The following is a 288,358-nucleotide window of genomic DNA, read 5'->3' as shown; positions in this document are numbered from 1 at the left end:
CCTAAGTGTGAGGGCAGTGCGTTCATTTGTGACTGACTCTGGATGATCACATAGACCTGCACTCCATTGTGCTAGCCACTGGGGCTAAATACCAACAGCAAGGAGACAGGTCAGTGCCACAGTCAGCTCCCAATACAAGGGGGAGCCATGGCCAGGCCCCCTGCCAAAATGGCCTAATTCTTCTCCTATGGCCTATGGGTCCTGTTAGCAGGTCCAAAACTCTAAAGCCAATGGGTTCCATTCCACAGCAAAGTCCCTCCACCTCAACTGTAAACCCTGAGACATACAAAACATAGAACATAGAACAGTACAGCACAGTACAAGTCCTTCGGCCCTCGATGTTGTGCCGGCCTTTTATCCTACTCTAAGATCAAACTAACCTATATACCTTCATTGTACTATCATCCATGTACCTATCCTAGAGTTGCTTAAATATCTCTTAAATGTATCTGACTCTACTACGACTGGCGGTGTGCATTCTATACACCCCCCACTCTCTTTATAAAGAACCTACCTATAAACATCTCCCCTAAACCTTCCTCCAATTACCTTAAAATGATGTCCCCTTGTGATAGACATGTCCATCATGGGAAAAAAGTCTCTGGCTATCCACTCTATCTATGCCTCTCACCATCTCATACACCCCTATCAAGTCATCTCTCATCCTTCTTCACTCCAATGAGAAAAGCCCTCGCTCCCTCAACCTCTTTTTCATAAGACATGCCCTCCAGTCCAGGCAGCATCCTGGTAAATCTCCTTCTGCACCATCTCTAAAGGTTCCACATCTTTCTTATAATGAGGCAACCAGAATTGAACACAATATTCCAAGCGTCTGAACAGGGCTTTATAAAGCTGCAGAATAACCTCGTGGCTCTTAAACTCAATCCTCCTGCTAATTAAAGCCAACACACCATATGCCTTCTTAACAACCCCACCAATGTGGGTGGCAACTTTGAGGGATCTATGGACATGGACCCCAAGATTCCTCTGTTTCTCCACACTGCCAAGAATCCTGCCTTTAACTCTGTATTCTGAATTTAAATTTGAATTTCCAAAGTGAATGACTTCACACTTTTCCAGGTTGAAGTCCATCTGTCACTTACCTGCCCAGTTCTGCATCCTGTCAATGTCCTGTTGCCACCTTCAACAGCCCTTCATGCTACCCATAACTCCACCAACCTTCATGTCTTCAGCAAACTTACTAACCCACCCTTCCACTTACTCATCCAAGTCATTGATAAAAATCACAAACAGCAGAGATCCCAGAATTGATCCCCACAGAACACCAATGGTCACCAAGCTCCAGAATGAATACTTTCCATCTATCGCCACCCTCTTCTATGGGGCAGCCAATTTTGTATCCAGACAGACAAGTTTCCCTGTATCCTATGCCTCCTTATTTTCTGAATGAGCCTGCCATGGGGAATCTTATCAAAAGCCTTGCTAAAATCCATGTACATCACATCCGCTGCTCTACCTTTATCAACGTGTTTTGTCACATCCTCAAAGAATTCAATAAGGTTTGTGAGGCATGACCTGCCCCTCACAAAGCCAAGCTGACTATGTCTAATCAAACTGTGGTTTTCCAAGGAATCAAAAATCCTATTGCCTACCACTGACGTAAGACTGCCTGGTCTACAATTCCCAGGGTTATCCTTATTCGCTTTCTTGAACAAGGGAATAACATTTGCCACCCTCCAATCATCTGGTACTACTCCAGTGATCATTGAGGATGCAAAGATCACTGCCGAAGATGCAACAATATCTTCCCTTGCTTCCTCTAATAACCTTGGCTATATCGCGTCTGGCCCAGGGATTTATCTATCCTTATGTTTTTCACAATTTTCAGCACATACTCCTTCCTCACATCAATCTGTTCTAGCATATCAGGCTGTTTCACACTGACCTTACAAACTTCAAGACCCCTCTCACTAGTGAATACAGAAGCAAAGGATTCACTAAGGACCTCCCATACTTCCTCTGACTCCAGGCGCAGGTTTCTTCCACTATTCCTGCACGGCCCTACCCTCACTCTGGCCATCCTCTTGTTCCTCACTTAAGTATAGAATGCCTTTATTTTTCCCTAATCCTACCTGTTAAAGCTTTCTCATGCCCCCTGTAGCTCTCCTAAGTCATTCTTCAAATCCTTCCTCACAGTAGGAAACATTTACCTGGTGTGTGGGGGCTACACCTTCCTTGTGCACTTGCAGTTTACAGCACAATGAAAGGTAGCATCATTCTCACAGTAATCTCAAGCTCATCCTCTACCTAGTCATAAACTCCTGTATGTACACATTTCCTTCATTGTAACCCTACCCATCAATCCTGCCACCTTAAAATTTCCCCAAATGCCCACCCAAACTGTCTCTTTAAATTTTCAGCTGGCTACTTTCACCCTCCCAATAGCCCCAGGCACATGAAGTCAATATGTCAGACATAGAGGTCAACTGATCCCCATCGAAGCCAGGATGGCGTTGGTTACCAATGACTCACTCCCACCATTACCCCCTTCCTTCCATGTTCTGTCACTTCACCCCATTCCTCTTTGTATTGAATTGCTGCCTTTCACAGTTAGCATCCCAGCCTGCAGTCACCAATGTCCACAATTAATTTGATTTGATTTTTTGTAATCACATGTACCTAAGTACAGTGAAATGTTTTGTTTTGCGATCAGTACAGGCAGATCATAGCAATGAAGTTTCCTTACAGTCAGAAGTGGGGAAATTATAATGGGGAACCAAGAAATGCAGGAGAAAATTGAATATATTGTCCTGTTGCTCAAAACAGGGCATGAATAATCTCCCAGAAATGTCAGAGAACTAAGAGTGTTATGAGGTGGCAGAATTGAAAGAAATCAGTACTAGTTAAAAACTATGGTGCTGAGCAAATTAATCAGGTTAAAGGCTGACAAATCAGCAGAGCCTCATAATCTACATTCCAGAATACTAAAGAAAGTCACCCTGAAAATATTGGATGCTTTGGTTGTCATCTTCCAAAATGCTATAGGCTCTTCTATAGAGCAGTTTCTAGAGATTGGAGGGTGGCAGTTATAACCTCATTATTTAAAAAGGGAAGGAGAGAAAACCCAGAGAATTATAGACCAGTTAGCCTGACATCAGTAGTGAGTAATAGAGTCTATTATAAAATACTTGATATTTGGAAAGAATCACAGGATTGGACGAAGTCATCCTGGGTTTCTGAAAGGAATAATCATGTTTTTATCATTGCTGTAAACAGTGGTTGCCAGCTTCTGATTTACTGTCAGCTTCAGATGGGGAGGAACTTCACAGAAGGTTTGGTCCAGGCACCCAGCAGTCAGTACTTACATGGCTGTGTTGGAGTCAGGCAGCAACACAACACCCACTGTCTCCAGGTGAATAGTGATGGACAATAGTTTAAGATAAAGGGATCTTGATCTAATAGGTCAATGGGCTGAAAACCAACAGATAGAGTTCAATCTGGATAATTTTAGTACAACAAGCAAGGATAGGGCTTACACAATTAATGGTAGGGTCTTGGGTAGTGTTATAGAACAGAGACCTTGGGGTTGGTGTCATACATAGACATAGCAGTTAAAAAGGCATTTGGCATGTTTGCCTTCATTGCTCAGTCCTTTGAGTACAGGAGTTGTGAAGTCTTATTTATGAGGCCTCTTCTGGAACACTATGTCTTCTTCTAGTCACCCATTTTTAGGAAGGATATTATTAAGCTGGAGAGGGTTCAGAAGAGATGTACCAGGATGTTGCTGGGTGTAGAAGGTTTGAGTTATAAAGAAAGGCTGGGTAGGTTGGGACTTCTTTCACTGGAGCGTAGGAGGTTGAGGGTCAACCAGGTAGAAGTTTATAAAATAATGAGAGGTATAGATACAGTTAATGGTAACAATCTTTTCCATGGGATGGGGGATTTCAAGACTAGAGGACACATTTTTAAGGTGAGAGGAGAGAAATTTTAAAAAGACATGAGGGGCAATTATTTTACACAGAGGTTAGTTTGCCTGTGGAATGAACTGCCTGAGGAAGTGATAGATGTGGGTACAATTACAATGTTTAAAAGACATTTGGATTAGTACATGAATAGGAAAGGTTTGGATGGATATGGGCAGGGAGCAAGCAAGTGGGACTAGTTTGGTTTGAGATAATGTTGAGCATGCACTGATTGGACTGTATGGTATGACTCGATGGCTCTAATTGCCCCTTCATGGCACATGTCCATCATATCACAGCATCCAGTTTTCATTTAAATAATAACATAATTCTCTGACAGTTTGAGACCCAAAATCATTGGTCACAAGTAGAAGATTGCTATCCGTGGATTGAAATGTCAATTTATCAGTAATGAGTTCCAGCTACATGGCCCCAAATAAAGCAGAGCTGGTGATACAGAGAAGCATATGTGCTTACCAAACTGATGATCACTCACACAAAAAGATGGAAATGTTTTGTTTGGTATTAGTGATTGACCAAGCAAAGGGACATAAAATCTTGTCTCCCTATCAGACTTCATTGTGAAACATTCCTGTCACCAACTCATTCAAAGTACACGCTGGGAATACCCACAGTGAAAGATAGAAGCACAGGAACATAGGAACAACAGTAGGCCATTCAGCCCGTCAAGCTTGCTCCACAAGAAAAGAGTTAAACAGAGTTAGAAAAGAGTTGGATTATTAACACAGATTGCTGCCTTTCCTTTGAATGAAATTGCGCACCATTCGAGTTGCAGCATTACGTTTACTGAGGTACTGTTTTAAGTTCCAAATTTGGTTGAGAAATCTCCGCTCAAAGGTAGCCCGCTAACTTAAGATAAAACATTGTAAAGTTTGGCAGGTAATTCAAAAAGCTCGATCCGTGGAGACTGTTGAGTTGCTCCTGTCGTTTAATGTTTCCCAGCTGAATGGAAAGCAAGAGATATTGAGCATTTCTCCAAGAAACAATCAAACTTGAATTCCAGTAACGACAGATTGATATTGCTTCTGCTGATATTGCCTTTGCCAATGGAAACCACACTGAACAGGAAATTGCAGCAATATTTCAGTCAAAATCAACCCACTTGAAATCCAGCTTTACCTCATCAACAATAACAACAAGAATTTATACAGCATCGAGCTTTGCAATGTGACTCTCAGAGATGAACAAGCTGGATGCTGAGCCAACCATCTTAGAAAGGTAACAAAATGGTTAAAAGGACAGCTTTAAAGAAAGAGGGATCACAAATCCTTGGTTATCGCAAGAGGAAAACACAATAAAACCTTGCGATTGGGACCTACTGGTCCGGCTCACTGGTATATTTCAAAATGGATGTCAAGTATGATCACTTTGTTAATTTCCTAATGTTGAAGTTTGTTTTTAAACTGGCTTTCCCCTTGGGAAGGAGAGGGAAACTCAGATAGGTTCAAACACAGTCACAAACTAGTGGGTTTTTTATTTATTCATGGGACGAGGGTATGACTGGCGAGGCAGCATTTATTGCCCGTCCCGAATTACCTAGAGGGCAGTTAAGACTCAATCACATTGCTGTAGGTCTTGGAGTCATATGTAGGCCAGACCAGGTAAAGATGGCAGAATCCTTCCCGAAAGAACATTTGTGAACCAGATGGGTTTTTCCAACAATCGACTCATGGTCATCACTAGACTCTTATTTCCAGATTTTGGTATTGGATTCAGACTCCACCATCTGCCATGGCAGGATTCAAACCTACATCCACAGAATATTATATTAACAGCGCAGCAATAATACCTCTTGGCCAGCACTTCCCAAAGATAGGATGTAAGGGAAAGGCGGGACCTACAGAACATTGGTAATAATTGAAGTATGGAGTGAGCTGTGCTTGCCACATACAAATTTTAAATAGGTTCCGGAAGCAGAGTTTTTAAAAAAATATTTGTGGGCTGGCCAGCATTTATTGCCCATTCCTAGTCACCCTTGAGAAAGTGGTAGCGAGCTGCCTTCTTGACCACTGTGGTTGCACCCCTGTGAGGTGACACATGATGCCATTAGGGAGGGAATTCCCGGGATTTTGACTCAGCAACAGCGAAGAAACGGCATTATATTACCACGTCAGGATAGTGAGTGGCTTGGAGGGGAATTTGAAGGTGGTGGTGTTACCATGTACCTGCTGCCCACTGAGGGGTTCCCAGCTGGCAGAAATCAGGCAGTGTAGGGCTTTCATCCACCCCAGTGAGAAAGAGATGGTACAGATCACTGAGCAACTTCCCTTCTCAAAGTTGCTCACCTAATTCTACAAAGCAAGTAATAAACTCTTCCGCCTTCAAACTACCTGTGCTTTAGATTCTGCAAAGGAAAACATTCATTATCGTTTACCTCACTCCCCCAGTTCAAGATACGCAACAAAATGGCGGTGAATGATGGCACCTAAGCTGGAGCTCATCCACCCTGACTGCTTTGCTTTTTCCTTTTTATTAGTTTCTCTTTCTCTACTTATCTTCTTGAGGGAGCTCAGTTGTGGGGGCAGCAGCTGGGGGCTTTGGCGATCGGCAACAAAGTGGCTGGTGTACCCAGGCCGAACTCTGGTGGTCAGCGGCAGTGGCATCGTGGTGCATCCAGATAGCTGTCAACGTGATGATCTCCCAGCACAGGGGAGAGATTGAGCCCTCATGCGGAGTATGGGCTGTCATGGCGAGTATGGGGCCCTCACAGGAAGTACAGGCCCTCGTGGGGAGTACAGGCCCTCGTGGGGAGTATAGGCCCTCGTGGGGAGTACAGGCCCTCGTGGGGAGTACAGGCCCTCGTGGGGAGTACGGGCCCTCGTGGGGAGTACAGGCCCTCGTGGGGAGTACGGGCCCTCGTGGGGAGTACAGGCCCTCGTGGGGAGTACGGGCCCTCATGGGGAGTACAGGCCCTCGTGGGGAGTACGGGCCCTCGTGGGGAGTATGGACCCTCATGGGGAGTACAGGCCCTCATGGGGAGTACGGGCCCTCATGGGGAGTATGGGCCCTCATGGGGAGTACAGGCCTTTATGGGGAGTACAGGCCCTCATGGGGAGTACAGGCCCTCATGGGGAGTATGGGCCCTCGTGGGGAGTATGGGCCCTCGTGGGGAGTACAGGCCCTTGTGGGGAGTACAGGCCCTCATGGGGAGTACAGGCCCTCGTGGGGAGTATGGGCCCTCGTGGGGAGTACAGGCCTTTGTGGGGAGTACAGGCCCTCATGGGGAGTACAGGCCCTTGTGGGGAGTACAGGCCCTCATGGGGAGTACAGGCCCTCGTGGGGAGTATGGGCCCTCGTGGGGAGTACAGGCCTTTGTGGGGAGTACAGGCCCTCATGGGGAGTACAGGCCCTTGTGGGGAGTACAGGCCTTTGTGGGGAGTACAGGCCCTTGTGGGGAGTACAGGCCCTTGTGGGGAGTATAGGCCCTCATGGGGAGTACAGGCCCCATGGGGAGTACAGGCCCTCATGGGGAGTACAGGCCCTCGTGGGGAGTACAGGCCCTTGTGGGGAGTACAGGCCCTCATGGGGAGTACAGGCCCTCATGGGGAGTATGGGCCCTCGTGGGGAGTACAGGCCTTTGTGGGGAGTACAGGCCCTTGTGGGGAGTACAGGCCCTCGTGGGGAGTACAGGCCTTTGTGGGGAGTACAGGCCCTTGTGGGGAGTACAGGCCCTCGTGGGGAGTACAGGCCCTCATGGGGAGTACAGGCCCTCGTGGGGAGTACAGGCCCTCGTGGGGAGTACAGGCCCTCGTGGGGAGTACAGGCCCTTGTGGGGAGTACAGGCCCTCATGGGGAGTACAGGCCCTCATGGGGAGTATGGGCCCTCGTGGGGAGTACAGGCCTTTGTGGGGAGTACAGGCCCTTGTGGGGAGTACAGGCCCTCGTGGGGAGTACAGGCCTTTGTGGGGAGTACAGGCCCTTGTGGGGAGTACAGGCCCTCGTGGGGAGTACAGGCCCTCATGGGGAGTACAGGCCCTCGTGTGGAGTACAGGCCCTCGTGGGGAGTACAGGCCCTCGTGGGGAGTACAGGCCCTTGTGGGGAGTACAGGGCCTTGTGGGGAGTACAGGCCCTTGTGGGGAGTACGGGATGTCTAGTCAGAGTTGCAGATCATCTCAACTTTAATGTTTGGTCTTGAGGGGTGGGAGATGGGGGTGAAGGTGTGGGGACGATGGGTAAGTAGATGCAGACAATAATGCTGATACTGGTAATAATGATGTTCATAGAACATAGAAACGTACAGCACAGAACATGCCCTCTGGCCCACAATGCTGTGCCAAGCATTAATCCTAATGTAAAATAAAATAACTTAACCTATGCACCCCTCAACTCACTGCTATCCATGTGCATGTCCAGCAGTCACTTAAATATCCCCAATGATTCTGCTTCCACCACCACTGCTGGCAACGCATTCCATGCATTCACAACTCTCTGCATCAAGAACCTTCCTCTGATGTCTCCTTTATACCTTCCTCCTAATATCTTCAAACTATGATCCCTCGTGTGCCAGTCAATCCTGCCCTGGGGAAAGGTCTCTGGCTATTGACTCTATCCATTCCTCTCATTATCTTGTATACCTCAATCAGGTCACCTCTCTTCCTCCTTCCCTCCAGAGAGATAAGTCTGAGCTTAGTCAACCTCTCTTCATAAGGCAAGCCCTCCAGTCGAACTAGCATCCTGGTAAACCTTCTTTGCACCCTCTCCAAAGCCTCTGTATCTTTCCAAAAGGAGGGCGACCAGAACTGGACACAACATTCCAAGTGTGGTCTCACCAGGGACTTGTAGAGATTTAGCAAAACCTCGCGGCTCTTAAACACAAAGCAAAAAACCCATTTAGGGCTTCCCTGATCTGCTCAGACTCCATGCACAAGTTTCCTACGTTATTCCTGACCAGCCCTACCTTCTCCCTGATCATTCTCTTATTCCTCACATATGAGTAAAACGCCTTTGGGTTCTCCCTAATACGTCTTGCCAAGCCTTTTTCGTGCCCCCTCCTTGCTCTCCTCAATTCATTTCTGAGCTCCCTTCTAGCAAGCCTGTAATCCTCTAAAGCTATGCTAGATCCTTGCTTCCTCCACCTTATGTAAGCTGCCTTCTTCCTTTTGATGAGTGGCTCCCCTGTTCTTGTTATCCAAGGTTTATTAATCTTACCCCTTCTTACTCAGAGGAACAAATTCGTGCATCACTTGCAACAACTGCTCCTTAAACAGTCTCCACATGACTGCTGTCCCCTTTCTGTGGAACAATTGCTCCCAGTCTGTACTTTCCAACTCCGATCTGATAGCGTCATAGTTTCCTTTTCCCCTACTGAATATCTTCCCTCGGTAACTGCTCCTTTCCCTCTCCCAGGCTATGATAAATGTGAGGCAGTTGTGATCACTCTCACCAAAGTATTCTCCCACTGCAAGATCTGACACCTGTCCTGGCTCATTGCTGAGCATCAAATCCAAAATGGCCTCTCCCCTCGTCGGTCTGTCTACATTACTGAGTAAGGAAACCCTCCTAAATAGACCTAACAAAAATAGCGCCATCCAAACCATCTGCACTAAGGAGGTTCCAGTCGATATTGGGTAAGTTGAAGTCACCCATAACAACAACTCTGCTACATCTGCACTTTTCCAAAATCTGCCAGCCTACGAGTTCTTCATTCTCTCTCCTGCTATGGGGTCTGCAGAAAACCCCCAATAAGGTGACTGCTCCATTGCTGTTCCTAACTTCCATCCATACTGACTCAGTAGACAAACCTTCCTCAACAACCTTCGTTTCTGTAGCTGTGACACACTCTCTGATTAGCAATGCCACACCCCCTCCTCTTTTTCCACCCTCCCTGTTCTTTTTAAACATTCTAAACCCTGGAATATCAGGGTTTCCTGCCCCTGTGAAACCCATGTCTCTGTTATAACCACAACAGAATATTGACAAAGAATATGAATGAGTGAAAGTAAACGTCTAGAATAATGCACACCTAATAAGGAGAAACTTGGGGGAGCTGTGATGTAATAAAATTCATAAATCAGTAAGAGAGACGGCAATAGTCTGGAATGAGTATGTTAAGAGTGAGATCTTACACATGACCCTAGCGAACTGTATTTGAGAACTTATTACATATAGATATAAATAAATTGATAAGGAGTTGAAGAGTGCTACATAATGATAGAGAGCAAGTAGCCTTTGGACAATGTACACAGACATCCATAATCCAAGATACTCCAGACCTTAATGTTCTGACAATGGTATTGATTTAAAGCACAAAATAAGGCAAAAGAAGTGACAAAATGACAAGCATTCATAAAATTATTAATAAAAATTGGAGGTGGAATATGAGGTCCGCACAGGGGTTAGGAGCCTGATACATGTCAAAGGCTCAATGTCAGGATAGTTGTGGAATGGTGGGAGCAGACTGATAGATTCAAAAAGCAATAAAGAATAACTTCAACAAAAATGAAAGAAAGCAGTTAAATCATTGCTTCACAGATCCCACATGAGAATAAACAATTCTATTTCGCTTTCATAACCTCCCTTGGAATCTGCTATCAGTGTTAGAAATTGAAAATGACTTTTGAAGACTATAAATGGGAATTGGTTGTCTAGCAACTGCAATGGTATTAGCTTCTTCAATCTCCTCGATAGATTACTAGAGTTTAGCCAGTGTTAATGAAGCTCTAGGATTAATCCAGTGCTATTAAGTGAATGCTGCACAGGACTGTTACACATTAATCACAGTCTGGATTTAGATAAGTTATCTCAAAATATTTATGGGTTCTTAGACATGCAAAATAAAATTGCATCCAGTGATCTCACTCTGCAAGAATGGCACCAGAGGCTTTAGACGCTGAGATGGGGGCGGTAGGGGGGGGGGGGGGGGGGTACTTTTTGCCTTCATCACTGTCCTTTCATTTCATGCGTTCACTCCCCAACTGCAACCAAAAGGCTTTAAGAAGTAGTCACTCCACAGATAAGAACCATTTCTTACCAACGCAAACATCAGAGAAAATGGAGAACCTCTTTATAATTTTGGGAGGGAAGGGGCTCATTAATATCAGGACAAAGTGGGATTCCCGGAGGGGTCAGTCCAGTAGTTACCAGTATGCATTGCTATGTGCAATAACGATACCCAATGTCAACTCACGGATCGTCACCCGGAATGTTACATCATTGGCGAGTTATTGAACATGTTCTTTCAGATGGTTGCATTTGCTAGCAATCTAATAGGTTCAGACTGGGCAGTGTTTCATTGTGCTGTGCGAGAATCTTACTATTGAGACCAACACGGTAGACTTCACTGTTGTGATTTGGCACATGACTGATAGAACTTAATTGTTTCCTGGCCAACAACTCTGTCTCAGGCTTGCTGCAGTGCTCCAGTGAAGCTCAACACAAGAACAGCACCTCATTTTCCATTTGGGGACCCTACAGCCTTCCCGACTCAATATCAAGTTCAATACCTCTAGAGTTTGAGCTCTCCCATGTCCTTGACCCCAGCCCAAGACCCAAGCGTTATTATCATATAGCCTGCTGTTACACAGCATCCATTGTTAGCCGCTAACAGTCGTCATTAGTAGCTATTCAATTCTCTGGCCAGATTATTATCCATTCCCTTGTCTGTCTAACTGCTCTTCTCTCTCTCTGCTCTAATCCCACCTATAATTTACTCCTTACCCTCTTCCCCCCCCCTCCCCCTACCTTCTGCATGTAAATCAACATTTTCCTAACCACCATCAGGGTCACTTGACCCGAAACAATAACAGACCTGCTGAGCTTTTCCAGCAATTTCTGTTTTAGTTTCTGATTTACAGCATCCACAGTTCTTTCGGTTTTTAATTGTTTTATATGCAGTTTTAGATTAGATTAGGTTAGATTACCTAAGGTGTGGAAACAGGCCCTTCGGCCTAACAAGTCCACACCAACCCTCCGAAGAGTAACCCACCCAGACCCATTTGCCTCTGATTAACACACGCAACACTACAGGCAATTTAACATGGCCAATTCACCTAACCTGCACATCTTTGGACTGTAGGAGGAAACCGGAGCACCTGGAGGAAACCCACGCAGACACAGGGAGAATGTGCAAACTCCACACAGACAGCCACCCGAGGCTAGAATTGAACCTGGGACCTGATGCTGTGAGACAGCAGTGCTAACCACTGTGTCACCATGCAGCCCATGTTGAATTAAAAGAAGGAACCTACATTTATGTAACACCTCTTGAAGCCAAGAATGTCCCAAATTGTTCATATCTCATAAAGAAGGTGAAGTGTAGACACCGTGTTATTACAGATGGTGCAGATACTAACTTACTCATACAAAACTGACATTCAAAATACCACACATTCCTGATGAAGGGCTTATGCCCGAAACGTCGAACCTCCTGCTCCTTGGATGCTGCCTGACCTGGTGTTTTTCCAGCGCCACATATTTTGACTCTGATCTCCAGCATCTGCGGTCCTCACTTTCACTCAAACACCATGAGTTTTGCTGGACAAAAGAACGACAGTTGACTAAGATAGCCGCCAATTTTAGTCAACTATTTCAAGCCCCGGAATATTCTCTCACTGACAAATCGTTGCTGACAGGGATATTAACAGAAGAACAGAAGAAATTGCAGTGCGACATTGTAGCATGCTGCTGTGCAGAGGGACCTGCGTGTCCTTGTGCATGAATCACAAAAAGTTGGCTTGCAGGTGCAGCAGGCAATTAAGAAGGCAAATGGAATATTATCCTTCATTGCTAGAGGGATGGAGTTTAAAAATAGGGAGGATATGCTGCAGTTGTATAAAGTGCTGGTGAGGCCACACTTGGAGTACTGCGTGCAGTTTTGGTCTCCTTACTTGAGAAAGCTTGTGCTGACACTGGAGGGGATGCAGAGGAGGTTCACTAGGTTGATTCCGAAGTTGAAAGATGTCGTTTATGAGGACAGACTGAGTAGACTGGGACCGTGATCATCTGGAACTTAAAAGAATGAGGAGAGATCATGTCGAAACATATGAAATTACAAAGGGAATAATTAATATTGAAGCAGGGAGGTTGCTTCCACTGGCAGGTGAAATTGGAACCAGGAGGTATAGCCTCAAAATAAGGGCAGATTTAGGATTGAGTTAATGAGGAGCTTCTTCACCCAGAGGGTTGTGAATCCGTGGAATTCCGTGCACAGTGAAGCAGCTGAGGCTCTGCGTTGAATGTTTTTAAGGCAAAGGTAGATTTTTGAACAGTAAAGGAATTAAAGGTTATGATGAGAGGATAGGTAAATCTAGCTGATTGCACAAAAAGATCGGCTATGACTTTATTGAATGGCAGAACAAGCTTGACGGGCATAGTCCTGTTCCTCTTTCTTATGTTCTTAAGATCTGGGCTTGGGTCGGTAATAGACTGAGGCCCGTTCTGAGACTGGGTCTGTAATAGAGCGAGGCCTGTGCTGGGAGGAGGTCAGTATTAGAGTGAGGCCTGTGCTGGGAGTGGGTCGGTATTAGAGTGAGACCAGTGCTGGGAGTGGGTCGGTATTAGAGTGAGGCCTGTGCTGGGAGTGGGTCGGTATTAGAGTGAGGCCTGTGCTGGGAGTGGGTCGGTATTAGAGTGAGGCCTGTGCTGGGAGTGGGTCGGTATTAGAGTGAGGCCTGTGCTGGGAGTGGGTTGGTATTAGAGTGAGACCAGTGCTGGGAGTGGGTCGGTATTAGAGTGAGGCCTGTGATGGGAGTGGGTCGGTATTAGAGCGAGGCCTGTGATGGGAGTGGGTCAGTATTAGAGTGAGGCCTGTGATGGGAGTGGGTCGGTATTAGAGCGAGGCCTGTGATGGGAGTGGGTCGGTATTAGAGTGAGGCCTGTGCTGGGAGTGGGTCGGTATTAGAGTGAGCCCTGTGATGGGAGTGGGTCAGTATTAGAGTGAGGCCTGTGCTGGGAGTGGGTCAGTATTAGAGTGAGGCCTGTGATGGAAGTAGGTCAGTATTAGAGTGAGGCCTGTGCTGGGAGTGGGTCGGTATTAGAGTGAGCCCTGTGATGGGAGTGGGTCAGTATTAGAGTGAGCCCTGTGATGGGACTGGGTCAGTATTAGAGTGAGGCCAGTGCAGGCAGTGGGTCAGTATCAGAGTGAGGCCTGTACTAGGAGTGGGTCGGTATTAGAGTGTGGCCAGTCCTGGGAGTGGGTTGGTATTACAATGAGGCCAGTCCTGGGAGTGGGTCAGTATTAGAGTGAGCCCTGTGATGGGAGTAGGTCAGTATTAGAGTGAGCCCTGTGATGGGACTGGGTCAGTATTAGAGTGAGGCCAGTGCAGGCAGTGGGTCAGTATCAGAGTGAGGCCTGTACTGGGAGTGGGTTGGTATTAGAGTGAGGCCTGTGCTGGAAGTGGGTTGGTATTAGAGTGAGGCCTGTACTGGGAGTGGGTTGGTATTAGAGTGAGGCCTGTGCTGGAAGTGGGTCGGTATTAGAGTGAGGCCTGTACTGGGAGTGGGTCAGTATTAGAGTGAGGCCTGAGCTGGGAGTCGGCCAGTATTAGAGTGAGGCGAGTCCTGGGAGTGGGTCGGTATTAGAGTGAGGCCAGTGCTGGATTTGGGCCTATATTAGAGTGAGGCCTGTGCTGGGAGTCGGCCAGTATTAGAGTGAGGCGAGTCCTGGGAGTGGGTCGGTATTAGAGTGAGGCCTGTACTGGGAGAGGCCTAGTATTAGAGTGAGGCCTGTACTGGGAGTGGGTTGGTATTAGAGTGAGGCCTGTGCTGGAAGTGGGTCAGTATTAGAGTGAGGCCTGTACTGGGAGTGGGTCAGTATTAGAGTGAGGCCTGCACTGGGAGTAGGCCAGTATTAGAGTGAGGCCTGTGCTAGGAGTGGGTCAGGTATTAGAGTGAGGCCTGTACTGGAAGTGTGTCAGTATTAGAGTGAGGCCTGTACTGGGAGTGGGTCAGTATTAGAGTGAGGCCAGTCCTGGGTGTGGTTCGGTATTAGAGTGAGGCCAGTGCTGGGAGTCGGCCTGTATTAGAGTGAGGCCTGTACTAGGAGTGGGTCAGTATTAGAGTGAGGCCTGTACTAGGAGTGGGTCGGTATTAGAGTGAGGCCTGTACTGGGAGTCGGTCAGTATTAGGATGAGGCCAGTTCTGGGAGTGGTTCTGTTTTAGAGTGAGGCCAGTGCTGGGAGTGCGTCGATATTAGAGTGAGGCCTGTGATGGGAGTGGGTTGGTATTGGAGCAGCTTTTTACCTGCCTATGGCAGATATTGGTCTTGAATGTCTCCTATTCACCCAATGATGTGCAACCACATATTATGTTTCAGTTTCTAGATTGAAGCTTGAAATATAATCATAAATCTGATAACATACAATTGATACAATTTGTCGTACTAAAATGTTTAGTTGTCTGCAGGTTTTGTATAATCATACCTTTTTTCAGGTTTACAGCATAATTAGTCAATTGTAAGTAATGTTTTCCCTAATCAGGGTGATAATTTCCTGCCACACAAATCCATTTTCAAATCTTTTTTGATATCTAAACATCATTTACTTTACCATTTCCATTCACCAGTCTGCTGCCTATTTGATTTGAATTTCTGTCCATTCTCAGAATCCTTTGTGCCTAATTGATGAAAGACTGATCTCAATTCCTTTTCATCATTGGCCTCCTTCATGTCATAGCTCACTCAGCACCATATCTTGTCTGCTTCTTTGACAATTATTAATATTAATCATGTCTGCAGTGGCCTCCAATGGCAGCTTCTTGCTTTTGAGTTGGAGGTTTGTGTGTTCATATCCATGCCTGGGATTCAGTACAAAAATAAATATTGACATATCACACTGGTGGAGATACCATCTGTAAGATGTATCTCAGACTAAGGCCTCTCCGGTCATTTCACAGAGATGTAAAAGTTCCCTTAGCTGAATGTTTGAAGGATTGCAGAACAGTTATTATGGATGGATGTACCAGCATATAACCCTCATTCACCATCACAAGAAAACAAGTAATCTGCTCAATATCACCATTATTTGTGAGTGGGCTTGCTGTGTGCAAGGTGATTGTTGTCTATTCTGTTTTGTAATAATGATCACACATCAAAAAAAACTTCATTAGTTCTCAAATCCTTTGGGATATCTTGAGGCTGTGAAAAGTGCTGTAAAAGTTATAGAACATAGAACACAGAACATAGAACATAGAACAGTACAGCACAGAACAGGCCCTTCAGCCCACGATGTTGTGCCGACCACTGATTCTCATGTATGCACCCTCAAATCTCTGTGACCATATGCATGTCCAGGAGTCTCTTAAATGTCCCAGTAACCCTGCCTCCACAACTGCTGCTGGCAACACATTCCATGCTCTCACGACTCTCTGTGTAAAGAACCCACCTCTGACATCCCCTCTATACTTTTCTCCAACCAGCTTAAAACTATGACCCCTCGTGTTAGTCATTTCTGCCCTGGGAAATAGTCTCTGGCTATCGACTCTATCTATGCCTCTCATTATCTTGTATACCTCAATTAGGTCCCCTCTTCTCCTCTTTTTCTCCAATGAAAAAAGTCTGAGCTCAGTCAACCTCTCTTCGTAAGATAAGCCCTCCAGTCCAAGCAGCATCCCGGTAAACCTCCTCTGAACCCTCTCCAAAGCATCCACATCTTTCTTATAATAGGGCGACCAGAACTGGATGCAGTGTTCCAAGTGCGGTCTAAACAAATTTTTATAGAGCTGCAACAAGATCTCACGACTCTTAAACTCAATCCCCCTTTTAATGAAAGCCAAAACACCATATGCTTTCTTAACCACCCTGTCCACTAGGGTGACCATTTTAAGGGATCTATGTACCTGCACACCAAGATCCCTCTATTCCTCCACACTGCCAAGAATCCTATCCTTAATCCTGTACTCAGCTTTCAAATTCGACCTTCCAAAATGCATCACCTCGCATTTATCCAGGTTGAACTCCATCTGCCACCTCTCAGCCCATCTCTGCATCCTGTCAATGTCCCACTGCAGCCTACAACAGCCCTCTATACTGTCAACAACACCTCCAACCTTTGTGTCGTCTGCAAACTTGCTGACCCATCCTTCAATCCCCTCATCCAAGTCATTAATAAAAATTACAAACAATAGAGGCCCAAGGACAGAGCCCTGTGGAACACCACTCACCACTGACTTCCAGGCAGAATATTTTCCTTCTACTACCACTCGCTGTCTTCTGTTGGCCAGCCAATTCTGTATCCAGACAGCTATGTTCCCCTGAATCCCATTCCTCCTGACCTTCTGAATGAGCCTACCATGGGGAACCTTATCAAATGCCTTGCAGAAGTCCATATACGCCACATCCCTCATCAACTTTTCTAGTCACATTTTCGAAGAACTCGATAAGGTTTGTGAGGCATGACCTGCCCCTCACAAAGCCGTGTTGACTGCATTTAATCAAGCCATGCTCTTCCAGATGGTCATAAATCCTATCCCTCAGAATCCTTTCTAACACCTTGCAGACGACAGACGTGAGACTTACTGGTCTGTAATTGCTGGGGACTTCCCTATTTCCTTTCTTGAAGAGAAGAATTACATTTGCCTCTCTCCAGTCCTCAGGTACGACTCCAGTGGAGAGCGAGGATGAAAAGATCTTCGCAAGTGTAGAAGCAATTGCATTTCTCATTTCCCAAAGCAGCCGAGGACAAATCTGGTCCGGGCCTGGCAACTTGTCAATCTTAATGTTTGACAAAATTTTCAGCACATCGGCTTCCTCTATCTCCATCCATTTCAGCATGCACACCTGCTCTTCAAAGGTTTCATTCACTACAAAGTTTGTTTCTTTCGTAAAGACAGAAGCAAAATATTCATTTAGGGCTTCCCCTACCTCCTCAGACTCCACACACAAGTTCCCTATGCTATCCCTGATCGGCCCTACTCTTTCTTTGACCATTCTCTTATTCCTCACATAAGTGTAAAATGCCTTTGTGTTCTCCCTAATCCGTTCTGCCAAGCCTTTCTCGTGCCCCCTCCTGGCTCTCCTCAGACCATTTTTAAGCTCCTTCCTCGCCTGCCTGTAATCCTGTAGAGCTGAGCTTGACCCTAGCTTCCTCCACCTTATGTAAGCTACCTTTTTCCTTTTGACGAGAAGCTCCACCGCTCTCGTCATCCAAGGTTCCTTTATCTTACCATTTCTTGCCTGTCTCAGAGGGACATATTTATTTATCACTTGCAACAACTGTTCCTTAAACAGTCTCCACATGTCTATAGTGCCTTTACCATGGAACAATTGCTCCCAATCCATTCTTCCTAACTCATGTCTAATCGCATCATAGTTTCCTCTTCCCCAATTAAATATCCTCCCATTTTGCCTAATCCTCTCCTTCTCTATAACTATGTAGAATGTGAGGCAGTTATGGTCACTATCACCAAAATGCTCTCCCACCACAAGATCTGATACCTGCCCCGGCTCGTTTCCGAGCACTAAGCCTAGAATGGCCTCTCCCCTCGTCGGCCTGTCAACGTAACTGAGTTAGGAAACCCTCCTGAACACACCTTACAAAATCAGCTCCATTCAAATCTTCTGCTCGAAGGAGGTTCCAATCAATATTGGGAAAGTTAAAGTCACCCATTACAACAACCCTTCTACGTCCACACTTTTCCAAAATCTGTCGAGCTATGTTTTCTTCCATCTCCCTGCTGCTATTGGGGGGCCTGATGAGGTGTAAACCCCTAATGAGGTGACTGCTTCCTTGCTGTTCCTAATTTCCACCCATACTGACTCAGTAGGCAGATCTTCCTCCACAACGGAAGCTTCTGTAGCTGTGATACTCTCTCTGATTAGCAGTGCTACACCCCCTCTTCTTCACCCCCCCCCCCCCCCCCCCCCCCCCACCATTCTTTTTAAATGCTCTAAACCCTGGAACATCCAGCAACCATTCCTGCCCCTGAGAAACCCATGTCTCTGTTATGGCCACAACATCATAGCACCAGGTACTGATCCATGCTCTAAGTTCGTCACTTTTATTCCTGATACTCCTTGCGTTAAAGCAATCACACTGATACTTTGGTTCCTTCCCTGGAAGATCCTTCCCACTAGCTGGTCCACCTCTCGCTATTGCCTCATCTGCATCAACTCTCACCTCCGGTATACAGCTCAGGTTCCCATCCCCCTGCCAGACTAGTTTAAACCCTCTCGAACTACTCGAGCAAACCTTCCACCCAGGACATTGGTCCCCTTCCAGTTCAGATGCAACCTGTCCTTCTTGTACAGGTTCCACCTTCCCCAGAAGACATCCCAATTATCTACATATCTGAAGCCCTCCCTTGCTGTTCATGCATTAATTTCTTCCTTGTTGATGTTAATCATGTATAAGATGTATGATTTTGGGGGATAGATTTGGCTTCACATGCAATAAAATGGTCTTGGGAAATAAAACACAGTAATCCAGCTTTCGGGGCGATAGGGTGGCTCAGTGGTTAGCATGCTGCCTCACCGCACCCTGGGTTCGATTCCACCCTCGGGTAACTGACTGTGTGGAGTTTGCACATTCTCCCCGTGTCTGCATAGGTTGCCTCCGGGTGCTCTGGTTTCCTCCCACAGTCCAAAGATGTGCAGGTTAGGTGGATTGGCCATGGGAAGTTGCCGATGTTGACTAGGGATGTGCATGGTAGATGGGTTAGCCATGGAGAGTGCAGAGATACGGTATTGGGATGGGTATGGATAGGATGCTCTTCCAAGGGATCGGTGTGGACTTGATGGGCTGAATGGCCTGCTTCCACAATGTAGAGATTCTATTAATGGGAAGTAAAGTTCAATCATACTGTGCTGTGTGCAATTAAAAGTTTTTACTGAACTCCAGATTCTCAGTTTCAGCTTTTACCTCTCCTTTGATGGATTTGGAATCAAAGGTATCAAGTAATGAATCACCAGGCTTTACAGCACCACAATGAAATGCCATCAAAGTACCATCACTGTTTAATCTAGTGTCCTCTGGGGGATAGAGGCATTTTCCACATGGGCTGTCCCATTCATGTGCTGAAACCTTCAGATCGGAACCTCAGAAAATTGTTGTGTACAGAATATTGAAGAGAAGGACCTGAGACTTATATATTGGAACGATCAATAAAATGTGTAAGATTTTAATAGAGCGATCTGATTGCCTGCATTATCATTGTGGTTGGGCTGGAGCAGGACTCAGAGAGGGAAACAGAATGGACAGATAATTGGCTAATAGAATTTAATGCCGAGGATGTGGGAGGATGGTGGCACAGTGGTAGTGTCAATGGGTGAATAATCCAAAGGGTTAGACTAATGCTTTGAAGATATGGGTTCAAATTCTGCCACAGCAAATATTGGACTTTCAATTCTGGAGTATAAAATTAGTCCCAGTACTCATGACCATTACAGTTGGCATCAATTGATATCATAGCCCATCTGGTTCACAGATGTCCTTTGGGGAAGGCAGTCTGCCAACATTACCCAGTCCAAACTCTGTGGTTGACTCCTAGCTGCCCTCTAAGCCCCTCACTGTTACATTTGGGCAACAAAAGCTGGGACTTGCTCGTGATGTCACCTCCCCTCAAAGAATGTTTTTTTTTAAAAAGTGTATTATGATACAATTTGGGAGAAGGGATTGTTTTAAGAACAGTGCAGGGACAAAAGAATCATCTCGAAAATAGCAGGAAATAGAGAGGCAACAAATATGTGGGATCTTTGGGTTCATAAATAGAGATGTTTTGTACAAGAACTGGAATGTTATGCCAAATCTGTAAAAAACGCACGTCAGATCCCATCTAATGTATCACACCCAGCCCTGGTCAGTGCATGTGAGGAACTACATGAGGAATTTGGAGAGGGTGTGGGTAACAGCTGGGGAGAGAGTGGGGTTGCCATTCACTCCCATTTAACACCTCTTGTTTGGTTCCTTGAGAGGGCACATTGAGGGCAGCAAAAAGGGAGGTTGGCCGAGGAGTAATTGGATGACGGGTGGCACAATTCCTCCAGAGATGTGACAGTGGATGTGTGAGGATGGTGCAAGACAGCTGAGTGTGGCAGGAGGAACTACACGGAGGACTGTAGGAGGACACTACTTAAAGAGCTTGATATGGGGTTGGGAAGGACATTTCAAAGTGACAACTAAGAAAAGTGCATGCAAGTATCAGCTGGAAGGAGCAGTGCAGGGAATCATTACGTGCTGTGGCTGATGGATCGAAGTAATGTAACAAACGCAGCGGGTCAGTACCTTCTGATTGACTATTTGGTTGCTTCTCTGTACTGTGACACCACTGGCTCTCTGATCTCATACTTGGTCTATTCTGCAAGACAGGGGTAATGTGTGATGTGCCTGTCAAAGGAAATTCAGAGCCAGTTTCTGCTTCCTAAGGGTGGCTTGCACCACAAGTTGGCTGCCATGCTTGCCTCTGGTCTGGTTGCTTTCAGAACACAAACACACTGTGGGATTGAGACTTGGAAATGATCTTAGTATCAGGCCGTTGACCCCAGACTGAGAATCAGACTCTGCACCTCCTTATTTCTTGTGGTCCAGTCTTGTTTCTAATCAGACTTACAGAAACATGAAGTTTCACTGAAATACTAACATTTCATTAAAGCAGAAGACGGCTTTGATGTCTGAGGCTGTTCATTGGTTTTCAATTCAGTGTGACCCTTGGGCCTTATGGTCAAATATTCCATGCCTCACAAGTGCTATATTTCACCACAGACTAGCAATCATGTCTATTAGTTAAAAAAAACACCTCCTACAACTATTAACAAGTCACTCTGGTTTGAAGAACCTTTTGGCTTTTTGCAGTGCATGCAAATTTAGTCCATTCTGCTCATGGAAAACAACTTCCTGTGTTCCATTTGAACTATCCATGTTCTTCCTGGGCTGGATAGTCTCGCATGTCTCAACCACATCTTCCAAGTAATGTATTACCATGCTTACTCCCCTGACTGAAGGCACCTCTGAGAGTGCAGCATCCTTCAGTACTGTATTGGGGTGTTAACCTTAATTTCTGTGCTTAACTGGGACTTGAACACACGACCTTTGAACTCATAGGCAAAAGTCCTACTAATTCTGAGCTACAGTTGGTTTCAACACAAGGGTTTTAAGGAGCAGGAACATTATATAGAATAGAACTCAGATGATTAATTTATTAGATTGTGAATCAAACACGAGAAGACAAATAGTGAATCAACTAGCTCCAGAGTAGGAAAGCGAAAATAAGATGAGACTGAAACTAGCCCATTGCTGCACATATGACCAATGCAAATTTGTGAACATTACAACTGGGATTGTTCTATTAATATTAACTGCCCAAAGAAAAGAGGCTGAGACTCTGCAATGTCACAGACGGGGAATTGGAGATGGATGGAGACAGCCTTACTGAAGGCTTGGGTCAAGTGCAGTTCGAGCAGCATAAAAAATCAAATGTGGAAGTTGTTTGGGAATAGATGGAAGGCAGTGGCCTAGAGGCAATATCACTGGACTAGTCAGAACCAAGGCTTGACATAGGTTTAAATGTCACGATAGAAAATGGTGAAGATTGACTTCAGTTTGGTGAGGGGGCCCTCTTGTGGCACAGTGGTAGTGTCCCTAATCTGGACCAAAAGTCCCAGAGATGCATAATAATATTTCTGAACAGGTTGTTTAGTAAAATAGGTTAATTTTTTTTTAAGTCATGAAGCAGAACCAGTCTGGGGGCTCTTGTGGTACAGTGGTAGTATCCCTTACTTGCAGGCAGGAGGCGTGTGTTCATGCTCCACCTGCTCCAGAGGTCAGTAATAACACCTCTGAGGTTGATTAGAAACAAAATGGAACAGGGACTTGAAGTAATGACTCACAGAGGTCTGAATCCTGCTCAGAACTATTTGGACATGATTGGACATGAGTCCTGTCCATCTTGACCTTTGATGTCTCCAATCGAGAACAATGTAGTCTTAATATGCAAATAGGATGTGACTGGGAACAGATAAAAGAGGGTCACCCCGTGAGGCTTTTCTAGAGCTTGCACAGATTGGAGAACAAGAGGTACATTGACATTTGTGTTAATTGGATCTTACCTCAAGAGGAAGTGAGGACTGCAGATGGTGGAGATCAGAGCTGAACAATGTGTTGCTGGAAAAGCGCAGCAGGTCAGGCAGCATCCAAGGAGCAGGAGAATCGACGTTTTGGGCATAAGGCCTTCTTACTGAAGAAGGGCGAATGCCTGAAACGTCGATTCTCCTGCTCCTTTGATGCTGCCTGATCTGCTGCGCTTTTCCAGCAACACATTTTTCAGCTCTTACCTCAAGAGGTTTTGCTTCAGTAACAAAGCCTCCAAAATGTACCCATTTTCACAGAGTTGTTTCCCATCATATATTTCCAGCAAATTCTCTTTGTATTTTGGATTTTCAGCAATTGTTCTTGGATCATCCAATGTAGCATATGGTGAATGTCGTGTTTGCTTTTTAAAACTGTTGGGAGAAAGCAAAGATCAGAACGCGATGGCAAAGAGCAAAGAAGGAGCTGAGGGGAAAAAAGACCTTTTCATCCAGTCACGAAGCAATGAACGAACTTGTCACTTGTACCTTACGGTGATAATACAGTAAAGTACAGTGACAAGCTTTAACAGTTGTCACAATCTGGTGCCATTTTGGATAGTTTAAGAATAAAAAGGATAAAAGATATGACTGAAAGAGAGTTCTGAGCCAGCTCACCAACAGCGTTTGCACTGCTATCCCTCCCCCACTGCCTTGCTGCTGCCTGCACTGGACCCACCAACATGTGAGTCACCATTCTGTAGCTGCTATCTCTTTGCCGCTGGGCCACCTTTGCTGATGCAGCTGTTGAAGGTGATGCTGGGTCCCATGCTGAACCCACACTCACCCTGCAACTAGCGCCCATACCTCTTGGTGTGAGAATCCTGGGTGGGGGCATACCACGCTGTCGCTGTAGCAACCGAGGCCTTGCCAGCACCAGAAGCCCCCACTCTGAGCCTACTGAAACCAGGAGACCTGGCTCCACTGCTAGACCAGGCCGCTGCTGCCTCACTGAGAGTTCCCGCTCTGGCTTCCCTCCTCCGAGATTTTACCTTGCTGGTGCTGCCACCTTGAAAGGTCTGTTGCCTCCAATCGCTGGAGAGTTTTGCTGTCTCTGTCACCGCTGGCCCAGAGCAAGCTGAACAATCACAGTAACATGTCAGAATCTCTGCCTTCTTTACTTCTGGCACTTCTAAAATTAGATTAAGGATTCATGAATCGATTACAACAGCAGTGAGGGAACATACTTTCCAGCATTGGCAGTTTGGGGCTTTTGAGAACATAAAAATATAAAAAGTAATTGATTAAGGACAACTCATAGTCAGTTCATGCTTAGAGTCATAAAGATATACAGCATGGAAACACACCCTTCAATCCAACTTGCCCATGCCAACCAGATATCCCAACCTAATCTCGTCCCATTTGCAAGCACTTGGTCCATATCCCTCCAAACCCTTCCTATTCATATACCCACCCAAATGCCTTTTATTTGCTGTAATGTTACCAGCCTCCACCACTCCTTCTAGCAGCACATTCCATACACGTACCACCCTCTGCATGAAAAACTTGCCCCTTAGGTCCTTTTTATGTCCTTCCTCCCTCACCCTAAACCTATGCCCTCTAGTTCTGGACTCCCCCACCCCAGGGAAAAGACTTTGTCTATTTATCCTATCCATGCACCTCATGATTTTATAAACCTCAATAAGGTCACCCCTCAGCCTCAACCTCTCCCTATAGCTCAAACCCACCAGGCCCAATCAACATCCTTGTAAATCTTTTCTGAACCATTTCAAGTTTCACAACATCTTTCCGATAGGAAGGAAACCAGAATTGCACACAATGTTCCAAAAGTGGCCTAACCAATGTCCTGTACAGCTGCAACATGACCTCCCAACTCCTGTACTCAATACTCCAACCAATAAAGGAAAGCATACCAAACGCCTTCTTCACTATCCTATCTACCTGCAACTCTACTTTCAGGGAGCTATAAACCTGCACTCCAAGGTCTCTTTGTTCAGCAACACTCCCCAGGACCTTACCATTAAGTGTATAGGTCCTGCTCTGATTTGCTTTTCCAAAACGCAGCACCTCACAATTATCTAAATTAAACTCCATCTGCCATTCCTCAGCCCATTGGCCCCTTGGCTTCATTTTGGTACCTTCTGCACTGTAGTTGGACACATGTTATGCAGGTGGGTCTTTAATTATTTTGATAAGTCAAGGAGAAATGTCTGAAATGTAATTCCTTAAAGCAGCTCCATTTTATTTATATGATGTAGATGTAATATCTCCAACCTCCACCAAGTGGCAACATTGTACTTTGTAAATTCTTTGGTGAGCCACTCTGTACAAATGCTTTATTTGTGCAATCATATAGAGTCATACAGCACAGCAACAGACCCTTTGGTCCAAATCAACTGTGCTGACCAGATGTCCCAATTTAATCTAGTCCTTTTTGCCAGCATTTGGCCCATATCCCTCTAAATCCTTCCTATTCATATACCCATCCACTTGCCTTTTAAATGTTGCAATTGTACAAGGCTCCACCACTTCCTCTGGCAACTCATTCCATACACGCACCACCCTCTGCATGAAAAACCTATCCCATAGGTCCCTTTTCAATCATCCTCCCCCCCCACCCTTAAACCTATGCCATCTAGTTTTGGACTCCCCTAACCTGGGAAAAATACCTTGGCTATTCACTATTCTTGCCTATCATGATTTTATAAAGTTCGACAAGGTAACCCCATGGCCTCTGATACTCCAAGCCCCAGCCTAATCAACCTCTCCCTATAGCTCAAACCCACCAGTCCCATCAACATCCTTGGAAATTTTTTCTACATCTTCTTAAGTTTAGCAACATCCTTCCCATAGAAGGGTGACCAGAATTATACATGGTATTCCAAAAGTGGTGTCACCAATACAATACGACATCCCAACTTCTATACCGAACGTTGTGACCAATGGAGGCAAGTGTGCCAAATCTTCACTACAGTTAGTTCTTCTATAATGCAATGGTTGGGTTCTTGTGCAGCCCTAAGTTCTAGAAAAATTGCGCTTTTGAAATAATGCTTAAAGTGTTGGCGCTGTAATCACATTACAGCCAACATGCGTTGTAAACACTCATGTTGTAGAAACAGCTTCCCCATTTCGTCAATTGTGCTACAGTGAATTCACATTGACGTGTTATAACAGAACGACTTGCATTATCTCGTTCGAAGCACGGAGAGGTTTTGACTCATCACCTCTCCCAAGAATAGTTCGGCCTAGCTTGAGTTATGGAGTTGAGACTCAGTTCTGTGTCACACATCATGCATTAGCCTGCCCTTGGAATGAGGGGGTGAATAGGATCTAGGTTCTCTGAGGAACAATCTCTGAGGGTATATCAGGAAGAAGGTGCTATCGATCAGGAACATTAGAATAGACCTGAAGCTTGCCTTTAAAGAGGTAGTTCCATTAGAGTAAATGTATATAGAAATTCAAACTCCTGTTAAAAAAAAGGTTAAGTAACAATAGTGGCTACACTGAATGGGCAGAACAGCGAGTGGAGGCCTGCGGCAGATCAGTCAAGACCTTATTGAATGACAGGGCTGGCTTGAGGGGCCGAATGGCCTACTCTTCTTCCTATTTTATACATTCTTATGTGAGGAGAGGATGGTGATTGAAAATGAATTTATAATCTAAAAATTACAATGCAGTTGAAAAGAAAAAAATAATACAAATGATGGAGGTGCAGAGGCGGGTAAAAGCAGGTGGAACGTAAGCCTTTGTTTGAATTCTATATTGAAGAAATAGTGTGTAATAGCTCAGTAGGCTTAGTCTTACCATAACATAGATATCTCAAATATTTTATCTCTAAAACAATATTTGATATAAATATGTCCGCTTTTCCCTCCTTGCCAGAAGACAATGGGAGCTGTACAATAATCCCGAAAAAGAGGCTTTTCTTCATTATTTTCTTTGAATGATCATGAAAGCCAGTAATAAACGTAGCACTGCTGTCCATCTTTGATTGAGGTATCCATGTTACAGATCGGCTTGAGTCAGGCATCACTCAGGTTTTGGGTCACCGGTATTAACCAAAGTCCACTCATGGCTCAAAGATGTAAGTAAAGGATGCCAATTTGTCAACTGAGCTCATATTTCCATGGTAACCCAACCGCCCCAGTGCAGAATCCAACTGCTCAATGATTTAATGCTTTTGGAATCGCAATATTTCAACTCAAATTACTTTTAATCAGCCTGTTCAGATATACATCGAAACATGGAAATATAGAAAATAGGTGCAGGAGTAGGCCATTTGGCTGACCATGCAATCTCAGTATCCCATTCCCTCCCTCTCCCCAAATCCCTTGATTGCTTCAGCCTCAAGTCCCATGTCCAGCTCCTGTTGAATGTATCTCATGAACTGGTCCCAACAGCTTCCTGTGGGAGAGAATTCCACAGGTTACAACTATCTGAGTGAAGAAATTCTTCCTCATCTCAGTCCTGAATGGCCTACCCCTCACTCTTAGACTGTGACCCCTGGTTCTGGACTTGCCAACATCAGGAACATTCTTCCCACATCTAGCTTGTCCAGTCCCATCAGGATTTTATACCTTTCTATGAGATATTACCCTCATTCTTCTAAATCCCAGTGAGTATAAGCCTAGTCGATCCAATCTTTCTCCAGTTACAACATATCTCTGGAGCAGTTGGAATTTGAACCTAGGCCTTCTGACCCAGAGGTATGGATGCTATCACTCCAACACAACAGCCTTCTGTGTTTCTTTTGTACAGTTATGAGCTGAAGAGGGACAGATAATGTATGTAGCTCCCCTTCTGTACCTGGGATCAGACATTCCACACAGTTTCCACTGGTTACTTTGAGTGAAATTCACCTGAATTCAATTCAACTGAAATGAAAGAGGTAGCAGAAATTCAAGTACAATTTGATTTCACTACCAATCAACTTTTGTCAGTCTTGAAAAATATAGTTTTAAAAAATATAATGTGCTTAGAATCCAACCTGACTTGTGTTCTTTTTTTTAAAGACTCCCTACAAGTATGGAAACAGGCCTTTCGGCCCAACAAGTCCACACCGACCCTCCGAAGAGTAAGACACCCAGACCCATTTCCCTACATTTACCCCTGACTAATGCACCGAACGCTATGATCAACTTAAGCATGGCTTTATCAAGAAGAGTCACATTGGATTCCAAAGGTTAACTCTGTTACCCTCTCCAAAGATGCTTTTCAGTTTCTCTTGCACTTTCTGTTTCATTTCAAATTTCCAGCAAATGAAATATTTTGCTTCTGCTACTGCAGCAAGTTGCCCACCAAAATGGCTGTTCCCCAGCCTGCATTATAATCACTTTTCTGAGTTTCTGACAATTGAAAGAATGTGTCAGCTTTGAGGAGATTCTAAATGTTTTGGATTAAAAGGTCACCTTTAGCTTTATTGTAAGAATATGGACTGACCACATGAGTTGAGAGCTTTGGCATCATGATGTCAGACCATTTGAAAGTGGGACATGAGCTGGCCTTTCTGACCATCCCCTTTCAATGACAAAACAAAGAACAAAAAAGTTTCCATTAAATAAGTGGAGCTGCAGGACAAAACAAACTCTTAAAATAAAGTCCAGTAATCATGAACGAGATGATTACTTTTTATTTTGCAAAAGAAAATTCTGTTTCCTAACACAATCTGCACTAGCTGTCCAACTTGGGAAGTTAAATCATTCCATCGAGTGAAATGTGACTGGTGAGAATAAACAGCTCAATTGTCATCAGCTTCAAGGTTAATGTTATTTCCAAATTTTGCATAGAACTGGACTTTTACATCTCCTATTTGTATTTGCAACCAGTGGTCAGTTTCTGAGCACAGTTGAAAAAAGCATCACCTTCAATAATGAATTAAATATTTCTATTAATAATGTTGTGCCCACAAGAACCAATTTACTATTCACAGAGAGACCAGGTCTTCATTCAAGTGAATGAATATTAAGAGTTAAAGATCACACAACAACAGGCTATAGTCCAACAGGTTTGTTTGGAGGTACTAGCCTTCAGAGCGCTGCTCCTTCATCAAGTAACTGATGAAGGAGCAGTGCTCTGAAAGCTAGTACTTCCAAATAAACCTGTTGGACTATAATCTGATGTTGTGTGATTTTTAACTATTTCTACCCCAGTCTAATACCAAAACCTCCACATCATGAATATTATGAGGCTGTTTTGAATAGAAACATATAAAATAGGTGACGAAGTTCTGATGAAGATCCATACCAGACTCGAAATGTTAACTCTGTTTCTCTCTCCACAGATGCAGCCAGACTGCTGAGTTTCTCCAACAATTTCTTTTTTGTTTCAGATCCCCAGCATTCTTTGTTCAACATATTTTTGAAAGCCATCTACAGTATTTTAAAAATCAGGTTACTCACACATTTTATGAGTAAAGCTTACTTTTATTTTGTGGTAAACTCCTTTCCAACTTGATCAATAAAACTGCATCTCGCCAGAAATAGAAAGTATGTGAAGAAATTTTGCGGTGGTATGTGCTGGTTTGGATAAATGATAGGCTAACTGACAGAGAGTAAGAATGAATAAATCAGCTTCACACTGGCAACCGTAACTCATGGGGTAAGTGAGGACCACCTTCATCTACCTATCACATTCCCTGCTAGCTTGTTCCTAGCCCCATCCCCCCCATTTATCTCTCAGCCCACTGACCCCTGTTCCCATCCCTGCCCCCTCCCCCCACATTCCTGATGAAGGGCTTATGCTCGAAACGTCGACTCGCCTGCTCCTTGGATGCTGCCTGACCAGCTGTGCTTTTCCAGCAACACATTTTTTAACTCATGGGTGCCACAAAGATTGGTACTAGGGCTTCAGCTGCTCACAGTATATATCACTGGTTTGGATGTGGGGACCAAAGGTAATATTTCAAAATTTGCAAATGATACAAAGCTCAGAGGGTAGAGATATGTTGGAATTCTGTATCCCAGTGGGCTGAGGTAGCTCAGCTTTTGAGTACATATCCAGGAAGTTGGCAAACATTTGATTAGCAATGGCATGAATGGTTGGGATGTGTAAAAGGCATTGATGTGTTTGCTCAACCATGATTAAATGGTAGAGCTTCAGTCGGCTGAATGGACTACCCCTGTTTTATGTTCCTATATTTTTTGACGCAAGCTCTTTTTAAAAATATTACGACACTGCCAAATAATTTAAAGCAACATATTAGAAATTTGACCTTGGAACTAAAATTAATGGATGCAAAGTCCTGAGTTTCACTTCCAAACTGTTTGATATACAGGCACCATGAGCATGAATTCACCATTTAGAAATCACCTCACAACTATTTTCTGCAATCTGGGGATTGCATAATGCTCATCAATGATTGGAGCTTCACTCCATACATTCAAAGCACCCATTAAGGGGATTTATTGCTTTCTGAGAAACTTCCTTGTTCCTTGCTAAACAATCTCTTCTTGATGTTATTGTTATGTCTAACCAAGCCACTGAGGTCAGTGAATATCAAAACTTCGACTCACATTTTGGGGAAGACTGCTTTATTCTGTGCTTTAGGGTACAGTTGTTACTAGTGTAATGAGATACTTCCAGGTGGTATCTCTGGGCTGTCACCATCTGCACATACTCATAAGGCTGTGTATCCTTATCCTTGAAAAAGGCTCTTCCACTTCTGATGTAATTAGTTTTTTCATTCTTCATTAGATTACCAATTACTACTCTTTACTGTAGTCTCTAAAACCCCTCTCTTCATGTGCTTTGTCGCACTTGATATCTTCTCCTAATCTTTCTTAGTGAAATCAGATTTATATTATCAGTTGCATCACTACTGATTGCTTGAGGATCTTGCTGTGTATTTTGCGATGCCTCCATGTACCCCCCACCTTTGCAGAATTTCCTAAGGTACTGTTTGGAGTCATATCTTGCCCAGTGTAATATGGTCATTAACTTCTATTCCTAGTCTTTTGGTGTTTTGATGGGGTGTTTAAGAGACTCATGGGGTCAATTTGGGGCCCAGCCATCCTCAGGGTTTCTTGGAGCACTGATGTTGCTTATTTTCTGTTTGCGTTGTCCTACTAGAACATCGTCCGCTGTAGGACCTATGACATATCCGAACATTTTGACTTAATGCTGCTGTTCCTTTGCATGCAAGCATGTTGCCATTCTACTGCAGTGAAACTCCTGTTTCCAGAGCTCCCACTGCTGGCATCACTTAGCAGACTTGATGGGCTGAATAGCCTAATTCCTGCTCCTATGTCTTAGGTCTTATGGTGGGTTGTCCACGTTCCCAAATGACAGTAGAATGGCAAAGTTTCTACCAGAACTGCATCCCTATGGGCTATTGGAGCTTTCTGATTGGATGAGAATATTGCTTTTCCTTTCTTAGTGTGGAGCTGTTCCATTTCTGAGCCTTTGTTCTTGAGAGTCTTGCCAAAATGCAGCTTGTCCTCAAAGTCTTCTCAGGTTTTTTTCTCACCCTTCAGAGTCTTTCTACTCTGTTGCCTTGTGTCCCAGGTTTTCTCTGGTTCTTTGCCCAACATTGAAGTCTTTTCCTTTTTCATCTTTGTATTCAAAGTCTTCCAAGGTTCTACCCTGCCTGATTTTTCTCGACTGTCGAGCAATCACCCATTACCGGCTCGGTCGTGTTCTGCAGTGTGCTATTTTGTTAAATGTCACAGATCCATTCAGTTCCCAGCTTTGCAGATACACCACAGTGTCTCTAGCTGTTTCTTGAGTTTCAAAACATGAAGTTCGCTCTTTGAACCTGGAGGCGTTTCCATCGTGTAGGCAGCAGAAAATGTCCACAACTCCCCTAGAGCCCAGAATGGGCATTCTGCACAGTGGAGTTATCCTGCCATCCCAATTAACTTGCTTTTGGATGATTCAATTTAAATTGGAGATAAGTCTATGTGCTCAGTACCTTGGCAATTCTTTCCATTCAAACTTTAGAGGAGGAAAACCTACATAACAAAGTCCTGTGTTCAAATATTTGTGCATCAATCAGCTATGTCACTTCCTGTGAACAAACCAGGCCATTAACCTCCAATTCAGAAAGAAAGGAAGCAGAACGACAATAGTTCGGGGACAGACGTGCTTTATTCTGTCACATGTCAAGCAGTTTGATAAACTGTGTACTAAACAGTCCAATGGTCTTGTTACCACATTCAAGGTGGCAATATTGAAGCCTGAGCATAAAGGATTTGCTTGAGCTTTCTTGAGCCCTGTGGAAACTCAGTTACAATATGTTTGTGTTTGTTTTGTCTGGACTTGCAACATTTAATGATGTTGACTGAGCAATATATTAGCTCAACAGCAGTGACACAGAATTTCATGTACTGGGCAGGAAGGGCTAAACAGTAATGACGACAACTTTCATTTCGATCACACGCTTAACTTCATGAAATATCTCAATGAGTGTTGCAGGATCATTAGAAAGCAAAATCTGACAATGAACCAAATAAGGAAATTACAGAGCTGTTGGCTAAAGGCTTGATAAAAAAATGGTACCTTTTAAGGAGCATCTTAAATTAGAAAGAGAGAGGCAAAGAGACAGAGATAATATGGAAGGGATTAACAGAGATTTAACTGATGGCACAGCCATCGGTGTGGAGAGATACAAATCAGGGATATACAAGACACCAGAATAGCAGGAGTGCAAGAGTCTGGAGAGTGATCAGCATTATAGAGATACCGTGGGGTGAGGCAGTGGAGCAATTTGAAATTTGAAATTGAGGGTCAATGTAAGTTGATAAGAACAGAGTAAATGGGCAAATGGAATTAGGATACTGTACAGAGGTTTGAATGGGCTTCAGTTTATAAGAGCCTGTAAGATTGGAAGTCAGTCAGGAGTGTGGTGGAAGTCAAGACTAGAGGGGACAAGAGCATGGATGGAGATTTCAGCAGGACACAAGCTGAAGCAGACCAGTATCAGGTGATGATGTCGACCATCTCACTTGGATTCTCGCCATAGAATATTGAAGCTTTCCAGCATTTGGAATTCTTATTTCACATTTGCAGGTCTTTTGCTTTTGTACTATTGCTTTCTTCACGTGGATTAAAACATTGAGCTGTGCTAGACCTTTCTTAGTTCTCTCCTTCTGCAACATGTTTGGTTGTTGTGACTATCAGAGTTGTATAGTTCCCAGTTCTGAATGATAAGTGAGTATTACTGCTGGCTGGGTGTTGGGGTAGTGTATTAAGCAGTGAATGAGATTAGTGGTGCAGTTAGTGGATAATATTGCTTGAAACATGGACAATCCTGACGGAACTTGATCAAGATGGCGCTGAGATGATGCCCTCTCCTCCAACATTAGAACTAGGCCACACAGTCTAAAAACAAGGGGGCACCCATTTAAGATATTGATGAACAGAAATTTTTCTGTCAATGAGTCCCATGTCTCTGGACCTGTCTTCCCCAGAGAGTGGTGGAGACAGGATCATAGAATATTTTTAAGAATGATTTAGATAGGTTCTTGATTGGCATGGGAGTCAAGCGTATAGAGGACAGACAGAAAAGAGGAATTGAGCCTACAATCAGATCTGCCATAATTTTCTTGAATATGGAATGGGCTTAAGGGGACAAATGACTTATTGCTGCTCCTGATATGTTTGTATGTGAGGTTGAGCTCATCTGCTTTAACAACTCATGTCCGATTACTAAACTTCTGATTATATATGTCCATGTTCTTCAATCCATGTCATTGAACTTCATGGCTACTCCCTCTTACTGCCTCCTTGGCATATGAATGGAATCACTTCTGCCTCTCTACAATCCAGGATGTTTCTACTTCTCTTCACCTCCTTGCACCAAGTGCACGGTCAGTAAATGTCAGGAGTTCACTGTCATCCATCTTCCTCAAGACAGCAGATTAAGCACATTAAGTACTTTCCCTTTAAGACTGCAGAATGCCTTAATGTAGAATTGCCCACTTAGGATATCAGCTGATGTAGCGGCAATGAATGGTATAAATAGGGTTGGGTATTTGCGGCAAAACAAAACAAGCAATCCCGATTTAATATGATATCTATAATGCAAATGGAAGTGGCCATATCATCAGACTAGTAATCCGCAACCGCAGGCTGGTGTTCTGTGAACGTGGGTACAAATCTCACTGTGCAGAGAGTGAGATTTCAATTCAATGGGGTAAAAATAATTGGCTAATAGCAAGTGCTGGTGGCTGTCACAAAAAACTCATTTAGTTCACTAATGCCTTCGAGGAAAGGAAATCTGCATCTTTCTCTGCTCTGGTTTACAAGTGACTCCAGATCCACAGATAATGTGCTTGACTCCAACTACCCTCTGGGTAATTAGGGATAGACCATAAATGCTGACCTAACCAGCAACGCCCACATCCTACAAACAACTAAAGGAAAAGTCAAGGCTCGTTTTTGAAGGGCTCATGCTGTTTAAGCTATAGCCTCTGCTGCGAATCCATAGAGAGAAAAGATATCTTGCAAGGCCAGTATCGTGACATGAGGGGTATCAAAGTGTGCTTCAACTGGGCTTCACTGGGCCTGGTTCGAAGAAAATGACAATGCGCCTTAATTTCATTTGGTCAGCATCTGCATGTGTAACTAAATTGATGCACCAGCCATGATTGAGTTCATTTAAATACAACCTTCATCAAAACAGTGCTGCTACCAAAACAGCCTCGCTAAAGGAGGCAGTGATCAGGCAGCAACTCAAGGAGATTTCTGTTCGGCAAATGTCCACAGGTACAGAATCACACCAAGAAAATGAAATCAAAACACACAACAATTGATTTTTGTTGATCTTTTTTAAAAAAAACTACAAAAACTTCCATTAATTTTTGTTTTGTCAGTTGAGCTGTAAACTATTGCAAGTCTAACAAATTGAATATGTCACCATCAGGCAAGTGATATGATAAACAGCACTACTCATGAGGTGACCATAACTCACTCACGACTTTCTCATTTGAGAGTTCTCTCATCAAGCTCCACAAGTGAAGATATATATCGCTTGTTATGACACATCCCCACTTTTATATCTAAAAATAATTTGAGGAAAATAAAATAAAGCAACTCATAAAACAATAAGGCAAGGCCAACTCTCGCTTGGAAACTGTCCTGAAAGAAAGCCTTCGATAGTGTGTTCATGAAGGAGAGAAAAAGAGATTTTGTGGGGGAGAAGAATGAGATAGTGCAGACTTCAGCCATAGGAATTAGATACGGCAGAAATCATACGGCCAGCATGCAGTGAGCACACAAGAAAATCTGTTCTGAAATGTGAGTAATGATACACTTTGAAAGAGGACTCTGTGACCCCCTCCTCCCACAAGGCCAAGGTGGGATGCCCCGAGGGAGAACAAGTTAGCAAACCATATGCCCTGGGGTAATAAATCTTCAGCAACTGACTCACATTTCCCCTGTCTGTGTCACTCTCTGCAAACTGTACTGGATCACAGAATCACGCTTTATAGAATAGGAACTGTACTTTCTTAAATCTTGAGCTATGGGGAGATATGATTTCCTGATACAGAGGAAGCTTGATTATCCGAAGGATGGTGAGGCTGAGGGGAGTATTTTGGTGGGTTAATCGAATTCCAGATAATCGGGTGCCGGGTAACATAGTTTAGCCCAAGCTTCGACACCTTGCAATCTTGCCGGATAATCTGAAATTCAGATAATTGGATGCCGGATAATTGAAGTTCCTCTGTATTTGTTCCAAGAAGGCATGCTCCAGTGTCCCAGGTACCCAGGTAGATATTTTCTCCTAATGTTGATCAGGCCAGACAATGTATTGTTAATTCTTGGATGAGCGTTCCCCAAGAACACTGAACGTAAATCTTCCTCAAGTTTGAAAATTGATCAGTTTCTCTCTATTTACTGTCACTTAGACAAGTTATGCTCACATTGCTACTTGATTTGATTTGGTTTATTGCCACGTGTACCTAAGGACAGTGAAAAGCTTTATTTCGTGAGCAGTACAGGCAGATCATAGGCTGTTTAGACACAGCGAGGCGTATAAGGTTAAGGCTGCACAGGAGGTGCACAAAGAAAGATACATTAACAAGATCAACATAATTTGAAGTTAGAGAGGTCCATTCAGCAGACAAAGATCTGGGATTAAGTATAATAATGACAGAGAAGAAGCTGCTGTTGAACCTGTTGGTTTGTTTCTACAGTACAATTCACAGGCTGGTTTAGTTAGTAGCCAGTCTGTCACTCATCCGAAGAATAAGTTTATCTCTGATTAATGTTATTTTTCAAGTTTATTGAAAATTGGTGAAAGCCCCTTTTCTTCCAATTAGCAGCAATAAAAATAACCGATTGGCTGTTTTTCACAACTGAATATTGCATTTACACTGTTGGTATGGATTGTGAGGCAGTAGGACAAATTCCTCCACCAGAGTTGTAACAATTTACATAGTGCCTTAGGATCTATTATAAGTAGAACATAGAGTCATAGAGATATACAGCACTGAAACAGACTCTTCAATCCTACTTGTCCATGCAGACCAGATATTCCGACCTATGTTTAAGGAGTTTTTTGGAAGACAGGTAAATCATTTATGACTAATTTGCTTGAGTTTTTAATGAGTCAACAGAGCATTGATGATGATAATGACATTGATATAGCGTCCATGGACTTCCAAAAGGCACCTGAAGAAGTTCCACACAACAGTCAGCAGCAATATGTACATAAATTAGCTGAGTGACATAAACAGAGAGAAACTAATGAACAATCAATTTTCTGAGAAGAGGAAGGTTTACACTGGAATCTCCCAGGTGTCCGTGTTAGTACCACTTCTCTTCCTGACGATCTATTTACTATCTCAGGGATGTGATTGTACTGGAGAGGAAGGAGAGGAGATTAACTAAGATGTTGCCTGGGCTGGAGAGTCTTAGTTATGAAGAGAATGAATGGTAGGGCCTTGGGCAGTGTTGTAGAACAGAGAAGGCTAGGCCTTCAGGTACATAATTCTTTGAGATATGTGTCACGGGTAGTCAAGCTGGTTCAGAAGGCATTTAGCACACTTGTCTTCATTGCTCAGACCTTTGAGCATAGGAGTTGGGACTTCATGTTGAGATTGTACAGGACATTGGTGAGGCCTCTTCTGGAGTACTGTGGGCAGTTCTGGTCGCCCTGCTGTATAAAGAATATCATTAAATTGGAGAGGGTTCAGAAAAGATTTACCAGAATGCTGCTGGGAATGGAAGGTTTAAGTTATAAAAATAACTTAAGTTTAAGTTATAAAAATAGGCCAGTTAGGCTGAGGCTTCTTTTTTACTGGAGGGTAGGAGGTTGAGGGATGACCTTATAAAGATTTATAAAATCATGTGAGGCATAGATAAGATGAATAGCATGGGTCTTTTCCCTAAGATAGGGGCATTCAAAACTAGGGAGCATATTTTTAAGGTGAGAGGGGCAAGATTTAAAAAGGACATGAGGGGCAATCTTTCACATGGAGAGTGGTTAATATGTGAAATGAACTGCCAGAGGAAGTGGTGGATGTTGGTACAGTTGCAATATTTAAAAGACTTCCAGACAGGTTCATGAACAGGAAAAGTTAGGAGGGTTATAGGCCAAACATAGGCAGGTGAGACTAGTTTAGTTTGGGATTATAGTAGGCATGGACTAATTGGACCAAAGGGTTTGTTTCCATGCTATATAACACCATGCCTTGAAGAGAAATTGAATGAACTGGAATTGTCTTCCATGAAGCAGAGGAAACTGAGAGAGGACATGGTTGGAATACATAGAATTATGAGGGACATAGATAGGTTAGACAGGAAACAATTTTTCCATTTGATGGAGCGATCATTAACCAGGGGAAATGGATTTAACATAAGGAGCAGAAGACTTTTCGAGGGGAAGGAACCTTTATTCACTCGGTGGGTGGTCAGATCTGGAAATCAATGCCTGAAAGGGTGATATAGGCATAAACTTTCATAACATCTAAGTAGTATCGGAAATTCTCGGGGTCAGTTGTTTTTCAGAATTTGGAATGTTTCAGATTTTGGAACAAATGAGATTTTCACGTGAAATTGAAAAACATTACCTAACAGCAGACGCACATGGGAATAGTATGAGTGCTGACACATGCCCGTGCTGGGCCATGCCGACATGTCACATCTGAGTGATGTGGGTCGAGTGGGTGTGGAGTTAGGTCACCTGTTCGCACAGTAAAATGACGCTGCACACTCCACAAAACAATTTCGGATTTTGGAGCGTTTCGGGTTTCAGAATTTCGGATAAAGGATTTTGTACCTGTATTTAGATGTCCTCTTGCAATACCAAGACAGTCAAGACAGTCAAGACAAAGCTATGAGCTATGATGGGAAATAGGATTAGAATAGTTAGGTGCTTGCTTTTCATTGGCACAGTCTTATTGCGCTGAAGGTCCTTTTTTTGTGTGCTGTAGACTTCTGTGACTGTATGACCTAGAACTTTGGTATAAAGGACACAATTTCAACATTTGTCAATGAGATAAACTTGAAAGTATTGCGGGTAGTGAGAGGGGTGCGTAGAATTTCAAAAGAACACAGACGCAAAGGTGTAGGTTGCAGAGAATAGAATGCACATAAGTGTGGAGAATACTGCATTCTAAGCTTTGTCCATCATGGCATAGTGCAAGGAAACTTTGTTAAACTTTCAAACGCTGGTTCATCCTCATCTAGTGTTACTGCATCCAGTTCTGGGCACTTTAAGAAAAACGTGCGGAGACAGTGCAGTAAAATAACATCATGATAATGATTCCAGGGAGGGGAGTTTACATTATAAGACCACAAGACATAGGAGCAGAAATTAGGCCATTCAGCCCATCAAATCTGCTACGCCATTCAATCATGGCTGATAGGTTTCTCAATCCTATTCTCCCACTTTCTCCTCATAACCCTTGATTAATTTTCAACTCAAGAACCAATCTTTCTCAGTCTTAAATATACTCAGTAACCTGGCCTCCACAGCGTTCTGATGCAATGAATTCCATAGATTCCCCACTCTCTGGCTGAAGAGGTTTCTACTTATCTCCATTCTAAAGGATCTTCCCTTTACTCTAAGGCTATGCCCTTGGGTCCTAGTCTCTCCTACCAATAGAAACATCTTTCCAATATCCAGGCCATTTAGTATTTTGTATGTTTCAATTAGATTCCCCCCTCATCCTTCTAAACTCCATCAAGTATAGACCCAGAGTCCTCAAACGTTCCTCATACGTTTAGCTTTTCATTCCTGGGACCATTCTTGTGAATTTCCTCTGAACACACTGCAGGGCCAATATATCCTTCTTGAGCTATGCGGCCCAAACTGAGCACAATACTCCAATCTAGTTAGATTGGAGAACTCAGGACCATTCTCAGAGAAGATACTGTGGAGAGGAGATTTGATTGAGATACTCAAAATCAGAAGAGATTTGGGCAGTGAACCTGTAACAATTGGTGCAAGGATCTGAAATCAGAGAGCACAGATTTAAGATCATTGTCAAAAGAAGTAATAGCGATGTAAGAAATAACCTTTTCACCCATTGTGTGGCCAGGATCTAGAATGTACCTCCAGGGAGTGTGACGGAGGGAGGGTCAATTGAGGCATTCAAGAAGAACTTGGACTTCAATCCAAAAAGGAAGAATCTGCAAGGTTACAGGGAGGTAAAAACAAGGACTGCAGATGCTGGAAACCAGAGTCGAGATTAGAGTGGTGCTAGAAAAGCACAGCAGGTCAGGCAGCATCCGAGGAGCAGGAAAGTCGACCTTTCAGGCAAAAGCCCTTCATTAGGAATAGAGGCAGGGTGCCTGCAGAGTAGAGAGATAAATGAGAGGGGGGTTGGGGTGGGGATGGAGACCATAGGTCAGAGAGGAGGGTTGGGGAAGGTAGCAAAGAGTACAATGGGTGAATGGGGGTGGGGATGAAGGTGATAGGTCAGAGAGGAGGGTGGAGTGGATAGGTGGAAAGGAAGATGGGCAGGTAGGACAGATCATGAGGACAGTGCTGAGCTGGAAGGTTGGAGCTGGGGTGAAGTGGGGGAAGGGGAAATGAGGAAACGGGTGAAATCCACATTGATGCCCTGTGGTTGAAGTGTTCCGAGGTGGAAGATGAGGCGTTCTTCCTCCAGTCGTTGGGTGGTGAGGGAGCGGTGGTGGAGGAGGCCCAGGATCTGCATGTCCTCGGCAGAGTGGGAGGGGGAGTTGAAATGTTGGGCCACAGGGCAGTGGGGTTGATTGGTGAAAGGTTACAGGGAGGAGTGGACATGTGACAGTAAGTGAATTGCTCCTTCACAATGCCAACACAGATGCAACAGACCAAATAGGTTCCTCTGTGCTGTTGTCATTCTATGCATCTATGATTCTTTCATGAACTCAAGATGTCCTCAGCATGTTTTAAGTATAATACTTCACTAAACCTTCCTGCTTTTCTGTCTATCTCCTCGGTTCAAGGCATTCCTTAAAACCCAACTTGTCGACTGAGATTTTGAGATCCATCCTAGTATTTTCTTTTATAGCTGTGTCCAACTTTATTTAGTAATGTTGATCTGAAGAAGAACCTTGAGAACTTTTACTAAAAGGCACTTTATAAATCTATCTTGTTGTAGAGTGTAAATAACAGATGGGACACCAGGAAATCTTCCTACTTCTTCTTTGAGTAGTGTCATCGGTTGCTGAGGGCATAATGAGCATCAGTTTCAGAACTAATTTGAAAATTATTAGCTCTGATAGGGTAGTGACTGTCAAGACTATGTGCTTAACTCTGGAGTGGGATAGAACATGATTCATTCATGGCCTGTAGATTGGTCTTAAGGTAAGTTTCCTTTGCAAAAATGATTATTTTTCTTTGTCAATGACAGTTTGATCTTTATTGTGTTGTTTCATTGCCATGAGTTAATGCATTGGACAAAATAGAAAAAAATGATTTCTACTTCTATAGAAGCTTTCCTGACCTCAACACCTCCCAAGTGCTGTACAGACAGCAAAGTACAATTTCTTAAGCATAGTTGCTGTTCTGACATCGGAAATGCAATACCATTTTAAACATACAGCAGCAATGTGATAATGATCAAACAGTCTTTTTTCTTGCAATGTATATTTAAGAATAAATATTGATCCAGGAGACTTGGCATGGCTCCCCATTCTTCAAAACAGCAACCTCTGGGTCTGAAGTTAACTTCTCATCTGAAAGATGGCACCTCCAACTGTATACCAATTCTTTAGTACCAGAATCCCTAAAGTGTGGAAGCAGGCTATTCAGCTCATCAAGTCTATACTGACCCTTGGAAGAACATTGTATACAGACCCACCCCACCAGCCATGCATTTCCAATGGCTGGCCCACCTACCCTGCACATCCCTGGACACTATGGACAATTTACAATGGCCAATCCACCTAACCTCCACATCTTTAGATTATGGAAGGAAACCCCTGCAGACATGGGGCGAATATACAAATTCCACACAGATGGTCACTCAAGGCTGGAATGGTCCCTGGCAATGTGAGGCAGCAGTGTTAAATATTGAGCCATCATTTCACCCTACTCTAGAATGTTTTGTGCTTCTGTTCATGGAATGGAAGTAAATCTTAACTGTGACCAAAAGGCAACATGGTGGCTCAGTGGTTAGCACTGCTGCCTCACAGCGCCAGGAACCCGGATTCAATTCCAGCCTCGGGCACCTGTCTGTGTGGAGTTTGCACGCTCTCCCTGTGTCAGCGTGGGTTTCCTCTGGGTGCTCCGGTTTCTTCCCACAATCCAAAGATGTGCAGGTCAAGTAGATTGGCCTTGCTAAATTGCCCGTATGTTCAGGGATGTGAAGGTTGGGTGCATTAGTCAGGGGTAAATGTAGAGTAATAGGACAGGGAATGGATCTGGGTGGGTTACTCTTCAGTGGGTTGCTGTGGACATGTTGGGCCAAGTGGCCTGTTTCTACATTGTAGGGATTCTATGATACTTCTAAAAGCTTCACAAGTCATTTAATGACAAGCAATAGCACATTAAGTGTTGCTGCTTATTAGATTCCTCCTTCCCCATTATCCATCTGGCTAGTTTTCACAAGTTCCTCCAAATAAAATGACAATGAATTGCTATATCCCCCGAATTAGCTCGGCCCATGCTACTTACTATCAGGCAAAAGCTCACTCCTGCTACATGTGAATATCCTTAATAAGGCCAACAATACCAAATCAGGACCTATATGTAAGATGCAAAATATGGAAGTCACCAAAGATTAAAGGAGTCTGGTAGAGCAGTTGGTGCTTTTGTGACAGATAGTGCTAATGGCTGCTTTCAGAAATGAAATAGGAACTTATGGAAGGCAGTACATCTATTTTAAATTTATAATTTGTTGGTCTGTCTGACTCCTTCCTGGATTTCAGCCATAAAGTTAAGTAGAAGGAAAGGTCCAGAGATGAGATGGCTGTCAGGATAAATGAAATCATTAATTTGTTGTCTGGCTGTTTTTTATTGAGATGTTTTATAAGCAGTGAATGTTGGGATGATAATGTACTTGACAATATGTAAATATTGTATGCTAAAGACTGAATGCTTGAGAGAAAATTATAACAAAATGAATCTCATCATATATTCCTACTGTTATTCAATAGATAATACCATTCTTAGTGGTTAGCTAAATAGTGATATAATCATCCCTAATGAGAGAAATTTTTCAAAGCTATTTCAAACCACCTATCTTAATGGCCACAGGGTCTCTTATCAAGACTGTTAACACAGTAAATATTACACTGAAAAGCTCATTTTGTTTTTGTTAAACTGTATTGAAGTCTTTCCACCTCAATTTAGAAACCGTCACTTTGTGACTATGAGACTAAATGCTAAGTTTGACTGACACAATGCGAATGATTGACACACAGCAGACACGTACTCAAATTTCTACTCATTTGATTGCTGGTTTTCAAATGTGCCACATCATTTTACCGCGAGAAATTGCATTTAGTCACATTTTTGAGTGAGCATCTCACTGCTTCACAAAAGGACTGCTTAATGATGCAAAACAATTAATTTGTTTGTCATGTATAAACTGCTGGCGATAATTTGAAGATGCTTTGCACATGCATATTTTTTGGATTTCCACTTAGGTTTATACAAACGTACTCATTAGGAACAGGAGCAGCCACCCAGCCCCTCGTGTTCTGAGGAAGGGTCACTGGACTCGAAGCACTAACTGTGCTTTCTCTCCACAGATGCTGCTAGATCTGCTGAGTTTCTCCAGCAATGTCGGTTTTTGTTTCTGAGCCTTAATTCTGGAGTCTTGCACAAGAGGAAACATCCTCTCCACATCCCCCTGTCAATCCCCTCCTCTGTATATGTTTCAATCAAAGAGAAAGTGAGGACTGCAGATGCTGGAGATGAGAGTCAAGAGTGTGATGCTGGAAAAGCACAGCCGTTCAGGCAGCATCCGAGGAGCAGGAAAATCGATGTTTCGGGCAGAAGTCCTTCATCAGGAATGTTTCAGTCAAGTCAACTTTTACTCTTTGAAACTCCAGTGAATGCAAGCCTAGCCTGTCCAAGCTTTCCTCATATGATAACTCATCAATTCCAGGTTCTGTTGTAGTAAGCTGTGTCTGAACTGCTTCCAATTCCTTTACTTTCTTCCTTAAACAAGGAGACCCACACTGTGCCCTACTCTCCAGATCTGGCCTCATCAGTGCTCTGTGTAACTGAAGCATAGCATCCCCTGCTTTCATATCCAACTCGCCTCTGGAGTTTTATCTGAGTGTCACTTTCTCTGTGAATTTCTAGTAGAAAACATGGTGAAGGCTGTAAGTAAATGCAAGTGCTGATTAAAACAATCCAAGGTGCTAATGAGCAGTGGAACCTGAAGGGCTGTAATATCAAGATATCCATGAGCTCTGATTATCATTGCATTAATAGATTGGGAGCGTTCAGACTCACATAAATGGCCTGAAGGAATGTAGGTCTGGCATCCCTCAGATGGTCTAATCCCAGATTAGTACTTGAGCTGCAAACTGTGCCAAAAGAGGAAGCGTGCCAGATGGTGCTATGTCCTGAGTGTGTCATTTATTCCATTTCTGACAGGGCTTTCTCGAAGAGGCTCAGAGTTATGAAAAGTTCTGATCAAGTCGATGGAGCAAATCTGCTTCCATTGGTGGGAAGGCAATAACCAGAGGCCACGGGTTTAAACTAATTGGCAAAGACACCAGGGAGAAAGGTGAGAAGCTTATTTCATTGAAACAGGGAGTTCTCATGATTCAGAACGCACTGCCTGAAAAGATGACAGAGTTCAACAACATAGAGGGAATTTAAAATAATGATTTAGACTTTGAAATTGCTTTCCATTGCTATCCTAAAATGGAAGATACATTTTCATTAAAGTTAAACACGTCCAAAGATGAAGAAGTATTAGCTGTATTAGTCTTAATATTTATAAACCAATATTGGGGTTTCTCACATCCCACAAAGTATTACAATAATAGACAACACTGAAACTGGCCAGTCTGCCTGACCAGTCCATGCTGGTGTTTATATTCCTCTCAAACTCCTCCTATCTTTTCTCATTTAAATCTATCATTCTTATCCTTTATTCACCTTTCCCTCAATAATATTATCCCAGTAAAGTCAGGGGGAGACACAATTAAACCTCTACTTGCTATTGTGAAATTTACCCAAATTTCAGTGTGGCATGAAACCTACCATGTTTTGCATCAAGATTAATTTTTTGGTAAAAGTTTGCATCTCTTGTTTGTTGGCACTGCATTAATGTCAAAAAATGTGATGACATTTCTTTGTTTGAGAAGCTAGAATAGGGAAGATGGTGGATCCTTGCGACTGATGTGGACTGAACATAACTTCACGGTGTTGCTGTTCACTGCTATAGGGACAGTGGAAAAGAAGTAAGGAAGAAGAAAACAATCATAAGATCAGCAAATTCAACACAAATAAGAAGATAAGATATGACCTTACCTAACCTGAATGGCTCAACTGTTGAACAGAATGTTTTACTGTGCCACAGGGGAGACCTGAGCCAAGAGATGGTTTTAAACAATGCAAGCAACTTCCTTACTCTTCTCACAACCTGACTGTATTGTGGTCCTAATTCCCGCTGCGGTCAAGTCACCATTATCCCAAGATTGGACGTTCTAAATTGACCCACAGCCTGACAGTAAATTGTCCCAACTAATTTAAACAACAGCCAGCAACAACAGAGAACAATGGAAACCAAGATCAAAGAGGTTACAAAGTGACAAGGGGAACCTGCTTCAACCAGCTCAAGGGTCGTGTATTGGAGAAGTGTCAATCAGGCGTTCTGGCATCTTGACTGCCTGAATATGTACAGTTTACACATCCTGGCATGGCAACAGTGAAGGATGTTGGCATGACCTGATTGGATGCATTAAATCCAGCTCATGCCCCCATTGAGGGGGGGGAGGGGGAGCGAGGGGGGGAATAAGAACACACATCTGGACATTGCCCCTTCATGGAAGCCTTGACCTGGCCCAGCAGCAGATCTCCAACCACCTGGAGAGAGAGATAGATAGAGAGAGAGGAAGAGAGAGAGAAGATCCACTCTGACATCCAAGACCCACGTTTATGGAAGAATTGAAGAGAAAGAAGATTCTAATAGTCCAGCTCAAACACATGGATTGTTATAGGAAATATCCTTTCAGAAACAGATAGAGCTAAATAGAGAGGAAATGTTGTGGGAAATGTTCTCATGATGTTCTTAATAGAGAATATTTTATAAATAAAATTTAGTTGAAGCACTAACCAAATTCTGTATCCTTTTATCCACCTCATTAACAAGAGCAATTGGGTAATGTAGTTGTATGATATAACCTGCCCGAAGCATTCGAAGCATGGCCAACAACTCACTTCTCCAGTGGTTTGAAATTTTTTTAATTAACACTTTTTGCCACCTCACACTTTCCATTTGAAGTCCTAACAAAGCCAACTTGTGTGAAATAAAGATAGCTGGTTCCAACTGGTCGTGGAACTGAGAAGGAAGACACGAATTGCGCAACTGAATTAAAGAGTCAGAGAAAAGCCCCTCCTTGGGTTTCTGACTCACCACCAACCTCTCCCACTGTCCGTGGGGTCAAAGTTAAAACACTGTCCCCAACTTTTAAGGTAAAGTGGACACTTTGAAGTTATCTTTAGTTGCCTTTGGGTATTGGGTTAAACACTCGGTGGAACTTCTGTTTGAGTTCACAAGATAAAATGTTCACATTGTATGGAGAGAATGGGTTTGAGGTGTTTTTTTACCTGATATTTTTTAATGTCTTTAAGTCTTCTGCTGTTTTGAATGTCACCTTCATTGCTGGAGGTCCACTCTGCATTCCATTTAGAGGTGGTGCTTTCAGTTGAGTTCCACAAATTCAGTCACAAGTTAATCAATAACTAATGTTTATTTGACCCATGTCACACAGTACACAAAGGAAGTGAAGTGTTAATTTAAGTCTTGCTTCTCCCCATAAGTTACTACAGTTGAGTCTCCATCTTTACATTGCTAACTCTATCTTTGCCTTTTCGTTCCTCTGTGGTATGTCTCTGTTAGCAAATTTATTTTTGACCAGCTTCTATTCCTTCTTTCTGTCTCCAGCTGATATTATCACAGAGCACGATGTCACTTACTTATTGACAGTGTTTTTATGGAAGAATAATTTGCTTTGGTAAATGTTATAAATGTTATAAATATTTATTATTATTAAATATTCCATAAGTAAGTTCAAAGATTATTTTTCAGTAGTTGGATAGGATGCTCTATTATGTCTTTTCATCACTAATGTATATGGTCAACAGGCTAATATCTCCAAGATAGTGAGAACTACAGATGCTGGAGAAGTCAGAGTCAATAAACTTTGGCGTTGGAAAAAGCACAGCAGGTCAGGCAGCATCCGAGGAGCAAGAGCATTGACATAACCCTTCATCAAGATTAGACTTTTGAAGTCCTGATGAATGGTTATGCCCAAAACATTGACTTTCTTGCTCCTCAAATGCGGCCTGACCTGCTCTGTTTTTTTCCAGCACCACCGTTTATTGACACTAATACCTCCAGACAGGTTTCCTTGTTAATCCTATGGAAAGAAAAATCCCTTCACAATGTTCGCTAAGGTGTTATTGGATCCTTTGGCATTGTGGGGTTCTGAGGGAACTATTTCACCATGGTCATGAATAAGAGGATATTTGAGAGAGCCCAAAATGTCTTTAGCTTCCATCTTGCTCCATCTTTCTCTACTTCTACAAGTCTCTGCAATGCATGTAAACAGACAAACAAAATGGGCAAGAATAGACTCATTAATGCATCAACCCTGTCCCAAAGTACTTGAAGCACACCTTTAGAAATATCAGTAACTTTGGCATCAACCAAGAGTTAACATTTCAGGATAGCTTTAACAAGAAATGCTCAATATAGTTCACTCTGCTAACTTCACCCCTTCACTCATGCTCAGTGTCCAACTCTCAATATGACAGACTTCCCACTGTTACTCAGCACAGTTATTTGTTGCTCTTTCTACTTGGTTGGGTCCATGTTCTCTGGGGTTTAGAAGAATGTAGGGTGATCTCATTAAAACACAATGCAAAATTTGCCCACTTTGAGTGGAAGTGTTTTGTTGAGTGAGACTCAATGCACCCAGAGCACTGATCAGCTTTTCTCATGCAATCTCCCATGCTTTACCTCACTCATTGTGCAAACATGTTCCAGGGCACCTTTAGCAGGAGGTTGCATGACCAGAGAAGTGGAAATGCTCACCACTGTCATCACATTCTGGTCTGTATACCACTGCCAACATATTTAAAACCCACTTCAGATGCTACAAGCCAGGAACTGGCCCTCAGGGTGTGGTCTTTACATTCCGGACATGTGCCTGGACAGAAATCCCTTTCACAGACTGGACCTGGAGGTAATTGTGTGTGGTTTGGATGAGAGGAGACCAGCCCTTTGTCTAGTTGACCTCCACAAAAGCTAAATCATCAGACAAAGCCATCCTGAGCATAGATAAGAGATCAGGTCAGCGTTGTGTGAAATGGGATGCCCAGCAGTACAGCAAGAACGCCAGTGAATTCCTGATAAGAGCCACCACCTTCTCTCTGCTATCTCACACTTCCCAGGCCAGCAGTCATTCTAACTCTTGTTATTGTCATCTCACCACGATTCATGGACTACAACTCTCACTACATCATACATCACATCCATTTCATTGGCTCTCACCTACCTCATCCTCTCAAACTACAAACCCTCCCACAGTTTGAGCTTCCTCACTTCCTACTCCTTCAAGGCCTCCAGTTCATGCATTACCTTTAAATAACCTTTCAACCAGCTCCATCATTCTCAATCCTTCCCTTTGACACATCGCAGGAAAAAAATTGGCATGTCACTGAGCTGAGGAATCCAATACTGTTTGTTTTGAGGGTTGTGGGGGCGCACTGGTGGACTTCAGGATTCTCTCTCCCTATGAGGAGAAATTCTAGATTTGGCTGGAGCAGAGCATAGGTGCTCATGTGAAGAGGGGTGCCCTTGATGGAGTAAAAATGCAAAAAGCCTCAGTGTGTTATGTTCAGTTGCTCTCCCATTATGAGGAGAAAATGAGGACTGCAGATGCTGGAGATCAGAGTCGAGAGTGTGATGCTGGAAAAGCACAGCAGGTCAGGCAGCATCCAAGGAGCAGGAGAATCAACGTTTCAGGCATAAGCCCTTCATCAGGAATGGCTTTTGCCCAAAACCACTGTCATCACATTCTGATCTGTATACCAGTGCCAACATATTTAAAACCCACTTCAGATGATACAAGCCAGGAACTGGCCCTCAGGGTGTGGTCTTTACATTCCGGACATGTGCCTGGACAGAAATCTCTTTCACAGACTGGACCTAGAGGTAATTGTGTGGTGTGGTGTGGTGCTTTTCCAGCACCACACTCTCGACTCTGCTCTCCCATTATCACCAGCACTAATGAATTATTACCCTGCACAATTTTTTAACCATCTTGGAAAACTAATTGCCTCTTTTCTCTAAAGCAGGGAATTGTGGCACTCAGGGTACCCGTACAAAGAGGCCGGTGGCAGAGACCCTCAGCTCCATCTTCACCTCAGAAGAGGACCATTCAAACCCTCAGAGGATGCACTGGTGAGCTTTCACCTGTGTCCTCCAACAGCTCAGGGAGTTGCACCTTGGTCAGTGCTCTATCTGGATTCAGAGTCAGGAGCACCTCACTGACAGGTCTTCCCAGCTGGTCAAGAAGGGAGCACCCTGTGTCTGTGATGGTCAGCGGGCAGCTCATGCATCAGCAGCTTAAACGGCAAATGCACTGTTTTGTGATTCAGCCAAATATCTCAAAGCCTAGGGGAGTAGTTCTCAGCCAAATGAAGTGTAACTGTCATCAATTCTTCATATTCCCTTCTGAGGTGCTGTCCCTTTGACCCTATGAAGTTTCAGCCCTCTCTCTCCATTTCTACTGAGTCCCTTTGTGTAACTATTATTTTGCTCACTCTACCGCAAGAGCCCATTATTTTGAATATTCCCCAGGCCCATGTTGGTCCTACATCCTCTTTGTGTAGAGGCCAGAGTTACCACAACCTGCTTGAACACCCCATTCTGGAACTTCCAGTTCTATCATCCTATTATTACAATTGTCCCCAATCACTTCCACCATTCCCTCAGTGACTGAGTACAATGAAACCCATCCCCAGACTTGAGTTGACCACTTTCCCCAGGATGCCCAGGATTTGATCCTTGAGTAGTCCCCTGAACACTCCCCAGGACTGACTGGACTGAATGATCCCTGGACTGTCTTGGCAGGACAATCTTGACTGAATGACTATGGCAAACCGCCTGGACTGGTATCGGATGAGCTCATTGACTGACTGTGAAAAGAGGTATGCAGGTCATTGGTGTCTCTCAGCTCCAAAGTAATCTGTCGAAGGGTTGAGGTGATGTTTGGTTGGACCATGAGCAAGCTTGGTGATGTGGTGAGGATGGTGATTTGCTAATGCTGACTTGGATGATGAGTCAGGGAGGATGGTGGCCATGGAACACCTGGGGACGTTGCTGTGAAGAAGCAGTTGGATGATGACTGGGGCAAGCATTTGAGCCTGAACTGCCAGATACCTGCTTGTGCATCATTAGTTTCTCAGCGAAGGTGAGGAGAATTGCAAGTGGCATATGACTAAGATGACTTGGGCCTTTAAGGAATTGCAAATGCAGGAAAGTAGTCATCACTTGATGGCAAGGTTCTGAAGTGGTCATATGAGCCTTGAAGGGAAAATTAGGAAAATCTTTCTTGACATCACATATCTGATAGTTTTGTCCTCTCTGTATTTGACTTTACCCACCATTACCCCTGCCAAACCAGGGAGGGGAAGATTCTGCCCATGTTAAACCTTAGGTGGAATTACTGGGCAGATGATGTGGAGGCTATTTCTCGATGGCTGGAGAATCTAAATCGAGGGCCATAGTTTCAGGAAAAGGAGTCAGCCATTTAGAATTGAAATGAGGAGAAAGCTTTTCAATAAGAGCATTGCAAATTTTAGGAACTCAGTTGATGGGAGTGATCAATTGATGACCATTTTTTCATAGAGGTCAATAGTGTTCTGGATATTAAGAAAATCAAGGGGTGCGAAAGGTGGAATTGAAGTAGAACTCAGAGGCAAAACCAGCTAAAAGCTATAATACTGGGAAATGAATCTAACGGCCTCCAATTTTGATATATACAACATGAGCCAGACCAGTACATGTCATGCATAGATTTTATTGTTTATTTTTCCTCTGGGAAGATCCACCATGATTGTATTGAATGGGTACATAGGCTTGAGGCCTACTCCTGCTCCTGTTTCTTATGTAGACGTTGGTAGTCCTTGGACCAGCTGATGTTCAGCTCGACTACATTGACAGATGTAAGTTGAAATTTCTTTTACCACTCATAAGGCCTGGTTCTGCCCTGTTGTAGGCAGTTTTATTCTGGAGGGGAAGGATTGAATTGGGGGAATGGGGTTGGGCGAGAGCAAGTGAGGGAAGATCTTGCAGGCAAGAGTGCGAGTGGCAGAGCAAGAACCTTGGTGGGAGCTGTGTGGCGGGAGCAGAGATACACGGAATGTGAGGTGGCTGAGAGCAAAGGTCATTAATCCTCCTTCTGCATTTCTGCCTTTTCCTTGGCTCTATAGAGTTGGAACTGAATTGGGAGGCAACGTCAGAGCAGGCTGACAGGGTCTGGTGGAATGGCCTCAGTCGATTGTCTGGGAAGAAGACTCCTTCCCTTTACACCACCCCATGCACCAGGCCGTCCAGGTACCCTGAAGGAGAATCGCTGTTCCATCTTCTCCTTGTCTGATATGTCCCGACTCTTTATGTCAATGAGCATGGACCTTCAGAATGCCAGTGTTAATCCGGTGACACAAGAGGCTTTTAAAGGTGGCACAGTCACAAAGGATGCTGGTCTTACAGTGGATATCTGCTGAGTGGTGAGTTGCTCTGGGAAAAGTGTGTGGTATACTGGGGACAGATGTAACCACACAGGCAGGATAGATCACTAAAGCGGCAATTTTGGTCAAATACAGACAGAAAAGCTTTATGGTGTAAACCCCTCCCAAAGAAAACCTTGGATCAGCAAAAAAAGTGCCAGATTCAGCCTAGTAACCTGTCTCTCTTTCTGTTTTTTACAAGTGTGTATGAGCAAATTCTTATTTCATTTGGAAATTGAGAATCCTTGATAAAACTTCAGATCGGACTATCATATTTCAACAGCAAACTATCTCATCCCACCATCAAAAGGAATCAAGTGACACAAAAACCAATTTATGAAATTTATGTCAGTGATTAATATAACCAGTAAAGCAACTATTATTGTTCCCACTGTGTAGAGTTCAAGAAAAAGTTCTCACTTTTAAAAAAATGGAATGACGCTGCCTTTAAAAATTAAGTTACATTCTTAAAATCATCCCTGTAAGAATGTAATGATTGCATCCTTTTTAAAGCTTATTTTAATAATTTAAGCTGAGCAGTCACGGCCCAAAATATATTTTAACCTATTCCTTGGCATTGATCACCAGTAAAGCCATGACCACACCAGCATTGTGATTTAAAGGGGCATTGTTCTCAGGAATTTATAGCTGATGAACTGTGGCACTGAGTAAACCTGTGATTATTTTCCCATTTGCAATCCTTCAATCAGTTTAGAGATGTCCATCATTTGCAATATATTGGCCTATCATAAACAGCTGTCTCTACAGCATCACATAGAAGGGGGAATGCTAATCTGTCCCTAATTCAGTTCAGATCGGAGTTTTGAGACAGTTTTAAAGAAAGCACTATTCTCTAGTGAGACTACTGAGCATCTATGACCACCACCATTTGTCAACAAGACATATCTGAGAGCACCTTTAAATCACTAACAAAAAAAGGATGAATTAAATGTGAATTGTGCCTCCGAGGCAATCAATGTCGCTTCTGAATAAGTTAAACTCATTAGCTGAACATGCCAACAGTCTATAAAGCAAGTAGAAATGAGTTGTTTACTGAAAATAACTATTGTTTTATTTCCTTCAAGAATTCTGGCAAGGTTCTTGGTGAGAGCTGATGATTGGTGGGTGGGTCAAGTTTTTTTTGGTGGTTTCATTGCATAAACTCTAACAAAGACTTGTGGAAGCATTACATGATCCACACCAGACGTTACTATGCAACGTGAAACAGGTTGTGGGACAAGAAAGGATTCGGTTTCCATTAAAAAGTAAGCTGTTGAGTAGAAACTTCCAACAGAAATATGAACCAAAATGAACAACTCAGGAGGTGATTAGAGGCAGCTTCCTAGTTGGGTGACTAAATTATTTTGTCGAGTAACTTTTTGCTGTGTGGCCGTTCAGAATGATGTACTAATGGGAACTCGTTATCAGAAAAGAATGAAGAAGTAAAAGCTATTTTGTGCTGGTCTCAAAAATGTCAAGAGTGTAAGTATTTTCAGATCATCATGTTTAAGTAATGTTCCTGTATCATCCTATCGGTTATTCGTTTTAATCTGATAGCAAATAATTCAGTTGCTAAATCAGAATTATCTGTTCCCTTTCAGATTGTAAGAAGTTTTAAGTGTCTTGTTGCAGTTTGTTCATACAGCACACAGGTAGGGTATGTCTGTGAACTATACAGACGCAATGCAAGATATTGAACTATACAAACCCAAACATTGGCTGAGCTATGAAGTTAAATCTCCCTGGGACATTATTGATTTATTAAAGACAATATTATAAGTATTTAACAGATAAGTTATTACAATGTAACAATTTATTGGCACAATTGCATGCTAATATTTCAGAAAAAAAACTATTGACTGCCATATCGAAAAGGTGTTAATAACTTTTGTGTGTGATTTGGACCTCAGATTCATGAAAACAAATGTTGGCATTAACAATCACTTTGTTTTTTTTTGAATGTAGTAAAGTTTTATGAAACATTTTCCATTTATCCATTGTACAAACACCGTGCCTTGGTTCCACCTTCCTATATTCCAGACTGGGATTTAATGTAAGATTGACTGCAGATTTTATATCTGATATTGATAGACTTTTATTGTTGGAAGTTATTATTGAATACTGGCCAAAGGTGAGTCAGTGGCTTGGGCCCACAGATCAGAAATGATCTCACTGAATGGTTCAACTGGTGGAGTAAGGGGCAGGATTCTCAGCTAGCAGCAGCGTCAGAATTGGAGACACAATGTTGTCCCACTTGACATTGTGTTTGTTCAGTTGCAGGCTCCTGATCCAAGCTATTTTTGAATAAGCTTCATTGAGTTTGGAATGAATACTGGTCTACAAGTAGTGCAGAGTCAATTGAGAACTATTAAGATCTCTTTATTGCACCTACTGAGATTTCCAATCAGCTTGTGGACTTTACACATTAGGCCAAGAAACAGCCAAAGAAGGATGAGACTGTATAATTAATCCCGCAGGGATTACCCCGATGTGAACCTCACATCCCAATCATGGCCACTGAACTCTTGGGTCTGTTGCACCAGATTGTGCACATCACTTTGGTTCCAGCCATATGAACGCCATTATGTAATATTTATGTCACTGATCCTTGAAGGACCTGCCTGTTCTTTTCGGCAACACAGCAGCAGTCCCCACCAGGGCTACCATCTGCCTTTGCTGCAGATGCAAAGCAGGCAGTTCCCACCTTTTGAAGATGCTGGACACTGCTAATTGGTTTGAGAGCATACCTCATCCCCAGTTTGAGCAATTATATTTCAAAATTGCGACTCACGAACACAGCAATTGAAGTGCAGCAGTGGGATTGTTACTTTGACAACTTTGCAAATACAACCTCATGTTTGAATCTAAACAGTGATGGTGGGAAACCAATTTGATTTGGCATGGGGGTGGTGGGGGGGGGGGGGGGGAGAGGAAGGAAGAGGAGGGGGGTAAGGGCAGGAAGGGGAATGCAAAGGGAGCAGAAGGGACTCAAGCTCATCCAGCACAAACCTGCATTTGGCCAAACTCAGAATCAAAAAAAACAAGAGGTTTGTGCCTCTAAGGTCACCCAGAAATGGAATTGGAATTAGATTTTGCAGGAGTACAGTAAAAAGTGTCGAGAGTGTGATGCTGGAAAAACACAGCAGGTCAGGCAGCGTCCGAGGAGCAGGAGAGTCAATGTTTTGGGCAAAGGCTTTTCATCAGTCCTGATGAAGACCTTTGCCCGAAATGTCGACTCTCCTGCGTCTTGGATGTTGCCTGACCTGCTGTGCTTTTCCAGCACCACACTCTCGACTCTGATCTCCAGTATCTTCAGTCCTCACTTTTGCCTACAGTGTAAACTGTACAAAGTCACCACTCTCTGGAGCCATCTTGAAATAGAAAATACGAAACCAGAATTTAAAAAATAACAAGAAGAGAAGTAAAAGAAACAAAGTCAAAAGAAAAAGAAAAAAATTCAGATTTTAAAGTCCTTATCCAAAAGAAAAGGAAAAAGTCCAGCTTTTAAAGTTTTATCTCTCTGGGCCTATGCCTGGCCTGGAGTTTTGGTCAGCCTCGTCCTGGGGGAAGCTCCACTCATTGGAATGGTCAGTCCTTTCCATTTCTGCATAGTCCATGTAAATCAAACATGGCAACTCGTGTGTTCGACAAAACACCAATGGGTTTGAGCCACTTGGAGTTTAAAGGCTGGATTCCAATGTTCAGAACTGTGTGTGGTCTTGTAGACCTTAATTTAGGCTGAATACAGCCTATGCCTGATGAATACTGGTTAAAATATATGTACCTTCTCCTTTTCTCATTAAAGGTGATAGTTGAACAGATACTAGATTGTCAAGGCACAAAAATGGCTTTCCAGCGATCTCGTAACAACAGTACAGAAACCACTGTACCTCATAAAAGGATAGAGGATGAGTCTGTTATCAAGGTAAGGTTTCTCCATCTACCTTCAGAAATATCTCAGGACTTGTAAACACTGCCAGCTGCACAATGTCTATAAATTCCATCAAGAATAATAATGTAATTTAATCATGTATGTGTGACAGGCTTCGTTATCAAATAAATATACTGGCCAAAAGTTGATGGAGAGATCAAGTTGAACACACAAAGTACATAGCAACCGTTTGATCTTTAACACGCCTTCATAGAGTCACACAGCATGGAAACAGACCCTTTGGTCCAACCAGTCCATGCCGACCATAATCCCAAATGAAACTAGTCCCACCTGCCTGCTCCTGGCCCATATCCCTCCAAACCTTTCCTACTCTTTCATGTTCTCTGTAAATCAGTAACAGTGGATTGGAGATGCAAAGTTATCCAAAGTTAAATTATCCAGTAAAAGACATTCAAAATGGGAAACTCAGAAACAAAGGGAATTTGGGAATAAAAATGGAGAAACTATTTTCACAGGTGGGAGGATTGATATCCAAGGGAGATAAAGCATTGACAACTAATCCAAAAGGGCAGGTGAGGAGAAACCCTTTGCAATAGCAAACTTTAGGATTTGGAATGTGCTACCTCAGGAGGTGGTAGAGGCAATTCATTAGTTACTTAGTACACTTTAGATGGAAAACTTGCAGCATAATGGGGAAGGGAAAAAGGAAAGAGACTGATTGTACAGTGGAAGTCTTGTGGAGATAATATCCCTACCTCTGGACCAAAAGCTGTGTGTTCAATATCCACATCAGCACCTGATGGCTGCAGGAAGTGTATCATAACACGAACAAGCAGGTGGATTGTCAATTTGCAAGTCCATCTGGCATACCTATGGCAGGCATTGAGAATGAGAGAGTTTTCTTGTCAGCCACAACCAGTTGGACAACAGTCTCCCGATCTTAAAAGATTCTACTTGTCTGTTCTTGGCAAGGGCCTGCCACATTTCTGTAACTAGCTTCATCCCTGGTTCCTGCCAGGGAAATGAATGGAGAATGTAATCAGGGAAGGAGTTCATGAGGGAACCAAAAGAAAGACTTTAGACATCCAAATGTCTAACTGGAAGAAATTTCTGCTCATTCAGCAGTAGGTGCCAGCTAAACAATTTGGTAATTTAGCAAGGGGTGGGTGTGGGGGTAAGAGGAGGAGTCAAGAGTGATAATGGAGAAGAGATCATCAACTTACACAAGAAAACCACTTTCAGTTAATAATCCTGAAGGGTAGTGTGTAGCGAATTTGAGAAGATTTGTAGCTCAGTTGAGGTTCTGGATGTAAGATTACTCACTGAACTGGAAGGTTCATTTTCAGATGTTTCATCACCATGCTAGGTAACATCACCTGTGAACCTCCAGTGAAGTGCTGGTGTTATATCCTGCTTGCTATTTATGTGTTTAGATTTCCTTGAGTTGGTGATGTCATTTCTTGTTGTGATATCATTTCCTGTTCTTTTCTCAGAAGGAGGTAGATGGGATCTAAATTGATGTGTTCATTGATAGAGTTTCGGTTGGAATGCCATGCTTCTAGGAATTCTCATGTATGTCTTTATTTGGCTTGTCCTAGGATGGATGTGTTGAACACACAGGTAGTGTGCAAATGAGGAATAGAAATGAACCAAGGATATTCCTTGAGGAGACACTGCAGGTATCAATGCAGGAGCAGGAAGAGAAGCCAGTGCAAGTGATCCTCTGAGTATGGTTAGACAGATAAGAATGGCACCTTTTGCATGCAAAGCACTCGAGTGTGAATTGACCTGCCTATAATCTGAACATCATGCTCTCTTGGTCTGGATGTCCCCCTTCTCAGATCTATTTATATTTTTAAATTACAGTAGTACAGGATCATTTATGCAACTGGTCCTCATAATGTAAGCCTTTCCACCCTGCTACCATTGGTAAATCCCTTCTACTCCAGGATTGGCCAGGGACAGAGGCTACATCAAGGCCTAATAATAAGGGCCCAAAATTCTGGGGAGTTAGGGAAAGGAGTACTGCTGCTCTTGGGTCAAAAGTGGGATGGGGACAAAGAATATGAGCAGCACCAGGGCCCACGATTTCTATCCAGGTCCCTGACTTAAAGATCCTTCCTGGCAGGAAGTTGCCCAAAACAGAACATAATAGTCTAGATAGGATCTGAATGAACTTCTGTTCAGCTGAAGCATAACTTCCTCTGCTTTGTATTCCAATCTCTTCAGATAAATCCCAATATTCCATCATCCTTCTTACTTTTTTACATGCTGATGGAACAGATTTTAACATATACACTGGTCACATAAACCCTTTTCTACCACTTCAGTCCCTGGTCTCTTGCCATGGAATATTCCAATTTATCCTAATTGGATCGTCATTCATCTAAAACATGGATCGCTCATTTCTCTGTTTATGAGGGTTTTGGCCAATCACTTGGCCTCTATATGGGTGAAGAAGGATTTGCTCAGGGGCCATATCAGAGATTGTCAGTTCAATGATAATTGTATGGTATTGCCTTGCAAGGTTCCCCATCCTGGCCTGAAACTCACTGAAATAAATCATGGCTTTTAGAATCAGATCGAAGAGTTTTAGCTGCAACATGGAACTACAGTCCTGACCAGAAGATGAAATGCGGTGAAAGGACGAAATAACACAGCATTTTTAATAACACCGCCTTCTGATTGCCAGATTCTGCCTAAATTACTCATGTTTGGATATATTTTCTAAAGAATTTGATGAGAATTAATTGAGAATATGCATTTGATGTGTGATTTTTAACAAATTGAATCTATATAAAAACTGAAAAAAGTGTCTGAAATGATGGATAAGAACCAATTAACCCTACTCTTCATCCTTAGATTCTGGGTACCACTGACTTGAAGATTTAATTATATAAGAGACTGTGGGATTAGGAGTGAGCTGTTATACACTTGATTGAATGCAATAGCCTCCCTAGGATATTACAGCCCTCTCATCGCTGACTTGAGACAGACACTTACTAAATTTAACCTCTTGAAAATTTGTGAGGTATTTTTAAGCTGATGTATTTGATAAGATATCGAAGTACTGAAATTATAAGTCTTTTTCCAGACATTCCAGTGATCTCTGAACATGGAATCTAATTTGAATTCTCTTCAAAAGGGCTCTATCCTGTAATAACAACAGGAGCTTGCCTTTACATAGCCCCCCTTTGGATTTTAGATCTTCCCAAATAAACTCAAGGTGCACTTTTCTGTGTATTTCATTGCTGGAAGATCAGAAATGTGATGACTAATTTTCAGATTCCTCCTTCTGGTGTTCAGAAGGTTAAGGCCTAAAATATTATATTTCTGCTCAGGTTCCAAAATATCAGATGAAGTAGGGGGCGCTTCTATAGGTTACATTAAAATATTTGCATTTAGCCTATATTTCATGTTCTTACATTAAATTCTTATGTTAGATTTTAAATACACCTACAGCACCCTCTTATTATTTTCAGGCGTAAGATATAAATTGATATCCATCATGAAACATCTATTTCAGTCTGCCTACAATCACCTGCATTTATGTAGCACCTTAAACTATCCCCAGGTGCTTCACAAGAGCATTAATGCACAGAATTTGACTTCGAGCCACATTAGGGGAGATGACCAAAATCTTGGTCAAAGAGGTAGGTTTTAAGGAGCATCTTAAACTTGTAGAGTGAGTTAGAAATTTTAGTGAGGTATTTCCAGAATTGAAAGGCTTTTGGATCTGAAGCTATGGCACCAATAGTGGTGTAATGAAAATTGAGGATATTCAATGAGCCGGAATCCAAGAATGTTCTAAGGTTGAAGGAGGTGATATAGATAGGAAGAGGTGCGACAATGTTCCTGTGGTATATAAATGCAATTAACCCTACTCTTCATCCTTAGATTCTGGGTACCACTGACTTGAAGATTTAATTATATAAGAGACTGTGGGATTAGGAATGAGCTGGAGGACTGAAACTTGAATAACAATAAGGTATTTCAGGTTTATCTTCACAAAAGGTCAAGAGAGCTGATGAAAGAGAGACAAGTGGAAGCTATAAAAAGGCAAAGGGAAGAAGGAGAAAAATGAAAGAAAGAAAGTGGGAGAAAAGAGAGAGAGAGAGAAGTCAGGGAAAAAAGAAAAGATTGGAGGTGGGGGAACTACTGTATGAGAACACCAGCTCACTCCACTGTGAGAACTGCTACTCTTAATGTAGGTTGGTGCTACCATCCTCTTTAAGGGTAGGGAGCTCCAGGGCCTGTCCACGTTAGTACGGGAGAGGAAGACCACTTTCTGATGAATCCATTATAGTTACCAAGTACAGTTAATTGCATTATTAGCAACCAGTTACAGGTTACAGTGATATGATTAGATGTCACTACAGAGACTTTGAGGAGTTGATGTTAAGTTTTGATTTGATTTATAATTGTCACATGTACCTAGGTACAGTGAAAAGTTTTGTTTTGCCTGCAGTACAGGCAAATCATACAAAGTACATAAGGGTAATAGAGCAGAGTGAGGAATACAAGTTACAGCTGAAGACGAGGTATACAAAAAGCGATACCAGTATTAAATTTAACATTTGAATGGCACATTCAGAAGTCTAATAAAGGCAGAGAAGACATTGTTCTTGAACCTGTTGGTACATGTGTTTAAGCTTTTGTATCTTCTAACCTTTGTGCTTAAGGTGGTGCAGTAAGTGGTGACTTGTAAACTTTTCATTGTACTCATGTGAGTGTATATATAATAAGAAGAATTGAGAGTGTGGTGCTGGAAAAGCACAACAGATCAGGTAGCATCTGAGGAGCAGGAGAATCGACAGGCCGAAACACCAGCGGTGCTTTTCCAGTATCACACTCTCGACTCTAATCTCCAGCATTTGCAGTCCTCACTTCTGCCACATATAACAATAAGCCTAACTTTAATTCTAATTCTATTTCTATTGCTTACCTTATGCTTCCTACCAAAATGCATCATTTCACATTCTCTTGGAATTAAATTTCAACAGAGTCTATGTCATTTGTATTGTTGTGTCTAGATGAGGAGGGCGTGATGACCCCAGCTAATGTTATTCCTAAACATTCAAATGCCAGACCAAATTCTGGCTTGCTAGATTATATTTTGTCTTGGTTTTTGTTGGTTTCAATCAGGTGGTCTTTCACAGAAACACAAGCACATAATTTTGCATATTTGGTTTTATCAGTAAAACAGAAGTTTATTGTGAAAAAGAAATCAAGATAAAATAAAATAAGGCACTGCTGACAACCAGGAGAAGCTGTGCTAAGCAGTATGCAAAGACTGAAGTACTGTGAGCCTTTGAAGTCTTGCAAAAAGGCAAGGCAAAGCAGGGATGATGTGAGCATTAAAGTCATTAAAGTCTGTGACAGTAAGCAAGCAACTCTGAGCCTGGTCCAATTCATGTGCACAGTATTCTGGCAGCAATATTCCCATCAAAAGTGCCATTTGCTTCAAAAGTGCAGCATTGAAGCGCAGAACAGTATTGGAAGGGATTGGAGATGTACCATGATGATGCAATGAGACTGCATGTCAGATGCCAATGATTGCAGACACAGGGTGGGTGTGGCCACTGTCCCTGGTCTGTGCCCTCATTGTTAGTGATTGGTGTCCAAGATGGAAGCTTGGAGGAGCAAGCAGTCTGCTTGAATCACCACTCAGATTTTCATGTTGGGAATTCTCAGCATCTAGTTTTTATACAACCAGTGGTGAATTGGGAGTTTGCCAAATTGTGAGGCGGGATTAGACAGTATTGAGCATAATAATGAGTGGCACTGCATGTTCAAAGGCCTCTCATCATTAAATAGTGAGAATTTTGTCTTGTCATTCAACTGAAAAATGGATCTTCTTGCTCTCAATGTGGAGAAGTTCCTGACTCATCAACTCACGTAATTTTTCAATCTTTCTCTGATTCCCTATGTCATTCTGGAAATTGGACTATTCTGCCCAGCAAGTCTCACAGTTTTTGCTTATAAATTAATATTTTCTTCTTTCATGCTAAACAACAGGTGTTGAAATGTAGTTTGACATGTATTTCAGAGTCTAGCTCCATTGTCTTTCTAACCTGGCTTATTGGTGTGAGAGCCTTTCATCTGACACTACATAAAATTGTCATAGAATTGAATTAAACACAAGGTACAAATTTTCTGAAACTGACTCAGTTGCCTGGTTTTGATGTCTTTATATAAAACCAATAATTTTAGTATTGACGATTTAACGTCTTCTAAGTACATTCCACAAAGCTTGTCCCAATCTATGGCCAGGTGACCACGGCAGCCTGTAAAGGTACATATTCCTACCTTTTTAATATAATTTTAACCCATGACAGGTCTAGTCATTACAGTCAGTTGATGGAAGTTAAAATTCAATTGTTCATATTTACTACAGCTGTAACAAACTAGATCAAGTAAAACACTAATTCTTATGCTGACTCATGAGGAACCCAACTATAAAGCATTTTCCTGTTTGCTTTGTTTGCTGTCACCCAGCTAACACCATATCCAAACCGCCACTATCCATTTTATTCCATAGGCTTTAATTTTGCCAACAAACCTCTTCATGCATCATTATCAAACCCCTCTTGGAAATCCAAATACATCATATGAAGCACATAATCCTCACAACTCATCTCTGTTACCTTAAAAAAGTCATTTTCTGGATTAGTGGTGCTGGAAGAGCACAGCAGTTCAGGCAGCATCCAAGTAGCTTTGAAATCGACGTTTCGGGCAAAAGCCCTTCATCAGGAATTTTACCTCCTTAAAAAAGTCAACCAAGTTAGTTAACACAATTTGCCTATAACAATCCCATGCTACCTTTTATAGAGTCATAGAGCAAGGAAACAGACCCTTTCCTCTAACTAGTCCATACCCAATATTATCCCAAAGTAAACTAGTCCCACTCGCCTACTCCTGACCCATATCCCTCCAAACAGCTCCTATTCATGTACTTATTTAAGTGTTTTTTAAATGTGGCAACTGTACCTGCATCCACCACTTCCACAGAAAATTCATTCCACATATGAACCACCTTTTATGCAATAAAGTTTCCCTCATGTAATTTCAAATCTCTCTACTCTTACCTTAAACATATGCCCCTTAGACTCGAAATTCCCTAACCTCAGGAAAAGACACTTATCATAAACCCTGCCTATACCCCTCATGATTCTCAACCTCTTGTGCTCCAGTGAAAACATCCCAGTCTATCCTCATGGGAAACTGTTTAGCAAGGTTAAATCTCATGGAATAGAGCGATATCTAGCCACTTGGATACAGAACTGGCTCAAATATAGAAGACAGAGGGTGGTGGTGGAGGGTTGCTTTTCAGACTAGAGGCCTGTGACCAGTAGTGTGCCACAGCGACTGCTTTTCGTCATTTATGAACGATTTGGATGTGAACGTAGGAGGTATCCTTAGTAAGTTTGCAGATAACACTAAAATTGGACATGTAGTAGACAACAAAGAAGGTTACCTCAGAGTACAATGGGGTCTTGATCGATATGTCAATGGGCTGAGGAGAGGGGCAGGTGGAGTTTAGTTTCGATAAATTCAAGGTACTGCATTTTAGAAAAGCAAATCAGAGCAGGACTTATACACCTAATGATAGGGTCCTGGGGAATGTTGCTGACCAAAGAGACCTTGGAGTGCAGGTTCAAAACTCCTTGAAAGTAGAGTCGCAGGTAGATAGTATAGTGAATAAGGCACGTGGCATGCTTTTCTTTATTGGTCAGAGCATTGAATATAGGAGTTGGGAGGTCATGTTGCAGTTGTACAGGACATTTGCTAGGCCACTTTTGGAATATTGTGTGCAATTCTGATCTCCTTCCTACAGAAAGGATGCTGTGAAATTGAAAGAGTCCAGAGAAGATTTACAAGGATGTTGCCAGGGTTGGAGGATTTGAGTTATAGGGAGAGGCTGAACAGGCTGGGGCTGTTTTCTCTGGAGTGTCGTATGCTGAGGGGTGATCTTATAGATGTTTATGAAATCATGAAGGGCATGGATAGGGTAAATAGACAAGGTCTTTTATCCAGGCATAGGTTTAGGGTGAGAGGGAAAAGGTATAAAAAAGACCAAAGGGGCAACTTCTTTCATGCCGAAGATAGCATGTGCATGGAATGAGTTGCCAGAGGAAATGGTAGAGGCTGGTACAATTACAGCATTTAAAAGGCATATGAATGAGTATATGAATAGGAAGGGTTTAAAGGGATATGAGCCAAGTGCTGGCGAATCGGACTAGATTTGGTTGGGATATCTGGTCGGCATGGGACCGAAGGTTCTGTTTCCGTGCTGTAAATCTCTATGACTCTATCCAGTCTTTCTTTATGACTCAAACCTTCCATACCCAGTAACATCCTGGTAAGTCTCTTCTGAACCCTCTCCAGCTTAACAATATCCTTCCTATAACAGGGTGACAGAACTGGGCACAGTATTCCAGAAGAGGCCTGACCAGGGTAGAACCTAATCATGATTTCCCAACTCCTATACTCAAAGGACTGAGCAATGAAGGCAAGGGTACTAAATGCCTTTTTAACCACTCTGTGTATATGTGGCACAAACTTCAGAGAATTATGTACCTGCATGCCTGGGACCCTCTGTTGTTAGAAAGACCAGTTTATAGCCTGTGGTTGAGGGTGCACTGACAGTTTCCCTATCCCTGATCCAGGAGGCCCAGCATCAAGTCCTACCAACTCCAGAGGTGTGTAATAAATGTCTGAACAAATGGATTAGAAAAGATATTATTTGATTGCACCATAACCCTCCTCGATAAAAGCATCTCCTCAAATTACTTGATCCACTAATTTGACTTGCAACTATGATGCATTTTAAGTAAAACAGAATGAAGTATAAAACAATAGAATTAAAGTAATGTGTAATGACTATGGACACCTTTGTGGAAAATCAGTTCAAGTACAAATACTTGTTGAAAAAAGAAACTTCAATTTCTCAACATGTTTTGGTGTTAAATTTATGTTGTATATGTTGGCCAGTTAAACTGAAGTATTTATCGCATTTGATTCTCACCCCAATGGGATTATTGGCAGGGATTTGATTCTAATGAGTGTTCTGTTACATTCAGGTAGATCTCTTTGAGAGAGAATAAGTAAGGTCTCTTAATAGGAGATGGCTGAATGCTAATTAGAGTTATACCTTTAGGTGCTTTCACTGATACCTAGCTGGTGGAAGGTAAATTACAGTTTATCTTTATGGCCACTGCCTATTGGGACTGATTAGCTATCCACGCCTTCAGTGACTGAATCTTCCTTTATCTAATCATTGTCTCTTTAGGCACTGTTTGCATTGAAGTATACTTGAATTATGTAAGACACGTTTAATACTCTAAGCCCCAAATGTGCACTATAATGCTGCTGCTTCCAACACACCTTGACTTTAACAGCTTCAGTCTTGTTTTTCCTTTGCACTGAGGACATATAACTGAAGGGACCTTACTAATTCATATTCTTTTTAACTTAAGAGCTAACGATCCCATCAGAAGAATGTATGCCTGCAGTATAATAGACTGATCCACTATGCATGAAGGTACAAAGATTTACCACCTTTTCATTCCCCAGTGTCTCAGAGAAACAAAGTATGAACAGAGGAATATGTGTAGGCCATTCAACCCCTTGAGAGCTTTCTGTCACTCAGTTAGATTTTGGCTGATTTGCATCTTTGGGAAGACGTGATTGACATGTCAGTTTACCCAAGCTTTTTGGACTTGCAATATGCTTTAAACTTTAATTATCCATAGCTGAAGGTTTCAGGTTGATTTCTGGGGGAAATATTTTACTTGGCATCATCTAGCTAAATAGTTCTGTCACATACGATCTGTATTAAGCACTAGTCTATGGCACAGCTCAGTGGTGAGTTGGAGGACAATCTATCTTCTGACAATGGAGGTTTCATCATCATGAGCTATGGGGAGAGGTTGAATAAGCTGGGTCTGGTTTCCCTGGAGCATCAGAGGCTGAGGGGTGGCCTTGTAGAGGTTTTTAAAATCATGAGGGGCATGGATAGGATAAATAGACAAAGTCTTTTCCCTGGGGTGGGAAAGTACAGAACTAGAGCGCATAGGTTTATGGTGAGAGAGGAAAGATATAAAAGAGACTTAACAGGCAACATTTTCATGCAGAGAGTGGTATGTGTATGGAATGAGCTGCCAGAGGAAGTGGTGGAGGCTGGTACAATTGCAACATTCAATAGGCATCTGGATGGATATATTAATAGGAAGGGTTTGGAGGGATATGGGCCGGGTGCTGGCAGCTGGGACTAGATTGGGTTGGGATATCTGGTCTGCATGGACAAGTTGGACCGAAGGGTCTGTTTCAGTGTGGTACATCTATATGACTCTATGACTCTATATCAGGCTAAGTAAGTTATTCTGGAAAATGTGGCCAATATTTATGGAAAGTGTGCTTTATGTGAGATGTTGAGCATGTACAAAATGTGTGTGTATGAGTCTATGCTTGTGAGAGGTTGGAGGGAACAAAGAAACATTGCTGTAGTCAGTCAGAAGTGGCTGCTGATCAGAGTTCCGATGTGTGCACAATATGTACTCAAAATCGGAAACTGCTAGAGAAACTCAACAGGTCTGGCAGCATCTTTGGACAGACAGAACTTCTGAAAAAGGGTCACTAGACCCAAAACCGTAATTCTGCTTTCTTTCCTTAGATGCTGCCAGACCTGCTGATTTTCTCTAGCTATTTCAGATTTCCAGTATCCGAAGTTCTTTGTTTTATACAAATGCATGTACCTTGGATGCCATTCACAATGCAGAAAGAGACACAGAGAGAGAAAAACATGGGGGTACTGACCCTAATTTCTTGAGGCACTATTTCAGGAGCCAAGATAAGATTGTGAGCTATTTTACCAATAATAAATCTTGTACATGGAGTACACACTATCCTTAGGATTATAAACGAGGTTCAAAGACTAGCAACTAAACATTCTCAAGGTGAAGTCATAAACTGCATGAATCTAAAAACTTGTGAACCAACTATTGCTTGATAAGTATGTTACTGTGTTTGGGTGAGGGGAATAAATTTGTGTTGGCGATGTAACTCTGTTAGTGTTGAATTCTTTATCACTGGTAAGATAATCATTATCAATAACAAAAATGTATGAAGCAAACTATTAGGACTGAGGATAGACAAGTCCCCTGGGCCTGATAGCCTACGTTGTAGGGTATTAAAGAAGTGACAGGGGAGATAGTAGATCCATTGGTTACAATATTCTAAAATTCCCTGGACACGGCAAAGGGTCCAGTGGATTGGAAAATGTCTAATGTAACACCCTTATTCAAAAAGGGAGGGAGGCAAAATGTGGGAAATTACAGTCCAGTTATTTTAACATTTGTTTTTGGGAAAGTGTTAGAATCAAATATCAAGGAAGCAATATCAGGATATTTGGAAAGTCAAAACTATCCATCAGAGTAAGCACAGTTTTATGCAAATCATGTTTGACTGGTTTGCTCAAGTTCTTCGAAGGTGTAACAGGCAAAGTAGATAATGTAGATGTAATATATCTGGACTTCCAGAAGGCATTTAATAAGGTGCTGGACCAAAGGTTAATTCACTCGGCTGGATCATGTGGGATTAGGGGTAATTTATGAGCCTGGTGAGTAGCTGATGGACCGAAGGCAGAGTCGGGATGAATGATTTTTTTTTCTGGATGGCAAGATGTAACTAGTGGGATGCCACAGGGTTCAGTCCTTGGACCCCAGCTATTTACAATCTACATTAACAACTTGAATACAGGGATAGAAGGCTCTATAGCCAAATTTATGGATGACATAAAGGTAGGTGAGATGGTAAACTGCAATGAAGAAATAAGAACCAAACAAATAGATACAGATAGGTCGGAGAATGGGCCAAAGTGTGGCAGATGGAGTTGAACGTAGATAAGTGTGAGGTCATTCATGTGGGTCGAAAAAATGGGAAGGCCACTTATTATCTTAATGGGGAGACACTTCGGGGTGCTCTGGTGCAGAGGGATCTTGGTGCCCTCGTTGATGAGTCACAGAAAACTAGCATGCAGGGACAGCAGATAATAAAGAAAGCAAATGGAATGCTGGCCTTTATAGTTAAAGGAATAGAATATAAAGGTAAGGAAGTGTTGTTGCACCAGTACAAGACAGTCGTGAGACTAGACCTGGAGTATAGTGCACAGCTTTGGTTCCCCCTATTTGAGGAAAGATATAATTCCACTGGAGGCAGTTCAGAGGAGGTTCAGTCGATTGATCCCACTGGTGAGGGGTTTGTCATATGAAGAGAGATTGAATGGTTTAGGCCTACACTCTCTGGAATTTAGAACAATTACCGAAGATCAAATTGAGGTTTTCAAGATGATAAAAGGTGTGGATAAGATAGACGTGGAGCGGATGCTTCCTCTTGTGGGGCATTCTAGGACAAGAAGTCATTGTGTTAAGGTAAAGGGTTACAAATTTAAAACAGAGTCGAGGAGAAACTATTTCTCCCTAATGATTGTGAATCCAAGAATGAAGATGGTTGAAATGTGAAACATTGACATTTAGATTTAATTTCTCGTGTTTAAACACAATAATATCAAACAAGAATGAAGAATCAGTTGCGTTAAATCAGTTGGTTTTAAGAGTGTGGATAAACAAAATAAACTGACTTTTCAACTGAAGATTATTTGAGGGATGCCTGTGAAAATCAAACAATTCAGCAAGAGGATGAAAACTCGTGTTATTTTAATGCCGAAAGGAAATCTTCCATATTGAGAAGGTAACCTGTGAGTGTTTACTGGCATAGTATAAAATTACATAACTAGAAGATAATTTCCTTTAATATACACAAATGTAAATGGCATTGTGGACAAATTGAGAACACAGTCATCTAAGATTTACTAAATCACTTCATTGTTTTGTTTTTTAGTTATTGCATCTATATTTAACTCTCTCTTCTGCTTAAAGTTTCTCTCAGTTTTGGCTATCAGTAAGTCATTTTGTCCTTTCCTATTTGATTTATTTATTTTCCTTCTCCTGTATCTATTTTATGTTTATCCCTGTGCTTTAACGTTCCTTCCCTTCCAATTTTTTCATCAACCCTTATCTTTAGGTTTACAGTTTTGACTTCAGATACTGTACTGCTTTTCAATCAATTCTCTCTGTGTCTTCATTAATTTTTAATGTATCTCTTTTCTGCCTCTGTGCTTGGAAGAGACAAGAAACAATAAAGAAAGCAGCTCATGTGAGCAAGAGGGAGCATGGGTGAAACTTCATGCCCTTCTGCCTATATGAGTTGGAAATGGGGGGTATTTAATTAGGTGGGTGCGTGATGCAGAGCCTTTCTGTCTGTGCCCTGATTAAGTCTAGCAGGGGAAAGGTTCATGAGCAGTTGTCTCATCCTGATACCAATGGAAGTCTTTAAGTGCTCACTTTAATGGTCTACTTAAGGAGAGTTTCCCACTGCCACTGGGATTTCATAGGGACAGATAGGAGAGTCGCCACTTCGGAGCTGAAAAAAACAATTTCTTTCAGAATTATTTCCAGGTTCCTGGGAACAGGCGAGGTTCTCATTTAAAGAAGGCCTAATTAAAGGACCTAGCATTAGGGTGGCATGGTGGCTCAGTGATTAGCACTGTGGCCTCACAGTGCCAGAGACCTGGGTTCAATTCCAGCCTTGGGTGACTGTATGTGTGGAGTTTGCATATTCTCCCTGTATCTGTGTGGGTTTCCTCCCACCGTCCAACGATGGTTAGGTGGATCATTTATGAGGAATGCATGATTATGTTGTGGGGGGGGGGTTAGTTGGGTGCTGGGTTTCTCGTTAGACTGTCATTGCAGACCTGATGGGCCAAATGGCACTGCAGGGATTCTATAATGAGCTGAGAGCTACCCACGTGCCGCTGATCCCTTTCTGTTTCCCTCACTGTCCTTTGGCATGAGATCCTTGAGGGATTCTGGGTCTGTGACGGGCACATCCCTTTCGGCAGCCACCACTCCTGCACATGCTGCCAGCAACTCATGAGGCAGCAGCTCTTGGGGACAGCATTTCCACTCCCGAGAGTGGTCCTTGATCCCATGGAGGACTTCCCAATGTCCATTTTGGCACTGTTGGGCTCTGCCAAAAGGCGCTGGGAGCACGTGAGGCTGGCTGTCTCATGGATGTTGTCCATAATTACATACTGGACAGGACTGATGATGGGAAGAGAGGACAGTGTTGAACCAATGAAATACCAGGGAGGGATTGAGTAATAAGGTGATCATTGAAAAAGTGAAAGCAGAATAAGTCAGGATTGAAAGTGCAACTTCATTGAAATGCAACCAAATGAAATCCCAAGAGACTTCAGCGCCTTGTGCTCGATCCACCATGACGATGAATCACCACTTTAATGGTGGGAGCAACAAACTACCACCTTGAACTTCCATTCGCAAAATAAATAAATAATAATTCTCTGCCAACGCTGCTATCTTCTCTCGGGTGAACGTGACCCTCCCTGTCATTTACTGTTGAAAATTCAAACAGCTTTCGAATCTTGTATGTGCAGTTCTGGGCTTCACATCATGGAAAGGGATTTATAGGCACTGGAGAAAGAACAAAAAGGAAAATATTTACAAGGATTACACCAGAACTGAGAAGATGTTAGTATCAGAAAGGTTTTTATTGTAGGAACGAATAGGAGGGCTGATAACTTAATAAAGGTCTTCAAACGTTTAAAGGGGTCCAATAGGATAAGGATGGAGGAACCTATTTCTAGTTGTGAAATAGACCAAAACACAAAACTACAATTACGAGACAATTGTTAATAAATCTAATAAAGGATTGAAGAATAGTGTCCTTGACTTATGGATTGTTTAAAATAGCTGAGGCAAGCAGTATGGATGCCTTAACATAAAGGTTAGGAAAGACATAAATGAGATGAAATTGGAGAATGTGCAGATAGGGTTAGTCACTATATAGTGGGGCGAGGGTTATGTGGAGCATAAACAGCAATGTTGTCCAGTTGAGCCAAATAGCCTTTATGCTTTGTTCAAAGAATATCAGTCTGTGTGAGCTCTGTTGCCCCATAGAAGCTTTGTGCATCATTGGTGCTCTTGGTATGCCACGAGTCAATTTCTTGAATTTATTGCAGTCTGCCAGCACTCTGGAAAAGCTATCATGCATTTGTTTGACAAATATAAGGTGGGATTTAGGGTTCTCCTCCCACTGTTTTGAAAGCCAGTGAGAACTCCCTCATTGCTTCCATGTGAGAGACCAGATTTACTTTTACTGCCATCAGGCTTTCCATGGGGTGAAGCCCTCTCCTGGGGCAAAATTTTTACCTTCAAGAGCTGCCCACAATGCACTGGGGCTCAGCTTCGGGATCACCACTGGATCCTTGAACAGGCATCACAGGCAGATTGTCGCTGGAGCTCGGGGATGTAAGAAAGGAGCAAGGGGAGACTATCAGTCCCAGAGTGCTACCCAATGTCAGGTTCCTTAATCGGGTACTGAGTCCCTGGCAATGAGGTACCTGCTCCCTATGAGATAACCCAACAGGATTCACTGTGTTGCGTTTGTGAGACAAAGGGTAGGAAAGGTAAGTGGGATCCATAAGTTCCTTAGCCACCACTACATTTCAGTCAGGTCAGTGATAATTGACGTCAAGTAGTTCAGTCATGGGGCTAATTGAGGTCCTGCCATCAATAGGCAAGATTTTCACATTTAGCCCTTAATAATGTTTTCCTGGTGCCACATCTTTTGTGTGGTACCTCTGCCAATTCTCCTAACCCTCTGGCGTCATGCCACCCTTGCAGGCTCCATTAAATTATGTTCATTCATTGAGCAACACTAACTTGGACTTTGATGCACTTGCTTCAAGTTCACAATGTTCTGGATTCAAACCCCATTCAAAGCATGTGAACACATAATCTATGCTGATATCTCAGAGCAGTGCCGAGTTATGCATTGTCAGAGGCGCTGCCTTTCCAACAGGACTTTATGCCAAGTTTCTTGCTCATACTCTCCGTTGATAAACAATTCTATTCTCGGACAGGGCATGGTGGCATAGGTTCAAGGTCACTGAGCTGATATTCCTTAATCCTCGTTCTGGGACATGAGCTCAGATTTCAGCATGGTACGATAAAACATCAGTCTAACTTGGTTGCAACCACTGTCAATTCTTCTGAAACCTTTCTGGTTGACTCATGCTTTAGTAATGGAAATCACTTGTTGTCATCTTGTCTGGCCTATGTGTGACTCCAAACCCACAACAATGTGTTTGGTGCTGAGCTGGCAATTACAGATGGTCAGTGATTGTTGGCCCAGCTCCCGACCCACATCCTGGGGGCTCATTTAAACAATGTTCTCCAGGTAAATCTGGCCAATGACTCTCACTGATACCAAGAAAATCCTTTCAGTTGGACCTTGCAAAGAACAAATGTGCAGCTGCCTACAAAACAATTGAAAATTAACCCAATGGCTGTGAAATTATTTGGTTTATCCTGATGCAACGATAATCAGTGATCAATAAATCTATGGTCTTTCAAACTAATTCCCAAAAGTCGGTATAATGCCATTCCAAAGTGGACCTGACATTGACCGCAGAGCAGTAATTAAAGTCTAAGCTGTGATGAAAAGTACCAAAACTGGAGTCAACACTTTGATTTTTGTTTGTGTGTTACTATATTCTCCTCTTTCTTCTCACTGAACAGGCTCATGCAGCTGAATGGTCTGCTCCTGTTCCCAGGTTTCCTGTGAACTGTTTTCTTTGATGGTGTCGTGAGTTGCACTGTGAATCCTAAACACGGTGGAGGATTAATCCGTGACAGTACTATGGAGGTTTCACTGAACAGGAGCAACAAGACACAAGCGATGATGACATTCAAACAAATGGGACTTACGATTTAAAAGTTCAAACATTAGTATTTTGACGTGCTCTTAATTGTTTACTGGAATCTAACAAGATTGCTGTCAGCCATTCAGGTTAGAAATTTGCTTTAATGAGGTAGCTGTCCTCGATTTCTGTATCGATTTTTTACACCTGTGTGTTTGAAAGAACCACAATAATCTTCATGATGGATAAAACATGCCATGTGCAGAGTGAGAGAGAGATCACAGAGATGAGGTGAATTCTAATCATCTTTAACCTTCAATACTATTCTTTTTAGTACTTTGCTTTTTATTAGAGATCATTTGAAATGGTCAGAATTGTCTACACCAGAACATATTTTTCTTTCCAATACCTACAATCATACCCAGAGGAGCCAATTAAATACCTATGCTGGCAGTTCCTGACTCCCTTATTAGACTTATTATTTTTTTATAGGAAAAGTCAACACATTCTCCTCTAAATTGGGCTTTGTAACAGTTGGAGAGTGAAATCTATCAGGCATCTCTTTTGTCAATATAGGTTAACAGTTTAAACTGACTTTGTCTGCAGAGGTGATTTAATAATGCCATGCCACAAGTGGAAAGCTGCCTTTCATCAGAGTGTGCATTGGAAACAGCAACATAGAACAATAATTAGGCCATTCAGGCCCTCATTCTGCCATTCCAATAGTTGGTTTGTGTCTCGACTCCATGTATTTGTTTAGCTCCATATCCTTAACAAATAAAAACTATCTCTCAATTTTGAAAGTGCTAACTGACTCAGAAGAACAAATCACCAATTATCACCCGGCCAGTCTACCTCGAATCATCACCAAAGTGTCATCAACAGAGCTGTCAATCCGCACTTAGTGATAATGTGTTCGTATCTGATCCTGGTAGCATCATACCATTCCAAATCTCTGTCCACCTTGGTCCAAAGTGGACAAAAGAAATCAATTCCAAAGGTGAGGCAAGAGTGATTGCCCCTGACATTAAGGCAATATTTAATCTTTGTGGCACTAGATAGTCAGAGGAAAGCACTCCAAAAGCTGCTGTTATGCCAAGGGCATAGGAAGATGGTTGTTATTGTTTGAGATCAATAATCTCAGTCCTAGAACATCATTGCAGCAATTCCTCAAGTTGGTGTTTAGAAGATCCAACCAGCTTCAAGAGTGACCTTCCTTCATCACAATCCCAGAAGTGGGAATGCTTACTGGTGGCTCATAGTGTTCGGTTCTATTTGTAGTTCTTCAGGTACTGAAGCAGCCCATCCCCACATGCAGCAAATCCTGAACAACATTGGCCTGATAAGTGGCAAGTAATATTCATGAGACATGAGTGCCAAGCAATGATTTACCCCCTTGAGTTACTGCGACTGAACCCATCACAATCAAAGAGACCTATTACAGGAATCAGTCACATAAATGCTATGGCTACAACATTTTGTTGGACCAGGATTTTAAACCTGAGATTAAGTTTCTGGTTTACCAAGCAACAGTGATCCCCATGCTCCTATGTACTTCTGAGACTTGGCAGAGATCTAATAGACAACTTAAAGAACTCGAGGTATCCCACCAGTAGGCCCTTCGAAAGAGCTTCTCAGTCCAGTAGCAAGAAAGAGGGTCCCACAGCTGTGTCGTTTTGCCCAGCATCATTCAAAACTATCTCAAATGACTGGTGCATTGTGGTATTAAAGATGGTGCAAGCACAAGGGATGCCAGAGTTTCAGCAGTTATATGGTGTGTGATGAGTTGTTGAGGGAAGGACCTGTGGTAAGATGAGGTGGAAATCCAGACTATAAGGGCACGGTAAGGAATTAATGAGGCAATTTTGGTAAAATATAGTGAGGAAATGCGATAAGCCTCAAAGAGAATGGAAAGGCATTTCTGCAGCTGCAAACGAAAGCCCAGGATGATATGTTGCCTCCCTGCAGGAAGGGTCAAGGATATCTCGGAGCAGCCGGAGGACATTCTGGGCAGGCTGGGTAAACAGCCAGCTGTCATGGGACATGTAGGCACCAATGATACAGGTCAAAAAAACATGGCTTGAGGTTCTACAGGCTGAATTTAGGGAGCTTGGAGTTAAACTAAAAAAAGTAGGACCTCAAAAGTAGTAATCTCAGGTTTGCTACTAATGCAACAAGCTAGCCAGAGTAGGAATGGCAGGATAACTAAGATGAGTGTGTGGCTTGAAGGATAGTGCAGGAGAGAGGGGTTAGAATTCCTGGGACATTGGAATCCGTTCTGGGAGAAGTGCAAGCAGTACAACCCGGATGGCCTGCACCTGGGCAAGAATAGAGCCAATGTCCTGGGGGAGTGCGAGTGCTGTTGGTGAGGATTTAAACTAATATAGCAGGGGGGCGGGAACCAGTGCAGGAAGCTGGAGGGGAGTGAGTGGGGACAGAAACAAAGGACAAGTAAGGGGAACAGCGAACGTGGAAGGCAGAGAAACCAAAGGCAAAAATCAAAAAGGGCCACATTTCACGATGATTCTAAAAGGGCAGTAAATTTTTTTTAAAAATGAGTCAGAAGACTCTGTGTCTCAATGTGAGGAGCATTTTAATAAGGTGATGAATTAACTGAGCAAACAATGACTAATGGATTTGGTATAATTGGGATAACAGAGACCTAGCTCCAGGATGACAAGAGTGGGAATTCAATGGCCAGCATTATTTAATTTTCAAGAAAGGAAAGGGAGGCGGAGTAACATAATCGTGAAGGAGGACATTAGCCTGGACAATGTGGAGTCTGTATCGGTGGAGCTGTGGAACACCAAAGGGAAATAAGACCTTAGTTGGAGTTGTGTAAAGATAACCAAACAGTAGTTGTGAGGTTGGGGATTGAATCAAACAGGAAATTAGAATGCATGCAGTAAAGGCCCAGCAGTTAGCATGAGTGACTGCAATCTGCATATTGATTGGACGAATCAAACTGGTAGCAATGCAATGGAGGCGGATTTCCTGGAATGTATGAGGGATGGTTTCCTGGACCAATATGTCAAGGAATCACCTAGAGAGCAAGCCATCCCATACTGGGTATTGTGTAATGAGAGAGGATTAATTAGCAACATTGTGGTGTGAGATCCTTTGGGGAAGAGTAACCATAATATGGTAGAATTCTTCATTAAGATGGAGAGTGACACAATTAAATCGGAGGCTAGGTTCCTGAACTTAAAGAAAGCTAACTTCATTGGTTTGAGGCATGCATTTACTAGGATAAACTGGCCAAGGATTCTTAAGGAGTTGATGGTGGATAGACAACGGCAGACATTTAAAGAACACCTGGATGAACTTTCACAACTGTACATCCCTGTCTGGTGTAAGAGTAAAACACGGAAGATGGCTCAACCACGGCTAACAAAGGAAATCAGGAACAGTATTAAAGCCTAAGTGGAGGCATGTATTTGGCCAGAAAAAGCAAGAAACCTGAGGACTGAGAGAAATTTAAAAGTCAGCAGAGGAGGACCAAGGATTTAATTCAAAAAGGCAAAATCGAATATGAAAGCTAGCTTGCAAAAAACATAGAAACTGACTGCAAAAGCTTCTATAGATACGTGCAGAGAAAAAGACTGGTGAAGACAAATGTAGGTCCCTTGCAGTTAGATTTAGGTGAATTCATAATGGACAACAAAGAGATGGCAGACCAGTTGAACAAATATTTTGGATCTGTTTTCACTAAGGAGGACATAAATAACATGCCAAAAATGCTAGGGGACGCACGGTCAAGCGTGAAGGAGGAACTGAAAGAAATCCTTATTAATCTGGAAATTGTATAGGTGAAATTGATGGGATTGAAATGATAAGTCCCCAGGAGTCTGAAACTGTGAAACCCAGAGTACTTAAGGAAGTGACCATAGAATGCATCGGTAATCATTTTCCAGCATTCTGTAGACTCTGGAAGAGTTCCAATGGACTGGAGCGAAAATACTGTAACTCCACTCTTTAAAAAAGGAAGGAGAGAGAAAATGGGTAATTATAGGCTGGTTAGCCTGACAATAGTGATGGGGACAATGCTGGGGTTAATCATTAAGGATATAATAACTGAGCGTTTGTTAAGCGGTGACAGATTCAGTCCAAGTCAGCATGGATTCACTAAAGGAAAGTGATGCTTGACAAATCTTCTGGACGTTTTTGAGGATGGTACCAATAGAGTAGACAATGGTGAATCAGTAGATGTTGTGCATCTGGACTTTCAAAAGGCTTTTGACAAGGTTCCACAAAAGAGATTAGTAAGGAAATTTAAAGGTCATGGTATCAGAGGTAATATATTGACATGAATAGAGAACTCATTGGCAGACAGGAAGCAGAGAGTTGGAATAAATGGGTCATTTTCGGAGCAGCAGGCAGTGATGAATGGGGTGCGGCAGGGTTCAGTACTGGGACCCCAGCTGTTCACAATATACGCTAATGATTTAGATGAAGGAATTGAATGCCACATCTCCAAATTTGCAGATGACACAAAGCTGAATGGCAGTGTGTGTTGTGAGGAGGATGTTAAGAGGCTGCACAGTGACTTGGACAGGCTGGCTGAGTTGGCAAATATTTGACAAATGCAACATAATGTGGGTAAATGTGAGGTTATCTACTTTGATCACAAAAACAGGAAGGCGGCTTATTATCTGAATAGTGGCAGTTTAGGGAAAGAGGAGGTGCAACAAGACCTGGGTGTCATGGTGGAACAATCGCTGAAGGTTGGCATGCAGGTGCAGCAGGCAGTGCGGAAAGCTAATGGTATGCCGGCCTTCATAGCGAGAGGGTTTGAGTATCAGAGTAGGGATGTCTTGCTGCAGTTGTATAGGGCCTTTGTGAGACCACACCTTGAGTATTGTGTGCGGTTTTGGTCTCCTAGTCTGAGGAAGGACATTCTTGTTATTGAGGGAGTCTAGCAAAGGTTCACCAGACTGAATCCGGGATGACAGGACTGACATATGAGGAAAGATTGACTTGACTGTGCTTATATTCACTGGAATTTAGAAGAACATATCAAATCCTGTTGGGACTGGGCAGGCAAGTTATGGGAAGAATGTTCCTGATGTTGGGAAGTCCAGAACTAGGGGTCACAGTCTAAGAATAAGGGGTAAGCCGTTCAGGACTGAGATGAGGAAGAATTTCTTCACTCAGAGAGTTGAGAATTCTCTCCCACAGGAAGCTGTTGAGGTCAGTTTATTAGATATATTCCAGAGGGAGCTGGGCATGGATCTTGAAGCTAAAGGGAGAGAGTGGGAATGGGATACTGAGATTGCATGATCGTATTGAATGGATATGCAGGCTCGAAGGGCCGAATGGACTACTCTTGCACCTGTGTTCTATGTTTCTAGGTTTCTATGGCAGAAATCCCTCCAGAAAGCTTGATGCAACTCAGATTCAGCCAAACTAGATTCAACATTAAATCCAATATTTTCTCTGATAAAGATGGAGATAAAATAGGTAAAGGTTGGCAATGCGTGACAGGTCAGGCAGCATCCTTGGAGAAAGAAAATGATTTGTTGTTAAACTCATTAACCTTTCAACAGAACTGAAGACTGAGATTATGAATTCCTGATTCTAGGATTAAGTGAGAATGGCAATGTCAGGAATTATTTCTTAATTTGCTCATGCAATGTTGTCATGACTGACTATGTCAGAGTATATTGCCCAACTTATTTGCCAAGACGTCAATTAAAAGCTAACCATATTGCTGTGGCAATGAGACCACATAAAGACAGAAAATTTACTTCTCTGAAGGACATAAGTGACCAAATATAGTTTAATGACAAATAATGATGGCTTCAAGGTCAACATTAGACTAGCGTTTCTATTCCAGATACTAGAATTTCCAGTATAGTTCACCATATGCCAAGACGGGATTTGAACCAATCATCCAGGGGTTTTGGAATGCTAGCCCAATAGCATGACCATTACATCCCCATGTCTCCTATCTATAATGCTAAATGATTACTGTATTAATCTCAACGTGTAGAAGTTTGGCCAAAAGTCAATACCTTTGCAAACGTTTCTGGTTATTGATGTTTATCAGTGTTTAACCATTAATGTTAATCAAGCCCCTCTTTAGTCCCATCATAAGCTGACAGCATAGGTGTGGCACTGTATTTCATCTTTAAACCACTTCTCACTTTATTGGTAAACTACACTCAAGTCCTGAGAGGATAAACAAAAAGAAACTGCAAGTGTGGAAATGTTGAGCTAAGGATCCTGTAAATGGAAAGGGTAGGTTTGTTTTCAAATGAAAGGACACCCATTCCATAATATTAGCGTGTAGTGGGGATGTAAGTTTAGAAATTGTTGTTATGCAGTCTATTACACATACACTTTAACTTCCACGTAGGGGAAACTGTGAGCTATTTTTAAGTAGTTGGATGGTATAATGGCTCAGTGGTTAGCACTGCTGCTTCACAGTACTAGGGACCCAGGTTCAATTCCAGCCTCAGATGACTGTCTGTGTGGAGCTTGCACATTCTCCTCATGTCTGTGTGGGTTTCCTCCAACAGTCCAAAGATGTGTAGGTTAGGTGAATTGGCCATGCTAAATTGCCCATAGTGTTCAGGGATTGTGGAGGTTAGGTGCACTAGTCAGGGATAAATGTAGGGGAATAGGTGTGAGTGGGATACTCTTCGGAGGGTCGGTGTGGACTTGCTGGGCTGAAGGGCCTGTTTTCACACTGTAGGGATTCTATTCTATAAGCTGATGATAAAACATTCAGTGGCAAAGGGTCTGTCCCTGAAATGTCAGTACTCTCTGGCTTATGTCATGCTGAAATGGATGCGAAACATTATTAGATGATAAGTGTTTTTGTTATTTCAATGGCACATCTATTCTATTAGGACAGATTTCATAACTTCCCCTCCACCCATGACCCATTGCTGGACATGAAGACTACACCGTCAGTGGAGATCATAACCATAACAACTTCAAATATTCTCTCATGGAATGTGGACATTTCTGGCTAGGCTAGCATTTATTTTCCATCCCTAATTGCCCAGAGGGCAATTAAGAGTCAACCAAATTGTTGTGGGTCTGGCGTCACATGTAGGCCAGACTAGGTAAGATAACAGATTTCCTTCCCGAAAGGATATTAGTAAACCAGGTGGGTTTTTCCAACAATGGTTTCATAGTCATCATTAGACTTTTAATTCCAGGTTCTTTGTTGATTTTTGAATTCAACCCATGCCATGGCAGGATTTGAACCTGAGTCCCCAGAGCATTAGCTGAGTTTTTGGGATTAATAGTCTAGTGATAATACCACAAGGCTGTTGCCTCCCTACTGCAGCAACTTCATTGGACTTTAACTTCCTGGGAGGGTGGGATTGAATTGAAAATGCAATTAGCTTTTACAAGTCTTATAGCCTGGGCAAGACAGACATTTCAGTGGCAAATCAAGGAGCAGTTTTGTCTTATTGGCCCAGCAGTCCAAGCAGCTTTGAGCCATATTCAGGGAAGTGGAATGTTAATTTTATTAACCAACAGTGCCATTAGTAAGTATATTAATTGGTTTTTGAGTACTCTTTCTGCGATTTCGGTCATTGACACTGCCCTTTAGGATAAAACAAAGGTTTTTGCTATTTGTGGGAAGGAAATAGGTTGATCTGATCAAGGCAGTTTTCCAAACAACTCTGCAAGGGATTGACATCATAAACACACAAACATTGTGCAACTTAACTTGGTTGCTGAGTTAATATGCCAACTCTCCAAACAGTTGATTAGAGCTACACCTTTGTTGTGATGGAATTTCTTACATACCCTATAATGCAAGTCAACAGGCATGTTCCAAGTAAGTAAGGACAATGTGCTGGCCCCATTATGCTTGGAAACACAAAGTGAGATGCCAAATGATAATTCCATAAGAATATTCCTGCAAATTTTCTTTGGCTACAAAATATCAGTCATTGAAATATATTGTGCAAGTGGGTTAAACATATTCAAAGTCTATTTCTTATCGATAATACCACTTCAAACAGCCAAAGTAGTTTGGAAAAGCTTCAAAGGTAGTAATTTACAAATTGCATTCTGCCAGTAAAGGGGATAGGCTGGAAATAAGGCTATACTGTAGTAGTGATTCTTTGTCCAACACTTTCTTTAGGCTAGGAGTGCCATATCAGTAATATTCAGCCAAAGTATTCCATTTTTATTTGGAATTGATTGATCCTTTCTAAAACATGGATCACATTTCATATATCCCTACATTGTGGAAGCAGGCCATTCAGCCCATCAAGTCCACACCAACTGTTCAAAGAGCATCCAACCCACCTTATCCTTGTAACCCTACATTTCCTAATGCTAATCCACCCAGCAGATACATCCTTGGACACTACTGGCAGTTTAGCATGGCCAAGCCACGTAACCTTGGCACCTTTGGGCTGTGGGAGAAAGCTCACACAGACACGGGGAGAATGTGCAAACTCTATGCAGACAGTCACCCAAGAGTAGGATCGAACCTATATCCCTGGCGCTGTGAAACAGCAGTGCTAACCATTGAGTCATCATGCTGCTTTTCGCCTTTTCCATTTGAATTAGATCATCTGAGATTTGAATACTTTTGACCATTTAGAAAGAAATATGTAAGTTAATACTTAATAGGTAATATTGTTTGTTTGCAGTTTAAGAAATAAAAGTAAACTATTACTCATGTCAAATGGATGTCATATATTTATTTTCATTGTTTAGAAAATTAAGTTGCCTTTAGCTTATGACAAATAGTTCCTATAAGCCTTTGGCATTGAGTCTGAAATCAGTCATATTGTGATTCATTTCACAACAAACATTTGATTAGTTGCACAAAGGGACTTATTCCCTTCCATCTTTTGCCAGCTTGGCTGGCACACTTACAGTAATTTTACAAGAACAACTCATTATTTTCTGATTTCATAGTGGGAGGCCAAAAGAAATATTGAGGTAAATTTGGCAAAATTCTGTTAGACATCATATCCAGCCAATGCACATCAGAGAACAGTGGGCCCTTGGGATTCCACATTTCATCCATTGATATCAATTCAGATTCTAAGGAGGTCAGGGCTCTGATGATTCTGAAGTGGATAATGTGCCTGTTTTCTGAAACGTTAGTTGGGTACAAGTCCCTTCCAAGTCAGCATCAAAAATGTATCTTTGAGATTAGAGCTTTGACCATGTTTTTAACTTTTATGCAGGATGTAATTCAACGACCCAGCAGTTAATTGGTCCATTGGATGCAAGTATGAAGATGTATTTATAGATAGAGTGAATGGCAAACCTGTGAAAAATGGGTTTTGATGTAGAAAAGTGAGACTCCTCGACTCTAAAAGGACTTTGTTTTTGAATGCTGGTGATTGAGGGAGGACATGACAATTCAATCCTCTTTCTTGAATAGTTTCCATGGAATTTAACATCTAACTGAACAGGGAGAGAGAGCCTCAATTCAATGTCTCAATCTAAGGACCTTCTCAAATATCTAAAGCAAGGTTGTTTATGCTCATGAACTTGCAAAGAACCTATGCCTATCCAAGCACACTGACAGCTCTAGGGTCCTAAGCCCGAATCATACCATGGCATTTCACAAAATTGAGTTTTAAACAATAAGGTAACTGTGGGGCTAGCACCAAAAATTATCAAGGTAAATGCCAGATAATGGCAAGAACTGAATTAAATTCATGAGTATCCTTTAAGACAGGGAACTCATCTTTCTAATATCTGGTCCAGACTTTATGTAAGTCCCATCACAGACTAATGCATTTGATTGTCAATAGTGTCAGGACTATGAGGGGTGAGTAATACCAACACTCTAGAATATTTTTCTCTGTGATTATATAGATGGTTAGTGAACCTGTAGACTGGAAGAGTTTGAGAAGCCAATGAAGGAAGATCAAGGGAAATAGAAAATGACTTTAAATTGGCAAGGAATAGACAAGCAGCCTGTTGGATGTTTACACATATTTTAAACTGGAAAAGAGCTGCAACTTAGACATGGGTCCCTTCAATGCTTAGAGGAAATTTAACTGGAAATAAGGAAATGGAAGTCACATGCAATGAATATTTTGGATCTGACTTCACAGTAGATAATGTAAAAATTAATAAACCAAACTGTAAAGTGACTGACGCGCTTAAATGAATTACTATGAGTAAAGAAATTGTGACAAAACAAATAATGAGACCAAAAGCCATCAGATACTCTATGTCTTGATGACCTAATTGTTTAAAAAAGGGGGATTTTCAGAGAATGCATTGGTTATGAACTTCCAAAATTCCCTAGATTCTGGAATAGGTCACAGGGAATTGGAAATTAGAAAATGTAAACAGGGCTATTTAAGAAAAGAGTCAGAAAGGGAACAAGAAACTGGGGCTCGTCCAATAGTTTTTGGACAACAGAGAAGTAAAGAGAAATCATAATGATTAGTTGGTGTTAACATGCTCTTATGAAAAGGTATAAATGTTTGAAAATATATTAAGAATTTTTAAGGATTTAATTACAGAGTGGATAAAGGGGAATTAGTAGATGTAATGTATTTTGATTTCAAAAGGCATTTGATAAGGTGCCACATGGAAATGCTTTAAATAGAACTCATGATTTTGGGGGTTATATATTAGCATGGATTAAGGTCTGGTTAAAGGACAGAAAATGGACTGGGTTAGTCAGGTATCAATTGGGCTATCAGTTATTTACAAACTGACTTCATTACTTAAAGGAGGAGACAGAAAGTAATGTATCTTGCTTTAATGATAGTACAAAACTAGCACAAAAGGGAAAGTAAACTGTGAGGAGGACACAGAAAGGTGATTTTAACTAACAAAAGAGCAGGTTTGGATTAAGTAGGAGGTCAGGCTTTATTGTTGCACAATGTCTTGACTCTAACAATGAGCAGTTATGCTTTCTGAGATTGTCAGATCCACAGCAGTGTGCCTTGAATGCCTCAGTGCTAGTTCCAACATTCCTTCCAAATTCCCTGCCCTGGCTTTCTTCACAAGCATTTGACTTTGTCCAAATCCCCAGACTATTAATCTTCCCACTGACCTTTGATCCTTTTACCCCTAGGTCTGTAATTGCTTACTAAGAAGAGCAGCACGTGGCGCAGTGGTTAGCACTGCTGCCTCACAGCACCAGTGTCCCAGGTGTGATTCCAGCCTCAGGTGACTGTCTGTTTGGAGTTAGCACATTCTCCTTGTGTCTGCTTGGGTTTCCTCCAGGTCCTCCAGTTTCCTCCCACAGTCACAAAGATGTGCAGGTCAGGTGAATTGGCCATGCTAAATAGGTCAGTTAGTCAGAGGGAAATGGGTCTGGGTGGGTTACTCTTCGGAGGGTCGGTGTGGACTGGTTGGGCCGAAGGACATGTTTCCACACTGTAGGGAATCTAATCTAAGAAAGAACTCAGGCAGCATATTTTCGGGGAGAAATAGTGTTATGCTTCAGATATTCCCATCCCTAACACTACAACCGCTCCTTACATCATCCATTCCAGTTGACCCATCTACCCTCCTGGATATCCCAGTCAACATCTCTCCATTTCTGGGTTTGACCTCATCCAAATGTTAACCTACCTGGTCTTGTGGCCCCCACCAATATGTTCCCATTTGATTGGAAGCTGAGCCTGTCAATTGGGATGCCTTTCTGGCAAAGCGCAGGCTAACTTAATGGACAAAAGGATGGCAGGTGGAATAAAATGTGGCAAACTGTGAGATCAGTTACTTTGATGAAAAGAATTGAATATTTTTTTAACTGAAGCGAAACTATTAAATGCTGGTGCTCAGAGGGATTTGTGTGTCCTTGTACATGAAGCACAGAAATTTAACAGGGCAAGGTGAGAACTACAGTTACTGGAGATCAGAGTCGAGAGTGTGGTGCTGGAAAAGCACAGCAGGTCAGGCAGCACCTGAGGAGCAGGAGAGTCTACATTTCGGGTATAAGCCCTCCTAATGAAGGTCCTACACCCGCAACATTGATTCTCCTGCTCCTTGGATGCTGCCTGACCCGCTGCGCTTTTCTAATGCCACACTCTCGACAGAAATTTAACACGCAGATACAGCAAGGAACTGGAAAAGCAAATGTGATACTTGTCTATATTGCAAAAGGCTTGGAGTACAAATGTAAAAGGGTCTTAACTACAGGGCTTTGGTAAGACCACAATTGAGGTTTAGTGAATACTTTTGTCTCCTGACCCACTGAAGGACATCCAACATGTCACTGCAGCAGTTTTAGACAGGCACAGCATTGACTGTTTTAAACCAGCTATATTGCAAACTCAAAACACCATGTCTAAAATTATATGTGTATCCCATGATTGGACAGCATTTGCTCAATAATTTTGAATGTGCAGGGATTTACATTGCTGATCAAGTGAAGATTGTCAGTTGGGATTGCAGTGGGATGCATTTTGCACATCCTGCAAGTTACATATTTAAATACACAGGGCCCTGCTCTTTGCAGCAGGAAAAACATATTCTCTCCTGCTTTAACTTAGCATAACAAGTGACAGTCCTTCTCTGTTTCATTTCTTAGGCCTTGACCAAAGTCAGCTTGCCTGCTTTTAAAGTTAAAACAAAAATGAGTCATTAACTGTGGTCATCATTTAACAGGTCCATTTATTATGGCAATGCCTCTACAAACCAGAGTCCCTTTGCCAATAAACCAGCATTCCCTACTCATTCAGTATAAAACATTATTTTCCTTTCACATTTCATGAGAATTGTTCTGATGAATGCAGGATGAACATTTTTGACAAAATTCTGGATTAGTGGTGCTGGAAGAGCACAGCAGTTCAGGCAGCATCCAAAGAGCAGCGAAATCAACATTGATTTCGATGCTCGTTGGATGCTGCCTGAACTGCTGTGCTCTTCCAGCACCACTAATCCAGAATCTAGTTTCCAGCATGTGCAGTCATTGTTTTTACCATTTTTGACAAAATGTCTGGTTTTAAGTTCTGTACTGCCATAGATAAAAATGATATGGGGTTTAGTTAAGAAGGTTGAGTTCATGTCGAAGATCAGCCATGATTACTTAGAGGGGTAGAAAAGGACCTTATTACCAACTTCTACTCCATCTCACCATCTTAAATATCTGAAGAAGGGCTGTCTGCAGTCTCATTGGGGTAACACCTCTGAATTGAGGTGGTATCAACAAAAAAAAACTCATACATGGTCTGTCTTTCCCTGTCCATTTTCCCAATCACTTTTACAATCCCAGGTATTAAATTGCAATAGGTACCAGCCTTCTATTCCAACAGGATCATTTGTCCCAGCTTGTGTTTTGTATACACTGTGGTGAGAAAAGCAGATAGCCCAAAGAAAATCAAAACAAACAATTGCCATAGAGGCCAAACCCTCCATTGTCTGAAATCAGATATGAGTATGTTTTTTTTTAAAAGAATTGAGCTCCAGCCAACATTCTGAGAAAGGCACACCTCAATAGCATAAGGTTTTTTATATATATCCTACATTGAGTTGACTCCAAAACAGTAGCCATGACCCATGAGTATCCAAGACATGTTGCCAAAACCATAAATTCAATTTCCTCTCCCTCCAGGCTATCCTAATAAATGGTTCACTTCTGGGACACAACAACTCTCAAACTTACGTTTTTAAAGAAAATAAAACCAGAGGCAGCTCCTGTTTTGATAGATTGCAGAGTGGGAATGAGGTTTATCACTTAAACCCCCATATCATTTTAATTACTCGGGGAAAAAAAAGCATTGACTCTGAAGATTAAGAAAGCATGTTTACACTCCAAACAAAAATCACTTTGCCATGTTTCGCTTCTATAAGAGTGCTTGTTAATGCGTCTTAAGTAGTACTATAAACTAAGCCCATTCTGCCAGATGTACGGGCATGTGTAAAACAATCTTCGGGAAAACAAAAGAATCAGATTTTCAGAGGCTATTATCAGAGAGGCTTAACAGGGTAGTTTGCGTAGTTTTCACATTAGCACATGGTGTGCACTGAATATCAGACTACATCCACCTTTAAAACTGTAAGAAGACTCCAAGGAAAGTTATTCAAGTGTAACTTGATCATTGTCAGAAAGTCTTGACATAACTATTTTTGTGTTGATGCTGAACAACTTATAAAAGTCTATGGCACTTTCTATTTATTACGATATGACGAATGAACTGACGGCATTAAAGTAAAGGGCTTGTAAAACAGCTTTCACAATGTTTCAAAACCAGTGAAGTACTTCTGAAGTAATTTTACAGTAAAGAAACTGTGAAAACCAATCTGCACACAGACAATTCCCATGAAAGGAGCAAGATATCTGACCTGAATACCCTGTAATCTGTTTTGGTCATGTTCATTGAAGGATAAATCCTAGGCAGGGTAACTGGAGGACGCCCCTTCTGGATGAAGCAAGAGAAGGGTGAAAATTAGAAAGAGAGTTGATATTTTCAATTATAGGGCAAAACCAAAAAATGCCACTCACACATACAGTTATCTATGAATCCTCATTTCACATATTCCACGTCTTACTCTTCCCTTCCCTCCACTGACCTCGATTTGTGGGAGTTGCCTGTCAGCCAACTTTGCTATTATGCCACTGACTCCCAGACTTACTTTGGCAAAAGTTCCTGCCTCTACGCTTCCATTAAGAGTTCAAAACCATTTCCCAGTTACTCCACCTGCATTGTGTTGGTCTGATGATGCTACTTTCCACAGCATAGCTTCAATTGCATCTTCATTTTTCCTCCACTGAGGATTCCTAATTCCTGGAACTGTCAGGGCCCTTGCCAATGTCCATCTTAATTCTCACACCTTTACTCTCCCCCCCTGTCTCTATACCCCACCCCCACCCCATCCATGAGAGCCACAATAGGATTTTCCTTGCAATGACCTCCTTTTGTCGCAATTGCTATCATGTGAAATGTTGAATCAGTTGAAACTCTTCTCCCTCTTTCAACTTCATCCATTGACAGTTCTGCCCATTCGTGGAGAATGTACACCATCTACCAGTTTTCCTTTTTAATACTTTACAGTTCCCTGCAGTAATTTTAATCTTTCATTGTTCTGTTCACTTGTTTATTTTTTTCCCTATCTCACTCTACCATCTCTGAGCTCACATCGCCCTTCCTCTCTTAGTTTGGTATTATCTGTAAACGTAAGCAACTTTCACTTAGCTTTCAAATCCAAGTCTTTGGTGTAAACAATACTGGTCTCAACATAGCTTCTTGGGCCAATACACTTAGTATTCCCAGCCATCCCTTCCCAATATAACTTAACTCATGAGATTTCAAACCAGCAGCCAATAATTGAATGTTATCTGGTCGTCTAAGTAGAGTACGCCTTAAGAACATTTGAGCATGAGTAGGCCATTCAGTCCCTCAAGCCAGTTCCATCCATCATTCAATGAAATCATGGCTAATATGTGGTCAAACTTTATATATCTGTTTTTGGTCCATATTCCTTAGTACCTTTGCTTAACAAAATTGTATCTATCTCAAGTTTAAAGTTAATAACTGATCCAGCATTCACTGCTGTTCGTGGAAGAGAGTTCCAAACATCCAGTTTGTGTGTAGAATTGTTTGCTAACATCTCTCCTGCTCCTAATTCTCAGATTATGCTTCCTAGTTCAAGAGTCCCTGATTGGAAATGGTTTATCTTTATCTAACCTGTCTTTTTCAGTTAGTGTCTTGAAGACATCAGATCACTCATTAACCACCTACATTCTATAGAAAACAGGCCTAAGCTGTGTAATTTTTCCTCATAACGTTACTCCTGATGTCCAGGTTTCATTCTTGTAGACCTACCTTGCACTCCATCCAAGGCCAATTCATCCTTCCTTAGGTTTGGTGCCCAGATCTGTTGTCAGAACTCCAAGTCGGGTCTAACAAGGATTTTTCATAACTGCAGCAAAACCTGTGCTCCAATTCTTTAGCTGTGAAGGCCAGCATTCCATTTGCTTTCTTGGTTATTTTCCACACCTATTCGTGACTCCCCCGAGTACTTGAGAAGTCACTTCCTCAAAAAAGTCAAAGTGGTTGGTCAAACAGTAATGGTTATTCCAAATCCATGATGTGTTGCTATTTGAATCATTATTGTGTAGGTAATCTTTAAAATGTATGCTGAGAACCAATTGAGTTAGTTTTATATTGGACTGAACTGATGCCAGTGGATCTCCAGTTACCTGTGTTGTATTCACCACTGTTTTAAATTATGTGAATCAATGTTGGCCTATTTCCAATACATCTGAGCCTCTCCAATGTAAACTGACTGCCACAAACTAATTCCACAATAATTAAAAATATCTTATTGATTCATTTTGCAGGTGCTACTGGGGGATGGATGATGAGCTGTATAACTCTCTGATTCTGTTGGAATAGTACCAATGAAAGCTTTAAATGTTTGTACTGGCCATAAAACATTCCTTGCTGTTGAACTGAAGAGTTCAATTATTTGTTCTAGACATGGAAGTTCGGGCAGAGAAAATGAGGGAAATAATTATAGGGGAACCCACAAACATTTCACCCAGAGTCAATAATGTCATCAATTGAATAATGGGAACATGTTACAGATAATTTAATACACTAATATTATGTTTAATTATATTGCAAAAATTTAATAGTAATTTGTTTGCCATAAATAGATAATTAACTATTTTTGTTCCTTTAAATTTGCCTGCTCCTCACTCTCATGTTAAAATAATAGGACTAATGGTAGTTGGCTTTCCCCAAGTTTGGGAGATTTCAAGATTAAGGGGCAAATTTTTAAGGTGAGAGGAGAGAGATTTAAAAAAGACATGAGTGGCATTTGTTTTTTCACAGTGAGTGGGTTCACGTGTGGAATTAACTTTTCTGACGAAAGGCGGATGCAGATATAATTACTATATTTAAAAGACATTTGGATAAGTGCATGAATAGGAAAGGTTTGAAAAGGCCAGGAACAGGCAGGTGGGACAAGTTTAGTTTGGGATCATGTTCAGCATGGGCTGGTTAGACTGAAGGGTCTGTTTCTGTGCTACATGACACTAGAATCCTTATATTGTTAACCAATATTGTGACATAGCTTTGCTTTGGACATGTGTTATATTCAATATTTTTTCCCCAAGTCTTTCAATATTGAAATAGATATGAAATAAAAATATTCAATGGCTAAATGTTGAATACACGTTTGGATGAATTTATTAAAAACTCATGTTATGTAGAATATTCAGCAGGTCCCAATTTTAAGTCTATGTTGCTGACTTTATGATGACTGTTTAGTCAAAGGGAAGTAATTACATCCATTAGTTTGTTAAGAGTAATTTTTTTATTACATTTGTTAAAATGAAAGACTGTGAAGGAGTTCTTAAATAATCCTCCAAGACAGCAGATGTAGATTAAAAGCAGGAATAGCTACAGCAACACCAGGGATAGGCGTGATTACATATCCTCACCTCAGTAGAGAAGATGCTGTTGCCCAAGTTGGAAAAACCATAACTGAAGCTATGATCAGCAGTGGGGCTGAAACCATAGTAATGAATACTATACTCCTACTAACCCGCATTCTCACATACCTCATTGCCCTGCTCTCAAATCTGTACTGAATCCCAATCTGCAGGGCTGGGAGTGGTAATTGTAACACTGGTGCCCAGCAGCACATTATCTGATCAAAACCCTTGATATCAAAACCAAGGCTTTTACCGCATGCAGAAACATTTCCTGTTTATTTCGCAATTTTGATAGCACTAGAGGACTCAATAAATTCTATAAACTGAGCAGGACCAAATGAAATCAGTTAGCAACAAACCTGAACACAGAAAAAAATGTTCCCTTAAAATAATGCTGGAGGACCCTTCATGAGCTTTGTACACAAGTTATTCAGTTGGAAACCTGGGTGATTTACTATTTGGGAACTTTATAATTTGGTGGTTAATAGATGGGAGAAAATACCAACATGATTTGGCAATGGGAAAAAAAAAATCAGTTGTTTCTGAGAGCATTCTGGATATAAAATAAAAAGACTGATGGAGTGGAGGGGGTCATCAATCCACACTCCTTGCCCGTCTTCCATGGTTATGTTTGTACTTGAATAGCCATGGAGAGACAACATGCAAAACGATCAAAGCTCTCGGGTAGACATGGGCTGGATGAACATCCACTTCCCTACCCTAATTCTAACCCTAACACTACCCCTAATCCTAACTATAACTTAAGCCCTAACCCCATCCCTAACCCTTTCCCTAACATTAACTATAACCCTAAATATAACTGTAACTTTGATCCTAACCCTATCCCCAACCCTATCCATAACTCTAACTCTGACCCTAACCAAAACTCCAATTTGAAATCTAACCCTAATCCCGTTTGTGACCCTAACCATAACCCCATGTCTGACATTAATCCTAATGAGGTAAAAACAATGACTGCAGATGCTGGAAACCAGATTCTGGATTAGTGGTGCTGGAAGAGCACAGCAGTTCAGGCAGCATCCAAGGAGCAGCGAAATCGACGTTTCGGGAAAAGCCCTTCATCAGGAATAGAGGCAGAGAGCCTAAAGCGTGGAGAGATAAGCTAGAGGAGGGTGGGGGTGGGGAGAAAGTAGCATAGAGTATAATAGGTGAGTGGGGGAGGGGATGAAGGTGATAGGTCAGGGAGGAGGGTGGAGTGGATTGGTGGAAAAGGAGATAGGCAGGTAGGACAAGTCCGGACAAGTCATGGGGACAGTGCTGAGCTGGAAGTTTGGAACTAGGGTGAGGTGGGGGAAGGGGAAATGAGGAAACTGTTGAAGTCCACATTGATGCCCTGGGGTTGAAGTGTTCCGAGGCGGAAGATGAGGCGTTCTTCCTCCAGGCGTCTGGTGGTGAGGGAGTGGCGGTGAAGGAGGCCCAGGACCTCCATGTCCTCAGCAGAGTGGGAGGGGGAGTTGAAATGTTGGGCCACGGGGCAGTGTGGTTGATTGGTGTGGAGGTGCTGGTGTTGGATTTGGGTGGAGAAAGTTAAATATCACACAACACCAGGTTGTAGTCCAACAGGTTTATTTGGAAGTATACATTTTCATAGTGCTGCTCCTTCATCAGGTAGATAGTGGGGTAAAATCATATTACACAGAATTCTACCTGATGAAGAAGCAGTATTCCGAAAGCTTGTACTTCCAAATAAACCTGTTGGACTATAACCTGGTGTTGTGTGATTTTTAACACAACCCTAATGCTAATCCTAATCCTAAACCCTAACCCCATCCCTAACCCAATCACCATTCCAAACACCATCCATAATTCCTATCCATAATTCAATCCATAACCCTGTCCCTAATCCCATCCCTAATCCTAATCCTAACCATATCACTAACCATAACTTTAATTGATCAAACCTGAAGCCTAACTCTAACTGTAACCCTAACCCTATCCCTAACTATAACCCTAAATGTGACCTCAATCCTAACTCTCACCCTAACCCTAACCCTAACCCTAACTCTAACCCTAACCATAACTCTAACTCTAATCCTAACTGTAACCCTAAACCTAACCCTAACCCTAACCCTCAACTCTAACCCTAAAACCATTTTGATTTAATCCTCCTCTCTTCCCCTGTATTAGCTTTTTATTTCTGTTACTATTGCACTGGCCCACAAAGCAGTGCATTTTGTTACTTGTTTAGTTATTAAATTGGGTGATTTTAGTGGTGTCTTTATAAACAGCAATAATGCTGGTGGGGTGGGAGGAGGGTGGTTATTGCTGTTAAAGGGTGGTCCATGTGTAGGTTTAAAAGAGGCAGCAAAATTAATATTCCAACAATCGAATATTTAAAATATCTAGGCAAGGGATTTATGGGGAATGCTTGCATTTGGTTTAAAGGGAAATGAATAGGATCAAAGGGAAATGAAAGAGGGGAATCCTACAAAAACAAGATAAAATCAAAAGATTAATAAAACAAAAGCAGAAATTGCTGGAAAAGCTCAGCAGGTTTGACAGCATCTGTGGAGAGAAATCAGAGTTAACGTTTCGGGTCAAGTGACCCTTTCTCAGGACTGATGGTAGCTAGGAAAATGTCAATTTATATGCAGAACATAGGGGGGGGGAGGGCGTAAGGAGTAAACAATAGGTGGGGACAGAGCCCTAAGAGTGAGGAGAGCAGTGGGATAGACAAAGGAGATAATAATGATTTGATTAGGAGGGTGAACAGCTGTTCATGGAGACTGTTCGTGGCTAACAATGGATGGTGAGTAATAGCAGACTATTTTATAATAAGGCCTGTTATTTGGAGGTTGGGGTAAGGATATGGGAAAGCTCAAACCCTAAGGTTGTTGAACTCGATATTGAGTCCAGAAGACTGTCAAGTTCCCAAGTGGAAAATGAGGTGCTGTTCTTCCAGCTTGCACTGAGCTTCACTGGTGCACTGCAGCAAGCCCGAGACAGAGATGTTGCCCAGGGAACAATGTGCTGTTGAAGTGGCAGGTAACTGGAAGCTCAGGGTCATTAACCTACAAAAGGTTAATGTTCTGTTAAGTAAAACAGGGTTTCTCCTGACTGGGAATTCTAGAATGCAAGGGTTCATCACTTAGGACTGAAGTGATGAGAAATTTCATCACTTTAAGTTGATGTGGTTAGAATATTAATCTTTATAAGAAATCAAGGGATACAGGTAGGGAACAGCAAAGGAAAGTTGAGGCAGAGGATTAGTCATGGTTGTATTAAATGGCAGAGCAAGATGGAGGGCCACAGGAGACTGCTTTTTTTTTAATGTTCTTATGACATGGGACACATAAATTGACAAAAGATGAGTTCAACACTGGGATCAGAAAGGACCATGTAAAACAGCCCACCAGAACTAACTCTGGAAAACAAAATGGCTTCTGAACAAATTGATAGAACACAAAGTGAATGAATCACTAGGTCCTGAATACTCATAGAGTCATAGAGATGTACAGCGTGGAAACAGACCCTTCGGTCCAGATTGTCCATGCTGACCAAATATCCCAAGTTAATCTAGTCCCATGTGCCAGCACTTGGCCCATATTCCTCTAAGCCCTCTCTTCCTATACCCATCCAGATGCCTTTTAAATATTGTAAGTGTACCAGCCTCCTTTCACTTCCTCTGGCAGCTCATTCTATACATGCACCACCCTCTGTATGAAAAAGTTGCCCTTTAAAACCCTTTTAAATTTTTCCCCTCTCACCAATAGGAGGGAGACTAGAATTGCATGCAATAATCCAAAAGTGGCCTAAACAATGTCCTGTACAGTAACAGCATGACCTCCCAACTCCTATACTTAATGCTCTGAGCAATAAAAACAAGCATACCAAACACCTTTTTCACTATCCTATCTACCTGTGAGTCGACTTTCAAGGAGCTATGAACCTGCATGCGTTGGTCAGCAGCACTCCCAGGACCTTATCATTAAGGATATAAGTCCTACTCTGATTTGCCTTTCCAAAATGCAGCACCTCGCATTTATCTAAATTAAACTCCATCTGCCACTCCTCAGTCCATCGGCCCATCTGGTCAAGATCCTGGTGTACTCTGAGGTAACCTTCTTTGCTGCACTCTGCACCTCCAATTTTGGTGCCATCTGCAAAGTTACTAACTATGTTGTTGGCAGAAGCCAAAGTATGAAACAATGGAGACTCTCCCTCATCAATTAGTACTTCTCAAGTACTCTGCCATGGAATTGGAGAACAGCTCAGACAAGACAACTTGCTCAGAAGAATTATCAGTCTAAAGTTTAGATCAATGAGTTGAAGACTATTTGTGTACAAAATCATAGAAGTATTCACGATAACACAAATAAGCTTTTTAAAATGTCTGAGTTAATCAAAGACAATCAGCATGATTCTATTAAAGACAAATTGTGGGTGATTAGGCTGTGGCTGGCAATTGAACTTGATGAAATATGCTTATTTAATGGTCATTAAATTATTATCTTTCACTACTTTATAGTTTGTCTCTAGGCCATATGTACAGAGCCAGCATACATTGATAATATGAAAGGTTCCTTCCTCTGTTGATTGTCTGAGCCCATACTATAATGAGTTTAGACAATTTTAATGTGTCTTTGGAAAAGAAGATGATCAAAACCCATTCACCAATTCACAATTTACAGTCAGAAACTGGATCATTTTCTGTCAGAGATGCCAAGAAGTTGGTTGATATGGAGACAATGGGAAATCATATTAGTGCATTCTGTTCTGAAATTGGAATGAAGGGACATTGTGGGTGAAATTCCGCATATCATGAACATCATCAATTCTAGAACAACAATTAGTGACTACTCTGCTGCACTGACCCGGGGATGGAATCCATAAGCTTCTAATTGTGAAACCCTTGTAAGTGAACTAGTATTATTTTCTTGATGCATTTTTAAATTCATATCACAAACTAAAGATGGGCCGAAAGGTAGATTCTGTCCACTAAATTGTCCCATCGTCTTGTCTCTGAGAAATGCTGTTGGGAACTGACACTGGGAGACACAATGTCAAACTCAGATGTAGTGCAACAGCACTGATCCCATCCTTCACAGGGGAACAAAGCAAACACAGTCTTTGAGGATATCTGATCCCCATTTTGTTAGTTACTTTCCTACAACAAATGGAATTATTTACAAAAGGAATACATTTGTAGGAGGGACTGGTTGCTATCAGGTCAGACATCTCATGGATCTGTAAGGGAATATTATATAAAACTACACAGAATAGACAAAACAAAAATAAGTCATTCAGCCTAGCCAGTCCACTTCAGATGTGCTTGTTACACTTGGGCGTCTTCTGTTCCTTCTTCATCAAGCTGTATTTGCAGCCCTCTCTGTTCTTTCTCCTTCATAGAATGTGGCAGCAGGCTAGTCAGCCCATCAAGTTCAAACTGACCTCTGAAGAGTATCTCACCCACTCCCCTATCCCAATAACTCCTGCATATTCCTGGACATTACAGGCAATTTATCATGACCAATCCACCTAACCTGCACATCTTTGGATTGTGGGAGGAAACCCACATGGACAAGAGGAGAATATGCAAAAATCCACACAGGCAGTTGTCCAAGGCAGGAATTGAACTGGGTCCCTGGTGCTGTGAGGCAGCAACACTAGCCACTGAGCCACTATGCCACCCAATCCTTCATACGCTTATCAAAATTCCCCTTAAGTACACGGATATTATTCATCACAACTATTCCATGAGGTGACGAGTTTTACATTTTCATTATTCTGTCATACTTTCTCTGAGTCAACTCCCAGTGGCTCCCAGTGTCAGTCCCCAACAGCATTTATCAGAGACAAGTGAATCCATGTTAAATTGATGTCTTCTCGTTTTGCACTAACATCAAACTACCTGCAGAGGTGGTGGAGGCATTGTTTGAAATGTTTTGGAACTTTCTGGATTCCAAGAAGGTTGTAGTGGATTGGAAAAGTGTCAATCTGACACTCCTGCTTAAATATTGAGACTGAAAGCAGGAAACTGCAGTGAGTCTAAAATCTGTTGTTGGGAAAAAAAACTTGAATCTCTTATTAAGGAAGAAATAGCAAGATGTTTAGCAAAGTTCAATACAAACAAAGAGAATCAACATGGTTTTGTGAAAGGGAAATCATGTTTGCCAGATTTATTAGAGTTCTTTGAGGATGTAATCAGTAGAATTAATAAAAGGGAACTGCTAGATGTGGCGTGTATAGATTTTCAGAAAGTGTTCAATAAGGTGCCACATAAAAGATTATTGCACAAGGTAGCAGCTCATAGTATTGAGGGTAATGTATAAGCATGGTTTGAGGATTGATTGACACACATAAAACATAGCTGGAATTAAGGGGTCTTTCTCGGGTTGAATAAACATAAATAGTGGATTAATGACTTGGAGGAGGGGCAGAGTGTAATGTATCCAAATTTGAAGATGATACAAAAATAGAGGGAAGGGAATGTCATGATTAGGACATCAGGAATCTTCAAGGAATAAGATTAGTTGAGTGAATTCGTAAACTCTTGGCTGATGGAGTTTAATATAGAAAGGAAAGAGCTAAGAATGATCAAAAGGCAGACTAATATTTAAATAGAGAGAGAATCTGATAATGTGCAGCACAAGGAGGATCTGGGTGTTCTTGTTGATGCAGCACTAACGTGAGCATGCAGATGGAACAAGTAATTATGATAAATAGAATTTCAAACGTTATCACATGGAGTTGTAATTTAAACAGAGAGAAGTCTTGTTTCAACAGTACTGGATGTCAGTAAAGCCCCACCTGGAAATTGAGGTACAGTTTAAAAAAGGATGTGTAGGTTCACACTTCCTTGAAGGTGGAGTCGCAGGGAGACAGGATAGTGCAGAAGGCATTTGGTACACTTGCCTTTATTAGTCAGTGCATTCAGTATATGAGTTTGGAATAATGCATTCATTTCTGATCTCCCTGAATTGGATAGATGTTCTGAAACTGTTCAGAAAAGATTTACAAGGATTTTACCAGGGTTGGAAGGTTTGAGCTCTAGGGAGAGGCTGAATAGGATGGGACTGTTTTTCCTGCAGCATCACAGACTGAGGGGTGATGTTATAGAAATTTATAAAATCATGAGGTGCATGGAACAAGGTTTTATTTTTTCCCCAGGGTAGGGGAGCCCAAAACCACAGGACATAGGTTTAAGGTGAGAGGGCAAGAACAGGAGATCTAAGGGGCAACATTTCCACACAGAAGATGGTACATGTATGAAATAGGCTGCCAGAGGAAGTGGTGGATTCCAATTACAACATTTGAAAGGCATTTGGATGGGTTTATGAATAGGAAGGGTTGAGAGGGATATGGGCCAAGTGTTGGCAAATGGGACAAGATTAATTGAGAGTATCTGGTCAACATGGATGAGTTGGACCCAAGGATCGGTCTCTGTGCTGTCCATCTTGATGACTCTCTGTGAATGCTCTGCCCCAGAAGGCAGTGGAGGCCAAGTCTCTGGTTACTTTCAAGAAAGAGATGAATAGAACGCTTAAAGATAGTGGAATCAAGGATTATGGGGATAAGACAGGAACAGGATACTGATTGTGGATGATCAGCCATGATCATAATGAATGGTGGTGCAGACTCAAAGGGCTGAATGGTCTACTCCTGCACCTATTGTCCATTGTCTATTGACTTTATGTGTTGGCACTAGTGGCAGTTCTAAAGTGACTCAGTTGGCTAATTCCTGGGATGAAGGGTTGGCTTATCAAGAATGGCTAAACAGGTTAGGCCTTTATTCGTTAAAGTTTAGAAAATGAGAGGTGGTTTTGTGGACACATTCAAGATTCTGAGGAGGCTTGACAGTGTAGCTGTTGAGAAAATGTTCCCATTAGTGGGTAAATCCTGAACTAAGGGCATAGTTACAGAACAAGGGGACATGCATTTAAAACTGAGACGTGAAGGAATTTCTTCTCCCAGAAGCTAATGAATGTCAGGATTACTCTACCCCAGAGGTTAGGGGAGGCTAGACACTGGAAGTGTTTAAAGGGGAGGTAGATTTACAAATATCAAAGCATTGAGAGCTGTGTGGAGCCTTCATTCCTGATGAAGAGCTTTTGCCCGAAATATCGATTTTCCTGCTCCTCAGATGCTGCCTGACCTGCTGTGCTTTTCCAGCACCACTCTAACCTAGACTCTGATCTCCAGCATCTGCAGTCCTCACTTTTGCCTAACAGTGTGGAGCTGATGTGAAAGAAGAGTCAGCCATGAGTTTATTGAATGACAGAGCAGGCTTGTACAGTGAGTGATTGCCTCCTGCTTCTGTTTGTTCAACCTTCTTGCTCTTAAAGCTTTTGTCCACATCCTAAAGAAAGAGTGTTTGATCTACTGAAGCTTCATTATCTAGTGTACAATTTCCCAGGCGTATAATGAAACTATATTTTGAACACTTCTGACAGATTTACCTTAACTGTGTTGCCTAAACAGATTATCTATTGTCACTACTGAGTTCACTGTTTCCCCGCAGTGCATTAGTGAGTCAATAGGCATAGAAGTGCCATGGATTGAGGGGCTGTGGAGATGGTAGTGGTGAGGCATAAATTTGCATGGGGACACGAAGGGCCAGGAGAGATGGTTGGGGGTCAGTGCAGGACCTGACAGATTGGTATAGCAGAACTTTCCAAGCTTAATTTTCACCAAGTGCCCTTCGGCAGATGACGGTCCACTACATCCGAGGCACAGTGAACCACAAATCATTGTTACGTTGGCCCAGCTCCCTGGACATCACAGAGGACTGAGACAGGCCCATCACAGCAATGGAGTTGGCAGGTTGTGAACACTGGGTGCAGACTTCTGACCTGCACCAGCCCACAGTCGGTAAAGGAGCTGGTGCAGATTGGAGAGCCCAGGAATGAGGCTGGGAATCCTGGAATTGGGAACCATCACCATTTTTAAAGAAGTCCTGAATTCTCCTGACATGGAGAAAATCCAAGCCTACGCGCACAATGATTGAGTCGCAAAGGGTGGTGCTGGAAAAACACAGTAGGTCAGGCAGCGTCCGAAGATCAGGAGAGTTGACATTTTGGACATAAGCTTTTCATCAGGAATGTGATTCCCAATGAAGTGCTCATGCCCAAAAGGTTGATTCTCCTGCTCCTCAGATGCTGCCTAACATGCTGTGCTTTTCCAGTGCCACCCTTGTCAACTCTGACTCTCCAGCATCTGCAGTCTTCATGTTCTCCTAGCTGCACAATGATTGAGTCCAGATTACATGCTCTAGTCTCCATTGACTTAGAGATGAAAGAGTACTATTGAGTTACAACCAAGAATTCTACTACACAAATGTTTTGGTGCCCTATGCCTGGTTAAAATGCACATAATATAGGCGACGCTTAAGTAACCGACACCTTAAAATATACTGCTCACCTTCCAAGATGGAAAACACACCTACATCTGGATATTTTGTGGTCCCACACAACGTATTTTTCAGCAAGTGCATAGCTTTGGTGGCGCACCCTCTCCACTTTGAGTGATGCGTGGATCAATGAAAGGTGAGGATGGCAGGATATCAGGGCCAAGAATGTCTCAAATTGTAACTGTGCAGACTGCCTTTTTTTCCAATGGTTCATCAGATGAATAATGGTCAAGACTTCACAATATAAAGGACAGACTGTTGGCATGGGTTCTGATATCCTGCCTCTCTGGCGTCCTATTTAGACCACTAATGGCAGGTGCCTCCTGATGGCTGTCTCAGATCTAACTCACGTCAGGAGGAAATTGACCTGAATTACATCAAAACGTCCTACATCATGGCTCCAATCTCTCTCCAAAACTACCTTGTTGTAACCACAGGTCTTCAACAAGAGCTGATTTTATGTGAGTTAATGCCTTGTTTTAAAAACATAAGACACATGAAGATAAAGAAAGGGCACTCGATCTGTTGAAACTCCAGTGTTTAGTGTACAGTTTCCCAGTCATTTAATGCAACTATATTTTGAACATTTCTGATATACTTGTTTTAACTGACTTACCTGACAGCTTAACAAAGCAATTAAGTTATTCCTTGTTTTACTTTTAGTTACAACGATATGAGCTTGATCTTTTAGATTAGATTCAGGTTTTAACTCATCCACATATTGAATATGCTGACAGTTCTATTTCTTGGAGTTGGGAGTGGAGGTTGATGTTTCTTTGTTTTACTTTATAAATGATCGTCTTTCTACCTAAATGGAGTTAGAGGCTATCTTGAGGTATTGTGCTTAGTACCCCTATCTCTGGGTTTTATGTCCCACCTGAGGACTCGGTGACACACACACACACACACAAAATATCCCTCCTTTTGTTCTGCCTTTAGAGTGATTTCCAGTTGTACAGTCTCTAGGTCCAGGAGCTTGCTACGTAAATCCACGGTTGTGAATGCCAGGGATAGAGCTCCTCATCTCCAAAGTGCAGTTATGTTGTGGCCTCTGAGGTAGATTTCTCCACCCTGGCTGAACAGAGGATGTAATATTGTGCTCCAGGTACTAGTGTTCCATTGCCCTCATTCAGTAGGCTGGCTCACTGATGCCTGTATCCACCACATTCTCTCTGGTTCGGTCTTAGATCCACGATATATCCCAACCACTCACTGAAAGCTCCGCATGTTTAGGGTGGTGTGCTTGGGTACTAGGGTGGACGAAGGGGGCATCTAATCCCTTTGGACTCTGTAGGTGCTGTCGGGTCTGTAATCTGTTAGGCTGTGGAGACGGAGGGTCCTGTGTTGATATTGTGTGTTTGATTCTGAGGCTGTTTACTATCATTGCTCCCTTGCTTGTGCGTGCGTGGACTTAGTTCAGTTAAATAAATTTTAGGGCTTGCTGGAAACAACTCGAAAGTTGACATTTTAAAGCATTGAGCATAAGCATTTAGAAACTGGTGTGATACCTGCGCAAGTGAGAGATGGATACACAAGGCCAGCAACAGCGACAATGGATCTGCTGCCATATGGCTAAGATGTTCCCTCCAAAGGTGGGAAACAGGGATTGGGATGGTTCCCAAGTATTGAGGCTACCCAGAGGAAGGGGGAGATGAGAACAGCCACTCAATAGGATTGTCTCAATGATGTCTCCTAATTAGCATAGCAAAATAGGTTCTCTTTTCAATTAAGGCTGGCCAGTTGGATCTCAAATCAGGAGGATCAAGCAATCTTTCAGCTTGAGAGCTATAATAAATGGTAAGAGAAGAGGCGTTTCTCATACAGATGCCCAGCTTCCAAAGTTTTTAAATTTTGAAGTTAAATCTCCACTCAGGCTCTCACCGCAGAGGGAAGAACCTCTCTACATAGAGGCACCTGTCCTCTCCAGCACCTAGGTAGGGGCAGGGAAGGCCTTGAGGCCTAGAGTGAAGCCATCCTGGTCAGTCTTCCATTGCAAGATGTTGACCTTGACTGGCTGTTGCAGACTGGCCCAGTCCAAGTTGCAGGACTACATGCTGAGGGACGCACTAAAGCTTAGGAAAGACAGGGAGAGACCACCATCTGAGGCTTTTCAGCCAGAGTAGAATGGGGGTCTGCTCAATTAGTGGATCTCCTGGTGCCTCAAAAATATGTAAATAGCATCTTGCATAAGTAAGAAATGCCTTGGGTTTGTGGAACTTTCGGGAAGATCAAATTCCAGTATTTGTCTGTTTCTCCATATGCAAAGACTGTACAGAACCAAATTGCTTTAGTGACTACGTTTGTATAGGATGTGTTTTTTTATGAATAAAGTATATTTTTGAAATTAAAAAAAAGAAGGCATTGTGACCTGCCATCAAATGCCTGCCTTTAGGCATCAAAACTAGTCTCACTGATCTGTGGGACTGCAGATCAACCTGAAAACCCCAGCTGGCTTTTGTTAGGTCATAAGTAAGCCTAATCTGCAACTTAAATTCACCCTTCTGAAATGGCCACACTGAAAATGGCATCAAGAACTCAGCAAACTGGTCACTGCAGGTATTTTACCACCATGCCTGCCTCGATTATCACCTCAAATAGGCCTAAAACTTCAGCCTGTGGTGTCTGATGTATCTGTGTTCAAGAGCCATTGCACAGGTTGTTTTGTGATAGGAACAGACTCAGCCTTGCTGGATTACCTCTGCCTTGCCTACAAAAATGGTCCTGACCTTCCAGTTGCTTGCCATTTCAATAAACTATCCTGTTCCCATGCTAATATTTCATTTTCTGCTTTGGCACTCTACAGCCTCTAAGACTCACCATGTGCTGAACAAATTCAGAGTATGACCTCTCTCCTCTAGTTTGATCACAAACTACTCGCATCTTCCAACACATCTCATTCATATTTTGTTGACTTTGCTCTCACCGGATCCATTTTCTTCCCTATGCACCAATCATTAACACTTATTTTATACCTCTCTCACTCCTTTACTATCATTAAGATTTTCTTTATAGAATCATAGAATCCCTACGGTGCTGAAAGAGGCTATTCAGCCCATTGAGTCCTCATTGAGTCTCCAAAGAGCATCCAACACAGACCCACCCTATCCCCATAGCACTGCATTTACCATGGCAAAATCCACAGAGCCTGCACATCTCTGAACACTATGGGCAATTTAACATGGTCAACCTGTGCATCTTTGGACTGTGGGAGGAAACCAGAGCATTAGAAGGAAACCCACACAGAGACAGGGAGAGAATGTGCAAACTCCATATCGACAGTCAGCCAAGGCTGGAATTGAATATGCGTCCCTGGTGCTGTGAGGCAGCAGTGTTAACCACCGAGCCTTATCTTTTACTCTACTCACCATCTGTTCCACTCACTCTTCCTCCCTTCTGTCAAACGTATAAAAAGTACAATTACGCAGCAGACCTGCTGAGCACTTTCTGTTTTTAATTGACAAAATCTTCCAGTGATTTCCTATCACTTTCAGTAGGTGTTGCATATAGCAACCACTCAACTTGCTTGTCCTCTCATGATTGTTTGAATGTCTATGTTTTTTTGTGGGGGGGGGGGGGGGGGGGGAAGGTTAGAGTGTCCATGCACAAGAATAATGATCAATAACACTTAGAGAAGTGCACCACTCTGAGGGACATGTCTTTCTGGTCAATACTTCTATAAGCTAATTGTTCACAATACCTGAATCTTGTATGTTTTATATTAAAACACTAACATATGATAAGCTACAATTGACCCAAAACCATTCGTAATCATAACTATACTGAGCAATATCGGAATGCTAAAAGGAAAATCGATCCATACCTCTCAGGAAATAGAATCGCATACATTGAAATAAGGCTCCAATGTTGAGGCAGAGTAGAGTGGGATTCATCAAGCACCTAATGCTCACAGTACCTGTCCAAAAGTCATGTCATACAGAATGCAAGAATAACAAAGGTCCCTTTTGATCTCCTGGATCAATATTTCGCACATGAAGGGCAGGGAATTCACCACTGGATTTCATTTTTGAAGTCACACTATTGGGAATGGGGCTCATTCAGTATGTGCAGACACTGGTATTACATGTTTACAATCTCCATGGAGTTTTTTTTTGCTCAGGCACTCTGCTCGCAGAGTTCCTCATACTAGAGGGAAATTCCATTACACTCTCACGGACATTGTTGAAATGTTAACGATCTGTTAGAAATGGATAACAATGGGAATTGGAGAGGTGGTCACTGTCGGAGGGTGAGGCGGAGTGATCACTGTCAGAAGGTGATCACTGTCGGAAAGCGATCACTGTTGGAGAGTGAGGGAGACTTATCTCTGTCGGAGAATGATCACTGTTAGAAAGTGATCACTGTCAGAGAGTGAGGGAGAGTGATCACTGTGAGAAGATGATCACTGTCGGTAAGTGATCACTCTCGGAAAGTGAGGGAGAGTAATCACTGTCAGAGAATGAGGGAGAGATGATTATTAGGTGGGGTGGGGTGGTGCAGGAGTTAGCTCTGTTGTGTGGAGGGACTGTCTGAGGTGAGTATTCACACTGAACAAAGAGGTGCCAGTGGAATAATGAACAATCGCGTGAGCAACCTTAGAACTTTCAAACTCCACAGAAAACAACACTTACTGCCATGGGGAAGGGGGTTTGAATTCCCCTGACCACTGAGAAATGCAAGGGAACAGTTAAGGTTCAGGCATGCTCCTTATTCCTGAGGGAGCTGGGATGAAAACTGCCAGACAAACCATGAGCTTAGCTCAGCTCTACTGCAAAAGTGCGTGGATGGATTGATTACCACTCCTCAGTATCGATATTTTTAATTGACCTACCCCCCGAGGTTTTTTTTAGATTACTTACAGTGTGGAAACAGGCCCTTCGGCCCAACAAGTCCACACCGCCCCGCCGAAGCACAACCCACCCATACCCCTACATCTACCCCTTACCTAACACTACAGGCAATTTAACATGGCCAATTCACCTGACCTGCACATCTTTGGAGTGTGGGAGGAAACCGGAGCACCCGGAGGAAACCCACGCAGACACGGGGAGAACGTGCAAACTCCACACAGTCAGTCGCCTGAGGTGGGAATTGAACCCGGGTCTCTGGCGCTGTGAGGCAGCAGTGCTAACCACTGTGCCACCGTGCCGCCCACTGTTGTGAGACACCTGTATAGTAGGTGGGGCTTCACAGAATCCCTACAGTATGGAAGCAGACCATTCGGCCCAGCAAGTCCACATCTATCCTCTGAAGAGCATTCCACCCAAACCCATACTCCCACTCTTTCCCTGCAATTCCCAAGGCTAACCCACCCAGCCTGCACGCTTTGGGCAATTTAGCAAGGCCAATCCACCTAACCTGCACAACTTTGGACTATGGGAGGATGTGCAAACTCCACACAGCCAGTCACCCAAGGGTAGAATTGAATCAGGGTCCCTGGTCTTGTGACGCACAGTGCTAACCACTGAGCCACCGTGCCAACGAGAACCAAGGCCTCCTGGCTCAGAAATATGTTCATGTATATATATCCTGACTGAATTGTGTCACTTAAAATATAGGTTACACATGATCTTCATGGCTGTGAGTTTTTTTTAAGGACTGTTGCATGAACTGTCAACTGTCAATCACAACATCTCTTTCAATTGCCTTCCAGCTGATCTATCAGTTTGGACGCAATCTGGGGAAAGGCAGCTTTGGTGTTGTTGTCCAGGCAACACACATCTCCACAGACACAACATGGGCCATCAAGAAACTGAACAAGGAAAAGGTAACATTCTTCCTAAAAGAAATTGAATCCTCCACTTGTTTCATGACTCATTAAACTTGGCCTGTGTTGTTTGGGGGGTGGGGAAATGAATGGGGATGTGGAGTAGAGAAAGCTCTCCTCTTCTGCATGATAGAAGGAGAAGTGTGAAGAGAATTCAGATTGATACCCATGTACTGAGCTGCTGCTCCTTGTGTCTGGGCTGTCCAGTTGCCACAGAAGAAACAGTCAGCATTCATACCTGGGCCATGGGAATGTTTAAAAAGTACAGGTAAGGGAAAGTATAGTACTGTACTGTTTATCACCATTAATACTGCAAGAATAATAGGCACAGGATGAATCTGTTAGGCTCAAAGGTTAGAAGAGGGTCATGTAGGATAGGAATTATCTCTTCTGATTCCCATTTCTGCCATTCATAAAATACTATGGGGTAACATGTACTTTTACTGGTATTTAGTAATCATAGTGTGGAAGTAGGCCATTTAGCCCTCCTAAGAGAATCCCAACCCTTCCCTGCTAATCTCCCATTGCACATAATGGGCAATGGACCATAGCCAATTCACCTAACCTGCACATCTTTGGACTGTGGAAGGTAACCAGGGCACCAGTGAGTACATGCAAACTCCCCACAGACAGTTGCCTGAAAGCTGGAATTGAACCTAGGCTCTGGTGTTGTGAGGCAGCAGTGCTAACCACCAAGCCACCATGCCACAACATTTTTCAGACTATCAGAAGATTTCAGATATTTTGGGGGAGATTATCTAAGTTCCTCATTGCCACCAACATGAGTTGGAAGATCATAGAGCCCACAATGCGGCATCATCCAATGCAGTTTAACTCAGCGCCAGCTTTGATGCATGTGATAGGAAGAATTTTCTGAACAGAATATTTAAACATCTTTCTGAGTTAACAAGTAGAAAACATGTGCTTTCTTTTTGCTGTTGTGAAAAACCTCTGGAACTTGTGCTCTATGTTTCTGCACAAACTCATGTGAATCCTTTATTGCCCACCTTCCATATGGTAATGAGACCAGGGCCATAATTACAGCCAGAATTGGAGGAATCTCCAGGTTGGGAGCACTGGCTGCTCAATTTAGTTTGGTCTTTTCATTCCAACAGATATCACAGAACCACAGATTGCTGCGGCATCAAAGGCATATGGGTGGGTATACGAATTGGAAGGGTTTAGAGGGATATGGACCAAATGCTGGAAAATTAGACGAGATTAATTTCAGATTTCTGGTCAGCACAGACGAGTTAGACTGAAGGGTCTGTTTCTGTGTTGTATATCACTATGGGGTCTCTGACACTATAAAAGAGCTATCCAATTCATTCTGTATCCTCACCCTTTCCCCAAAGTTCTGTAAACATTTGTTCTCAGTTGATTTCCCTTTGAAAAGTTATGATTGAACCTGATCTCACCACACTTTTGGGTATTGTGTTCTGGATCAGAAAAAGTTGTTGATATAGAAATCATCCCCTCGTCAAGACTCTGAGCCTTTGCCAATGTATCTTCTGGTCATTTCTTTGGCTATTGGGGACAGTTCTCCTCATTGACTCGAATAAACCTTTTCAAAAATTTGACCGTCTTTATTTGAATATCCTGTCACCTTTTCCACTGTAAGTGGAATAACACAACCTCTCTAGGTTCTGCACATAACCAAAGTTCTTTATTCTTAAGGCCTTGACATCCTTCTTGAAAATATGGTCCTCAGAACTGACCAAAGTATTGGACCTGGGGTTCAAACGAGGATTTATCAATGTTTAACACAAGGCTTCCTACAATGGGAGCAGGACGCCAACTGGGATCACGGGCTGAAACTTTAGGATTTGGGGTCAGAGGCAACAATGTAGTACTGATCCCCATCTCTCACTTTCATAGTTTTTCAATCCTCTGCTTTGATAGCCCTTCTCCTTGCCTTTCCCCAGCTTCTTGGTAGTTCCCAAAGAGGACTGATGACAATTTTCAAACCTCAAATTTGGGGTTAGACTGAAAAGAAAATTCAGGATATTCTTGCTTAGCAGAACACCCTCAACAATCATATCATATTTAATGCTTCTTTCTATACTATACTATACTATACTTTCTATACTTTTAGACTGAAAAGAAAATTCAGGATATTCTTGCTTAGCAGAACACCCTCAACAATCATATCATATTTAATGTTTCTTTCTATACTATCCAAGAATCCCATATGTCTTTCCAACAGCTTTTGTGGGACATCTTGCCTCTTTCAAACATTTGCACATACCAATCACCTGGTCTCTTTATTCCTACAATGCCATTGACATGATACTATTTAGCCAATATTGTCTCTCAGCGTTCATTCAACCGAAATATATCACTTCACAACTTCCTACATGTAAACATATCTTCAATTCTTCCATTCCATTTCACCAGTCTGCCTTTATGCTTCTCAAGCTGGTTATTATAAGGTAAAGCCCCCATAATGCTACTAAACCATAGGGCTCCTCTCCATTAGAGAGAGAGATGACTCATTAAGTAAAACTGATGAGGGTCACCACACCTCAAGTGAGGGGTTTGGTTGGAAAGGAGACTTCTTCATGGCAACCTCAGCCAGTGTGGGAATTGAACCCACGCTGTGGGTACCCCTCTTCATCACAAACCAGACATCTAGCTTACCGACCCCCTCTGCCTATGTGGTTTACTTCATTTCGGAGTTTCATTTACCAGCAAACTTTGAAATTACACCCTCAATGTGCGAGCCCAGGATAATCTATAATTTAAAAAAATCTGGAAAGAAAGCAAGGGAGACTTGAATAAAAATTGAAAGAACTGCAGATGCTGTAAAACAGAAACAAAAATAGAGATTGCAGGAAAAGATCAGCAGATCTGGCAACTCTGTTCTGACCCGAAACGGTAACTCAGATTTCTCTCCGCAGATGCTGCCAGACTTGCTGAGCTTTTCCAGCAATCTCTACTTTTGTTTCAAGGGAGATCTGTACCCTGCTTTGCATGGTGTCATAGAGATGTATAGTATGGAAACAGAGCATTTGGTCAAACCCATCCATGCTGACCAGATATCCCAAATTAATCTAGTCCCATTTGCCAGCATTTGGCCCATATCCCTCGAAACCCTTCGTATCATGTACTCATCGTTGTAATTGAACCAGCCTCCACCACTTCCTCTGGCAGCATATTCCATACATGCACCACCCTCTGTGTGAAAAAATTGCCCCTCAGGTCCCTTTTAAATCTTGCCCCTCTCATCTTAAACCTATGCCCTCTAGTTTTGGACTCCCCCACCCTGGGGAAAAGGCCAAGTCTCTTTACCCCATCCATGCCCCTCATGATTTTATAAACCTCTCTAAGGTCACCTCTCAGCCTCTGATATTCCAGGGAAAATAGCCCTAGTCTATTTAGCCTCTCCCCCATAGCTCAAACTCTCCAAACCTGGCAACATCCTAGTAAATCTTTTCTGAACCCTTTCAAGTTTCCCAGCATCCTTTCTATAGCAGGGAGACCAGAATTGTTGGGATGAGATGAAGTCATGGGATCATTTTTATCCTCAAAGCAGACAGGACCACAATTTGACTGAAAACTGACATCTCTAACCGTGCAGCCCTCCCTCAGGACTCCATTGACGTATCATTCTCAGGATCAGCCATAAATTCTAACCTTGCTCTCAATGCCAATAACCCAAGAACTAATTCTTTAAAAAGATCTCAATTATATTTTCAGCTCTCAAGAGTGGGGTGTCGAAATCACAACTCTCTGACTCAGAGGCAAAACCACCACTGTTAACACAGAATAACACAAGCGTTACAGCACAGAATGAAGCCACTCAGCCCATTTATGTTTGTGCTAGCTCTCCAAAGGAGCAATTCAACTCATGCTATTCCCTGACATCTTCCTGTAGCCCCGCACATCTTCCTTTTCAGATAATAATTCACCTCCCTCTTGAATGTTTCAGTTGAATCTGGCTCCACCACACTAACTGTGTTTTGATTTGCTTATTTTCTCTGCGGCATGGTGGCAACCATTGCTGCCTCACAGCGCCAGAGATCCTAGGTTCAATTCTTGCCTTGGGCAACTGTCTGTGTGGAGTTTGCACATTCTCTCCGTGTCTGCATGAGTTTCCTCCGGGTGCTTCGGTTTCCTCCCACAGTCCGAAGATGTGCAGGTCAGGTGAATTGGCCATACTAAATTGCCCATAGTGTTAGGTGAATGGGTAAATGTAGGGGAATGGATCTGGGTGGATTGCTCTTCAACGGGTTGGTGTGGACTCGTTGGGCTGAAGGGCCTGTTTCCGCACTGTATGTAATCTAATCTTAAAATAGCACCAGAGAGTAGTGACGCTAAACAACACTCATGACAATAAATAAATCAAATCAAATCTCAGGCAGTGCACTCCAGGTCTTGCTGTGTGAAAATATTTCTTCTTTTGCCAAATACTTTAAGTCTGTGCCCTCTCAAAGTCGATCCTTCCATCAGTTGGAATAGATTTCCCTATCTACTCTGTCTGAAGATGTCCGTGATTTTGAATATCTCTTACCAAATTCCCTTTCAACCTTTTCATTTCCACTCTATCTGTAGAACTAAAGTTTCTCCTTCCTGTACTAGTGTTATCACCTACATTTAATTACTTAATGATTAATTCAAACATATCAATAAGGTGCAAGAGCAGGCTTGCTCAACCCTTCAAGCCTATTCTGCCATTCATTAAGACCATGGCCAATCTGCTTTTAATGTCAACTCTACATTCCAGCACATCCCTGATAATCTTTCATCTCTTTGGTCACTGAGAACCAATCTACACTTACCTTAAACATATTTAAATATTCAGCATCTAGAGTCACAGAGGCAAAACGATATTGGTAGCATGGTAGCCCAGTGGTCAGCACTGCTGCCTTCTACAGCCAAGGACTTGGGTTCAATTCCAGCCTTGGGTGACTGTCTGTGTGGAGTTTGCACATTCTCCCTGTATGTGTGTGGGGTTTCCTTTCACAGTCCAAAGATGTGTAGGTTAGGTGAATTGGCCATGCTGAATTGCCTGTAGTATCCAGGGATGTGTAGGTTAGGTGCCTTAGTCAGGAGTAAATGTAGGGGAATGGGTCTGGATGGGTTACTCTTTACAGGGTCAGTGTAGACTTGTTGGGCCAAAGGGCTTGTTTCCACACTGTAGGGATTTTAATTCTATATCACAGAAACAGATCCTTTGGTCCACCTGGCCTATGCCAACCAAATATCCCAACCTAATCTAGTCCCATTTGTCAGCACTTGGCCTAAGTGCCAAAGATTCTCAACTCTCTGAAAAACATTATTTTTCCTCATCATGATCTTAAATGGACAGCCAGTTATTTCTAAACTATGACTCCTAGGTCTAAGTTCTCCCATGAGGAACATGCTTTCAATATCAACCCAGTCAAGTCCCCTCAGGATATATGTGTTTCAATTAAGCCACCTCTGACTCTTAATATGCCAGCGGGATTAGTCAGTGAGTCCGAATTGTATCGAAAAAGTGTGGATGTTTGAGTATGGAAATGCTTAAGATGGATTTTTCTTTGGAACCATCCAGTTGGTCCACAAAAACATTTCCAGTATATCACTGTGTGGGGATGAATTTGGCTTCATTTTGTCAAACTTATTCAATCTATTTAGCAATCATCCACTTGGCTTCCCATTTCCCTGCCCCTTGGTTGCTACTCCTGGTCATAGAATATTATGTGGTAGCATGCAACCTGTACTTTTGCTCGGTATTTGATGTTCCAATATTTCTTCAACACTATGAAAATATTTCAGATACTTTGTGGGAGATTATCTGCATTCTTTATTGTCACCAGCATGCGTTGGAGGTTCATGGATCCCACACCCAGAATTCTAAATCATCCAGGTACCCACTACTCACTGCCAGTTTTGATGCTAGGGTCAATGAATTATCGAACAGTCAACAACTCACAGATCTGCACACTTGGCACCAATACATAATACTTCCAGCAGGAGGCACTGGATAGCATTCACAGGGAGAAACTCTAACATATTTGAATTGTAGGCATCCAAACATCAACTGCACTGTCCCTCCAGTTACCAGACCAGAAAATGAAAAGTTCCTTTCTGTGTGTTGTATCTAAATGATTTGCTGTGATATTTGCTGCAGAGGTTGAACAAGACTCCCATCTTCTCATTTCAGGCTGGGAGCCATGCTGTGAAAATGCTGGAGAGGGAGATTGCCATCTTGAAGATGGTGAACCATGAACATATCATTAAACTAGAAGAAGTTTATGAAACAACAAAGGTAATGGCTTTCTAGCTAAGTACTTAGGAAAACTTGAGCTTTGTATAATATTTACTCAGTACATTCCTCTTGACTGCCATTAATGTTTCTGGTGGTATTGCAACTTGTTTTCATATGTGCCACCTTGAGGGGTCTATCTGCCCTTCATTGATTGATCTTCCTGAAAGGTGAACAGAGGTGGGTGATGGCAGGATTAACAATATACAGGCAGAGGGTATATAAGTCAGTTTACTATAAATTGCATAATTAAATTCAACCTGGTGAACATGATGAACCCATGCTTCTGGCTCCAAATGACATGCTTTTGGCTCCACTCAGTGTATAACTTATTCCTTCTTTACATAGCAGTTGCTTCAGGAGTGAGCTTCAGTTTCTCATCTCACAATATTCAGGATTTACTTACTCATAACTGGGTGCATGCATGAGGTTGATGATACTGGGTGTGTTACAAGGATAGCACCTGACATTTCCACTCTTTGCATCAGAAGTTATTCTAAATTGATGGCCACCCACATCAATGGTTACTTTGGACTCAGTTTATAACATAACCCTTGTTTTTGGAGAGGTTTCTTGAGGCATTGAAAGTTGATTTATATGCTGACATCCACCGTATTAAAGGGTGAGAAAATTCCGTTTTTTTAAAATATTAATTCATGGGATGAGGGTGTCGTTGGTTAGGCTAGGATTTATTGCCCAACCCTAATTGACCAGATGGCAGTTTAGAGTCAACCATAGTGCTCTGGTTCTGAAATCACATTTAGGCCAGACCAGGTAAGGATGGCAGATTTCCTTCCATAAAAGACATTAATGAACCAGTTGGGGTTTTCCTGACAATTGACATTGGTTTCATGATCAGCATTAGACTCTTCAATCCAGCTTTATTTTATCAGATTCAAATTTCACCATTTGCGATGATGGGATTCAAACCTGGGTCCCCAGAACTTTATCTGGGTCTCTGGATTAACAATCCAGTGATGATATCATTATGGTATCACCTTCCTGATATGCCCCAAATTGGCTCCCAGGTGAAGGGAAAGAGGCCACCTGCCTGGAGATAGCCTCCTATGAGGAAACCAGAGGCCTAATACTTCAGGCAGGCTTAGAGGTTTGCCTCAACTCAACTGGAACCACAGTCAGCTCTGGAGGGGTTCAAATCCTCCAATGGTATTCGGGATGATGAAAGCATTTTTTATGTTAAAGTTAAAACCGTTGGAGAGAGAGAATGCTACTCCCTCATTCATCTGCAAAGGCATTCTATTGACTTCCTATTCACAGAATCACAGTATTATCATGGAGCAGCAGGAGTCCATTTGGCCCATCATGTTTGCACCAGCAATGGTACACTAGCTGCCAGAACTCACTTCCTGTCTTTATTTAGACAGCAAGTGCTATTTTGATCAGGAATTGGCCAATTTGAAGAAAGCCATTGCTGAGTGATTGTTCCCAACACAGTGCTTGTTTCTACTAACATTAAACTTCCCGCTTTGCCATCCCCCAGTGTGGAATCCATTTTGTGTGAACATTCAGAATGGTGTTTAACACCACATTGCATTGTTTCAAATCCTGCTTTTCTCAGAGGAATCAAGTTTAATTACTTGAATTTAAATTCACCTGAGAAAACCTTCAATTTACTTGGGGGTAAATGCTGGGGATATACTACAGGTTTCCCAACAGCCAGTGGGAGATAGAGGACAGATTATGTAGACAGGTTTTGGAAAGATGTAAAACCAGCAGAGTTGTTGCGGTGGGTGTTTTTAACTTCCCCTATATTGACTGGGCTTGGATGGGGCAAAATTTGTAAGCATTCCTGATGAAGGGCTTTTGCCCGAAACATCGATTTTCCTGCTCCTCGGATGCTGCCTGACCTGCTGCGATTTTCCTGCACTACTCTAACCTTGACTTTAATCTCCAGCATCTGCAGTACCCACTTTCGTCAGAATTTGTAAGGACCATTCAGGAGGGTTTCTTGAGAGAGTATGTAAACAGTCCAACCAGGGAAGGGGTTATACTGGGAGAAAGTGAGGACTACAGATGCTGGAGATCAGAGTCAAAAAGTGTGGTGCTGGAAAAGCACAGCCGGTCAGGCAGCATCCAAGGAGCAGGGCAGTTGACATTTCGAGCATAAACTCTTCATCAGGAAGGGGTTAAATTGTACCTGGTTTTGGGAAATGGGCCTGGCCAAGTGAGTGAAGTTTCAGGAACAGTGACCATAATACTGCGAGTTTTAAGATACCAATGGAGAAGGATAACAATGTGAATGTGATAAATTAGGGAAAGGCAAACTACAATAACATTGGAATGATTTGGAGATGCTGATGCTGGACTGGGGTGTACAAAGTTAAAAATCACACAACACCAGGTTATAGTCCAACAGGTTTAATTGGACTCAGCACTCTGAAAGCTAGTGCCTCCAATTAAACCTGTTCGACTATAACCTGGTGTTGTGTGATTTTTAACTTTGTACAACAATATTAGGCAAGATCTCAAGAATTTTGATTGGAGGTGGCTGTTTGAAGTAAATCTACATCGGACATGTAAGAGTATTTCAAATGGCAACTGATAAAGAGTTCGGGAGCGGTACATTTCTGCGAGAATGAAGGATGCATGAACCTTGGATGACCCGGAATGTTATGACCTTGGTCAAAAAGAAAAAGAAAGCATACGTAAGGTCTAAGAGAATGGGAATGGGAATTGAAGTCCTTGAAGTATATAAGGAAAGTAGCAAAGAACATAAACAAGGAATTAGAAGGACTAAAATGGGTCACAAAAAGTCATTGGCAAACAGGATTAAGGAGAACCCCAAGGTTTCGTATAACAATATAAAAAGCAAGAGAGTTGCCGGGGAAAGGGTTGGTTCACTCAACAAAGGAGGGATTCCATGTGTGGAGCCAAAAGAGGTAGGTGAGGTCTTAAATGAATACTTTGTGCTGGTATTCACCAAAGAGAAGGAATTGGTGGAGGATGATCTCAGGGAAGGGAGTGTGGAATTTCTAAGCCAAGTTGCTATTACAAAGGAAGAGGTGTTAAAAAAATGTAAGTAGATACATCCCTGGGTCCTGATGGGATATATCTCAGAGTATTTAGGTGGCCAGGATAACAAATTGCTGGAGCATTGACAGACAATTTTGTATCCTCTTTGGCCACAGGTGAGGTCCCAGGGGACTGGAGAATAGCCAATGTTGTCCCATTGTTTAAGAAGAGTAGCAGGGATAATCCAGGAAATTACAGCCCTGTGAGCCTCACATCAGTGGCAGCGAAATGTTTGCAAAAGATTCTCAGGGACAAGATGCATTTAGATGCAAATAGATGAATTATTGATAAACAGCATGGTTTTGTGCACAGGAGGGAGTGTCTCACTAACTCGAACAAGATTTTTGAGGAGGTAACGAAGATGATTGATGAGGGAAAAGTGGTTGATGTTGTCTACATGGACTTCAGAAAAGCCTTTGACAAGGTCCCCCATGATAGGCTGATATGAAAGGTGAAGTTGGGGTGAGCTGGCACGATGGATACAGAACTGGATTAGTCATAGGCGACACAGGATAGCGGTGCAAGGATGCTTTTCGGTATGGAGGGCTGTGACTAGTGGTGTTCCACAGGGATCAGTGCTGAGACCTCTGCTGTTTGTGGTCTACATTAATGATTTGGAAGAAAACATAGCTGGTAAAATCAGTACGTTTGTGGATTATTCAAAGATTGATGGAGTTACACCATAGTGAGGAGGATTGTCAGAGGATACAGCAGGATATGGATCAGCTGGAGGTATGGGCAGAAAAATGGCAGATGGAGTTTAATCTGGACTAATGTGAGGTGATGCATTTTGGAAGGTCAAGGTGGAAATTATACAGTGAATGGCAGAACCTTTATGAGTATTAATAAGCAGAGGGATCTTGGTGTGCAGGCCCACAGATCACTGAAGGTGCCAACGCAGGTAGGTAAAGTAGTAATTTAGGCCCATGGCATGCTTGCCTTCATTGGAAGGAGCATTGAGTATAAGGATAGACAAGTTATGCTGCAGCTTTATAGAACTTTAGTTAGGCCACACTTGGAATATTGAATACAGTTCTGGTCACCACACTACCAGAAGGATATGGATGCTTTGGAGAGGGTGCAGAAAAGGTTTATCAGGATGTTGCATGGTAAGGGGAATTTTAGCTATGAAGAAAGGTTGGATAGACTGGGTTTGTTTTCACTGGAACACAGGAGGTTGAAGGGCGACCTGATAGAAGTTTATAAAATTGTGAATGGCATGGATAGAGTGGAAAGTATGAGGCTTTTCCCCAGGGTTTGGGGGGGGTTGGTTAATTACTAGGGGACACAGGTTCAAGGTGTGAGTGGGGGGGGTGGAGTTTAGAAGAGATGTGTGATGCAAGTTTTTCACACAACGTGTGGTGAGTGCCTGGAACACACTGCCAGAGGGGGTGGTGGAAGTAGACACAATAGCAGCAGTCAGGAAAAACCTGGACGAGTACGTGAATAGGAAGGGAATAGAGGGATACAGATCCCGTAAATGAAGACAGTTTTAGTATGGAGGGGCAAAATGTGTCATCGCAGCTTGGAGGACTGAAGTATTGATCTTTGTTCTACTTGGGAATCAATTAAATAAAAGGGGGATGCATTTGAGGAGTAACTCATTGTTTTGCCCTAAACATGGCAACATATCAATCATTTATGATGTTTTGCTGCTGAGAATATAGATGGCAGGTTTGAAACAGCATAGTAACTTCAAATTTTACTGGTTTTCCAGAAATTGGCCAATTACTGATCAAAGGTAGCACTTACTAGCTCAGGACAGTTATCAAGCTCGTGCAACTGCTGTGCCATTAGCTGTTGCAGATGTGATAGGCCATTTTTCTAGTCATATGCATGAAGTCCTAGATTAGATTAGATTACTTACAGTGTGGAAACAGGCCCTTCGGCCCAACAAGTCCACACCGCCCCGCCGAAGCGCGACCCACCCATACCCCTACATCTACCCCTTACCTAACACTACGGGCAATTTAGCATGGCCAATTCACCTGACCTGCACATCTTTGGACTGTGGGAGGAAACTGGAGCACCCGGAGGAAACCCACGCAGACACGGGGAGAACGTGCAAACTCCACACAGTCAGTCGCCTGAGGCGGGAATTGAACCCAGGTCTCTGACGCTGTGAGGCAGCAGTGCAAACCACTGTGCCACCGTGCCGCCCTGACCCTGATATTACAGCATCATAGATACAGTGTTCCTTTTAAAGGCTTCCACAGCGATGTATGTTAGCACCTCACCTATACATTTCAATCATGCACAACTCAGATGATGAGATAGAGAGCCATAGATTCAGTTTTGATAAGAATACAACAGTAGGTGACATTGTAAGCTGTGAAGATGGAAGCATTCAATTACAAGGAGATCTGGGTACTCTTCATATAATGCTGCCCCATTATGTACTATTTCAAATGAAGTTTGTTTTTTTTAGGACTACATGGAGAGGCTGAATAGGCTGGGACTAATTTCTTTGGAGTGTCAGATGTTAAGGAGTGACCTTATAGGGGTTTATAAAATCAAGAAGAGCATGGATACAGTGAATAGCCAAGATCTTTTCCCTAAGGTAGGAGATAAGTTTAAGGTGAGAGGGGAAATATATAAAAGAGACCTAAGGGGCAACTTTTTCACTCAGAGGGTGGTGTGTGTATGGAATGAGCTGCCAGAGGAAGTGGTGGAGGCTGGTCCAACAATAACATTTAAAAGGACTCTGGATGGGTATATGAATAGGAAGGGTTTAGAGGGATATGGACCAAATGCTAGCAGATGGGACTAGATTAATTTAGGATATTTGGTTGGCATGAATGAGTTGGACTAAAGGCTCTGTTTATGTGCTGTACATTTCTAGAGCTTAAAAATGTGTTGCTGGAAAAGCACAGCAGGTCAGGCAGCATCAAAGGAGCAGGAGAATCGATGTTTCGGGCATAAGTTCTTCTTCAGGAATGAGGAGGGTGTGCCAAGTAGGCTAAGATAAAAGGTAGGGAGGAGGGACTTGGGGGAGGGGCGTTAGGAATACGATAGGTGGAAGGAGGTTAAGGTGAGGGTTATAGGCCAGAGAGGGGGTGGGGGCGGAGAGGTCGGGAAGAAGATTGCAGGTCAAGAAGGCGGTGCTGAGAAGGGGTTGGGAGTGAGAAAAGGTGGGGGGAGGGGAAATGAGGAGGCTGGAGAAATCTGCATTCATCCCTTGCGATTGGAGGGTTCCTAGGCAGAAGATGAGGCGCTCTTCCTCCAGACGTCATGTTGCCATGGTCTCACAATGGAGGATGCCAAGGACCTGCATGTCCTTGGTGGAGTGGGAGGGGGAGTTAAAGTGTTCAGCCACAGGGTAGTTGGGTTGGTTGGTGCAGGTGTCCCAGAGGTGTTCTCTGAAACATTCCTCAAGTAGGCGGCCTGTCTCCCCTATGTAGAGGAGGCCACATCGAGTGCAGCGGATGCAGTAAATGATGTGTGTGGAGGTGCAGGTGAATTTCTGATGGATGTGAAAGGATCCCTTGGGACCTTGGAGGGAAGTGAGGGGGGAGGTGTGGGCGCAAGTTTTGCATTTCTTCTGGTTGCAGGGGAAGGTGCCGGGAGTGGAGGTTGGGTTGGTGGGGGGTGTGGATCTGATGAAGGAGTTACGGAGGGAGTGGTCTTTCCGGAACACTGATAGGGGTGGGGGGGGAAATATATCCTTGGTGGTGGGGTCTGTTTGGAGGTGGCGGAAATGACGAAGGATGATACGATGTATCTGGAGTTTGGTGAGGTGGTAGGTGAGGACCAGTGGGGTTCTTTCCTGGTGGCGATTGGAGGGGTGGGGTTCAAGGGTGGAGGAGTGGGAAATGGAGGAGATGCGGTGGAGGGCATCGTCGATCACGTCTGAGGGGAAATTGCGGTCTTTGAAGAAGGAGGCCACTTGGGTTGTTCGGTATTGGAATTGGTCCTCCTGGGAGCAGATGCGGTGAAGGCAAAGGAATTGGGAATATGGGATAGTGTTTTTACAAGGGGCAGGGTGGGAGGAGGTGTAATCTATGTAGTTGTGGGAGTCAGTCGGTTTATAGTAAACGTCCGTGTGGAGTCGGTCGCCTGAGATAGAAATGGAGAGGTCTAGGAAGGGGAGGGAGGAGTCTGAGACGGTCCAGGTAAATTTGAGGTTGGGGTGCAAGGTGTTAGTAAAGTAGATGAACTGTTCAACCTCCTCCTATCGGCGAGGTAGCGCCGATACAGTCATCGATGTAGTGGAGGAAAAGGTGGGGGGTGGTGCCAGTGTAGCTGCAGTAGATGGACTGTTCCACATATCCTACGAAGAGGCAGGCATAGCTGGGGCCCATGCGGGTGCCCATGGCTACTCCTTTGGTTTGGTGGAACTGGGAGGATTGGAAAGAGAAGTTGTTCAGGGTGAGGACCAGTTTAGTCAGTTGAAGGAGGGTGTCAGTGGAAGGGTACTGGTTGGTACGGCGGGAAAGGAAGAAGCGGAGGGCTTTGAGGCCTTTGTGATGGGGGATGGAGGTGTATAGGGACTGGATGTCCATGGTGAAGATAAGGTGTTGGGGGCCGGGGAAGCGAAAATCATCGAGGAGGTGGAGGGCGTGGGTGGTGTCCCGAACGTAGGTGGGGAGTTCTTGGACTAAGGGGGACAGGACCGTGTCAAGGTATGCAGAGATGAGTTCGGTGGGGCAGGAGCAGGCTGAGACAATGGGTCAGCTGGGGCAGTCAGGTTTGTGGATTTTGGGAATTAGGTAGAAACGGGCAGTGCGGAGTTGTGGGACTATGAGGTTGGAGGCGGTGGATGGGAGATCCCCTGAGGTGATGAGGTCTGGGAGATGATGGTTTGGTGGTGGGAGGCGGGGTCATGGTCAAGGGGGCAGTAGGAGGAGGTGTCCGCGAGCTGGCGTTTAGCCTCAGCGGTGTAAAGGTCGGTGTGCCAAACTACCACCGCGCCTCCCTTGTCTGCCAGTTTGATGGTGAGGTTGGGGTTGGAGTGGAGGGAGTAGAAGGCTGCATGTTCCGAGGGTGAGAGGTTGGAGTGGGTGAGAGGGGTGGACAGGTTGAGGCGGTCAATGTCGCGACGGCAGTTGGCTATGAAGAGATCGAGGGCGGGTAAGAGGCCAGCACGGGGTGTCCAGGTGCATGGGGTGTGTTGGAGCCGGGAGAAGGGGTCGTCAGAGGGTGGACAGGCGTCCTGATTGAAGAAGTAGGCGTGGAGGCGAAGGCGGTGGAAAAAATGCTCGATGTCTCACCACGTGTTGAATTCGTTAATCCGGGAGCATAGGGGGATGAAGGTGAGGCCTCTGCTGAGGACTGCTCTTTCATCCTCAGAGAGGGGAGGTCTGGAGGGATGGTGAAAATACGGCAGGGCTGGGAGCTAGGACCTGGTGTGGGAGTGGGGGCGGGGTTAGCCGTCGGGGCGGGGATTGGTGTGGGGGTGGGATCGGCGTGGGGGCGGGGTTAGGCATGGGGGCTGAGACGCATGCGGCTTGGTCGTTGTGCAGGCGAGGAAGTAGATCTGGCGATGGCAACTCCGGGGACGGAAGTGGCTGCGGCGATAGCAGAAACGGTGTTGTTCCCGGTGGTTGTGGACCCCATGGAGGCCGTGGATCTGTCGGCGATGGTCTTCCTGGCGATCGTGGAGGCGGTTGTCTGGGCTGCGATCGTTGAGGCTGCATGGTCAGTGGGGGCAGAAGTGACTTAATGGTTCGTGGCAGCGGTTGCTGCAGCAGTCGCATGGTTAATGGCGACCGAGCGCTTCCGGAGGCCTATGGAACATGTTGAGGAATCCGGAGTGTGGAGGTAAGTACATGAAAGTTTTTGGTACTTACTATCTTTAATTTCCGATATGGCTAGGATGAACTGTTTGTTTAGTGTATGGATTTTTCTGTGGATGAAGAAGAGTAGAGGACCTTTACAGGTCTGTGAGAGAGTTGTCCTGAGCTGGGATAGGGCTGAGTGCAGGGAAAAGAGAGACAGAGTGGTGTAAGAGAGAGACAGACAGAGTGGGAAAGTAGAAAGAGAGACATGAGAGACTGAAGTCTGTGCAACCCGCAGGGATTTAAACATAAGGCAGAAGCACCCAGCAAACAGTGGTAGGGAGCTTGCTGCAGCAAAGAGATCATAGAGTCACACAGCATGGAAACAGGCCCTTCAGCCTGACTTGTCCATCCTGACCTGGTTTTCTAAACCCAACTGGTTCCATTTTCCTGCATTATCCCTCTCAACCTTTCCTATCCAGGTACCTGTCCATATGTTTCTTAAATGTTGTAATTGTACCTGCCTCTACCACTTCCTCTAGCAGCTTGTTCCATAGGTGCACTACGCTCTGTGTGAAAACATTACCCCTCAGGTCCCTTTAAAGTTTTTCCCCTCTCACCTTAAACCTATGCTGTCTAGTTTTGGAACCCCCCCTCCCCAGAGGAAAAGACCCCGCCACTCACCCTATCAAGAGATCAAGAGAATTCATCAACCTAGCAATAAAGTCAGATGCATTAAAACGTTTCAAAGCAGGAGAATGAGAATGCAATATTGCTCGAATGTTTGGGATAACCCCTACAACAGTGAGAACAATCGAGTCAATGAAAATCAAAGCAAATTACTCCTCCAAGTGCTGAGAGGGTGAGTCAACTTAGATACAGCACCATGTAGTCACGGAAAGATTCTTGGCAGCCTGGATCGAAGGCCAAAACCAGTCAAAGAGCCTCTCAGTGTCAAGGTCACTGAAGAACAAACCAAAACCCTGAATGAGGCCTTACAGAGGTCTCAGTGGGTTAGTTTCCATGCTTGTTGTGAATGGTTTGACCATTTCATGAATTATTGTTGTCTACGCAATATGAAAGTGTCTAGTGAAGAGGTTAGTCTGTCACTAGGCTGAACAAATTCATGCCCAATTGAAGACAGTCATTAAAGAAGGTATCTACTAACCAAAGCAAGGTTTTAACAGTGCTGAGATGAGACTTGGCTAGAGATAAAAATCCCAGTGAACATATAATTCAAAACAGGAGATGGTTGGCCAGAAATTAAAGCTATTAAACATCATTTACTTGACAGGAACATGGCAGGAGATGTAAAGATACTGCCCTGAGGGCTATACATCTGAAATACCATGAGCACTGAAGAGCCACTCTAAGAAATATCTGCCATCCAATATAACACTCAAACAAGAAAGCCTGGATGATGGACATGCATTTTCAGGATTTGCTTTCTCTGTGTTCTCTCCCTGTTGGGAAGGCATATTGTGCCAGAGAAAATATAACCATCAATTGAAATGTCTGAAAACATGTACATGATTTACCTTCCACCCAACACCAACTATGCATTATTTATTAACCCTTTGGATACTAGTATGGAAAGTCACCTACCCAAATAATGAAAGTTAGGTGTCATTGCAGACATTGCAGACGATAGCATAAAAAGACAAAGGGATATTGATATGCTAGATGAATTGGCAAAACTGTGGCAGATGGTGTTCAATATCAGCAAGTGAGCTTATTCATTTTGGACTGGAAAAGGATAGAACAAAATACTTTCTGGACGGTATTAAGGTATATCCACTGGATGTCCAAAGATTGGGGATTCAGGTGCATAGATCTTTAAAATCCCATAAATAAGTGCAGAAAATAATCAAGAAATGGAATGCTGGCCTTTATATCTAGAGGACTGGAGTACGAGGATGCAGAAAGTATGCTGCAGTCGCACAAAACCCTGACGTAACCTCACTTGGAATACTGTGAGCAGATCTGGGCATCACGTCTTAGGAAGAATATATTGGCCTTGGAGGCAGTACAGTGTAGGTTTACAAGAATGATGTCTGGAGTTCAGGGGTTGGGTGATAAGGAGAGATTACACAAATTAGCTGTTTCTCTAGAACTTAGAAGGTTAAGGGTGATCAGATCAAAGTCTTCAAGATATTCTCAGGAAAAGACAGAGTAGATAAAGATAAATTACTTCCACTGGTGGGGGATTCTAGAACTGGGGGACATGGTCTGAGAATTAGCATCAGATCGTTCAGGAGAGATGTTAGGAAGCACTCTACACACAGAGGGCGGTAGATGTTTGGAATTATCTTCCACAAGTGGCAGTTGATGCTAGATCAGTTGTTAATTTTAAATCTGAGATAGATACAATTTTTGTTAAGCAAACATTAAAAGATGCGGGCCAAAGGCAGGTATATGAAGTTAGACCACAGGTCAGCCATGATCTCATTGAAAGGTGGAACAGACTCAGGGGCTGAATGGCCTACTCCTGTTAAAGAGTCACAGAGATGTGCAGCACAGAAACAAACCCTTCAATCCAACCCGTCCATGCCGACCAGATATCCCAACCCAATCTAGTCCCATTTGCCAGCATTTGGCCCATATCCCTCTAAACCCTCCCTATTCATGTACCCATCCAGATGCCTTTTAAATATTGTAATTGGACCAGCCTCCACCACATCCTCTGGCAAATAATTCCATACACACACCACCCACTGTGTGGGAAAGTTGTCCCTTAGGTCCCTTTTATATCTTTTCCATCTCATCTTAAACCTATGCTCTTTAGTTTTGCACTCTCCTATCCTTGGAAAAAGACCCTGGATATTTACCCTGTCCATGCCCCTCGCGATTTTATAAATCTCTATAAGGTCAGCCTCTGATGCTCTAGGGAAATCAACCCCAGCCTATTCAGCTTCTCCCAATAGCTAAAATCGTCCAACCCTGGCAACATCCTTGTAAATCTTTTGTACACCTTTCAAGTTGAACAACATCTTTCCTATAGCAAAGAGACCAGAATTGAATATAGTATTTCAAAAGTGGCCTAACCAGTGTGCTGTATAACTGCAGCATGACATCCCAACTCCTATAACTCAATGCAATGACTAATAAAGACAAGCATACCAAACACCTTTTTCATTACCCTGTCTACCTGTGACTGCACATTCAAGGAACTATGAACCTGCATGCCAAGGTCTCCATTTTGCAACACTCCCCAAGACCATACTATTAAGTATATATGTCCTGCCCTGATTTGCCTTACCAAAATGCAACACGTCTCATTTATGTAAATTAAACTCCATCTTCCACTTCTTGGCCCATCTGATCAAGATCCCTTTGTGCTCTGAATTAACCTTCTTCACTGGTTAAAATCAAATTACTGCGGATGCTGGAATGTGAAACCAAAAGAGAAAATGCTGGAAAATCTTTGCCAAAGCTGACAAAGGGTCAGTTAGACTCGAAACGTCAGCTCTTTTCTCTCCTTATAGATGTTGCCAGACCTGCTGAGATTTTTCCAGCATTTTCTCTTTTGGTTAACTTTCTTTACTGTCCACTATACCTCCAATTTTGGTGCCATCTGCAAACTTACTAACCATTCCTCCTATATTCACATCCAAATAATTTATATAAATGACAAAAAGCAGGGGACTCACATTGATCCTTGGGACACGCTGCTGGTTGCAGGCCTCCAATCTGAAAAGCAACCCTCTACCACCATCTTCTGTCTCCTACCTTCAGGTCAATTTTGTATCCAAATGGCTACCTCCCCCTGGATTCCATGTGATCAAACCATGCTAACCAGTCTACCATGCAGAACTTTGCTGAACACCTTGCTGAAGTCCATATAAAGAAAATGTCTACCACTTGCTTCATCAATCTTGTTTTTCACATCTTCAAAAAACTCAATCAGGTTGGTGAGGCACAATTACTCTTAGTGTTCCTAGGTTCCAAAGATAGACTCCATGGATCAGGGAGCCACACAGCCATCCAAAGCTTACTATCCATGTCATACTTTCACCCATTTAATCAAGACAATAAATGGTGAGAATGCACCATCAGTCAGGGGGTTTGAGCATGCATACAACATTTTCAAAGCGATCGACAATTGCAATGGTGCATGGGATGAAACCTTATCATCGTGTCTCAGTGGCAAAAGAGATTCTCGTGACCGTGTTCCCGTGGTTCAGTGTGAAATCATGACCATGGCAATGGAGGCTGGTTTTGATGAACTGAACAAGGCTGATGTGGTGAAATTGTTTTAAATCCATGGAGCGACATTGTCCACTGAGGACTTCAGGCAGCTAAGGAATCCATGATCTGAAGAAGACTGTGCCAGAATACCAACCCCTCGAATGCTGTCGGCAAAGAGTGTTGGCGAGAGGTTTCCAACTCGGGGAAGAAGCACTGAACATCCTCGCAGAAGATAACCCAAACAGAGTGCACAGTGCCCAAATGGACAGAATGATAAATTGTAGCATTAATGATTACAGAGTGACCTGGCAGGAGATGTGAAGGTAAACTATTTAACAATCCATGGATATCCTTCTTAAGCAAATATAATTTTTTTAAAAACTGTATCTCTGCTATATTCAGTCGTAGAATCATACAGCAGGGCAGCAAACCCCTCAGTCCAACACGTCCAATGATTTATTTCATTTTGTAAGTGATTTCAGTTTGTAATGCACATGTATTTTACAGGACTTCCAGGCAAGATAACATCTGAAGGAATCTAACTTTGGCTTTAACGTCAATTCCCGTGGGCCCCCTGGTGCACTTAAAATCATTTCACTTAAAGTAGCAATGCTCAGGAACAGTGACCCAATGTTAAATGAGGACTACCTGTAGTTATCGATTCAGTTTTCAGGCCAAACTGTGTTAGGTGAATTTAGGTGTGAACAAGTGTGCACTTTGGACTGAAGGAAGACCAGAAAACCTTCCAAATAGTGAAAAGTTAGAAGCAGTGAAGACCGAAAGAGACTTAAGGCTCCATGAACATTGATTTTAAAAATCTCCAGAAGGTATAAGGGATAATCTATTAGAATACTGGGTTCACATCAATATATGAAAAAAGGAATCATGGTCCAGCCAGACAAAGGTTTAAGTGGAGCAAATGGAGTACAGGAGTATTCCATGGAGTAGTGTATTTAGGGAATGACACTGCAGGAATAAGGGAGAGCAGCACTGTTTTACTCCAATGAGGAGATTGTATACTGGGATTGTATCCCCTGGATTGAAGAAGATTAAGAGTGATTCTATCAAAAGTTTGGGGAACGGAATTTTTGTCTTTGGAACCTATTCCCATGGTTGAGGATTTTTAAAAATCAATTTAGGGCCAGACCTTTCAGAAATTAAGTTAGGAAACACTTCTATGTGTATCAATGACAGCAGTTTCAACTCTGGTCTATTATTCATTTAAATTTGCAATTGATAGATTTCAGTTAAGCAAAATTATGAAGGAATATAGAGCAAAGGCAGATATAAAGTTAGGATATAGTTCTAATGAGGATCTGACTGAATGTCAGGGGAGGATCTGGGACTGAATGGTTGCCCCCTGCTAGTGGCATGTTTCCTTCAATGGTTCCAAGACCAATTTGCACCCCACTTAAAATAATAACTGGAGAATTTTGCCATTTCAATGTAGCTTTCCGCACAAATAAAAGTTCTCGCCAAGGAGATGAACGCAAGGGTTACAGAAAAAAATCGTTGAACTTAGTACGTTCTATCTAATGGCCAAGAAAACAAATCACTTTGTTTAAAATGTGAGCATTGTTTCAAAATGGAATCACTTGCTCTAATGAGCTTAATACGGAGCAACGTTACAAAACATGATTAAGCATTGACGCAAGCCCATCTGTCTTCTTAAAAGGAGCTACTATAATTTCCAGAATCTGTGTAACTAGTAGTTCAAAGTCATGTCGCCCTGCACTCTATCTGGGCAATCTTGAAATACAGTTTGGAAGACGGAATACTTCCCTTCGCCTCTCTCTCTCTCTCTGTAAATTTCCACAGCTCTTCGCTAATCTTTTGAATTCAAAGCAACTCCAGTTTTCGCTTATTCAATTTCATTCTTTCAAAATTAATAGTCCACAAACTACTTAATTTCAGATACAAACCTATATAATTCTCAATGTTATTTAGGGAGAAGCTTTCTTCTTCAGAGGCTGTGTGACAGGGGGGGACTCTGCACCAGGTTGGGGGGAACTGGGGGGAACTGGGGACTGGGAGTGAAACAGCATCAGGAATGCCACGTGGAGCTGAGTGGAAGCATGCTAATGTCACTGGGCTCATAATCTAAAGTCACAAACTGTTTGGAGGATACAACAGGTTCAAATCCACTACAGCTAATCAAAATAAATTAATAAAATCTGGTATTGAAGCTAGCTTCCGTAATGTTAACCATTAGACTAGAGCTTGCAATCATTGATTGCCTAGATCTAGTTAGTTAGTCACTGAATCATCTGTCCTTTTGGGAAGGGCACCTGCCATCCTTACCTGGTTTGGCCTACATGTTTTTGACTCTTAACTTCCATCTGAAATGGCCGATGGGCATTAGAGAGACGACAACAAATGATGGCCTTACCAGTTAATCCTACAGGGAGAAAGTGAGGACTGCAGATGCTGCAGGTCAGAGTCAAAAGGCGTGGTGCTGGAAAAACACAGCAGGTCAGGCAGCATCCGAGGAGCAAGAGAGTCAACGTTTCGAGCATAAGCTCTTCATCAGGAATGAATGAATGCTCGAAACATCGACTCTCCTGCTTCTCAGATGCTGCCTGACTGGCTGTGCTTTTCCAGCACCACACTTTTTGAGAATTATGCCTCCACCTCATGAAAGAACAAAAGAAAAAGCAAGTCTAGTTGATTACTGCAATTCCTATTCACCATTGCATCCAATATCCTGAAACTATACTTCTGCAGAACTCTGTTCTTGCCTAGGTCTAAGTCAAAGACTTGTGTAAACCACTTATAGAAAGCTACAGAGCAAGGTTTAGTTTTCCTCAGGTTACCCAACTCCTTGTATTGTGGAACACATTAAATATACTCCAAAGATTTATAAAGTCATTTGACTAAGAAAGAGAGAAGTAAGTCAGTCATAGTGACAGTTAAGTACTCTCAGTGAAATATAACTGCAGTCTGAAGAGATTGGCCAAACTTAGCAGCTTAATTTAAACAGTTTAAACCACGATGTGCCAGTGCTCTTATTGTTAGTAGGATCAGTAGGAGGGCACCTTATCACTGTGAGGCTGACCTTGCCAGTATATTTCCAGCACCTGCCTACAGATGGCATTGTAGTCAATGTTACAAGGTAAGCCAAGTGGACCTCATAGAATTGAATTCCCTGATTGGGGCTGTTAATCTGGTCCAATCAGGGAGCCCTGGCTGACAGATATAAACAGGAGGGAACTGGAAGGGGCATGGGGTGGACAGAGAGCCGGAAGGTGGGAAGGGGCGGGCTACCTTAGAGTGGTCGGAAGGTGGGAGGGGCGGGGGCTTGCTGGGTCTGTATTGTCTGCACTTTTGTATGTAACAGTATTGTCTAATGTACAATGTCATTGTCGCTGTCTTTTATATGTGGAACTGGGATTTGGGGTTTGTCCTCATCTCCCTGTAAACTGGTTGAACGGTAGGGTTTGGGGCCTGGTTTTGCTGTTGCTCTCCCTTGTAAAATTGCTGTTGTGTACAGCTGTAAATGTTAACTGTTTTTTATAAACTGTCTCGTAACTGTTTAATAAAATAAAAAAAAAATAAAATAAACAGGAGGGTCAGAGGTTCTGCTCACACAGAGAGCTGGTTCTAAGGGAGTTTAGATTACTTACAGTGTGGAAACAGGCCCTTCGGCCCAACAAGTCCATACCGACCCGCCGAAGCGCAACCCACCCATACCCCTACATGTACCCCTTTTTACCTAACACTACGGACAATTTAGCATGGCCAATTCACCTGACCTGCACATCTTTGGACTGTGGGAGGAAACCGGAGCACCCGGAGGAAACCCACACAGACACAGGGAGAATGTGCAAACTCCACACAGTCAGTCGCCTGAGTCAGGAATTGAACCCAGGTCTCTGGTACTGTGAGGCAGCAGTGTTAACCACTGTGCCACCGTGCCACCCTTGAAAGTGTCATGGTCTCTCCACCTGTAGATAAAGGGTGACTTGGTGACAGGTTATTGGCGTCTGTAGAAGGGGAATGGTTGATCACAATTCCCAGTCATGAGTCCCTCAACCCAGCCTCTTCATCTGAAATGAGGGCTTGAGATTTGTTTCTACATTGAAATGTTAAGAAATGAAAGGTCGCGGAATGAGTCTGGGAGGCTTACTCTTCGGAGGCTCGGTGTGGACTTGTTGGGCCGAATGGCCTGTTTCCACACTGTAGGGATTCTATGATTGAAATCTGCCCTGTGCTTTTTTAGGTATCAGCCACTGCTGAAAAGAAAGCCCTCAACCAAGTTATCAGTGTCCCTAACCCACGCGCAAATTGGCCTTGCTCAACTGGTTAAATTTGCAGCTTTGTTAGGTCCATAAGTTGGGGTAAAACAATTTTACCATCGACCTTCAGTAACACACCGCTGCTGTCACACAATTCACTGGATGAGATGAGAGTGTTTTGAATGTGAGGCTCAAGGGCATGGCTGGCTTCTGCATCAATGAGGTAATGCTACATGCATCCATTCTGTCCTCCAGAATGATCAGACTGATTCCTTAGATTGCAGGATTGACACATGTAGAGAGAAAAGATTGGATAGAACTATATTCACTGGAGTTCAGAAGAATGAGGAAGGGACCTCCGAGAAACCTATAAAACTCTAACAAGATTAGCAGCGCAAATGCAGGAAGGATATTCCTGATGATCACTGAGTCCAAAACCATGGGTCACACTCTAAAGATACGGGGTATGCCCTTTAGGATTTAGATGAGGAGAAATTCCTTTACTCAGGGCATGGTGAGCCTGCAGAATTCTCTGCCATACAAAATGGTTGAGGCCAAAACATTGAATGTGTTCAAGAGGGAGTTAGATATAAGGCTTAAGGCTAAAGAAATCAATGGGTTTGTGGAGACAGCAGTAAGATGGCACTGATTTGGATGATCCGCCATGATTGTATTGAATGGTGGATGAATCAAGGTCCAAATGGCCCACTCCTGCTCTGATTTTCTAAGTTTCTATATTTTCCTGCCTTGCTATTCGGAGTCATGAGTAGAAAATTAAGTGAATTTCACATGACTGTTTCCATTCGATCTTCCAACAAGGAAGAAGGGTTTGAGGATGTAATATCAGCAACTGGAGATATTGGGAGAAAGTGAGGACTGTAGATACTGTAGAGTCGGAGTTGAAAAGTGTGGCTTATGCCCAAAACTTTAACTCTCCTGCTCCCCTGATGCTGCCTGACCTGCTGTGCTTTTCCGGTGCCACACTTTTCAACTGGTGATTTTGGCCCTGTCTTTATCATGGTGTCAGATAGATATAATTTTATGCAGAAGCAGTAAAACACAATGGAGTTGGTGTGATCCACCATCACAATAACATGCAACAAGCACGTGATTTCTGATGGTTGCTGTTCTCACCTGTGTTAGCCAGGGAGGGTAGTGAGCAGAGGGAAGAAGGGTGACTGAGTCACTTACTGAACCAACCCTCCTTTCACTCAGCTGATTAATGCAAGATCCATTTGGACAAATGCCTTGGAATGGGTTATCTACCCACCCCGTAGTGTTAGTGATGAAAATGTGACTTGAAAGGTAATGATCTTTAAAATAATGCATGCAACGGTGGCAGAGTCAATCCACTCTTTTTATAATGTAGTAGATTTAAGAAACGGTTTGTAATTTGCTGTTTGACTCATGAACCCACCATCCATCACATACCTTGCTTCAGAGAATCAACTCCTGGGTTAGAATCCAATCCTACCCAATGAGTTAATATCTCCTGTCTGTGCTGGTGGAAACTTCCCAAGTGAAACTACTTCTGGCAGTGTATAAAAGATAGTCAATTGTCTTTCTGACTCACTCACTGAGAGGATTGTTTCACATTCTGCACATTCACTAGGTGACATCAAAATGTGTGACTTTATTGGCTCTGTGACTCTACAAATACAACCGTTAACCAAAGACCTACTGTTCTTCTCCAATTCTCCTGTCTGATTTAGAAAGTCTATCTTGTCATTGAATTCTGTGAGCTTGGGGAGCTGAAGGGCATTCTGGAAGAAAAAGGCCATCTGAGTGAGTCTGAAACAAAACACATCATATCCAGCTTGGCCAGCGCTATCTTTTACCTCCACAAGAACGGTAAGATGTCCTGCGTTACATTAATGGATATGGCATTGTAGCTAATACTTACTGTTCTGTTCATTTATACTGGTTATCTACAACTGGTCAAACACAAGTTCCTTATTTGCGCTTCCTATTAGAAATATCAGATAGGAAATGTGACAATTCTACAATATGACAGTCAATTCATTTAGTACACATCTTGAGTCATTATTAAGGTGTATGTTGTATGTTTGTTACAAAATGTTGCATTAATTTCCAACTCAATCTACCATGCAAACTTATGCCAACATTGTGACACATCTCACATGTTCAATATATCCTTGGGTTAGTAGTGCATACCTCAACACGGTCCTGTCCCCCTTAGTCCAAGAACTCGCCACCTACGTTCGGGACACCATACGCCCTCCACCTCCTCCATGATTTTCGCTTCCCCGGTCCCCAATGCCTTATCTTCACCATGGACATCCAGTCCCTGTACACCTCCATCCCCCATCACAAAGGACTTAAAGCCCTCCGCTTCTTCCTTTCCCGCTGTACCAACCAGTACCCTTCCACTGACACCCTCCTTCAACTGACTGAACTGGTCCTCACCCTGAACAACTTCTCTTTCCAATCCTCCCACTTCCTCTAAACCAAAGGAGTAGCCATGGGCACCCGCATGGGCCCCAGCTATGCCTGCCTCTTCGTAGGATATGTGGAACAGTCCATCTTCCACAGCTACACTGGCACCACCCCCCACCTTTTCCTCCACTACATCGATGACTGTATCGGCGCTGCCTCGTGCTCCCACGAGGAGGTTGAACAGTTCATCCACTTTACCAACACCTTCCACCCCGATCTCAAATTTACCTGGACCATCTCAGACTCCTCCCTCCCCTTCCTAGACCTTTCCATTTCCATCTCGGGTGACCGAATCAACACGGACATTTACTATAAACCGACCGACTCCCACAGCTACATAGACTACACCTCCTCCCACCCTGCCCCCTGTAAAAATGCCATCCCATATTCTCAATTCCTTCTTCTTCGCCGCATCTGCTCCCAGGAGGACCAGTTCCAAAACCGTACCACCCAGATGGCCTCCTTCTTCAAGGACCGCAATTTCCCCCCGACGTAGTCGACGATGCCCTCCACAGCATCTCTTCTACTTCTCGCTCCTCCGCCCTTGAGCCCCGCCCCTCCAACCACCACCAGGACAGAACCCCACTGGTCCTCACCTACCACCCCACCAATCTCCATGTCCAGCGTATCATCCGTCGTCATTTCCGCCACCTCCAAACGGACCCTACCACCAGGGACATATTTCCCTCCCCTCCCCTATCAGCGTTCTGAAAAGACCACTCCCTCCGTGACTCCCTTGTCAGGTCAACACCCCCCCACCAACCCAACCTCCACTCCCGGCACCTTCCCCTGCAACTGCAAGAAATGTAAAACCTGCGCCCACACCTCCCCCCTTACTTCCCTCCAAGGCCCCAAGGGATCCTTCCATATCTGCCACAAATTCACCTGCACCTCCACACACATCATCTATTGCATCCGCTGCACCCGATGTGGCCTCCTCTATATTGGGGAGACAGGCCGCCTACTTGCGGAACGTTTCAGAGAACATCTCTGGGACACCCGGACCAACCAACCCAACCACCCCGTAGCCCAACACTTCAACTCCCCCTCCCACTCCACCAAGGACATGCAGGTCCTTGGACTCCTCCATCGCCAGACCATGGCAACACGACATGGTTGGAGGAAGAGCACCTCATCTTCTGCCTGGGAACCCTCCAACCATAAGGGATGAACTCAGATTTCTCCAGTTTCCTCATTTCCCTTCCCCCCACCTTGTCTCAGTTAAACCCCTCGAACTCAGCACCGCCTTCCTAACCTGCAATCTTCTTCCTGACCTCTCCGCCCCCACCCCACTCCGGCCTATCACCCTCACCTTGACCTCCCTCCACCTATCGCATTCCCAACGCCCCTCCCCCAAGTCCCTCCTCCCTACCTTTTATCTTAGCCTGCTGGACACACTTTCCTCATTCCTGAAGAAGGGCTGATGCCCGAAACGTCGATTCTCCTGCTCCTTGGATGCTGCCTGACCTACTGCGCTTTTCCAGCAACACATTTTCAGCTCATCCTTGAGTTAGTAATCAAGGAACAGGAATTAGCCATTCAATCCCTGGAGCCAATACATGTCTGGCCCATACATGATAGTATGACTGCCCAAATCAGAGAGTCGTGGGTTCAAGCCCACTCCAGAGACTCACACACATAATCAACTGTGACATTTTGAAGTTATTATTTTCTGAATTGGAATGTTAAATCAAGCAAAGCTTTGCAACATCACTCTTTGTAAACAATTGGGATCAGCTCAGATGGAGTTTAGAAAAACATTTTGTCCTCCTGGACCATATTACATGAACCATGTAACTTGCTGTAATGTTAAAATCCATCTTCCTGGTAATTTGTATGCATCTCCAGCTCCCAATACTAACATACCTTCAGGTTCAAATTTGGGATTTATGCATGTCATATTCAGAGACCCAAATAAATCAATACTCTGTATAAATGCTTCAGAAACAATAACAGTTAAATGTTAGACATTCTAAAAAAAAATCATTCATGACGTGGGGATTATCGGCAAACCCAGCATTTATTGTTCATCCTTTCATTGTCCTTGAGAAGGTGTGATGAGCTGCCTACTTGAACCAAGGCAGATTAAGTGGATTACAGATTTTCAATGTGATTTTGTTACATGCAAGTAACTTGCTACACCATTTTGGAGGGTAGTCAAGAGATAACCACATTGCAGAAGGTCTGGAGTTTATTTTGACCAAAGTGAGTACAGAGAGATTTCCTTGTCTAAAGCATGTTTTTTTTTAATGACAATTCAGTTGTTGCTTAGTGTCCATCAACTGATATCAACATTTTGTTTATTTAATTAATAAACTACAAGTTTAAATTCCTCAGCTGCATTGTTAGGATTTGAACTAATTTCTCAACTTTAATAGACTAGCACTCAGGACTCCTTGTCCAGTAATACAAGCACTGTGCTATCGTACCAAAGAAATCAAGGCACATTCTCTTAAGTTAGTAGATATCAAAAAAACGTACTAAAACAAAAGGTGGTGAAAATACGAATGAGTGACGAGACATTGACGTGTTTCCCCAAAGATCAGAAACAATGAGTAATCCATTATACTGCCTCCGTGATCAATGAGCACATCACACCTATTGTATACCAGCCTCAGATGATCATTAATTATATTGTATTATTATTTGAAAAGAAACTGTGTGATCCAATTAGGCAAATCCACTTTTAACTGGTGTTCCAAATGTTCTCTGACTACTTGAGAAATAGTGCAGCTTAATACTTCATTCTGACCTCATTGAAATAAAGTGCAAGCTGTCTACCAAATGAAAAGCACGAGTAATACATGACAGCATATTCTGAAGAATCAGACTATGAGGTCCTACTTTAGGTACAATTGGTGCTCTGTGTGCAAATTGCATGAGCAGTTGGAAAGATTTTCGTTTGACTTTGCCCAAGTTCACTTAGATGTTTCCAAAATTCAAATATTTCATGAGCCCCCATGGTAATCAGGCAGCATTTTAGATTATAAATTGTTAAATAATTGCTCCTCCCTGCATTTAAAGAGTGATAGTAGTATAGTTTTATGAAGAGAGCCGAAAACACACTGACCAATTGTATAGTGCACTACCCTACCCAAAACATTTCACCAGAGAGATAGAAAACAAATTGGTAATCAGGCACAAATGGAGATATTCAGTCAGATGCCCAAAATGTTTGGTCAGATGGGCAATTTTTAATAAGTGTCTTAAAGAGAGCTAGAGAGGTAGAGAAGGAATTCAGGACTTTAGGCCCAGATTACTGAAGGAATAACCATCAAGAATGCTCTAGAGGCCAGAGTTGGCTGAATCAACGAGCCTGATGTCTTGGAGAGTTGGAAGACTGGAGGTGATGACAGGTCTTGGAGGGATGAGGTTATCCAGGGACTTGAAAATATTTTAAACATCAAGACATCACATGAGTGGAAACCAGTGTTGGTCGAAGCTCACAGAGGTGATGGGTGAGTGAGACCTAGAGCAAATTGGGACACCTCTGCAGAGTTGATTGAACTCAAATTTACAGAGGGTAGGATGTGGGAGAACAGCCACAAATGTGCAGGAATAGTCATGTCCAGAGGTAACTAAGGTATGAATGAGGGTATGAGCAGCAGATAAACTGAGGCCAAACCAAAGTCAGATGATACTGCAGAAGTGGAAATTGGCAAACGTAGTGACAGGGGAAATGCATGAAGAGAAGCTTATGACAGGGTCACATGTGATATTAAGTTTGCAAGCAATCTGGACTGGTCTCAGACGGTTGTCAGGAAAGGGATGGAGTTATCACTGAGCTGCTCAAAAGGGATGGAGGCTCAGAGACAGAGTTTGAAAAAAATGAAAACAATGACCAACATTGGAAACAGTCTTCCCAATATTTATGCTGTTGTCACAAATAAAAACATTTACAAGCAAAGTGTCTAGTTCAGCAATTGTGAGTAACCTGATTTTAAATAACTGAAAGTTACTTTTAAAAACTTTAAAATTTGTTAATTGCATTGGTGTAAAAATTTCTTAGTAAATTGAAGTAAAGAAGTCCCGAGCTACTAAAACACATCTATTAGCCCCCTTGCAATTTAATAAAAATATATAGATATTAAAATAAAAATTAAACCTTTTGAATGTGTACAGCGAGCACAATAAGTAGGGAATTCACCATGTGATTAATGTAGTTTAGGGATGTGATGAGTGCTTTGACTGGTTTCCAGTCATGTGTTTTTTTCAGACTAGTACAATCAATCATCATTATTCAATTTACACTGCAAGGAATTTCCACTTGCAATTTCTTGATTTTGATTTGTTCTGGTTTGGCCAATCTTAGGTTAAAAAATATCAGTTCAGCTCAGAGGAAACACTAGACTGAAATGTCCTGCTTATGTGATGAGAGGGTTGTGTACATTCTCTGTCCCCTTGTGTTATACGATCAGATTGGTTGACATCGGGCAGCATGACCAGAAGGTGATGGGCTTGAGACTGGCCTACAGCGATGGCACTAAATCCAAGGAACTATCAACAGAAGCTTTGAAGAAAATGAACAGCTGCCATTCAAGATTCCAAGCTCAGGAATCTCAAACAAACCAGACCAGCAAAGTTTTGAAACTAAAACATTAAAGATGAATCCATTTTCCCAATGGGAAGTAGCACTCAGGGGATGTTGTCCAGTTATAAGTTCCTTTGATGTCTACCTATCAGCAGTTACTCCCTACTGAGTTATGGAATGAACACCAGCAAATGAAAATACAATTGATTTATCTGGGCTTTCAGCAATGGACCTTACGATCCCGAACTGGACAGCCTGGCCTTCCTGATTAAATATAGCCATATTGACGTGAAAGCTGTGAAAATTATTTTAGATCAACTCTGTTCTTCTTTTAATCAAATCTCTTCTTTTTAAGATATTATTCACAGAGATCTGAAGCTGGAAAACATCCTGGTAAAAAGTAATAATAATGCAGATGATGAAGAACTAAAACTTAATATCAAAGTAAGTTTTACCAATGATGCACCCCCTGTTTTCATTCATTAAAAATTGGAGTCATCAGGTTGTATGATACATTGTAAATTGTAATAGCTCTCGGTCAACTATGAAAAATGATCAATGAGTATCAAGTCTTGACCTGATCCACAAGTTGCATTTTATTGCAAGCACAGGACATTGGTAGTGCATATGTAGAAGCCAAAAACTTAGAAAAGGTAAGCTCTTTAAACTCACTTTGATATTTTCATCTTTACATAGAACACATCGCCTCATTGAAATTCATATTCTCTTCCAGTGGAATCTGGAATCTTTTTTTCCAAAAATGTTTTATTCATTCATGGGATAGGGGTGTCCCTGGCTAGACCAGCACTTTTTGCCCAGAGGTCAGTGAAGAGTCAATCACATTGCTGCGGGTCTGGAATCACAAGTAGGCCAGACCAAGTAAGGATAGCAATTTCCTTCGAGTATCTATGAACTAATAAAGCTTTCAGTTGAATATAATTTCATCAATAATCACTTTGCGACTAGTGACTTATGAAGACTGAAACTCTCTGTTCTAGAACATCACTGGATGCAAATACAGGTCCAGAGTGAGACTAAGGTTACACATTGTAAACCAATACCATAGCTATGCCCTGTTCCATGACATAAACAAGTGTCCAAAATTTAAAATGTTTAGGGGGAAGGAATGGCTTTGTGATATTATCACTGGACTGCCAATCTGGAGACCCAGGTAATGTTCTGGGAATTTGGGTTCAAATTTAACAACGTTAAATCCATGCTCCCAGTTATTTAACAAATCGTAAAAAGGCAGCTAGATTATATCACAATATGTGACTCTCTGCAATGAAAGGTCTCACTGTCTGTACAGTCAGTCAGCTAGCCAGCCAGTAACTGAATATGGAATGTACTAGTGATATAAGTAAAGATATAACTTGGACAATACACAAATCTGAGCTGTCATATCAGTGTACATAGCTTGTTGTTAATTAATTTCCAGATAATTGTCTGAATAAGGACACAGGTGTCTATAGTATACGTTGCACAGGCTAACAAATAGAAAAGAACATCAATTGATCACAGCAAGTGAGCATCACAAAATGCTGATAGCAAGTGAGCACGAGAAACTAGTCATAAGTCAGTACTGAAGACGAGAAGGTGATAATAATAATGGCGGTTGTGAGAATTATTTAGTTAACTGTCACCAATCATCTGAGTTCAAAGCTGTGATTCATATCTAACAATCAAAGCAGGCAATGACAACTGGACTAAAATGTGCTCATGATAGCAGAGGAATATGCTCTCTCTCTCTTTTAAGAAAAAATGTGAGGCCACAGCTTGCCAGTGTTTTTTTAAAAAAGGTTCTAGAATAAAGTTCAACCAAAACATTAGAAAAAAAATTCTATATATTGCTAAAACTTATCTGTACCTAGCTGTCAGTTGATTCCACCACATTGTAGTTTTGGAAATGGCAAAAAGTTTTTTAAAAAGCATGCATTATATCACACCAATACTTGTTCAGCACCAATGCAACATCCAGGCATTGCCCAGCTATTTCTTTCAAAATAAAAGGAAAAGAACTCAGCAACAAGGAGAGAAGAGGAAGGTTTGTATTATAAAGATAGCTGAATAGGCTGGGACCTTTTTCACTGGAGTGTAGGTTGAAATGTGACCTTGTAGAGGTTTATCAAATCATGAGGGGTAAAGATAGGGTAAATGGGAGGTGTGTTTCCCTAGGATGAGGGGATTTCAAGATGAAGGGGCACATTTTTAAAGTGAGAGGGTTGAGATTTAAAAAAGGCATGAGGGACAATTTTTTTAAACAGAGCGTGGTTCGCATGTGGAATGAACATCCTGAGGAAGTGATGGATGTGGGCACAGTTATAACTTAAAAAAGATGCTTCGGTAAGTACATGAATGGGAAAGATTTGGAGGGATATGAGCCAGGAGCAGGCAGATGGGACTGGTTTAGTTTTGGATTATGTTCGGCAGGGACTAGTTGGACTGAAGGGTCTGTTTCCTTGCTGTATGACTCAACGACTCTATAGCTCTAAGAACATCATTACACTTCACTGCAGATTCTTTGTGTACTGGCATTCTTAAAGAGCAAAAGCTGCACAGTAAGAACAGAAAGCAAATATCTGATTGTGGATTGGTACTCCAGTGACATTCTGTCAGAACTTCAGTTATTCAAAGAAAGAATAAATCTCCATAGACAAGAGCTGTTAAACAAAGGCAGTGAAACCTCTTATCATTTTGGAAAATGAAGGACGAGCAAAATGAAAAGCCCTGATATTTTTTGTAATAATTGCAAATTTCATAATTTTTAGAAGGTCGGCTTTAGATCCAAACCAACTTCAGGGTACATAAGCTTGTATTCATATTATATTGCCAGCAGCCAATGAAACAATCAACCAATTCATAGACAGATATTGATTCACCAAAGCTAACATAACTGAAAGGCTTATGGAATGGTCACTGCCTCTGACCCTATCAAATCTTTCTGAAAGGTAGTGCTTTGCAAAGTTAAAAGTTATTACTTTGACACAAGAAGAAGAACGCAGGCTCAAAGTGAATGTAGCAGGACAGCAACACCCACAGGTCTCCCAGTCTACAATGCAATTGCAGCTGTCAATAGATTCAGCAAAACAGCCAAATCCTAGAAGAGATGTGGGCTGTTTTACCCACCAAACATTGCCCGGCATTCCATATGCATTCCCTGTTCCACATGAAGTGAGCTGAAATTTACAAGAAGTCCAAGTACTGGGAGAAACCCAAATTGCAACACTTCACTGCACATGAACATGTGAAGACAAACCAACAAAGGAAATATGTCAAAGACATTTCCAAACTTTTGCTTATGGCATGCAAGCAATTCCAAAAGCTAATGGTAATGATCCAGTATATGTGCTCAATCTGACACACCACATGAATGCTATCAAAAAAAGATGAAGCCTTTAACTCCATCCAAATGGTTTACGCCAAAAGAAATATGCAATGTGAGCTATATGCCAAAATTGACAATGGTGCAAATGCAAATATCATCCCTTTATGCATTTTTCGTGAAATATTCTCAAGAAACTGGTAGAGCATGAAGCAGTCCACACTTGATGAGTTAACAGCTTATAATGGGACTGGCATCTCCTGCATTGGCGTATTAAATGTCAATACATTTCCTTATGATAGACATGAGAAATGTTTTAGATCATTGATACAACAGGATCTTCTTTCATTATTCTAGCAGCATACATGGATAAATATATTATAATCAGGCTAATGAACTCATCAATTCCAACACCAAAGATTCCAGACTGTAGTATCAAACCGATCCTTGGCTTGACTAAACTCTACCCTTTGGTTTGATTGGGAACTTTAAAACACTTTTAAACTTTAAAGTGATACAGTGCAACATCGGAAAGATGTACAGCCAAACATCAACCCTCCTCATAAGTGCACTCAAGGTGTTACAAAGTAACGTCATTTGCAAAGTTGAGCACTAATTGATTGGTGCAATGATTTACTTTTGTTTTGAAGAAAGATGACACTATATGAGTATGTTTCGATTCAAGGCAACTGAACATTGAACTAAAAAGATATCTAACCAACACTCCTAACCTGGAAAAGCTTAATCCCAAGTTCTCAGAAGCAAACATTTTTCCAAGCTGGATGACAGGGTATTGGTTCGTACGTCTTTCCTCAGTCATTGGGAGAGACAACTTTTAGAACACAATTCTATAGATATCGTTTTCACAGGTTACCATTTGGAGTAACTGTGAGGATATATTCCAAAAGCATATGGATTACATCACCAAGTCTGAAGAAGGGCTCATGCCCGAAACGTTGATTCTCCTGCTCCTTGGATGCTGCCTGACCTGCTGTGCTTTTCCAGCTACACATTTTCAGCTTACATCCCCAAGTATCTACCAACTTCGGTCTGTATTCCAAATTATATCACAGTTCTCCAGAACATGAAACATAAGCATGACACAGACGTTTCTTCAGAAGGGTCACTGGACTTGAAATGTTCATTCTGTTTTCTTCCCACAGATGCTGCCAGACTGTTGAGATTTTCCAGCAATTTCTGTTTTTGTTTCAGATTTCCAGCATCCACAGTTCTTTCAGGGTTTTTAAAAATCAGAACAGGTTTCCTGTTCTTCAAAGCATAAAGAGGGATGGTGTATTATTGCCCCCGATCTCAGAAAGGCAGTATACCTTTAAGGCAGCTGGACGTCATTAAGACATGATTTTTTTGGCTTAAAAAGTCTTCATCTTACTTTTTGCACAACCATTCTTTTAAATAGCTCATTTAACCTTAACGTTCCTTGATAATGCTGTAAATATTAGCCAGTCATTCCAATTCTGATCGCAAAGTACATTTTAAAAAGAAAACTGCAGACACTGGAGATACACAAAAAAAAACAAAAAGTGCTGGAGAAACTCAGCAGGTCTGTGGAGAGAAAAACAAAGTTTTAATTTCTGGGTCACTAGTCTTGAAACGTTAAACTCTGGTTTTCACTCCACATATGCCACCAGACCTCCTGAGTTTCTCCAGCACTTTCAGCTTTTCTCCATTCCCATTCTGATCATTGCTGATGGAATGTTTCCCCTTTTTTGGTAACTATTGATGGCAGATCTCAAGTAATGACATGATTAAATTCAATAGCGAAATGGTCTTCTGATACTCATTTCCCTTCCTCTCATGTGAAGAAGGCTTATAGTGCTATTGGCCAGAATGAGCCACTGGGGCTGAATTCCCCCAGGATGAAGTAGGAGAAGGACTGGAGGCCACTTTCTTTTTGATGAGTTTCTGCCTTTAGGAAGAGGAGAACATGCTGTTATTGAAAAAAAAGTTGCTTCTCTGTTCACAGGTGACGGACTTTGGCTTGTCTGTATTAAAGGATGGTGCTGGTGTTGGCAGTGAATCGATGTTACAGGACGCATGTGGTACACCTTTATACATGGGTAAGCAGTGCATAATTTGCTCCAGGTTATGTAATGGAAAAGGAAATCGTAAAATAGAACCTATGTTCTCTAATTACATTTCTAATCCTTTTCTCATTATTCGACAGCCCCAGAGATAATCAATAACTATGACTACAGCCAGCAGTGCGACCTCTGGAGCATTGGAATCATTATGTATATCTTGTATGTACTCATTCCATTTATTTTTAGGATTTTCTAACTGTCTTTCTTCCTGTAAAAACCTATGGGCATTCTTATACATATGCACAGTTGGCTTAACGGCAGGAGACGGAGAGTGGTAGTGGAGGGTTGTTTTTCGGACTGGAAGACTATCATCAGCAGTGTTCCACAGGGATTGGTTCTGGGTCCTCCTTGTTTTGTCATTGATAAAAATGATTTTGATGAGAATACAGAAGGGCATGGTTAGTAAGTTTGCAGATTATACCAAATTGGTGTCACAGTAGACGCTAAAGGAGGTTAGGCTGGGACTTTTTTTCACAAGAGCATAAAACATTGAGAGGAGCCCTTATAAAAGTTTATAAAATAATGACAGGTTTACAGAGAGTTAATGGTAGCTGTCTCTTCCCAAGGTTAGGGGATTTCAAGATGAGGAAGCACATTTTTAAGGTGAGAGGAGAGAGGTTCAAAAAAGGCATGGGGGCATTTTTTTTATACAGGGGGTGGTTCACGTGTGGAATGGACTTCCTGAGGAAGTACTGGATAATAGCACAATTACAACTTTTAAAAGTCATTTGGATAAGTACATGAATAGGAAAGGTTTGGACGGATATTGGCCAGGAACAGGCAGGTGGGACCAGTTTAATTTGGATTGTTGGACTGGTTGGACTGAAGGGTTTGTTTCCTTGCTGTGTGGCTTTATAAGTAAATCGATCCAAACAAAGCCACTCAGGATTAAAAGGTAAATGTTGAGAAGGTGGTTCCACCTGTGAGCAAGTTCAAAACAAAAGGCCATTATCATAAGGGAATCCCTAATAAATCCAATAAAACTGAAGACTGGTGAGAACCAGGGACATGCTCTCAAATGAAGTTATTGAGGTGAATAACAGATGCAATTAAAGGAAAGATAGATAATTACATGTGGATTAAAGAAATACTATTTTGGTTGGATGAAGTAAGATGGTAGGAGATCCTTGGAGTGCAGGAACTTTGAATTGCTCAGTTGGCCTATTACTGTGCTTTAAAATTCGATGTAATAATAAGTGCCCAATTAGTCTTAGCAATTGTCATCCCCCATGCGGCAGTCAAAGACTTTTAATTCCTGAGTAATCACAAGATAAGGCTTTGCACCAGGAAAACAGTGAGCTTCATAATTTTCAAACAATCCACTGCTGGTTTGTCCATCAACAGCAGCACTTTGGAGATTTGCAGTTGATAATGATCAATAGTCCATTGCCAGTTTTATCTTCCCAGAGCTAATACCCCAAGGGAAGATGATTATACATATTCATCGAAAACAGAAATGTCCAAATAGTCTCTGCATTAATGCATGGTTCTGAGCAAACTGGAAAGCTAAGGATGATGTGTTACTTTGGTTTTGTCTTACAGGCTATGTGGTCAAGCTCCTTTTACAGCTACAACTTCAGAAAAATTGTATGAGGAGATCACAAAAGGGGAGCTAGATTTTTCTCATTCATCTCTGAAGTCTATTAGTGAGAGCGGTAAGATCCTTAAGTACAGTGGCGATGCACATAAGCCCAATGTGACAAAAGAAGGAATGATTGAATACCCTGTCTGAATTTTCCTAATGTTTTGATAAAGCATCCTGTTTTTGTCCTGCATTTTGGTTGAAATTTAGTTTGATAATTTATTAGTTTTTTAAAAATTGTCAGCGGTATGTAAGAAATTCAAAGGTACCTGCAAACATCAGCATCTTTGGTTAGCTCATTACTTTTTGACACCACACAATTCAAGTACAAAACTTGCTACATGTCTTGAGAAGAGGTGAGTCTGATTAAGAACTATATTAAATTCAGAAAGTTTTCTTTTGGTCTTCCCCTACCTGGTTATGATCATCACCTTTGCAAATTCTATCTTTGTCACAGAATCATAGAATCCCTACAAGTGTGGAAACAGGCCCTTCGGCCCAACAAGTTTGCACCAACCCTCCGAAGAGTAACCCACCCAGATCCATTCCCCTATCCTATTATGCTATAGTTATCCCTGGTTAAAGCACCTAACCTACACATCCCCAAACACAATGGGCAATTTAGTATGGCCAATTCACCTAACTGCACATCTTTGGATTGTGGGAGGAAACCGGAGCACCCGGAGGAAGCCCAAAACAGACACAGGGAGAATGTGCAAACTCCACAGTCTCCTGAGGCTGGAATGGAATCCAGATCCCTGGTGCTGTGAGGCAGAAGTGTGAACCACTGAGCCGCCGTGTCATTGGATAGAAAGTACTAGCCCCCTCGTTCAAATGTGAACACGTTACTGAATGTGTCATGCTTCTTAAGCATGCGAAGTGTCAGTCTATTTATTGACTATAATATGAGTGTGATGATGTACAGAGCAAGGAACAAACTGCTCTATTGCTGGGTCTCCTGTGAGGTAATTGTTTAAATGAAGATGTGATACCAAACATTCAGCTACAATATTTCTTTATTGTAATTCAACTGCTTCACATAACTGAATCCTATTAGTATACTAGAGTGAACAAAGTTAAAAACCACACAACGCCAGGTTATAGTCCAACAGGTTTATTTGGAGGTACTAGCTTTTGGAGTGCTGCTCAGGTAGCTGTGGAGCAGGGTCTTAAGACAGAATTTATCGCAAAAGATCACAGTGTCATGCATGCAACTGATACCATATATTGAACAAACCTAGATTGTTAAGTCTAGGTTGCAGGTTTCAGTTCATTAATACATAAATCCCAGAATTTCTTTCAAATCACATTCTTGAGATAACTTAAGAAAGTCTTCTGTTGGAATACTGTACAATGGAAATATTAACTAGTATTTTCTATATATTTTATATATATATTTTAACAGCTCGCTCAGTATTGAAAGGCCTTCTATTAGTGGATCCAGCTCACAGAATGACAGCCAGTGAATTGCTAAATCACCATTGGATAACTGTGAGTAATTATTCATTAAATACTTTGAAAATTTAGACTTATCTGTATGTCTTCACCAATAAGCAAAGATTTCAGTCATGATCAAATTTCATGCATTAAAGATAGTCTTAAATTAAAACTCACACAAACCAGGTTATAATCCAACAGATGTATTTGGAAGCACTAGCTTTCAGAGCGCTGCTCCTTCATGAGGTAGTTGTGGAGAATAAGATTGTAAAACATAGAATTTATAGCAAACGTTTACAGTGTGATATAACTGAAATTATATATTGAAAAAGACCTGGACTGTTTGTTAAGTCTCTCATCTTTTAGAATGACCATGTTGGTTTCAGTTCTTTCATATGTAAATTACAAAACCTTTTTTAAAAAATTACATTCTCAAGTGAACTTTAGCAATTGGTGTCATGTCGGCCCAGATAGTGCATTGAAGGTGTGAGTTTCCCTGTGTGAGACTGTGCCATAATGGTCAGACTGATTCTAATCTACAAAATGGATTTACAGAATCTTACATGAATTCATGCAGCTTTTGAGCAAAGTAAAGTGTAATTCTGCAAGTCCAAATTCACCCCACAAACATATGTGTATGTGTGCATGTGTGAGTGCATGGGTGGGGAAAGTTTGAGTGTCTATGAGAGTGTGTGTATGTGTGTGAGTGTGAGTGTAAAGGAGTAGAAGTCTGTGACAGGGTGTGTGTGAACATATGAGAGAGGGTGTGTGTGTGTGTGTGTATCCACCTGTTTGTGAGCGTATAGTGCAATGGGGTCACCTGTAGTGTGACATGAACCCATGGTACTGGTCGAGGCCATTCCCATGGATACCACACTTGGCTATCAGCCTCTGCTCGGCTACTTTTCATTGTTGCCTGTCCCAAAGTCCACCTTGGAGGATGGTCACCCGAAGATCCGAGGTCGAATGTCCTGGACCGCTGAAGTGTTTTCCAACTGGGAGGGAACACTCCTGTCTGTTGATTGTTGTGCAGTGTCTATTCATGTTCTTCTATATTTGTATATTTTGGCTGCAAATCTCTGTATGCGTATATACCGCTATCCCTGAGAGAATAACTTCAGTTGTGGATGGAAGTAGACTGCACTGATATGTTGTATCTGGACTATGTTCAATTCCATTTTGAAACGGGTTCATTAGTTTGGTGTGCAGAACACGTTGCCTAAGTTATACAATGACAAACATATCGTGAGTAAGATGACCAAAGTGATGATAGTGTGCATTGTAATTTTAACAAGAAAAACATATTCAAATATGCCATTGAATATAACAGTACAGAGGAATAGCCTGCCATTAAATAGCCTGGGAGGAAACCATTTATTCTCACAGAATCGTCCACAAAACAGTTTAATTAACTCCTAAAAACTTTTGAAGTAAATTAAAATCACAAAAACCCATTTGGACAAACTGCTAAGCCACAGAATTAAATGTTTTCAAAGAATTGTTTTACATTAGGCATGGGCACAGTCCTCAATGAATACTTGTGTCAGACTTCACATTGGAAAAGGGAGATGCAGGTAGAAACATTAGGGGGAAGACTGTGAAATATTAGAAGTTACCATAGAGTGGGAAGGGGTATAATAGGTTCAGCTGCCTCAACAGTGGATAAATCCATAGGCCGAGATGGTATATATCCCAGACTGCTGAGGGAGGAGATCCAAGGCCTTTGCAACTTGGTCTGGCTGAAATTTGTTGGCCTTCCAGAACAAGGAGTTGACCTTGACCCAGTGTTGCAGGCTGGCACATTGTAAGGTTCAGGACTATATGGTGAGGGATGTATTCAAGCCTGGGGCAGCTGCCACCAAGGCAGAGCGGAGAAAGAACATTGTCTGAGATCCTCCTGCTGAAGTTAAATGGGGGTCTGTTCAATAACCCCATAGTGCCTCAAGCACATGTAAATATGGTCTTGTACAAGTAAGAGGTGCCTTTGGTTTGTTTGGATAGAATCAAATTCCAATGTTTGTTTTCTTGGTATGCTACTGTTTAGAACTGAACTGTGTTTGTGACTAAGTTTTTTTTGTGAATAAAGTATATTTTTGAAATAAAAAAAATCTTCAAATCCTCCCTTGCTACAGATGAGATGTCAGAGGACTGGAGGACTGCTAGCATTGTCCATTATTAAAAAAGGGGAGGGAGAGCTGGATCAGGAAATTCAATAGCAGTCACTGTAAAGCACACTGATGGGAAAGTCATCAGAAAATAATCTGCAGCATAGAACAGATCTGCAGTTGGAAAGACAAAAGATACAAATTAGTCAGCAGTAGTCAGTAAGAGTAGATCGTTTTGACAACTCTGAACAAATGTTTGAGGAGTTAGTCAGTGGTGCGTATGAGGGTAGGTAACGTACTCGATGTGGTCTATATGGATTTTAGTGAAAGTTTTGTTAAGGATCCTCATGACAGACTGGTCAAGAACATAAGAACCCAAGGGATCCAACAAAAGTGGCATGTTAGATACAAAATTGGCTGAGAAGCAGGAAGCAGAGGGTGATGGTCGAGATGTTTCTGTAACTGGAAATCTGTTTCCAGTGGGGTTCTGTAGGGCTTGGTGCTGGGACCATTATGGTACACATTAATGATCTGGAATGAAATGACAGGAGTGTGGCGAAAAACTGTGTGCATGACATGAAAATAATAGGGTAAGAAGAGTGATGAGTATAACTGTACACTACAGGAGCATTTCAACTGGGTAGCTGGGTAGACCAATGGAGAATGGACTTCAACCTAGAAAAGTGTGAGGGACTGCAGTTGGCATGTCTAATAAGGGAAGGGATCACATTATGAATTACATGACACTGGCAAGTATTAAAGATCATAGAGATATCCACAGATTGTCGAAGTTAGCAGGATAGGGTGGATAAGATACTAAAGGCGGCATATGGGATATTACCTCTATTGGCTGAGGCATAGAATACAGCAGTGAGGAGGAGCAAGGTGATGCTGAACACTATAAAAAGTGCTGGTTAGGTCACATGTGGAGAATTGCATGCTGTTCTGCTCACAATATTATAGGAAGGATGTGATTGCAACTAGAGGGTGAAGAAGAGATGTTGCCTAGGATGGAGAGTCAGCTATGAAGAACGATTGGAGAGGCTGGGATTGTTCTCCTTAGTGAGGGAAGGGGATGTTGAGAGGGTTGTGTAAGATCATTGCTAGGGTGGATGGGAAGGTATTTTGTCCATTAGTAGAAGGGTCAATAACTAGGAGGCAGATTTAAGTTAAGTAGTAAAAGAAGAGTTGAGCAGATTTTCTTTTCTAGCCAGATGCTGGCGGGAGTCTGGACATTATTGCCTGAAAGAGTGGCGAAGTCAGTAAGTCTCACAATATTTCAGCAGTATTTTAGATACTCCACTTGTTGTACCATGGCCTTTAAAAGCTGGAAAAGTGGGATTAGACTTCTCACCAGAATGGACACAATGGGCTGAATAGCTTCCTTCTGTGTTGAAAATATCTGTGTCTCATAACAGCTGTTAATAATTCACAGCTGCTTTCAAGTCTGCAAGGTTTTTGAAATCTGTAGAGTATCAAATCGACTTTTATAATCAATGTTGATACAAGAGGAATACTAGTTGTAGACTTGCGGAGCGCACCTCGCCATCTTTGATCAGTTACTGACAGCTCTGCCATATTAAGGCATTTGACACTTCATGTGTAATTTTGCATGTTTTCAGGGGGATACTAGTAGGAGCAAACGACCCAGAAATGTGTTGGAAATGATGAAACAGTGGAAACTAGGTAACCATAGCGACAATGAGGAGGAAGTGGTAAAAGAGAACGGGGTGAATGAGGATGATGACCTTGCCCAATCAGAAACAGACATGAAGACTGACCTCAACTTCAGCAAAGCACTTTCACGTACTACAAAGGTATTTTTTTCTAACACTGTTAAAAAATCATTTCTGTTTGCATAACCCTGGTGTACATTCTCAAGGAAGCACCTTGTAGCTGCTCAGTAAATGAGCAAATGGGAAGTTTATTGACACGGAAGTTTCTGTATCTAAGATGATGTCACCAAACAATAACAAGGTGAATGACTAGATATGAAGATAGCGCAGGTAAATGGCAGTGGATAAGAGGAGGGGCTTGAGAAACTGGGCTCTCAAAGAAGGTTTGCAAGAGATCTTATAACAAAGTTATTAAAAATTAAGTGTTTTGCTTATAATTACTAAGATATCTGGATGTAGAAGGCATTTACCTTAAGAGAAAGGAGGTGGTAATTTTAACTTATTCTCTACCTTGCAGAAAATGAGTGATGGCGAGCCAGCAAACAGGCTTTTCAATTTGTAATTGACACCACTTGGATGAAAAAAACACTTGTGCACACATAAATATTGAGTCTTTTTGTGATCTCAAGATATTCCAACGTAATTTACACACAACGTTGTAAACACTTTTGAGCTGTAGTCACTATTATAATGTAAAACTGTGGCAGTCAATTTATAAGCTGCAAGCTCCCCAAACATCAAGCATGGAGAGAGAGCAAGCTAACATGGAGTAGATTCAAAATGTTAGCTTGCTCTCTCTCCATGGATGCTGTGTGTCTCGCTGTGATCTCCAGCATTTGTTGTTTTCAGTACAGTTTCCAGCATCTGCAGTAAAATGTTCATTGGATGGTGACTGAGGCATAACTAGTAGCTAAGACATTGCAAAATAAGACCCTTGATCTTCTCTGAAATAGTAACATTGTGTCACTTGGATCCATCACACATCTAAGACTTAGTTTGACATCTCATCTGAAAGACTGCCCAACAGTGCTAGTGTTTTGTGCTGAAATCACTACAGTACACCTTGAACCCACAATCTGATGACTCATGAGGCAACAGTGCTAGCAATTGAGATGTCGGACTGATTGTTCTGCCAGATATGTCAGTAGCTTCAGTTCATGTGTCTGAAACTACTTCAAGCATCAAGCTAAATTCTGACCAGTAATTCAGAGAGATGAAGGACGTGAAAGAGGCTGAAAATTAGCAAAGAAAAAGCCAATCATTTACAAAGCCAGGCATGTAAATTTAACATTACTTGGTGACAACATTTTTTGTGCCATCCTGTTTTTGTTATACAGTGGAAATTGGATTAGAAAAGCTTATGATTTGATCAACCATTTTACATTTGGTTTCTCTTGCAGTGCATTTTCTGCTACTTACAGTAAACACTTCAATCTAGACTAAAGAAAATCTCTCAAACAATTATTTCTGTATTATCAATAAATGATAATGTAACTAGGAAGCTTTGGATTTAGATATGATAGTTTGACTTTTCTGGAATCCATGATATGGAGGTGCTGGTGTTGGACTGAGGTGGACAAAGTCAGAAGTCACACGACCAAGTTATAGTCCAATGGGTTTATTTGAAATCACAAGCTTTCGGAGTCTTCACCTAATGAAGGAGCAGCGCACCAAAAGTTGTGATTTCAAGTGAACCTGTTGGACTATAACCTGGTTATAGGAAGGAAGAGCTGTTGATATCATACACATGGAATTTATTAAGGCATTTGATAAGGTTGCTCAAAGTAAAGCGATAGTGAAGTCACATGGTGCACAACGTGTTCTAGCTAGGTGGATAAAGAACTGGTTGAGTAACAGGAGACAGAATGTAGTAGTTGAAGGGAGTTTCTCGAAATGGAGAAAGGTGACCAGTGGTGTTCCACAGGGGTCAGTGTTGTGGCCACTGTTGTTTGTGATATACATAAATGATCTGGAATAGGGCAATGTTTGCATGATCAGCAAGTTTGCAGATAACACAAAGATTAGTGGAGTAGCAGAAAGCATAGGGGACTGTCAAAGAACACAGGAGAATATAGATAGACTGGAGAGTTGGGCGAAGAAGAGGCAGATGGAGTTCAATCCAGGCAAATGTGAGATGATGCATTTTGGCAAGTCTAATTCTAGAGCAAATTATACAGTGAATGGAAAAGCATTGGGATCTGGGAGTGCAGGTCCATTGTACTCTGAAGGTTGCTGCACAGGTGGATAGAGTGGTCAAGAAGGCATATGGTATGTTTGCCTTCATCGGATGGGGAATGGAGTATAAGAGCTGGCAGGTCATGTTAAAATTGTAAAAGATATTGGTTTGGGCACATTTAGAATACTATGTACAGTTCTGGTCGCCACATTACCAAAAGGATGTGGATGTTTTGGAGAGGGTGCAGAGAAGGTTTACGAGGATGTTGCCTGGTATGGAAGGTGCTAGCTGTGAAGAGAGTTTGAGTAGGTTAGGTTTGTTTCCATTAGAAAAAAGGAGATTGAAGGGGGACCTGACTGAGGTCTACAAAATCATGAAGGATATATACGGGGTAGATGGAGATAAGCTTTTTCCTGGGGTGAGGGATTCAATAATGATGGGTCATGTTTTCAAGGTGAGAGGTGAAAAGTTTAAGGGGGATACACACAGCAAGTACTTTACGCGGAGGTTGGTGGGTGTCTGGAATGCGTTGCCAGCAGAGATTGTAGAGACAGGCACGGTGGATTCATTTAAGATGCGTCTGGACAGATGCATGAGTAGGTGGGGAGCAGAGGGATGCAGATGGTTAGGATTTGGATGACAGGTTTAGATAGTAGGTTTGGATCGGCGCAGGCTTGGAGGGCTGAAGGGCCTGTTCCTGGGATGTAAATTTTCTTTGTTCTGGTGTCACGTGACTTTGGACTTTTAGAATCAATTGAGAGGACAGAGGAGAAACTGAACACCTTCCTCCAATCTCGAAGTGACTGAGAGGGAACCAGCTGGTTCGGTTGCCTTCAACTATTCCGAGGCATACCTGCTTCGTTTACTTAGTGCTATCTCAATTTGGTATTCTTCCACCAGATGGAAATGATAGCTCCTTTCCTATCAATTAAATTAATACAAGCAACAAGAGCTTTTCTTTTACTGGACAGCTTATTATGGTTAAACCTTTCATTCTAAAAAGGTTATAACCTTTGTCATTACTTCCAACTTCATTTTGGCTCTAATTTATAGTTGCTTATTTATATCCAAGCCAATGACGATCCCATTATGGTAGGATGGATAGCAAATAACAATGAGTCAGTATACAAAAAGGTGCTAGAGAGCTTGAAGTCATGGTGCAATGATAATAAGCTCTCTCTCTCAATGTTGACAAAACTAAAGAACTCATCATTGGCTTCAGGAAAAAAAGAAAGAGGACACGCTCTCATCTATATCAACAGAGCTGAGGTGAAGAAGGTTGACAGTGTCAAGTTCCTGGGAGTGATGATAACCAACAACCTGACGTGGACCTCCCATGTAGATGCAATGGTCAAGAAGGCACAACAATGCCTCTTACTCCTCAGGGGGCTCAGAAAATTCAGCATGTCCATAAGAACCCTCACCACCTTTTACAGATACACCGTTAAAAGCAGGCTGGCTGCGTCCATAATGGCCTAGTATGGCAACTATTCTGCCCAGCACCATCAGTAACCACAGAAGGTGGTGTGCACAGACCAGACCATGACAGAAGCCAACCTCCCATCCATGGGCTCCATTTACACTTCTCAGTGCTGCGGAAAGGCTGCCAACATCACCAAAGACCTATCCCGCCCAGTAATGCTCTCCTACAACCTCTTCCATCGGACAAATACAGAAAGTTGAACACATGCACCAGCAGGTTCAAGAATAGCTTCTTCCTGCCGTTATTAGATTGCTGTATGGACCGGCTAACTTCAAATAATGTTGATCTTGTCAATGTGGTCTTGCCTCGTGAACATCCTGTGTGGTGTAATCTGTGTGCCTTACCTTGTTCAGGTTTTTTTTGCCACCCTGTGATCTGCCTGTCCTTGCTTAACCCCTGTACTGCTCACAAACAAAAGCTTTTCACTGTACTTAGGTACATGCGACAATAAATCAAATCAATTAAACATTATAATTTTCAAACAGTGAACAGAATTAGACCGGAATCTGCTTTCATTTCAATTTAATTTCAACGTGTTCTCTTTGTAGGAGCAGCAAGTTAAATTGAATTTTAAGTACTGCTATTTCTTGGTGGATGATCAATATGTAAATATAACTGTTTGGATGCCTTCCTATGAAGAATATTATTTCTTGAATCGAAGCCAGAGACTGTAGAGGGGCAATCTTACCTCTAACTTTTGTTTCTTTATTTACAGCCTGCGATGCTTCCAAGCATTCAGTCTCTAAACAAGATTGCTCGCTAATATTGGATAACCAATTAACCTAGAGGTTATGGAAGTGGATGCAGAAACAGGAAGTCTTGAGGTCAAATTCAATAAACTTAGTGGGCTGACAGTTGAGTAGTCTTAGGGACAAAGCAACTAGACAGTTGCAAAAACCCATATAGCTCCAGTGATATCCTTAAAGATGGAAAACTGACAGATCTATTCGATCAGGCCTCCTCATGACTGCACTCCTACATGAGGTGGTTGACACAATATCCTCAAAGTATTGGTACTATACATTTTATACTTTGTTTTTAAAAGTTAGGAGAAATTTAAGAACTCTACCAGCTATAGAGTCATACAGCATGGAAACAGACCCTTCAGTCCAACTTGTCCAAGTTTCCCAAATGAAACTGGGTGGCATGGTGGCTAGCACCGCTGCCTCATGCAGACCTAGGTTTGATTCCACCCTCAGGCAACTGTCTGTGTGGAGTTTGCACATTCTCCTCATATCTGCATGGGTTTCCTCCGGGTGCTCTGCTTTCCTCCCACAGTCCAAAGATGTGCAGGCTTGGTAAATTGGTCATGCTAAATTGCCTATAGTGTCCAGGGAGGTGAGTTAGCCACGTGAAATGCAGGGTTACAGGGATGGGGGTGGATCTGCATGGGATGCTCTTTGGAGGGTAATTGTGGACTCAATGGGCCAAATGGCCTGCTACCATACTGTAGGATTCGATGAAACTAGTCCCACTTTTGCCTGTGTTTGGCCCATATCCTTCTAAACCTTTCCTATTCATGCACTTGTCCAAATGTCTGTTAAACGTTATAACTGTACCTGTGTCCACCCCTTCCTCTAGCAGTTCATTTCACTTACGAACAATTTGAAAAGGTTGTCCCTCAGGTCCCTTTTGAATCTTTCCCCTCTCACCTTAAAATTACACCCACTAGTTTTGAACTTGCCCACCCTAGGGAAAAGACCTTTGCTACTCACCTTGTCTATGCCCCTCATGGTATGAGATTGTGTGTGCTTTCAGCCAACAGGTGCAGGTGCAAGACAAAAACGCCATTCGATTGACATTGCACCATTGCCGGCTATGTTCGCATCAAAACATCATCTGGCTTTCAACAGAAAAGGCCGACGGATGTCCGAATCGGCAGTGAATCCAGGAATATTTAACAAAGTAGCCACTCAGACTTCTCTGCTGAAAAGATAACTCTTCACTGAGGAAGCCCATTATCAGGTACTCTAGAGAACAACAGATGTCTGTTAAAATCTTTGCAGGAGGCAGAACTTTCAATGTTTCAGCACTAAAATCATCTCACAGCACAACGTTTACTCAACTGGAATGTCAGCCTTGAAAAGAGAGCTCAGCATCCACCACCAGATAAGGTGGCACCTTCTGTTTCATAATCATAGTGGGGGAGAGCACAAAAGAAAATACATTTGGGTGCTGTACCTTCAGAGAAACTTCCTTCAGTCTGGTGGTTTTTCTGATTCTGAGCTGCACCTCCTGGGTAATTTTTACATCATTAGAAGCAGAAAAAGAATTTTTCCACATTTCCACTGTTTAAAACATGCCTGCATTTTGATCCACAAATCAACAGATCACAAAATTCTGCACATACAGTCAGTTCTGCTTTAACACGGCAGTCCCATTCTCGTGCAATCCCATGTTGTAAGAAAAACATATAACAGCAGCACCATTTAAGCTAATGGGGCTGGAATCACGTTATAACCAACACATACTTTAAAACTTCATGCTTTAGAAACAGCGTCCCCAATTCGTCGATTGTGTTATATCGAATTCGTGTTAACAAAACATGTATTATAGCAGAACACCTGTGAATGGAAATCAGTGTTTAAATAAGTTGACATGTCACAAACAATAAGTATTCCCTCAACAGATGCTGACAGATTTTCCAAGCATTTCCATCTGGTGTTCCAAATCTTCCCCCGAAGTCCAAATTGATGTGGAAGGTCTTATAAGATTTTTTGTTTTAATTTACTCATGGGACGTGGGTGTTGCTGGCTGGACCCAGTGTTTACTGCCCGTCCCTAGCTGCCCTTGAGAAGGTAGTGGTGAGCTGTCTTTGTGCTGTATGTAGACTACAATGACTGTCGGGAGGGAATAATTAAACATTTATTAAAAGTGTCTCACATTCCGTATTGTCATTTCAGTATCTAATCCTCATTGTTTTTATTCCCCCTCTCCACTGCCCCCCTTTGTTCTCTCTGGCACCATCTCCAGTAGCTGCAATAGGTCGAAACCCTATTGATCTCCCCAGTTGCCAGCTTAAAACCAGCTCTTCAAGTGTGAAGCCTGCTTCAAGCTCAGCATGAGGCCACCCTGCAACCGAAAGAAATAATTATTCTCCGTAGCAACTTGTCTTCTTATTTTGGAAAGCAACTGTTCAATGAAACAATGTTTTATTTACTGTTAATCGTATTTGGCTTTATGATTCTTGTCACACTCAAACATTTGAATTCCTGAAAATATGTTACAATTAGATGAATTGAATGCTAACCTAATCTACAATTGTGTGCCGCATTGCACAATTTGAAACAATATTACTATTAAACGGCGAGAAAATTAAAAGGATGTTGCTAGTTTTTGGTATTAAATTGAAGTAGCATTTTAGATATGAAAATCTCTCCACACCAAAAAAAAATCACACGTGATTGAGTTTTCCACGATACGGTTGCAAGATTAAGATGCAATTGCTGAAAGACAAGGAAAAGATCAAAAAGACTTAGACATCACTTCATCATACCCTGAGGTTTCCCAAACATACTTCACAGAGCATCGTTTTTGAAGTGTGATCTCACTTATGTAGATAAACAAAGTATTCAACTTGTACATATCAAATGATGAATGAATAGATGCTGGAGGGTCAGATTTTTCTCTGCAAAGTATCTGCCCATTAGCAATACTTGCCCCATCTGGGTTTCACACTTTTTGATTGTCAGGTTATTGAAAGTGTGAGCCAGTCTCAACGCAGTAATGGAAACCAGGATTTTTGGGAGCTAGGAACAGGCCATTCAGCCCATCAAGACTACCCCATCATTCAATACGACTGGAGCTGATCAAACACTTCAATGCCTTTCACTCACTCCTGAGTGCCACTGGAAACCTGCAAACCTGGCTGAACAAGAGCAAAAATCTCTATTGTCTTAACCAAAGTGGCCATGCGAGGACTAAGAAGTGTACATCAGAGCAGGTGATTTCAATATTAAATCAGGCACTGAGAGAGAAACAGCAGGAAAGAAAATTTGGACAGAAAGAGAAAGAGAATTTCAAATAGTTTTATTTTCACATGTACACACACGAGTTCAGTGAAAAGTTTACAAGTCATCACTCACAGCGCCATTAGATTAGATTCCCTACAGTGTGAAAAACAGGCCCTTCGGCCCAACAAACCTACACCAACCCTCCGATGAGTAACCCATTCCCCTCTGACTAATGCACCTAACACTACGGGCAATTTAGCATGGCCAATTCACCTGATCTGCACATCTTTGGACTGTGGGAGGAAACCGGAGCAACCGGAGGAAACCCACATGGACACGGGGAGAATGTGCAAACTCCACACAGATAATTGCCCAAGGCTGGAATCGAACCTGGGTCCCTGGTGCTGTGAGGCAGCAGTAAGTGCTAACCACTGAGCCACCATGCCGTACAGATTCTCTAATATAAATTCTTAGGGAAAGATTTACCACCCCAATCAACAATGGATTTAAGGTCAGCATTAGGTTCTTTATTTCAGATATTTATTGAATTCAAATTAAAATTGAATGCAAACAGCCCCAGTCTATCCAGTTTCTGTTCATAATAAACTCCCCAGCTCAGGCAACATCCTGATAGGTCTCCTCTGCACCCTGTCCAGTGCGATCACATGCTGCCTATGATGTGTCTTACAGAACTGCACACAATATTTTGGCTATGGCCTAACCAACATTTTATACAGTTCCAGCATCACCTCCCTGCTCTTACAGTTACAGAGTCATAGAGATATACAGCATGGAAACAGACCCTTTGGTCCAACCCGTCCATGCCGACCAGATATCCCAACACAATCTAATCCCACCTGCCAGCACCCGGCCCATATCCCTCCAAACCCTTCCTATTCATATACCCATCCAGAGTCCTTTTAAATGTTACAATTGTACCAGCCTCCACCACTTCCTCTGACAGTTCATTCCATACACGCACCATCCTTTGCTTGAAAAAGCTGCTCCTTAGGTCCCTTTTAAATCTTTTCCCTCTCACCTTAAACCTATGCTGTCGAGTTTTGGACTCCCCCACCACAGGGAAACAACCTTGTCTATTTACCCCATCCATGAGCCTTGTGATTTTGTAAATCTCAAGAAGGTCACCCCTCAGCCTCTGACATTCCAGGGAAAACAGCCCCAGCCTATTCAGCCTCTCCCTATAGCTCAAAGCCTCCAAACCTGGCAACATCCTTGGTAAATCTTTTCTGAACCCTTCCAAGTTTCACAACATCCTTTCTGTAGGAGGGAGAACAGAATTGTTCTGCCTTGGCCAGTAAGACCATAAGACCATAAGACATAGGAGTGGAAGTAAGGCCATTCGGCCCATCGAGTCCACTCCGCCATTCAATCATGGCTGATGCGCATTTCAGCTCCACTTGCCAGCATTCTCCCCGTAGCCCTTAATTCCTCTAGACAACAAGAACCTATCAATCTCGGCCTTGAAGACATTTAGCGTCCCGGCTTCCACTGCACTCCGTGGCAATGAATTCCACAGGCCCACCACTCTCTGGCTGAAGAAATGTCTCCGCATTTCCGTTCTGAAATGACCCCCTCTAATTCTAAGGCTGTGTCCACGGGTCCTAGTCTCCTCGCCTAACAGAAACAATTTTCTAGCATCCACCTTTTCAAAGCCATGTATTATTTTGTACGTCTCTATTAGATCTCCCCTTAATCTTCTAAACTCCAACGAATACAATCCCAGTATCCTCAGCCATTCCTCATATGCTAGACCTGTCATTCCAGGGATCATCCGTGTGAATCTCCGCTGGACACGTTCCAGTGCCAGTATGTCCTTCCTGAGGTGTGGGGACCAAAACTGGACACAGTACTCCAAATGGGGCCTAACCAGAGCTTTATAAAGTCTTAGTAGTACATCTCTGCTTTTATATTCCAACCCTCTTGAGATAAGAGACAACATTGCATTCGCTTTCTTAATCACAGACTCAACCTGCATGTTTACCTTTAGAGAATCCTCGACTAGCACTCCCAGATCCCTTTGTGCTTTGGCTTTATTAAGTTTCTCACCATTTAGAAAGTAGTCCATTCCTATATTCTTTTTGCCAAAGTGCAAGACCTCGCACTTGCTCACGTTAAATTCCATCAGCCATTTCCTGGACCACTCTCCCAACCTGTCTAGATCCTTCTGTAGCCTCCCCACTTCCTCAGTACTACCTGCCTGTCTACCTAACTTTGTATCATCGGCAAACTTCGCTAGAATGCCCCCGGTTCCCTCATCCAAATCATTAATATATAATGCGAACAGCTGTGGCCCCAGCACCGAACCCTGTGGGACACCGCTCGTCACCGGCTGCCATTCTGAAAAAGAACCTTTTATCCCAACTCTCTGCCTTCTGTTAGATAGCCAATCCTCAATCCATCCCAGCAGCTCACCTCGAACACCATGGGCCCTCACCTTGCTCAGCAAGGTCCACATGCTTTCTTAATCACAGTATCGATTGTCCCGATACAGTAAGGAACTGCTCTACATACACAGCAAGGTCCCTCTAATCTTCAGTACTTCCTAGAGTCTGACCATTCACTGTGTATTCCTTTGCTTTCTGTGTCTTGCCAAACCTCACACTTATGCAGATTGAATTCCATTTACCACGGATCATTCCAGCTGTATTCTCCAGTAATCTAAGGCATTCCACTAATTTTGGTATCATCTGCAAACTTACTGATTGACATGCCGAGATTCAATAAAAACAGAAATAACTGCGGATGCTGTAAACCAGAAACCAAAACAGAAGTTGCCAGAAAAGCTCAGCAGGTCTGCAAACATCAGTGGAGAGAAATCAGAGTTAACGTTTCAGTTTGAATCACAAGCAGCAAGTGCCCCCAACACTGACCCCAATGGAACCCTGCAGAACTCAGGGTTCAAGTCATAAAAATACCCATCACCCTCTGCTTCCTGCCACTCAGTCAATTCTGGATCCAATTGGCCACAACTCCTTGGATCCCAAGAGGTCTTACCTTCACTATCAGTATCCCATGTGGGACCTCGTCAAAAGCCTTGCTTAAGTCCAAGTGGACAATGTTGAATGTACACATCTCATCTATATGCCTGATTGTACTTTTCGAAAAGGTAATCAAGTTGATCAGACATGACCTCCCCTTAACAAAACCGTGCTGACTGGTCTTGATTAATCCCTGCCTCTCCAAGTGCAGATTAATCTTGTCTCACAGAACTGCTTCTGACATTTTGATACTGACTGACTGGCCTGGAGTTTCCTGGTTTATTCCTTGCTTTCTTCATGCAGAACAGTACCACACTGGTTGTATAGAAATATGCAATTTTATCGAGGCATCGCAACCAATAGACTTCTGTTTGTTCAGGAGACTATACCAGCCTAGCAACATGACCAGCTGGAAGACATTAATGTTGATCAAATAATTACAACAAAACCAGCTAGTCAGCATTGAACTTTCTCAAGGCTTGATCCATTTTACCTGTTCAGTTCATAAGAACAAAGGCAGGAGATGGAATTACACTTCCCCAAAATACGGTTTGAACAAGTCGCAAATGACTCAATAAAATCATGCTGAACATAAAGGGTTCTCCTGTTGCAAAAATTCTTAGCCAAAAGATTATTAAACATTTAATGTAAATTTATTAGCCATTATTATGCTTTGCAAATTATTCATTATTCTGACAATCACTGAGGCAGGATCATTATACAATTAGGATGAATAAAATTTGTGCGAAAATTGACAGCACATAAAGCAATTACTCCATTAATTAAGATTTGTGTGTGGCGATTGACGAGTATTAACCCTGGCTCTCAGAATGGACACTTAGAGACTGCTTATTAAATACAAGTACATTTGGCATTTTCAATGGGACAAACCAAACTCTTTTTTCCAAATGTTTGAATTAGTTCCTCAACAGAACAGTCAGAGGCTACACGATGACAATGTCAAGTAATTAATCAAAAGCTTCACTTGAAAAAGCTTCCAATAATTGAGTAAATGCTACTGTTGAAGTGCTGTAAATGCAGGTCAGGAAACCCGAAAAGCTCGGTGTGGGATGAGCATATAACCCCGTGATATGACAGCAAATTGAAGCTAGTCAATACTTCACTTGACTTTCTCTTCAAAACTATTGTTAATGGTTCGACTCCAATTCTGCAAAGGTAGGAGCAAAAGCGTAATGTTCAACGACAGCTTATTGGCATAAAATAGACAAGTAATACCACGCCAACTTCTGATTATAGTCTCAGCACATCATTCTCCATGTGGAGCATGTTTGACCTGATTTCAAGACCACCACTCGCCCCAAATGTTCCCCGATTTCCAGACTACTCATCTCCAAGTTCAATGGGATGCTACACACCTTATACCCTTTCATAACCAAATTGGTTCACGCTTGTAACTGGGAGGGTGCATGGGAAATTCCTGTTAACTGGGACATTGCTTAAATGGGTGACAGAAATGTTCTTCTTTCCCTTTTTTGGGTGTAACCAGCAGCAAAGCAGCAGCACAGTCCACAGCTCCTCCCAGATATCCGGGCAGGAGATATTCAACCAGGCAGCAATGAAGCAAACGTCACAGAGCCCTGAAACGCTCAGTGCTCAAGGCCCAGTCTGACAGGTCAGCCAGGAATGAACAGGGAAACAGCACGGATATTAAAACCAGCTGCCTGGTTACCCCTCACTCCCTCTCAGCCTTCCAGCATGGATCGGGTACTGAGTCCCAGAAACAAAAGCATCGGAATCAGTAGATTCCTGTTGACTCAGGTCAAATTTTTCCGTTCCTTCCAAGCCGTCAATTCAGCTTTCAATGTCCGCGTTATTATTACAAACTGGTCATGTGATCATGATTGTGAGGAACCCATTGCATGCTTATAATTCCAAAAATAAACAGAAGCCCTCCTCGCACGTGATGGAGATCAGTTCTTGCTGCTCCACAATCATGTTACAGAATGGTACAGTTGGTGCCCGACTGCTCCACGCTGGGACCAGCATCCTCGTGCCTAGAAAAATCAGAGAGGCGTTCCTTAGCAAACATTACTCAGAAAACCGTGAGGCAAACTTTTAAAACTACATCAGACCTCAGGAAGTAGGAACATTTGGTCCCTCGAGCCTGCTCTGCTCTTCAACAGGATCACGGGCAATCTGACATTCCTCACATCCACTTTCCTCATAAACACAAGACCTCTGCCCCTACAGCTCTCTGTGGCAAGGAGTCCCAAAGGCATGCTGCCCCCTGAGGGAAGGAATTCCTCCTTTTAAATTATTCTGAGATTATGCTATCCAGTAAAGGGAAATGTCCTCTCAGTATTTACCCTGTCAATCCCCTGAACAATCTTAAATGTTTCAATGAGATCACTTCACTTTCTTTTCAACTCCTTTAGACAGCAAACCAAGCCTCAGACTATTTGATCTTTGCTGATGAGACAATTCCTTCATCACCAGGGATTATTCCAGCGAACCTTCTCGGATTTGCTTCCAATGAAATGATAATTTGCCTTCAATAAAGGGACATCAAAACTGCTCCAGCTGTGGTTCCACCAGCACCTCGTGTAGTAAGACTTCCCAACTCTGATACTTCACTCACCCCTTGAAATAAGGGCCAACATTCCAGTCGAAAACAGAGTGCACTGGGAATAGGAGAGACTCAAGGGAATGAGATTCATCTGGGCGGCACAGTGGCTAGCACTGCTGCCTCACAGCACCAGGGTCCTAGATTTCATTCCAGCCTCGGGTGACTGTGTGTGGAGTTTGCACATTCTCCCTGTGTCTGCTTGGGTTTCCTCTGGGTGCTCCGGTTTCCTCCTACAGTCCAAAGATGTGCGGGTCAGGTGAATTGGCCATGCTAAATTGCCCAGTGTTAGGTGCATTAGTCAGAGGGAATGGGTCTGGGTCGGTGTGGACTTGTTGGGCTGAAGGGCCTGCTTCCACACTGTAGGGAACCTAATCTAGTCTGGTTTACCAGTCATTGGTTATTCGGTGTCCAGTGGCTTCAAAGGACTGATCACCTTCACACATTGCACTCCATCTCCCACTTCTCACCAGTGGGCTTTAATTGAGTGCTGGGTATTACCTCAGTCTGACATCACATCCATTCACCTGAACTTCCATCGCTGCTAACATTGAGGAATCCAACATTACAGCCTTCCCCTGCCATCCTAATGCAGTCACATTAAGACCACCCTGACGGTGAGAGAGATCAACTTCGCGTGGGTCTTTGGGTAGAGAATGGCTCAGCCTCTCTCTGGGTTAGCTCAAGCCATGGGGTTGCAGAAGTCAGCGAGGGGAATTCTGGGCCGGATGGAAGCAATGCACTTAGCCTCACGAAGAGTACCTCATCTCAAAGCTGCTAGAACAAAATCCAGCAGAACGACTGGGTGCAGGGAATGATTGGGCATTGACTCAGAGTCTCACAGCATGGAGACAAACCCTTGGACCCAAACTGGTCCAGGCTGACCAAAATATCTATCCACGCTTACCCCTTTTCTCTGCAATTGGACCACATGCTTCTAAATCTTTCCTAACCATGTATTTGTCCAAATGTCTTTTAATTGTTGTTAATGAAGCCAACTCAATCACTTCCACTGGCAGCTCATTCCATATGCGTACCACCCTCTGCATAAAAACGTTGCCCCACAGATTTGCATTTATTCTTTCACCTCAAACATTAAACTGATGCCCTGTAGTCCATGATTCCCTACACATGGGAAAAAGATTCAGTGCATTCATCCTATCCATGCCTGAAAGTATGCTAATGTTAGAGATATAGGTATACACAGGAACGGGGAGCAGTTACGAGTGGCAGCGTGGGGGCGGTGAGGGGTGGCAGCGTGGGGGCGGTGAGGGGTGGCAGCGTGGGGGCGGTGAGGGGTGGCAGCGTTGTGGACCTTAATAATGGATGAAATGTGTATCTGTGCATTTTGGAGACATCTGGTGGATATATTGACAAAGCGCAACATTGCCTTGAAATGCTTAAAAATTCAGAAAGCCTTTCATCCAAAGAATTTGTTTCAAGTTGAAAAGAGCACCAAGAATTTATGAGTGGGATGTCGGATCGATACAACAGTCAGAGCATCTTCAGAGAAAGGGCAAAGCAGCATACGGTGCAGCGATACACAAACTTTCAAACAAAGCTTGGATTTCCAACACACTACCTCATTGTGGAGTTTGTCTCCAGTCGGATTCGCTTCACTGCTGTCCCTTCATGTATCGGCTGGCTGTTTGCATCCATGTCCTTTACCTGCCGTTGGTCACTGTTCTGTCACAAGAGGAGGAGGAGGGGAAGGAGATTAATTTTAATATTGCACTGCCTGTGCCACTCAGTTACTCACAACCTCCCTTCGTTGACAATGAATGCACCGGCAGCTTTATGTATCTTCTAACCTCCGAAATGACTTCTTACCAAGCTTCTCTTGTTTCCACTTTGTGAGGGGGTCAGGTAGGTTTCCTCTAGTGTTGTATTTCTGTCCGACCGTAAGGGTCTCCTTGCTAGATTATCCTTCCTCAGTACGAAGACAGACCGGGACCTCAACTGTCTGTGAGATGACAAGGAGCAAAAAAGTCCAGTTAGTAAACAATACTTTATCTCAGCCTACTGAATCCTGCCAAACACACGATAGGCTACTGATGACAATTTTAGCTGCAGGTTTCAGGTAGCGTGTCACCATATTCAGTTTTGGATGCCATCGTCAGTTCATGAACCTTTAATTTGAAAGGTCAAATCACACAAGGCGATGAGATGACCAAGTAAGGTAATGGCTCTGAAAGGGTTAATGCTGAAGACTGCATTAAGCTCCATCCAATCTGAAAATGGAGTAAGGACTTGGGTGGGGAAAGACACAGTTGGTTCTTGAAGGAGACACACGCATCAAAGCCCCCTCATGGTCTTTGTAATTACATCTACCTTAATAACATGACTTGTACTTAGTTACTCTCATGCAGTCAATGACATCTTTTTAAGACAAAAACCTCTTCCTATTTGACTATGTTGTGGGCTTTCTCTGCCACATAAGACAAAACAGGCTCAGCAACAGATGATTGCCTGATGACTACCAAGAGTCCAGCTAGCTCATACAACATGGTGAGCAGCGATGGCTGTCCCCACCATTACAAAGCCTATATAGGCCGAAGGTCCAAGTAAACATGCTTCAAATTTGACTCCTGAACTGGGTGTCCACTCTGAAAGGCAGTCACCCTTCCCTTAAGACTGAATCTATTACAATACTGGAGTGACTCCTCTGTTCGAATACAGTGCAATGGAAATATTGTATTGTTCACTCTGTACTTCCTTATGATAGGAAAGACTCGAGAATTGTCATGGAATTGTCAGTCTGCACACTGTCAGGATCTCACTAAGGGCTATGCAATCACATGATGATTTTTTTTGAAGTGCAGTCACTTGATTTTGCAGGTAAGTGCAGTAATTCCAGCCAGTTATTAAGATGAATGATCAGTTAGTTAGATGTTGTGATGATGGTTGGATGATGATTGGGACTGGATGGATGTCACTGCTTTGCATGAAATGTTGCAAGTCAGCTGAGAGGTTAAACTGAGGTCCCATCCGCCTACTTGAGCAAAGATCTCATGGCATTGATTCAGAGAGGAGCTGTCGAGTTAATATCTGTCCCTCCATCAATATCACAAAAACAGAATACTTGGTCATTGCTGTTTGTGAGCACTTGCAACTACTTTTTTAAAAACTTCACTCATGGGCTGTGGGCATCGCTCACTGAACCAGCATTTTATTGCCTGTCCATAGTTGCCCTCAAGACGATGGTGGTCAGCTGCCTTCGCGAACCACTTTCTATCATGTCAGAGGGCAATTACTGGTTAACCACACGAGTCTGGAGTCACATGTTAGCCAGACCAGGGAAGGATGGCAGTTTTCTTACCTGAAGGACATCAGTGAGTTGTTAGTGGGTTTTTACAGCAATTGACAATAAATTCATTGTCACCATAAGCCATAGTCGACAACTGTCATGGTGGGATTCAAATTCACGTCTCCATCATATTATCTTGAGGTCTCCTTACACATCAGTCACTGAAAGCATGCACACAGGTCTAGCAGGCAGTGAAGGTGGTAAACAGTATGTTGGCCTTCATCGAGAGAGGATTCGAGTGCAGGAGCAGGGATGTCCTGCGGCAATTGTCCAGGGCCTTTGTGAGACTGATTCGCGGGGGGGGGTGGGGGGGGGTGGAGGGGAGGGTGGGCAGGACTGACATTTGGAGAGAGACTGGATCAGTTAGGATGAGAGTCACTGGAGTTTAGAATCATGAGGGATCTCAGATATCTATAAATTTCTAACAGGATTGGACAGGGTAAATGCAGGATGGGTGTTCCCAATGACCAGGGGGTCACAGTCTTAAGGATACGGGGTAGACCATTTAGGATTGAGATGAGGAGAAATTCCTTCACCCAGAGAGTGGGGAGCATGCTGAATTCTCTGCCACAGAATGTGGTCAAGGCCAAAACTTGGAATGTTTTCAAGGAGGAGTTAAGATATAGTTCTTAGGAAATGGGAAGAAAGCAGGAACAGAGTACAGAGTTGGACGATCAACGATGATCATACTGAATAAGGGAGCAGGCTCCTAGGGCTGAATGGCCTCCTCCTGCTCCATTTTCTGTTTCCGTGACAATAATTTGCCAGCTATGCCATGGCCACTGCATCCTGAGAATGAAGAGATAATGAAACTGCAATCAGCTGCCCAGTTTTTAAATCTGTTTTATAAGTTTTGAATCCTGGGCTGCACTCCTTGCTGACACATGACTGGGCATTTTGTGATAGAGGGGCGGGCAGCAACGCACAGAACAAGCATATCTCTAGGAAACCATGGAGTATCATCTGCAATTATCAGTGGGCTGGTCTTGTCAAGTATCGCCCCCTGCTGGGGAGAGCTGCATTGCAGTCACCAATGTGGCTCAGACTGGCCTATTAAGGCTAATAGGAGCAAAGCCCTGGGTTTAGATAAACACGAAGTCCAAGGCTGAAACCAAGCACTGAACACAAGATCTTCACATTGGTCCTGAAAAGTCAAGGTTTACACATAGTGGTGGATCACTGGCACGATCTCTGACAATCTTTGGGCTAAACTAGACCTGTAGATTTTCAGATAAACAGAAGGAAGTAACAAGTGTGGGAGTGATGGGAGGAGTTTACAAGATAGCTGGTGGTTGGATAGTGTCCAATGAAAACTGGTCCTATACAGAAATACCTGGAATGATGCAGAGAACAAACAAGGAACAAACTGATCCACCAAAGTTGATCACAGCAGCTCCTTTCCCAACAAGTGACTCATTTTGTACATAGCACACAACTCCTGCTGAAGATGATTGCTAATTGCTAATGAGCAACATCTTGGGACATACTTGACCTCCTTTCCCTCCATTAATAAACATCGTTCATCACCTACTCTTCCAAAATTTAACTCTGGCATGCAGAGAGGAAGATGGTAACTTGGAAACATGAAGGATTCAAATTCACAGCCAATAAAAGAGACTTAAAAAGGCACCTCATAGGGCACCTCACTGCAATTATCTCACGGAAAGACAGCGGCAGCTGAAATGTGCCAAATAGTATTGCTCCACTTAGTGAATTCATACAGTGAATTCCTTTCAGGATTTGAGGGGGGGGGGGGGGGGGGTTGGGGAGCAGACTAGTGTAGGGAAAGGCATCAGCCATTGTACGTGAGTGACCATCCAAGAGCAGCAAGGCTGTGAATGATCAGCTGATCATTACAACTTCCTTGATGTGGATCTCAAACCCAAATTCTAGGTACTCTATAGGGGAGTCAACCCAATTAAGATAAGCTGCCACAGCTTGCATGTTGCAGCTGTTAAACAGCATTTAGACCAAATACTAATTTTATAATGTAGTTATAAATGGGGAAAAAAAAAAATTTCTTGCTAAACACAGCAGCCAGCTTTCTATAAAACCCCAATTTACAAGAAAAGTTGGTTTCTCTGGTTTTCCTCACAACTTCAGGGATGCCAAGAAAATCTTTCATAACCATTACATGTCACTATTTATTTCAGAAATGATGCTTTCTGACCTTAAACAGGTAAGAGTCTTTTTTAAGAAGAGGATTGAATTGGGCCAAGCGAGGGCTCTCGGGAGGGTGAGGTGTGGATTAAGCCATCGATCCCACATGCCCGTTCAAGCATCACTCTGAAAAGGAGAGCACGGACTGGGGAACTGGTGCTTCATTCTCACTGTGCATATTCAGGGCAGCTCCTTTGTGGGGGATGGAGGGGTGGAAGTTGCTGGCAGCTTCTAATTCAGCGAAGCTCTGAAGGGTGCAGGATCACGAGACGATTTCCTTTTTGAATATCGTGACCGCTCATCCTGTGCACAGAGAGGAAGTTAACAAAGGACTACAGCGTCTTTCATGCTGGTCGAATTAAAGCTATCCCATTACTTGCCTTCAGTCCATGGGGCAATCATGTTTGTGATAATCAGTAACGAGAGGCTGTTCAAGTCAAAATAATACTGCTCCCAAATTAAACAATAAAATACCACTCACAGTCAACTATGCATCAGCAGGAACAAAAGCATTTGGCACTCCAGAGGTTAAAAATATTTCTGTCACTCAGCAAGTCTGTATTAAATAAAACATTAATTAACTGTAACTGTTCTAGGCCTTAAGCAAAACTTCCAAGGTCTTGCTAACTGTGGCTAACAGATGTTCTGACAATACCATCTTTAACAAGGCAAGTAAAGGGAAACTTTTAACAAGATGCTCTCACTCATGTAGCCAATCTGCTGCTTTACGCCCTGTAGTGTGCATTTTATAGCAGGCCTCGTTCAGGTGGAAGGGTTATGCAGCCTGAGAGTGGATCTGCTCAGGGTTCAAACTGTGACCCTGCCAGCAGTGATACAGCAGGGGTGACCTCAGTAATGACCAGTGCGCATCCACCACGAAGCTGGTCAGTGCCAGCTGATTAAACTTTTAGCAGCATCCCCTGCGCGATAAAGGGCAAAATGACAACATTTCCCCATCGTCAATGTGTCTGTATAATAAACTAATTAGTAAACCACACAGTCTGTGGAGCTTTTAATGAGCACTATCGGCTGGCTTCTGTAATAATAACCTACGTCTGGCCCCTTTTGGGATTCAATTAAGGGAGAGACTGTCATACGCTCGGTCTGGCTGATCAATGAATCCATTCCGACCTTTCGTCGGGAGCACTCCACAAGGTCAGTGGCAGCAGCAAGGACGGCCAACTTGCCAAAGCAACGTACCCGATGGCAGCAGACAGGCACCGGTACCAGTCATTGATGTCCTCCTGGTCATTCGACATCACAAGGAGTTTCTCCTCAGGAAAAGTTAGCTAAAGGGCAGATTTCAAAAAAAAAACAAAAAGGCTGATTTAGCTTTCACTTCTTCCACTTCAAAGCAAGCTTTTCGGTTTTAAAAAAAAAGAAACTTTTACACAGAACCCAACAGAAATTATGTCTGTCAATAAACGCAAAGTCCTTCAATTTATTCCTTCTGTAGATCCTTCATCATGAAATATTCAAAACCATTTAAGAATGCAATAGCACGTTATCATCAATAACCATCATTGACGTTTTAAACGTGTAGCTAAGATTAGTTCCATCAAATAAAATCACCTCTCCCTCTCTCTCTCTCTAAAGGCAACAACGTTTCTTCATTAAAAAAAAATCAAACAGCAACTTTGCAACTTATGCGGCTGGCTTAAGAAGCCAACAAATCTATAGGAACATTGACTTTTGACTGACAGATGCTTGGATTTCCTGGCCACAGACTTCATTAAAACACAACAAAAGGTGACACCTAAAACGAAGGTAAGGACATGGCCAGCTTGAAATGAGGAAGTATTTTTGGTGCAAAACAATTTGCAATGCAGAATTCAAAATGAATAAAGATTTCAAATGCATTGTCATCAAATGCATTACCTAATTATGAAGTTCACTGAATAGGCCAAGTGTAACTGTTGATAATATTAGTTCCTTCCCTTCTGGGAATACTTAAGATTTATGCACAAATAGATCCAGCCTCTGTGCAAACACAGTAATTAAGAATTTGTCAAGGAAATTTGACTCTCTGGGACAGAAATTACATTGTAAGACACAAACAGTAGTGCACCAGCATTTGTACTGGGCATAATTCAAGTTGATTATTTATACATCAAAAGATGTCTGCAAGTTGCAATCTAAAATGAAAGGACCAGCACATTACGGATTGCAGAAGCTACTGAATTCTCTTTCAAATCTGAGACAGAAACTGGGAGATACTTTCATGAGGCATTTCATTTTGCATATAAATTGGAGCGAACATTGTACGTCTGAATTTACTGCTGTCAAATTTAATTTCTCTTTAATTCTTCAAGCTAAGATGCAAGTGGCTCACAGTGCTAGCTGCAATTTTCAATGCTTACAGGTAGCTTCCAGATTGATAATCTGCCTTTGAGAGAAGGGGGGAAAAGAAATGAACATTGAATATCATTGCACTATTACCGTAAATGAATTTTGCTTTTCAGCATAATAGGATGATGAAAGGCCAGAGTTATTAGAAAAAGCTAACTACTCAAATGAAGTGTTTGATGGAATTGGCAGTGGCACACTTGAACACATAACTAGCTCCAGATGTTTAAGATTTCCTACAGGTGAAAATCTGAAACTTAATGCATTTTATTGTCAATATATACCTTTGATAAAATCAATAAAATTACTCCAATCTATTTGTAACTTCATGCTGTCTACACTTCAAGATTTCATCTACTAAAATTAGTATCTAATGCTGGTTTAATGAATTAAGTGGCTAAAAGCTACTTTGACAGAGACATGCAGAGTTATTACAGCTAGTTAATTCCCAGAGTTGATTGAATTCGACCATTTGGAGCTATCTTGTAATAGAACAAAGAGTGTTTAATATAATCACATGACTTTATTTTTGTCTCGTATGTAGAAGAGCAAGCATACTCATGGACATTTCTGTAAGATGATTGGTGATAAAATCAAAAAGAATTAATAGTAAATGGATTGCAAAGTCACCAAATGGACAGATTTGATTTAACGTATGCAAGGAAGGAGAATGGCAACTTGGGAACAAGGTCGACTGGTTTTTGAGTAGGCAGTCATTGGTCTCGAAATCTACAAAGACAATTGAATTTTATCCATGTGCAGTGTGGGTCAATATTAAGTGCACATGTTAAAAATGAAGACTTACGTTAATAAGCCCTCCCTGACTCTTGGTGTGTCCAAAGACTTTCTCTACGGTGCCCTCGATCAAGGGATAGGTCTTCTGCCAGGCAAATTTGTCAGAATGCACCGGGTGGAGTGGGTGACAAGGCTTGGCCATCAGGAGGACGTCAGAAAACAGGAAGAACATTTTGTGCTTTAAATCCTCACCCTTAGAAGGCACAATTGTCAGCCAGCCCTCTCGAATATATTTCCTTCCTGTAGCAGCAGAAGGGAGGAAAGTTGTTAAAAACAAGCTTTGTGCCAAATGCAGGAAGTAGAAGGATCTTTGGGCTCTCCATCTGTAATTTCACTGGAGAATTCAGGACACCCACTATATGCACCCCCTTTCTTATTAAAAAAGATTTCTCAAGTTCAGCAATCAACAGGCAAATTCTCATCAACCAATACAGTTGATTGCATCAGATCATACTTTTGAGTATTCTTAACCATTGTCAAACAAGAACAGTGAAACTTGCTTCTGCGAAACATATTGCCAAAAAATCTCTAGCTTCCCACTACTAGATTCTGCAATTGTGCCAAAAATTTCAGAACTGATCCTTTCTCATAACAATAAATTGCATTTACATAACACTTTTCACAACCAGAGGACATTCCAAATCCAAAATCACAATGATGTACTTTTATTTTAGGTTAGCTTCAAATATTTGGTAACAATTTTAAATGTTCTTCAATGCTCACAATCCAGCTTTTGCATAAAGTTTTCTAAGATGGCAAAGTACAAAACACAGCAAGAGTCCGCACACTGCAGTGTGATAATGAACAGCGACAGTGTGTTAGTAACATTTGTTGAGAGAAAGACATCGATCAGGACATAAAGGAGAATACTCTATTCTTCAAAATAACGATCTGGGATCTTCCACACTCATCTGCAAATGTAGATTGGCTTTCAGATTAATATTCATTACAAAAATGGTACCTCTGACAGTGCAGCACGGCCTCAGTACTGCACAATTAGTCTAGATTGTGAACTGAAATGGGTGGTGAACCCATAACCTCACTCAGGTAAGAATAGTAAGAATGAAACTAATGTGGACTCCAAGTGTAAAGTTTTCGTTTAACAATTTTTGTAGGTCAATAAAAGATATCCTGTGCTTATAGAATGAAGCATGCACTTTCAGAGAGTGCTAAGCAGAGGTACAGGTATAATACATGAGCTCAGATTCTCCAAGGTGCAGCTTTCACAAGGTAGAGCTATCCCCTGGTGGAACATGATTGTTGTGTTATGACAGTCAGAGAAAGGTTACTGTCTAGCAAAAGGACATTAACACTGTGTGACTGCTATTCTGTTCAAGCACTTGCACCTCCTCTAGTACACTCTGAGAATATCTAGAGATGGCATCAGTTCTGTGCAGTAGACATCAACAATCCTGTTGTCATGAACTAAAAGAAGATTTGTGTAAAAGCATAAGCAGCAGCTACGGACCAAATCGAATCCGTGAAAATAAAGATCACACACAAGTTACACTTGTGCTGATGCTGCCTTGATTTAGTACAATATTCCCATGTCCATTTTGGAAAACTTTGTGCAAAAGCTAGATTGTAAGCTTTGAAGAACATTTAAGATTGTTAGCAAATATTTGAAGCTGACCTGAAATACAAGTTTGAGATTAAACGACCATTTTTGAATGAAATGAACAAAATTAAACAAAAACGAAACAGAGCTTCCAAATGTAATGCTACAAAATATGAAATTTCTCTGGACTCAACCGTGGTGTTATGTTGCAACCCGGAAATTAACATGCACAGCTGCAAAGTTTTAGCCAAAGTTCCCTTTTTTAAAAAAAAGTGTTTCGAGATCTGAATGCAATGAAAACCCAGATTCTCATTATCAATGATTCATTGCATACTCTCAGAGTGGTGAGCCTGTCCATTATTGCCCTCCCTGGTACTTTATGCAGGACTTTGAAAAGAGAAAGTTCAAAGAGCAAGACTTTCATGCTTCCCCTTCCATGTCAGACACTTTCAACTTGAGGTATCAAAGTCAAACTCAGCAGCTGTTCAAAAGGCTGTGGGCTTGCAGGGGGCAAGGACAGAGCAAAGGGTTGCGTTGCCAAGTCTTAGAACTTCCCAGCAGTCGTACTTACAGAAAAAGGTAAAAACTATAAAAATTAAAAAATAAACAATGTTGAACTGCTGTCACAGATAAAGCACTTGCCTTTGCTCAATATTTTCCATATTTTTTGGAGGGGGCAGTGGGAAGAGGGGGGGGTGAGGATCTTCTTTGTGAAAAAATAAGTATAGTTGTCTCTTAATATTAAATCAGATGAGAAGATTGATATTGAGAAATCCCAGAGAAGTTGGTTAAGAATACTTAAGAAGTGCCTACTAACATCTAATAAAAGCTGCCTTCTGCATGCCGGGTATTCATCTCTCTCTCACGCTCTCTCTCGTCTTTTTATCTGCCTGCCCACAAGATTTGGAGCACCATTAATTGGTCCTCAGGGAAGTTGACAGGCCTCCGCTTTCATGACTGGGTTCTTTGTGCTTTTTACACAAGTGGGTATCTCTGAAGAGAAAAACAAAAGGAGAAAGTCTAGAGAGTAGGGGGGGGCGGGGGAGCTGGTGGAGAAATAAAAGGCCAAAAAAAAAAGTATCTTCGATAATCTAGGCCCAAAAGCCTTCAGTGTTCACCAGCAAGCCAACAAATTAAGTTAAATCAATTCCTTGAAACCTGCAACCATTTTGCACTCCACCACGTCATTAGGGATCTTGTAATCATTCTAGTCACTGCGGATTGCCTTCTCCTGCATTCCTGCAACATTCAAGGTTATTCCCCCAGAACTATTAAAAGGAATAATTGATCACAAGAACTAACCTGGAGCTAACACCTTGCTCCACCTTCCTTTTAGCATTTTCTGCACTCTCAGCATCTGCAGGTGGTTTTCGTGGCTCCGGGCCCGGTCTTCAACGTGCCGAGAAACTTCAGAAACTGCTTTTACCGCATCTGATGTTCACAAAGGGGCAGCGTAGGCATTTTAAAAAGAGGACATTGGCTTCCAGAAAAAAGAAATAGACACCGCGCGCAAGCATCGGATTCACTGAGTACAGGGTGAGATTGTTATTGCTGTGCAAATAATGAAACAAAAAAAAGTGTTGCTGTGCAATAGGTGCAATTCAGCACCCTAGAGAGGAGGCAGGACAAGCTTGGAGAGCGCAGTCTGTGATTTCCCCTTATATGTGAGCTTTTGAGCATTTTTAATCATTTACTTGATAAGTATTGTACACAGCCTTCCTCTGGTAGCGAGAGTGGTATATACAGCTCCTCACTGTAAAAGCTGATTGATAACTTTATGTATATCCACTTTTAAATCTGATGTGCATAAAAGCCACACCATCAGATTTACGGAAAAGCAGATCTCTGATAACATTTAACTGCTATGATTTCAGAATACAGGGAAAGAATAGTGAATCTTACTTGTCAGCTGTTGAAATTCAGGACAGTCAGGGCTGGTGTTTTCGATTAGATCTCGCAACAAATGCTTGTACCTGAAATGAAATTTGATGTCTTTTTTTAATAAGGAAACACTACTTTCAGTTGCAATCTATAGAAATGTAAATGATTTGTTGGTAAAATGACTAAAACATCATGGAACTAGGTGCACACTTGTGTTGCTAGTAAAGCAGATGTCAAAAAGGTTTTTAAGTAGAAAGAGCAGCGAGGAGCAAGCCAGTTTTGAGCTGGGGTGGGGGTACAGCTTGATATTCCTGTGGCCTTGCAACTTGACATATGGTAGGAGAGACAGAGAGTGAGCTGGCAAGAGTGAAAGAATCCTCTGTACTCCTTACCAAAGAATCTGGTACTCGAATACGAGTCTGAAGAGAGCACTGAAGAGTGAACAGCAACACAAGCCTGGGTCAACCTGAAAAGAAATGCCGAAAAGCTGCTCCCAGTCCTCCTCCCTCTCTCACTACCTATTATGGGCCCACTTGACAATCAACATTCGCTCGCATAAACCTCCAGCTCTGGTTTATGCGTCCCATCCGTTTTGTATAATATTTCCTTGAGGATTTCAGATAGATGCTTGAATTTCTTTTCAGTGAGTGCAACGCTTAGAGAATGGGGAACAATTTATTTCCTGTGTTTTTCCTGTCACCACCGTCACTGCCGCCTCCCTCCCACCCACCACCAACTCAGTATCTTCCACATTACTTCAGACCCGTTGAAACAATTCCAGTTACACTCTAATCGGCTTTGCTGCTTCACAGAAAGTAATTGTAAAAACCAAAGGCTCTAATTATTTCTCGACTTTATTTCACTTGCCTTAAGCTGGCAGGCCAGGTAAAAGGGAGCGTAAGGTGCCTCTCATTAACACTGGCACTCGGCCTTCAATGTCAATGGGAAACTGCTTTTGCTTGAGGTCAAATAGGAATGAGCTCATAGCAGGGGGATCAACAGCTGTAACCAGAACTATCCTTCTGAAAACAAGGCTAAAAATTCAGCAGGACTGATCCTTCGCTCCCAATACAAACGTCCCCACTGACACTGGCACAGGTCTCGACAGTTACAAAGAGATGGACGCCTAGTGTTAATGCCACTGGGGCTAGTAACCTGGAACCCCAGGCTACCACTTTAGAAACATGGATTAAAATCCCACCATGGCCATTGGCTGAATGTCAGTTCAATTCATAGAGCGAGAATTCAAAAGTGACCATGAAATAATTATTGATTTGTCATAAAAACCCATCTTATGGGGGTTCAGTGGTTAACTGATTCTGGCCTCGGGCGACTGGCTATGTGGAGTTTGCATGCTCTCCCCATCTGTAGGCTTTCTCTGGTTTCCTCCCACAGTCCAACGACGTGCAGCTGAGGTGGGAAATGCAGGGTTACAGGGATGGGGTGAGGGGTTGAACTTGAAGCTACACATGAACCCAAACCCACAGTAATGTGATTGATTCTTAACTGCCTTCAGCCTGAGGGCAGTTCAGAATGGCAATGGCTACATCCTGTGAAAAAGATAAAGATTTATAAATGTTGACAGCTGTGGAGGTGTCACATCCAAATAGGATTCTACCCAAAGGGGAAGGAAGGACAAGGGAGGTGGACATTGGAAATGGCATATTTGCCAAAGGCGGCATATTTCTCTTGCGTTTAGACACTTTATAGTTATATAGCATGGAAACAGACCCTTTGGTCCAACCAGTCCACGTCAACCATAATCTCAAACTAAACTAGTCCCACCTGCCTGCAGTTGGCCCATATCCCTGCAAACATTTCTTATTCATGTACTTATCCAAATGTCTTTTAAATGTTGCATCCACCACTTCCTCTGGAAGTTCATTCCACACACGAATGACTGTGTAGAAAAAAATTCCCCCTCATGTCTTTTTAAATCTTTCTCTTCTCATCTTAAAAATATGCTCCCTAGTGCTGAAAGCCCCCACCCCACGGAAAAGGCACCTACCATTCACCATATCTACACCCCTCATGGTTTTATAAAACTCTAAGGTCCTACACTCCAGTGAAAAATGTCCTAGCCTATCCAGCCTCTCATAACTCAAACCTTCCATTGTTGGCAACACCTTGGTAAATCTCCTCTGATGCCTCCAGTTTAATAATATCCTTCTAATAGCAGGGCGACCAGAATGGGACACAGTGCTCCAGAAGAGTAAAAATCAATGTTAAGTTTTCATCTTCCTCAATTGTTGAATGTCTGCTGCACAAACAAATCTGAAAATAAAAGCTTTGCACATACAGAACATAACCATAGGTGCTTCCTTTTTCAAAGTCTACAGACAAGTTCAGAGTTTTGTTGCACAGGTACTAAGGCACTGTCTACAAATGAATCTTTTAAAAATACAAGACACTGGATATGTAAACATTTCAACAGGTATTACCGATCACTCGACAGCTACAGATAAAGGTCAATCTGCCTGTGCTATGAAGGTCAGTCTGCCCATGGTATTTCATAACCAATCGTTGCTTAAAGGGTTTCTGCATCCAGTCCTGTCGATTTCCACTATATTGTTGACTGCATCATTTCGAGACTACAGTACAGTAGATGCAAAGTATTTTCCCGATATCAGTTCTAGTTTGAATGCATTTTGCCTTGCCTTAACTGGTCTGAGAGCCAAAACTATTTAAATCTAAATAACCATCTTCTCAGCATCTTCTGACAAGGTCTGTCAGATTTTTTCTTTCCAGGCTTAAAAGGCCTAAGTCTAGCCTCTATCTTCCCTTGTAACAGATCTTTGACATGCGCTTAACCCTGTGACTATTCGGTGCTTTTCCTGGATGATCTGACCACACAGTGTGAACCAGTTGTCTTATTGAATTTGTGGCTGGACAAGAGTGCAGTGTGGTCAGATCAGGAGCACTGCTGGCTTGTGTTTGTGTTATTTAACATGGAAGTTATTTGCTGATCACTGTACAGTTTGGATGTTGTGTCTCCATTGCCTCATTCAGCTTCATCCTTAGACCTTCAACACCATTCACAGGATAAGCATGCAAGCAGAAAGGTTATCCAATCTTTGAACACCTCTGTCCAGGCAGTAGTAATGGTTTGAAAATATATTACCAGGGAAATCCACAATAAACCTAAATGACAGTAATGAGACAGAAATGTGCTCACAGTTTTAAGATGTGACGTCCAGCTAGCAACAGGTTATTCATCAATTTTCACTTTTTTTAATTAAATGAAACACAATGATATGCTATTCGTGATGAATCTTTAATTTGTGGTCATCATCCATTAATGATTGAATGAAAACATATATTCATGTCAAATATTTATCACAATCCTCAACTAACAACATCCTGGGGGTTACCACTGACCAGAAACTGAACTGGACGAACCATATAAATACAAGAATAGGCCATAGACTGAGAATTATGTGGTAAGCAGCTCATCCCTCAATTCACCAAAGTCTGTCCACCATCTACAAGGCACAAGTCAGGAGCTGGACTGGAATACTTGCTTGGATGAGTGCAGCACCAACAACACTCAAGAAACTTGACACATGTAGGACAAAGCAGCCAGCTTCAACGGCACCCCATCCACAAATATTCAGTCCCACTTGCCTGCGGTTGGCCTAGAACCCTGCAAACATTGCTTATTCATGTACTTATCCAAAATGCCTTTTAAATGTTGTAACTGTACCTGCATCTACCACTTTTTTTGGAAGCTCACACATGAATGACTGTGTTAAAAAAAATTGCCCCTCATCTCTTTTTAATGCACTCTGCTCATCTTAAAAATATGCTCCCTAGTCCTGAAATCCTCCACCCCAGGGAAAAAGGCACCTGCCACTCACCATATCTGCACCCCTCATGGTTTTATAAAACTCTATAAGGTCACTGTTCAACCTTCTATGCTCCAGTGAAAAATGTCCTAGCCTATCCAACCTCTCATAACTCAAACCTTCCATTGTTGGGAACACCTTGGTAAATCTCTTCTGAAGCCTCCCAGCTTAATAATATCCTTCCAATGGCAGGGCGACCAGAACGGGACACAGTGCTTCAAAAGAGTAAAAATCAATATGTTCAGTTTTCATCTTTCTTAATTGTTGAATGCCTGCTGCACAAACAAATCTGAAAATAAAAGCTTTGCACACACAGAACATAACCATAGGTGCTTCCTTTTTCAAAGCCTACAGGCAACCTCAGAGTTCTAATGCACAGGTACGAAGGCACTGTCTACAAGTATATAGAGAAAGCAATGTACACCATTTACAAGATGCACTGCAAAACTTCACTTTGCTTGCTTAGATAAGACCTTCCAAAACTATGACCACTTCCATCTCGAAGGACAAGGGGGGCAGAGACATGGACCTTCTTCATCTGCAAAGTACGTTTCAGAGGGTGGTGGTGAGCTGTTTCCTTGAACCTCGGTTTTTTTTTTTTAAACACAGTCATTTCCTTCACTTTCTACCTTACTTTCAGGTCTCCAATGTTGGCAGGCTGCTTCAAACATCCCACCTCATTCGGTTCTCAGAGTCTTTTAGATATGGAGTGTCCAAGCTGCACTATTTTTTCAGATCATTCTTTAAGAGATATAGAGTGGCATAGATAGAGTGGATAGCCAGAGACTGTTTCCCATGGTGTAAATGGCTATCATGAGGGGGCATAATATTAAAGTGATTGGAGAAAGGTTTAGGGGAGATGTCAGAGGTCGGTTCTTTATAGAGAAACTGGTGGGTGCTTGGAATGCACTGCCAGCGTTGGTGGTAGAGTCAGATACATTAGGGACATTTAAGCAACTCTTGGATCGGTACATGGAAGATAGTACAATGAAGGGTGTGTAGGTTAGTTTGATTGTAGAGGCCAGCACAACATCGAGGGCCGAAGGGCCTGTACTGTTCTATGTTTTCTAAGAGAAGTCACAGACTACAGACAAACAATACTTTTTTGTCATAAACACCTATAAGCTTGGCAGATGACAAAAAGAAATAAGATCAGTTCATCTCTCAGCTTGTCTACGTCCAATAAAGGGAGAGAAGTGGGAAAAAGGTACCTTGCTACAGTTGGAATTATTTTCGTTGATGCCATCACTTTGAAGAAGAGTTATGCAATCCAGGATGCCAAGTGCGTTCCAAAGACCTGGACAATTTTGGAATGCATTGTACAAGGAACCTATTGGAGTTGAACACAGAGGACCCTGATGAACTCTGAATGATGAGATGGATTGGCCTCCATTCATTAAAAAAAACATGTTGCACATACAAATTAACAATGGACAAGACAAGAAGATTTACCAAGCTGATTCTGGGGATCGCGGGACTGACGTATAAAGAAAGATTGACTGGGTTAGGATTGTTTTCGCTGGAGTTTAGATGAATGAGGAGGATCTCAGAGACTTATTAAAATTCTAATAGGAGGAGACAGTGTAGATACAGGAAGGATGTTCCTGATGGTGGGTGTATCCAGACCAGAAGTTTCAGTCTGAGGATTCAGGGCAGACCAGTTATAGGACGGAGATAAAGAGACATTTCTTCACCCAAAGTGTGGTGAGCCTGTGGAATTCATTACCACAGGGTGTAGTTGATGCCAAAACATTGAATGTATTCAAGAGGCGGCTAGATATAGCACTTGGGGCAAATGGGATCAAAGGTTATGGGGAGAAAGCAGGATTAGGCTATTGAGTTGGACAATCAGCTATGATCGTGTGAATGGTGGAGCAGGCTTAAAGGGCCAAATGGCTTCCCCCCTCCTATCTTTTATGTTTCTATGTTGAGACAGTCATACAGCAGGATTAAAGATGATCAGTCGTTGAAGATGATGTGAAGAGTTCTGATGAGAAAGCGAGAGTTGTCAGTTGAGCTTGTGGTATCCTTCAAGAGATCTGAATTGAAGATTCTAGGGAGGTATCTGGTTAAACTGCTGGAGAAGAAAATATGGGATAAAAGCCACTGCACATGCACCAAAATTCTGACAAACATTTCCATCAATTGTTTCAAGAGAATGACAGAAGAGCAGGATTGAACAGAGTCGTGAGAACTTTCATATTTTTTTCCTCGTGTGAATCCACAAGATTAAACAGTAGTTTCTGAGGATTTTGCTAATTGGCATGAATGTGGATTCCCTGGCATTGATGGGTGACCATAGGATGATTTGGTGGCGCCCATATTGCACATGATATCAAGGTTCCTCCTATTCTTTTCTGATCAGTACCAGCTCAATAAGGTAGGTGTGTCTCAGTTTAACATCTCCTCAGATAGCATTTCTGAAGGTGCAATGCCACCCCCCCCCCCGTTTTACACTGCACTAGAGAACATAAGCACAATTCTTGGAATAGAGTTGATGGTGCAGTCTTTACCAGCTGAAGCAAGCTGACAACAGGCTGTACCTTCGTGTCAACGTGTTACCTTAAAAATTTCAACACAACCAGTTAAGCCACACACCATTCGGTCTGAAATATCTTCGGTAAAATACTCAAACTATTTCGGAGTTACTAAACAATTACTGACAATCTGCTCTCTTCAGCATGTGCACAATGGGAATCTAATTAGTACACATTCAACCAGACCAAACAATCCCTGTTGTCAGCATTCCTGGAGGAACAGTGTAATGAAAACATAACAGTCTTGACATACAGGTCTGCTTAACAGTAACTGGTCCACAATTTGCTTCTCATATAATTAGTGTATTTTGTTACTGTCTGATGGATATTTTCTGGTAATAAAGGGCAGCAGAAGGCAAATTCCACCTCCTCTGGGCCTAATATGCCAATGATGCACGACTGTCACTGTGGGAGTCTGTCAAATGTGGAGTGTTCCACTGTGCAGGCCCTCTCCGAACAGTGGCAGCAGCTGGCTCCAGCATATGCTTTCACGAGTAGGAGCTTCCCAAGACCTGCTGCTTTCATCACTGCGGAGATTAATTACTGCAGACTGGTGTCAGTTGCAAGCAGGCCAGGCCTAGGGGAGATTCCCACACTATCTACTGTGACAGCAGACATAATGTGTCCTGTCATCTGGAAGCCAGCACTTTCTTCTCTCTCCTTCCTAGTTTGAAAATATATTTATTTGAAAGCCAAGCGAGAAATTCCACAGTTTTACTTTTTTTTTGCAGAAATGTTAGGGCTCAACACACAGTTGAAACTTAAAGTCCACAATCATGTGCTTAGAGTTACAAGATCAATAATGTAATCCGAGTAAGGTGAAAATAGCAGCTTGACGGCGTTACTGAAACATATACAGGGCCAAAGTGAAAAATGTTTAAAAAGATGTTTGTGACATTAAATTAATAAATGTATTGATTATACACAATGGCTCATCAGAGCGATGACATGAATTTGACTTTCACAGAATTGGACAGAGGAATTCACAACAGCTTAAAGAAATATCAAGGACAGAACTTGATATTTGACTTGTACTTGAAAACGTACTTGAAACTCATCCTCTTATCATTCATTACTTCACGCAACGCAAAGACAAATCAGTTTTTCCCAATTTCAGCTCTGAAAAATGGGAAAACATCACAAATGAAAAAAAGTACAAAGAAGAAAAGCAACAAGTAACTACCAGAAACCCAACAAAAGATGAAGAAAAGAAAATGCAGAGAGAGGAGCCGCACAAATAAAGGCCACATTTTTGGGTATTTTCTCTCCAGAAGAGGGCATGGTAAAGCTCAATGTTATGACCCCGGTGATGACTTTTATTTTTTTGGGTCTCACTTGTTTAATTTTGCAATGACCTGAAAAAACCCATTTACGAGCAAGCTGAAAAAATTCAAGGGAACCAGCCTTATTGTTTCAATTCTCCAGAAATTTCTTAGCCTCTCTTGAGAGAGAGAGAGAGAGAGAGAGAGACACAGAGCGAGGGGGGTAGACAGAGCAAAGTGGGGGGGGGGTGGAGAAGAGACAGAGCGGGGGTGGGGTGGGGGAGAGACAGAGCGAGGGGGGGGGGGAAAAGAGACAGAGCGAGGGGGGAGGATCAATAAAAAGGAATAACAGACTGTGCATGGTAATTTTTTAACCAGTGGATAAGTAATGTCACAGAATTGAAAGAGTATGGGAAGGCTATTCAGCTCATTGTGTCTACTCTGGCTCTTTAAATACACATTTCACTTTGGATTATTATCCTGCTTTTTATCCCATAGCTTACAATGCTGTTTCTTTTCAAAAAACTGTCTAATTCCCCTTTGAATGGCTCAATTGAAGCTGCCTCTGCCACACAGACTCTCGCAGTGCCTTACAGACCCTCAACCATTCGCTGCGTGAATGTGTTTTTGGTAATGTTGCTTTTGCATCTTTTGCCAATCCTTTTAAATCTGTGCCTCTCGGTTCTCAAGCCTTTCGCAAGTGGGAACAGTTTCGACCCCATCTACTCTGTCCAAACTCTGCATGGATTTGAATTCCGCTATCAAATCTTCTCTCAGCCGTGTCTTTTTTTTATGCCAAGCAAACAGTCAACTGAGCTCCATAGCTGCATCATAATTCTATAGAGGTTTGTCAACAGGACCCAAAAGTTTCATCAAATTGAGAATGTTGAAGAGCCATAAACAGGTCTTCCTCATGGAATTAACAGCTGCATCACAAAGACATTATCAATGGGAGTCAATTATTAAACACTCAGCCTTCATACATCTTCCTACATCCAGACTATTGTAGCTGACAGCGGGAAATGCCATCTGTCTGGAAAAGATAGGCAGTGAAGACACAATTGGCAAAGGCTACACACCCAGGGATTTCAGGACAGCGACTGGGAGACTGCCTCCATGAACTGTGCTGGCAACTGTCTGGTGCCCTTGGCTGGATCTTCCCAGATTGACAGATTGCACCATAAAAACCAGCGAGCTCGTTCGAGAGGAGGCAGAACAAATCAGCCACAACTTCACTGCCCAAGATTCATCCAGTACATGTTGGGCAGGGGGCACGTCCTGGCACATCATCACCCTGGCCCCATGCCCAGAGCATGCAGGAGGGTGGCAAGCTCCAATATCTGCTGACAATTGGCAATGTGCAGATGGAGACCAAGGTGGCAACATGGCATTATTTGAAGCAATTTTGCCCACTTGCACTTGGCAAGCAGAGGGGCGAAAGCAGCAAGCTCCATCTTCACAGCTGTTGGATGGAGCCACTCAAGGTCACTTTGGAGGGTATAAAACGAGGCTCTCTGACAAGCCATCAAAACCAGCCTGTAACCTATCGAGAGATCCCTCAAGTGATAGCCAGCTTTAGAACAGAAATGTCTCGCCATTGTAAACACTACAGTCGGTCAAACATGCAGAGTTCCACAAAAAGGCGTTGCTTCAAATAGGAGTCGGCTCCTCACACAGCGTGTTTGTATTTGCCAAATTAAGTCAAATTTATTGAGGGCCATCGCCCTATTGTCATCTGCAGAGGCAGGAAGAACGACAAAAAGCTTGAGCAATGAGATGGGGATTGGAGGATTTGAAGGGAACAAGTCTCAGATAAAGGAAGAATTTGCAATGCTGGACCAATGGGGGGGGGGGGAAGATGGGCTAGAGGTGTAGAGAGCTTGAGGATAGAAAGTTATTTCAGGATTGGTGGAGTCATTGAGACACATGGTGAGCTTGAGGATGGAAAGTTATTACAGGACTCGTGGAGTCATTGAAGGATAGGAGTACCGAAGGATTTCAAGGCCAACATGTATTTTTAATTTGAAGTGAGGAGATGGGGAACAAAGTCAGTGAGGATTAGCATGTAATGGGTGAGCGGAACATGGTACAGGATCAACTTCAAGTGGGAGAGCTTTAAATGAGCTGGAGTATGTGAAGAACAGAGGAGGAGACTAATAAGGAAAGCATTAGATTAATTTATCTCATGATGGCAATGGTAATGCTGACCATTTCAGTTGCAGATACACTCAGATGAGAGCAAATGGCCAATGACCCAGAAATGAAAGGCGCTAACAGAGAAGATGCAGGGCTGGAATCACAGATTGCAATCTAACAACAGAGCAAAACTCTCAATTCTCCAGATCTAAAGCCTAAGAGACGGCTGGGCGTGGGAATCAGAGGGCAGGATTTTTCCTTCTAAGACTTTTTTTCACTCAAAGGACATGGGGGTTGCTGGCTGTCCAGCACTCATTGCTTGTGCTTAGTTGCCCCTCGAGAAGGTGTTGGCAAGCTGCTTTCTTGAACCCCAGCAGTCCACATGCTGCAGGTTGACCCACAATGCCCTTAGGGAGGGAATTTCAGGATTTTAACCCAGTGAATGAAGAAACAGCGATACATCTGCAGGTCAGGATAGGGAATGGCTTGGAGGGGAACTTCCAAATGATGGTGTTGCCATAACTCTGCTGCCCTTGCACTGGTCATGGGTTTGGAAGGTGCTGTCTGAGGATCTTTCATTAATTTTGCAGTGCATCTTTTCAATTTGAAATTAAAGTATGGCAGTGAACATTGGTGTCATATATATCATGGCTGGGACCATGATCTTGTTTCCCAGCTTAATATCTATGCAAGTGAGATGTTGTGCGAGTTATTTAGTAAATTATATGTGGAGAGTAAGCAGCAGGTTCTCCCCACTGACACATCCTTCCAGGCTTGAACATCCTGAAGCCATAATTAAAGATCAGCAGGTCACCACTTCACTGGCTGCGAATCAGGAACTCCCCAGGAGTCTGCAGTAGTCACCCAGAGAAGCCCAGAAACACCCTCCAAGTCATCTAAGCTGGCTTCCCAAGTCACCATGGGAAGGTCCATCCTGTTCTCAGGGGATATGGCATTTGTATGCCTTAAGAGTAGTAGGTGACTGAGTTCTTTGAGACTACTCCACCACTCAACAAGACCATGGCTAACTTAGTTGTGGGCTTGGCTCCACTTTCTCATCTGTACTGTATAACCTTTGTCTTGTCTACAAAAATTTATGAAACTAGCAGCACATTAATGCTGCAGCACGGTGGCTCAATGGTTAGCACTGCTGCCTGACGTTGCCAGAGACCCAGGTTCGATTCCACCCTCAGGCAACTGCACGGAGTTTGTATATTCTGCCCATGTCCGCATAGATTTCCTCAAGGTGTTCCAGCTTCCTCCCACAATCCAGGTTAGGTGGAGTGGCCATGCTAAATTGCCCAGATTAGCCATGGAAAATGCAGGGTTACAGGGTTAGGATGGGTCTGGGTGGGATGCTCTTTGGAGGGTCGGTGTGGACTCTGGGCTGGTTGGCCTACTTTTATGATAGTGGTCTAAGGGGAAAAAAAAAGTCTGAAAATGCAGGATCTAACTTTAAATGCAATTCCCAGCAATGTTACAGTCACGCTGATAATAATGATTAAAATGTCCTTCTTTTATTGCTCAATTTATCTCAAAAGTGCAAGTGTTTTTATCTCCAGGATTAAAACAAAACATCTTTTAAAAAGAAATAATCCCCTGAAATGGAACAACAAACAGCCGGGAGCAGCTTTTGAACAAATTTACTTTAACTGGTATTAAGCTTTAGCATTTCTATTTGAAAAGCAAGAAGGCAGAACAAGCCGGAAATACCTCAAGTAGATCAAGCAACATCTATGATGATAAATAGTAAGTTAATGTGTCAGCGTCATGACCTTTCATCAAACTTGACTAAAAAAGTTAGAGGTGGAACAGTATTTTGAATGAGTACAGAAACAGGAAAAGCAGGAAGGTGTGTAACAGAGAGGAAGGCAGGAGGGATTGAATGACTAAATGAACGATGGTGCTAGACCCCAAGAAAAGATGTAGGGACAAGTATAGAAACAAAGGATGGGTCTAGAGATGTCAACGACAACGAAAGATTTAGAGATTGGACCCTGGGAATGAAATGGAAAGTGGAAATAATATTTTTGAAATGTTCCAGTTTGAGGAAACAGCATTGATAGCAATATATCAGAGAAAGAGAGATAGAGAGAGACAGACAGAGAGACAAACAGAGAGAGAGAGAGAGAGAGAGAGGGAGAGAGGGAGAGAGGGAGAGAGGGAGAGAGGGAGAGGGAGAGAGACAGAGAAAAGACACAAGTAGGACCAGAACGAAGAATGTACCATATATTCCATGAAAAAGGTAGGTTCAGTTAGAAGTTTCAAAACAAAATATTTTATTTGGTAGGATGCAGGTTTGATCAAAGGAGATGTTGGAAGAGGGTGGTGGTGGGTGAGATGTAGTTAGGTTTAGGTTTGGCCTTAGTCAAGGGAGTGGCCATGAGATCGCTCATCAATGTGGGTGCAGTGTGGAAACAGAGAGGGACCAGACGCCCAGGGAGCAAAGGGAATGCCAGGAAACCAGCAACTGGAGCAAGTTTTGAAAAAGAGACCCCTGACAATAGTAGAAAAATAAGGTCTAGACATGAACAAATCATTTCTGTGTGACAGGATAGGCTGAATAAATGGACTTTCCAGGGCAAACCTTCCTGTGGATATTGGGAATGGGCAGAAGACTCTGTGTATTTGGGAGGGGAAGTGGGAAATCATGAGACTGGAGGCAAAGATCAGTCAGGATGAGACGGGATAAGTGACAAACTGGGAAACTACAGGTTGAGGTTGTGGCTGTCAGGAGAAGCCATTAGAGAACTAGCCGTCTGCTGCCTCAAGGTTAGGTTGGTTCACTTACTTGCAACGGCATTATGCTTGTCAGAGGCATTAATGACAACGTTATGCTGGGTCTGAGGACTGACGCTGCAGGTTCAGAGGAAAGAATTTTACAGCAAGTGACTGGAGGAGAAAAACTGAGATGATGCTTCACACCAGCAGATTCTAATGAAAAGATCTGGACAGAGTAAGAGGCTAACTGGAGGATCCAGGTGGAATAAAAATTTGGAAGATGGGAGAAAAGGCCTGCTATATGAGATGAAGATTTCTCACCAAAAGTGCAGTTGTGGAGGCAAAGACATTGAAGATTTTTTTTTAAAATTCACTCATGGGATGTGGGCATCTCTGGCTAGGCCAGCATTTATTGTCCATCTCTAATAGCCCACAGGTCAGTTAAGAGTCAACCACATTGCTATGGGGCTGGGGTCACATGTAGGCCAGACTTTCTTCCCTAAAGTCCATCAGTGAATCAGATGAGCTTCTATCAACAATTGATGATGGTCTCGTGATGATCATTAGACTCTTTAATTCCAGATCCTTTATTGAATTCAAATTCCACTATCTATCACGGCAGGATTTGAACCCGTGCCCCCACAACATGAGCTAACTTTCTGGATTAATTGTCTAGTGATAATACCACTCGGTCATTGCCTCTCCAACTAACTGTAGTGAAGGCCTAAGGAGCTTCAGATTGTGAGACGACTAATTTAAGCAGAGATGAAGGTCAGAGGACAGAAAATTCATGGCGAGATAGTCTTAACGTGCATATCTCAACCCCATATGGCGTATGAGGTGAAAATATAAAATTTGTTAAGACAAGACTGAATAGCGAACAAAAAGTGTCTTATCTGGATTTATTGGTGTATTGACCTGGCATGATGTAAAACAATAAGGAATTGCTTCAATTGTGTTAAAATAAGCAGATAAAGGATTGGTGAGAATTTTACTCAATATGAAAAGTGCTGAAGTTGAGAATCAATATCAGATAGTTAATACACCAATTGGTTATTTCCTCCAATTACTCATAATAAAGTCATCATCAATTTATCGTGTTAATGATAGAGATGAAATTTTCCAGCTGTCTGAAAAATATATTCTGAGACATTAAATCACTAAGAGACACAAGGAATGCCATTTGGGGCTGTTAATGGTCATTCAAAGCAACTTAATGAAAATGACAAGGTACCAGTGGTTGGCACTCAACCCGATGCGATTCTACTTTTTCAAAAGATAAACCTGTCATGGATAAAAACATTGTGGATCGGCCTAACACACAGCATTATTGGAATACCTTCTCTGGGCAGACTGCAATGATTCAAAAGACAATTGTCCCTAGCCACTATAACAGAGACTGGGAACGGCCAATAAATGCTGGCCTTACTGAACCAGTTAGTTGCAAAGCATTGGTTGCCAACATAGTAGTTATACCAACGATGCAATAATAAAATAGGAATGAAGCACCTCCACCCAGTACTGTCTCCAAATGTATATTTTTGAAATTCTTATCAGCTGTAAAACACAAAATCTTTGGCTTTGAATTGTCAGGCATATAGTTGAGGCTTGATGTTTACATTTGTAATGAAATAGTTAATTAGACTTTGATGTACACACTTGCTCGTATACAAATACTTTACAAGTTACTTGTTTCCAAGTTAAAGTAAAACACCAAATTCAAGAAAATTAGAATTCCTGATATACCCCTGTTTGGAGAAATACCGATGTGACCCAGTTACCATGGGGGTGAGATGGAGGGATTGGTGAGGAGGTGGAGAAACAAACAGAAACTCATTGAGGTGTCAAATGGAATTTTATCAGATTCCACAGTATCCCACAAAACTAAGACAGTGGCAACTGAGATGCAGAAGAAAAGCTACTGTGCAAAGTAGAGAGAACTGTTTTGTGTTAAAGACCATCTAATACTTATGATTTCCATTCAAAAGAAGTGGAAGAGACAGAAAGGGTTCTTAAAGATTTAAGGAAGATTGGGTTGTGCTTTGCTAGTGACAGTTGATCTGGGAAAATCTGGCTAGAGAGAGAAACAATTGTCAACATTTCAACCTGGTGTGCTGGAGAGTTTGGAGTCACTTTGGGATAGCTCCTTTAATACTAGTGTTGCAGAAGTAAGACACTGAGAAAATGTGGTTCCTACAAATATTTTGTTTGCATTAGTTACTGAATGCTAAACTTAGATTTTTTTCAGTTGATGCACTGTTAGTTCTGTTGTCTGTAAATTTATGTTTGAACTAGAGTAAACCGATTTTAGTTTGTCTGTTACAGTAAAAGACTTAAGATAGTGAACGCACATCCTTTGGTTCTTTCAGTTGGTCATTTTGGAAGTTCATCTATTTTAAAAGATTGGTCTTTATCGAGATCCTTTTGAATCATGAAATTGGTAATTATGCAATAATTCAAAGTTGTGTACCATTTCTGACTTAATGGGACAAAACGTGGGCAACAAATAGGGCAGTTTATTAGCAGCAGAGTGATTCATACAAAATCAATTGACTAGATCCATCCAGGCAAGCGATGATTTCATATGCACAAAGGAGGGCTGGCTCCTAATTCGTTTTCCAGCAGAAGGTTAAGCTTGTAAACTTCTATGTTTTTAAATGTTATCAAATAGCATCCTACTGCATTAGAAGGGACAATTTATAAAACAGAAGGAGGCCATTTGACCCCTCACATCTGTGCTGGGTTGTGTGCATCGGAGAAGAGACTATAGGAACCAATGCCTACTTACTGATAAACCCGCTTATGCGGCAGTGGGAGCAAATCCTCCAGTTTCAACCCTTGGAATTCCGGTCTAGATTCTTGGAGCTTCTTAAAACGTACAAATTGCTTATTTTTCCTAATTTGTTCCTAAAATAGACCACACAAGATGCATATTAATTAACAGAGTGTTCCAGATGTTGGCAGACAATATTAATCTTAACGATCTCTTTGCACTCACTGCGAAGACGTTTCATAACATTTCCCGATTGAAACTAATTGCGCAGGGGCGCATTATTATGCACAGGGATGATACTGAAGGTTGAAAAGGACAAACCAACTATTCTCTGTCAGATCATCCTAATTATGCAGTCCCATGTTCCAACAATTACATTTATGTAGACCCACTGTTAAAATCAATGTTACTTGCACAGCTAGTCCTTAATCAATGGAATCAGTCAATTTACTATGGTCACATCCTTCTTCTTAATTAAGACAGTGATATCTCTCTAGCTCAGGATCTCAACGAGATAAATAAGTACACAGAGTGGGAAATGTCAAAGAGGTGACTCCATGAGTTTACTCCGACAAACTTTGAAGGAGGAGGACAATATCCTAAGAATGAAGGGAATGAGGTAAAGCTGAGCATTTTTTCAAAGCACCAGCTTTTTTTTATTCATTTCTGGTATGAGGGCATCAGTAGGTAGGCCAGCATTTTTACTGCCCATCCTAATTGCAGAGAGCAGTTAAGAATCAACCCCATGGCTCTAGGTCTGGAGTCACATGTAGGCCAAACCAAGTAAGGATGGCAGTTTCCTTCCCTGAAGGACATTAGTGAACCCGCTGGGTTTATCCAGCGATTGAATTTGGATTCCCAGTTATCATTAGACTCGCACTTCCAGATTTTACTGAGTTCAAATTACACGAACTACCGTTGCGGGATTCGAACCTAGGTGACCAGAACATTACCGGGGTCTCTGGATTAACAGCCTAGTGATAATACCACTAGGCCATCATCTCCTCAAATTCAAATTTCTTAGGGAAAGAGCAGGTTGCATAAAACAAAAAACTGATAGCAAAAACTGCAATTAATAAAGAATGCTTTCAATGTGAACATCCTTCATAATCAAAGTCCAAATTATGATGCTTCTGCCACTGGTGCCAAACTTAATTAGACAGTGTGGCAACCTCATTGGACAATCCACCTTTGTTTTTACATATAGTCCATTTCTATACGGTGTCAGCTCACCCTCATCATCAGAACAGCAAAGTGCTGGATTAATCTATTGAAGATATTGCTGAATGTTAATCTGTCATTACAAATACAGCTTCAATGACTCATAAAAGTTGTTGCATTACCTGTAGGACTTTGATAGCCTGCTCCATATTGTCGGTGTAAGTGATATAAAGATGAAGGTGAGGGCAGAAGAGGTCAAAGGCCAATCCAAACTTGCCATTTTCAAGATTACTCAGTAGCGTCCTGTGTAGGATATAAAAATGTTGCTTATCCAGTGACATGTCTCTCATTTTTTTCCCAAGCTAATCAAACCCCCATGCCCCATAACAGAGCATATTTTCTTCAAAGTAACACATGTAGGAAAACTTCATAGATACTGAACTCAAGTGGGAGACACGTTAATGATCGAAGACACAATGAAAGCCATATATTAATTCTCATTTAGCCCAGACCACCTGTGTCTTTACAGCTTTAAGTCAGACAGCTAGACTCCAAATGCTGCAGAATTGGATCAACAGAAGTCAAACAGATGCTGGAATCTGTACTGAAAACAAAAAATCTTGGCGATCACACAGGGTCAGGCAGCATCCGTGGAGAGAGAGCAAGATAACATTTCGAGTCAGTCTGATGAAGAGTCATCTAAGGCTTGAAACATTAGCTTGCTCACTCTCCATGAATACTGTCTGGCTCCCTGTGATTTCCAACATTTTTGTTTTCACCATGCATTGCACTTCTGCCTTGGATCATGTTGTATCAGTTAACCCATCGTACAAGTCATACCCATTTCTCAAGCTCCAAAAGTCATGTTTTTTTGCACATGCTCAGCATGTCAATATCAACCCATTTTTCACAACTCATCTTTGTAGTAGGAGGCAGCTTCAGTTTTGCATCCCAGAAATGGATGATTTATTTACTGATACCTTATAACTGGGCTCAAGTAGGCATCACAGGCTGTATTGTAAAGACATGTGGAAGTTTAAAGCATGTCCACACACAACAGGCTCACTCCTGTGAATGATAAAGGCGATGATCACGCACACACCCTCCAGTGGTTCACTTTTTGTGTTACAAAAGGTCAACGTATGGGCCGATGTCTGTGCAAAGCAGAAGGAATGCCAATAGGGGAATAGATGGGAAGCAGAGATCAAAACAACAATGTTTAGATGAGCCTTAGAAAAGGACAAGGAACAAAGTGGAACAGAAGGTGATCAATTGGCAATGGGGCTAATTTCAGGAGGGATGGGAACAGGCCTAGCCCAGGCGAACTGAATCTGTCATTGCCAAGGGAAGTGTTGCCATGAAAATCACAGTCAAAACACCTTTGAAATATTGGCTGGGCTAAAATTAAGGAGCAGGGATTAGAAGAGTTGGACTTAAAAGTTGATAAAGTCAGCAGGATCAGATGGGATGTATCCAAAGTTGCTGAAGAAAGCGCAGTGTTACATGCCATAGTCTTGCAACCCTTCTTAGAAACAGGCTTGTGCTGGAGGATTAGAGTAGTGAAAAGTTTACAACATCTGTGAGAATAAGATGCAGGGGTATACAGAGTAGCTTCAGGCTCAACAGTTTAATAACAGTGGTGAGAAAAGGATTAGAGACAATACTAGGGGCAAAAATTAGCATGAGTAAAGATAACTTCAAATCAACCTGCTCAGGGATGCTATTGATCCACCTTGGAGCAGTTGGGACTTGAACCGAACCTTGTCATCCAGAGATGGGGACACTACCATGACACTATAAGAGCCCTAAATTGATAAGAGTAGGTGAATAAAGGAAAGCCAGAATAGATGTTAAGGGACAGCCATGGTTATCCAACTTGTTTGAGTTGTAAAAATGAGTAACAGAGAGGATCGGTGAGGATGATGCAGTTAGAGTGGTGTACCTGAACTTCCCAAAGGCATTTGAAAACACGTTACATAAAAGGCTCGCCATCAAAGATAAAATCACTGGATTACTAGGGACAGTGGCTGCACAGACACAAAGTTGGCAGAGTTGCAGGAAATAAAGAGAAATATACAGCTGTTTGTCAGATAGGGGAGAAGTGTGCAGTGGGATTCCCCAAGGATCTGTCCCATACTTTTCTGGAAAACTATTAACGACCAAGACTTGGGTGCACCGGGCATAATTTTCAGCTTTCAAAACTTGGAAGCCTCATTAACTGTGAGTAGGAAAATGACAGATTTCAAGAGAATGTATAGATAGGCTGGTGGAATGAGCAGCAATGTAGGAGGTGAAATTTAAGGCAAAGAGATATATAAAATGGAATATTTAGTCAAGAACAATGAGGATTGGCAATGCAACATTAAGGGATCATTCTAATGGGAATGCAAGGAAAGGTACATACACTCAAAGCATTGAAAATTGCAAAACAAGTTAAGAAAGGTGGTAAAAGAGCAACCAAGATCCAGGGCTTTATATAGAGAGCAAGTAAACCAAGGAGGTTACAATGAACCTTTACAAAGCACTGTTACAGTCCCAACTGAAATACCATATTCACTGCTGGACATCACCCTTTAGGAAAGATCTGGGAGATATTAATGAGTGTGCAGAAAGATTTTACAAAACTGGCTCCAGGGTTGAGAGGTTGCAGTTATGTGAATATATTGAAGACTTGTTGTTCTTAGGAGAAGAAACCCACAGTGACACCAGGAAAAATATTCTTCACACAAGTAGAATGCAGTGCCTGGTAACATGCTGAAGACAGATTCAGTCGTGGCTTTCAAACAGGAACTGATAAAGCACCTGAAAAGAAGTGATTTGCAGTTGGGAAAAGAAGCTGGGACCAGTTTATACAGTCAGAGTCGTACAGCATGCAAACAGGCCCTTCAGTCCAACCAGTCCATGCCGACCATAATCCCAAAATAAACCAGTCCCATCTGCCTGCTCCTGGCCCTCATCGCTTCAAACATTTTTTTATTCATGTACTTATCCAAATGTCTTTTACACATTGTAACTGTACCTGCATCCACCACTTCCTCTGGAAGTCCATTCCACATACTAACCATGCTGTGTGTAAAAGAAAATTGCCCCTCATGTCCTTTTTCAAAGTTGATTAAGTCTTGCAGTGATATTGGTCTTGAATGTCCTCCTTCGGCACTTTTATCATTCTAGATTTTATGAAATGGCCATCAGGAAATTAAGTGAAAGATCTTCTGTCCACCGTCAGCCCACAGAAAATATAGAGTCATAGAGATGTACAGCATGGAAACAGACCTTTCGGTCCAACCCATCCATGCCGATCAGATATCCCAACCCAATCTAGTCCCACCTACCAGCATCTGGCCCATATCCCTCCAAACCCTTCCTATTCATATACCCATCCAAATGACTTTTAAATGTTGCAATTGTACCAGCCTCCACCACTTCCTCTGGCAGCTTATTCCACACACATACCGCCCTCTGTCTGAAAAAGTTGCCCCTTAGGTCTCTTTTATATCTTTCCCCTCTCACCCTAAACCTATGCCCTCTAGTTCTGGACTCTCCCACCCCAGCGAAAAGACTTTGTCTATTTATCCTATCCACACCCCTCATAATTTTGTAAACCTCTATAAGGTCACCTCTCAGCCTCCGATGCTCCAGGGAAAACAGCCCCAGCCTGTTCAGCCTCTCCTTATAGCTCAACTCCTCCAACCCTGGCAACATTCTTATAAATCTTTTCAGAACCCTTTCAAGTTTCACAATGTCCTTCCAATAGGAAGGAGACCAGAATTGCACGCAATATTCCAACAGTGGCTTAGCCAATGATCTATACAGCCGCAACATGACCTCCCAACTCCTGTACTCAACACTCTGACCAATAAAGGAAAGCATACCAAACACCTTCTTCACTATCCTATCTACCTGTGACTCCATTTTCAAGGAGCTATGAACCTGTACTCCAAGGTCTCTGTTCAGCAATACTCCCTAGACCTTACCATTAAGTGTATAAGTCCTGCTAAGATTTGCTTTCCCAAAACGCAGCATCTCGCATTTATCTGAATTAAACTCCATCTGCCACTTCTCAGCGCATTGGCTCATCTGATCAAGATCCTATTGTAACCTTCTTCGCTGTCCACCACGCCTCCAATTTTGGTGTCACCTGCAAACTTACTAACCATGCCTCTTATGTTCGCATCCAAATTATTTATATAAATGACAAAAAGTAGAGGACCCAGCACCGATCCTTGTGGCACTCCACTGGTCACAGGCCTCCAGTCTGAAAAACAACCCTCCAAATGGCTAGTTCTCCCTGTATCCCGTGAGATCTAACCTTGCTCACCATCCCCCATGGGGAACCTTGTTGAATGCCTATCTTAATAAAATTTGGTAAATAACCAACAGGAGGCTCAGCTCGGAAATAAATTGGTAGCACTCTATCACAGGCAGCAGATGGTGGTCCAACAGTGAGCACCTAATCTGGATTGATACCTCCATGCAGTACAGAGTCATAGAGATGTACAGCACGGAAACAGACCCTTCGGTCCAACTCGTCCATGCTGGGCAGATTTCCAAAATTAACCTAGTCTCATTTGCAAGCACTTGGCCCATTTCCCTCCAAACCTTTCTATTCTTATGCCCATCCAGATGCCTTTTAAATGTTGTAATTGTACCAGCCCAGGTGGCATGTTTCTAACGCTGTCTTTTATTGATCAAGACTTTTAAAGGGAGGCTTCGGCTTCTTGCTCAAGTGAAAATATAAGTTCCCATCAAGGGAAACAAATGCGGGAAAACAAGTACAGTCGGTTCTGATATAACGCGAACAGCTCTGTTCTCATGCCACCTCATGTCATTAAAAAAAAAAGTCACACAATAGCCACGCCATTTAAACTGATGGGATTGGAATCGTGTTATAGCCAGTACAGGTAAGAAAAGTTAGCATTCTACAAACAATGGTCCAAATTCTTCAATTACATTAAAGCCAAATCGGGTTGAAGAAACACACATTATAGCAGAACCAACTGTAGAACAACAAGCTAAGAGAGACAAATGAAAACACGTTGACAATAAAATCATACCTATTTACTGAATGGATGGCCTTTAAAGTGCAGAATATGGCATCTCGAACACCTGGCTGCAGGGTCCCCTTTGCTTTTAAAATTTCTATAAAATACTGAGGGAAGAGAAGTCTGTTTAGATGAAAAGGCTATTTGAACAAAAATCTGTATTCAAGTCACATAGTCGTATCCCTCACTGTAGTGTTGTCTATCACATCCTTACCACGACAACTAGTTCCAGCTGTTCAAAGTACCTCTGCTCAGTCTCAATCAACTCTTTAGCGGTTCGAATCCTCTTCCTTTCCCAACGCGCCCTCTGCTCTTCTATGGTGCTGCCTCCTGTTGTGTGCTTTCGCTGAAACTCTCGAGCCATTGGAGTATAGAGCTGATCACTGGCAGCTGGTTCTGGAAAATTAATTACAGGGGATACAGATCACTATGAATGAGATGAAAAGATTACTTAAAAAAGCCAGGTCTAAATTTCATTTCCACTGGTTACAAAATATGATGGTTGTGGGTATTCCTTGTTACCTTTTCACTTTCCAGTTATTAAACTAAATTTAAAATAAATACTCCAAGTGAGATGGTTCAATTACTACTGCATATAATTAAGACCATAAGTTGTGGTCCCAAAATTCAGATATGCAGTAAGGACAGTATTAGCTGCAAATCTGTCATTTCAAAGTAAAACAGTGGAATTTAGCAATGTGACAGCAATTAAAAGCTTGAGGTGTCGCAAACAGCTGTTTACAACAAAGATATCCCTTCAGGTATTTTCTAATCAACTGGTCAGAGATGCTATCACATACTTCTGGTTTCAAGTCCTACTTGCTACAGACTTCCTGGTCCAGAGCTAGGGATGCTACTACTGCACCAAAATAAAAGGTCTCAAGGTACCCCTTTCTAACTTGCTTTTATTCATTCAGGATGGGGTGTCACTGTATAAGCCAATATTTATTGCCAATCCTCAATTGTTAGGAGTTAAAAGTCAACCACATTGCTGTGTGTCTAGAGTCATGTGTAGACTAGACCATGTTAGGATGGCAGTTTCCTTCTCTAGAGCATATAAGTGAACCAGATGAGTTTTTCCTGACAATCGACAATGGATTCATAGCCATCACTGGAGTCTTAATTCCAGATTTTTACTGATTGCCAATTCCACCATCTGCCAGGGTGGGATCCCGAGAGCAACACCTGGGTTTCTAGAGTAACAGTGCAGTGATGATCTCACTTGGCCACCACCTTTCCTTCGGCCTGTCAGAGTTTAAGCAATTGAATCCAAAACAATTTCAAGCAGATTGTGATTTGGCATTTTTTTTTTGTTTGCTTAAACCAGAAAGACCTGCCACATGAGACCTTGTCAAATACCTTATTCCAATCCATGTAAAGAACATTCTCATCAATCTTCCTAGCTACTTCCTCAAAAAAGTCCAATTAAGATGATAATACATGCCCTTCCCAGAACAAAAGCTGACAATCCCCAATAAAACTAGGCCCTCTTCATGTAATCCTGTCTCCCTGTATTACCCAGCACCGAGATCAGACTGACAAGGATTTAATTATTTGGCCCATCCTCACAACCTTTTGGAATCATGGTGAAAAATTCACAGACCCCAATCTTCTGGTATCTCCCCTGTAGCTAGTGAGGATTTGAAAATGATCCTTCAATCACCTGCTATACCTCCCTGGCTTCTTTTAACAGTCTATGAGTCAATAGGAACGTAAGGAAGTGTTGTTGCAATTGTGCAACAAATTGGTGAGACCACTTCTTGGTGTTGCATACGGGTTTTGGCCCCCTTACTTGAGGAAGGTGCTGCCCAAGTACCACCTGAACATTACCTACCCCACCAGGAGCCCGAACATTTTAGACCACTGCTACAGCACTGTGAAAGATGCCTACTGCTCCATCCCCCACTCTCATTTCAGGATCTTCGACCACAATGCCATGTTTTTCTCCCGGCTTACAGGCAAAAGCTCAAGCAGGAGACCCCCTCGCAGATACAGGTCCAGTGCTGGTCAGAGAAGGCAGATTATCAGCTCCGGTGCTGTCTGGAATCGGCTGATTGGGACATGTTCAAACAGGCCGCAGGTACCTTGGACGAGTACACCACTACCGTCACAGACTTTATCAGCAAGTGTGTGGAGGACTGCGTACCGAGGAAGTCAATCTGGGTGTTCCACAGCAGGAAACCCTGGAAGGATCAGGACATACAGAACCTGCTAAAAACCAGGCATGAGGCCTTCAGATCAGGAGACCCACTCAAATATAAGGAATCCAAGTATGACCTTCACAGAGCCATTAAAACAGCCAAGGACCAATACCGATCCAAACTACAGACCCAGACAGACACCCAACGACTATGGCAAGGACTGAATGACATTGCAGGTTCTAAAAAGAGACAGTGCAAGATAGCAGACGATGATGTATCCCTCCCAGATCGTCTCAATGCCTATGTTCGCTTTGAGCAGAATTTCGGTGGAGAGGTAACACTTATTTCAACAAGTCCTGACGAACCTCTCCCAACAGTCACTGCATCAGAGCTCAGATCAGTTTTCCTTTGTGTGAATCCAAGGAAAGCAATGGGACCAGACGGAGTACCAGGCCGTGCACTCAGAGCATGTGCAGATCAACTGGCAGAGGTCTTCTTGGACATCTTCAACCTCTCCCTGCAGCAGGCCCCTGTCCCTGGCTGTTTCAAAAGGGCCAACATCATCGCTGTGCCTAACAAGGCTCATGCAGCATGTCTCAGTGACTACCGCCCAGTGGCCCTAACTTCGGTGGTTATGAAGTGCTTTGAAAGGCTGGTCCTGGCATTAATCAACTCCAGCCTCTCCACTAATCTTGACCCACTCCAATCTGTCTATTGGACAAACATATCCACGTCAGATGTCATTTCACTTGCCCTTCACTTCTCCCTAGAACATCTTGACACCAAGAACAGCTACGTAAGAATCCTACTCATTGACTACAGTTCAGCTTACAACACTATTATCCCCTCGAGACGGATTACTAAATTTAGTGATCGCGGACTAAGACCCATCTCTGCAACTGGATCCTCAGTTTCCTGACCCACAGGCCACAATCAGTGAAGATTGGGGACAATATTTCATCCTCACTAACACTCAACACTGGAGCACCCCCCCCACCCCCCAGGGGTGCGTACTCAGCCCCCTACTATACTCACTGTATATCTATGACTGCAGCACCAAATACCAGACTAATGCCATTTACAAGTTTGCTGATGACACCACCATAGTCGATCGAATCTCAGATGACAACAAAACAGAATACAGATGATGGTGGAAGACCTGAAAAAATGGTGCACTGAGAACAACCTAGTTCTCAATGCTGGCAAAACCAAGGAACTCATTATTGACTTGCGTTGGATGTTACTCATGTCCCCCTACGCATTAACAACACGGAGGTGGAACAAGTGGAGAGTGTCAAACTCCTGGGAGTGGTATTCCACAACAAGCTTTCTTGGACTCCATGTGGACGCACAGGTTACAAAGGCCCAATAACGTCTATTCTTCCTGAGGCAGCTGAGGATATTTGGCATGACTGTGAATACCCTTGCCAACTTTTATAGGTGCGCTATCGAGAGCATTCTGTCTGGATGTATCACCTCGTATGGCAACTGTAACATTCAAGATCAGAGATGGTTACAGAGGGTGGTGAACTCAGCCCGGACAATCACAAAGACCAACCTCCTATCTATAGAATCCATCTGCCAGGCCCACTGTCAAGGAAAGGCCGGCAGCATTCTCAAAAGATCCATCCCACCCTGGCAATGTTTTTCTCCAACCTCTACCATCCGGGAGGTGGTGTAGAAGCCTGAACACATGCACCAGCTGGTTTCAAAACAGTTTCTACCCTACTGTTGTTAGAATACTGAATGGACTCACAAACTCTTAACATCCGCCTGTACCTGTGTTTTTGTTTTTGCTGCTGTTTACCTATTATTTACTATCTGTGCTACTTAGCTCTGTGATCTGCCTGTATTGCTTGCAAGCTTTTCACGTGACAATAAATTCAATTCAATTCAAGGATGTACTTGCTTTTGAGAAGGTTGAGAGATTAATTCCAGTGATGGAAGGCTTGTCTTATGAGGAGAGATTGAGCAGTTTAGGTCAATACTCACTCCAGTTTAGAGAAGGGTGAGGGATGCTCTAGTTGAGGTATAGAAAATGCTAAACGGGATTGACAAAGTACACAGAAGGTGGATGTTTCCCTGTGGGGGGCAATCTAAAATGAGAGGTCATAGTTTTAGGTCATGTCTTAAATCAGAGATGAATAGAAATTACCTTCTCTTGAAGGGTTATGACTCTGTGAAATTCACTACTCCAGACTGTGGTGCATGTCAACACACTGAATAAATTTAAAGACCAGATAGACAGATTTTTAAATCAGTCGTGGGGAGTGGAACAGGAAATTGGGAATGGAAGTTGAGATGAAGTCAGCAGTGATTGAGGGGCTTGAATTGAGGGGCTGAATTGCCTCCAGCTTTGAGCTGCTGTCTTCTTATGTTACACAGCGGGACCTCACAAATGACAATGAGATAGTCACTTGACAGGATAAAACTTGAATATTGCTGAAAGCAGACACATGCTGTCTAAACTTTTCATTTTGTGTTCATCAGGACAGATGCAAGAGTACCAAATGTTGTTTCCTTTCAAAGTTTGCACTCTTGCATCTGTCCTGATGAATGCAAAATGTAATGTTTTGACTACATATTTCTTTCATTCCTCGCCCGCACCAAGATAAGATACCAAATGAACCAATTTGATGCCAATGGTTAAATTTCGGTCAAGGTTTCAACAGAATTTTCTTCTTCAGATTGTGCCATTTAATCATTTACGTTGTTTTATCCAAAGCAAGACAATGGTGTTCTTCTTCCTTCCATGGACATCGCCTTCCTCCAAACTAAATGATTGGACAATTTTAAACTTGAAAGATTGTCAGCAAATACATCTTAGTGATTGAGTGAAAACTCAATGAAATGCAATCCTCCAAAATCACAAGATATAGTTTATTTCCCGTGCCTGCCAAATTAACTGATTCTAGCTAAAACAAATATTTAGCTTCTTACTCAGTTAAAGCGCAGTACTCGAGCTGCCCTTTATAAGTGCAACCTGAAGATTAGTTTCTTCTTTGTGATATAATATAAATTGGCCATTTTAAAATTTATTTTTGTCCAACATTCCAGACATTTCAGGGAGCAGATCTTTTAAGATAAAACAGTGATTCTATTTGCTTTGAGAAATAAGTGATTCTAAGGGAAAAGGACTTGATGAAAGCATCCATCAGCCTAAGTCCACAAATAGGTCACCAAGACTGTCAATTTCAATCTGTTCTGTAATTAAATACATCACTAATATAGATTTTTCGAAGATTGTCACTCGTTGTACAGACATCAAGACTGTGACAAATCACAGTGTGCAGCCTTGAAAGTTTCAGCAAATTTACCTTGGTAACCACAAATCTAATAAATGAATACAAAGCCATAACATACCCATTTGAGTTGATAGTTTAAAAAAAAAAATTTCTTGGAATAAATTTTGAGCTGAATACAAATTGGATGATGCAAAACTCTACAGACCTTTTTGCTTATTATTATTCTTATTCATTCGCTGCTGAATATCCAGTTCACAAACTTTAAAACACTTCGCCACATATACATGATCACTAGAACAGATGGATGCAAACACATAATAAAAACACCATACTTCTGTGAAGAAATGAGAATAGTTCAGGTACCAATGTCCTATGATACATACCCTAAACATTTCCCCTTCAATATGTAGGGCCAGACTGGTGCACATTTTGTTAAATAAATGTCAATAAATATGACGCATTTCAAATTTTAAGCAAGGACATTGCTGAATCTCTCGCAAATGCTGAATGAAGTTTTCATATTATTGTACATTTTTACCCCTTTATATTTTACACTTCATGGAAAGCTTAGCGGCAACATTATTAACAGCATCCTGTGGTAAACGAATCCTGATTCGATGCGGATTGCAAGAGAATCACAAGGGCCAGCCACAGTAACACACCTTAGAACAATGTACATATTGAGGCTGCTTGTACCCTACAAATGAAAAGATCAGGCCCCGGGTCTCCATAACTAACAGTTTAAAGAAAAGCTCTGTTATACTATCTCATCCAATTGAAAACTGTACTAGAGAGCCAAACAGCTCAAACAATTTACAACTGAGACTGTTTTTGCAGAGTCAAGTGTCAGTGTACAATACACACATACAGATATCCACTAAATACTTACAAAATAAATAATAACCTGAAATTTCTTCCCAATTCTTACTAATTTCTCTCCTGTAATGTCTTTAGGAACAACAAAATATGGATTATTTTAAAAGAATCCCAAAACTGACTGCTCGACTATCAACAGTCACAGTCTACTCTTCAGGAACTGTCCAAAGTCTGAAGATAGATCTTCTGACTTTTATTCTCGAATCTCTTCTCATTTCTAACCTGAATGTGGGGCATTATTTTTTCTTCTCACATTTAATACTTTTCTCTTAACCCAAAAAAGCCTGATTTAATTAGTGCTTTGAAAGCATATATATTCATGTAGCCTGAAAGGACCAGGGAAAGGTCCCTTTTAAATTAGCATTGATACAACCAACTGACAGTGCAATCCCATAAACAAGAGAAGTCATTCATCCTTCCTCCCCAGGAATGAAAAGATTAGAGGTGTTCCCATTTGGAACCACAAAAAAATGAGGAACCTCACCTGGAGTCTGGGAGGACGGTTAGGTCATAAACTGTCAATCAAAATAAGTTACAACAAGCAGTCTGTCTGGTCTAATTCTTTTCATAAATATAGGATTCCAGCAGCGGAAGCAGGCCAATTGGCTCGAGTCCACACCAATTCTCCAAAGAGCATCCCACCCAGGTCCAATCCCTTACCCTAGCCTGTGACACTGAATTTCCCACAGCTAATCCACGCAGCCTGCACATGCCTGGACACTATGGGCAGGTTAGCATGGCTGATCCACCTCATCTGCACGTCTTTCGACCTTGGCAAGAAACTGGAACACACGGAGGAAGCTCATTCAGACACGAGCAAACTTCACGCAGACATTCACCTGAGGCTGGAATTGAACCCAATTCCCTGGCACTGTAAAGCAGCAGTGCTAACCACTGAGCCACTATGCCATCCACATTCATTTAATCATTCTGTGTATTTTCTCTCCTTCCCTTCTCACCCTTTATGAAAACTTAATATTTATTTTTTGGACAGCTTTTCGTCATCTGTTTGAAGGCAAATTAAAGTTTTTTTTTAATTGCTCAACAATTCTTTGACCTTGGATCACACCATCTGACCATGTTTCAACACATCCACATTTTAACCCTTGTTTATTGTACGTATACATTCAATTTATTTCTAAATGAGACTCATTAGTGTCACATCAAGTGTTCTCCGGACTTCAATTAATTTCACAAGTACTTTTAATCTATTAATGCCTCCTGATCAGTTTCCTTGTTCACATCTTCTTAATAAGGACCTGGGAACATGCAATCTCCCATGATTCATCTTCAGTTGCATGAGTGATGGTTTGGATAAGGTATATTCCATTTGGTGAGATGTCATTGACCCAACAGGCTGATTCTCCATGGATGCTGCCAGACTAGCCGAGTTGTTTTCAGCATTTCCTGCTTTTTAATTTCAGTTTCTCAGCATCTGCAGTACCTTCATTCTTGCAAAATACCCCAATTCCTTTCAAGAAATTTAACAATAACCACAAGAAATCACAACATTCCTTTTCTCTTTATAACTTTACTACATATGGTCTATATTGACTAGGTGGTGGTGTAGTGATAATGTCACTGGTTTAGCAATCCAGAGATCCATGATGACGCTCTAGGGATACTGACACCCTGTCAGGAAGGATTCTGACATCCCTACGCAGTCTGTGCATGATTCAGCGGCTCTCTGAACTGGCCCAGCAGTCTGCTCAAGAGTAATTGGAGACAGGCAACAAATACTGGCAGTGATGTTCACACCTCATGAGCAAATAAAAATAAAATTCTAGTCTCAATTGCATTAGTTAAACAAATACCAAGTGCTCTGATTCTGGGTGAAGAAATGTATTCCACAGATATTTTGCTGCACCATACAACTCAAAACAATTTCTGATACAATTTTTCATGCTTAAGGCCTTTTTGCATTTGCCTTCCTAGAGCCAGCATGATCATGATAATTTAATCCATGTTCTGATTAAATTATCTCTTCATTACACCACATTCTTCTTCAGGACTCTTTGATAGTACTTCTTACCCATAAATGTGAAATCTTGTGTTCTTTGAGTCCCAATGTTCTTGGCTTGCTAATGTGTTTCCTTGGAATTCCAGATATCTTATTGTACCATGTCTGCAACACTATGCACTACTGTGACAAAACTTGTCAGCGTTCCTCGCCAGCTTTAGAAGCACAACATAAACTTGGCTTGTTGAATCTGGCTGGCAATGACCTGCTGAAATGAGACAGCATTCCCCCCAGGAACCGGATTCACAGAGCTCAACAAAGCTCGCTCACACCACAGGATGCACCGCAAGCCCATGTCATGACCATGGATCAGAACTTCAGAGTATTTGTTAACATTTCTTTTACTTCTAATTATATATTTCTTTCTTGAAAGGAGAACTGCTCTGTAAAAAATGCAGATTTAAATTCAGTGACTGTCTGCCAAAGTCACGTGTGGGACTGATGAGATGTTACCTGTAAAGGTGTCAAAGAAACTTTAAACACATGATTTCTTGTGAATGTTAAGATAACAAGGGGCTGAGAACAGCCTACTAAACAGCAAGTCACCCCCCCCCCCCGGATTATATTCCCAAACACTTTTATTTTCCCCTTTGAATAATACACAAGGACAGGGATTGAAAAGCCAGTTTCAACTCTACTGGAGTGGATTTGTGGGACAGGAAGTTCTCACGTGCAGCATTTGCGAAGAACTGCCATTGAAACACCTTGTTTTTCAGGGAAAGGAGGAATCACTCGCAGAGCATTGCAAAAACCAGTTTAAACCAGAATCAAGAATCTCAAACAACCTGCAAAACCAAGAATCTCAAAAATCTTCCGGTCAACTTCCAATGTCACTTCAGATAATTTCCACTGTAACAGGCTCAACATCTTTACGAACTAATCAGAGACTTATGTACTTTAAAAACCAGGAGCAGGAACAGGCCAATCTGTCCTTCAAGCCTGCCCCGCCTTTCAATATGATCACAGCTGATCCTATATCTCAATGCTATATTTGTACTTTATCCCCTTACCCCTTCTTGCCTTTAAAATCTAAAACTTTATCTTAAATATATCTAGTGACCATTGCCTTCTATGGGAGAGAATTCTACAGGTTCATTACCCTTTGAGTGAAGAAATTTGTCTTCATCTCAATCTCAAACAATCTGCTCTGCATCCTGAGGTAGTGTCTTCCGGTCTTAGACTCTCAAACTGGGGAAAGCATCCTCTCTGTATCAAATCTGTCTAGTCCAAATATATCCTTGTTTTGAAAAACTTTTATCATTTTGGCCTAGCCGTATTTCTAATGGGTGGCACGGTGGCTTGGAGGTTAGCACTGCAGCCTCATAGCTCCAGGGACCTGGGTTCAATTCCAGCCTGTGGGCGACTGTGTGGAGTTTGCACGTTCTCCCAGTGTCTGCGTGGGTTCCCTCCAGGTGCTCCGGTTTCTTCCCACTCATTACAAAGATGTATACATTAGGTGAATTGACCATGCTAAAATTGCCCACAGAGTTAGGTGCATTAGTCAGAGGGAAATGGGTCTGGACGGGTTACTCTTTGGAGGGTTGGTGTGGACCTATTGGGCTGGAGGGCCTGCTTCCACACTGCAGGGAATCTAATCTAGTCTGAGCAGGTGTGTGAGTTGTATTACTAATACTTCTCAGGCTTATTAAATTAATAAACTCCTTGTTAATTCAAGCAGCTTGGTTAAACTAGGTCCTTCTAAAAGAGAAGTTAATTTGGTTCTGGGGGAAATGTATCTTGCTGGGAAAGGATCTTTTACAAGTAAACCTTCTTGCAACCAAACAAGGACAGGAGTGAATAAAGGGGAGCCAGTCACTCTTCCTTCCCCCGGGGAGCTTATTAGTTTGGGGATTTCCTGTCTGGAACTGGAATGAATTGGGGAGCCCTGCATGGGGTCTGGTTGTAAGACCTGAAACCATCAGGAAGACACTTCGATTTTACCTGACATCCTGGAGGTAGCTTGCATCATGCCTGCTGCATGACTACATCAAAATTAAATAATTACATGGAACCGAGGGGGGATTCAGGCTGTTTCCACTCCCGCTAATTGCAATTTAATGTGGAATATTTTCCCTGTCAAATTAACTCGATTAAGCTAACCAAGGAGGTAATTTGCTTATTGGTCTCCAACTGGGCTCTCCCCAGAGGCAGAAGAGGCTTCAATACCATGACACACTGCTCCAGAGAGGCTCCAATTTATATAAATTAGGAACAGCAATAGGTCATTTGGCTCCTCGAGTCTTTTCTCTGCTATCTATCAACAATGATTTCTAGAAAAAGGCACCTTCCAAATCTTTGACTCCTATCAAGGGCAGCAGGCACATAGGAACACCACTGGATACCAAAATCTCCTCTAATTTACACATCATCCTGAAATAAAATCAAAATGCTGGAGAAACTCAGCAGATCTTGCAATATCTGCAGAGAGAGAAATACAATTACCTGTGAGCCCAATCACTCTTCTGCACGACATCCAGCTAACTTTGACTAGATTCCCTACCAGAGTAACTACCCAGATTCATTTCCCTACATTTACCTCTGATTACTGCACCTAACATGGGCAATTTAGCTTGGCCAATTCACCTAACCTGTACATCTTTTTGGGAATATGGGAGGAAACCCATGCATGCACGCAAACTACACACAATCGCCCGAGGCTGGAATCGAACCCAGGTCCCTGGTGCTGTGAGGCAGCAGTGCTAACCACTGAGCCACCGTGCTGCCCCGGACTTGGAATTTCCACCTACACCCTTATTACCAGTCCCATTTTCTCTTATTATGTACTGTGAAAATAATACGACATATTAAATGCCGCCGCCTGGAGATTTCATTTAGTTGTGTTGTCTTCTTTTCCCTCCAGCATAATTTGGTCAAGTCAAGCACGTAAGGCAGGCCTTTAAGCACCGATCATGTTCAGTACCAATCCAGTTTCTGTGATTTTTCACATTATTTAGCAACACATCACATTAGAAGCAAGCTCTACTTCCAACAATTGTTATGGCCCCAAATTAAACAGTTGGTCACACATTTGTAGGCACTGTTTGAAAAATTTACAGATGTTGTCCTCATTCGCTTGGCCAGTATTCACTTGCCATTCTAATTGCCATGGACGTGGTGGTGTGAGCTGCCTGTGTGAATGACTAGCCCTTGGCAATTACAGACTCCCCCACAGTGGTGCAAGGAAGACAGTTCCACAACTTTGACTCAGTGATACTGAACAAACGCTGATGCAGTTCCAAGTGGAATAACGGACTAATACCTATTCAAAATACTTTGGGTGTTTTGTGGTAAACTCACACGGAGTTGCCTTAAAAAAACTGCATCCGGTTACCAAATACCATTAAGTAATTGCGCTGACTCGTGATACATTTTTGATTTGAAGACTCGCTCATGATTTTGAGCAGAAATATGAAAGAAAGAAATCCTTTTCAAAGGTGGAGCAATTTTACCTCAAATCGGCTTTATCGACTGCATCTAAAGTGAAAACTCTTCCCCAGTGTCATTCTGAAAACAGTTGTGGAAAGTTTTCCATTATAGATTTGACAAAACAATGCATTCAAAGATACAGAAATCAGAGCTGGTCTCAGCAAAATGATTTTTAACAAAAAAAAAATCACTGAGAAAACTGTAAAATGTCAGGATTAAAGTACACAGAGGAAAGTTGAAAATCTTTGGTAACATGCATGGAAAGTGGGAAGGGGGTTGCAATTTAGGATTGCAGCAAATGAGAGAAATATTTGTGCAATTTTTTGGCGTAAAAGTACAAATCAAATTACATTCAAATTATTTCAAACAAACTATCCTTACAACTGTGTAATCTTACAGTGAAGATGTGTCAAAGCTTTCCAGGAAATTTGGAGCCACAACAGTTGTGCTTGAGGTTTATAATGGTATCAAGTATCAGTAACAAACATTTTCTGAAGAGTGATTTAGAAAGTATATATCCACCTCTCAAGCAAGTATCTTCTGCTGGGCACTTTACAACACTACCTCGGAATAAGCCTGTTAATTAGCAGCAAATCGTCAGATTTCAAAGACCCACAATCATTGGGAACTCAACTGAGACAGCTGAAAATGACTGCATTAAGAACTCTCACAAGAGACATTGAAAGACAGAGACAGACAGATTGATTCAAAACTTGGATCTCAGACACATTGCCCTATGCACAGTGTCTCTATTCAGTACGAGAGTGGAATTAACCCTTACACCACTTTGCTGAAAAGCTGACATTTTGTAAATGTTCTGAAGAAGTAGCTACCTAAAGACAGCACAATCCAGTTATATCTTCTTGTTCTCAAATTAGAAATAACAATCACAATTTAGACTCCAAATGATGGAGATTTACTGAGTATACTTCTTTCCACTCTCCATATGACTAATGCACTGTTATTCGGCACATAACTGCAGTGCAAAGTGAATGTGGTACCCCATATATACATTCTCACAAGAATAAGTTCTTATTTCTTTGTTAATAATATGACATTATAACAAATCCCATTAAATGTAGTGCCCAAGCTGGCAAAATGGGACTACACTTAATTTGAATACCTGGTTGACATGGACAAGTTTGAATCACAGAATCCCTACAGCATGGAAACAGACAATTTGGCCCAACAAATCCACACTGACCCTCTGAAGAGTATTCCAGACAGACCCATTCCCCTACCCTATTACTTTTACATTTTCCCTGATTAATGGACATAACCTACACATCCCTGAAACACTATGAGCAATTTAGCATGGCCAATTTACCTAAACTGCACATCTTTGGACCATGGGAGGAAACCAGAGCACCTGGAGGAAACCCACACAGACACCTGGGGAATGTGCAAACTCCACACAGACAGTCCTGAGGGTGGAATTGAACCAGGGTTCCTGGTGCTATAAGGCAACAGTGCTAACCCACTGAGCCACTGTGCCACCCATAGGCTGAAGAGTTTGTTTCCATCCTGTACAGCCTTATAACATGCAGTAAAAGTCAGACGGTTAAACATTGGCTATTTGCAGTCAGATCCATGCTCTCTGGATTAAACGTTCCAACAAAAATAGATGATTAATGTTTGGGACACCTGCACAGATGCTGTCACAACGTTGTAATTCTCTAAATCCCCAAATCTTGACCATGACGAAGGATACAACACAAGGGTATCAAAGACAGCTGCACAGCCAATCACACACTCGATATGAGGTTAAAGGGGAGAAGGCATTGGCCAGGACCCAAGCTTAGGCAGCCTTAAGTGATTCAGGTGGATCACTGTAGCGTCACATAGACCTAGGTCTAAACACCAGAAAATACTGAAAGGGCAGCCACATTGGACAAGAAACAAACATGTTTCACAGTGCCACCTTGTGATTGGAGACCTGCAACTACAGTCCAACAAGCATTTAGACTCGTCCAAAATGTTGAGGGGTTGTTTATTAGAAATTGTTAACACAGTGGCATAAAAGGTATGACCTAAAAACTGTAATTCAAATCCAGTTCATAAACTGCTTGCGTTTAGCCTAATGCTGGGAGTCAATGTTCTTTGGTAATGTGCATGGGAAGCCTCAGTATTTTGGAGTTTAGATGGAGGGAAACATTTGGGCCAAACCTGGGCCAAATGTCATGCTATGTCTTTGCTCCAATGTAAGACATAGCTTTTATATTGATAATTGACAGGAGTGCCAACTGTGTGACAAAAGGAATATGTTTTACAGTCAGGAGGTCCATACAAGGGCAATTTTGGTTTTATATAGATATATGTAAACCACGACATATTAAATAATGTAACCTGCACTTGGCTGGAGGTTGGGTTGGTGGTGATGTGCGTGCGTGCGCACGCGAGAGACACAGACAGACAGACAGGGCTGAAAAGGGGCTTTGGGAGGAATCAACAATTGGGCATCTTAAACATTGTTTCTAAGAGTCACTTAAACTGACTTCAAATATCCTCCAGCCAGTGATAACTATTTAAGTGATCCATATCATCCCCTTCTGTAGTATAACTGCCTGCTTCTCTCAGAGTACAAGGGCATCCTAAGCTAGTCTGGAAAGGAGACATCAGGCCTTAAGATCCAGTTGCAACCAAGGAGATGGGAACCCTTTCAAACAATTCCAGCTTCTCCCAGTGGCTGAAACCTACTCAAAATGGACCGCAGTAGCCAAGACCCCTAAGTACAACAAGTGAGCTCATTTCAAATCCTGCAGCACTTTTCAAATCAGCATTGATCAAAGGCAGACCTGAGAAGGAAAAAAAACAATGAGTAATGACTTTCTGAACACAAATTCCACCTGCTTGCATACAAATGAGAAGTAAGTCAATCTGCCCCTCAAGTCTGCTCCACCATTCAATAAGATCATGGCTGATCTGATTACTTCATATTTTCCCTACCCCCGATAACCTTTTACCTCCTTGTTTATCAAGAATCTAACTCTGCCTTAACAATACGTAAAGACTCTGCTTCAACCAGAGTTGTAACAACTCATCAACTATAACTTTTTCATCCGTTAAACTGATGATCGCTTATTTTTAAACAGTGACCTCTAATTGTGAAATGACCAACAAGAAGAAACATCGTCTCTACATCCATCCTGCCAAGACCCCTCAGATACTTATTTTTCAACCAAGTCACCTCTTAACTCAAGCTCCAAACCTAGACTGTCCAACCTTTCCACATTAGACATTAGTCTGGCAAGCTTTTTCTGAACTACTTCCAACACACATGCATGCTTCCTTAAATAAGGAGACAAATATAGTATTCAATGTTTCTTGTGATTCATGCATCAGGATACCCGGACCTCTGCGCATAGCTTTACAAACTCAACAATTAGATGCACTTCTTTTTTATTCTCCCTGCCAAAATGGACATTTTTATATTTTCCCATATCATAATCCATTTGTCAGATCTTTGCCCACTCATAACCCACCTTAATCCCTTTGCAGCTTCCTCATCTCAACTTCACAACTTATCTTCCTACTTAACTTTGTGTCGTCAGCAAATTTAGCAATCATATCCTATAAGTCTTCAAAGTCATTTATTCAAATTGTGAAAATGTGAGACCCCAGTACTGATCCCTGTGGGATATCATTGATGATATCTTGCCAACCAGAAAATGGCTAGTCTGCATTTCCTGCTCCCAAACTAAATTAGTCCCACCTGCCTACGTTTGGTCCAGATCCCTCCAAACATTTCCTATTCATGTACTTATCCAAATATCTTTTCAATGTTGTTACTCAACCTACATCCACCACTTCCTCTGACAGTTCATTTCACACAATAATCACTTTGTAAAAACGCTTCCCCTCATGTCTTTTCTAAAACTTTCTCAGACCACCATAAAAATATAACACCTAGTTTTGAACTAGGAAAATTACATTTGCTATTCACCTTATCTATGCTCCTTGTGATTTTATAAACCTCTATAAGGTCACTCCCCAACCGCCAATGCTTCAGTGAAAACAAGTCCCAGCCTACTTTTATAATTCAAACCCTCCATTCCCAGTAACATCCTGGTAAACCTTTGCTAAACTCTCTCCAGTTTAATAATACCCTTTTTATAAAAGGATGAAGAGACTTCACCAATGTCCTGTACAATCTTAACATACTCAAAAGGTCTGAGCAATGAAGGCAAGCATGCTAAACCCCTTCCTAACCACCCTGTCAACCTGTAATGCAAATTTCAAATTATGCAACTGAACCCCTACTTCTCTCTGTTCTACAACACTACTCAGGACTTTCCCATTAAGTATATAAGCCCTGCCCTTGTTTGTTTTACCAAAATGCAAAATACCTCACATTTATCAAAATTAAACTCCACCCTTCAGCTCACTGACCCAATTGATCAAGATCTCTTTGTAATCTTAGGTAGCCTTCTTCATTGTCCATTACATCACCAATTTCAATGTCATCTGTAAACCTACTAACCATGCCTTCTATATTCTCATCCAAATCATTTATATAACTGACAAATGAAAGTGGATCCAGTACCGATCCCTGTGGAACACCGCTGGTCACAGTCCTCCAGTCTGAAATAAACCCTTAACCACCACCCTCGGTCTCCTACCATCAAACCACAAGCTCACCCTGAATCCCATATGATCGAACTTCACTATTGAGTCCACCATATGGAACCTTATCAAAGGCTTTACTGAAGGCCATGTGCACAACATCTATTAGTCTGTCCTCATGAATCTTTTTGGTTACTTTCTCAAAATAAAACTCAATCCATTTTGAGAGACACAATTTCCCTCACACAAAACCATCCTGACTATCCCTAATCATTCCTTAGCTCACTAAATGCATGTAAATCCTATCAGAATCACCTCCAACAACTTACCCACCATTAATGTCAGACTCACAGGTCTATAGTTCCCAGGTTTCTCCCAACCGTTCTTAAATAAATACGAGCTACTCTCCAGTCCTCTGGCACTTCATTTATGGTTATAGATGATAAAAGTATTTCTGCTAGGTGCCCCACAATTTCCTCCCTAACTTCCCACAACACCATGAATTGTTATTTTCAGCAATAACCTTTGATGGAGCAACTTATTTAATGTCTACTGAAAATCCACATACAAAATCCAAAGTTTCCCCTTTATCTACTGCACACGTTACTTCCTCAAAGAACTCCAAGAAACTTATTAAATGTGAAATCTCTTTCACAAGATCATGGTATTTTTTCATAAATTCCCTTTGCGGATTCGTTTGGAACTACTGCACTTGGTCAACAATTGTATTCCTTCCAATTCAGTGTGCTCCCCAGGTGGCAGCAACAGATACACAGTGATCTGTTTCCCCAGGAGCTGAAGGCCTGAGGCTTCTTGTACTTAGCCAGACCCGAAGCCTCAGCCGTGATGCATTTGAAAATATCATTCACAAACTCTCAGCCTTGGAGGAGATATGGGAGTGGACCTGCTCCATCATTTTTTAGATGCAGATGAACTGACGCTCCTCCACTGCCTTCACAAAATGTTCACTGCTCTCCCCTGGTGGCCTCTTCATGGATTTTCTGGCACCCTTCTTGGAAGGGCCCCTTTCTTTTCATCAGCCATAATCACCACCAGTGTCAAACACCAGTGTTGATTGGCCAGTTACTCTGAACTCTTCAGGGTTTCCTGAAATAACTTCTTCAACAAGTATGGAAGGTTTCAGTTATAAAGAAAGGCTGGGACTTTCTTCTTTGGAACGTAGGAGGTTGAGAGATGATCTTATAGAGTTTATAAAATAATGGTGGGTATTGATAGGGTTAGTGGTACAGGTCATTCTGCTATAATGTGCGTTTCGTCAGGCTACAATGAGTTTGACGAATTGTGGATGATATTTAATTTACGTGAACTTTCTACTGAACACGTATAGCAATTTTCTACCATACAAGGTCACAGAGGAATGCAACTGTGGCGTTGTAGCTGACAAACCTATAGGTATCATTTCCCTCGGATGAGAGATTTCAAGTATATTTTCAAGATGAGAGGAGAGATTTAATAAAGACATGAGGGGCAAACATTTTATAAAGAGTAGTTTGCGTGTGGAATGAACTTCCTGAGGGTGTAGTGGTGCAGGTGCAGCCACAATGTTTAAAAGATAAGTATATGAATAGGAAAGGTTAGGAGGGATATGGGCCAGGAGCAGGCAGGTGGGGCTAGTTTAGTTTGGGATTATGGCCAGCATGGACTGGTTGGACCGAAGGGTTTGTTTCCATGCTGTATGATTCTATGTCTCTATGACTATCTAACATTTTCCCTACGACAGAACATTAAGCTAACTGGCCTTTAGTTCACAGCTTTCTGCCTCCCTCCCTTTATTCATAAAGAAATTTCATTCACTACTTTCCAATCTGATAGGCCTTCCCTGAATCAAGGGGTTTGGGAAAATTAGAACCAGTGCATTAACTGTCTCACAAGCTACTCCTTTGATGAGCTTCGGATGAAGTCCATCAAGACTCAGCGACTTGCCATTCTGCAGTTCCAAAACATTTGCTTACAATCATAGTATGGTTTTATAATTTATTTAACTCTTCCCTCCTTTCTATTTCTTGAATTAGTGAGTTTGGAATGTTTTTGAATCCTCTACAGTGACAATCGATGCAAAGCACTTTTTCAATTCATCTATCATCATTTCATATTAATTCTCCAGGCACACTTTCTTTAGGACCAACATTCACTTAATTAACTCTTTCCTTTATTAAATATCTGTTGAAACTCCTGTCTCGTATTACGTTTTTAGCTAGCTTTCTCACGCACTCATATTTTCCCTTCCTTACTTTGCTTCTGCTTATTTTTGTCTTTTTTAATATATTCAGACCAATCTTCTGCTCTGACACCCATCCTTGCATAATTATACCCCTTTCCTTTAAGCTTGAAGTTATCTTTAATTATTTTTAGTTAATAGCAAATGATGAGTGCTCTACTTGCATTTTTCCTTCTCTCATTGGAATGTATTTATTCTGTGTATTGTGAAATATCCTCTCACATATCGGTCATTGCATTTCTATTGATTTATCCTTCAATCTATTGTGCCAGCTCATTTTAGCTATCTTTGCTTTCAAGCCCTTAAAGTTGCCCTATATAAGATTAAAATAATAATTTTAAAACCACTTGTTTCTCCCTCAAACTGAACCCAAAATTCAGTCATATCACATTCACTGCTACCTAAGGACAGCTTCACTGAGGCCAGATATTAATCCCATCTCATTGCATCAGGTCTAATATATTTCTTCTTTGATATTCCATTCTACTGGGTGGTTACTGTTGGACCATGTCTTAGCGTGAATATTTCTCATCTCTATTCAAACAGATTCTGTATCGTGTTTTCTTCAACTTATGACATCTTTCTCTATTATGCCATGATTAATTAACAAATCCAACTTGCCATCTTTTCCGGGCTTCCCTCAATTTCTAAATGTCTTTTATCCTTCAATAAAAAGTCTCAATTTATGTTTGACTGAAGTTACGTATTTCTATTCATGCTTTTTGTTCATCTGTTTATTCCTACGTTATGGGCAGTCAGAACCAGACCTTTTAGTCAAGTCCTACTATTTTCTTTCTAGCCTCCAAACTCCAACCTAAGTTACTCTTAGATTTGTCCACTCAATCTTCTTCTTGTCTGGCTATATTACAGTAGTATCATTTTCACCTTTCTTTTTCATACATTGATTTACCACCTCTTTCTAAGTTTGATTCTTTGCTCCCATTATTTGTTTGAAAATTCCTTTACTTCCCTCGTTAAAAAGCTTGCTAGAATACTGGCTCCAACATAGTTCAAAGTGGAGGCAGTCACAATGGTACAGATCCCACTTTCCCCAGTCTCTCACAAAACGGAATCCACTTTCTCATATCAGTCTTTACCAGGGATTATAACCCTTGAGGTTCTTTTTTTTATATTTGGTGCCTAGCATCTCACATTGCCTTCTTCTTGTCCTGCATGTCATTAGTACTTTTGTGGATCATGACTATTTTATCTTCTCTCTCCTACTGCAAGTTCTTTTCCAGCCTGAGCCAATGTCCTAAACCCTAACACCAAGCAGGCAACACAGCTTTCTATGATCTTGCTGTTTGTTGTACTGGCGTCAATTGCCCTCACTGTCATGTTCCCTACTGTCACTACTTGATTATCGCTTCCCCAACTCAAATGGCTTTCTGTCCCAGTGTGCTGGGACTTGTCAGCTCAATCTCACCCTGCAGCCGTCATTCTCATCCAAAAAAAGCTAAAGGTACCTCAAACTTCCTGCTCCTCGGATTCTGCTTGACCTGCTGTGCTTTTCCAGCAACACACACTCGAATCTTATCTCCAGCATCTGCAGTCCTCACTGTATCCTAGTATCTCAAACCTGTTTGACATTTACTACAACACCTTGAGTTCCCATAACTGCCTCACTCTTTTGTCCCTGACCAAATCAGAAGATCTCAAGAGATGTGACTGCCTTCGGGAGAGGTACTGAGGTGACATTGCTCCTTCTTGACACAATGCAGATTCTACAGCTTGACCATGCAAACTCAGAGTCATAGAATCATAGAGCATGGAAACAAACCCTTCGGTCCAACTAGTCCATGCCGACCTTAATCCCAAACTAAACTAGTCCCACATCCCTCCTAACCTTTCCTATTCATGTACTTATCCAAATGTCTTTTAAACATTGTGTCTGCACCTGCACCACCATACCCTCAGGAAGTTCATTCGACACACAGACTACTCTTTATAAAATGTTTGCCTCTCATCTTTTTTTAAATCTCTCCTCTCATCTTGAAAATATACTTGAAATCCCTCATCCGAGGGAAATGACACCTATAGATTTGTCTGCTACAACGCCACAATTGCGTCCCTCTGTGACCTTGCAGAGTAGAAAATTGCTATACCTGTTCACGTAAATTAATTATAATCCACAATTCGTCATTCTTGTTATAGCCAATTCATGTTGATGAAACGCCTGTTATAGCAGAATGATCTGTACCACTAACCCCATCAATACTCACCATTATTTTATAAACTCTATAAGGTCATCTCTCAACTTCCTATGTTCTAAAGAAGAAAGTCCCAGCCTTTCTTTATAACTGAAACCTTCCATACCTGGCAACATCCTGGTAAATCTCTTCTGAATTGAGTCAAACAACCTCAAGCAGCAAGGAGACGTATTTGCTCTGGATCACCGGCATCTAAGAGCTCCTTCATCCTCCTGCAAATCACACAAATGTTCTGATTCATTTACAATGAATAAATCCAACCACACCCTATAGGATTTCTTACTGCACACAATCTTTGTCGAGAGTATAGTGCTGGAAAAGCACAGTGGGTCAGGCAGCATCTGAGGAGCAGGAGAATCAACGTTTTGGGCAAAGCCAGTCATCAGGAATGTTTGCAATCTTTACTAATACTAATGAAACATATTACAATAACTTTCCAAAGCTTTTAAAAAAATACCGTAAATGAGCAACGAATTACTCATCCATTTGCCTGCAAGGTTATCTTTTAATTTTATGCAAATGCTCTTTTGGATGGGGATATTCACAGAGCTGACTCCATTTACCTCCCTTCTTGCGGTTATGCTGTTTTGATAGGCCGACAGAATTAGAACAAGGAAGGAGTACCTCCCTGCTCCCGTCACCCCTCTCCCTCACTCCCCAAACTCTCAAGGTTTCATGACATTTCAGCTGCACTCCATACTTTGAATAGTTACAACAGCCACCTTCATCATACCCCAGAGAAACAATCACCACCTAAAACAATGGGGAATTCTCAAAGGTCTGTCCTGTTCCAATTACCTGGAGCAGGCCTGTTGACATCAATGCAATTTGCTCACACAACAATGCAACAAGACACAATAACTGAAAAAGGCAGGCAAATTCAACAAGATGGATGCAGCACCGCTCTTTAAATGAATAAAATAATCCAGAACCAAAGAATTTGACCTCAGGTTTCTACCTAAGCCTGTTCAGACTCTCCCACATTGGTGTCCCACATCCCAAGTCAGTGCCCTAGCACCGACCTGAGTAATTGCCAACTATATTGGTGAAAAATGCCATATGCTTCAAATTATTCATCACTGGCAATCCCTCGCAGACAAGGATGACTCTCTTCCACTCTCAGGGTGAGTAGATATTTGTACAGACTGATGCTGTTTCCGCAGGCTCTGTTACACTTGGGGCAAAAGGTGGTCACAGGAAGGGATGGGTGAGGCATTGGTGTGGCAGCGCGCCCCTTTCCCTGTTTCTGCTTGACTTCCACTTTCTCCCCCCAAGTGTGAGTCTTGAGGTGCTGGACGCCTTCTCGGATGCTCCTTCTCCACTTTGGACGGTCACGGACCAGTGGTTCTCAGGTGTCAGAAATGCTGCACATCACCAGGGAGACTGAGAGAATTCCTGAAGCACTTCCGCTTCCCACCTGGATCTCGTCTGCTGTTTCAGAGCACCTGCTTGACATCGTTAACTCAAGCGAGCAGCAGCTGACAGGAGAGACAGTCAAGTAATGGAGACTATACCTCATTGAAGTTTGAAGGAACATTCTAAATAAAAGCTCAACCATTAATCTATTTATCAAAATCAAACTTTTGATAATACGAAGTACTGACAAAGATACTTGCAAAAGAAAGATGCAAATGAAACAACTGTATTTTACATAATTTTTTTTCTAAAGTTTAGGGTAAAGCAATGATCTCCAGTGTGATGCCTGACATTCGCATGTGCCATGTGAAGGAACAAAATACATTTTCCTTGCCCACAGTGGGCAAGAACTCATTTAGAAATAATGCATTATTATTAAAAAAAAATTCCCCAACACCAAGTTCAAATCTTTGAAATGACACAGTTAGTGCCTCCTCCTCTGTAACCACATCACAGAGACTAGGGAAAGCAATGGTGTCACTATCTAACTGCTAGCTAAAAACAAGCAATGCCAGAGGAGACCCGCTAGTTGCACTATTTCACACACAGACAGCAATTAGATGGATCAAGGATCAGATGACCTTGAGAGGACACCATTAAACAGGTGAAGCAAGCATCAAGTATTCTCTTATTCATAATGCCCAATAGAAGCTAACAAAGCCAACATCTAGTCATCTTAATTATGTGATAGCCTCTATAATACAAACGTCAGTTCCACTCCAAGACACTGTCACTTTAATTCCAGTTTCGCCAAGTGCCATTCACCTCATGCTTTCCTTAGTTGTGTCATTTTTAATGTTGCAGTAAGCCTGTGTTGTTAGTTGGCACTAAGAGTTTAACAGTAATTAACCCCTGCTCTATCCCCAGGGAGCAGTATATCAGCAACTTGCCAAAACACTGTAAACAAGCAGCCTCTGATCAATGGAGACTGGTGGCTCAAGAGCACAGTAATAATGCAAGCAATTTCTACATGTATAAACCCACACAACTAATGATTCAAATGTGACATTATCTACAGAAATAAGTGCACTGGAAGTAGAAAAATCTGTTTTTCAATTTATAAATGCGACTAAAGATTAGAATAAAAGATTTGAACACAGAATATATCCAGATGCTTTTCTGAATATAGGTACTGTATGATGACTATTGATGTGGGCATTTCACAAGTATTTTATTTGGCCAGATAACAGTCTTTTTCCTACACTAAAATCATGGACAATGAACCCAAGTGCTTACAGTGATAACTTTGGAAATTCTAGGCACTAAAGGTTTGCCATCTCAAATTCTGTCAGCTAATAAATTAAAAAATGTAATTCCAGTTTCACACCAGAAGCAGCAATGGCCAAGAGCAGAGAATGTTTATCTCGGTCAATCCCAAGAAACACCTCTGACTCTTGACTGTCAACCCCAAATGGTTTCTAAAAGAGACAGAATGCTAACATTAACAGTGCCAATGCGAGCAGCCACAAGATGATAAATTTAGTGTCCGACATCACAGTCTAAAGGTATCTCACTCCCATGGATCTGAAAACTCCACTCGAGCAAGTTGCGAAGGGGGGAGCTAGGATGAGAGACGACTGATTTTCGTTTATGCTGGTGGAAAGGCCAAACGCAACAGCAGTTGCTCAGGGAATACCCACTAACTGTGCCAGGATGGTTTAATGGGAACCACACAAGTGGCGTAGTAGATTTGGAAAACTGGGCACATTCACCTAAGCGAAGTGATGACATGAATTGCGGCTGACATTGAAGTGTCAGCTCCGCACAGCAGCAAAGAACAAGACCTCAGCTAGCTCAGGGCAGGAAGTGACATGCCAGAAGACCAAGCCAGTATTGCTTTCCTTCAGTCCATTTTTGATTGCTCTTCATTTCTCAGTTTAATTGCAGAAACAGCATGGCATGATATTGGCTCCATCTGTCACATCCTTATTTTCGCTGGAGGACAAAACGAGGCAATTTTTTGGAAAAATTACTTTTCTATTAGTCCAGAAGAGCAGGCTTGTGGATTAGTAGGGGACTAATGGGGCACTCAGCAAAATATAAATTATAGTTATCAGCATAACCAGCTGGTAATAAGACCAAAAGAAATGTAAATTTGCAGTGAATCCATTTGGAGAGTGGAATCCCGGAGCACTAATCTTCAGAATCCCTAAACATTCATCTTGGTCGTTTCAACAGTGAGATGCAAAAGACCTCCCAAGTATTTAACCCTTTGATCCTGAACATCACAAACGAACCTCACAAATTTCAGTTCAGTCAAAAGCATGTTTAGTCTAACTTAACAAGGCAGCCTCTTGGTGCAAAAATTATGTTTGTAAAACAGTTTTTTCAATCACTTAGTGGCACAGTAAGCAACTCTATGGACGTTACAGAGAGCTTTATGTTGAATTTGAGAGTTCTGTGGCCATTTATCTAGCTGGGGGTTACTTTAAAATGCACTTTGAGTTAAAGCTTTCTTCAAAGGGCTTAGCTCCTCAGAATTGCAGCATGCTGCTCGAGAATTCAAACTCAGGAGGAACAATGTTGTTATGATGATCATGAAGTGATTTCTTAGAGGTCAAACAATGGGTAATTTGGTGGCATGGCCCCTTGAGAAATAAACACTTTGCAACCTTGGCGTTGGAAGGCTTTTGATCTCATGCTGCCAGCAGTCAGTGATAAAGCCGAGCACATGCTCGGAGGAAGGCAGGTTGTTGCTCGGAAACAGAGCTCCACAGGAGGTTAGGAGAAAAAACACTGTGACCTGAGAGCTGTACCAGATGTCAACATGCTGTCCAGGTTAGATGGTCCACTAGAGTTGTAACTCTCATAACTGTGTGAGCACAAGTAAACTTAATCAATCAATCAGCTCTGAGCATACCTTTGACTTTTTATATAGGCCTTGGAATAAAGTAGTATGCGATTTAAACTGGACCTGACCTCGTCTAGCATTAACTCAGTCCACCTATGAGGCAATTGGTAAAATAATCCAGGTTCAGATAACAAGGAAATTCCATTGTTACTACTATGGGACTGACTACCATATAAATACATACGTGATAGCACATACCAACTCCTACAAAGGTCATTTACTCATGTTTCTTATGGAACCGTGGAACTGACACTTTTGTGTCATCAGTGGTATCCAAAGAAGGCCCAAACATTCAACAGTCTCACTTGCTCAAAACCAAAATCATTGGAGCCACTGAGAATTTAGGCGATCCAGAATATGATAATAGATTCTTAACAGTAGCCATTGACTAGTATGATATTCTCTCAGTATTCACCAAATATTAGCCCTCATAATATATGCTGCAAAGACTAAGTTCTCATTGAAACAGGTGTCCTGAAGTTTACTAGTAACACTCACTACTCACTCTGCTGCAAGATCTCTGATGTACACATGGTCTGGGCTCTGTACTTACCCTGACAACATACAGCAAAGATACAGTGACTTGCAGGCTACGACTATGACCACCCTTGAAGTTAGATGGTTACCTTTACAGTTGAATGTCACATTCCATGATGCCATCTATTGTCATAAAGGTACACTGCCTGTCTGGACTGGAATCTATGCAATAATACAAATCCTCATGAGAAAGAGCTCCAGTTTACCTTGTAGACCAACAGGAGAAACACTTACTCAGATGCGTTTTTGTTAGAGTCCAAGATGATAATGCAGACATGGTGCTGTGGAGATACTTTCCGGTAAAATTTGCTGGTAAAGGAAAAGAAACCTAGAAAAGGGAAGAGGATAAATTCCAAGTGAAATCAAGGTCCACTTATTGTGAAAGCCCAGTATAGGAAGATGGTGTAGACAGTGGTGATTTTAGTAGATTGGTAATCCAGAGGCCTAGGCTATTTGCTTGGAGTTGAAAGCCCACCATGACACCTCATGGATTTTGAATTCTGCATCTAAACCTGGAATAGAAGTGGATTTTATATAATGTCAGTGAAACTGTCATTGATTGTTATAAACAACCTATCTATTTCACTTATCCTCTTGGGAGGGAAATTTGTATTCCTTACACATGACTCTGAACCCAAATGTGCTCAGCTCGAAACCACTCTCCAAGATGACCTTAAAAAAACAACTGAATTCGTAGGCAGTTTGGAATGAGCAACAAGTGCTAACCTTACCAACCCACAAAATAAAGAAATAAAGAGAACTGAATGCAAATGGAAATTTATAAATACTCAGACAGTACATTCAGAAAAGAAATTAAGAGGAAGATGGTAACTATGGAGATCTGGCAAGACATGGCACAAGTTGGGGGAGTGGGGTAATTCCAGCCATTCAAACCAAGGCAATAGAGGGCATGGATACCAGTGGTGGTCACGGAAATTCTAGAACGCAAGGCCCAAGCAGCAGAAAGTCCAGCCAACAAGGGTGTGCGCAGGAATGACTGTGAACAAGAGATCAGAGAAAGAAATGAAGACTTGAGGATCAGACAATATCACAAAGATTAATTTTAAAAAAAAAGAGAAGTCATGAAGGGATTTAACCACAACAATGAAAAGTTTTAATTTTGCAGTTTGGGAAATGATTGAAGCCGGACAACGAGGTCAGGGGTGACAGACAAGTATGTCTTTGTGTTGGACAGGATGTATTCATTCAGATCTGTGGAAGATGAAGTCGAGAGAAGGTAGGGGATTCAAGCAATGGAATAGTCAGGCTTGGGCACAATAAATATATGAAGGAGAAAACGCGTTAATATATTAGAGATATTAGAGGGAAACTCAACCAATCTGCAATTCACTTAAACATGCCATTCATCTATGCCCATTGTTTTAGATAATGACACAAACGGTGACAGAAAATTTAGCAAACACCAGTTAGTGTTAACTTTCAATGCAAGCTATACTTCTAATTACATGTATCTAGACTGAGCTATATGACTTTGACCCTGTTTCTTTGACCTACGTATTTAACATAATATTTAATCTTGGCATAGTTTCTGCCTTACTATGAACCTTGCAGTTGAATTTCACAGCTCACTATTTTAAAAGACATTTTCTTGTTCTGTTTTAAATCACTTTAACCCTTGAACTATTGAAAGGCACTCTACTCTGAACTCTCCTTCAATAATTATAATCTAACAGATTGTTCCATAACCTGGAGGAAGTGAGGACTGCAGATGCTGGAGATCAGAGTTGAGAGTGTAGTGCTAGAAAAGCACAGCAGGTCAGGGAGCATCCGAGGAGCAGGATAATCGATGTTTTGGGCATAAGCCCTTCATCAGTAATGAAGGCTTAGACCCGAAATGTCGACTCTCCTGCTCCTCGGATGCTGCCTGGTCAGCTGTGTTTTTCCAGCACCACACTCTCGACTCTGTTCCCTAGTCTGTACTGGCATAACACATAACTCAATTCTCCCCAATTACATTTAAAAGGTACAGTTACAACATTTAAAATATACATTGATAAGTATGTTAACAGTAAAGGTTTGGAGGGACATGGGCCAAACAGAGGAAAATGGGAACAGTTTGGTTTAGGAACATGGTTAGCATGGACTAGTTGGAACGAAGTGTCTGTTTCCTTGCTGTCTGACTCTATTTCTTTGCATTTGTACTTCTAGCTGCCACAAGGAATTCTAGTGAAAAAAAAAGAAAAAGTTGGAAATGCTTAAGTTATACATACAGACGAGGAAGGACACCACTTTGACTAGGACAACACATCCATCTTAGGACGAACCAAACAGAGACATACGCGAGAATTCCTAGAAGCATGGCATTTCAACCAGAACTCTATCAACAAGCACATTGACTTGGATCCCATTTACCATCCCCTGAAAAGAAGAACAGGAAATGACATCACCACAGGAAATGATGTCACTAACCCAAGGAAACCTAAACACACATAGAAAGTGGGCCATACTAAGAGTGCTTTGCCAGAGGCTCACTGATTATGTTACCTAGTAGGGTGATGAAATGTCTGAAAACAAACCTTCCAGCTCAGTGAGCAAACTTACATTCAGAACCTCAACCCGAGCTACAAATCTTCACAAAACATGCTTAAGTTGGGTGGCACTTGAGACACAGAAACCTAGTCAACGTTCTATGTTGATGACCATCCGTCAATAGTAGAAAAGGTTAGAGAGATGTAACAGCTTTGAGAAAGTACAGGGTCATAGAAAGAGGAGAAGGGAAGGACAGAACAGAAGGCCTCCAATAAAGTTACAAGGCAAGCAAAGTTAAACGACAAAATAACGCAATGACATAAAGCAAAAAGAGAAGGAATTAGGACCTGCAACTTGGGGACAGGTTCAGGTTTAATTAGTCCACAATAAGTGCTAGAGCCTTCAGATGCCTGGGCTCTAAGTGCAGAAATTTCTCACCAAATCTCTTACTACTCTTCTTCCTTTAAGATACTCCTTGAAACCAAACAATATCTTTTGGTCGTCTGAGCTAATATTCTTATGAGGCCTGATGTCAAAATTTGTTTTATAAGACCTCTGTGAAACACATTGGAAATATTTTATTACACTGAAGGTTATCGAAGCATAGTGATGATGCTACTGCACTCACGGCCTAGAGACAGGATTTTAAGTCCTGCTATGGAACTTGAGAAAATTCAGTTAATTAAATAACTGTGGAATTGAAAATTTGCATCAATAATGGTATTTGTGAAACTGCCAAAATTGTCACAAAGAAAAACATCGATTCACAACTGAACTTTACTTATTATCTGGTCTTGCCCATAGCTCCTGACCTATAGCAATATGATCAACTCTAACTGCCCTCTGAAATTTTCTGGGAAGCCACTAACTAACATCAAATTCCTGCAAAAAACTGGAATATATCTTTGACAAACCACTTAACATCAACCAACATTAATTATAATATGGAGCCAATTGTCTGAAATGGAAGCAAGTCACTTTTCCTTTCACTGTCCATAGCCTTGGCACGGTGGCTCAGTGGTTAGCACAGCTGCCTCACACTGTCAGGGAGCCAGGTTCAATTCCAGTCTATGTGGACTTTGCATGTTCTCCCCTTGCCTGCGTGTGTTTCCTCTGGCTGCTCCAGTTTCCTCCCACAGTCCAAAGGTATGCAGGTTAGATGGATTGGCTATGCTAAATTGCCCATAGTGTCCAGGGATATGCAAGCTAAGTGGGTTAGCCGCGGGAAATGTGAGGATGCAGGGATGGCTCTGGGTTGAATGCTCTTTGGAAGGCTGGAGCAGAGTCAATGGGCCAAATAGCCTCTTTCTGTATTGCAAGGATTCTATGATTCTATCCCAACACCATCATTTAATCCTCAAGGACCAATACTCTGGGATTTACCATTGACCAGAAAGTGAACTGGGCAAGCCAAGTAAATACTTCGACTGCAACAACAGGTCAGAAGCTGAGCATTATGTGGCAAATAGCTCATCTAACCCCCCAAAACATGGACACAATCTACACGGTATAGTACTCTGTACATGCCTGGGTGAGTGCAGCTCCAAGAACACTGAGGAAGGTTGGCTCTATCAGCCCAAGGGTGCCATCAGTCCACTTGATGGCACCCTTTCCACCAGATTTATATTCATTCCCAGACTGGCAGAAGAGGGTACCATCTACAAGATGAACTGCACAAATTCCCCAAAGTCAAACAGCACCTCCCGAAGGATATGGAATTAGTAGTATCTGCAGTTTCCCTCCAAGCCACACTGAATCCTGACTTAGAACTATTTTCACTGCTGCTGCACTGGCATTGGGTCAAACTCCAGGAGCTTCCTTGTTCACAGCCCCAGTGTGCCAACTGGGGTGGCTCTAGAAGGTAGCTCACCATCACTTTCACCAAGACAATTAAAGGCAGACAATAAGTGCTGGCCATACCAGCAACACCCATATCCTTTAAAAACTCTTTCTCAGATACTGTCCTGGGTTCAATCTGGATTTTCTCTCTGAATGCTTTTTTTTAAAATTTCATTCACCGACTGTTTCTATCCCAGGTTAGTTATTCTCACACTCACTCTCTCATCTTGGTTTTGATTCCTTTCTCTTGCACTCTCTCTCACGCTTTTCTGTCAGTCTATCAGCCTCTCTTTCCACTTGTCCATCCAGTGTGTCTGTTTCTCTCTCTCTCTCTCTCTCTCTGTCCCAGGCTCACTCACTCTGTCTCTCTCGCCCTGGCTATCGTAGGTTCTCCCTCTCACCCATTTGGAGGGATATGGGCCGGGTGCTGGCAGGTGGAACTAGATTGGGTTGGGATATCTGGTAAAAACAATGACTGCAGATGCTGAAAATCAAATACTGGATTAGTGGTGCTGGAAGAGCACAGCAGTTCAGGCAGCATCCAACGAGCAGCGAAATCAACGTTTCGGGCAAAAGCCCTTCATCAGGAATAGCACCACTAATCCAGAAATGGGTTGGGATATCTGGTCGGCATGGTCTGTGCTGTACATTTCTATGACTCCAGAACTCTCCCTCTATCCCTGTGGTTTTCTCATTCCCTTCACCCCCTTTTCATGTAGGGATTTTTTCATTCTCTCTCTCATTCTCTCTCCCACCCTCTATCCCAGTGGTTTTCTCATTCCCCATCCCTCTCTCAATTCATCCCGGACATGTTCTCATTCATTCTCTCTCTCTGTCACATACACACAACCTCCGTCCCCCGGTTTTCTCTCATTTTCCCTCTATCCCGCAGTTTTTTTTCTCATTGTCTCCATCCCTCTAGCCCGTTGTTTTTCTCATTCTCTCTCTTTCCCTCTATCCTGTGGATTTTCCTATTCTCTCTCTCGTTCTTACTCGGGGGTTTTCTCATTTTCTTTCCCCCCCCAACCCCCGAGATTTTCTCATTCTCTCTCTCTCTCTTTTTCCCCTCTCCTCCCGTGGTTTTCTTATTCTATCTATCTACCCCAGGGGTTTTCTCATTCTCTCTCTCTCTCTCTCTCTCTCTCTCTCTCTATCCCAGGGGTTTTCTCATTCTCTTTTTCTTTTTTTTTCTCTCTCTGTCTCTGGGGTTTTCTCATTCACCCTCCCCCTCTATCCCGGAGATTTTCTCATTCCCTCTCTTACCTGAGAATCTGTTTCCGTGGATTCTTTTTTAAATTTCCCGCTTCCGGGTTGTTCTCGCTCCTGATTGGCGGAGAGAAACCCTACCCATGAGACCCCGCGCTGCAGCGGCTCCTCTTCCTGAAAATAATACTCCTCCCCCACCCCCTCACCTCCACATACACCCACACGGAGGGTGTCGGCCCCTGGATTCCCCTCCCCCTCCCGGGGGTGAGGGCAGTGACGGAGATCCACCACACAATCGGCAATGACGTCACGTTCTCTCCCCCATCCATCCCCACACCCTACCTCACCCCCTTTGCCCCATTCCCCTCGACCAACCTCCACCTTACCCCCAACTCCATGTTACCCTCCTCACCCCACACATCCCCTTACCCCCACAGCCCCCCCAACCCCATCTTACCCTCCTCACCCCAACCCCCACCTTACCCCCACACATCCCCTTACCCCCACACTCCCCCCCAACCCCACCTTACTCCCAACCCCATCTTACCCTCCTCACCCCAACCCCCACCTTACCCCCACACATCCCCTTACCCCCACACTCCCCCCCCAACCCCACCTTACTCCCAACCCCATCTTACCCTCCTCACCCCAACCCCCACCTTACCCCCACACATCCCCTTACCCCTACACTCCCCCCCAACCCCACCTTACTCCCAACCCCATCTTACCCTCCTCACCCCAACCCCAACCTTACCCCCACACACCCCCTTAACCCCCAACCCCACCTTATCCTCTCACCCCACCTTACCCCCCAACCCCATCTTACCAGCAACCCCCCGAACCCACCTTAACCCCCACCTCACCTCCCCTGCAACCCCCTTACCCAACCTTATGCCCATCGTCCCCTTTTATCCCATCTCCCCCACCACCCTCCTTAACCCACGTCTTTACCCTTATTCCATTTCCTTACCCTCACTCCTCCTTTTCTTTCACCCCCCCCCCCCACAATAGTTTTGGGAGGGGTGGTTTGGTGGGGTAACGTCATATATACAAACCTGGAAAGCCAGTTATTTAAGTTTGGTTCTGGGATCTGTAAAGTGCACATTCCTTTCAATAATTTGTAACTCTTCGTCCATCTGGAAATGAACCAACTAAATTCCTAAGTACAGTGCGCATTGCTGAGCTTGGCTGATGGCAACAGAGTGCAGCTGTTTTACTAAATGAAATGGATCTCTTTGGGCCGATACAGCAGACCACTTCAAGAACTAATTACTGAAGCATTCCAAAAGGGAAGTAAAAATAACTACTTAAAGGACAGAGGCAGGTAAATATGATGCTATCCACAGGCATTCCCCACATAACTACCAACCCTTTGATATTTGCACTCGATGGTCCCAGAGTTTCACAAAGCATGAGACTTTCATGATGAAAGCATTGGCCTGTAATAAACATTATTAAACAGAACTTGTTCCTAGTATAAGCAGTTAACTATTGTGTTTGCAGAGCAAGTCTCATATGGACTGTCTTTTAAACATGAACATAGAGTCACTGAGATGCACAGCATAGAAACCGATCCTTTGGTCTTTTTAATGAATTTCAACCTACACAGTTAATACTGAGTTGCTGCACACTCCTCCCAATCTGTTTCACTGATGCTGACCCACTGCACACTCCGCCCAATCTGAGTATTATTTGTTTTGTTCAAGTTAGTATTTGCTAAAACCAATGCATGAATGCTCTACATCGGTTAAATTCACACGTGCGCATTTCATTTACCTCAACATCTCTCCAAAAGACTGAGTTCCACATATCCACTTTTTTTTGATAAAACCATTTGTATAATTACATATTTTTGATTTTCAGAATACGTTTAATAAATATTTACAAGCACATTCATTTATCCATGCAGTTTCTGATATTAGCTTCGATTTGTTCCTACCTAATTACTACTACAATTCCCCACTGCTACTCAGCTTTCTCATTTGACGTCCATCTTTTCCTAAACTTTCAACTTAATTTCTGTAATAAATATCCAGAGAGAAAGCCAAAGCTACAAAAAAAATGTCAAACATGGAAATGAGCCTGCCGGTCCTCCATTTTGAAGTGTACAAGATAAGTCAACCCAGTATGTCATTCACAAGTTTTACTGTTTTGTCCTCTGGATATCTCCTGCCAGCTTCAGTCTTTGACTATTATATTCTTACTGACTCAACTCCTCTCACCCTTGCTAGTGGAGAGAGTCGATGGTTTGCTTTCCTCAAGCATTATTATTCTAGCTTGCAAAATTGTACTCATTAACCTCCATTCCTCAGAAAAATTACCATTGGCCCCTCCCCAGTCTTTCTAACTCCTGCCCCATCTGGAGCCTTCCTTTCTTAATTGCCTTTGATCGTATCATAACCTTCCTAAAGGTGTCCTTTTTTTTAAACGTTGATTATGCAATTTTCTTCCATCACCTCTTGTTGTCCCCTCTCCACACGTACCTCTCCCAATGTAGTGTACAAAATCCCATGCAAGGACTGCACAAAACACTACATAGGTCAAACAGGAAGACAGCTAACGATCCGTATCCATGAACACCAACTAGCCATGAAACGACACGACCAGCTATCCTGAGTAGCCACGCACACAGATGACAAGCAACATGAATTCGACTGGGACAACACTACCATTATAGGGCAAGCCAAACAGAGAACAGCCAGGGAATTCCTAGAGGCATGGCACTCATCCACAAACTCTACCAACAAACACATCGACCTAGACCCAATATACCGGCCACTCCAGCGGACAGCTGGAACTGACAACCGGAAGCGGCAGAGACAGGCCACTATAAATTCCGGAGGAAACAGCACAGAAGCACTTCACAGGAGGCTCCCAAGCACTGAGGATGTCACTTAAACAGGGGACGAAACATTTGCAACACAAATTCCCAGCTTGGCGAACAGAACCATAACAACGAGCACCCGTGCTACAAATCTTCTCCCAAACTTTGAGTACCTCTCCCTGCGTGACTCCATGTAAACAGGATTAGGGCCCTCAAACCTATTCAACAAGGTCATGACTGATCCTTCCCAATGCCTCAATTCCTCTTCCATGCCAGCTCAGCATAGCCATTATCTTCCTGGTGTTTCAAAACTCTACCTCCTTTAAATACTTCCAATGATTTAGCCTCCAGACGTCTCTGGAGTAGAGAATTCCAGACATTTATTAGCCTCGGGCAAAGAAATTCCTTTGGATCTAAGTTTAAAATCAGTGCCCCCTTATTTTGTTACTGTCCCCTGGTTTGAGATTCATCCATAAGTGGAAATATCTCAGCACCACTGCTGTCAAGCTCTCTTAGTCTTATGTCTAACCTCAAGTGAATAACTGAATAGAATTAGCTGTATTGTTGCATGTACTCAAATGACTACAGTGAAAAATTTACAAGTAGCCACCTACTGCGCCATCTTAGGTACACAGGTACCTAGGTACAGATTCTTAAGTGCAAATTCCGAGGGAACAAAAATACAGAATGAAAGAAATAAGAAGTCCAGCAGAATAAAGGGTTATCCTGGTTAACAATTCTTGATAAGTCAGCCCGTTCTTCCTGGGATTAAGCCTAGTGAATTGCCTCCAATGCCAGTATGTGCTTCTTTAAGTAATGGGACCAAAACTGTATATAGTACTCCAGATACAGCCTCACCAACACCCTGTATATTTGTACAAGACTTTCTGCTTTTAAACTCCAACATCCTAGCAATGAAAGCCAAAATTCCATTTGCCTTTGTAATTACTGGCTGCGATTGGTTTAGGGTTACCTGAAAGCTAACGTTTTATGTTGCATGCACAAGACAACCCAATTCCCTCTGTATTGCGCTTTTTTCCTCCCTTTTGATTCTTCCTGCAAAAATGCACCATTTCTCACTTTTCTCAATCGACCAGATTTTTACCCACTACTTAACCTATTTATATATCCTTGCAGCTTCCTTATGTCCCTATTACAACATGTTCTCCCACCTAATTTTGTTTATTGACAAATTTAAACATATTACATTCTGTCCCATTCACCCAATCATTAAAATAGCTGGTAACTAATTGAAGCCCTAGAACTGGTCCTTGTAGCAATCCACTGTTACATATTTCCGACCTGAAAATCCCCCTTAATTCCAAATCTGTTTTCTGTATTTTAACCAATCCTCATTCCTTACTAACACATTACACCCATACTGTGAGCTCCTACTCTGTGTAGTAACCTTTGATGTTGCACCGCATTCAAAGCTTCTGACAATCCAAATATGTTACATCTGCCGGTTCCCCTTTATCACCTCTTGTTATATCTTCAAAGCACACAGCAAATTTGTCAAAGACGATTTCCTTTTCACAAAACCATGATGACTGATTCTGTCCAGCTTTTCAAAATCCCCTTCTATTTTTTTCTGTAGCGGACTGTAGTATTTCCAAATGTCAAATATTAGGTTAACTAGCCTGTGTTCTTTTTGCTTTCCAACTCCTCCTCTTCTTGAACATGGGTGTGACATTAACAGTTTTCTAATGTCCTGGAGTTCTCCTGGAATCCAGAGAGTTCTGGAACATTTTGACCAATGTTTCTGCTATCTCCGCAACCCCTTCCTTTAAAACTCTAAGATGCAAGCAGACCATCAAGTCCTGGTGACTTCTCTGCATTTAATCCTGTTACTTGTTAAACATTTTGTCTCTCGTGATAGAGACTGTTACAAGATCTTTGCTCACATTTGCACAGTGCTTATCTGTTATCATCGTCAGTGATTGCTAGTGTCCATACATCCACTCTCATGGTGATTGACTGCCTGGAAATGAACATTCTGGGTGGACTTCAGTGGAGTCAAAAAGTGTCACTACATATCGGCATCAGAGGGTGTCATTCTCTTCAAGCTACCTTGAACCAATGATGAAGAGTCATCTAGACTCAAAACATTAGCTTACGTTCTCTCCATGGATGCTGCCTTGGCCTGCTGTGATCTCCAGCACTTTTTGTTTTCAATTCAGATTCCACCATCGGCAGTAATTTGTTCCGAGAGGCAGATAATGTATGACGACAGTGCAGCAACTTGGGGTCTTGGCAGACTGTCCTTGGGAGGTGTCATAGATAGGGCTTTAAATTCCTGATTCTGAACCCCACATTCATAGCCTCGTCATTGATATCTTTGTATGTAGATTTGTGCCCTTATAAGATTGAGCCGTGGCCTTCTGTTAAAAGAAAATTCCCTGAAGATCAATTTTTCTTCAGTAAATTGAAATTGATTTAATGGGGGCTTCTCTGGATTAGCATTCCTGCTGTTGGCTGCTGTAGGCCATTGTTGGATAGACTTTTAACAGGCCCTGAAGTTGCTGCTGCAACTTGTCAATATAGCTTACTTAGTATGAATATTGATACCCAGCTAAACCTAAAATTGGTTTACCGCATTGGTAGTCCATTGCTTAACAGATGATTAATACTCAGCGGTGACAATTTAAAATTATAAATGCAAGTTACTCAAGGCCTGTAGAGTAAAGATGTGATTTATACTCCAGTATAATCTATCCATGGGTCTCTCACATCAGATCTATGATGCTGTCCATTGCGAAAATTCCATTTTAAATATGTTTACCTTTGGCAAATGGTCAGGAAAGAAATTGACTATTTAATACAGTGCAGATATCTGTTGCTATAGAAACCTGGATTGAAATGTTTCAGATTGATAAATTATTACATTAAGATTAGACAGTATGACTGAAAGCTTTGATGAAGCAAGGTATTTTGAGGAAGTCTTTTTTTTGAAGGATAGATGGGAAGGTTCAGTGTGGTTGATGCAGGCATTGGAGCCCCAGGCAATGTCTTATGGTTTTGCCACCAGTAGTGGGCAGAGGTGAGTCCAAGAAGGAAAGTGTTTAAGAATAGGCACATGGGGCTGAAGGTATTTTTAGTAGAGATAGGATTGAGTGAAACCATGAAGAATATGAGGACTAGGATCTTAAATTTGGAATACCAGAATCAGGAGTTCATTAACTGTACGAAGCTAGTGTATTGAACATGTGGGACTTGGTGCAGAACAATTCATGGATAGCAGCGTTCTTGATAAATTTGAGATTTGTGAGGCGGATGCCACAGAGGATGTGAGTATCAAAGTGCGGGAAGTTGTTGAGTTTGATAATTTGTTCACCACACATGGGGCAGGACAGTGGCTCAGTGGTTAGCACTACTGCCTCACAGGGCCAGGGACCTGAGTTTGATCCCACCCTCAGGTGAATGTGTGGAGTTTGCATGTTCTCCCCGTGTCTGCATGGGATTCCTCTGGGTGCTCCGGTTTCCTCCCACAGTACAAAGATATGCAGGTTAGGTGGATTGGCCAAGCCAAGCTGCCCATAGTATCCAGGGATGTGTAGGATAGGTGGATTAGCCATGGGAAATGCAGCGTGACAGGATAAGATGGGATGATGGGTCTGGGTAGGATGTTGTTTGGAGAGTCGGCATGGACTGAGTGGGCCACTGTTGGGATTCTCTATAGTTAGCATCCTGCTCTTACATAGGGCCTTTCATAAGCACAAACATCCTAAAGCCTTTTTACAGCAAATGATTGTATTTATTGCTGTAAAGGAAATGCAGCACCTACTTGGTGCTCAGAAAGGTCTCAATAATGCCAGATAACCTATTCTAGTGATGTTGGATGAGGGTTAAGTATTAACTGGAACACAAGAGTAAACTCCTCTGAAGTGGAATTGTTCACATCCACCTGAAAGGACAGATCACTTCCATCCGAGTTGTATTCCCTCAGTATCGCACTGGACTGTCAGCAAGGATTTTGTGCCGGGCTTTCTTAAATCAGTGGACTTGAACCCCTGACACCTGATGTTGGAGATGCAAGCTGATATCTGATTAGAGAAAGCAAAGGCTAAAAGGTTGCAGGTTTGTTCCTCAGGCCTCCATTATAACGAATAGTCTTAGATCTAAAATGTGAAACTGCACCTTTTCTTCATAGATAGTGGCTGATTCCGAGTGAGTTCCTGTTTCCTCTTTGAAAATACGTTGTTGGAACTGTGTTTCCAATACAGACAGTTCCCCCAAGCAGTACAGACCAAATTAGCCGTTCTGTTTGAAAGCAACATACGTTGCAAAAGTATAGCCTTATTCATTTTTTTTTGAGAAGTCCTGCTGAATGCTTCATATGAGCAGTGTCATTGTCTAGAACTAAATAAGTAGAAAGAGACCCAGTCTTTTATTTACAGTAACAGGACTGTGCCTTAGAACACCTTTAAAGAAAGTGTGAAATGTAGGGTTGACACTAATCATTATTAGTGATCTGTGAGGCATTAAAATTACACTTTTTAATTTAACATATTGTTTGCACTACAAATTCTGCATCTGACAGCTGCACTTGGAATGTGAGAAAATCTGTCTTCTCTGCGGGAATGAGTTTGTTTCCTGTTAAGACCATGGAAATACTTCAATAAAAAGTTACCCGTGAGAAAAAGCAGATAAGTAAAAGGGAAAATTGCAATTAACTAGCTACTGAATAAGGTTAGTCTTAATTTGTTTTGAACCTTTACGCATTAGTTGATAGGGAGAGAAAGTTAGGAAGATATCAGAAGTTTCCATTTGGTGTTATATCATTTAATATAAATGTATTGCTGCCAGCACAGAAATGATGTTGATCGGTAAATCTGTCCTATTATACCTTCATGGGCTTCCAGTTTTTTTATCTCAATTTTTTCCTTATTGGTGTTGGCTTTTGAGCAGGGTGCTGAAGATTAGACCAATAATGTATCAGGTTTTATGTTCTGAGCCTAAATTCTGGGAGTCTGTAGACTGTTTGTTCATTGAGGACATTGCAGCTAAACCAGATTCTGTCCCCACTCAACAGATCTCTATTCTCCAGCAGGAAGCATGGCTTCAGACTCTGTTGTCAGTACTTTCACTAAATAAACTAGTTAAACACACTGTCAGTAAGCATTCCTATAGGCATACTTCATAGCCCCTTCCAACCAGAGAGTTACTCTGACTAGGGTAACACGGTGACTCAGTGGTTAGCACTGCTGCCTCACAGCGCCAGGAACCCCGCTTTGATTCCAGCTTTGGGTAGCTGTCTGTGTGGAGTTTGCATGTTCTCCCTGTGTCTACATGGGTTTCCTCCAGGTGCTCTGGTTTCCTCCCACATCCAAAGATATGCAGGTTAGGTGGATTGGCAATGCAAACTTGCCCATAATGTCCAGGGATGTGCAAACTAGGTGGATTAGCCATGGGGAAATGCAGGTCATGGATAGAGTTGGCAGGGAGAGTCTGAGTGGGAGGCTCTTCGGAGGGGTAGTGTGGACTCGTGCTGAGTGTCCTGCTCCCACACTGTGGGGATGCTATGACTGTATCTTATCCATGTCTATAGACTGAGACCTGGCATCCACCAGGGAACCCTGATCTCGGCACTGTGATTTGTTAGAATATCTCAGCTCACTGTACCTGGTCTCCTTGCTTTCAGTAATCGTGTGCCGAAAAAGGTTTGGACTATACAGTAAATGCATTCAACCAAAAGGTTCCAGCACCCCGACAATACCAGCTCAAGTCTCCACAGCAGCTGCCATCGGTCCCATCCTTCCTAATGCACCCATTGCTTCTTAGTGTTATATTCTGGCACTTCTGTGGCATCAAGGCACTATACCTTTGAGGCAGCTGAAATACATTATGGCATGTAACACTCCAGTATAAAAGATCTCCTTCTTATAGCAGTCGGTGAATCAATCTGTAGCAGTCAGTTGAAACAGTAAAATTAGTAAGGTATGTATATAATGTCATAATTATCTATTGAAAGATCCCAGAAAATAGATGCAAGTCTGAAATATCACATCAATGTACAAAATATTGTTAACAACCTGAAAGACAACTGGATCAACGAGAACCCATCTCTATGGTATATGTCAAATGGATAAAATATAAAAAGAATACATTACATCACATAGCAATTCCATCTATAGCATGGCATCAGTTTCTGCATGTATATACTGAAACACTTGGTTCTGTACTCCACTGTCTCCAGCATACTAACAGGTATTGACTGTTTAGCCCCTTACATCTATTCTGCAATTTAACAAAATTGTGCTGCCCTGGGAGCTGTTACTCACTCCCTTTGCCCAATAAGCTTTTGTTTCCCAAAAGTCGATCAAAATTAACAATTAACCAAGCATTAATTGCTGTTTTTAGAAGCGAGTTTCAAATATCTACCACTATTAAGGTAATAAGTGTCTCCTAACCATTTTCCTGAAAGATCCATTTTTTAAATATTAAAGTATGTTCTCTATTCCTAGCTTCAAAACCATGAAAACAGCTTTATTTTAACCCCATAACAATAACAAATCCTCCTCAATTCCAAGTAAATTAACCCCAGATTGTGTAATTTCTCTTTGTAATTTAATTTGGTACCCAGGTGCCATTCTGGATAAATCTACACAGCATTCTTTCCAAAGCAATTACTTCCTTGCTACGACAGAGTACCTAAAACTGAAGACAATATTTACATTTAGACTTCTGTGTAGCTGTAGCAGATCTTGTATCATTTTGTGCTTCAGTTCGCCAAATATACTGTCTGTGTGGAGTTTGCACATTCTCCCCATGTCTGCGTGGGTTTCCTCGGTGTGCTCGGCTTCCTCCCAGAGTCCAAAGATGTGCAGGTCAGGTGTATTGGCCATGCTAAATTGCCCATAGTGTTAGGTGCATTAGTCAGAGAGAAATGGGTCTGGATGGGTTACTCTTTGGAGAGTCAGTGTGGACTTGGTGGGCCAAAAGGCCTGTTTCCACACTGTAGGGAATCTAATCTAATCTAAACCAATTGATTATTTATTGGAATACTTTATGGACTCCTTGGCTTCTGAGGAACTCCAATAATTCTAGATTTTGACCATTTAAAAGTGTTCTATCTATTTATTCTCCAGTCTGTACTGAATGACCTTGCATTTTATTGAAATCCATTTGTCACAATTTTTCCCAGTCATTCAATTAAACTCTCCCCAATTTTACACTACTATCTACACAGCTAATACCTACCTATCAGCTCATTTAGATACATGGCTTTCTATCTCCTTCTCTCAGTTATTAATAAATATACCAAGTAGAAGGTCTCCAACACAGTTCCACATGAGAACAACTAGTTACATCCTGGCAATTAGAATATCTGTACATTATTTCAACTCAGTCTTACTTACAGCTCATTTCCTAACCTGGTCAGTCATTTGCGTTTGTTTCCATGGCCTTCATTTTATGAAGTAGTCTGTTGAATGTGTTCTGCAAGCCCATATAATATCCATGGATATTTCCTCCCCACCATCCTAGTTATTTCTTCAAAAAATGTAATCTGGTTTGTCAGGCATCACCCATCCTTTATAAATGTATGCTGTCTCTGAAAACATCCAAGATGGTCAGTCACTTTATCCTTTATTATACATTCTAGTAGTTTCTCTACTTCAGACTCCACCTCTCACCTTAAATGGTGAATGCAACTTTCCAACTGAGAGGAATGGCTACCCAAAAGGAAAAGTTAGTAAACAGCAAAATGTGACTCCGTGGTCCAACTGGTCTTGTCTCAAACAGAGGACTAGCATAACCAGTACATTTGTTTTGAAGTGTCTTTTTTTGTTAACTGGATCTTTCCCTGAGGGTACTGAATTGGTAAAATTCTGATTGCCCATTTGCACGCACACTGCTTGTCTAACCATGGGCGAATGCCGTTCCTTCAGCACATTGGAAGTGCTGAAGCCATTAGTCCCCATTAGAAATCAGTCACTGATGCCAATTCCCAACCCAAGCATGTCCTCTGTTTGAGCCCAAACAGTTTGCAATCCTGTCTTGATTATCTTATGCATTGAAGAGACTGCTTTCTTCCACCTCCACAACATTATCCACCTCAATTTCGTACCTTATTGAATCTACCACTGAAACCCCTATAAACATTTTCGTCAAGTAATCATTCATGTCTTACAACATCACCTACAACTTGTCCAAAATTCAGACAGTTACTTTCCCCAATCTTTCCCCATTTCTTCCCCAGTGGTAACTTGGGTCTCCATTCTCCAATGCTCAACATTTAAAATGTATCCTTGGTCTGAAATTCAACCTTGAATTCATTATCTCTTTAAGTTCTTTATGTCATCCTGTGCTACAGTCTTCCCCTCTCCCATTGCTGTCCATTATTTGCATCTTCACCCTTTCAGAGTTATAGAGTCCTATAGCATGGAGACAGGCCCTTTGGCCCAAACTGGTCCGTATCGACCAAAATGTCCATCCACACTAACCCCATTTCTCCGCACTTGGCTCATAAACTTCTAAACCTTTCCTATTCATGTATTTGTCCAAATGCCATTTAAATGTTGTTAAAGTACCTGCCTCAACCACTTCCATTGGCAGCCCATTCCATATTCTGGATTAGTGGTGCTGGAAGAGCACAGCAGTTCAGGCAGCATCCAACGAGCAGCGAAATCGACGTTTTGGGCAAAAGCCCTTCAGGAATAAAGGCAGAGAGCCTGAAGCGTGGAGAGATAAGCAAGAGGAGGGTGGGGGTGGGGTGAAAGTAGCTAGAGTACAATAGGTGAGTGGGGGAGGGGATGAAGGTGATAGGTCAGGGAGGAGAGGGTGGAGTGGATAGGTGGAAAAGGAGATAGGCAGGTAGGACAAGTCCGAACAAGTCATGGGGACAGTGCTGAGCTGGAAGTTTGGAACTAGCGTGAGGTGGGGGAAGGGGAAATGAGGAAACTGTTGAAGTCCACATTGATGCCCTGGGGTTTAAGTGTTCCGAGGCGGAAGACGATGTGTTCTTCCTCCAGGCATCTGGTGGTGAGGGTGCGGTGGTGAAGGAGGCCCAGGACCTCCATGTCCTCGGCAGAGTGGGAGGGGGAGTTGAAATGTTGGGCCACGGGGCGGTGTGGTTGATTGGTGCGGGTGTCCTGGAGATGTTCCCTAAAGTGCTCTGCTAGGAGGCGTCCAGTGTCCCCAATGTAGAGGAGACCGCATCAGGAGCAATGGATACAATAAATGATATTAGTGGATGTGCAGGTGAAACTTTGATGGATGTGGAAGGCTCCTTTAGGGCCTTGGATAGACGTGAGGGAGGAGGTGTGGGCGCAGGTTTTGCAGTTTCTGCGGTGGCAGGGGAAGGTGCCAGGATGGGAGGGTGGGTTGTAGTGGGGCGTGGACCTGACCAGGTAGTCACGGAGGGAACGGTCTTTGCGGAAGGCGGAAAGGGGTGGGGAGGGAAATATATCCCTGGTGGTGGGGTCTTTTTGGAGGTGGTGGAAATGTCGGCGGATGATTTGGTTTATGCGAAGGTTGGTAGGGTGGAAGGTGAGCACCAGGGGCGTTCTGTCCTTGTTACGGTTGGAGGGGTGGGGTCTGAGGGCAGAGGTGCAGGATGTGGACGAGATGCATTGGAGGGCATCTTTAAACACGTGGGAAGGGAAATTGTGGTCTCTAAATAAGGAGGCCATCTGGTGTGTTCTGTGGTGAAACTCGTCCTCCTGGGAACAGATACGGTGGAGGTGGAGGAATTGGGAATACGGGATGGCATTTTTGCAAGAGGTAGGGTGGGAAGAGGTGTAACCCAGGTAGCTGTGGGAGTCAGTGGGTTTGTAAAAAATGTCAGTGTCAAGTCGGTCGTCATTACTGGAGATGGAGAGGTCCAGAAAGGGGGTTAGCTCATTCCATATGCGTACCAACCTCTGTGTAAAAAGGTTCCCTCTTATTCTTTCCCCTCCAATTAAAACTGATGACCTCTAGTTCTCACCTCCCCAACCCTGGGAAAAAGACTGAGTGCATTCACCCTATCTGTGCCTCTCATGATCTTATACACTTCTATAAGGTCACCCCTCAGTCTCCTACGCTCTCCCTATAACTCAGTTCTGGCAACATCCTTGTAAATTTCTTATGCACTCTTCTTTGGCACAAGGTGTCAAAACTGAATACAATACTCCAAGTGTGGTCTCACCAACATCCTTTACAACTGCAACATAACTTCTATACTCAATGCTTTGACTGATGAAGCCATCTTCACTGCCCTCCACTTTCAGAGAACCATGTACCTGAACTCCAAGGTCCCTCTGTTCCACTACACTCCTTAAGGCCCTACCATTCACCATGAAACTCCTACCTTGATTTGACTTTCTAAATGCAAGACCTCACATTTATCTATATTAAACTCCATTTGCCATTTCTTGGTTCACTTCCCCAACTGATCAAAGTCCTGCTGCAATTTCTGATAACCGTTCTCACTGTCCATTATACCACCTATTTTAGTATCATCTGCAAACTTACTAATCATGCCATGTGCATTCTCATCCAAATCATTGATATAGATAGAAAACAGTAATGGTCCCAGCACCAATCCCTGAGGCACTCCACTAGTCACAGGCCTCCAGTCCGACAAGCATCCTTCCACTATTCCCCTCTGCTTCCGACCATCAAACCAATTTTATATCCAATTTGCCAGCTCATCCTGGATTCAATGTGATCTAACCTTCCAGAACAGCCTACCATGTTGAACCTTATCAACGGCCTTACTGAAATCTGTGTAGACATATGTCTACCACCCTGCCCTCGTCAACCTTCCTAATCACTTCATCAAAGAACTCTAACAAATTTGTGAGGCATGATCTCCCACTTAAGAAGCCACACTGAGTACTCCCTAATTTGGGGCGGCACGGTGGCACAGTGGTTAGCACTGCTGCCTCACAGCACCAGAGACCTGGGTTCAGTTCCCACCTCAGGCAACAGTCTGTGTAGAGTTTGTACATTCTCCCCGTGTCTGCGTGGGTTTCCTCCCACAGTCCAAAGATGTGCAGGTTAGGTGAATTGGCCATGCTAAATTGTCCATAGTGTTAGGTGAAGGGGTAAATGTAGGGGAATGGGTCTGGGTGGGTTGCTCTTCGGAGGGTTGGTGTGGACTTGTTGGGCCGAAGGTACTGTAAGTAATCTAATCAAACCCTCAGAATCTTCACAAATAACTTCCATTACAGATGTTAAGCTTACTGGTCTGTGGTTCCCAGACTTTTCTTTGTAGCCCTTCTTGAATAAGGGCACAACATTCGCTACACTCCAGTCTTCTGGGACCTTACCAGTGGCTAACGATGATGCAAAAATATCATCCAGGGCCCCCACAATTTCTTCTCCAGCCTCTTGCAATGTGCTTGGATATACCTGGTCAGAACCAGGCGATTTAACCACCTTCATACATTCTAATACATCCACCACCTCCACTACTGTGATATGGACTGTCCCAAAGATAACACCACTAACCTCCCACCATTGCCTCCCACCATTGAAAGCTATTTACCTTAATACCTACTTTAATGTAACTCTCCTTCCTGTTTTAAAAACTTTTGCAAATATTATCTTTCCAGCCACCTCTCACGACCTCCCACTCCTGCCCCACCCCAACCCCAGTCCAGTGTTAATTTTTCATGTGGCCATCTATGAAATGTCACTATATAATTGCATGCATATCAGTGACTAGTACTTATTAAAAACTGTGTATCAACAATAGCATTACTGGTCTTCCTCAAAATATTGAAAGCTCAAAATTTCTTTTCCTCCCATACTACCAAAATACAAAATTGACACATGAGGAATAAGCTAAAATTTAGCTCACTCTCTCTCTGCTGAGTTAAAGCTAATACAAGTAAGACAGACATTTCATTCTCCATTCTTTGAAGATATAATGAAAGAAGATTGCATTAGGGAATGGTATTTCTCATGATTAAATTAGATGAGTAGCCATGCACAGATTGTCAGTTATCTGGGATGTTTGGCCACACAAGTACAGATGCCATTTACTGAAAAGTTCAAAGTTATCCTTCAGTCTCTCTGTGTCCAATGTCAAACTGACCAAATTAAATTGATAGGAATGGCTTGATTCATTGATCTTGTCACAGGCTTTGAATGACTTATTCGACTTATTCAGCTTAATATCAAAAGTGAAACCACAGAGTGAGTGGAAACAATGCATGCTTCTGCTTGTGTTCTGGTGCCTGAATTAGCTAGATTGTAATTTGTATTTGAAAATGAAATATTTTATAAATTGTGTTGTCACCAATCTTACTGCTCCACCATCTCAGGAAACTTGAAGCCAACTGTAGCTACATAAGTCTGACTGAGGTCAGTGAACTTAGTGCTATCTGCATATCAAATCTACAGTGTTCTGCTGTTTGGTTCAGCCTGACATAATGTGGTGTATTTACTGACTTTGTTATTGAGCGAGCTACACTTCCATTTGATATTCAGCAAAGAATTTATTTTGACCCAAATGCAGTAAGAAAGGAAAAAAAGTATGAATTCATGTGGACAAACTGCAATTTACAAGGACACTTGCTGGAGGATTTGAAGACTGTCTTCTCTTCATAGCAGCATCGCATCATAGTATTGTTCCTTTAGGTAAATAATTGGTTTATTGAAAATCTTCATGTACTAAATTGTAGTGAGAATATAAATAAATCAAGTAATCATAATTCATGACATCGTTATGGATAATCATTAAAACAAAATAAAAAATGGAAGATTTGTACAATTTTGATCATTTTAGCATACAAATGATTACAGAACTCCTTAACTGGCAGAATAGAAATTATGCTGTTCAGCACCCTGCATTTTGTTAATGTGCTTTGGTCATATTTGAAGTTCATTGAATTTTCAATCATTTACATACTACGTGTAGATTTGAATAGGGAACTTAGTTTTCATGTTGCAGTGTTAATAGACTACTCAGAATATCACAATATCAATACCATTGTATTCTCATTATAGCAATAGACTTTAAAATATTTGCTCTTAGAACTTGTTGATATCCTGAGGCAATGAACAATCAGGATCGAGCATCAACCAACAACTTTGATTTATGTAGCATTCTAAACATAGTAAAATATTCCAGCCTTACCAACCAAAATTCAGCTCAAGAAGATATTCAAACAGATAACCATAAATTTGTTTGAAAGTAGGTCTTAATGAGTATCTTAACAGGGGATGCACAAGTTAAGAGAGGCAAAGAGATCACAGAAGGAAATTAGCTTAGAGCTTAGTCAGGTGAGGGCAGTGGTGAAATGATTCAAATGTACAAGAGGCGATAAGGTAAGGATGCAGTGACCTGAAGGTTGTAGAGTTTGAGGTTAGAGAAATAGAGATAGAGGGTTTTGCAAACAATGAGACAAATTTTAATAAACTGTAGCTCATTATCTCAACAATATAAACTGTAAAATATTGCTGAAGGCTGTTTATAATTTTTGGTGTTTTTTTTCACATTTGTCCTGCTACAGCATTTTACTGGGTACTGCACAATTTTATTTGCGCCGTCATTATTTGTGTCCCTTTTGAGAACACCACCTTTTTAGTCAACAGAAATGACCATCACAAGCTCAGGGTCTACTCAACGGATGATGCTGGTCAGTGCACATAATGCAAGCAACCTGTGAAGTTTGGGGTCAGGATGGTTAATGAGACATTGGAGATTCCTTCTGCAGAGGTGACTTTGGTTCACTTGCTCAATACCCCTGTTCAGCATAAATTCAATAAAGTTCATGCTGTCTTATGACTGATAAGACCATGGAGACTGACATCATCTCATTGCCATCTGCCAGGGATTCAGACACAGCCTACACCTTCACCTAAATAAAATCTCTTTTCAGTGCAAAATGAGTCCTTCTTTGGCAGTTGTATCGATCCATTTATTTGTTGGCATGCAGCTCTCCCATTAGGAAAAAGACATACGTTTATAATAAATGGTTTATTTTGCATTGTTTTATATAGACAAAACAAATTTGTACATGCATTGCAAAGTTTTCATAAAAATGGGGTCATGGAGACAGATAATTAACTACAGCATCCTGATGGGTGGGCCACCATTAGCAAGCAGTACCCTCTTCTCATAAAATGGGGTTGCTTTTAGATTAGATTTCCTACAGTGTGGAAACATCCCCCCCTCCCCCCCGCAGCCCAACCAGTCCACACCAACCATCTGAAGCACAACCCACCCAGAGTCATTTCCCTCTGAATGATGCACCTAACACTATTTAGCATGGCCAATTCACCTGACCTGCACATCTTTGGACTGTGGGAGGAAACCCACACACCCAGGGAGAATGTGCAAACTCCACACAGATAGTTACCTGAGGCTAGAATTGAACCTGCGACCCGAGTGCTGCAAGGCAGCAGTGCTAACTACAGAGCCACTAAGCCACCATGCCACCTTTATTAAGGTTATTCTTTCTTGCAAGATTAAACACTTCAACTTCTTGCCTTTCTTTTAGCAATGTTGAAGTGCTATATTGCTAAGCAATTATTTTATTTTCAAGGAAGGAGCTGGTGAAAATCTGTTTAACTTTGGATGGTAGCATAAAAAGGAAGCAATTGGCCATTCTGATTATTGAATCAACACATTGATTGTAATGGTGCGGCTGGAAGAGTAGTGAGGGTTTGAAGACCAGTGTGTTCCTCCTCCTCCCAGCTGTGACATCAGCAGTGGCCATGTCCAACAAGAAAAACAAAAATCCACCCACCACCCTTTAACTTTCAACGGCATTGTTGTTGCTGAATGTCTTGCCATTAATATCCTGGGAGTTATCATTGTTCAGAAACCAAACTGAACAATCCACATATAAAGTAGGTAAGAGGGTGTGAATCTCCGCCTGACTCCTCAGAGCTTGTCCACCACATATAAAACACAACTCAGGAGTGAGATGGAATCCTTTTCAATAACCTGGAAGAGTGCAACTTAAATAACAATTAAGATGATTTTCAGGACAATGCAATCCATTTGTATGGTAGAGCATTCACAACCTTAAAACAATTATTCCCTCTAGCACTAGCAGCCAGTGGCAGCACATCTACAGGATGCACGATGCAAGGTTTCTTACTGCTGCACTTTGACCTCCACAACTTCGAAGAATAGCAGCAGCAGTTACATTGGAACTCTACCAGCTGCAGGTTCTGCTGCGGGTCACGCATCACCCTGACTTGGAATTATGTCACTGTGTAATGGATCAGACTAAACCCCCTCAAAGTATGTCAATGAGTCAGCCTAGACTCTAACCTTTTCTTATTTTAAAGGCAAGTGCCAGGCATTGTGTTCCAGATGCAATTGATGGATTGAACAATCAGGCTGGAAGCAAACCACACTTTAATTCATATTCGAGAGTGTGGTGCTGGAAAAGCCCAGCAGGTCAGGCAGCATCTGAGCAGCAGGAGAGTCAACATTTCGTACATCAGCCTTTCATCAGGAAAGCCTGAAACATCGATTCTCCTGCTCCCTGGATGCTCCCAAATAAACCTATTGGACTATAACCTAGTTATTTTATGGCTCACACTAATACAAGCATATTCATGATTGACAAAGTTAAAAGTCAAACAACACCAAGTTATAATCCAACACGTTTATTTGGAAGCACTAACTTTCAGAGCACCGTTGCTTCATCAGGTGACAACCATCTGACGAAGGAGCAGTGCTCTGAAAGCTAGTGCTTCCAAATAAACCCATTGGACTATAACCTGGTATAGCCTGACCTGCTGTGCTTTTCCAGCACCACACTCTTGACTCTGATCTCCAGCATCTGCAGGCCTCACTTTCTCCACACTTTATTCATACATTATTGTTAAAATACAGATTAAAAAGAAAAGAATCAGCTTAACTTTAATTTTATCGAAATACTTAACAAAATAATGAAGTACTCATTGACTGTTCCAAAAAAAGTAACACCCCATAACACACCCTCGGTAAAGGTAAATTCAGTGAAACAGATTATCTCACATGCAATTCTAGCAGCAGTAAGAGAACCCTAGCTTTTAGCTGTAACAGAGAGAGGAATAAAAGCTTCCACATCCAGCTTCAAGTTCCCTGCGGCTGCTACTGAAAACTCAAACTAAAGTCCTGGTTCTGTGGGAGCTTGACCCTTCCCATTGAGGTTGCTTCTTTTGTTCCAACTGTAAAAAACAACCAAGGCCTCATGAGCTGTTTATTGGCTTCGAGCAAACCACTCCGTACCTCCTTCTCAACCTCTCTTCACAAAAAAAAAGCCAGGACAAAATCGCCTCTTCAAGCCATGGTATTGTCACTACTGTACTGTCGCTCGGTCAAACTGCAGAATTAGCTTGTTTTTCAATAGTTAATAATTTTGACATGACTAAGCAAAGGAGGGATTACGTCATATGTTTAGTTGTGGTTAGTTGTGAAGAAGTGCAATGGTTAAACAAAAAGTAAAGGCATTAGTTACATAGTTATTTTATGGCTCAGACTAGATTAGATTAGATTACTTACAGTGTGGAAACAGGCCCTTTGGCCCAACAAGTCCACACTGACCCGCTGAAGCGCAACCCACTCATACCCTTACATGCACCCCTTTTTACCTAACACCACGGGCAATTTAGCATGGTCAATTCACCTGACCTGCACATCTTTGGACTGTGGGAGGAAACCGGAGCACCCGGAGGAAACCCACGAAGACACGGGGAGAATGTGCGAACTCCACATAGTCATTCGCCTGAGTCGGGAATAGAACTCGGGTCTCTGGCGCGGTGAGGCAGCAGTGCTAACCACTGTGCCACCGTGCCGCCCACTAATACTAACATATTCCTGATTGACAAAGTTAAAAATCAAACAACACCAAGTTATAGTCCAACAGGTTTATTTGGAAGCACTAGTTCTTGGAGTGTTGCTCCTTCGAGGGTTGACAACCACCTGAAGGAGCAGCGCTCCGAAAGCTGGTGCTTCCAAATAAATCTGTTGGATTATAACTTGGTGTTGTTTGATTTTTAAGTTTGTACACACCAGTCCAACACTGGCATCTCCAAATCATATTCCTGATGAAGGGCTTTTGCCCAAAACACCGATTCTCCTGCTCCTCGGATGCTGCCTCACCTGCTGTGCTTTTCCAGCACCACAGTCTTGACTCTAATCTTCAGCATCTGCAGACCTCACTTTCGCCTAATGCAAATGCAGGCTTCCACATGTAAAAATATCTTTGAAGTGGACACAACTTTTATTCAAAGACACAGCCATGTTTTAAAATGACTCAGTTTTGTAATTTAAAGTATGTGATAGCCTCTGTGTGTTAATTTGTATGGTATTATTGAACTTTCATTTGTTTAGGTGATAGCAGATATTGGGGAGTCACATAGTTAGTTTTTTCCCTTTTCTTTTTCCCTACAGTGTGGAAACAGGCTCTTCGGCCCAACCAGTCCACACTGACCCTCTGAAGAGAAACCCACCCAGACTCATTTCCCTCTGACTAATGCACCTAACACTATGGGCAATTTAGCATGGACAATTCACGTGACCTGCATATCTTTGGACTGTGGAAGGAAACCCACACAGTCACAGGGAGAATGTGCAAACTCCACACAGATAATCATCTGAGGCTGGAATTGAACCTGGAACCCTGGTGATGTGAGGCAGAAGTGCTAGCCACTGTGCCGCCTTAAATGATATTGATAGACTTTAGAGAATTGTAAATTTATCATTTGGAATATTTAGGGAAATGATATGACATATTCTAAGCAGATGAATTAATTGTTATTAGTGCCACCTTATCTTAAGAAGAATTTGTGAAATTGTTAAGCTAAGTGAGACAAGCTGTTATAAGAGGGACAATCTTATTAAATGATTGGCATATGAACTAATGATCCAGGAAACAATAGGAAGTGATATCATTGAAAAGTCCATTGATTTCTTTAAAAGTAATCAGGAGTAAGGCAGATATTGTTTAGCCAAATATTATTTGAAATGTTCATGCAGCTATTTCGCTAATTAACCTGTTCAGAGATGTTATTACACACCTCCAGAGAAAGTTGTCTTGAACTCAGGCCTCTTGGCTCAAGGGTAGGGACACTACCATTGCACTACAAAGATTTTCACACTGTTCATACTCTGAATAGCCAATTAGACCTCAGCACATTTGACCATGCAGGTATAGTGGCTAGTAAGTGTTATTAAGGCTTGGGTTTTAGTGGTTCATTCGGGAAGGAAGATTGAAAACAGAACAAGGACTTCGGTGAACAGACAAGAGAACTGTGCCTAGTCAAATCTGGTCAAATCAAGTATCAGCTCTTTTGTGCTTAATGTTACAAAGTCTTAAAACCTTAAAAACATGATTGTACCTAAAATAGTTAATGTTAGTCATCAAGATGCGTAAACATTTAGATTGGGTTTTTCAAAAGCCAGTCTTTAGTTGAGGTGGGCCTTACAATTAATGTGTAGCCCACAATCTGACAAAACTCTATCCTTTGGGCAGCATGGTGGCACAGTGCCAGAGACCTGGGTTCAATTCCTGCCTCAGTCAACTGTCTGTGTGGAGTTTGCGCATTCTCCCCGTGTCTGTGTGGGTTTCCTCTGAGTGCTCCAGTTTTCTCCCACAGTCTGAAAATGTGCAGGTTAGGTGAATTGGCCATGCTAAATTGCCTGTAGTGTTAGGTGAAGGGGTAAATGTAGGGGAATGGGTCTGGGTGGGTTGCTCTTCAGAGGGTCGGTGTGGACTTGTTGGGCCGAAGGGCCTGTTTCCACACTGTAAGTAATCTAATCTAATCTTTACAGGAACTATCCATTCGTAAATTCTGTCGAAGAAACCCAGACATTGTGTGAATGACTTTTAAATTCTTATTTGAAAGTTTCTTTACAACTGCACTCAGTGGCATCTGATCTGGTTTTGTCTGTTTGGTTTACCCTGTTCCAGAGCTTTTGACGACTGATTGACACAAAAATTAGGAACAAACAAGTTACTGCTCTCAATCACATAGATCACGCTATTCAAATGTAAACAACACTGATGGAAGATTATTGTAGAAGATGCTTAGTTCAGGAGCTTATTAAACAGTTCTCAGCAGAAACCAGCTATAAAAATATTACAATTGTCCAACTGTACAATGCAAAAGAGGCCATTCACATCAATGCTCCTCATTGATATCCCTATCTAATTAATACTACTCCCCTGCACGTTTCCCATAGCCCTTTCATTATTTCCTTTCAACGATTTATTCAATTCTCTTTTTTTTACATCACCGTTGGAGCTGCTTCCAGCATCCTTGCAAGCACTCCATTTTAGATCACACAACTTAATGCATTTTTTAAAAACAATGTTTCCCAATGGTGCCTCTGGTACTTTGGCCAATCACCTGAAACAGCATTCCCTTGTCACCACATCTTCTGTCACTGAAAACAGTTTATTTTTATTTACTCGTTGAAAACTGTTTATGCTTTTGAACACCTCTATCAAATATCCTCTTAACTTTTCTCTGCTCCAAGGAGAACTGTTCCTGCTTCTCCACGAGACTGAAATCCCTGAACCCTGGAACCATTGTCATAAATCTCCAAAATACCTACTCCAAGGGCTTTCCGAGATGAGATGACTACAATTTAACACAACACTTCAGCGGTGGCCTAAATGGTGTTTTACGAAGATTCAGCATAACCTCTGTGCTTTTATAGTTTACTCCTCTGGTAACAAATCCAATGATTCCAAACATTTTTAAACAGCCTCCTCAACTTGTTCTGACACCTTCAAAAATTTGCGTACAACTTCCTCAGGTCTTCCTGTCACTTCACCTCCCTTAAAATTATATATTTTATCTTACACCGACTCTCCCCATTCTTCTGATCAGTTTTGATTGATTAATTTATTGTCACTTACCGGGATACAGTGATAAGTGTTGTTTTGTGTGCTATACAGGAAGATCGTACCATACAAAGTGCATCAGTGTAGCAGAGGAGAGTGCAGAATACAGTCTTACAGCTGTAGAGAAGCAAAGAGAGAGATCAGAATTAACATTCAAGAAAGTTTGATAACAGCAGGGAAGAAGCTGTTCTTAAACTGTACGTGTATTCAAACGTTTATATCTTCTGTTAAATGGAAGAAGATGGAGAAGAGTATAACTGGGGTGGGAGGGGCCTTTGATTATTTTGGTTTCTTTTTCCGAGGGAGTGGGAAGTAGAGATGGAGTCAGTGAATGGGAGGCTGGTTTATGTGATGGACTGGGCTGTGTTCACTACTCTCTGTAGGTTCCTGGGCAGAGCAGTTGGCATACCACACTGTGATTCATTCAGATAGGAGGGCCATCAAATGTCCTTGGCAAGCAGGACGTAGGAGAATCACAAGGAATTATAAACGTATGTAAGCAAATGGCAAACAGGGAAAAGGGTAGGTCCACTCAAGGACAAAGGAGGGAATTTTGGTGTGGAGCTAGAGGAAGTGGGTGCAGTTCTCCATGAGTACTTCACAGCGGTATTCACCAAGGAGGAAGACATGGATGATGTTAAAATTAGGGAGGGGTTTGTTGATATTCAGAAGGTGGTGGTGTTTGGGTGTCTTGAAAAACATGAAAATAGCTAAGTCCTGAGGGCTTCATGGGATCTATCCCAGGGAACTGAAGGAGGCAATGGAGGAGATGACTGCAGCCTTTACAGAGAGGTCACAGAAGACTGGAGAACAGCTAATGTTGTTCCTTTGTTCAAGGGCAATTATTGGAGAAGATTCTTAGGGACAGGATTTACTCACCTTTGGAAAAGAAGGAACTTATTAGGGATTGTCAGCATGGCTTTATGAGGGGAAGTCTTGTCTTAAAAAGTAGATCGAGATGTTTGAGGTGGTGATAAGGGTAAGAAGGTGGAAATTGCCAACATGGACATCACTGAGGCATTTGACAGTTCCTCATGGAAGGCTGGTCCAAAAGATGAGATCACATGGGATCACAGTGGGTTTGTACATTGGATATAAAATTGGCTTGGTCAGAGAAGACAGAGGGTAGTTGTGGAATGCTGTTGTTCTCACTGGAGGTTTATGATCAATGGTATTCCACAAGGATCAGTGCTGGGTTCTCTGCTCTTCGTTATAGAGATTATTTGGATGAAAACAGAGGTGGGTCTGATTATTAAGTTTGCAGATGATAAAAACCAGTGGAGTCATGGACAGTGAGGAAGGTTATCAACGGATACCTCAGGATGACAGATCAGATAGAAAGTTGGGTGAAGAAATGGCAGATGGAGTTTAATCTAGACAAGTGCAACAGAATATATTTTGGGAAGTCAAATGCAAGAGGCAAGTACACAGTAAGTGGCAAGACCCTTGGCAGCCTTAATATACAGAGGAATGGTGGAGTTCAAGTCCATAGCTCCCTGGAAGTGGCAACACAAGTGGAAGAGGCAACAGAGAAGACATCTTTGCCTTCATCGGTCCGAGCACTCAGTTTAACAAGTCGGCAAGTCAGGTTACAGTTGTATAAAATGTTAGACAGACCATAGTGAGAGGACTGTGTGCAGTCTGGCTATCAAACTGCAAGAACAAAGTGGTGGCTTTGGACAGGGTGGAAAAGAATCTCACCAGGATGCTGCCTGGATTGGAATTAGTTAATTAGAACGAGAGGTTGGATAAACTTGAGTTAATTTCACTAGAGTGCTACAGGCTTAAGGGAGGACCTGATCATCTTATAAACATCTACCATCCAGAGAGTGGTGGTAGATGGTAAATATTCAGCCTGGAGCCCAGTTACAAGTGGAGTTCCGCAGGGATCAGTTCTGGGTCCTCTGCTGTTTGTAATTTTTATTAATGACTTAGATAAAGGAGTCAAAGGGTGGGTCAGTAAATTTGCAGATGATACGAAGATAGGTGGAGTTGTGGACAGTGAGGAGGGCTGTTGTCGGCTGCAGAGGGACTTAGATATGATGCAGAGCTGGGCTGAGGAGTGGCAGATGGAGTTCAACCCTGCCATGTGTGAGGTTGTCCATTTTGGAAGAACAAATAAGAATGCGGAATACAGGGTTAATGGTAGGGTTCTTAGTAAGATGGAGGAACAGAGGGATCTTGGGGTCTATGTACATAGATCTTTGAAGGTTGCCACTCAGGTGGATAGAGTTTGTAAGAAGGCCTATGGAGTATTATCGTTCATTAGCAGAGGGATTGAATTCAAGAGTCGTGAAGTGATGTTGCAGCTGTACAGGACTTTGGTTAGGCCACAGTTGGAGTACTGTGTGCAGTTCTGGTCACCTCACTTTAGGAAAGATGTGGAAGCTTTGGAGAGGGTGCAGAGAAGATTTACCAGGATGTTGCCTGGAATGGAGAGTAGGTCGTACGAGGATAGGTTGAGAGTTCTCGGCCTTTTCTCGTTGGAACGGCGAAGGATGAGGGGTGACTTGATAGAGGTTTATAAGATGATCAGAGGAATAGATAGAGTAGACAGTCAGAAACTTTTTCCCCGGGTACAACAGAGTGTTACAAGGGGACATAAATTTAAGGTGAAGGGTGGAAGGTATAGGGGAGATGTCAGGGGTGGGTTCTTTACCCAGAGAGTGGTGGGGGCATGGAATGCGCTGCCCGTGGGAGTGGTAGAGTCAGAATCAGTGGCGACCTTTAAGCGGCATTTGGATAGGTACATGGATGGGTGCTTAATCTAGGTTAGAAGTTCGGCACAACATCGTGGGCCGAAGGGCCTGTTCTGTGCTGTATTGTTCTATGTTCTATTTCTATGTTCTATGATGCGTTCTGTGGTGTATCTATAAAAATTGGCAAGAGTCCTTGTGGATGTGCCGAATTTTCATAGCCTCTTAATGAAGTAGAGAGGCTGCTGTGCTTTCTTAACCGTTGTGATGACGCGGGTGGACCAGGACAGATTGGCAGTGATCCCTCCTATTAACTTGATGGTCTGGCCCATTTCCACCTCAGCACCAGTGATACAGCCAGGGGTGTGCCCTCCATTGCACTTCCTGAAGAGCAGCTCACTCATTTTGCTGACATTGATGGAGAGATTGTTGTTTTTATACCATGCCGTGAAACACTCAATCTCATTCCTATACTCTGTCTTGTCATTGTTTGAGATCCAACCTACAATGGTAGTGTTGTCAGCAAACTTTCTACATTTCATTTCTTCAAATGTCTGTCCCCCTTCACAAATCTATCCACATTTTCTTGAAATCTGTTTATGATCATCTTAATGTTTTTATGCTTTTTTGTGTTTTGTGTCATCTGTAAACTTTGAAATTATGCCCTCTATACCAAGCAAGGTTCATTTATGATAATCAAAAGCAGCAGTGTTTGGACTACTTACCTGAAAACTCCTGCGTTGTTACTTAGCAAACACTGGCTGTATACCTTCCTCCCACCTGGACAACAAGCCATTCAATGCTGCTCCCTATTTTCTATTCCTGAGTCGGTTTTGTAACCATGCTACCATTCTCTCTTTATTCCTATCAGCTTTACTTTTACTTCAAGTGTACTGTTTAGCTCCATGTTAAATACCTTGTGAATGGCCATATCCACATTGTTAACCCTCTGATAATATATCAATGAATTTGATGAAGTCAATCAAATTCAGTTTGCCTTTAACAACTAGTAGCAACTAATTTTATCTCAAATTATTGGGTTGAGTCTCAGCAGAATTTGGCTAAGTGTCAGGTGTTTTGACTTTCAGGGATGGTTCCTCCACTCTAGTGAGCTTTCACACACAGTCAACCCAAACTTGCCTTGTGAACTACCAACCATGCTGCTTTTGTTGCCCCACTTATCCAAAGCTAATCCAATTTCCTGCTCACTCTATTCCAATGGATGGAAGTATAGGAGCATGAATGTTAGTGAGGCAAGATGAAGTAATAGTAAGGTGATTGGTGGTTCAGTGGTAGAATTCTCGCCTGCCACACGGGAGGCCCGGATTCGATTCCCAGCGAATGCATGGTCCTCCTTTACTTCCGTTTTGGCCACACTCTTCCTCGGGCAGCACAGTGATTAGCCCAGCTGCCTCACAACGACAGGGACTCTGGTTCAAATCCCGCCTCGGGCAACTCTCTGTTTGGAGTCTGCACATTCTCCCTGTGTCTGCTTGGGTTTCTGCTGGGTACCTTCCACAGCCCGAAGTTGTGCAGGTTAGACGGATTGGCCACGCTACAAAAATGCCCCGTAGCGTCTCGGGATGTGTGGGTTAGTCTTGGTAAATACGGGGATGGGGTGGGATGTTGGGTGTGGGTGGGATGCCATTTGGAGGGTCGATAGGCCAAATAGCCTCTTTCTGCACTGTGGGGATTCCATGATAGTATGCAATAATCCATATTAATATGCCTCTCGCCACTCACTAGCAAGAATCTCATCTCGATATCTAGCTCTTGGTTGGGAAACATGACTATTCACTCTTTACGTCAAGAAGGACCTCCATCACCCAATTTCCCCAAATTGCTCGCATAGTTCAAGGCCTGGGAAGGTTCTGTACATATTCGCTAAAGTCTTCCCTCCAGCTGTCTGGCCTCTCACTTCACAAAAACACAGGGGATTTATTACGCTCCAATCCTCTGGTACCACCCCCTCTCTAAGAAAGTCTGGAATACTGTTGACTTATTATTGTCCTATCAGATTGCCAAATTTAAAAAAAAATTCCCTATTCAAGTATCGTGCTTACTAAATTCTACTTCTCCAATCTTGGCACACAGGCTAATGTCATCTCTTGAGTAAGTAGTTGGAGGCTGCGAAAATTGTCAGCATTGTTGTTCATTGCCAGGTTCAAAGAAAATCATACCTGCTAGTTCTCTTGAGCCCCAGTCAGCTGGCTAGGCTTCTGAAACTGCACCTATATTACAAAGGTTATCCATTTTTGTGCATTAACCTCAGTTTCTAATCCTCCTAACGTAGTTGCTTGCATTAAAGAATTTGTGCTTGCTTCAGCAGCACACATATTAAAATGAGAGCGATGCAGAGATTAGCATGGCCTAATCTCTGCAAGGATGACATGCAAATTCATGCCACGTTCTGTCATGATTGTAATGAGGTCAGCCAGATGGAAATCCTGGAGGTGTTCCCCGATTGGGGCTGTTAACCTGGTCCCATCAGGGAGCCCTGGCTGACCAATATAAAGAGGAATGTCAGAGGTCCTGTTCACTCTGAGAGTGGGCTTTGAGGGAACTGGATCAGTGTCAAGTACTATGCACATGTAAATAAAGGATGACTTGGTGACAGGATACCGGCCTCTGCAGGGCTATTTCATGTTCCATGAAGGGTTCTCTTGTGGCACAGTGGTAGCGTTCATACCCTTGGAGCACCTGCTCCAGAAATGTTTAATAACATCCCTGATCAGTTTGGTTCGAAAGAGAGGTTAATTAAAACCATTCAACTGTTAGGTAAAAATTTTAATAGATTTTTGATTGAAAAGGTTCAGGGTTAGGAAGGAACATTTTCTGGATTAGTGGTGCTGGAAGAGCACAGCAGTTCAGGCAGCATCCGAGGAGCAGTAAATTTTGTTGAGACAGCAAGTGGATCAGCCGTAATCTCATCAAATAGTAGAACAAGTTCAAAGGGCTGAATGGCCTGCTTCTAATTTGTATTCTCGTACATATGACACTTTTAGCTTTGTGTCTGTGTTTGTCTCTGCGTGTATTCAATGTTTTTAATGCTAACCTGTTGTATGCAGTTCTAATATGAATAGGCAATGAGTATACTAAATGTTTGCCACATTTTCTATGTTTTCTGTTGTTCGTAATTGCGTAATAAGGCACAGAACTTTATTTATTTATTTATATTTGTAACTGTCAGCAGTGAAATCACAAGTTTAAATGTCTGTTTGCTTTAAATGAGCGACCTGTTTGAGTAAAAACAGAAAATGCTACAACTATCCACCTTCTATGAAATGACGAACAGAGTTAACTTTTTCATTAACAAATCCACTGTTATTTTTCTCAGACAGCTTATCCACAAACAATCCCACTAAATGGGTGAATATTATGAAGGAATTGCACCAACCCACACCGAGATATTGTTCGAACCAAGGTTACAGTCAATTATTGCAAACATCGGGATAGGACTCAGGCTGGGGATAAATTCTTGCTTGCTATACCTAGAGCCAGAGGGACCCGTGAGGGGTGAATGGGGCAGCACATTGTGGCATTTACACAACATGGTTACTGGAAAAATGGTTTAAGACACAGAGTCTTTAATTGTAGCATGTAGCTGAGAATCTCATTGAACAACCTGAAGCCTAGGCTGGAGTTGGTCGAAAATAATGCAATTTGAGATTAAAATAATCAAGAAGGTTCTAAACATGAAAATAATAACTACGCTTATTAGAGGGTAATAAAGAATGAACCTGGCACAGGGGTCTCGGGAAGAATTTTGTCCGAGAAAGTGAGGACTGCAGATGCTGAAGATCAGAGTCAAAAAGTGTGGCGCTGGAAAAGCACAGCCGGTCAGGCAGCATCCAAGGAGCAGGAGACTCAACATTTCGGACATAAGCCATTCATTGGGAATGTTGGGGGGTGGGAGGGGGCTGGGAAATAAATAGCAGGGTCATGGGACTGGGTGGAAGGTGGCTGGGAAGGCGATAAGTAAATGCAGGTTGGGGGGTGATGGAGCAGAGGGTGGAGCAGATAGGTGGGAAGGAAGATGGACAGGGAGGACAGTTCAAGAAGGCGGTGCCGAGTTGGAGGGTTGGATCTGGGAGGAGGTGGGGAGATGGGAGATGAGGAAACTGGTGAAATTACCAGGTCTTGTAATTTGGAGAAAGTGACTTCGCTTTAAGAAGGAGGCCACCTGGGATTTTCTATGGTGGAATTGGTCATCCTGGGAACAGATGCAGTGGAGGAGAGGAATTGGGAATAGGGGATGGCGTTTTTACAGGAGGCAGGGTGAGAGGAGTTAAGGAGGAGGCCAGCTGGGCTTTTATATTAAGAAGAAGGCCAAAAGTCCAGGTGTCCATCCTATCTTCTTGTGATCAATGGGTAAATAATAGGGATGATTTTGAGCCACCTGCTTCTATCATTAATTTCTCTCTTTTCTCAATATTTATCTTGAATCAATGTGTTCAGTAATGTTACGTGATACCTCTGGAGTAATTGAGACTTGAACCCAGACCTCCTTTCTCAAATAAAAACTGGAAGAATTGCAGATGCTGTAAATCAGAAACAAGAACAGAAATTGCTGGAAAGTCGCAGCAGGTCTGGCAGCACCTGTGGAGAGAAATCAGAGTTACCATTTCAGGTCAAGTGACCCTTCCTCCTTTCCAAAGGTAGGGACATTACCACTGTGCCACAAGAGTCCACGTTGTTTCTTCCTTTATTTCTCTTTTGCTTTCCCAGCCAGAAGTGTTATCACACACAACCGAGTGACTTTCCCAATATCAAAATCACCCTGACTTTCTTATCATTTTTGTTTTAAACTACCGGCCATCAGCAGTAAAAATATCCATTTAACCAATTAAATATCCACTTGCAAAACCCAATCTAGTCAACGCATACTGATTTCTTGGATAAAAGTAAATTACTGTGGATGCTGGAATCTGAAACCAAATGAGAAAATGCTGGAAAATCTCAGCAGGTCTGGCAGCAACTATAAGGAGAGAAAAGAGCTGACGTTTCGAGTCTAACTGACCCTTTGTCAAAGCTCTGACTAAGGGTCAGTTAGACTCGAAATGTCAGCTCTTTTCTCTCCTTACAGATGCTGCCAGACCTGCTGAGATTTTCCAGCATTTTATCTTTTGGCATACTGATTTTTTTTTATTTTAAAAAGATTTCTTTCCAATCGGAAGTACTTAACACTTTCACCTGGTCAGTTAAGTGTCACCCACTGAGAATCAATGGGAAATGCGAATGGGGGTGGGGGGGGTGTTTACTGAATATCTGTTTGTGTCCTAATTTAAGGTGAATTCTTGTGATCTTTGGACAGTATAAACCAATGGAATAGTACTCTTCATTGAATCATAGCTCCTGCTCGTGAGCAGTAAAGTGAAAATATGAGGCAAGTTGTAATTTTGGTGGAAATCTTTTCTTGACATTGTTCAAGGGTTATGGAAACAAGGCAGGGGAGTGGTGTTGAGAAATATATCAGCCGTGATCAAATGGTGGAGCAGACTTGATGGGCTGAATGGCCTAATTCTGTTCCGATATCTTATGGTCTTTGAAGATATTTTGTTCAAAACAGAATATTCAAAACAGAAATTATATTTTATAGAAAAGCACAATTATTCTAAACTTGCCTTCTTTAATGATTTTTTTTGTCATAGAAATTGCAGGTGTATCCCTAAAGAACAAATCTTGTAATTTTTTTTAGATTAGATTACTTACAGTGTGGAAACAGGCCCTTCAGCCCATCAAGTCCACACCAACTCTCCAAAGAGCAACCCACCCAGACCCCTACATTTACCCCTTCACCTAACACTACAAGCAACTTAGTATGGCCAATTCACCTAACCTGCACATTTTGTTTTTGGACTGTGGGAGGAAACCAGAGCACCCAGAGGGAACCCACGCAGACACGGGGAGAATGTGCAAACTCCACACAGACAGTTGCCTGAGGTGGGAATTGAAACTAGGTCTCTGGCATTGTGAGGCAGCAATGCTAACCACTGTACCACCCTGTCGCAGTTTGACCAAACTGACTATTCACTGGTATAGCCAGACTTCCTGTTTCTAAGCTCTTATCTGCTCCAGTTATGATGATCACACATCTACATAATATTGTAAAATTCTTCCTTTTACCATGTGTTCTATTGAAACCAATGGAAAGTTTTCCTCTGCAAATTCCAGAAGTAAAATCTCCATTCATACCTGTCAAATGTACCTGTAACTATGATTTTAATGCCACTAGATGGCCCTGTATTACCTATTATTATTTCTTCACAAATCACCAAAAAAACTTTATGAATTTTTTAAATAATATTTTTTTCCTCAATAACTGAAATTTCTAATGGCCAAAGTCAGGCTTTGACCAAAGCAAATTACCTACAATTTGCAATAAAGTTGCATCATTCCACAATTGATAATCTTCGATAATTTTCCAATAACTTGATATTTTCATTTCAAGGCCATCTGAAGAGCATGAGCATTGACAGGATTGATTTACACTATAACAGCTGAAAGAGAGCTTTTAGCTACATCTGTGCATTCTCAACATATGAATTAGTGACATTTTTCAACACCATAATTTGTGTGTCAACAGATCTTGAATGCTGTAAGTGTAGCGTCCTCACCTCGTGAGGATTTGAGGGCTTTGTTACTTTAATCAAAAACCTTCAAAAGGAACGGCTGATTGAATTTTCAAAGTATTTTTTTAAGCAAGTGTTGATGTTTGCATAAATGTATTAACAGTTGTACTTTCCATGAGGAATTTTCAAAGGCAAATGATACTTCTGAGAGTCAGCATCTGGTTTACAACTCCTTGAATGGATTGTCACCTCTCATTGAGCAGAAATACAGGAGCTGACTATGAACTTTCAAGTCTGCAAGATATAATAGGCTTTGCTATGTGTAGAATATTCAGAAGTCAATGCTATGTACAGTGTTCTGGCTTCAGAAAAGTGTTGTCTTCTAATTGAAGAATATGAAAAGATTGAGAATTCATTAAAATGATATCATTTATATCGAACCAGTGGAGATGCTCATCTCTAACTGGAAATATCTGTTCTTGTAGACTGTCACTCAGTTGATAGCACTTTTGCCTATGAATCACAGAATTCTGAAGGAAAGTTGTACAGGACTCAAATCATTAACTCTGTTTCTCTCTATAGATATGCTGAGTTTCTCCAGCATTTTTTAAATGTTTATTTCTGACTCACAAGGTCTGGTTTCAAGACCCACGCCAAGGCTTGGAGCTCAACAATTAATATTGACACTCCACAGTGGGACTGAGGGAGTACTGCACTGTTGGAGGCTCTACAATTTCAATAAAACATTAAATTCTGGCCCCGCCTGCCTGTGTAATTGGCTATAAAAGAAAAGGCGTTATTTTGATGAGGAATTATTATTTTCAACATTACAAAAAAAAGATTGTCTAGTCACTGTCACATTGCCATTAATTGGCATTTACTGTATGCAAATGGGCGGTTAGGCTGTCTACATTTCAATCGTGGCTACACTTCAGAAAAGTGTAAGAAAAGAAAACAAGAGGGGGCCATTTGACCCGTCAGATCTACTGTAATGGAAATGATTCACTTATCCTGACTTTCCATTTCTTATTGATTAACTAATCCTCTGTCCAAGCTAACATCTGCCCCCTATTGCCATGACCCTTTCTTATTTCATGTAGTTAAAAATCACACAACACCAGGTCATAGTCCAACAGTTTATTTGGAAGTGTAAGCTTTTGGAGTGCTGCTCCTTCATCAAGTAGCTAGTGATGTAGTCTTGTAGCATTGCTGTGACTAGATAATGTGGCAATATTTTCTGTGCCAACATATTGAATGCCTTTTAGAAATCTGAATACAGTACGTTTAGAGGTTTCTTTTCATCCACCTTATTTATTACAAATAGAAACTTGTCAAACATAATTTTCCTTTTTAAAACCAGGTTAAGCCTATTTCATTGTGTTATGATTCTCTATATGTCCTGCTATTATGTCCTCAGCAATGGATTCAGCTTATTTGGCTTTACATCATTTTGAAATGTTCAGTGGTCATGAAAGTGTAATACAAGTGCATTTTGTTTCTCTAATGTCATTGTTAAAATATGACTAAACTACAAGATTGTGGCAAAAAGGGAATAACTAACCTTGAAATGAGTTCTGCGTGATATCCATTAATGTCTGAAAGACCAAAGGCTCATCGGTTTCTATCAAGTATTCTCTATGTACTGGATACCTGTGGTGGTCGAAATCCATAAAAACTGGTACCCTCAGGCAAACCGAGTGTTAGTGAGACCATTAAATTGCAAACACAAAATCAGTGTTCACTTCCAGTTACAGTTGTGGATATAGTTATTGGGGAACAAATTGGTGAACATTTCACCAACACATGAATGAAACTTAACCTGACCACGAAGGCTTATTAGAGGTGCTTTGTTTTCAAACAATGTCATGCAAGGCACATGCATATGTCGGATGTAAAATTATCTGCATGTGTTGTTTTGAATGAAAGAGGGCAACTGTATTTTCAATGAACAAATAGCTACTGAGACTTAGAGGGGCTGTCCTTCTCCAAGTCAATTAGAGATAGGCCACAATTGCTGGACTTGATAGCAGAGTTCACATCCTATAAAAGTCATGATGTGGCAGATGATGAACACATTCGTTTGTGTGGTTGGCCTGCTGCTGCAACATACTGTATGGCCTGGGCTCTGCGATTTGTTGTAATCTTGAAGTGGGTCTGTCCAGTCGTCTTTCCAGAGCCTGTCGATATTTATAAGGCACAGGTCACGAGTGTGATGGGAATACTTTCCACTTGATTGAAGAAGTGTAGCTGCAACAATGTTCAAACAACTCTACATCATCCATTGACATCCCATTCCACCACATTAAAGATCCATTCACTTCATGTGTAGGGTAAACAGTGTGTGTCATCTATAAAATGCAATGCAATAGCATACCAAGGCTCATTTGACAGCAACTTCCATATCTACAATCTCCTCCATCTAAAGTATATCCAGCTAATAATGAGATCACCATTATCCATGAGTACCCCTCCAAGTGATACATCATCTTGACTTACAAATATACCACCAATTCTTCAGCATCAATTGATACAAATCCTGGAAGTCCCTAACTAACCCATCATGGGTGTATCTATGCCACATGGACTGCAATGGTTCAAGAAGGCTGCTCTTCAGCACCTTTGCAAGGATGAGTAAGGATGGACAATAAATGCTGGTCTAATTGTCAGTGGCATGCACAAACAAAACAAACACACATTTATTGTTTGTAAATTTGTGTACACATAAGGAACAATCGGGGATATTGAAAAGACTACTGATAAATCAAAGTCATCTTTTATGTTCAAATATCAAATTGATTTATCTGTCTATTGAATTAAGCAATGCAAATAAGACAGCAAAGTGGGAATTCAGTAGTGAAAAACAAATTGAATGGTCTAATAATTTAAATTGATTAATCCTGTGGCCAGACTTGGGCTCAAAATGCCTTTTGCCAGGTCACAATGTTAAAGTAGCCAAGTAATAATACTCATGTGAAGGAGACAAACTCAGGCCAAATTGCTATTTGGTATTGAGTTTAGATATTGCTCTTCCAGGAGAATGTAAATTTGGTTTGTCCTTATTTAAGGCATTAGATTTATCCAAGGACAATAGCTGACATTGATTTGCTTTCTAAAATACAGTAGGGATGTAATATTTTAGCATCAGTCATTCCAGTGTAAAATACATGTTGTTTTCCCTTCTTTTAAGCTCCCATCATTGAACGATGTGTGATAGCTGTTGACTTTTCTGACGGCTCATTAGTGAGAAGTTTACTGATTATTGGTGCTTTGTTTCTGTTTGTTACTCATCCAGTCAATTAATAAACACTTGAATCGTTATTGAAATTTTGATATTTAAAATGGTATCTAACCTAATGATTATTCGAAGTGCTCACAATGAGCTATGCTGTGCTCATAATAACTGTATAATCCAGTTGTTTGAAATTTTCCCTCTCCTGTTACATTGGGAGCTTGTCTTTCTTAGTGGAATAAATAATAAAGGGTTTGCAAGTACAGAACATGCATATTCTAGTACAGCGGCCAGTATGTGGGCTGTGAAGGTGGCAATGCTACAGGTACTGAAAGTTCAGTAACTTCCAGCAGTGTTTACAGTTCCCTAAGGTAACAAAGGTGCCCAACCTCTGCAATTATAAGTAGGGCCTAGATATTGTTTGCTCGGTTTGAAAGGTGTTCTTTTACTCCTAATTTCTCAAGTGAGAAATGTACGAAGAACATAAGAATGTAAATATGAAACTACAAAGGCCCATTCCTCCTCAGGCCATTTCCAGTCTGGCTAATCATGGATATCCCAATCCACTCAATTTCACTGGAGGTGGGGTAATTAATAAAGAAAATCTTTGAGATGATCAAATTTCTCTCAAGCCAATCAAACTTTCATGATAATCAGCCAACCTTAAAACCCACACTATTCAAATTCAGCCCACGCAATCTATATTTGACTTGCTCAGGAATCTGGCTGATATTCTTGCAAAGAGACCATTTTCTTTTCTGAAGAGAACTGCATCATCTATACCTGTGACTATTTTACTTAATAATTCCTTAAATATCTCTGCAAGCGATGTAAATTACTGCACAGTAATACCATACCTCAAAAAATTCATGTAATGGCACAATATCAAAATGAGCTGAACTTCCATCAAAGCAGATTAAGCCTGTGTCCAGTTGAAAAATTGTCACATAAACATAAGAGGCATTTATTTCCTAATATTCCCAACCTTAATTTACAATCCACAATTTCTTGCAAGAAGGGAAAGGTAATATTCATTATGTGTCATGGCCACTGAGTGTTGTGCATCAGATAACTGAGTCTAGGATTTGAAACTTGCTTGAAGCTGTTCCTGTTCAAACACCATAACTTCACTATAACTCCGGCTGAATTTTTCTGCTTATATTGTTACAGCATCAGAGCAGGAGTATATCTGAGGAAATTTCCATTCATTTTCTTTCGGGCCCAATTTTCTTCTCTTGGCTCATGTTTTGGGAAAACTGGACAGCCTTGCACTATCAGACGATGTATTATGGATCACCTGCCCATATCTCAAGCTTCTCCCTCCGGATTAATGAATATTATTGCAAAGTTAGGGAAAGAAATGCAATTTTGTGCTTGTGAACAATGCTAAGTCTATTAATGGGAAGGTCACACAGCATTCCAGAGCATGTAGCGATATCACACTTCAATTAAAATTTAGTACTGGTTAAAACAAAGGAGCCAATTTCAAGGAATTTTTGCGTCAAGGGATAATTTTATTATTTACTAGCTCCGTGAAAAATAATGACGCATACTTTATCAAACACAAAAAATGCAGGTATTAGGGAAGTGTGTTTAATACAAGAAGGAAAGTCAAAAATAGATAGTTAAAAATGTCTTTAGAATCCTTAAGGTGAGAGGTCTTACTCTGAGACCACTATTGTTTAACTGATGTTTTATTTCCTCAGCAGTAGAGGAATCAGGTATTGTCTTCTGAGATGCAGAGAATAAACACAGAGAGAGAGAGAGGGAGAGAGAGAGAAAGCCTTTTCAATCAGCTGTTACAAATCCATTTGCTTCTTTCTCTTTCTAAAAGCTGATATCTGAAACATAGTTTCCCTATATTAACCCATGTTTGGCTTCATTGCATTTTTCAAGCTGAATAACCTGCAGGCAACTTTCATCCCAAACTATGAAACTTTGAGAAAGATGTAAGTCAACCAGGAGGTACAGATATGTGTTTAAATTCCTTCTTAATAATGATATTAATTTCATTTAAACAGATTAATATTTCTTGATGGCTTCGTGACCATTGCCCAACTTGGTCTGGTGGCCACTGGTAGCCATCTTAAATCAGTATTTTTCCTTCTGAAAACATTAAGTCCATGAAAGGTCCCAGGTATTCAAATTAGGTGATAAAAGTCTAAAATTAACACTTGATTTTACCGTTATTGTAAGTGCATTGGAAGAATTTTGCAGCTTTTGTTAAAAATGGAAGATCATTGGTGTAGCAATCAACCGGAGTGGGAAAAATTGTTAACACATTGCTGTGAGCCTGAAATCACATGTGGGCTCAGCCAAACTAGTTAAAGATGGAGAGTTTTCATTAGTGATCCAGAAAGGACTTTACAGAACCAGATGTTTTTTTTTAACAACAATAGTTGTCATGGTGACATGACTGAGACTAGCCTTACATTCAAGATTTTATTATTTGAACCCATGTTTCCAAAGAATTAGCCTGTTTCAGTGACATTACCAATTCATCACCATCAGCAACCACAAAGTAACAAGAAGGCTGAATAAGGAAATACAATGCATGTTCTCTTTAAGCATTCTAACAAAGTGTTTAACAAGCTTTCTCAACAAAGGCTGGTTAACAAAGTCGAGCCTATGAACTAGCATGGTCAAAGCTCAACTGGATTTTTTTTTACAAAATGGCTCAAGATCAGAAAAAGTGAACCATGGTAAATAGTTATTTTTGGACTGGATGATGGTGGATTATGATGTACTTTTGTCCAAAATGTGTTGCTATTGTGATCATTAATATCATACAATATTGTTGTAATATTGTGTATGCTGCATGCTCTTTGCTGTTCTGCAATCTCCAAAGGTCTGACACCTTCCAATATTTACTTCTTTGTTATCTGTTATCTGCTTCATACTTGCAGCTTTGCTATCTGTCGTACACTTCAGCCTCCAGCTATGTACAAAGTCATAAACTCAAGAACAATGTGAATTGAGAGCACACATTTACCACATGAAAGTTTCTTCTTGTAGTCCATTCTGTAGAGGCAATTCTGTGAGAGCCCAAAGCTGTCATTTAAGCTTTGACATCAAATGAGGAATAATAGAATGGTGGGGAAATGTGAAGTTGTTCATTTTAGAAGGGAGAACAAAACAAAGAAATATTATTTAGATGGAAAGAAAGTGCAGAAAGCTTCAACACAAAGGGACTTGGGGTACCTATGCACAAAACACAGAAAGCTAGCACACAGGGGCAGCAGGTAATCAGGAAGGCTAATGGAATGTTGTCCGTTATTTCAAGGGAGTTGCTGTATAAGAGTAGGGGAAGTCTTATTGCAACTGTACAAGGTGCTGCTGAGACCATATCTGGAGTACTGTGAGCAGTTTTGGTTTCCTTATTTGTGAAAGACTTATTTCGTTGGAGGTAGTTCAAAGAAGTTCTAACCAGTATGAAGGGATTGTCTTATGAGAGGTTGAGACTCTACTCAGGGGAGTTGAGAGGAATGAGAGGTGATCTCATCAAAACTTACAGAATTGTTAAGGGGTTTGATAGAGTAAGTGCTGAGAAGATGTTTCTCCTCATGGGAAAGTGGAGGACCAGAGTGCAAAGAGTGCCAATTTAAACCTGAGACGAGAAGGAGTTCCTTCTCCCAGAGGGTTAGGAGTCTTTGGAACTCCTTGCCACAGACAGCAATGGGGGCAAAGTCTTGGTGTATATTTTAGACCGAGGTAGATTCTTGATTAGTAGGGGAATCAAGTGTTACAGGAAAAAGGTAGGAAAGTGGACATGAGGAATGTCAGATCAGCCATGATCCTGTTGAAAGGCAGAGTAGGCTTAATGTGCCAAATAGCCTGTTGCTATTCCTACTTCTACAGTCTTATGAGCCCAGCCATTGCATGTGACACCTCACTATAAGCTTATCCAAATACGTTTGTCTGTTGGGAGATCTTTGTTCAATGGTGATTGCCTTTGTGGATGGAATGAGTGAGTCAAGTGATCAACTCAATAGAGAGAAAATTCTAGAAAAGATCCAGGATTCTGCTCCTGCAAAGTCTGCATATATGTTGAAACTTTGGAGCTACTTTAAATCAGATGGATAAAATGTTTGTATTCAGAACTAGAGACATCTTTCCATGTGCAGGGATAAATCAGATAAATAATATACACAGCAACTATAGTTCAAATATAACACCAGCAGCATTAGGGCTCACAAAATGTTTTCCTCTTTGTCATCATCATACACATGATTTTGTTATCATTTCCCTGAGTGGGGGGGAACAGGTGGTATCTTTTGTTGCGTATTTTTATGCTCTATAACCACGAGTTTAGGTTCAATTCAGACTGGTCAAGGAGAAGGACAGGAGAAGAATTTGTCTCCAGATATACACTGCCTATTGCATGTTAAGACTAAATACTCTCATACTTTGTAACCTGAGGCTCTAATCTGACTGTCACATTATTGAAAGAATTTCTCTGCATATGCTTCTCTCTTCAAACCTAATCAACACTGCTCCTGTGCTATTTATACCCAGTGGGGAGCTGCACCATGAGATCACCACAAAATTGCTCCAAGGTCCCAAAACCTTTACACAGCAACATTGTATTTTGGATAAGATGTAAAATTGAGGCCCATCTGTTCTCTCAGGTGGGCTTGAAAGATACCATATGCAATATGTTGGAGAACAGAAAGGAAAATCTCTTTAGTTTTCTGGCCAATATTCATCATTTGAAAACAGAATATCTGGTCATTATGACAATGTTGTTTTTTTAACCTTGCTTTGGACATTTGCTGCATTTATTGCAGTACAACAGAGACTACACTTCCACTGTAAACTGCTTTGGGACATTTGAGATCTTGAAAAATAGATAAATGCCACTTTCACCTTGTTACATTGAGAAGTGGTCACATCTTTGATCTTGAAAGGAGGAGAATGCTTATGTTTGAAATAATGAATTTTATTCCGTCACATCTTGACTGCAACAATTAGTTCTGTCAGTGTTTTATTATTACACAAATTAAGTGATAATCTGCTGTAACTTAAAGTGAAGTACTTAGAGAATAAAAGCTAGATGTACACTGTGTTTGCAGCCACAATGATATAAACACTGCACAATTAATATTACATGGAGTTGCTGCTTTTATTGCTTTTCAATTGAATCATTTTTCATCCAATTTTAGATGGAATAGATTTATTTTTTGCATAATATAAATTTTTAAGGTAACCAGATAGTGTTATGCTGCCAGGTGCATTTATAATTTTCATAAGATTCCCAAAAGTGTGAAAGAGTTCTTCAATTATTTATGTCAATGGAGGTTGCTTTATTTGCTGGTTTATCATTTTGATTACTTTTTGATGTGGCACCTCTTTTCCAGAGTAAAGTCTCATTTAAACCGAACAATTTAGAGCATCAGAGACAGAAGCACACAGTTTGTGCTGTAGATCTGATCACATGCTTCCAGCATTTACAGGCAGTGCAAATCGGAAAATCGTGGACAGCATGGTATTACTGCCACTAGTAAAAGGTCATGTCTGTGTGACCTTAAAATGAACACTAAGATACAGAATAGTGCCACAGTGATGCAAAGTCAAATTGGGTAGAGGCAGGATTTTAGCATTCTGCAATTGCAGTGAGGCCAATAATTATTGTCATGAAATGTCAATTGTCTCTTTTTTCCAACTTCACAAACACATTATCGGTGATACTATCATTTTCAGTGTCTAATGAGCAAGCAATGCACTCTAGCACAGTGAGGCACACCTTGGTTAACCTCAACTACTGGCTGATTACTTTCTTGGTGCAGGGGTTGAGCAAACTGACTTGGGTTTTCCACTCTGACTATTATCTACATTAGCCAGCAGGAGATTCACCATTTAGAATAGAATAAAATAGAGTAGAATTGAACAGAATAGAAATTTATTGTCATGTGTACTTTTACATGAAAAATATAGTGAAAAGTTTTATAAGTCACCCTACCAGTACTTGTAGACAGCAAGTGAGAGCTATGCATGATGGCATGCCTGATGAAATTTCCTTCACAAATTCTTACTTTTTTCTACATCTGCTCAGAGCATGCACAAAATCATGAGACAGAAAGGGTTAATTTATTCTCTATACCCAGAACCCGATACGTGTGCTGATTTTCATTAAGCCATGGTGCCCAAAATATCAGTGTAAAGACCATTTTTTTTCCCTGTATTCTTGATTGTGGACTGAAATGGGAAAATGACTGTTCACAAAATAGACAAGGACTGCTGCATCTTTTTAAAAGCAAGTATCTTGGTTCTCGTTGTAAGCACTGCTTGCACAGCTATACTATTCCAGCAGTAGTAAGAGAAGGTGCAACTGGGCAGAATCTGAGTGTGCATACAAATGGAGTCTGTGCACTAATGGCCAGTTACTGATGACCAGGGCCTGCTACCTACCAATAAGCATGTGACTGGTTTTCAGTTTGGGGCTATGAACAAGAGAGTGAGACACTGTAGTGATAGTAATGAGGTCATCCAGATGGAGCTAGCAGAGTATGAATTCCCTGATTGGGACTGTTAATCTGGTATAAATAAGGGAGCCCTGGCTGACAGATATAAACAGCAGTGACAGGGTTCCGTTCACCCTGAGAGGTGGCTCTTAGGAAGCTGGATGAGTTATATTTCCACGTGGAAATAAAAGGTGACCTGGTGACAGGATACCAGCCTCTGTGGAATTACTTCAGTGGCAATGAGAGAAGAGCATGCTCCTGAAGAAATTCACTTGCAGCAGTTGAGTTTGAATTGGGGTAAGCATTTCTGGCATCATGCTGTTATTTGGATAGTTTGATTCATTTGATCCTAACGGTGAAAACCAGGCCCAGTTTGCAGAAAGAGTGCGGTATTTTTCCTGGGCAAATGACATTAGGGGAGATGAAAAACAATGAGTAATTCTCCTGATGGCCTGTGGAGCCACAGCTTTATCAGCTATAAGGAGCCTAACATTTTCTGAGGCACAAGGTACTAAAGCCTTTCAAGAGTGGACAGATTTAGTGGAGGAATATTATATAATATTATGAATGTAAGGAATATAAGGCTTATTACAATAAGCCTCCTCTAACTCTGAAACACTATTGGTTTTACTTGGTAATTTGAGAACCAGGGGAGGGATGTTTGGCTATGTCAAGATGGCTGGCAGAGGCCTGTGACTTTAGTTTATCCTTTAATGAGATACTGAGAGACCAGATGGTATGTGGGATTAATGATGTAACTATGCAAAAGTGCCTACTAGCTGAAGCCCAACTGGATTTCAAACAGACATGACAACTGGCTTTGTCACTGGAAAATGCAGCAAGTGGAGCATGTGAGTTACAAAGTACTCTGATGGAAGTGGGCACCTTTGCCAGTCTGACTGAGCTTGGGGAACATCACTTGAATGCAGGCAATTGCATAGCATCACTCAGGATATCTCCTGAACAGAGGTACTCCAAGTCAGTTCACAGCCAAACACTAAAACAAAGCCAAGCCTCAGTCAAATGGTTTAAATTTTCTTCAGGATCCAGGCTGGCAGGCCTTTGTAGTTGCTGCTGGACTCGAGACAGCAAAAGGATCCTGCTCGACCGAAACTGAATAAGAGAACTCATCGGCAGGTATCCAGGAGATTGTGTACCCTGGAAAGTCCACCTATATCTGGGTTGGGAAAAGTTCAATTGCTTTGCAACATCCAAATCAGAATCAATCAAAATAAACATCTGGTTAAATAGTCCAGATTCTAACGGAGGTCAATACCAGTGCGGCTGTATCAGAAATTGCAGAACCAGTCTTTAACAAAATTCACTCTGGACTCCAACCCAAGACCTCAGCTAGACTGAGAATTTATACCAGGGAGCCTTTACAGATTAAGGATTCAGCTTCAGTTCTGGTATATTCTGAGAAACAGTTGGTTTGGTTACCATTGATTGTAGAGTCATAGAGATATACAGCATGAAAGTAGACCCTTCAGTCAAACTAGTCCATGCCAACCAGATATCCTAAATTAATCTAGTCCTATTCACAAACACTTGGCCCATATCCCTGTAAACACTTCCTGTTCATGTTTCCATCCGAATGCCTTTTAGATGCTGTAATTGTACCAGCCTCCACCACTTCTTCTGGCAGCTCTTTCCATTCACACACCACCCTCTGCATGAAAAAGTTGCCCCTTAGGTCACTTCTAAATTTTTCAACTCTCACTTTAAATCTATGCCCTCTAGTTCTGGACTCTCTCACCCCTGGGAAAATACCTTGTCTATTTACCCTATCTATGCCCTGCATGATTTTACAAACCTCTATAAGGTCACCCCTCAGCCTCGAACTCTTCAGAAAAACAGCCCCAACCTATTCAGCCTCTCCCTATAGCTGAAACCCTTCAACCCTGGCAACATCCTTGTAAATCTTTTCTGAATGTTTTCGAGTTCCACAACATAATTCCTATAGCAGGGAAACCAGAATTGCACGCAGTATTCAAATAGTGGTCCAACCAGTGTCCTGTACAGCTGCAACATGACCTCCCAACTCCTACACTCAATGCATTGACCAATAAAAGTAAAAGACTCAGACTCAAGCTGGTGGGGCGAAATTGGTTGAGAAAAATTCATCTTGATTGGCTCAACGTTTTTCAATTAGAAAATGAAGCCCTAATTAAATACCCAGGGGTTTTTCAGGAAGATCTAGGGACTATCAGAAGAGTCAGGCCCACCTTGCATGTTGACCAGGATGCAATTCCGTGATTCTGCAAACCCCTCCCAGTGATGTTTGCCTGTGAGGCAAACAAAGATGTGTAAATCAGAAAGCTGAAAAGCGAAGAAATCATCAAATCAGTCCAGTTTGCGGAATGGGAAGCACCGGTCATACTGATTGAGAAGCCCAACAGATCGGTTTGCCTTTGTGGAGATTATAAATAAATGGTAATCTGTTTTTCTCATCCAGGTAAATACCCAATCCCTTGTATAGAGGATTTCTATGCAATGCTGGCAGGGAATGTGTCCTTCGTGAAGTTGGGCATGAGCCACATGTACCTGCAATTGTGGTTAGATCAGTATGCTACAATTAATACCCATAAGGTTTTGTACCAATATACAAGACTGATGTTTGGGGGTATCATCAGCCTGTACAATTTTTAATGGACAATGAAGAACATTTTACAATCTCTATCCCAGTTGCCATTTATCTAGATGACATACTCACATCAAGGATGACCAATAAGGAGCACTCAAAGAACCTGGACATAGTCCTTACATGTTTTTCCCAGGTGGGTATACACCTTAGAGGGGAAAATTGTGTACTCCAGACAGGAGCACCCAATATTCTATATGCATCCCAGGACTTTGGCTAATGTACCTAATTAGAGAAGGAAGGTTTGGCAGTCATATTTGGAGTCAGGACGTTCCACCTTTATGAGTAAAATTGGTAATAATAATGGATCACAATTACCCCCCTCCCAACTAGGTCTACTTAAAGAGGACAAGGCAGTGGCAGCCATAGTTTCAGGCCAGATTCAGCAGTGGGCTCTCATACTAAGTGCCTATAAATACAGGTTGGGAGGCCAAGTAGCGAATTCTCAGCATCTCGTTTCTATCCAGTATTTGGGAGATTAGGAGCTTGCAGAAGAATGAGATGAGTTTAGCTAGTGATGAGGTGATCATGAGTGATAAATCTGGTTAATAGGCCTTGCACCGCTCACTGACAAGAACCTCATCTTGAAGTTCGGGACTTATTTGGCATTTGCAATTTGTCAGTAACAATATTGAGAAAGGCCTCGCTCCCATCTCCCGCAATACTCCCAACATTTCCCACTGTAGTCCTCACCGTTCTGGGTTGGAAAGACTCTGCCTGCAGTTGTCAGTTGAACATCATACTATTTGATTAAAAAACTCTGCCATAAGCATATGAATAAAAATATCAGCAACAGAATGTATGCACCATTTTTAATAGAATTCTGTTCTGTCTTTATGGACATTTACTGCTATTTTACATCCACTTTTAATTTTATTATATTTTATTAGAATTCCCTGAGAATGTATTATTTGTGAATGGTCATTGGTTGCAAATGTTTCTGCATGGAAATCCTGAAGGGGATTTACCCACCTCCTTCCTTAATTTGGGCGAGGAGACCAGTGGAACACATGACTTGGTTTCATTTCTATTCATTCATGTGGGCATCACTGCTGGACTAGCTTTGATCGCCCATCTGCATTTGCCCTGGAGAAGATGCTGAGCTATCTTCCTGAACTGCTGAAGATCTTCATGTGCAGGAATAGCTACTGTGCTGCTAGGAAGAGAGTTCCAGAATTTGGACCCGGTAACAGTGACAAAATGGCGAGAGAGTTCCAAGTCAGGATGCTGACCTTGACCTTCTTAATGGTAAAGGGCATGGGTTTGGAAGGGGCTGTTTCAGAAGCCTTAATGTATTGTTGCAATGTAATGAGGCCACCTTGGATCTGTGGTGAAGGGAGTGAATGTCGAGGTGGTTCATAATCATGCATTTTTGGAGCCGTGCCCAACGAGGCAAGACAAGAATGTTCCATCACACTCCTGAGCTGTGCCTTCTAAATGGTTGACATTGCGAGAAGTATCCTCGCCAAAGCTCATCTTATTATCTGGTAGGCTGGTTGCTCTCATTCGCTTTCCTGGGAGGAATTAACAGGGCCTTCATACTGTAGTGTGATGGAGGAGAACCGTTTGGTAATGTAATAAGAAGATGCTCTTGACTAAACAAGAAATAATCTAAGTATGAGAACATCTAGATGCAAGTCTCAATAAATTGATAGAAGTTGTTACAGAGACTATGAGGAGTGGATAGTAGGTCTTACTCCTTCCAGACCCCAAGCAGTGTTCCTCCTGAGTGTATATAACATTGTCATTGGTGCTTCAGGCTATCTTCAGCATTAACTCTTTCACACCCTTACACCACAGTGAGCAGCCTTGGTGAACCAAATTGGTTAGTTACTTGCTGCAAAATGGCTGGACTGTGATCTATAAATGGCATCTATAATATTTATTTTCTGGTCTAGTTAAGGTCCTGGAGTCAATGGCAACCTTTTAGAGGCAGGTGGCTTTCTGAGGAGCACCCAAAATGGGCTTTTCATCAGCCAATAAGGTGGCTTGCTACCAACCTGCAAATTCTGCTTGAATCAACACTATTGAGCACCATTGAATAGAATGGTAGTGTAACTATCTGAAGCTTGATGAGGGGTCTTGGGGGGTCATACCTTTTTTGCAAAAGATTTTAGAAATAAATACTTAACATGTTTTACAAAGTTGACTGCAGAATATCTAGTATTTCAGGAAAAATGTTTGTTGCATACTGAAATGCATATGTATTAATAGTATTTTTGAATCTAAATTTCAAAATAGAGGAAGACAGGTCTTGGTTACTTGTTCAGAAGTCACACAATACCAGGTTAAAGTCCAACAGGTTTATTTGAAATCATCAGCTTTCAGAGCACTACTCACTTCACCTGATGAAGGAGCAGCGCTCTAAAAGCTTATGATTTCAAGTAAACCTGTCAGACTATAACCTGGTGTCATGTGACTTCTGACCTTGTCCACCCCAGTCCAACCCTGGTACCTCCACGTCTTGGTTACTTGTGTGAAGGAGTTCTACTAAAAGGAAAGGTCAGAGTGTCTTTCAAGATAGTGACAAAATGGAGCATTTGTCATAGAGCAGGTGAATGCAGACCCCTGTAGTGTTAATAGAAATATATTTATACTATTTACATTATGTATAATACATGGGCGAAATATTTAAGCTCGTTAACTTTGTTTTCAGCTCAGAAGAAACTAAGATTAAATAAGTTTTATTTATAATTCAGTCCAGAACAAAAAAGAAGGAAGTTTTGTTTTGTTTCTCTCCTGGAAGAGTTCAGGACAGTCCAGCATAATACTTAGCTCAGCACAAGGGTTTAGCTTGTAAAGTTTCTAAACCAGATGAGTCTGTTACATATCTGAAGGTTATCAAATGTGAGGAAGTTTAGGCTCTCAGATTTGTGAAAAGTTCATGTCAGCACACTTGGAAAGATCTCATTCAATCATCTCCTCAGACAATAGCAAAAAACCTGCATGGAATCAGCTAAGTAGAAACTTAAGACTGATGGATGTGTGATTTATTTGGACTTGAGTCATTTTCCATTGTATTGGGAAACAGATTGACACTTTGTTTTGTGTGCATTTTATGATCATTCTAACTGTCGTCCGTATTTAGATAACTTGATACTTCTTATTCTTTCTTTGTGTAATAAGCTTTTGTTTCGTTGTTAAACAAAATCTGCATCCTTGTGTGAATGAATCTGTAGCCAACTACCATATTGAATAACTCACTGAAAAACCTTTATTATCTATCAAGATAGTTTCATTCTGGGATCTGACTTGTCCAATATTACCATCAGTTAGGGCCTGACAGATCCATTAGTCCATTCATCAAGACAGCAGCAAGTATAACTTGTATTTATAGAACACCCTTGAAGTAATAAAACATTTCAAGACACTTCAAGCTTTATTGGTCAAAATTAAGGAAACATTGGAACTGGCTTCAAGGTGGTCTTTAAAGTAATGGAGGAAACGTAGAGATGCAGAGAAGTGAAGAGAGGGAAATCCAGATCTTTAGGGCTCAGACAGATGAATAATAAAGTAAAGAAAGTTAGAGTTGCACAAAAAACCAGGATCAAAGTAAACTATAAGAAAGATCCGAGCAAGCTGATTATTCAAATAAAATAATAATCAAATTTTAAAAATGATCGTTGACATTATTCCTTGAGTATAGAATACATCTTGTTCTAATCATGTCCAGTAGGTAGAGGAAAGTTTATTAACACAATCTTAAATGATTAATTATCAATGGGATTGCAAATTTAGAGAAATATAGAGACATCTTTAGCTAATATGTAACTTGATAATCAAATATTAATTGTGTGTTTGTCTGATTTATACAAAACTTATGAGGCTTTGTGATAGTAACAACTCAATCTTCTTAGATTCTATGTTTACAGTTCCAAATCATTCCACTGTTTAATGCACTTTCCATTTCTGTCTGCCTACTGACACTGTCCTGTCTCCGTGTGTGGAAGGAGCTCCTGGTGTGAGGTCAAGGTTCCCTGTTCCCCCATTCACCTTGACATTGGTACTGCGATTCAATGGCTCGGGTGACTAAATGTAAATCCCTTCACACACCCAGCAGACTCCTGTACTAGGAGCAGCCAAACACTGGCTTGCCTGACGCAGAAGGTTTACCATACAATTGCTGCAGTCCTACAGCTGTTGCACTGTACCTGGTGTTGAAGAACCATCCATTAGGCACCCCTGCATTTCAGGTAAAGAAAACCTCACTCTGAGTGTTAGAAGCCAGATAGCCAGCAAGCCAGTCAAAAGAAAACAGGATCTCATCATTTCAATTATCCTGAAAAGGCACAACTCACAAAATTGACCCCTTGACTATCAATATCACAGTACCTGCTCTTCATGAACAACACAGAGTTTAACTTTTTTTTTCTCTGACTCACTTTTGATTTCAGTGTTTTTTATTCACATTTAGTAACAAAAATGGCACTCTTTTGAGAACTCAAGAAAGCCTGGATTAGTTGATTCCTTTTAAAGCTTCAATTCATTTGACAGGGAGAAAGATATCCCCAAGCAAGGGACTTTGTAAGTTAACCTTATTGCAACTAACTGAGAGGGTGGGTGAATAAAGCAGGGGAGTTGGCTCATCCCTCTTCACCCAGAAACTTGACAATTTGGGGTATCCTTCCTGGAACTGTAATAAACTTAAGAACCTCTCCTATGGTCTGGGAAAGCTACATTGATAATTTATTAAATTATGTATCACTGATGTTCCACTGAACCCTGTTATATAAACATTTGCAACAGGAATTCCAATATTAAAATGTCTATACTTACCTGTTTAGCTATTGCTTCTCTGTTACTTGTTGGCGGTTTGAAGGGAATTCTCAATGTTACATTTGTAATAGTTGCCACTAGGTGGTGTCAAATTATATTTTCTTCATGAATCACTCAAAAACTTTGTTAAAAGCAGCAATTATTCTCAGTAACTGAAATTTCTAAGTGTCTAAGTTATTGATTAAGACATATTAAATGTATATGTATTTCACAATAATATGGTTCCTTTAAAAAAAGCTTTTGTGTGTTTTAATGAGTTAATTAAGTTTTTAATTCACAGATATTGACAAATACGATGAGTGATAAATAAAGGCTCACCAGAGGGTGAAAGAAAATTCGCATCTCAGTCCTAAAAGGTTTACCCTTTATCCTTAAATTACTACCCCTGATTCTGGACTCTGCCACCATCAGAATATCCATCCTGCATCTAACCTGCCTCGTTCTGTTAAAATCTTTTAGGTTTCTATGCAATCTCCTTCATTCTTCTAAACTCCAGCGAATATAATCCTAATCACCTCTATCTCTCCTCATACATCAGTCCTGTCTCCCAGGAATCTATTTGGTAAACCTTTGCACTCCCGCTACAGCAAGAACATCCTCTCTCAGATAAGGGGACCAAAACTGCATGCAATATTTCATGCTTGGCCTCATCAATGCCCTGTGTAATTTCAGCGAGACATCCTACACTCGAATCCTCTCACAATGAAAGCCAACACACAGTTAGCCTTCTTGACTGCCTGCTGCACCTGCACACTTAACCTTCAGTGACTAGTGCACAAGGACACCAAAGTCTCATTGAATATTCCCTTCTCTCAATTTACAACCTCTCAAGTAATAATACACCTTTATTTCTTTCATTATTAAAGTAGATAACCTCACATTTATCCACAATACTGCATTTGCCATGTATTTACCCACTCCCTCAGCCTGTCCAAATCACACTACAACATCTCTGCATCCTCCTCACAGCTCACCCTTCCAGCAGTTTTCTGTCATCTATAAATTTTGAGATGTTGCATTTAGTTTCCTCATCAAAATCACTAACATACATTGTGAATAGTTAGGGTCTTAGTATCAAACCCTGCAGTACCCTACCGGTCACTGCCTGCCTGATTCCTGTCTGCTAACCAATTTTCTATCTGTCTCAACACACTCGATGGAGTTTAGAAAGATGAGGGGGATTTGTTTGAAACATACAGATTACTGAACGGCATCAAAAGAGTGGAAGAGTGAAGATGTTTCCATTGACAGGAGAGATGAGGACCCAAGGGCACAGCCTTAGAGTAAAGGGAACACCCTTTAGAACGCAGTGAAAGAGAAACTCCTTTAGCCAAAGAGTGGTGAATTAGTGGAATTCATTGCAGCACAGGCCAATGGAGGCCAGGTCATGGAATATATTTAACACAGAGAAAGAAAAGTTCTTGATTGCCATGGAGATCAAAGGTTATGGGGAAAATGGGGCCAAATGGCCTAATTTCTGCTCCTATGGTCTTATAGTCCATGCCGACCATGTTCCCAAACTAACCTAGCCCCACTTTGCCTGCATTTGGCCAATATCCCTCCAAATCTTTCCTATTCATGTACTTATTCAATAACAGTATGTTGTTGATAAAAGATATAGTTTCAACCTACAGAACCACTGGACAGAACAGCTTGCATACTTATGTCTGATAGTCTTGCTCTAGGTTGTTAAATTTCAAGATTTCTACTAATCTGAAAGTCTGCTTCTTAGTTCATGACCATATTAAGAACTCTCTGATTTGTGGACACTATATTCTAATATATTTTAACCAGGTGTGAAATCCTCTGAGAGTTTGTGAAACACAAATGCAAGATCTTGCTTTAGAACAAGAAGAGAACTCATGAGTTTGCTTGTTGTCCTCTCTCCTGGCATTCTTCAGCTTCGATTAAGATCATCCTTCTTTAGTGTCCTTTCAGCAACAAGGACTCTAACTTTTCAGCATCAAAGGGAATGCATTTCCCCCAATGTTGCTGCTGTGAATTGTGAGCAACCTTTCTGCTAACACCATGGTCTCCGCACTACAGAGTCACTTGCAGCCCTCCAAAAGCTGTGCTTTCAATTTTTCAAACCCTAGCCAAGTGTACTCAAGACCAATTTCTCATGCCAACTTCTTGAGCAATATTAGCTTATATTACAACAGTCAGCGTTGAGGGTATGCAAGTGCCAAACCACAAGTGTCGCATTCAAAATGTTTAATGTTTCAAAACTGAAGCCTGCACATCACAGAATAGAAAGAGCTACCCTGAAACAATTTTACCCAAGTCTTTCCTTCCTCACCAGTTTCCTCCTCATCAATATATGCTTGGATCATTCATTGACTACACTTGTAGACAAAATAAAACTACTAACACATAGCTTGTCACAGGTCAACTTTGAAAGTTATTTTGGAATCAGTTGGTGATTTCATGTGTGAGAAAAGTGACTCCAAAATGGTTAGAAGTGTAGCCATCAATTTACAAGGGAATGGAGGAAGGGACAGGCTTAACATAATTATTCCCTCTATGAATGGCCAGTCTTGCTGTCAGTCATGAAATAAAAACTGAAGGTTGTTGGCTGATGGGAGCAATGACCAACCACCTTAATCTCTTTACCTGACTGACAGGTCTGAAACACCAGCCAAAACCCAATCCAAGGTTCTCCCTTCTGCAAAGACCTTAATACAAACATTGTGGAGTCATTCCTAAAACAGAAAACACTCTCGACTGTGGTTTTGGAAAAGCACAGCGGGTCAGACAGCATCCGAGGAGCAGGAGAATTGACATTTCAGTCGACAGCCCTTCGTCAGGAACCTGTTCCTCAGATGCTGCCTGACCTGCTGCGCTTTTCCAGCACCACAATCTCGACTCTGATTTCCAGCATCTGCAGTCCTCACTTTCTCCTGAAAATACTTTCAGGCATGTATGTTTAACGATTTTGTTCCAGGTTTTGTATTTACTATCTGTTATTATTTATGAGGAATTTAAATAATCAGAAAAATATGACCTGGTATAGTACCTTTTACCTGGAAAAGTAAGGAATGGGTATCATTATGAAGGAGGTTCAATATTATAGTCTTATGCAGTGTCCAAAACTAGAAGCCACAAATAAAGGATAGCTATGAACAAATCCACTAAGTACTTTGAAACTAATGTTTAAGCTATGGAGATTCAGTGCATATTGAAAGCTAGTTGTGAGCAGAATTTAGTGAAAGCAGTGATGGGGTTCTTCAAAGAGTGTGGCCTGCATAGGAACCGTCACTGCATAGTTAAATGGTATATAAATGTGTATCTAATTTCTTGGATTAATTTTTGATCTGTACCCCTTGTTTTTAGTATTTACATATAATATGACAAGAAACTAAATGTAAGTCAAAATGAATGTCAAATTCTTTGTGCATCAGCCAAACAAATGTTATTGCTTGCACTTTTCTCAAATTTTATTAGAATTGCTTCTCTCCACGGCAAGAAGATAATGACCGGTTTGCATGGAGGAGCTTTGCAAGTGACAGAAATTAAAGGATTCATCAGCTCTGGAAGGTGCTCAATGAAAAAGCAATAATGCAAAAAGAGAAATGGGTGTTGCAGTATGCGCAACTGTCCACTAGAGGTGTATGTAACCTGTACAAAGAACCTGATTGTACTCATTCAAAGTTATGCCTCAAGTTCTCTTAAATCAGCGTCTATCATCTTTCTTTGCACATCACTGTTTGTACGTCTTCACTTTAATTATAAACGCCTACATTCTTGCAAATGGTAAAGCCAAAAACCTTAAGATAATTTCAGTGCCTTGGATTTTCTTTGTATGTGTAATATAAATGTAAATGATGGGGAGCAAGGGTTTACTCAGAATAAGCTGAGTGACACTGAAAGTGGATAACCCAGGAGTCCAAAGGACAAATAGCTTATTTGCTTCCTCGCATCACATTTTTCTCTTTTTCAACTTTTTTTTTTTGTACAATGCCTTTTGCAAATCATTCATTGGATTTATATTCATGTGCTTTGGGAACAAAGGACTGAATCATTCTGGAACAGGTGGAAAGGCACTTTAACTGGAAGCTACTTGAAAAATCACACATAGTTGCCACACATCCGCAGTGATATTTACCACACTTGTTGCATAGCAATTTGTCATCAAATTGAAACATGCTGCCAATGAGGGAAAGAGTTTAAAATTATTTAGTCCTTTTCACTTCCCCTGGAAATGTCAAATGTTTTGCACCCGATGCAATACGTTTTGAGATGCAGTTGCAGTTGTAAAGTTAGAAATGCAACAGCCAATTAGTACACAGCAGGATCCCACACAAGCAGTGTCATGATAAATGATCGGTCAATCTTTTGTTTTATAGTACTGAATCAAGGATAAATTTTAGGTTACACCCTATTAATTTCCATTGAATAATGGCTTGGGAAATTCAACGTGAGCCCAAAATAGATGGCGTGTCAATGGCATTTGGTCTTCACTTACTGTGAAGGTCTGTGCAGCCTGATGCCAGGTCCAAACCTGGCTTCAGAACTCATTTAAATGCTGCTGATAACTAGCCAGTCAGGGAGGGGACAACAACATAGAGTCATTTAGTCATAGCGATGTACAGCACGGAAGCAGACCCTTCGGTCCAACTTGTCCATGCTGACCAGATATCCTAAATTAATCTAGTCCCATTTGCCAGCACTTGGCCCATATCTGAGTCAAAAAGTATGGCATTAGAAAAGCACAGCAGGTCAGGCAGCATCTGAGGAGCAGTAGAATCAATGTTTCGGGCTTAAGCCCTTCATCATTCCTGAAAATATTTAGCCCTTTTCACTTCCTCTGGAAATGTCATCATTCCTGATGAAGGGCTTATGCCCAAAATGTCAATTCTCCTGCTCCTCAGATGCTGCCTGACCTGCTGTGCTTTTCCAGCATCACACTCTCGACTCTGATCTCCAGTATCTGCAGTCCTCACTTTCTCTTTTGGCCCATATTCCTCTAAACCTTTCCTATTCATATACCCATCCAGATGACTTTTAACGTTGCAATTTTACCAGCCTCCACCACTTCCATATACGCACCCCCTCTGCGTGAAAGCGTTGCCCCTTAGGTTCCTTGTAAATCTGTCCCCTCTCACATAAAACCTATGCCCTCCAATTTTGGACTCTTCAACACAGGGAAAAGACCTTGTCTATTTACCCTATCCATGCCCCTCCTGATTTTATAAACCTCTTTAAGGTCAACCCTCAGCCTCTGACATGCCAGGGATTAAAGCCCCAGCCTATTCAGCCTCTCCCTATAGCTCAAATCCTCCAAACCTGGCAACATCCTTATAGTTGTTTTCTGAACCCTTTCAAGTTTCACAACATAATTCCTATAGCAGGGAGACCAGAATTGCATACAATATTCCAAAAGTGGCCTAACCAATGTCCTGTACAGCTGCAACATGACCTCCCAATTCCTGTACTCAATGCACTGACCAAGAAAGGCAAGCATACCAAATGTCTTCTCCAGTACCTTATCTTCCTGGTTCTCCACTCTCAAGGAGCTATGAACCTGCAGTCCAAGGTCAATTTGTTCAGCAACACTCCCCAGAACCATACCATTAAGTGTAATGGTCCTACCTTGATTTGCCTTTCCAAAATGCAGCACCTCACATTTGTATAAATTAAACTCCGTCTGCCACTCCTCAGCCCATTGGCCCATCTGATCAAGATCCCACTGTAGTCTGAGGTAACCTTCTTCACTGTCCACTACACCTCCAATTTTGGTGTCATCTGCAAACTTACTAACTATACCTCATGTTCACATCCAAATCATTTATATAAATGACGAAAAGTAGTGGACCCAGCAATGATCCCTGTTCCACTCCGCTAGTCATAGGCCTCCAGTCTGAAAAACAACCCTCCACCACCACCCTCTGTCTTCTATTTTCGAGCCAGTTCTGGAGCCAAATGGCTAATTCTCCGTCTATTCCATGTGATCTAACCTTTATAACCAGTCTACCCTGAAGAACCTTGTCAAATGCCTTACTGAAGTTCAGATAAATCACATCTACTGCTCTGCCCTCATCAATACTCTTTGTTACTTCTTCAAGAAAATCAATGAAGATTGTGAGCTGTGATTTTCCACGCACAAAACCATCAGCTGGCTCCTACATTCAGTTCATCAGTCCTTTGGATTGACTTCAGTTTTGCAGGAATTCATAGGGAATCACAGAATCCCTAAAGTGCAGAAGCAAACCATTCAGCCCATCTCGTCCACACCAACTATCTGAAGAGCATCCCACCCAAACCCAAACCTCTTCCCTTTCCTAGTAACCCTGCATTTGTCATGACCAATTCACCGAACCTCTGCACATGTTTGGACAGTGGAAGGAAACTGGAGCACCCAGAGGAAAGTTGAAAAATGTGGTGCTGGAAAAACACAGCAGGCCAGGCAGCATCCGAGGAGCAGGAGAATCGACATTTCGGGCATAAGCCCTTCTGAAGCTTTGAGAAGGGCTTATGCCCAAAATGTTGATTCTCCTGCTCCTCGGATGCTGCCTGGCCTGCTGTGTTTTTCCAGCACCACATTTTTCAACTCTGGTCTCTAGCATCTGCAGTCCTCACTTTTTCCACCCAGAGGAAACCCATGCAGTCACAGGGAGAACACGCAAACTCCACACAGACAGTCAGCCCAAGGGTGGAATCGAATCCGGGTATCTGGCGCTGTGAGGCAGCAGTGATATCCACTGAAGTGGGTATATCTACAAGATGCCAGAGGTGCCTCAAAAATGAGAGCAGTAGGATAGCATTTTTTATGAGCTCTTTTAAGTTGGAACTGTCTTCATTGTACCCCTTAAGTCCTGCTGGATAAGCTTTCATTGTGTGGTTTAAGGAGACATTGCAAGTGCAACACAATCTCTGCTCATTGGTGTCTACATGGTGGCACTTGATATCCTGTAATGAACGTTCAGCATAATACGGCATATGAGAAGGTGATAGCCAATTTATATTATCACTGGATTGTTAACCTGGAGACCCAGCTAATGTTCTGGGGACCTGGGTGCAAATCCCACCATGGTAGATGGTGGAATTTGAATTCAATGGAAAATCTGGAGTTAAGAGCTTAATGATGACCAAAAATCCATTGTCAGGAAAACCCTTCCTTTAGGGAAGGAAACTGCTGTCCTTACCTGGTCTGACCTACATGTGACTTCTGACCCACAGCAATGGGTTGACCCTTAACTGCCCTCTGGGCAATTAAGGATGGGCAATAAATGCTGGCTTGGCCTCATCCCTGTCAAAGGGCTTATGCCCGAAACATTGATTCTCCTGCTCCTCGGATGCTGCATGACCAGCTGTGGTTTTCTAGCACCACACGTTCGACTCTGATCTCCAGCATCTGCAGTCCTCAGTTTCTCCTGGCCAGTAACACACTCATCCCATGAAAGAATAATAAACAAAAATTGTGACATTCCCCTAGGGCAGGTGGGACTTGAACTCCAAACTTCTGGCCCAGAAGTAGAAATACTACCATTACATCACAAGGGCCTAATTATTAGGACCCTTGCAGCTTGTAGACTGTTTTAAACTGGCCCACTGGACAACTTAAAGCTATTCAATTCATTAAGGTATCTGCTGCATTCCTGTACAGTGCATATGGGAGATGGAAAGAGAAGGATATGTCAATGGTGGGAAACAAAATGAGTCTTGATAAAGGTCATGTGGAGCTTAAATACTGCTACAGACCTGTTGAGCTGAAGATCCTTCTCCTGTGCTGCATATATTTAATTCCATGGTATTTCATTGGTTTAATTTCAATTTAATGCCAGTAAAACCAGCATTCACAAGTTGTCTGGGATCATTCGTTTCCACCTGAGAAGGCAGATAGGGCCTCAGGTTAACTCAGGTTTCTCCCGAATGACAGTCCATTTACTACCTGGAAATGTCAGTTCAAAGCATGTGCTCAGCTCGACAGAGAGGAGCTTGAGCCTACAAGCTATGGATTCAGGCAAGAGTGCAGCTGAAGAAATTAACAATTCTTTTATTAATCCTCCATGGGGAGGCAATAGCCTAGCAGTATTATCGTTGGACTGTTAATCCAGAGGTGCAGGGAATGATCTGAGGACCAGGGTTCGAATCTAGCAGATGGTGGAATTTGAATTTAATAAAAATTTGGAATTAACATTCTACTGATGAATCGAATGTCAGGAAAAAAAACCCATCTGGTTCACCAATGTCCTTTAAGGAAGGAAACTGTCATTACCTGGTCTGGCTGACATGTGACTCCAGACCAACAGCAGTCTGGTTGACTCTTAACACAATTAGGGGTTGGCAATAAAAGCTAGTGGTGCCATCATCCTGTGAATGAATAACTAAAAGCCACTTTAGCAAATAATGGCTTTATACAGTTTTTAACAACAAGGTTCTTTCTTTCTATTGGCTACTGTGCAGTAAATCAACATACAACAGAGTGTTCTGATAAAATAGCTGTAAGGGAAGATGAAGATAGAAATTGCTGGAAAAGGTCAGCAGGTCTGGCAGCATCTGCAGAGAGAACGCAGAGTTTACGTTTTGGGTCCAGTGACCCCTCTTCTGATTTCTCTCCATGGACACTGCTGAGCTTTTCCCATAGTTTCTGTTTTGGTTTCTGATCTCCAGCATTCGCAGTTCTTGTCAGGAGAGATGGTTTCCTGAGCGCAGGCTGATTTAATCTGGGCGGAGTTCCAACAAAAAATGACAGCATTAACAATCTTTGAGTCTGCTACGAATTACCCCCAAGCATGATAGCAGAAGGGAGAATAGAGAAGATCAGCGAGGGGAGCAAGGTGATAGGGCTTCAGAAAGTGATTCAGAGACAGAGACAATCAGAACATTTCACTAAAGAGATATGGGGCAAGAGGAAGACTGGGTAGAACAGAATAAGCTGTCCACTGTGGGGCAAGAACTCCTCCAGTTATTAGACAGTGACAATATCAGTGTTGCTGTTGTGCAAGCAAGTGCAGGACTATATCCCATTCTGGCAACTGCCAATAGATTCATTTCACATTTCCAAACAGATCTGCTGTGCCATTGCTGAGTAGGAGTGAGAGGTCATATTCTTTTTAGAGCAGGATACCTTAACCTGAAATCAATACCCTTCTCTATTTGAAAAACAAGCATTGGGAAAACGTTTGTACGAAATCTGCCCACAGTGAATCAACTATTTTCTTTTAGATTGGTTCCTTTAAACTCAGTATAAAATAATGTTTTCTTTACACATGTAACTTACTGTGAACAATCCTTGAACACAGTAACATAAATTGCTCCGTTTTACCATTACAAATAACATTTGAAAACATAGCTATACCCCGAGGTGGTTAACTGGAACAGAGCAGTATCAACACATATCACCAGAAACAAACAATCCTTTGTGTACAATCATTTATGTAATTTAGCTTGAAGATGTCCAATGTTTCCTGGTTTTCACAGGAAGAAAGAAAGAAAATTTCGAATTACCTTAAAGGCTTCCAAGTTTTTCCACTGAACTGCAAGATGGTGGCAATTGGTTAAACCTATAAACAATAAGACCAGAACAATGGGACATATAATCCTAAAACAATTCTCAATAAATCCAATAGGCAACTCAGAGGACACCTTGTAAAACCACAGAGTATGGAATGGTGGACTTACTATCACATGGAGTACTTGGGTTTAAGAGTACAGATATATTTAAGGGGAAGTTAGATGAGTTCATGAGAGAGAAAGGGATAGAGATATACACAACTGGGATGGATGAAGGGGCATGAAGGAAGCTTATGCAGGATAGGCTGAATAACTTTTACGTCATTCAAACACAGTCTTTGAATATTGAATGAATTGTGGCATCGCCACAGAGTAGAAAAAGGCCATTCATCCCATTGAGTCTGTACCAATCCTCCGAATAACATCCCATCCAAACCCAAACACCACCACCCCCAACTTATCCCCATAACCCACATTCCTCATGGCCAATCAATCTAACCTGCACATCCCTGGATGCCAATGGCAATTTAGCATGGCCAACCCACCTGACCTGCACATCTTTGGACTGTAAGAGTGGTAGCTGGAGGAAACCCAAGCAGGCAGAGGGAGAACATGCAAACTCCACAAAGAGTCGTCCAAGGGTGGAATCGAACCCAGGTCCCCATCATTCTGAGGCAGCAGTGCTACCACTGACCCAAGCTCAACAGTTTTCTGGGTATCCAACTGAGAAGAGGATGATCTTACTCTCATTGCCTGGGCCAGCTAAACTCATGGTGAATCAGAAGAAAACCAGACCCTATACCCAGCTCCAGCTGGCTATGCCAACTGGAACTTCAGCTTGCAACACAAAAGTTGATTTATCTGAGTCAATGGCAGAATCTTGTTTGCTCTTGAGGCCACATGTAGAGCTGCCTGTCCTCAGGGATGAGCAGGTTTTTTTCACAAGATTGCATTTCTCTCATCACAAAAGTAATCGGGATGGTAAATTGCAATGAAGAACTAAGAACTTTACAAACAGATAGAGATGGATTAGGAGAGTGGGCTGAAATGTGGCCGATGGCATTTAATGTGGAGAAAACATGCATTTGGGTTGAAAAAAAATGGGAAGGTGACCTTTTATCTTAATGGGGACAGTTGGGGTGCTCTGGTGCAGAGGGATCTCGGTGCCCTCATTTATGAGTCACAGAAAGCTAGCATGCAGGGACAGCAGATAATAACAAAAGTGAATGGAATGTTGTCTTTTATAGCTAAAGGAATAGACTATAAAGGTAAGGGAGGTTTTGTTGCAACTATACTAGATACTGGTGAGACCGCACCTGGAGTATTGTGCACAGTTTTGGTCTCCTTATGTGAGGAAATGTGAATTCCATTGGAGGCAATTCAGAGGAGGTTCATTCGATTGATCCCAGAGATGAGGGGTTTGTCGTATGAAGAGAGACTGAACAGTTTAGGCCGATACTCTCTGGAATTTAGAAGAATGAGGGGAGATCAAATTGTGGTTTTCAAGATGATAAAAGGTGTGGATAAAATAGATGTGGCGCAGATGCTTCCTCTTGTGGGGCATTCTGGGACAAGAAAGTAAACTTAAAACAGAGAAGCTAATTCAGTAGAATTCACTACCACTAGGTGCGGCGGATACTGGGACAGTGAGCAAATTTGAGAAGGAGTTAGACAGGTTTTTAATTGGTAATGGGTTGAAGAGTTACTGGGAGAACGCAGGAAAATGGGAGTGAGGAGCACATCAGCCATGGTCGAATGGTGAGGCAGAGTCGATGGGCCGAATGGATGAATTCTGCTCTTATTGCTTGTGAATTTAGCTCATTAGATTTGCATGCACGAGTAAAACACCAACCCCTCTCACCAGGTTCTCACAGGCTTCAGTACCCGGGTGTCTTATTTGAAGGGTCTCTGAACTGCACTGAACTGAATATCTAAGAACCTAACGGAGGAAACCCTTGTAGCAAGATTCAACAAGGAAGAACCTACAGTCAACAGTAAAAACATATCAGACTTGATGAGGGACACGCTGTAGCAGGAGACTTAGCAATTCCCTGGAGAAGGAGAATTAGTTACTCTGAAAGCTGATATATTTGAGTACCAATAGGCTGTAGGAATTGGTGTTCAAACTGAGAGTGAATGGTTATTGGAGACTCCAGGTAAAATTCCTGGTAGTCAAGAGAAAACTTTATAAAATGACAGGCTGGGAAAGCAAAAGGTGAGGTAAGTACTTATAGCTCAAATGGAGCGTTGCTGTCAGAATGGGCATGTGCCATGAGGCATAGCTACGACAAAGGAAATCAAGTGCCACTGCACCAATTTAAACTGAGGTTGCAGACTCAGGGACATTGCAAAGCCAGAATTAAAGTGATAAAGGGGCAGATTAGAAGCCTAAGCAGCCTTGGTCTAGTGGAATAAAAATTAGAAGACTTTGTTAAGGCTGCAGAAAGGGAATGTGATCCTTTATTAAACTGCACTAAAGCTGGGAAGCAATATGTTCAACTGCGGGGAGCAGGAATCATCTGGGAATAAACAGTGAAAGAAACAGGTACCATTATGAGAGCCAGAGAAAGTTGGAATGATCCAGAAAAATACATGTTAAAGAAGCAGGATTCATCTCTTAAATGCATAAGTAGTGGGAGCCTTTTAGTAAAACTATGATTAAAGCAGGCATTGTTTATTAAAGCCGCAGGTGGTAGGATTCATTTAGTAAGGTTAAAGAAATGAGAATCATTTGTTAAGGCTACAGACAGCGGGATTCATCCAGCGATGTTGCAAGAAAGATGGGAATCATAAACTTTAGCAGTGAGAAGGTGAAAATTCTCTATTCTAGCCACAAAATGTGGGGAAATCACCAGCACGGTGCACTACAACACTGCTTAACTGTAAAATAAAAGCATTTTAGGTAAGGAAAGTAAATAGTACATTTAGGAAGGCATGGCATCAGAAGCAATATTGCCTGGATGATTTAATTTCAGAGATTAGTCAAATACAACATGAATTTACATCATCAAGAAAACTTAATAGAGATCAGGATTGCTTCCAAGCTAGACACTGTATCTGAAAATGGACAAGTAAATGCAATTACATTTGCAATTAAGCATATAGCTGTTGATATAACTCATGAAGGTGTAAAAGAAGCAACGCATACTTCTATAATGTAATGTTCTATAATGTTCTAATGTTCTATACTTGTGAAGAAGGACTGAAAGCTTTTGAAATTTACTTTAATCACATAAGAAATAATTAATTGAAAGAGCAAAATTTAATACGGGAGAGTTATCCATAGAAAATATTCCATAGTTATCCATGAATGATCTCCATAGTTTGTGCAAAATTGCAACTTGCTGGTTTAAAATCAGAATTCATAAGTGACAGAATTGTTGGATTTTCTGATGATTTTTTTCTCAGCTCTATTACATTCATAAGAAGATTTGACTCTAGAGTGGCATGGTTGGCACAGTGGTTAGCACTGCTACCTCACAGCGCCACAGACCTGGGTTCAACTCCCACCTCAGGCAACTGTCTGTGGGGAGTTTGTACCTCCTCCCTCTGTCTGCGTGGGTTTCCTCCGGGTGCTCCGGTTTCCTCCCACCGTCCAAAAAATGTGCAGGTTAGGTGAATTGGCCATGCTAAATTGCCCATAGTGTTATGTGAAGGGGTAAATGTAAGGGGGATGGGTTGCTCTTCGGAGGGTCGGTGTGGACTTGTTGGGCCGAAGGGCCTGTTTCCACACTATAAGTAATCTAATCTAATCAGAAAGCTATTGAGATGGTGAGCAAAGCAGAAAGCGCAAAACAACACAGATCAATCCTAAGAGAAGAATTTTAGAACAGGAAATTGGTAGAATCAATTCAATTCTTAAGATACAAAAGGACAAATTACACACACGGAAGGTCAAAAAATTGAGCAGTAGAGGCACCAAACACCAAAAGCCCTTGTCAGCACTGTGAAGCAGAGAAACCTCAAAGGCACAGTGTCCAGCTATTTAAAAAAAATCATCATTATCTGTCACACAATAGGTCACTTACAGAAAATCAGCAAATGGGGGAGCACAGTTTCAGAAATGCAACAAAATCTAATAGTTACTCACAAAGAGGTTAATGTTGTGGAATACAGTTGAGAAAATACTGTCTACAGCTGACAACAGCACAATTATATCATCCAGGAGGCATATTATTTAAGATTAAAGTGTTCTTCAAAAAAATCTTCAGACATTAAGTAGCAGAAAACTTATAGATGCTTCAGAATCAAAAGTTGTCACTCTTGAATAGAAATGTGTACCTTGTCCTTAATTTTTTTCAAAGGGTCAAAGAAGTCAAACAGCCAAAACCAAAGAGCATCTTTGAACAAGAGTAACCTAAATTATTTATTCAGATGGGAAGGATCAATAATGAAAACAGCTTCACTTGTGAGAAAGAATATTAGGTCTCTGTATCCACAATGATTCCACATCTTTTAATGAAACAAGTTGAAAAGCAACTTGCAGACATGACCGAAAGGGGCATTATTTCCCTAATTACTAAAACACGGAGCTGTGTTTAGGCATGGATACTGTACCCAAACCTAATGGTCCATTAGAATATGTGCTGACCTCACAAGACGCTATGTCTGAAGTACAGCTCAGCACTGTCCCCATAACTTGTCCTACCTGCCTATCTTCCTTCCTACCTATCCACTCCACCCTCCTCTCTGACCTATCACCTTCATCCCACCCCCATTCACCCATTGTACTCTTTGCTACCTTCCCCCACCCTCCTCTCTGACCTATCCCCTTCGTCCCACCCCCATTCACCTATTGTACTCTATGCTACTTTCTCCCCACCCCCACCCTCCTCTCATTTATCTCTCCACCCTTCAGGCACTCTGCCGGTATTCCTGATGAAGGGTTTTTGCCCGAAACGTCGATTTTCCTGCTCCTCGGATGCTGCCTGAACTGCTGTGCTTTTCCAGCACCACTCTAATCCAGAATCTGGTTTCCAGCATCTGCAGTCATTGTTCAGACCAGAGAATACATTTCCCAAATAGCCTTCACTGCAAGCTCCCAGCTCCAATTAGCACTGCTGTCCCAATACCCTAAGGACAGGCTCATT

The 288,358-nt window shown here is 42.0% G+C and overlaps 2 protein-coding genes across 7 annotated transcripts; one reads left to right on the top strand and one right to left on the bottom strand.

Annotated features, from left to right (window-relative positions):
* The first annotated feature begins 52,465 nt into the window (after window positions 1-52,465).
* On the top strand, window positions 52,466-154,010 carry LOC140466628 (serine/threonine-protein kinase 33-like). Of its 2 annotated transcripts, none has more exons than XM_072562073.1 (13): window positions 52,466-52,739; window positions 55,063-55,182; window positions 104,300-104,413; window positions 110,562-110,666; window positions 129,549-129,687; window positions 135,180-135,268; window positions 140,131-140,224; window positions 140,332-140,407; window positions 141,791-141,903; window positions 143,236-143,321; window positions 146,995-147,189; window positions 152,466-152,672; window positions 153,684-154,010. In XM_072562073.1, exons 2-12 carry the CDS (start codon window positions 55,102-55,104, stop codon window positions 152,643-152,645), a joined length of 1,272 nt encoding a protein of 423 aa, XP_072418174.1. In that variant the 5' UTR covers window positions 52,466-52,739; window positions 55,063-55,101; the 3' UTR covers window positions 152,646-152,672; window positions 153,684-154,010. The 2 variants fall into 2 exon arrangements, with proteins under 2 accessions (XP_072418174.1, XP_072418173.1); XM_072562072.1 differs by having other exon boundaries at window positions 153,681-154,010.
* Window positions 154,011-158,290: 4,280 nt separating this feature from the next.
* On the bottom strand, window positions 158,291-224,988 carry arhgef39 (Rho guanine nucleotide exchange factor (GEF) 39). Of its 5 annotated transcripts, none has more exons than XM_072562207.1 (13): window positions 224,884-224,988; window positions 219,526-219,619; window positions 193,982-194,163; window positions 193,780-193,874; window positions 188,908-189,028; window positions 187,580-187,698; window positions 172,312-172,382; window positions 171,712-171,840; window positions 168,862-169,091; window positions 166,911-166,999; window positions 162,074-162,206; window positions 161,826-161,929; window positions 158,291-159,674 (listed from the first exon to the last, which is right to left on the bottom strand). In XM_072562207.1, exons 2-13 carry the CDS (start codon window positions 219,566-219,568, stop codon window positions 159,617-159,619), a joined length of 1,374 nt encoding a protein of 457 aa, XP_072418308.1. In that variant the 5' UTR covers window positions 219,569-219,619; window positions 224,884-224,988; the 3' UTR covers window positions 158,291-159,616. The 5 variants fall into 5 exon arrangements, with proteins under 5 accessions (XP_072418308.1, XP_072418309.1, XP_072418310.1 ...); XM_072562208.1 differs by lacking the exon at window positions 224,884-224,988 and adding an exon at window positions 214,594-214,699; XM_072562209.1 differs by lacking the exon at window positions 224,884-224,988 and adding an exon at window positions 214,638-214,699.
* Between the last annotated feature and the right edge of the window lie 63,370 nt (window positions 224,989-288,358).

This window comes from Chiloscyllium punctatum, chromosome 44, assembly GCF_047496795.1.
Source record: "Chiloscyllium punctatum isolate Juve2018m chromosome 44, sChiPun1.3, whole genome shotgun sequence".
Lineage (NCBI taxonomy): Eukaryota > Metazoa > Chordata > Chondrichthyes > Orectolobiformes > Hemiscylliidae > Chiloscyllium > Chiloscyllium punctatum.
This window is presented reverse-complemented; position numbering and strand designations above follow the sequence as displayed.

Bases quoted from the DNA above. Each gene is read 5' to 3' on its own strand.
- LOC140466628 (XM_072562073.1), top strand. From the start codon at position 55,102: ATGGCTTTCCAGCGATCTCGTAACAACAGTACAGAAACCACTGTACCT. The intron at 135,269-140,130 runs GTAAGTTTTACC...CTCTGTTCACAG, and splicing joins AACTAAAACTTAATATCAAA to GTGACGGACTTTGGCTTGTC. The intron at 140,225-140,331 runs GTAAGCAGTGCA...ATTATTCGACAG, and splicing joins TGGTACACCTTTATACATGG to CCCCAGAGATAATCAATAAC.
- arhgef39 (XM_072562207.1), bottom strand. From the start codon at position 219,568: ATGTCTGCATTATCATCTTGGACTCTAACAAAAACGCATCTGA. The intron at 193,875-193,981 runs GTAAGGATGTGA...CTCTTCCCTCAG, and splicing joins AGCTGGAACTAGTTGTCGTG to TATTTTATAGAAATTTTAAA. The intron at 187,699-188,907 runs GTAATGCAACAA...GGTCTATTTTAG, and splicing joins AGGCTATCAAAGTCCTACAG to GAACAAATTAGGAAAAATAA.